General features: G+C 36.8%; 4 protein-coding genes and 1 non-coding gene across 7 annotated transcripts; 3 read left to right on the plus strand and 2 right to left on the minus strand.

Annotated features, from left to right (window-relative positions):
• Positions 1-16,129: 16,129 nt before the first annotated feature.
• LOC138704595 (translation machinery-associated protein 16) lies at positions 16,130-25,590 on the minus strand. The gene is made up of 5 exons (XM_069832668.1): positions 25,444-25,590; positions 25,101-25,186; positions 21,368-21,508; positions 16,756-16,904; positions 16,130-16,471 (listed from the first exon to the last, which is right to left on the minus strand). Exons 1-5 carry the CDS (start codon positions 25,444-25,446, stop codon positions 16,164-16,166), a joined length of 687 nt encoding a protein of 228 aa, XP_069688769.1. The 5' UTR covers positions 25,447-25,590; the 3' UTR covers positions 16,130-16,163.
• LOC138704584 (marginal zone B- and B1-cell-specific protein-like) lies at positions 24,976-43,070 on the plus strand. 3 transcript variants are annotated; one of them, XM_069832646.1, is made up of 6 exons: positions 24,976-25,076; positions 32,267-32,530; positions 34,225-34,334; positions 37,003-37,101; positions 40,697-40,810; positions 42,938-43,070. In XM_069832646.1, exons 2-6 carry the CDS (start codon positions 32,294-32,296, stop codon positions 43,032-43,034), a joined length of 657 nt encoding a protein of 218 aa, XP_069688747.1. In that variant the 5' UTR covers positions 24,976-25,076; positions 32,267-32,293; the 3' UTR covers positions 43,035-43,070. The 3 variants fall into 3 exon arrangements, with proteins under 3 accessions (XP_069688747.1, XP_069688738.1, XP_069688756.1); XM_069832637.1 differs by lacking the exon at positions 24,976-25,076 and adding an exon at positions 27,807-27,920; XM_069832655.1 differs by lacking the exons at positions 24,976-25,076; positions 37,003-37,101 and adding an exon at positions 27,807-27,920.
• A 1,046-nt stretch (positions 43,071-44,116) lies between these two features.
• Positions 44,117-192,445, minus strand: LOC138704557 (probable glutamate receptor). Its single transcript, XM_069832590.1, has 9 exons — positions 192,307-192,445; positions 72,495-72,676; positions 62,512-62,681; positions 59,481-60,100; positions 56,092-56,262; positions 53,410-53,648; positions 50,138-50,346; positions 48,287-48,555; positions 44,117-45,323 (listed from the first exon to the last, which is right to left on the minus strand). Exons 2-9 carry the CDS (start codon positions 72,667-72,669, stop codon positions 44,999-45,001), a joined length of 2,178 nt encoding a protein of 725 aa, XP_069688691.1. The 5' UTR covers positions 72,670-72,676; positions 192,307-192,445; the 3' UTR covers positions 44,117-44,998.
• On the plus strand, positions 121,692-227,262 carry LOC138704565 (acyl-CoA Delta-9 desaturase-like). Its single transcript, XM_069832603.1, has 6 exons — positions 121,692-121,879; positions 125,292-125,419; positions 138,725-138,855; positions 192,328-192,533; positions 222,428-222,613; positions 226,285-227,262. The coding sequence occupies exons 1-6, from the start codon at positions 121,707-121,709 to the stop codon at positions 226,550-226,552; spliced, it is 1,092 nt and encodes a 363-aa protein (XP_069688704.1). The 5' UTR covers positions 121,692-121,706; the 3' UTR covers positions 226,553-227,262.
• Positions 207,684-207,757, plus strand: TRNAT-AGU (transfer RNA threonine (anticodon AGU)). The gene has a single exon. It is a non-coding gene; the product is annotated as a tRNA-Thr (tRNA).
• Positions 227,263-288,358: the final 61,096 nt, after the last annotated feature.

A 288,358-nucleotide genomic window follows, 5' to 3' on the forward strand; every position in this document is an offset into this window, starting at 1 on the left:
CATATACTGAAGAGACCACAGTTTTACAAAAAAATGCTTAATATTGAACATTCGGTTTTAAAATTTGTAATCAGCAAATAGTATGTAATATAATAGGCTACAAGAGAAAAACGAAATATCATTGTATATTTTCGAGCACTTATTTCAACAAGGAGGGATACTTTTTGTCCACTTACAAGTAAACATTTTCATGGGGGCAGATAAAAATGTTACATTTTTTCCTTCCACCATGTTAATAATGTCAAAACAAGTGCTTACATAAATTATGGCCACTCCACCGTAATTACGAGGCCGTCCAAAAAGTGATTTTCCCTGGGGACGTTTACAGAAAAAAACACAATTTCATGGAAAGATTTATTGAAACGGATACAGCAATTGTTGCGCTATTTTTCAACATATTCCCCACTGAAATTGAGACATTTGTCATATAGTGGGATCAATATTTGTATTCTTGTGTCGTGTTGTGCACCTCTCTGTTGATCCTACGATATGACAAATGTCTTAATTCTGATGGGGAATACGTTGAAAAATAGCGCAACAATTGCTGTATCTGTTCCAATAAATCTTTTCATAAAATTGTGCTTTTTCTCTGTAAATGATCCGAGGAAAAATCACTTTCTGGACGGCCTCGTAATTGCGGTCGAGTGGCCAAAATTTGTATAGATACTTGTTTCGACATTATTAACATGGTGAAAGAAAAAAAAATAACTTTTTCATCTGCTCCCATGAGAATGTTTGCTTTTTAGACAGATTTACATGTTTTAGTAACACTATCCATGAAAACGATTAAACATTAACACAATAAGATATAAGGATTTATACCTGAGAATAAACAATATTTTCGTATTTTTAATATATCAATTGCATATTTGAAATATAAATTTTGGAGAACTTGGGTACAAAGTATCTTCCCCCCCCCCCCCGTTGGTATTGCTAGGGTTAATTTGCACTAATCTAAAAAATAAAAACACTATTTTTTTTATTTAATGGGATCCGCAACCAGAATTTTAACACTGTCATTTTTCTTCCAAAACCGTACGCAAAGGAACAAAATATGACTATAGGCCTACTATTTTCTTCGTGTTCTTCTTCTCCAAGCTTTAAGCCTTTTAAGGCATGTTGCGGCTCCAAATTAGTTACTATACTATTTTATTTGTCATAATTCTAGGAATTATATCTGACAAGGAAAGCGCCACTTTTTTCTACTCCGCATATACAGGATTAGTTAAAAATCCCGCACCACCTAAATAACTTTAGAAGCATGTGGTTCAGTGACATGAAACTTGGTATGTGGGGATAACCATATACTAAGAACTCAATAATGGTATTACCGAGTTTTTTCTACTTCCGGTTTAACCGGTAGTAACTCCAACTCTCTTATTTTAAATGGAACACCCAATATATATACAGGGACATCACTTTATTTTTACCAACATTTTTAACATTAACCTGGCTATACTCGGAAACACTGTTGCCCCCTTCCATTACAGGAGTTTGATGTTACTAGTGCAATATGTAAACAAATCATTTTACTAGCTATAGGAGGAGAGAAAAGTAGTGTATCCATTTATGTTGTAGGGAAATACGATATTACGATTTTCAGTTTGATCATCACTTTTACGGAATTTATCAAAATACAGTAGAGTAGTAACTTTTTTTTTTCAAAAACTCAACTTTTTAGGCGGCTATGTTCGTTATGTAATGTCTACTTTATTTAGCATATTAATTACTGATGTTAACATACAATATAGAGAGTGCATTTAAATTGAGGGGATCATAAGTAAAGGACTGTAAGTGCACTTGTTACTTTTTGAGAAAATGGGGTTTACATATTTAAGCTTTCGTAAAACCGGTGAAATTTTTATTTAAATGTTAATGTGTGATGCGATTAAAATATCCCTTTGCCACTAAAATTTTAGAAACTTTAGCTTACACTGGATGCACTTAACTCATATTATTACAAATGTCACTAGCATTCCTTTGCTTCTAGCCACCTCAATTCAAAATAAGCTAATCTGAATTTTTAAACAAGTTGCTGAAAATGGTTGCCGTTCATTACAATGCAGGCTTCAATTCTTTACGCATATTATTAAAAACATTTTGAAGCATATTCTCTGAAATTTAATTTATCGTTTCTTCAATATAATTTTTTAGTACGATATTATTAATATAGGTTCTTTCTTCTATGGAAAACGCAACCATATTTCTGAAACACACTATACACTGCAGTGTTTTACTTCACTGCTTGAAGACTTCGAATGCAACAGCGGCCGTAAGTTTGTGTGTCTGACGGGAGCTAGGACATTAGTGAAGGGGTGAGAGTGAAGTACATTCAGAAATGCAGGTACAATAAAAATGCAAGTAAAAATAAAATGATGTCCCTGTACATATATATTTTTTGTAAAGCAGCTGAGGGCTACCAATTTGAACACATAATTTAGAAGGTGAGCTAGCTTTGTTTTGTTTTTGTTAAGGAAGGATTATTTTATTATTTTAATATTCGATACACTTTTCTGTTTTCTTGACTTAGCAACACTGAATTTGTACAGAAGTATCGAGTGTGGGTACTTTTTGAAAAGCTCTTAATGAGCACTATTCAAAAATAAGAAAATATATTGGATGTTCCATTTAAAATAAGAGAGTTGGAGTTACTTCCGGTTAAACCGGAAGCAGAAAATCTCGGTAATACCATTATTGAGTTCTTAGTATATGGTTATTCTCACATACCAAGTTTCATATCACTGAACCGTATGCTTCAAAAGTTTTTTAGGTGGTGCGTTTATTATTTTAATATTCGATACGCTTTTCTGTTTCTTTGACTTAGTAACACTGAATTTGTATAGAAGTATCGAGTGTGGGTACTTTTTGAAAAGCTCTTAATGAGCACTATTCAAAAATAAGAAAATATATTGGGTGTTCCATTTAAAATAAGAGAGTTGGAGTTACTTCCGGTTAAACCGGAAGTAAAAAAAGTCGATAATACCATTATTGAGTTCTTAGTATATGGTTATCCTCACATACCAAGTTTCATGTCACTGAACCGTATGCTTCAAAAGTTATTTAGGTGGTGCAGGACTTTTAACTAACCCTGTATAGACACGCGTACATTAATTCGTACAGTAATACAGATCTATGAGTGGTAAGAGATCAACGCGAAGAACAAGCCGAAAAAAAAAATATTTTTTATGTCTTCGAAAGACGGATGCTTTAGCAAAGAAGGGCAGCACTGCTACTCAAAGACCTGTTACTAAATCTACATACTTAGACTTCAACAAACAAAATTTCGTAACACAATCTCAAGAGAAAAAATGGAACTCTCTGCAACATAATCCACAGTTGATTCCCGATTTACCACGAAAATCGTCTGTAGCTGCATTCAGAATGGCAACAGGCCACGACTGTTTGGCAAAGCATCTGCATAGAATTGGAATATATCAGTCCCCTAACTGTCCATTGTGCAACTCAAATCAAGAAATGGATTCGGAACACCTCAAAATCTGTGCGTCAGTGGCTGACCATGACAATATCTTTGAAAAAATATTGTAGTGCAAGAGGTCAAATGACTTCATTGTCAAATGCCTGACATTAGAAAACAACAAGTCTTCGAAAAGCGCTTCATTTTTGTAGATAATAATGCAGAAAATTAACTGATTAAAAACGCATTTACAGTGTGACGTAACCCTCAGGGAAATCTGGCATTGTTGCTGTTGTACCTCAGCAGTAGCAAGTCTACGCCAGTCTGTTCGTAGAATTCTAAGGGTAAAGTCAATTAAGGATACTTACTTACTGGCTTTTAAGGAACCCGGAGGTTCACTGCCGCCCTCACATAAGCCCGCCATCGCTCCATACCCTGAGCAAGATTAATCCAGTCGCTAACATCATATCCCACATCCCTCAAATCCATTTTAATATTATCTTCCCATCTACGTCTCGGCCTCCCTAAAGGTCTTTTTCCCTCCGGCTTCCCAACTAACATTCTATATGCATTTCTGGATTCGCCCATACGTGCTACATGTCCTGCCCATCTCAAACGTCTGGATTTTATGTTCCTAATTATATCAGGTGAAGAATACAATGCGTGCAGCTCTGCGTTGTGTAACTTTCTCCATTCTCCTGTAACTTCATCCCTCTTAGCCCCAAATATTTTCCTAAGAACCTTATTCTCAAACACCCTTAATCTCTGTTCCTCTCTTAAAGTGAGAGTCCAAGTTTCACAACCATACAGAAAAACCGGTAATATAACTATTTTATAAATTCTAACTTTCAGATTTTTTGACAGCAGACTAGATGACAAAAGCTTCTCAGCCGAATAATAACAGGTATTTCCCATATTTATTCTGCGTTTAATTTCCTCCTGAGTGTCATTTATATTTGTTACTGTTGCTCCAAGATATTTGAATTTTTCCACCTCTTCGAAGGATAAATCTCCAATTTTTATAGTTCCATTTCGTACAATATTCTGGTCACGAGACATAATCATATACTTAGTCTTTTCGGGATTTACTTCCAACCCTATCGATAATACCAAACTAGACTAGATGACAAAAGCTTCTCAGCCGAATAATAACAGGCATTTCCCATATTTATTCTGCGTTTAATTTCCTCCTGAGAGTCATTTATATTTGTTGCTGTTGCTCCAAGATATTTTAATTTTTCCACCTCTTCGAAGGATAAATCTCCAATTTTTATAGTTCCATTTCGTACAATATTCTGGTCACGAGACATAATCATATACTTAGTCTTTTCGGGATTTACTTCCAACCCTATCGATAATACCAAAATTTAATAATCATTAGTATCTAGATAAGCTTTCAATTTACGGTGTTGCAACGTACCCACTTCCAATCTCTCAATAGAAGTTCGACTTTTTTCTAGATAGAGAAACGGTTATTCGAACTTATCTACTAGTTCAAATTAATGCAGTTATACTCCTTTCATCCTATTATAGTGTTTAGAAGTTTAAAATAACGCGAAAAAAATCAGATTTCATATGTGCTAGTTATGTGAAGAACAAAGGTAAAGTACCACAGTTTTCTAGAAACGAAACGTACGATTTTCGTATTTTGAATGAGTATTATTTTTAATATAAATATAGGCCTATTGACTATGTATGCATAAACCTCCAATACTATATACAATTCTATACTACATTACATAGAAGTTCGAGCACTTACCTAGGAGCGTCATTCCGTTGTAATCTGCTCCCAAATTCCTTGAGTTTCGAAGCAGTTGACAGTGTTACGGGTATTGTAATTCCTTTCACCTTCATGTTTCAACAAGATAAATGTCACAAGTATCTATTGGTATGATAATTTGACGAATTTAATATTGCATTACGTTTTTAAACGGGTGTTAACGTGGAGGTGCATTCCAGAGCCTGTAGACAAATTACATACGCAACAAAGCCCTGAGTCAGGCATCTGGCAGGAAGCCGCCAGTCTCGTCAATTCAGCATTTCTGCACAGCGAAGTAAATCAGCATGAGCAAAGTACAACAGGATGAAACTGAAACCAAGCACCAGGCCGAGGAACCTTATAAATGGTGAGGAGGTTGACCCACATTATTACACAAAAATCTTTTCTATTCTGATTATATTACATTCTAGCGCACCGTTTGCCGAACGGCTAGAGCGTCGGATGTCCCCACTGGTAAACTAGGTTCGAATCCCGGCGGGTCCAGGTGGCAGCTTTTGCAAAGTATTCTCATTTTCCCTGTCGGCATTCCACCATTGCTCCATTAATCATTATCTTCATGCGGTAGTCTCCCATAGTCACTGTGGGTAACGCCTAAGGCGGCAAAAAGAACATCTTTGGCGCGTCGCTCACAGATGGGGACGCTGAGATAAATGACGTTAAGCCAAGTATCCGCTATTGGATTAAAAAAAAATTAGATCGTTGCAGATCTTATGTTACTCAGTTTTTATTTCTTTATTCACAATCAGCCAAATTGTTTGTCTAGAGCAGTGGTATTCTGTGGTACACGTACCCCCAGAGGTACACGCGGTTTTCTGAAGGGGTACCCATGTCACTGACTAGTTATGTAAAAATGCTGACATTTATTTTATTATACTTGTTGATATACTTATAGCAGCTTATTATATTATGTTCTTTTACAATATCAACTCTTGTTTTTATTTCCTTCAATAACATTTTACGTAATTTAATACTATTATTATTGCATCAATAACTACTGTATGTATGTATATACAGTATAATAATAATAATAATAATAATAATAATAATAATAATAATAATAATAATAATAATAATAATAATAATATATTTTTCATACATCAATCATAATCTTTTGTCATTTCTTATATGATTGCAATGCAGTTTAGGTTACAAAGGTAAAGAAAAATGTATTTTGAGGGTACGCTAACAAAAAAAATTGAATACCACTGGTCTAGAGATTAGAAGATTCACTTCTGAGCAACTTCAATTAAAATTTGTGCTGAAGAAAAATGGTGATGGTATACATCTATTCCAAATATTCCTATATTCACTGCAATTATTTCACTAATTTCCCACTATCGTTGTTTCTTTTAGAACAAATAGTAAGACTAAAAACATTAGAGATTTATAAAAGGGCATAAATAATTTTAAGAAAGGATATCAGGCTAGGGTAAATGTGACAAAGAATGAAAATGGCGACTTGCTTGCAGACTCTCATTCCATCCTGATCACAAGGAAAAACCATTTTGGGCAACTACTAAATGTACATAGGCCAAATAGAAATAAACGGGACGAAATTAAAATACGAACTGCTGGGCCATTTATACCCGAACCCACACTTTCTGAAGTCGAACTTTCGATAGAAAAACAGAAAAATTAAGTCTCCAGATATTGATCAAATTCCAACAGAATTAATACAAGAGAGTGGAAGCGCATTATCTAGCAAAATTTATAAGCTTGTACTTGCTATTTAGGAAAAGGAAATTGTACCAAAACAATGGAAGGAGTCCATAATTGTACCTACCTTTAAGAAGGGGGACTAACTATAGTAACTTTCGACGACTATCACTTTTGTTGACATCGTACAAAATTTTGTCCAATATTCTTTTGAGAAGCTCAACTCCATATGTAGATGAAATTATTTGGGATCATCAATGTGGTTTTAGGCGTAATAGATCGGCTACTGATCAGATTTTTTTGTATTCGACAGATATTGAAGAAAAAATGGGAGTATAAGGGCACAGTACATCAGTTATTCATAGATTTCAAAAAGGTATATGATTCGGTTAAGAAAGAAGTTTTATATAATATTCTTACTGAATTTGGGATTCCCAAGAAACTAGTTTTGATTAATCAAAATGTGTGTCAGTGAAATGTACAGCAGAATCTATATAGGCCAGTTTCTGTCTGGCAGCCCCTTTGGTGCTATCCTACAGGAGTAGGTTATGTGCCAGCACTGGGTTTCCCCGTCTCCCTTTCTCATCATCTCTCATTCCATACACTATACTTACACATATTCTCACCCTAATACACGACATAACTCTCCATAGATACACATCATGTACAGCGTTGCCCGTCGAAGTGGTGTGCAACTAGACAATGAGTCACAGTCCTGTCATCTATCCGCAATATGCAGAACCCGAATCACGTAAAGTGAAGTGGGTAGGCATTAGACACACACGTTTCATCTCCTTTTTTAAAAATATCTTACAATCCCATGCGATGTAAAGGAGGGTTATATCATAATTGTAATACAAGACACAAATCAGATCTGTATCTACCCTCCTTAAAAAAAAAAAAAAAAAAAAGAAAGAAAAGAAAGCCTACCAGTATTACAGTCTGCAATGCACTGCCTAACTGTGTTAAGTTTTGAAAGGTTGAGAGAAAAAGTATAAAACAGAATTTTAAAACTTTCTTAATATTCATATCTTTTAGTCAACTGATTAATTATCTATGCTTGTAAATTAAATTCATTTACTTACTTTCCATATATATTAGTAATTATATAGGCAATTATAAATTTTTGTATAGCTACAATGCTTTACGTCCCACGTCGTGGCGTCACAGTCTAAGGCATCCTGCCTAGGACACGTGTTACAGAATGCCCGCTGGTTCAAGTCATCATAAGGGACGAAATTTTCTCATGAAATTTCGGCCAGTGTATGGGACCGGTGTCCACCCAGCATCGTGATGCACTTGGGGAGCTACGATAGATAGCAAAAATCCGGTTTCGTAAACCAGCTATAATGGCTGCATCGTGCTAACCACACGATACCTTCATTCTGGTTGGATGATCGTCCACATCTGCTTCGGCATGTGGACGGTCTTGGCCATTCAGGGCTGTAGCGCCACGGATTTACTTCACAATGCTTTACATGTTACATATCTTAACGCTGCAATAGTGATGTAAAATTTATGGATTGCAATAAATGAAATGAAATTAATATTATTTTCCTTTTTGGAAAGCACATCAGTGTGAGCCAGACTTCTGTAAGGGACAACATTTTTGTTACCAACATAAGAATAGAAGTCTTTGTTTTGCTCTCAGGCAATACATGTCACTTCCTCTTTCTCACAAAAAAATAGCTTTCAATAGACTAGTGACAGCAGCTACAATCAGTAATAAAAAATGAATGGATCTCTATCTCATTTCTGCCTATGTAATCTAAACAAATGTAGCCAGATCACATACTGGCGTGTTCCACAATATTAAGGATTTCCCTCTGTGAGTTACATGCACTGAAGCATTACATGAAATTATTCTTGAAAATCTGCTATTAAGTGTTGTTTGCGTTCAAAACCCAAAACTCTACCACATTCAAACATACAGTAGAGGATCAATTATCCGAAACAATTGGGGACGGAGGTGTTCGGATAACTGATTTTTTTGGATAACCGATAATTTACGAAAACAAATTGTACCAGTGTCATAGGAGCAGTATGAAATAAAGAAACACTGATATTAAACACAAAATTGTACATATATATTTTGTATCACGCGTCTTTCAAATAAGACAGAGAACTGACTAGCCTAGTTTGACAAGTTCAAGATAGTCATTAAAGTAGGAAATACAGTTTAGGAAAAGAAGTCCAAAATTTTCTTTCCTTCAGGGCTGAGACTGGTTTTTTGCAGGCAAATCTCACAAACAGCACTAAAGGAACTTCTCCATGGCAAATTTGAATTTGGCGACTGGAATGCTTTTGGTTAACTGATGTTTCTGTTGATCAGTATTTGGATAATCAATGCTCTATTGTACCTTGGTACATCAGGTATCGTTTTATGCACTGTTAAATATAGTGAGAAAAATTATTTCTTTCAGACCAAGATACAGAAAAACTTAGTGCAATTTCAAGAACAAAGCTATCATCATCTGTATGGCAGACATGTTCTTGTAATTTAATAAAATTGTATTTTTGAAAGCATCTGCTTTGGCATTCCATAGCTACATAAGCTCTGGAATAATTTAGTGAATCGTTTTATTTATTTTATTCATTTATCTGGCAGAGTTAAGGCCATCAAGCCTTCTCTACCACACTACCAGTATACAAATAGACATACACAAAAAAATAAATGCAGAGAGAAGTAAATAAGGAATAGAAATAAAATTACAAATACAAATACAGAAGGCACAAATGCAAAAGTGCAAAAAGTAGGGAATAAAAAAAAATACAAATAGAATGGTAAGATCACAATGGGCACAAAAAGTACTAATGCAATATACTGACTGGCTAAAATATTAGTGATTAAAAAATTACTAAATATCTAGAAATAAGTAACTGATTGTACAAATATCAAGAGAAACAAAACAATAACAATTTCGACACATTTGCAATAAGTTAGAATACTCAGTTTACTACATTGCACTCTATGCAGTAAGAAAATGTTTAATAATTTTGTTTTTTAATACTGTTGAATTCCGACAGTCTCTGATGTCAATGGGTAGTGTATTCCACAAGCATGATAGAGAGATTCTATATGAATGAATAGTCAGTTTACAGTTTTGAAGGATGGAGTAATGTAGTCAGTGTGACGGACATCGCAGACGAAGCAAGCAAAATTATGAACACGTAATCTTTGCAACTGGTCGACATTGAGGTCACTCATTAGAAAAACACAATAATCAAAGTGGGGCATTCCACTACCAGTACTAATTTTTTTGTGTGATAGTGAGAGAAATTTTCGAATGCTGTTTAAGAAATGTAGTATAGAAAGGACTTTTTTGATAATATGAGTTACTTAGTTATTCCAGTTTAAATGCATATCGAAGTAAACTCCAAGGTTTTTAACACAGAAGCAAAAGAAATTATTGTGTTATTTAATTTGACTGGAAGAGCAGGAGTAATGTTGCATAATAGACGTAGATGTCTTACCAGGATTGCTTGTGATCCCTCATACAATAAATGAGTCCAAGATACAGTAAAGGAAAGATTGAAAGAGCCTACTAACATAAGGATATCATTAAGCAGTTCTTGGCCCTGGAAAGGATAAACTTCAAGACTGTGACTGGCTTAATGACATGACACTCAGTGCTGTCATGGAGGCCATACGGGGCCATACATCATATGAGAACCTACAATTTTTAAAATTAATCATATGGGGAAAAGAAAATTTTGTCTGTGCAAAGCCATATGGCACATGAGTTTTGTACGCGCAGATCTGTACAGATCTTAGATCATCTCTTGCTGTTCCTAATGTATTTCGTTTGATGTTCATAAACAAAAATTGTCCCCCTCTGCAGCACTGGAATCCAGAAATATATAAAATAATGGCTGAAAAACAAGAAGTTCTGCAAATGCACACTCCAAGATTTGAGACAAGTGTGCATCTACGGTGGGGCTACATAGTGTATTCTTTAAACCAAGCTTGTTGTACAGTTAAAATGTAAAGCAAAATAATTTCTTTACTACTTCCTTAGTATTAAAAAAATCATTAAATGAGTCGGAGAGATAGAGGAGAGTAAAATATATTTCAAGGGAGAAAACAAGGGAGGGCGCATATGGCCAAGAGAAAAATTACCATGACAGCACTGATGACACCATATAATTAGGGAACACATAGATTAGATGAGGTCCACACCTGTGGAGTAACGGTTAGCACGTCTGACCGGGGAACCAGGTGGCCCGGGTTCGATTCCCAGTCAGGACAAGTTACCTGGTTGAGGTTTTTTCCGGGGTTTTCCCTCAATACAATATGAGCAAATGCTGGGTAACTTTCGATGCTGGATCTCGGACTCATTTCACCGGCATTATCACCTTCATATCAGTCAGACGCTAAATAACCTAAGATGTAGATAAAGCGTTGTAAAATAACCTACTAAAAAAATAGATAAGATGAGGCTTTATGATTACAACCCCACGTGGTATCTTCATAGTCTGTCTGGCAGTGATATGCAGGGTGTAACGAAAATAGTGGGGGAAACTTCAGGTATGGATTCCTCATATGTAGAGTAGAAAAAAAGGTTATATGAACATGGGTCCAGAAATGCCTGTTGCCGCGCTATAGGGGTTACAAGAAGGATCATTGTGCACTACAAAACTTGGGTATTAGCTGATTAATGTTTCAGTCTGTGTACATTCGTTTACAGGACCTGTTCAAAATGTCCACCTCGTGTCTGAATGTAGGCCACAGTTCATCGCACTGACCTGCTCCCAAATTCCTGGCATAGTACGTATTGTCCAACAGTGTTGCTCAATTTGCAGGCGCAGAGTTTCCACATCGTTCACAGGAGTTGGATACACAAGTGACTTCAATGCTTATGCTACAATGTGTTGTTGTTGTTATCTAATGCTGGGCTTTGGCAACGAAGCCATTAGCGTTCTTGCTCTCCAATATTTCTCTGTGGTGGATCCATCAGGTAGAACTTCACAGGTTATGAGATGATCTTCAGTCATTTCTTCTTCTTTGTTGCATAGAGGGCAATTTGGATTTGTGTAAATTCCTATTTTATTCACGTGTTTGGCCAAATAATCGTGTTCTGTAAGCAGTCTGAATTTTGCTACTGCAGATTTACGTGGGATTTCTGGTATAATTTCTGGTTTTTTTATTAAAATGCTCCATTTTTTATCTTTGGATTTGGTACATAGTGCTTGGTTTTGCTTGATTTTATATTTATTTTTAATTAGTCTTTTGATGGATGTAAAAGGTAGGCTTGTATTTGTATTCTGAATTAAATTGGATTCTTTTTTGGCAAGAAAGTCAGCAGTTTCATTTCCAGCAATTCCGCAATATGCAGGTATCCATTGCAATTGAATTCTTTTCTGTAGTTTCTGAAGTTGTTGGATCATTTTGTGACATTCTTTAATATGGATTGACATCATTTTATATGAATTTATTGCATATAATGCTGCTTTAGAATCAGAGAGAATGACGGCATTTTGAAATTTATCTATTCTGTATAGTAGGTGTTGGAGTGAGATATGAATAGCCATTATTTCCGCATCAAAATTTGTTGTATGATGTTCTGCTGGTTGATAAAATGAGAATAACGCACACGTAATTCCTGATCCTGAGTTGTTATCGATAGTAGACCCATCTATGTAGATATGTAACCATTCTTCCGGTGGGTATCTATTGTTCACAGCTTCTAATGCCAGCACTTTAGTACAGGTTTGGAAGTTTCTTCTAAATCTAGTTGAATGTTAATTGGTTCGAAGGTTAGAGGGTTTTCTCTGCTTAAAATGTTTTCTTTAGATTTAGGGAGATTCAATTCTGTTTTTATTTCCGTGACTTTGGACAGGAAACTTGTGTTTTCAACTTGGTTCTTCTAAATCTAGTTGAATGTTAATTGGTTCGAAGGTTAGAGGGTTTTCTCTGCTTAAAATGTTTTCTTTAGATTTAGGGAGATTCAATTCTGTTTTTATTTCCGTGACTTTGGACAGGAAACTTGTGTTTTCAACTTGGTTGGTTGTAACAGTCTTTTTTCCCATTTTGTTGTTGTTAACCGTAGCATTTTTTCATGATGTGTTAGTGCCTGCTCCTCTAGAGTGAGATATATTGGAGGGTTCTGGGTTAGGGCTTGCATTGCCGTGATTGGGGTTGATTTTGCTGCACCAGTTATTAGTCGCAGGGCCTGATTTTGGCATACTTCTAGTCGATTCAGGTTGAAATTATTTGCTGTAATTAATACCTCCGCATTGTAGAGAAGTATTGGCTTGATGAATGTTTTGTATGTGATGTTCAAAGTCTGCCGATTACTACCCCACTTGGCTCCAGCTAATCTCTTTAAAATTGGAAGTCTTTTTGTTGATTTGTTTACTACTGCTCCAATATGATTTTTCCAAGATAATTTTGAATCAAAAATTGTCCCTAAATATTTCGTTTCATATGTTTGTCTCAGGTTTGTTTTCTTGAACTGTAGATTTAGTTTTGGGATTTTTTTCTTCAAGCTAAATATTTGAAACGTTGTTTTATCAGTATTTATGGCCATCAAATTGTTGTCAGTCCACTTTTCTAATAGGATCAGAGCCTTTTCCATTGAAGTTTTGGATTTGACTATTTGTGGGGAAGATGTCCACATGACCATGTCGTCTGCAAAAAGAGCTGTCTTTATTTCTGGGATTGAAACAGCTGGGGGGAGATCGTTGATGTAGATGTTAAACAAGGTTGTACTCAGTACTGCACCTTGTGGAAGGCCCATTTTTATTTGTCGGAATTTGGAAGTACTGTCATTGTATTTTGTAGCACAGAAACGCTGGGAAAGGAAGTGAGTGATCCAGTTTAGCATGTTGTTTTGAATGCCTATTTTTGTGAGTTTTTCAAGTAGTTTATACCTCCATACTGAATCGTATGCTTTTTCAAAATCAATGAAAACTGATAGCTTATCTTGATTTTTGTTGAAAGATTCTTTGACATCTTGGGAGAGCTGAATTGTATTTTCTTTTGTAGATAGGTGTTGTCTGAATCCTGTTTGTGCTGCTGTTAGTATGCTATTACTTGCTACAATGTTATATGTTATATTATTTGCAGATGACACAAGTATAGTAATTACAGCCAATAACTCCAACACATTCCAATCTTCAACAGAGGAAATCCTCTTCAAAATATGTGACTGGTTCTCAGTCAATAAATTAGTATTAAATTGTAACAAAACTAACATAATTAAATTTAAATCCTGTCCAAATTCAACGTCGCAAATTTCTAGCGCAATAATTAACAATAGATCCCTATCAGAAACAACAACAACAAAATTTCTTGGCTTAAAAATCGATAATGTGTTAAATTGGAAAAATCATATTAAAGAAATTACCCCCAAACTAAATTCAGCTTGTTTTGCTATTAGATCTATGCAAAAGATAGTAAATATCAGTACCTTAAAAACAATATACTTTGCATACTTCCACTCGGTAATGAGTTTTGGAATAATATTCTGGGGAAATTTCACAGATAGTAACAATATATTTCTATTACAAAAAAGAGTAATTAGAATAATAGTAGGTGCCAAATCTAGGGAATCGTGTAGGACTATTTTAAAAAAACTACAAATAATGCCCATGGCTTGTCAGTATATCTTTTCATTAATAGTCTTCCTCGTATGTAATCGTGAAAACTTTGTAACTAATTCAACAGTTCATAGCATAAATACACATAAAAAAAATGACTTTCATACTCCATCGGCAAGTTTATTGTGCTATCAAAAAGGAGTGCGTTATATGGCAGTAAAAATTTTTAATAGCCTCCCTATCGATATAAAAAATGAAACACAAAACATAAAATTATTTAGGGCCAAATTAAAGAAGTACCTAATTTCTCACGCCTTCTATTCTGTAGGTGAATTCATGACATTCAATAACACTTCATGAAATTGATACTAAAACTATGTGTTGTACTGGTAGACTATATTGTAAATCTCGTGTGTAAATATTTCATCTAGACTGTGACTATAAATTAAGATTTTATAATAGTATTAAGTTTTTTGACTTGTTCCATATTCTAGCTGTAAGCATGTATGAATACCATGGAATGTTAATAAATACAATACAATACAATATGCTACAATGCTTCAACATTTCCACTTACTAGTTTGCAAATTAGACGAAAATGTCAATTTTTAAACTTTCTTCATAAAATTATTGACAATACATTGGATTGTGTTGGTTTATTTTATTATATGACATATGCACCCAAGCTTAATACAAAATTTCGAAATTCATTTTTCATACCAAGGGCAAATACTGAATCCCACAAAAATTCCCCAGTTTTCCAAATGTTACAGTTATACAATAGATTACATCCTCAACCGAATGTTGATATTTTCAATATGAATTTCTCTAAATACAGAATTATTTATCATCATATTTTACAGAATATTGTTGTTAGTTAATTTGAAGCTACTTTCACACCTTATTTCAATTCCTCTTTTTTATCTTTCTCTTTTTTCTATTTTGTTCCAGTTTTTAATAAGAGTATGTTTCCTTTTCCTTGTTTATGTTTTATAAATTACTTTGTCAGTCTTGAACATTGCAATTGCGCTTTGCCTGTTATGTTCAATAACGAATAAATAAAATAAAATGAAAAAAGTGCCCCCATAAGTAGAAGTCCAGTGGGTTGAGATCTGGTGAGCGTGAAGGCCAAGCAGTTATTCCACCTCACCCTATCCATCGGCCAGGAAATGTTGCATTAAGATGTCTACGTACATCCAGACTGAAATGTGTGTGAAATGAGCAACACTGTCGGACAATACATGCTACACCAGGAATTTGGAAGTAGGTCCAGACGCCAATGCGACGAACTGTGGCCTGCATTCAGGCAGACTTTTGAACAGTTCCTGTAAACAAATGTAGACAGACTGAAACATTAATCAACTAATACCTAACTTCTGTAGTGTACAATGTTCCTCCTTGAAACCCCTTAGCGCGGAAACAAGGCATTTCCAGATCCATGTTCATATAACCTTTTTTCCTTCTCTACATATGAGGAATCCATACCTGAAGTTTTGCCCACTATTTTCGTTACATGAAACTGGCACATTGAGTTTCAGAAGATATTAATTATTTGGTATCACAAATCTGTGATAGATAATACCACTAAGATACATTGCAAGTAAGCTGCCATAACTGAAAAGTGAAAGTGATGAAGTGCTCAGGACTGATCTACCCCACCTTTAGTTCACTTCTTTATTATTTTCGTATGCTAAGAATATAAAACATATCAATTATAGAAGAAATAAAACACAAAATAAATTAACAAAGATTTTATTTACAATAGTGATTTTAGGTATCAACATCCATACTTGTATCCTCTTTAACTTCACAGGTCACTGCATCTTCACAGCTGTCTTTATTGTCATCTTCCTGTTCATCTGCTACCTGAGGCTGTGATTCTGGTACTTTCGACTGTGCACTTGTGGATGTGGATTCATCTGTTTCTAATTTAGTTTGGTTGGGCTCAGAACTGGAGATGAGACTTTGCAGATTCTTGCGACTGAACCTTTTCAGCTTGAAGTTCTGCAGAAACCGTAGTTCCCCATTCCAAGACCGTAGAATTTCCAGCTGTTTAGCATTCATAAGATCTGGTATCTCTAAAAACATCAACATACCGAACATTTAAATTATAAGGTCTTAAGTAAAACATTGGTTATAGGACGAAAGAAAAATCACAAAAAAAAACAGCAAACTGTTTTGGAAAAGTTGGTTCAATTTCTGATACCAACCACTGGACAACTATGTTATCAGCTCTTTTCAACAGATCTCAACTCAACTGACATCCATTTTCAATTTGTACTCCTCGTAGGCCTACATCTACATTGGCAAGTATCACTATATACACGCCATCATCACTGAACCAACAAGTTAGATAACATACCCAGGCCACATGTTGCGAACTCCTCCTCTTCCCGCAGCAATGTGAGGCGTATGATGTCCTCCCGATTCGCATGCTGCCTGTTCTTTCTGTTGCCAATAGCATGCTTCAAGCTGATTTGCTCCAGTTCTTCTTGAAATCTTCCGAGATACCTAAAAAATTATATCAAGTTCTTTTTTTTACATATAGTAAAAACTCTTCATTTTGAAATTGGTTAATTAAAAGTAGCACACACACACACACACACATACACGTATGTGTGTGTCTATATATATACAGTAGAACTTGGTTATAGCGACCTCATTTTGTGCGACACCTTGCCTATAACGTCAAATATTCTGTGGTCCCAACTAATTCCCCATAAGACATATGCTTTTCTACCTTGCTTAATACGACAAACATATATGTATCTACCTCGCATATAACGTCATTTTCAACCTCAGTTTGGAATACAATTTTCTAAGAACCAAAGTATTTTAAGAAATATTTTGCTGAAATCTGGCAAATCCTTTACTGTTTCCTGTTTATATCATAGACCTCTGGAATGCAGGCAGATTCCCCATCCCATTGCAACCTGCCCGAATTCATGCGGTATTAATGGTACCTGCATGCGGTCAGTTTCGACAGGAAGTTTTCACTAAGTGCTCGCATTTCAACGCAATATGGCCCCTAAAAGAAGTGAGTAACACTTTAGAAGCCATTAGAATTGTGAACATTTCTATGAAGCTAGAGGAGGGAGTATGAAGCTAGGAGAAGGAGCAGTGAAATTGCAACTGAAATTATGAACATAGAATTTAATTTAGAAAGTGTATACTGGGCAAGTAGGAGACAATAGAATAAAATGACTGATTACTTCACTCCTCAGTGAATAAGTTTGGTGAGTAATGAACAGACTGTTTTAATACAGAATGCTGTATTTATAATTGTACATATATTTTATTGTGTTCATGATATGCTTAAAAGTGAATAGCCTACATATATCTAAAATAAGCCTAATTATGTTTCTTATTTTTCATTTTCCACCTCACTAGACTGATAATATGAATCTCGGTTACTACGACACTCGTTTATAATAACATAATTTTCAAGGTCCCTTGAATGTCGTTATAACCAAGTTCTACTGTGTGTATGTATATGTATGTATATATATATATATATATATATATATATATATATACACACAGTAGAACTTATATATATATATATATATATACATACATACACCGGGTATTTCAGACTACCCGTATCAAACTTTTTTCTCGAAAACTATGTGATACTGGTTGTTCACAAAAAAAATTCCACAACCAAAACCTATGTACAGAATCGATTGGTGATAGTACCATTTCCCGTAACAAAAATGGAAGTAGGGGTACCTGTGGTCAACTTCGAAATTTTAAATGAGAACATGGATCATTGAAGATACCATTGGAAACTACTGTACGTTTAAAAATAAACAACTTTTACTCAAACTTTTTTTTCTAACTTCTATTGTTTACTAACAAAGAAACAAAAATGGTATCTTCTGAGAAATGCTGTATGTTGTTTATGTACGTACACTTTTCATAGTAAGTGTTCAAAATGTACGCCACCCTGTGCTAAACAATGTTCTGATCACCTCCTAACATTCATGATTGCACTTCAGCACAGCTGAGAGACTCACAGGCTTCTCTTGTTTCATGTCTTCTCTAGTCTTCTATATATATATATATATATATATATATATATATATATATATTTTTTTTTTAACTAATGTTACTAGGTTGTCTTCTGAAGGATTTATTATTCCCTAGTTAAATAGATATACGGTATAGGGATTTACATGTTTTAAAATTTGGTTAATACCAAATGTGATAATACAATATTTCGGATGTGTATGAGGGTCTATCCCAAACACACAATTCAAAATAATGAAATACGTCATTGTTAAATTTCGTATTTGACACCTGAAACCTCGCTAGTTATTGTAATATTATAAGTTATGCAAAAGGCCAGGACCACAGAAACGTAACTTTGAGTTGGTTGGGATTCACACTCTTCATAATCGACTACTGAAAGACCTGAATCATAGTTTCAGTGAAGACCGTGGGCTGCTCGCAGCTGTATTTGCTTTCATATCTTTCTTTACGAACTACTTTATCACTGCTCGAATCTCAGTTTTTTCCATCTTCACAAATCACTACAAGAGAACAACAACAGAGAAGCATCCACACCACAACTCTCTACCCAGAGCACCAATCCACCACGTGTTTACTCATGAAGGATGATTAATCATTATGCAAGAACCAGGTTCCGCTAGAGATGACCTCTGCTGGTTATTCCGAAAACTTCTCAAACAACCCTCGTATTATAAAAGCAAATGAAATTCATACCGATTTTTAGAATACACTGGAGGACTCTACTCCTTCATATTCAACTGTTGCCAAGAGGACCAACGAGTTTAAATTTGGTTGGGAGAGCTTAGAAGATGATCCGCATAGTGATCGGCCAAGATGTGTCACTACCCCAGAAATTATTGCAAAAGTGCACAAAATGGTCTTGGAGGATCATCGGCTGAAAATGCGAGGAATTACTAAAGCTGTAGGGATGTCATCTGAATGGGCATATCACATTTTAACTTGTATGAAAAAATTATCTGCTAGATGGATGCCACAACTGTTAACACAGGATCAAAAACGCATCAGAATGCAGATGTCTGAACAAGGTTTGGCCGATTTTCAGAAAAACCAACAAGATTTTTTGCGCTGGTTTCTGACCACAGATGAGACATGGGTCCACTACAATACCCGAGACAAAACAACAGTCAAAGCAGTGGAAACATACTGATTCTCCATCACCAAAGAAAGTAAAGGCAATATGACGGCCAGAAAGGTCACGACATCAGTTTTCTGGGATGCGAAAGGGATTCTATTGATAGATTATTTTCCCACTGCGAAACAATTATGGGACAATACTACGCTAACCTCATGAACCAACTACAGCAAAAGATAAGCGAAAAAAGGCCAGATTTAGCAAGGAAGAAAGTCCTGTTCTATCAAGACAATGCGCGCCCGCACACGAGTCACTGCCATGGCAAAAATACATGAACTGAGGTACAAATTGTTGCCACACACGTCTTATTCACCTGACATGGCTCCATAAGACTTTCATCTCTTCCCTAAGCTCAAAACTTTCTTTGGTGGATGGAGATTCTCTTAAAACGAAGAACTGATAACAGGAGTTGACGAGTATTTTGCTGGCCTAAAGGAATCTAATTTTCGAGATGGAATAAAGTAGTGCTGTTGATCGAGTTGAAAAAATGTTTTAATATACTGTAATACACAATATTGTTAAATTTAACTTGTGTTCAGTGATAAGCATAAGTATTAAATGTTGTATATCTGTATATATATTGTATCGTTATATTACAAAACAACTACTTTAATTACATACTAACATATTTATTATGAGGCTTATAATTTATTGTGTCAATTTCTCCGGGAATTTTTGAGACAACATAAATAACAAAAAGTACACATAGGCTATTCGATACTTAAAAAGTATGAAGCTTCACCTGTTAATAGTGCTTCATCCATGATTTTAAACATGTGAGTGCATTCACATGCTCCGAATTAAGTGCCATTCTACGTTTAGTAACAATGTTTCCTGCATCACTAAACACGAAAAAAATTTTTTTTTCTGTCAAGCACTTCTCAATGATTGTTCAATTTAAATTCACACGTTTCACAAGTTTACCTCTCAAATTCTCATAGGTCTATGACATAATGGAGTTTACACTTTTCACAAACCACAGAAAACTGATTTTTTTTCTTTATCAAACTAAACACACAATCTTCATATAGAAACTCAGTACAGGAAATGCAACTGCAAAACTGCAGCGGTCGAAACAGAAGACTGGCCCCTATTGTAATTGAATTAACAGATTTTAGAAAGAGAAGAAGGTAGTTACACTCTCACTTGCACATAATGTAGACATGGTTAATTTACAAGGGATGAGGGGGACGAATCCCAGAAAAGTATGTATTTCATATGCTAGGAAGATCAGCTGACAAGGTGGAAATTTTCTTGGAAAACCATAAAACTTAATAAGGGTTTCACATTGTGTTTCAACTTTCAATAGAGGTCAAGTGTTTATGCAAAGATTTTCCCTACATTACCTGGTTTACAGTTAGAAAATAACAGTACTATTGTGCTTTTAAGTAAGCAATTTCCGAGATAGAAATACTGTCGGAATTTTTAGTATGAGTTTGTATTAACAAAATAATAATTAATATCAACTACAACCGATTAATTTTAATCATGGGCATGGGCAGCTTCGAATTTTCACGAATTTCAAAGAGGCTGCATCGTAACACTGAACACATAGGCCTAGTTTACTATATTTTCGCGTTCTTACATTCACAGCAAACGTAATTTCGACCAAAACTGATTTAGAATGTATAGAAAATATCGCTTTTCAAGATCATATCTCCCTTTATGGACTAACTTGAAGTTTGCAATGGATTATATAGTATGGTGAAAGCTAAGCACATGAAATTCTATGAAACTTGAATTATGCTTTCTAAGAAATTGTAGACGTAGCTTAAAAAATATATTATACAAACTTGATAAAACTTACAGCTGTATAATGTTGAGTGTCAGTTCAGGTGTATATTTTACAACATCTGGAAGTAAATGATCTCGAAACCATAGGAGCTTCTCTCCAAGCATGTTCTGTTTAACATGGTGCACAAGCTTCACTTTCTCACGGGTGGAGACTCTGAAAGCAAACATACAAGTAAATATCTGATCTGATTTCATTAACATACAATCTAACTGGGATGGCTGGTCCTTAAGAGACACATGGGCTGTGCTCACACTTTCATTACTGATATACAGTAGAAACCGTGGTAATGAAAGGGGTGGACTGAACGGTTAATCGAAAAAATAGGATAATTCGTACCATAACAATGTTTATAAATCAAGTGCATAATACATAATTTCCTTTGTGGTCTTTTGTTAACGTGCTATGTAGTGGAGCTCATTAAAAGTTCAGTTGTCAATGACGGGTGCTTAAGGGCAAAGGGCTGATGTTTAATTATTGTCTGCGGAAAGGTAGGAATACTTGAAGTCTCATGTTGTATAATCTTTTCGCTGTAAGAAAAATCCTAATATAAACAATAGCACGTGACTGAAGTGAGGTTTCATTGGTCGCTGTTTGGCGCCATAGATTCTCAGTACATGTTCCCACTTACTGTTGTACATTTTGTTTCATGATAAACATTTCCCGTTACTCATCAAGTAGGCTTAAGCTTACTACTATACATTCGTTTGCTTAGGAAACATTTACTTTATAATTACTGTAATTAAAACTCACTTAACTTATTATATACATTCCAGACTATTTGTTTTTCTCCGCTTTTGAGAGTGTTTCCACTCTTATGTTTAATAACCACACACCGAGAATGTTGAAACCATACTACAGTACCACGAGCTCAAGTAACACCAGCGAATAGGGATTATAAAGAATGGACACTGAGCGAATTTTCCTGTGTTTTGTTTCTCTGTGCGTCAGCGGTTAGTTCCACTTTCAAGCGCTAGAGGTAGTGTAATCGAGTATACGCTAAGATAATAATTGAGAATAGAGTTGAGACACAGGATCCAAACATCGCCTACCTCATTGCATAATCCAGTAACGCTTTGCTTCAAATAAATTCAAGTTAACAGCTTTTCCTTATTTCTCAGTGACAAACTAGTTGTAATAATAATATTTTATATTTCAGATATCATAAATTACATTATAAAATAATATAATACATTATAAAATTAAGTATCGAATTCGTTTAATATTTGTATATAATATAATATAGGTATATGGTTTTACTTCTCGTAAGAGTTTTGTTTTTCCATTTTCAGCGCTATCAAATCATTACATATTTTAATTGTTGTTGGGGGTCAACGTCTGAACTCTCATTGTAAAGGAACTCTAGAGTCTAGACATTACAATTAATGACGGATTTATTTTTTTATGGATCCAATTTATTTTGAGTACATAATGTACCTAGATGTATTAATTATATGTGTTATATTTCCGCTGTGTCAACTGCTAGCTGGTGTGATGTCAGCGCCAACTCTAGGGAGAAAGCAGAATCTGACGCTCTAGCTGGCTTGAAGGTCATTGAAATCGGTCCAGCTACATCAAAGGTACCGACGCGAAGTGTCCATTCTTTATAATCCCTATTCGCTGGTAACACCAGCTTGTTACAAGAACAGACTACCTCGGTATTACTGTTGGTATTCATCCGCGTTTATAGTACATAACAAAATATAAAAGTAGCTTTTTTTTACATAGCGTTTTACATATGAGTGAACTTATATGTTTCATTGTATTTAACAACTATAATTCAATTTGTTATTTTCAAATAATACAAGATTATGGTCTCCAAAATACGAACTATATCTTCCTGCGTCATGTGAGTGGTTCGACTGGGTACCAATCACGGGTATGACAGCAACGTGCTTGTGTTTACATTAGGATTTTTCTTACAGCGAAAACAGTATAGATTTACGTACTTTATATCCTTGTTTCTTTTTTAATCGCGTATAGTTGTAACACCAATTTTCTATTCTGAAGCAGCATTAACCACAATTTCTTCTTTTCCAAACTTCTCAATTATTTGTAAGTTTTTCGATAATTAACACAATACGTTTTCTTTGATAACTACGGAAGACATTTGCAGAGAAGTTATACAGTATGTTCCACTCAAATAGTAGGGATAAGGACTGAATAAATTGTACACGGGTTTGTGAAAATTCTTGGAGTAATTTCTTTGGAAGCAAGTAGTGATTATTTTACAAGTATTAATTATGTCTGTTGCAGACAGCGAAGCATTTCTACTACATACTTTGTAGTTAGACTAAAGGCTTGTAATAACCTTCTGTAGAAACATAACTTACAGTACTTCATATTTTTTCTGCAACAAAAAGAAAATAGGAGCTACAAAAAAAAAAAAGTCAGATACTCCAATAATCAGTTAAGAGGCTGATTGATAATCGGGGTTCTACTGTAATGAGTTTGACAAGAAGAATGCTGAGTAACATTATTGATGATATAAAGCATTACTTGATTTAAAGAATTGTGTTATTTAAAAATTATGTTCCTTATTTAAATGTTCAAATACTTCCTGCTTTTCGTGCTATATGAAATAAAAACAAATGGTAACCTTGTTAGGTAGACTGTTTTCAGTATCAGGCATGTGATTCTAGTGCAACAATCTCGAGCGCTTGAGACCGACCAAGCAAGTGTTTCAAATGATCAGTTCAAGCAAACATTTCAAATGATCAGTTATAAATTCTGGACTTCATGCACTCGAGCAAATCATTTCCCCAGACTGTCTTCTTCACAACCGAAGACTGATCAGTGAGCTCCAGTCAACCATTTCCGTGAGAATGCAGAGATTTAAACGACATTTCATACAAGTTGAGAGGATACAAAAGCATTTTTTTCCCCTTCTACTTGCCCTGAGTTTGTCGGCGACAGAGCGGTAGCTGTTACCCCTTATACCTGCACCCCCAAGCTGTACATACGAGAAAACAAAATAATAAATAAAGTACATAAAATAATATAAAATACAGCCATACAGATGTTTGACAATTACATGTATGAGTATATTTTAGTGCTGTTCTTACAATATTTTCAACTAATAATTAATTAAATTAACATGTATTATGAAGTCAGGGAGGAGCCACACAGTGCAGATTGTCCCATTGTGTATGCCGTAGAGTAGCAACTAAATTAGCGGTGAAGAAAAAATTATAATCTTCTGTCAATAGCTTTTACTGTGCCAGTTGATTTGAACAGCAATAAAAATGAAATAATTAAATCTGTCACTGTGTTGAATGTCGAAGTTAGGTAGTCGAATGTTTGTGAAATGGGCAGTAGCAACTTCTCCTTCACTCATGATAGAGAGTGTGAGTAGAGGGGAAAGACCCATCAACCAAACTAAAATGGAAAGCAGTAGAAATAGCCTACATAGTAAGAACAACAGACCAGAATCCTCTACTATTGCCCACACAGAAACAAACCCTATCTAACATAGACGTCTTGCACACACAAATACCAAAAGTGTAATCCTGTTACACAATTATGACCAGATTCCGGCCAATCTTAAATATCTCCCCACACTACACACAGGACTGACGTCTGATTTGCGTTTCGTTATACAGTAGGTTACAGGATTGAATGGGGAGGAATAGTTAAGTGACAAGACTGAGGTACCAGTATGTCACAAATCTAAGTGACCTGAAGCCGAGGAATGTGAAAAGGTTTCAGTGATTTAAGTGTGTTGGTAAGATCCAAGAATCAGTCTTACTTTTTAATCTGCTTTGTGAGCTTAAGTGCCTTACGACTTCTTGGATGAATTATCTTCTTAGACAGTTCCTTCTTGGCAGAATTCGGCTGAAATATTACAGATAAATATAACATGTAATTAATCTGCTTTACTGTAATTATAATTGGAATGAGCATTGCAAAGTTAAGTGGTCATGTAAGTTGTTTATAGTAGTGTTAACAAACAACTCTAACCTTAACTACAAACAAATTTCTTTCATTCCTTTATGTAAGTAAATCAAACTGTCAACACTTATATTTAAGTACATAATCGATTTAACATTAATCAATGGGATAAATTAAATAGTTACAATTCATTCACTAACCATTTTAATGAATGTTTGAATACAATATCATACACACGTTCCTACACATACACACGACAAATATCCTTCACTCTCCACTCTCCAGATGACTACATCAAGTACTACCTACAGAATGAAACAAAATTCCCTACATTTTCCCCACTTTTCCCTATAATGTTAAAACTTCCCTACAAATAAATAATATCTCCGCTAAATTGCCTCATTTCTGCTTCATTACGAATTGATAATGATATGGTATACATACAACGAGTTAGAAAGAGAGAGTCTTCTCTTTCTAACTCGTTGTATACATATATTTAAAAAATATTCTAAAATAACACAAGAATATGAAATAAAATAGTAAAGACATCATAAAATAAAGATTATATCTGAGAAAAATTCACATGCAACCCAAATAATTTTTTTAATAGAGAACCTTACAAAATGGATGTTGATGTGTCGCGGGCGGACACGGCCGTGGATTTTTACGTGAATACGTCTGGCTTAAATCGACAGATCTATACGAGATCTTTTTTTTTTTTTTGGCACCAAAGTGAGCGCTCTACCGTAAGCGGAGTCGCTTAGATAAATAATTTTATTTTGCTGGACGGAAATGTTCGCCCACTTCCAAAATGTCCGCCAGTCGTTGCGGGGTCTTACCCGCTCCTCGCGCATGCGCGGAGCCAACTCAATGTTATGCTCGCATCGTAATCATATAATATCCGATCGAATGAGACCATATTTATTTCAATAGTGTTATTAGTCACGAAGTTATAGTGTCGGAATGAATCACCCTGCAAACGTTACATCGACAACGTCCAAAAATGTTAGCCAGTTGCCGCGGACCTCCATCCGCGCCTCGCACATGCGCGGCGCCACCTCAAGGTTGTGCTCGCATCGTAATAATCACATACCCGATCGAATGGGACCACATTTATATCAATCGTGTTATTATTTACGAAATTATAGTGTCGAAATGGATCACCCTGCAAACGTAACATCGACTTAAAGTTTCTTAGGTTTTTCCGTCCTGGTACCCCTAATATCATTCTGATTTTAAGGACCTTATTCACTTGAAAAAGAGTCCCTGTAAGTGCGTGGAACTTTTAAGTGATTAGTAGTTGTGTGATAGCATGTGTTTGGATGTTTGTAGGAATGTAAGCTATGATGTGTATGAAATAATCATTAAAAGGTTTAACCCAGTGGTTCCCAAACTTTTTGAAGGCGCACCCCACCTTTGAGAGAGATATTTGTTTGCGCCCCCCCCCCACTACCGTACCGGTAAATCTCATTCGAAAAATACAAATCGAAAACAACGATAATTTACTCAAAACCAGTGTACTTGTAATGTACTGGTGCCTGAAAGACGAGAAATCGGAATATGCAAACTTTTTTTTTCCTTTGACTTCTTTAGACTGGTCTCCCTTGTCGATATATTTTTCGAACACTTAGATACTTCGAATAGTAGGTAGTTTGAAAGGGCAAGATATTAACATAATAACAGCCAGAGATAAACACAACAGCTTTATAAATAAACTCGATTTTTGGACGATATCACTTGAAAAAACGAAATTTGATTCATTTCAGTGGTCCACACCTGTGGAGTAACGGTCAGCGCGTCTGGCCGTGAAACCAGGTGGCCCGGGTTCGATTCCCGGTCGGGGCAAGTTACCTGGTTGAGGTTTTTTCCCTCAACCCAATATGAGCAAATGCTGGGTAACTTTCGGTGCTGGACCTCGGACTCATTTCACCGGTATTATCACCTTCATCTCATTCAGACGCTAAATAACCAAAGATGTTGATAAAGCGTCGTAAAATAACCTACTTAAAAAAATTCATTAAGGAAAATTTAGCTATTACAGTATGATAGGCCTACAACAAACACGCAGCCATAAGATGCGATCCAGCAGGCAGTGATCAGGATACAGCAAATTACAAAGGTTGTCCAGTTCAGAGAAAGATACTAATCAGTACGGCCAAGTGATTTCATAAATCTTCTTGAGATTGAGTTTCAATTGATAATACTCGTAATAATTACACAACACAGCGCTGTGAAATTAAATTTTCAGTCTTTCCGTAACTTAAATAAACATTAAAATCTTGTAATTATTCAGGAGTTATTTCACTCGAAGACAATACTAGTCACGGCCTTCTTAATCTCTCGTTGAACTTTTGCGAATGTATTTCTTTCGAACATCTCATTATTTCCAGGCCTTTTTTAATAAATATGCGACAGCTCTTGTCTGTGACCGTAGATGTTTGTCTATTGTATTGTAATGTACTACGATCATGAAAGCTTTATTTCGTGAGATAATGCCTGGTGATGAGAAAAAGTTCTAAGGTTTTACATATGTGCAATGTCAGAGAAAGTGTTGAAGCAACTCTATTTATATAATGCCTTTTTAAAGAATGGTGACTCCAAAAATGTTAAAATCAGTTTCGATCATAATACTGCTTTAAATGTAAAGCAATGAACTTCTACAATGATGCATCTTAAGGTAATTTATATTTAGTTCTTTATAGCAGATATTGAAATATTTTTAGTAAATCTTACATATTAACAACACATTTCTTTTGACACTAAAAATTAGTACGACTTTTTTTTTCTGCGCACTTTAAGACTAGATTTAAAATAGAGGTAAATAGTGGAGGAAGTGAAAAAAAAAACATTTTTGGACGAACCAAAGGGGGTTTTTTTCTCTACCTTAGCAAAGTCTGCACTCAATGGTTATATTTATATTTTGTCCCGTGTCTATTCATGCTAATTTTACATACTATAATAACATTCAATGTAACAAAAACAAACAGTGTTACATACCTAAAGAACTACTTGACACGTTGGTACCAAATATGAATGGAATCGACCACTTACAACAGAGCTACAGCACAAAGAAAACGGCAGACTCGCGGCGCTTGCTGAGTAAGAATGCTGGGTGGCGAAATGTGGCATGTTACCGGCCTCTTATCTCGCTATGCAGCCACCTCCGCTGATTAAGATAATCAATTGAGTGTTACTCAGTTATATAGGGGTTTAATTTCATTTTTTTACATGTCATTTTTCTGCATTTGTCCTCCTAAATATGGATTTTAGACCACTGTGCGCCGAATTTTTCTCCTCAAATATTAATTGTCAATATTACAGATATTATTCTGTAGGACAAATTAATAAAAAATCTATAAGATTCTCAATAGATTAGGTCAACTTAATGTTCTAAAATAAGATCATGTTTCATAATAAATTATTGCCACAGTTTATAAGGTCTATAAAAATAACCACAGAGATATGTGAAAAGAGAAACTAAAAGTTCTCAATGGAAGCGAATAAACGGAAGTGTAAGCCACAGCTGTACCACCTTGCCACTTGCCACGTCATGTAAAAGAACTCCTGCGGGACAAAATTCCGGCACACTAGCGACGCTGATATAACCTCGGCAGTTGCGAGGGTCGTTAAATAAACCATAATTTACAATTTTTTTTCCTATAATTTAAAACAAGTAAAAAGTTAATTTAATTGGAGATAACTGTAAATAAAATTAAAATTATTGCTTCCTCTGGAAAAGATCACGTTAAAAATAAAATGTAGGCCATGCCAATATTAAAATTCTTTAAACAACTTAATTCTTTTAATTAGTTAGACCGTGAAATAGTGTAAGCTAAAAAAAAAAAAATATGTATCTGAAACTATCAACATTTATAAACATTACCGGTAATGGAATCATAACTTAAATTTTTAAACCATCGCTAGTGCTAGAACACACTCGGCTTAAAACACATGAAACTTTGGCAAGGCCATTTACTTACTTCTAATGGATTTTAGAGAACCCGGAGGTTCACTGTCGCCCTCAAATAAGCTCGCCATAGATCCCTATCATGAACAAGATTAATCCAGTCCCTACCATCATATCCCACCTCCCTCAAATCCATTTTAATATTATCTCCCACCTACGTCTCGGCCTCCCCAAAGGTATTTTCCTCTCAGGCCTCCCAACTAACACTCTATATCCAATTCTTGATTCATCTATACGTGCTACATTACCTGTCCATCTCAAACGTCTAGATTTATTGTCCCTAATTATGACAGATGAAGAATACAATGCGTGCAGTTCTGCGTTGTGTAACTTTCTCCATTCTCCTGTAACTTCATCCCTCTTAGACTCAAATATTTTCCTAAGCACCTTATTTTGGCAAGACTATTACCAATATTATGGATGTGAAATTTGGACTATAAATAAATCGGATCAGCATTCACTCACAAAAGCAGAGATGCAATGTAAGAGAAAAACAGCTAGATATTCACTTTTGAATCATAAAAGGAACTTGGCTATCTTGAAAGTATAATTTATGCAGGGTGGAAGTGAAGTAACTTTGCAGATTGAAAGAGACGGTAGGGTGCAGGTAAACGAATAGAAAACCTATATTACGTTTTATGATTAAATGCACGGATAATTAGAAAATTAAGTTTGAAATTTCAGTAGTCCGGCAACATCGCCGCTAACACACTCAACACGTATACAGATGTAAGAGTTCAACGAACTCGGTTAGTCTCCGTACGTAAGCTGCCAAGCTGCCAAGACGTTGCCACGCGTTCGCTTCATGCAATGGTTTGAATTTAGGGGCGTTTAATATTACATTTACACGAAAACTCTGAACGCTATTGAAATGCGCCAGGGGGATAAATTATTCTTTATTAGATTTTCTATCGATGTGGACAAAAATCACGATCCTACTCGCAATAGTTATCGAATAAAAGATTGTTAAACATTTGGGAAAAAAAAAACATTTTTTCTGTAAAAATTATGAACTTTCCACCAATATATTATAGTTTTTTGTTACATACAACATGAGCTATTCGCTCTGGAAATCTGCTAGATTATTTCACTTCTATGCTGGGTAACTTTCGATGTTGGACCCCGAACTCATTTCACTGGCATTATCACCTTCATATCATTCAGACGCTAAATAACCTCAGATGTTGATACAGCGTCGTAAAATAACCCAATAAAAAATTTCACTTCTACTCTGTATATGCAGAAAATTTTTGAATTTATTCAGAACTACAGATTGAACTCGATACAGCACGTAAATAGGATGAAATGGCGGAATATTCAAACAATTCCTACACTACCAGTCAAACTGGAAAAGCTAGTTTGGGGCGACCAAATAAACGACTGCTACCAATGATAACAGACCACGAGGACTCAAACTTTTTTTTGATGGAGAATCCGCATGTCGCCATCACATGGACTGTCTTCTGGATTCCGATTCGTGGCAACACCACATCTCATCCCGGGTGACGATGTCCAGAAAATTGTCAGTTTCCATAATGATGTCATCCTACCGTATGATGAGAACACAATCCGAACTAATGGGTGCCCCAATCTAAGAGCAAACATTTTTTATGTAAAGAAATAGGTTTGGAAGTAAATCCTGAAAAGACAAAGTATATGATTATGTCTCGTGACCAGAATATTGTACGAAATGGAAATATAAAAATTGGAAATTCATCTTTCGAAGAGGTGGAGAAGTTCAAATATCTTGGAGCAACAGTAACAAATATAAATGATACTCGGGAGGAAATTAAACACAGAATAAATATGGGAAATGCCTGTTATTATTCGGTTGAGAAGCTTTTATCATCCAGTCTGCCGTCAAAATATCTGAAAGTTAGAATTTATAAAACAGTCATATTACCGGTTGTTCTTTATGGTTGTGAAACTTGGACTCTCACTTTGAGAGAGGAACATAGGTTAAGGGTGTTTGAGAATAAGGTGCTCAAAATATTTGGGGCTAAGAGGGATGAAGTTACAGGAGAATGGAGAAAGTTACACAACACAGAACTGCACGCATTGTATTCTTCACCTGACATAATTAGGAACATTAAATCCAGACGTTTGAGATGGGCAGGACATGTAGCACGTATGGGCGAATCCAGAAATGCATATAGAGTGTTAGTTGGGAGGCCGGAGGGAAAAAGACCTTTAGGGAGGCCGAGACATAGATGGGAAGATAATATTAAAATGGATTTGAGGGAGGCGGGATATGATGATAGAGAATGGATTAATCTTGCTCAGGATAGGGACCAATGGCGGGCTTATGTGAGGGCGGGGTTCCTTAAAAGCCAGTAAGTAAGTAAGTAAGTAAGTAAGTAAGTAAGTAAGTAATCGCCAATAAAGTAGGCAGAGGCGCAAATGGGTACACGCGTGGAATTAGCAAAAATAAATAAATAAATAAATAAATAAATAAATAAATAAATTAATTAATTAATAATAATAATAATAATAATAATAATAATAATAATAATAATAATAACCCAGACTAGTTTAGGGGTCAAGATTTTATAGGTATCGCATTGGTCATCGCCATCATCATCATCATCATCATCATCAAAATTTAAAAAATCGGGCCTTTGGCTTACTCGGCTCTCCTTATTGTGAAGATAGTGAAACGTCACTAAGTATTCCCAAGTAACGGTACTCCCTGTGGTCACTTGATCAAGTGGCGCAAGGTCATCACTTACAAGAACAATGAACAAGAGAAAAAAAACACACACACACCGAGACCCAATGGGGCGGTGTTACATTTTACATCCCTGCCGAAAATCAAACAAGACGCTCTACATTTGAGGCTGGTAATTCTACCGTTCGAACCACAACGCAGAAATTAGATTTATATTACGAAGTTTGTTTTATTTAATAATTCTTCAAAACTACACAAATTATTCTTAGTCATAAAGTAGTTGATAAAGCAGTAACGATGGAATAGGAATAACACAATACGTAACCGAGTTCTAAGAGAAAATCTGTCTAACCTCAAAGTTTCTTTAAAATTAATACTGTTCTCGCAGGTCCGTGTTAATGCGTGTCTGGTGACTATGGTGGCTCTGTTGTGGCTGGTATCTGCGCAGTGTCCTTGCGAGGAGGAGCAGGAGGAGATACCTGAGGAGGTTCCTGCATCACCGCCACTAGAGTCGCCGTACCTGGAGCAATACCGCTGCGGCGTAGTTAAGAGATTGCATTACATACCGAAGTATCCGCTCAAGGACATAGCGAGTATGCCTGTGACGTCAGCGTGCCTGCGCTGTGGTGCCTGTCTCGCCGTCGCCGAAAAGGTAACCACGGCTTTCGATAGTGACACCAGTAAAACGTGCTAAGATAAGTGATCTGGGAAGAAATCTACTGCTGTCGCAAAGCGCTAAATACTCGCGAGCATAATGTACAACTCACATCTCTGCTCTCAAAGGCTGTGATGTGAAATAAGGGGGTACAGAGAAAGCATCGGCTAGGGGGAGACAGGTACTGATGAGGGCAGACAGTAAGCACCAGCTAAGGACGGACAGCTAGTGTCAAGGCCAGAGAGAAAGCACCAGCTAGGGACGGACAGGTAGTGTTAAGGCCAGAGAGAAAGCACCAGCTAGGGACGGACAGGTAGTGATAAGGGCAGAGAGAAAGCATCATTTAGGGAGGGACAGGTGTTGATGAAGGGAAAGAGAAAGCATGAGAGCAGAGAGAAACCACCAGTTATGGAGGGATAAGTACTGATGAAGGCAGAGGGGGAGCATTAGTTAGGAGCGGACAGTTAGTGATTATGGCAGAAAGGACCAGCTAGGGACGGACAAGTAGTGATGAGGGCAGAGAGAAAGTACCAGTTATGGAGGGACAGGTAGTGATGAACTCTCCATCTTGTATCATATGGACCTGAATTCCCTGTTCCTAATGAACCTTTGTAATTGGAGGAATTTTTCCTTCCAGTAGACGAGCTAACAAAAGTGTATCAACGTCCTTTGATCTTTCATATAGTTCAGAACAGGCCTGGGGGATTTATGCGTTAGCTTGGTCGATCTTCAGATAGCGGTCTCCTTCTTACTTACTTACTTACTTACTTACTTACTTACTTACTTACTTACTTACTTACTGGCTTTTAAGGAACCCGGAGGTTCATTGCCGCCCTCACACAAGCCCGCCATTGGTCCCTATCCTGAGCAACATTAATCCAGTCTCTTCATCATATCCTACCTCCCTCAAATCCATTTTAATATTATCTTCCCATCTACGTCTCGGCCTCCCCAAAGGTGTTTTCCTCCGGCCTCCCAACTAACACTCTATATGCATTTCTGGATTCACCCATACGTGCTACATGTTCTGCCCATCTCAAACGTCTGGCTTTAATGTTCCTAATTATGTCAGGTGAAGAATACAATGCGTGCAGTTCTGTGTAGCGGTCTCCTTCTACTCCCGCAATTGTGTTCATCGTGGACATCAGTGGCTTGCAATGTGTAAGCTACATTTACATTTTTTTGTAAACAGAAAATTAAATGTGGTATTTATGTACATATGTAGGCGAAGCACATCTTGTACTCATTGCCAATGTCACGTCACTGAATCTCTGCGTTGTTTATCGTTTCTATCCACTTGTCCGCAGCTAGTTTCTCTGTGAGCGCGAGCGCGCTCAGAGAGAGGCTTACCCCTAGCCCTGATCAATTATTACTATTATTATTATTATTATTATTATTATTATTATTATTATTATTATTAACTGAGTAAACGCCTACATACCAAGAAAATCTGTTTTACCATAAAATGTATTATTATTATTATTATTATTATTATTATTATTATTATTATTATTATTATTATTATTATTATTATTATTATTATGAATTGATAAAACGGGAATACATCAACAAAATTTATTTTGCCACAAATTCCACATTTTTCTTCTGAAGATATGAACTAAGGTAGGTATTTCTAAATGTAAAACGTAAGGTAGGGGCCAGAAGTTCTTGTAAATAACGTCCTGTTGCAGCTGAACGAGACGTTAGTCGTGGCCCATGAAACAGCGTACTGGATGCGACGCTTAGACGATGATTACGTCGTTGAGCTCTTACGATCCCTCTGCAACAACGGATTCGAAAAGTGAGTGAACGATTCATCAACTTCTTTAATGATTCATTCTATCTGTAACTGGATTTGGTACGATATCAAGTATGGAGAAGGTGATTAAATCCCTCATGTCGGTAATCTAGATGATGACACTGATGACGTTGACAAATATTTAGACGATGGTAACAATGATACACTAACAACCTTACTAATTGACAATTATGAAGATTACGGCGATGTTGAAGATAATGATGACGATGTTGATGACAATTACAATTATTATGTTAATTTTGACGACTTGATGACGATTATGACGATGACGATGATGATGATGATGATGATGATGATGATGATGATGATGATGTAAGCAACATTGACGACGGTGATGACCAAGACTCGGATGTTGATGGAATATCATCTTAGAGCATGATATTACTAGACAATGCAGAATCTATTATGCATATAAACTCGTTTTGCTTACATAATAACCTATATCGTTTATTTTTATTTTTCATTTTCTTGTATTCTTCCATGTAGCATTATGTATATGTATGTTGAGGCTATCAAATGCAAAACTCGTCTTATCCAGGTAAATTGATTTGTCAGAAAAACAGGAAAAACCGTTATGGATATGGACAGTTTTGCATTTGATAGTAGTTTTCTAAGCTATATGGAAGAGGAATTAGACAAGATTTGCACAAACCAACTATATCAGTAGATAGAGAGCTGCAAGAAGTACAATATGCCATATGTAACTCATTTTTTTTTAATTTTGGATAAGGCGAGTTTTGAATTATTAACACTACAATTGGGTATACACATGGTGGCAGTGATATATAATATACAATAATAACATTATAATAATTACAGTAATAAAATGTACAATAATTATAGCAATAAAAATAAAATAAAAATAAATGTAATTCTAACTATAAATAAATAAATGCAATAAACCTTGGACTATAAATAAAAACTATCTCTAATAACGCCTACTATAAGCAAAAGTAAACCTAACTTATAAGTACTTCTATTAAACCCAACTATTATCAACTTAAATAATTACATATCACCTTAATTAATTACATATCATCTTAATTAACTACATGACACTACTTTAGATAATTACACTACACCTACAATTAAATTTTCTCGTCTAATATTCTCAACCTGTCCTTAAATGTATTGATTTTGAGAGGACCACCCTAAAAGATTGCCGCAGGTAGGCTGTTCCAGTCTATTCTTGTGCGGTTAACAAAGGAAAATTTTTCCACGTCCGTTCTATGTTTTCTGTATTTAAACTTCCTAATATGATCAGCCCTGCCTAAGTATGATGGTGTCACTAATCTAGCAATGATGTCGGTCCATTCTTTGTGTCCCATTTGTGCCTTAAACAATGCGGTCAGTTATCCATTGGTTACCGGTATTTTAAAAGTAATTTTCTGGTTTTGTTGCATTTTTAGTTGTTTTCGCCTTTTCAGCGGGCTTTTTCTTCACATTTATTTGAGATTTTACTGAATTCAAATATCGTACACGACATGTGCGATACTCCGGGACTTCCCCTAACTCAATAAGTAAGACAGCAGAGATCTGGAGCAGCGACACCAGTAGAGCGTAGCCTGGTGTCTCTTACAAGATTTAAGTAAGGGTGTCAAAATACCAAAGTAAAGATTTTTGTAACAGTTAGTGTCTGAGTTCGGTGACGGTATATTTTCCATTGATGGATGTATTTTATTTTGTAAATTGTGCGAAATGCACTATGGAAAAACGCTTTACGATTGCACCGGTATATCGAGAGTAAGAAGCATTTAAATAATGCGATGTGTGCAAAAGAGAGAAATAAATAAAAGTACATAATTCAACACAACATAAGGAACAATGTTTTAATTTACTATCACCTGTATTTTTCCCATGCCTCATTGTTTCCATTAGTTTTCTCCGAAACCTCAAGAACAGGACATATGTTCATATAAACTTTTTTTGTTCAGAATCACCAATATTATCACCCCTCAAACCATGTGCCTTTCCTCCTGACTCACCCTGTATGTTCCTTTACTTATTTATTACCTTTAAGAATTTTAACTGGAAAATCTAGAAAATGCACCTATTAACACATTGATGACATTGAATTTTTACCATTAAACTTTCTATAAACAAATTTTCCATTTCAAAGAGCTAAAATTCGATTTTTTAAAGTCTTAGGGCCATATTCATAGACATTCTTAGCGCGGACTTCCGGTGGATGATCAGCGAACTAACGTTTTTTGTATTCATAAACTAGTGTTAGTGATCTTGTACAAGTAATCACTCGATAGCCGGGGCTAGTTTAGCACGCTCGTAGCGCGGACTAGCGAAATGTCTATGAATAGCACCCCTAGATTTTTAATTAGTTGCTAAAATCTATCATCTCTATCCATTAGCGGTGAGCATGTTGCTCCGCTCTGTATAGAGGAGCGGATACCACAGTCTAGTATATAGTCACGAAGCTCAATACGTAGTAAATATGCATCCATAGACAGTTGCTAACCACTAAGGTCGCTAGTATCGCCTCATTACAGATAATGCGAAATAGTACCGGCACAGTCTAGTGTTCCTAGCACCCTTCACAACTCAAGCTTCGTGATTGTATATACTAGACTGTGCGGATACCTAGCCATAAGGCTCTCTGTGCGCGTGAGTTGAAATTATTCTTTTTTACTTACAGCTATGGTCTGCGTGAAATCGATGGGAAACGTGTGATATCGGAGGCCTACTCGTACTCTACTCACGTTCCCTCGGTGTACGACGGCATGTGGACGAAAAAGTGAAGTAACTCATTTCCATCTCCCACTCTGTTCCGAAGCTCGACATCTAAATCTAAATCACGATATAGATACAGCAGATGAACACATTCCACATTCATGTAACGACATCTCTTCCGGCTCCTATTGGCCAGCGATGGGGAACTGCCTCTCTCAGAGAGCTTAGCTTGCCCCCTCACCCCAGTCTTAACAGGTGGGGTAAAGTGGAGTGTATGCATTCGCCACGCATAAAACCACTGCATAATCGATTCATTCTGTGATGGCTTGTATTCCAGAATAAGTAGCCTATTCCTCCTTTCTCTTTCCAATATCAGATTCTCAATTTATTATGATTAATTACTTATGGCTTTTAAGGAACCCGGAGGTTCATTGCCACAGTCACGTAAGTCCGCCATCGGTCCCTATTCTGAGCAAGATCAATCCAGTCTCTATCATCACATCCCACCTCCCTCAAATCCATTTTAATATTATCCTCCCATCTACTCTCGGCCTCTCAAAAGTATTTTTCCCTCCGGCCTTCCAACTAAAGGCTGGTTCACAATAAACCGGGAACGGAAACGAGAACGGAAATATTGTTAAAATAAATGTATTTAAATTTGACCATTCCAATGAACTATTGTGAATGCTCACATTTAAATACATTTATGTTAAAATAAATGTATTTAAATTTGACCATTCCCAATTGAACTATTGTGAATGCTCACATTTAAATACATTTATTTTAACATTATTTCCGTTCTAGTTCTCGTCGTTTCCGTTCCCGGTTTATTGTGAACCAGCCTTAACACTCTATATGCATTTCTGGATTCGCTCATACGTGTTGCATGCCCTGCCCATCTCAAACGTCTGGATTTAATGTTCCTAATTATATCAGGTGAAGAATACAATGCGTGTTGTTCTAGGTTGTGTTGTGTTCCTGTAACATTAATGATTTGTTAATTCACTTTTCATGTAACTAATTACTTCAATCCCTTTCTGTATGATCGAATTATATAATGATATAAACTCCTCTTGCTCTGAAAGGAAGTGTCGCAGCCCATGGGTTTCTTAACAAAAAACTGTTTGAAAGAAGGTTATCTATCCGATCCAAAAGTTTGTGGTCTGATTTATAAAGATCCCGTATATTGCAGTTTTATATACTTTACTTGGAGGCCTATATCCGGTTCACTTTCATTTTATACTGCGCCTTACATCTACAGTACATGCCGCCGTAGTTCCATGAACACGCAGTCATAATTTTTTACATTTTCATTTCAATCGTAATTTCGAAAGTACGTGGATAAACCCATCGTTTTTGTTTGAATGGGCGCCAATAACATTGTTCGTCGGCTTGTTAGAGACAAGTCAAAATCACAATTATTTGTTTTAAATGGGCAGTAGTCAATGACATACACAGTTTTAAAACTATTCAATTGACAGTGGTGATTGAGTGTGAATAGCTGAAAACAGAAGAAATATTACAAAAAGATTGCTGTTTCTGAAGAAATAAGGAACAAACAAAGAAATGAGATTATCACTTTCGCAATGTGTACCCTATTTCACTTTGAGTATACAAATGACACAGTTGAATACATAAAAATATCTAGTAATATCGATGAATTCTTCACGGCACTTTTGCGAGAATCTGTTTCTCCACCAAGCCCAGCCTATCCAGCAGGAAAAGTGCCAATGAAAACAGAAAGAAGTGCAAGACTTGGAAAAAATTAAGCGGTACATCAGAAGTGAGCATACGGCATTTTATGAAGAACTTTTCCGCTGATCTACGGACAGTAATGCAACGTACAATGACTGGAAAACAGTACATCCCAAGTGAAAAGACTGACCTCTCTTCATCATTCATGATATTTTCCTTTTTTCATTTATAATCACAGTAGAATCCCGATTATCCGTCACCCTAGTAACCGATTGTCGGATTATCCGACTGTCTTTCTCTCTCTCTATCTCTCTCTCTCTCTCTCTCTTTTTTGCTACAGAATATATGAAGTTCTGTACATTATCCTGTTATTTTTTATTTTTTTTCGAGAGAGAGGATTATTACAAGACTTTGCCCTTACACAGGATGGTCTATTGTTCAAGTTCTTGTACTGTATAACCTCTATATAAACTGTCTTCCACGGGTATCAAAAGAAATCGTGTTGTACTAAGTATGAAAAAGTGCAAATAGAGTGGTTTGGGGAACGAGAAACTGTGGCTCATCTCAGAATACGAAATTGGAATCAGAACTGTATGCGATTTAATAAAAATCAAGGATATAGTGTATAAAGTACGTAAATCTACAACATGAGATGTCCACTCTTTCTATCTTCCAACAGAACAGCTATTATAAGGAGTTTCCTTGCAACTTAACAACTCGTTGTTAACAACCAAACTTAAATCAGTGAAGTTATGATCCATTACCTAGCATATTCAATACAAAACCATAGAGGAGCTTAAGAGATTGTACGCATTATTCACTAAATTTTCGAAAATCTTTTATGGTACGGATTATCCGATTTTTTCGATTAGGCCTAACCGTTCAGTCCACCTTCTTCATTACCACGGATAATAGAGGTTCTACTGTATTATATATTGCTTGTTGATTATGTATGATTTCCAGTAAAGTAATACAAGACTAGCACGAAAATGGCCATATTTTATTTGATTTTACTTGTTATAAAATTGATTTTTTAAAGAGAGCGACTTTTTTCAAACCGTATTTTAAATCTCGATAAAACCTTAAGTATCCGCATAATGCGTAAAAACCAACAAATCTACCTACCCTATCAGCCCACATGTCCGGAATTATATATTTCCAGGCCACCGGCGTGGCTCAGTCGGTTAAGGCGCTTGCCTGCCGGTCTGAAGTTGCGTTCGGGCGCGGGTTTGATCCCCGCTTGGGCTGATTACCTGGTTGGATTTTTTCCGAGGTTTTCCCCATCCGTAATGTGAATGCAAGGTAATCTATGGCGAATCCTCGGCCTCATCTCGCCAAATATCATCTCACTATCACCAATCTCATCGACGCTAAATAACCTAGTAGTTGATACAGCGTCGTTAAATAACCAACTAAAATAAAAAATAAAATTATATATTTCCAGATAGTTTTCCTCTAACATAGTTTCCCCCCCCCCCCACAAATTTACTTTCCTGGCTTACGCTTACGGCCTTTTAAAAAGAAGCCGATTCACGTGTCCCAGTGTTGCTGTTGTAGGTATTGCTCGACCAACGCCAGTGGAGTCCTGCAGCCCGGAGCCGTGGCGCTACTGCTCATGCGTTCGTAATATCGCATCGCGATAGTTTAATATTACGCCCGCGGCTCCACTCGCCTTGGTCGAGTAATAATTATGCTGTCTGCTCTGTTTACAATTCGAGTTCCCCGTCTCTGTTACTGAAAGTCCATTGACAGTCGCTGAGTCAGCGTGTTTCACAAAATAAATGTATCAACTATGGACCACACATTGCACTCCCAGTTACAGATTTTTCGATGACAGGATATACCGGGTAAATTACTCTTTGCTCGCGATTTTCTACTGATTTCATGTAAGTTAACGTCTGAGCAATCCATATCATGATTACGAATAATATGTAACCCTTTGCTCATTGCGCATGCGTACTCAGATTGCAGGACCTGTGCCACTACTACCTGGACGAATACGGGGAGGCTAGACTGTACCAGACATGGCTGCATGGAGGGCGATACCCACCAAGGGATATGGCCAACACCATCTGCAGGTAGTTTTAAAGTAATCGAAACTAATAGAATTTCATTTAAAGATTTTTAAAACGCCTTAATGGCGTAGGCCTATACAGGGGATAAATTTACCTTTCATACTATTTAAAAAACTCTGAACTATCAACTGCAGTCCTCGCTGTATCTTCAGGTCAGTGTGTCCAAGTAGAAACATTGCTGATTGAGATTTGATTCAAGGGGACAGAGGAGATTCATGTCCCTTACCGGAGACCGTAAATTGCCTCCCCACGTAAAAATATGTAAATTGCCTCCCCATGTAAAATACGTAAATTGCCTCCTATTTACATGAGCAAGAGAACGTTCTTCCCGTTTGTAAATACGCCACTGTAACCAAAATTTTCCTTCCAATTGCAGACTTAGGACTGTCAGTAATACAAACTTACGTGCATAATGCGCACAAATTACTGGCATGGTTAAAAATGCGGTTCAATATGCTTAACACATTGGTCAGCTTCAGTTGGAAAAAACTTCGTCATAAAATTTAAAATATGATTAAAACATTAATTACTGTCTTCTTTAAACAGGCAGAAATGTAAAACAAACAGCCCTTACGAACTCAAGTCGAGTAATCTGTTTTTGCCGAAGTGCAAGTATTTAATTTCGTGAAAATAATTCTTTCCGCGAAACAGGTTAATTATTTTTGCCCAGGCTTCTAAGCGACACACACGTACTCATAGGTGTTGGTGTTGAACTTTAACGAAGTGATAAATATCTGAATGGCTGACGTTGAAAAAAATGTTGTTTTCTATGGAATGACGTCATTTCGACTGATGAACAAGTAGTACCGTACGAGATGCACTCAGTGGCGGATTTGAAGATTCGAAGTCCTAGACTAGTGGGAGGCAATTTACGTACATCATCTCTACTAGGCAGGAGGCAATTTACGTACTTATGAAAAGTAAACAGCCCCCTTGGAGGCAATTTACATTACCTCCCTTCCGTAGAATCCGAGTATGTGCTCATTGTCTCACGGTTTGCACTGTGTTATTGAAGGCAGTGGGTTTGTATCATGCAGACCACAGAAACAGGGAATTTCAAAATCTAGTGTTCGTTGAAAATCCTTAAAAGAGTGAGGTCGATATCAGACAAAATAACATTATAAATTAATTTAAACATCAGTATAGGTACACCTTTTAATGCAACCCAAATTCATTTTGGCAATAAGATGCCATTTTTACTTACATGCTATACGAGAGGAGGGAGTTACCGACCTTAATTTGCTATTGAAAAAATAACGCCTGAAACCGAGGTTCGTTTGGCAATATAAGCACTCAACTGTACTATCTGTTAATTAATTAACATTTCTTTTCGACATGTCGTCTGTACACAGCAATTTCTCTTTAATTTGTCCGAGTTTCCTTTTTACCATGTCACAGATGCAGGAAAATTAAGCTTTTGAAATCTATGTATCGAATTGTGTAGTTTGTGAATTACTATACTTCAGAGTACTTTATCTATGTGCCATGCAATAATGACATATACTACAAGACAAACATGGTGAGCAAACGGAAATAAAATAATTGAGGTTTCACTATGATTATTATTATTATTATTATTATTATTATTATTATTATTATTATTATTATTATTATTATTATTGTTAGCATATATTTTGAACTTATACACGATTTTTTTTCGACAGACTTTAGAATCATTATATTTATAATAAACCTATTATTTTTACTAATGATTTCAAGTTCTCTTCAGTTGGGGAACACAAAATTGTGAACACACGTAATATTTTATTTCGAGCCGCCACTGTATATGTATAATCATCCTGAAAAGCATTGGACTTAATGTAGACTCTATAGGCTACACATAATGTTCAACATGACAATTATAATACGGTTATTTGATTGACTCTTGAAAAGATTAATAGAATCTACACAACTGCACAAGATATCTTACAGTTTGAAGAAAATACGTATATAGTAGACACACACACAATACAAAGGGAGATAAATGGTTCACTTAAAACTTTTACGCTATCCAAAGTGGTTTTCTTAGACATTTCACCTGAAAATCGTCTTAGGCCTAATCACGCATTTTATTCAAGAAATTCGGTAGATAACTTGACAACATAATAATTTAGGTATCTTTTATTCCAGGAATGACGGAATTTTCCGAGATTGTACGAACATCCCAAATGGAGAGTCACTAGTGAGTCAGTCCAAAACGGAAACTTTGTGGGTTGTGTGTCCTTAAACTCTGATAACAAGAAGTACATATTTTACAATTTCATAGAACTATATTTTCATCAAATTTATCATTGTACTGGTCACATTTTATAATAATTATAATTATTCTTATGTATTGTATATTTCGGTTATTTGTAATTTGAGAAAACAATTTATAGGCTAAGCGACAAAATAGTAGATTAAATTAGTTACAGTCTACTGCTTTACAATTTAATGTTATACTTTTATTGATGCTTCACTATTAGCCAAGGTAACAGGGATCAATTCTCAGAGTAATCTGAGAGATTAGAACTGGAGAAAATATTCTCCAATAAAAACTTATATGGACTCTTTCTGCCTCATTATATGAAACTATCAGAGAGAAAATGAGTCTGTGCTAAAATATATTTTTAGATTTTCATGAATATATATATATATATATATATATATATATATATATATATATATATATATACATGTAGGTCTACTTACAACACATTAACCTTTTTCCTGCAATTTTCAGGCGAGTTTCTAACTGGTTCCAACAACAAACCAAATAAAGATCAACTCAATTGCGCGTTATCTTGTGTACTCTCCTCTGCGTTTGCGATCATGCGTAGTGTCTTGTACCTGGAACTTTGAATATTCCATCGTCTCATCTTTTTTGGGGACTGTACAGAGGCTGCATACCAACTAGGTCCCGAGTAACAATGTAATCTTACTAGGGTAAAATATAAACATACCGAGTGGGTCCAAGGCATATACTAACTAGGTCCCAAGAGTTGGCCTTGGCTTACCTACGTGAAATCTAAATTATATAACCAGTCACAGTTAGATTGTACTGGGAATAATCAACCGCTAGGTAAAGTAGGTAGCTTACAATTCAAATGACACTCTAATGTGCATGTATTTTATAACCAATAGAAGAATAGCGTTGTAGAATTCTCAGAATAAAAAATTGAATGATAATGATACTAGATAACTAAATAAGTAAACAAGTAAATAAATACCTTAAATAAATAAATAAATAAATAAAATGTGTAAATAAAATAAATAGATAAATAATATAAATACTTGCGTAAATATTAGGTTGGTGCATAATTCCGTAACGATTTTTCATATGTTTATTAAACACATCAGATACACATAAGAGAGAAGTTAATCATCAAATATACAGTACTCTCTTTCACTATTTACAACAGTCTGCCAACGCTGGAGTAGTTTTTCGATTCCACGCCTGTAGAAATCGCGTGGTTTTGAGTTAAAGAAGTCGTCAAGCCATGTTCGGAGCGCATTTTCATTCGGAAAGGAAGTTCCTTGAAGGTTGTTCAATTGAGAGCGGAAAAGGTGAAAATCTGAGGCCGCAAGATCAGGTGAATAAGGTGGGTGCGGAATGACTTCCCAACCCAACTCCTGGATAGTGTTTTGTGTCAGGTTAGCAGGGTGCGGACTGGCGTTATCATGGAGTAGCATCATTTCACGCAGTCATGTTGGTCGTTTTTGTTGGATTGCGTGTGCAAGACGTCTCAGTTGGTGGCAATAAATGTCGCACGATGGTGTAATGGTTACAGTTCATCACATTTGCCAGTTCTCGGGTATAATGACGTGGATCATTGTGGATTATTGTGTTTAAACGGTCTTCATCAAACCCCGAAGATCTTCATGAACGTGGAGTGTCACTAATGTTTACACGATCCTTCTTAAAACGAGAAAACCATTTTCTTGCCGTGCTCTCTCCGATAGCATTGTCCCCATACATATTATGAATACACTAGATTTCTCTATGTAGGCCTACGTTTGCTATTGAATGCATGTAATACAATCTGTCACTGATGAATCATAAGAACTGCCGCACTACCATTTTTTTACCATCATGCCTTGCATTTTGGAATACAATCTCCCACTTAAGTATAGTAGCAACTAACATTCAATCAACATTTTCCTACGCAACTACGTATAAGGCTGGGACTACTCATGCTAGTTCTGGAGAGACTAGTCGAGCCAATGGAGACCGGGATGAAGCCTGGTTGGCTTGTGGACGGGAAATCTAGGAGGAATGGGCAGAGACTCTCTCCTGTCCTTGCCGGCCCACTTGAGGGCTATCCAGTTTCCCAGAGATACTCTGCGCTTCCAGATCTTCTCTGATATACCCATAAAGATGGCCGTGGCCAGCCCGACCACCAGCACTAGGAAAGCGGAGTACACGTCAGTGAGGCTGGCGCTGTTGAACGCAGAGTAGGCTTGGCAACGTGGCATCGGAGGTAGCATGCGCTCCTGGATAGGCCCCAGCACTCCAGCCTCCCGCATGCGCAACAGACTGAAATAAACAGCGTGATGCGAAATTGTCTTACTTTGTGTGTTACAATGTTTCCTTCCAAATGGAAATTAAATGGCAAAGGTATCGCAGATTTTTTAAAATTAGATTTTGTAGTCTACAATGAAGCACCCAAATTTTATCGTGTTCCTTAGAAGGATGCAATAACTATATGGAAAATTTATTTCACAGATCTCCTCAGCATATACACCTGGGGTGTCAAACCGTGGCCTTCGCGGTCCGTTGCTAAATTTGTAGATTGTTAAAAAGAATAGTCCTTCAAAATAAAACAAGACCTCGATCACCCGCGACCTACTGCATGCGTTGTAGGTTATTTAAAAATTGAAATTTAAAAAATAAAAAACAACTTTTAAGGCTAAGTGAATCATGCTACGATTTCTCTAGAAACCCCAACTAAAATGCTTCCAACACAACTGTTTTGAAATTCCAGAGTGGCCGTTATTTACAATACCAGGACCACCCTGCTGCCTGCACATTGTAATCAGTATTTCTCTTCCTCATATTCCAGTCTAAGGGACAGCGAACTGTCAACTGAGTTGCAGACTGCAGTTCTACCTTTGGTTTCTTCCAAAATACTAATGGCGCCTATACGTCTGCTCTCCCAGTTTCTTTAAAATGACGTACACGCTCAATAAATTGTACCAAATTGCACTTTGACATGGATGTTTTCAAACGTGGTTTTACATCAATTGAATATATCTTCTGAATTTCACTCTTCGATGCTGTAAGATAGTCAATTTCTCTACATCGGAAACAAAATTTGATATTTCCCAAAGAGTGCATTCTTTACAAAATAATGAGAAAATAACATGAATTTCATGAACAAAGGAAACGAGGCCAGAACTTGTGGCCCCCTTCTTATGACTGTCAGCATAATGAAAAAATTAATTGAGGAAATCGGTGGAAAAGAAGTCCATACCACAAAAACTAAATTTTGTAGGAGAAGCATTTATTCCACTTCAACAGTAATGTAGCATGAGCCGCTTTTCCACTGTGCTCCTCAATTGTTTGCCTGCAGATGGAAGAAGAATTCTCAAAGAAAAGCACGACCTTCGAAATTTAAAAAAAAATGAAAAAACTTGTTAATGATGAACTTATGCTACATGATTAGGAAAAAACTGGTTTGCTTGTGTGCAATCAAAGAGAAATTGCAAGAAAAGGCTTTCACGAATTTAACAGGACATCAAGAAATTTTAATGCCAATAATTCTTAACTTACAACAGGACAAAAACACAGGTAATAATAATATTGTTGATGATAATGATGATGGCGACGAGGATGAGGACACAAGATTAGCTTTTCCCAGGTATAGCAAAAAATACTTCAAAAGGTATATTTTTTAATGTTATTATTGTGCTACTTGTGTTTTTGCTTCAGTAAAGTCTCATTTTATAAACCTATGGATCAACAATTGGCTCTCTTCTGACAAAGGAAAAATTTTACAGTCCGCACAAAAAAAAAAAAAAAAAAAACAAATGACCTGCAAATGTACAAAAACTTTCCCAGACATGTTCAAACGTTTTTAACAAGAGCCATTGTCACACAATTGTACCTACACTGATTTCACATTTCTGATAATCCTACTTGTCTGTGGTGTAATAATCATGATGAAGATCTGGAACACATTCTTCTGTACTGTCCATCCATAAACCACGAAAGGAGTAAATTAAAATCATCAGTTCCAGTTGCAGACGACACAGCCCTGCAGTATATATTGACTACACCTCAACTCTGGCTACTAGCAACAGGCATCTATAATGAACACCGATCAAAATAAACCTCATTTCTCGTGAAAAACAACTGAACAGACTACAGTGGACTATAGTGGACTTTATGTTGTCAGCAAACAGCTGGATACTTTAAGAAGATTGATTGATTGATTGATTGATTGATTGATTTATTGATTTATTGTGTTACAACATTGCTTTTCTTATTGAGAATCTAAAGGTTTCTTCGCTCTTTTTACATAATTATTGCAAAACAATATCGAACAGCTTCTGAAAAACGTCATTGAAATTTGCGAACATAATATACCTTCAAACGAAAAGAGAGCCCACAGTACAGGCCGCGCCGCCTGTCAGAAGGGCTCGGTGAAACACCGCCATCTTGTTTGACTCTGTAGACTTGCCAACGTCGCGCTTGCACTTCATTGATGCTTGTGAAACGTTGGAAGTTTTTGACTCCACTGTAGTGCTAGATCTATATTATAGAGTCGACGGCAATTCGGAAGGCGTTAGTCTGCTTGCGTTTGCGTCGATAGACATAGATAGAGAGGGCAAGGCAGCGTACTTCAAGCGCACGTGCAATACAAATAGCGCAGGAGAGAATATAAATTATCAAAAACAATAATGACCTTAGCCGTTGATTACTGTAAGCAGGACACCAAACAAACCCTGTTTCCTTCACTAACAATATTCTTTGCACGGTTCTCAATCCCACACCACATGCTTCTGCAGTTGTTTCTTGCACGTTGGCAACGTTGCAGCCAGCATCAAGATGCCGACAGCGTTTTTAAAATAATTATACACCTTAAACAATATTTTCCGCACCTGCCTGTGCAATACTTGTTTTTTACAGTATCTTCTTCCATTTATTTAACTTGCACACACACACAGTAAATGTTAGTTTTACTTATTCAATGTACTGAAACACTCACACGTGAACAAACGAACTTGGGAAGTATTTGTTACAGACTGATTCCGATTGGTTCTGCTGTACAAGCTTGTGACGTCACATGCCAGAAATGCTACGGCGAATACAGCAGCCGACCGCCTTCCGAACTGGCGTCTAGTCTAGTAACTTGGAAAGATGGATACTTTCCATTGGGACCATTATTCAAAGAAACTAGGAATACCACGAAAAACTGTTCTATCACCAAATCTTTTCACTTGGAAATTGGAACCTGGGCCTTCTACCAGATAGCCTATTTAACTATGTGTGCGTACCTGAGATTGACGAGTCGGCGGTAGGGTGAGGCGAAGCCCATGGGCAATGCGATGGCGCTCCGCGTAGCTTCCACCGTGAGCTCCTGGATGGAGCAGCGCTTGTCCTGCGCTATGAAGGAATTGAGCGCCTTGCGCCCCAGACGTGCTGACACGAAGAAGGCGTAGCCCCCGCGAGCTGCCTTCAGTAGTCCCTCGGACGCTTCGCGAACGCCATGGTTGCGCACCAGGCCACGAAAGTACAACCGCCGAAGAGTTGTATCGTTAACAGACTGTGAGCATCCAACATCGGACCACTTCAATGTGAAACTACACTAATAATGTAATTCTCAGTATGAAATAGAAATATACTCGTAAATGTGTATTCGTACATGCTATAATTAATAAAAGTTACACATGCTGAACTACGAGGAAGGTTACATATCCCGTGGTAAGAATAACATGATTATATAGTATATACTGGACTTTTTTTAGTAAATACTCTTATTAGTATGAATAAGAACATTTGAGTACCTACTCATTTTTGATTACATACTCATAACATGGAAGCATAGTAGAATATACTCAAGTGCCCATCTTGTACAGAATGTAATATACTCATGCTTGATACGAATAAAAGCTAGTATATTCTCAAATTTATAAGTTTGTTCTCATGTTAGTCTAAGTATGGCTTGTAGCAGGCTCAATTCTGAGTATTTGTTGATTTGTATTCAGTTTAAAGTTAAATTTAAAAAAATGGCAGCATTTATGAACTCTGTAGTGCCTCATGGAAAAATATAGAAAAAGACGTGAACTTCAGAAGCCTTTAACACTTCAAAAAAGTGAATGTGAAAAAGGTTAAATACGTATTTGTTATTCATAAAAAACATAACCTATAAAAATATGAATGGCTATCAAATTATAAGGTTTGATTGTATTGTTAAATATAATTAACAATTACAGTTTATTTTGTAAAATTTGTATTGAAAAATGCATTAATTACTTGTAACTTCAAAATTATATATATAACTCTCCATAATAAAAAAATACAATTAGCATAATTGGAATTCTAGAAATGGATTGTAATCTCTATCCAACATCCTGTAATGACGATTTCTCAGTACTATTTTCTTGTTTCCTGTTTTATTAACGTCGCTTAACATTCACTCTCTCTTTCATGTTTATTTATTTATTTATTATTTATTATTATTTATTTATTTATTATCAACATTTACAAAAAGCAAAACATCACTACAGCATGCCGATAGCATGTGAAAGTTTATAAAAAAAACTGAGCAATGTGGTCAAAGAGGATAGGTAACACGAGTATATACTGACTTTTAAACGATCAAGAAGGCTGTAGAAATGTCATATTCGCGTTAGGTAGAATGTCTTTATTCTTACGAAAATGAGTATGTTCTAGTGGTTACGAAAATAAAATCACAGGAAGTGCTCATACTCTTAAGTATACACCTTGAGAAAGTACTTAAGCTTTATTCTTACTACCCATCGAGTTGCTTCTGTCTACGCAACTTCCGGCGTGGCTCAGTCGGCTGTATCAACGAGGTTATTTAGCGTCGATGAGACTGGTGACAGCGAGATGGTATTTGGCGAGATGAGGCCGAGGATTCGCCACACATTACCTGGCATTCATCTTACAGTTGGGGAAAACCTCGGAAAAACCCAACCAGGTAATCAGCCCAAGCGGGGATCGAACCCGCGCCCGAGCGCAACTTCAAACCGGCAGGCAAGCGCCTTAACCGACTGAGCCACGCCGGTGGCTCCGATTTGTTCAAAGTAACTAGAATGCTCTATGGTTCTATGTTAGTCATAGCTAAGACAATCTATATATTTTATTGAAAATTACAGACTCACTCGCAGGAAGGTCTCATCCTGGCCGCGTAGGGTGTAGCCGAAATGGAAGTCACTATCCAGGAGGTCGCCTAGGCCTCTGATGGATGCAACCCTCACAGATAACACCGAAGTGATGAAGGCGGCGTAGGCGTTGTAGATGACAAGGGCGAAGCACAGGCTGAAAATTAGCACCAGGCAGCCAGACGGGGAATTGGGACTCCACGAACTGCCTGCAACACAGAATGCAAAATAACTTTTGGTAGAATCCTGTCAGAACATATAATTGATCCAAAAATTGTAAGTTTCGCCTTCCCTCGAAGATTTGCATTAAAATGCCGCCGAATCCAAGAGGTATTCAAGAGATATCTTTAAAGTTTTTTAAAAGTTTTATAGGTGAACTGAGTGACATTAGTGATCCCGATGCTGACATCCCTTATCTTCTTGTTTTTTCCATGAGGTTTCTCAAACTGTAAGGCAAATGTCAGGTAATCACAATGAGAATCTTCGACCTATCTCGTCAAATACTTACTTACAAATGGCTCTTAAGGAATCCGCAGGTTCATTGTCGCCCTAACATAAGCCCACCATCGGTCCCTATCGCGTGCAAGATTAATCCAGCTTATTGTACGTTTTCGTACAATTAGCCCTTCGCCCAAGCTGGAGGACCACTCCTTGTCGGCTGTCCACGACAGCTTATTCATATCTGGAGGCCGTCTCCTCTATCGGCAACCTGAGGACGCGCCATGTCGTGGTGATAGGGACCCACAATACATGGCTCATCTCGTCAAATACCATCTCTAATTATATCGACGCTAAATAACCTAGTAGTTGTTATAGCGGAGTTAAATAACAAGCAAGAAATACTTAAATAGTTAACTCGGCCATTATTCTACTTATACAACATGAATAGTTACATTACCTAAAATACTTAGTAACAAGAATTTGACGACGTCTTTATATTGTGCACCTGCTGTGTGATTTAATTCAGAAAGCACAGACAGACATAGCCTTATTGAATTAGGGGCACCACATACAAATAATCTGATACTCGCAGTGAGAGGTGTATAAAAGGTTAACAGATTTTGACTGATGGCAATGATATGCTTATTGGAACAACTTAACAAAGGCAAGCTTCCGTTGTGTGCTCAGCAATCCAAAAGAGAAGCCGAATTTTATCTTTTACAGAATTTGATAATACCACAAGAATTGTATTGCATTGTCATTTCATTTAACACTATAATGAATGTTGTTACCAATATAAGAGAAATAGAATTAGTTTTCGTTTGTTACCCTTGACTTAATTTCTGTGGTATCAGTTGAGCAACATGCCAAAAGTGAGTGTGTTTTTGCGAAGCAAGTTCACAATTACGTTAATGGATTTAAACGCATTTTCATAGGATGTACAGTTATAGTATGTAAAGTATATGTGCACTGGTGAATCATGAAAATAAATTGACCTAGATATTTCATATCACAGCACATCAGCACATCCAAACATAAAACCATGTTGCTGAAGATTGGAGAGAAGACTATTTCTCTACTTACAGAGGTATTTTCAACAGCTGACAATCACAATTTTCATTGGATTTATGTAAATTTTTCCTGATGCCAAAATTAGGTTTTGGAAGCTAGAACATCACAGATTAAAAGAGTTTTTTGCAAAAGTATACCAAAGAATCTATACCTAATAAGTCAACTATTGCAAATGAATAGAGGAGAAACTCAAAATTTGAAAATATGGATCTCAATAGATAAGACGACTGATGATATAAAGCATCTCGTTGCCAATGTCAACAACAACAACAACAACAACAACAAAAGAATTCTAAGTGTCGCTGCTCAGAACAGATTGCAACTATCGCACAATTATTTACCAGTTTCTTGAAGTTGATATGGCCTGAAGAAGTTCATCACAGCAACATGTTTTCATCATAGACGCCGAACCATGGGTATAATATGAAAAATGTTGCAAAAGCATTAAAAGTGTTTTTCCTGAAATGCTGCACATGACCTGAGAAGCACATAGTTTTTTCCGGGGTGTCAGAAGGGGTCGAAGTTTGTTTTCAGATGTTGATAAATAATGTAATTATTGATATCCAGTATCAACATTTTTCTGAAAGCTCCATCAAGAATCCAGATATTTATAAACATTGCTCCAGATCTACTTTTTATATACACAAATACGTACAAACACACATATCCAAACACATAGACGCGGGAGGGAGGCAGGCAGTCAGACAGACTATGTGCCAAAGGCATTTATTCGTAATCAGGGATGTCAAAAACGAAAATTTGTCAAATTATTTAGAGAAAAATTAGATGAAGTTTCTTTATAATACAGAGTGGACCGCTCGAATATACGTAATTTCAATTGTATGTGACTGGTGAACGGTTGAAGATAGAACCTTACGGTAACGTTTATATGAAAGGAAAACTCAACAAGTTTCAAATCCTATCATCAGATGGTGCACAGACACGGTTTCTTTTCGTAAATTGTATCGATTGTCAAAATGGCGTCACCGCAGATGAAAGCGCAAACTGTGTTATGGTATGCGGAGTTTAAATCAATTGCTAGAGTTCAAAGAGAGTATCGGCAAGTGTTTAACCATGATGCCTCAACTGCTAAAAGCATTAAGAAGTGGAACGATACATTTTTAGCTACAGGATCGGTGTTAAAGAAGCATGGTGGTGGTCGTAGAACATCCGACAAAATGGTTGCAAATGTTCAAACCGCATATGAGCGAAGCCCGCGGAAGTCATTAGGAAGAGCTTCACGGGAATTTCAAGTACCAAAATCAACATTGCAACGAATTCTCCACAAACGTCTCAAACTGTACGCATACAAAGTGCAGTTAATGCAACGTCTGGAGCTGGATGACAAACCCAAACGAGTGGAATTCGCCAATACGATTTCTTTTTCTGGTGCTACGTCGAAGGAAAAGTGTACGCCACTCCAGTCAGAGAGCTTCGTGATGTTCAGGAGCGCATCATAGTAACTATTGAGAGCATTTCAGAAGACATGCTCCAAGGTGCTTGGCAAGAAATCGTTCATCGCCTCGATATCGTCACAGTGACAGCTGGAGCTCACGTAGAGATATGGTGATGTGCATATCGAAACTTGTTGAGTTTTTCTTTCATATAAACGTTACTGTAGGTTTCCATCTTCAACCGTTTACCAGTCACATAGCTACAATTGAAAGTAGGTACATTCGAGCGGCCCACCCTGTATATTTTATTTCAAATTATGCTCGCCTTAACCCGTATAAACAGACGAAAGAGAAGCCTGTCGTCACCTTGCATGCAGAGAACACTGACGCTCCAGACCATGGCCTCTCCCAGGCTCCACCGCGTCTTGTAGACCGCGGTGTCGGCGCCGGTCGTCTTCTTCTTGGTTGACGCGGTGACGAGCACCATGGCCGTGGCAATCACCACTCCAGTCATCGCGACGCTAGCCAATAGGCGCGGGCTGAAGGGCGCCAGGAAGATGTCGCGCATGGCGCTGGATTCGGGTCGGCGGAAGTAGATATTCCTCCTGGTATTAACATTCAAATAAGCAAAACATGCACGTAACCGAAGGGAAACAATTGAAATCACGCACAACTCAGAACTGCGTATAAATAAGACTAGATTTTAATGCACTATATACATTTACTATGAAAAATTTTCTTCAATCATGAACTCAGTCCATAAGATATCTTTATTATTTTTATGTTATGTTTTATGTTTATTTTAATTAAAATTGGAATTAAATATGATATGAAAATCAATAAAGAAAAAACTAAAATTATGGCCTTCTGCGAAAAATACCCTGTGTCTAGCAAAATATGTTTAGATTAAAAAATATTAAAAAGGATAAATTATTTTACATATCTCGGATACACATTATCTTTTTTCGATGAAGTAGACATTTCACAGAAAATTTCTAAATACACTAAAACAATGGGAATAATTAACACCATTACGAAACCTTCCCTAGTACAAAGGCATACTCGAATTCGTCTTTACAAGACCTTGGCGAGACCTGTACTTTGTTACGGCAGTGAGGCATGGACACTGAGGAAGAAAGACGAAAGCAGAATAACGGATAATGAAATGAAATTTATGAGATATACAGCGCGATATACGAAATGGGATCACAAACGCAATGAAGATGTAATGGAAGAATTACAACTAGAATCTGTAATTAATCACGTAAAACATCAGAACAACTGGATAAATCATCTGCATCGCATGCATAGAGATAGAATCCCAAAAGTCATGCTCCACTATCGTCCAAACGGGAAGAGATCTCTCGGTCGTCCAAAGAAGCGCTGGATTCAAAATTCACCTGTGAGATCGTAACAGGCCATTTGGCCTAATACTTGAAGGAAAGAAGAAGAAGAAGATGTTAATGTTTATTACAAACTTCTTGTACTCTCAGTTTCTACGTACTTTGTTGGGATTTGCTTCAACTTCATTTATAAATTTAAATTTTTGTTCTAGCGCATAGCTCTTCCTTTTACTATCACGCATTATTGCTATTTTTATTTACTTCTTTATTTAATGACGCTGTATCAACTACGAGGTTATTTGAAGGGTTCAGAACCATAGTGGGCCAAGCGCCATTTACTAAAACCGTAGAAAACATGGGTTAAAATGAAGTTATTAAGTTACCATAATTCAATGGAAACATATAGCAAGTACTATAAAGTATACTTACTTACTTCCTGGCTTTTAAGGAACCCGGAAGTTCATTGTCGCCCTCACATAAGCCCGCCATTGGTCCCTATCCTGAGCAAGATTAATCCAGTCTCTACCATCACATCCCACCTCCCTCAAATCCATTTTAATATGATCTTCCCATCTACGTCTCGGCCTCCCCAAAGGTCTTGTTCCCTCCCGACTCCCAACTAACACTCTATATGCATTTCTGGATTCGCCCATACGTTGCTACATGCCCTGCCCATCTCAAACGCTTGGATTTAATGTTCCTAATTATGTCAGGTGAAGAATACAATGCGTGCAGTTCTGTATTGTGTAACTTTCTCCATTCTCCTGTAACTTCATCCCTCTTAGCCACAAATATTTTCCTAAGAACCTTATTCTCAAACACCCTTAATCTCTGTTCCTCTCTCAAAGTGAGAGTCCAAGTTTCACAACCATAAAGAACAACCGGTAATATAACAGTTTTATCAATTCTAACTTTCAGATTTTTTGACAGCAGACTGGGTGATAAAAGCTTCTCAATCGAATAATAACAGGCATTTCCCATATTTATTCTGTGTTTAATTTATTCCCGACCATCATGTATATTTGTTATTGTTGCTCCCAGGTATTTGAATTTTTCACCCCTTCAAAGGATAAATTTCCAATTTTTATATTTCCATTTCGTACAATATTCTCGTCACGAGACATAATCATATACTTTGTCTTTTCGGGATTTATTTCCAAACCTATCTCAAGTATACACATTCAAACTAAATGATATGTCAGTCTTCATTGAACTATGGTATTCACTTAACTTTAACCCTTGGTTTCTCCGTTTTTAATAAATGGCGCTTGGCCCACTATGGCTCTGAAACCTTCATTTAGCGTCGATGGAAATGGTGATAGTGAGATGATATTTGGCGAGATGAGGCCGAGGATTCGGCGTAGATTACCTGACATTTGCCTTACGATTGAGGAAAACCTGGGAAAAAAACCCAACCGGGCAATCAGCCCAAACGGGAATCGAACTCACGCCCGAGCGCAGCTCCGGATCAGCAAGTAAACACGCTACTGCCAGCATCAGCTGGTAATTAAGTATTGTTCGCTCATTTGGTGTGGAATTAAATTGACAGCAATAAAGCCCTTCGGCTCAGATGGACGATAGACAACTAAAATATCTCAAATACTGTATGTTGCATTTACATAATTTTACATAATGAAACTATTTCTTCCAGAGCGCAGTAGGCCTATGCCAAAAACTCCCAACTCCGTATGTCGTTCATACATACATGGACTGCACAATAGGTAGAGTGAAGAACATGTCTTTGGATCGATCCCGGGTGATGACGACGTTGTCGAGACCCAGGTCCACGGTTCCCGTGGTGACGGCACCAAGCATAAACAGCCAGGCTCCTTCTTCGTTCTGCCAGCCCAGTTTGGAGAAGGGCACCAGTTCATAGCTGCAATATAAAGACACATGAAGAGCGTAAAAGCTGTGAGTGGATGGGGCGTCTGGTTAGGTAGAGTACACTGTGGTGGTGTGAGGAGAAATGAGGTGAGGTAGCACACGCACGCACACACACATGTTTAGTTTTTTTAGTAAGGCTGACACTTTCCGACCCGCGAAGTACACTACGAGTATATCAGCACCTCGCGTGGTCTGAGGAGAAGTGAGACAACAGGAAGCTTGTTTAACCAATAATAATTGTCACTGCACGAACGGCATCTCTTTGATTTCATAAATACATTGCACCTACAATATAGGCAACCCTTCATGCTGTCCTGTTTGTTTTTCGTTGATACTTTTCGAGCCGGCGCTAAAGAGTCACAAGACGTGATAAGAAACTGTCGGGATGAGCCCTAAAGAAATGGGCCACGGACCTCTTCCCTTCCCCCACACTTTCTCTTCTACTATCACAAAGAACTTGCTAATTTCTTAGATAACAACCCTGTAATACGAAAATAGGGGAAAATAATTATACTGTATGGTTCTAATGAAGTGCACTGGAAGCAATTTAAACATGGGGGCATGAGATGGTTACTCTGCCTGCCATAAACAATTCACTTCAAAGAAATTCCCAAGGTAAAAAAAAACAAACTTGAAAAGAGGAATTCATTCATTCATTCATTCATTCATTCATTCATTCATTCATTCATTCATTCATTCATTCATTCATTCATCTATTTATTTATTTACTTAGTTACGTAGTTATTTATTTATTTATTTTGTTATTTATGTATTTAGTTATTTATTTACTTACTTATTTAGTTATTTATTTATTTAGTTATTTACTTATTTATTTATTTATTTATTTATTTATTTATTTATTTATTTATGTATTTACTTATTTACTTATTTATTCATTCATTTATTTATTTATTTATTTATTTATTTATTTATTTATTTATTTATTTATTTATTTATTTATGTATTTATTTATTTATTTATTTATTTATTTATTTATTTATTTATTTATTTATTTATTTCAAGTGCAGCCAAAGTTTGGCCCTTCAAGTTCATGTCTAATTTTACATAAATTATAAAATACTGCATTCTTCAATTTTTCTTTCACAGCTGCCTTGTTCCATAAGTAGGTTGATTAATGATTTCTGACAATTCATCGTAGAGCAGCGGGTGGACCGAAAAGACGCTGGGAAGATATTGTCAATGATTTGAGGAAGCTAAGAATCACGGATTGGATGATGGTCATACAGAATAGAAGATCCTGGAAAAAAAATTGTTGAGAAGGCCAAGACATTCGATTTTGAAGTTGTAGTGCCTTAAGAAGAAGAAGAAGAAGAAGAAGAAGAAGAAGAAGAAGAAGAAGAAGAAGAAGACAATTCATCGACAATATTGAAGGGCTTTAACAATTTCCCGATTTCCTGATTAGGCCTACAACATTGTGATTTCCCTTGCTACATGTTTGAAATGTCATTCAGTGTTAGCAATTCTTAAAAGAGTTGGCTCGATATGAGGTAATTTCGTCGCTCTAATCGAATAACCTTCAGTATAGAGAGGATTTCTTACGTCAGCAATTGTATGAAAACATCTACCAACCACGTTACCCAACGAACTATGACCGGTCTTGGAGAAAAAGGTAAACTTGGTGCCATTTCCCGAAATACTGACAGCCTAGAAGGAGCTTCTAAAATATCGGATGACAACTAACTACATGTAGTGCGTCTTATTGAATACCTTAGTATGCTTAGTACCAGTTCAGTTGCTGTCGTACATTACGTGTGCGAGCAGTTTTTACAAGACGACTGCAGCACAGTAGCTATATCTGGCAGTACGCAACTCTCTTTCCGATAGCTCATACAGGGACATCGTTTTATTTTTACTTCGACTTTTATTGTATCTGAGTTTTTTAATGTACTTCACTCCCATTCCCTCTACTAGTAAACTTCCAACCGTACTCCACACAGAACCAAGGCAGCCTATGCAGTCAAAGTCGCCTAGTAAACAGTACTGAGTTGGTGAGTATAGTACGTTCCAGAAATATGTTCGCGTTTTCCAGTGACGAAAGAGCTTTCAATATTGAATCATATTTTCGCACAGGTACTGTCGTCCGTTTGCCTACGTCGCATCCCAGTTTCCCCCACCCGCTTCTGCTAGCCCCTCTGTAAAGGCTAGTGGCTGGGCTGTCTTAGCTCTTTTCTGAAAACATTAATTTTTGTTAGATTGGACGTCTACGTTATATTATTATACTGTTTAAAATAACTTAAATTAAAGGGCCTCGTTAAGTAATTAACTGTCACGTGATTTCCCCCCTTTCTACGACAAAACCAATTGGACGGACAGTAGATAGCATGTCTGAATAATTTTACCTTTTCGGATCGCGCAGAAAATGAAGATTGAATTTACAATACGTAAGGTACTCTTTTACAGAGTAGGTACAGAATTAGGCCTATTTCAACATGAATTACTAGTACGAAGGACGAAACTGGTAATTGTAATTCGGGACAATAGTCTATAGTGCGATAATATGCACAAAAGAACTGAAGCCTGTATCGAAATGAATGGCCACCATTTTCAAACATGTGTATAAATATCCATATTATGATTATTTTTCAATTTAACTTCATTCTCTATATTGTACGCTGATGTGATGTAGACAAATAATACACTGCGTAATGGATACGTCCGAATGGACAGCTCAGTTCGTGAGTTAGAAACACTCATTGTTAATACTGTACTGTATTTTGATTAAACAAAAACCTAATGAAAATTATCAAACTCAAAATCGCGATATTTCCTAGTTTACGTAAATGGATGTACTACTTTTCTTCCCTCCTATACCGAGTAAAGTGATTTGTTTGTATTTTACGCCAGTATCATCGAAGTCCAGTCGTGGAAGGGGGGGGGGTAGCAAACTGTGTTTCCGGATCTTAACCGTTAATCCAAAGGTATAAACAGGTTAATATTAGAAATGTTAGTAAAAATAAAATGATGTCCCTGTACTTTCCCCTACACACAGATCACATGCCAGGTCTCGCCTCCCGACTTATACGTAACTATAATCCTGTGTTGCGATACGGAAAGTGCCAGCCCTAATTATTAGTTAGAATAACAGTTGAGAAGAAAGATTGTTTTAATAGGCTAGACCAATTTCGCTGAGACATCATTCTGGTCTCTCTATGTGAGATAATAATCTAAGAGTTATCAAACGAGCCTGACCTGGCGTTCAGCGACCGGACTATGAAGTCCAGCACATCCATGAGATGGTTGTCGTCCTCGATCTCGTCGTCGGAGCTCTGCGGAGCCAGTCCCATGTCTTTGAAGACTCTGTCACCAGTTTCAGCCGTGTTCTGACTGGCGTTCTTCACGCCCACGAGCAAAGGCAAGCCTCGAAAATCATTCCGCTGCTCGATGTCGGACGGAAATGTCAGATTGCGGGTACCATTCTTCGCACCCCACGATCCGAGGGGCTGTGCCACTAGAGAGCTGTTCGAGGTGGGGCGGATCTTGTAGATCTGTTCCAACGAGAACGCCGTGCCGGAGTATTCGGCCCGATCCGAATTCGTCACGCACGTTCTTATCTCCCGGTTGACATCGCCTCTCCTGTCTTTCTGTCGGTAGCGGGAGCTCTGCCTCTTGCTGCGAGGGGGAGTGTCCATGTTCTTGATGCTTCGGTGGGCCTCGTCCTCTTTTGTCGTCTTTTTTAGAGTCGCCACTACCAGGTCTGCGTCGACACCGATGTTCAGGAACCTGACTCGGTCCTCGAAAGTGAAATTAGAATCCACAGATGTCACGATCAGCCACGACACGTAGGCATGGAACAACAACTTCTGAGACACCTGCAGCAATTAAATAAATTTAATTACAAAACGGATTGACGTAGTAAGTAAAGAGAACCTGTCTGACCGTGAAACGAGCGGGCCCGGGTTCAAATCCTGGTTGGGACAAGTTACCTGGTTGAAGTATTTTCTAGGGTTTTCCCTCAGCCCATTAAAAACTACCACTTCAATACGTGGCTGAATACACTTGTCTGGGACAACTAATCTCTTTCAAGGACAGAACAGAAAAGGAAATAAATAGAAGGATCTCCCTGTCCTGGAAGGCATTTTGGGCCCTTAAATTCATTCTGCTTGACAAAACCTTAAGTAGAAAAACTAAAATACAGGCACTGGAGACCTCTGTTTATCCTGTATTACTTTATGGGTGCCAAACATGGTCGCTAACAGGAAAACACAGGACCAAACTACAAACGTGTCAAAGGAAAATGATGCGCAAAATTATGGGCGTTCACTGAAGGAGAAAATCCCAAATGCGACACTGTACCAACTAGCAGATACACAGGACATCACACATGCAGCCATTACATTCAAATGGAAATGGGGTGGACACGTGGCCAGGCTACCAGGCGACAGATGGACATACCGAGCTACCATGTGGGACCCCCGTATAGGAAGGAGACTTCAGGGCAGACCTCGGCGCAGATGGCCAGACTTCCTCAAAGAAAAGGCAGGTCAACAATGGTCCAGAGAGGCAAGAGACAGAAGAAAATGGAAACCACTCGAGAGACATTTGTGCATAGACAGGAAGTTGTGAAAGGCAGTGAGAGAATCATTGTTAAAGAAATTCAAGTTCCTAGACTTAAATATCACGTCTAACGTGAACTAGCTCACCACGTTAGGCAAATAGAGCTTTCCCTTATTTAAGGAGACCTTTGCCCTTCATGGGACACAATAGGCTATCTTTATCTTTATTATCTTTATCATTAAGAACAAATGCTGGGTAACTTTCGGCGCTGGACCCTAGGCTCATCTCGCTAGCATTATCACCTTCATCTCACTCAGACGCTAAATAACCATAGTAGTTGATAAAGCGTCGTAAAATAACCAACTAAAAACAAAGATACTTAAATTTGCTGCTAACATTTTCATTGGGATAAGCAAATTTGTTTCGTTTTTATCAACATTAGAGTCCGAAACTTTAGGCACTAACAGTTAATATTGTTACTCGCTATAGTTTATAAATATAGAAGCCATGCCCGCACTTATTTTAGACGTCATTCTTGTCATTCAGTATTTTCCCTTTGGTACCGTTGAAGGTCCTAAATCAACGGTCTGATCATCATTAGCATCGCTGTTTGGGCCATTAGTCCGTTCCGTATCCACATCAGCAAGGGTCAACATTGCTTAAAATTGATCAGTCCATCTCTTCCTTGGTCATCCAACACTTCGCCTTCCTTTCGGCTTATATTTACAGACTATTATAACACAATCTCAAGGGAAAAAGTGGAACTCTCTGCATCATAAACCATAGTTAATTCCCGATTTACCACGAAAATAGTCTGTAGCTGCATTTAGATTGGCAACAGCCCATGATTGATTGGCCAAACACCTGCATAGAATTGGTATATATCAGTCCCCTAACTGCCCATTGTGCAACTCAAACCAAGAAATGGATTCGGAACACCTCAAAATCTGTGCTTCAGTGGCTGACCATGATAATATCTTTGAAAAATATTGGAGTGCGAAAGGTCAAATGACTTTATTGTCAAACGCCTGGCATTAGAAAACAACAACATATAGCTCTATATTATATATAGATTCCATCCTTAGTACATGTTCATGCCATCTTTGTGCATAATTTTCTATTATTTCTAACAGACTAGGCTTTTCCTAAACACCAATCTATAGGCTACATTTCGGTCGTAATCTAGCAGTTTGTATCATACCACAAGTCTCACAAGTTTAATTTCAGGGGCTTCCATTCTTTTTTTTTTATTAGAAACGGATTCTGTTATTTTGTTATGATTTCAGAGACCATGTTTCTGATCCCTAGATGAGTGTTGGTACTCTACAGAAGTTCAATAAAGTTCCCTTTCTTAGTTTTTGATGATGGTGGTGATGATGATGATGATGATGATGATGATGATGATGATACATACCTTTTATAATGGAAAATACAGCCATACTACGATACTGCTATATTACCACATAATTTTTCCAAGAAACTAACTCCGTGAGATTTTTAACGCAAACTGTAGTTAAATTTTCGGCTGTCTTGACAGTATGTATGAGAGCAGTTGGGAGGTATTTTTTCAAGTACTTCTATTCTCTTCCTCAGTTTACACACAAAATAAAATGCAGATATACACAAATATTTTTCTGGTTTTTATAATTAAATTAACTGTAATGAAGTAATTTTGAATTGGAATATCATTGAATTCAGTTATATACAATGCATGGAAGAGTGCTACCTGCTCTAGGAAGTCATCGGCTGCTGTCGAACTCTGGTCTCCCATCATGACCATGGCGCCCAGCCTGTGACGCTGGATGTGTAAAGCGGAAGGTAACTTCGGGTCCGCGAAATCTTGTAGAGTAACAAACACCCCGCGTTTGTTCATACTACGTACGAACCGCAGGATTTCTGCAACAAATATTACTGTGTTATCCAACTCTATAGAACACCTTTTTACCATCTGTGCAGTAACTGTTTTGACGTGAATATCTCTGTAAGTTCGGTGCAGTACTAGGGTGCCTATCCCAGAAAGTCGACAGACACATTTTCAGGAAAGTTTTTCGCACCTATAATTTCTAAACTATAGTATATTCCAATGAAGTAAACGGTGATCGACAGATGAAGGATAGGAAATGTATCCAACGTGAAATTGAGTTGGAGAGGGTGGCGTCATCTAGCTATACGAGAGGGAGGAGGAAGTTGTACGAATTGGCCGGTCACACGGCAGCAGAGAAAGTGTAACTATAGAACGTGGTGCGATAGAACGTTCACAGTGGTGTGAAGCGTTTGTAACGAACCAGACTACAACCTCAATTGAGCAATAATCAGCAGTCGTGAAGTTAAATTGAAAAAAATTTGCGAGTGAAATTGAGTGAAGAGAGAAAATTCATAACGTCGAGACATTCAGCGCAAATGAGAGCGGGCGTATAAGCAATGGCTAGCAAATTATAGAGCGTTATGGTTACTACAGCAACCGACATGTTTACTCTCGATGCATAAAAGATGGCTACACCCAGGAGTCCCAGTAGCGAAGATATACAGGGGATTCAAGGTATCTGGAAAGGAAATTGTCACTGCTGACGTTTACCTTAATAACAATTCCATCAGCGACATATCCAAGAATAAAACACGCGGCGATACAGACTACTCCGGTTTCATGAAGTCCATTTTGTGATGTTTAAAACTGCCCGCTGATTCTAAATTCTTGAAGCGGTTAGAATATCAATTATTGCAGAATTCAATTCTCTATCTGCAAAAATAGGAATACGATATTTCATTAAAACAGTGCTTATTAAATTTAATGTAACATTAATTATATTCAGTATATTTACACTTTTGCAAGCACTTCTGCAATGGTAAAACAAGAGATGTATTTTTTTTGTACCAACAGATAATGGACATCTTTCAAAGGCTTCTCGGCATTAACCACTGTCTATAAACAGTTCAGTTCCACAACTTCAATATATTCCATTCAATCTATTACTTCATTGAGAGCTAGGAACAATTAGGCCTACTTACTTACTGGCTTTTAAGAAACCCGGAGGTTCGTTACCGCCCTCACATAAGTCCGCCATCGGTCCCTATCCTGTGCAAGATTAATCCAGTCTCTATCATCATATTCCACCTCCCTCAAATTCATTTTAATATTATCTTCCCATCTACGTCTCGGACTCTCCAAAGGTCTTTTTCCCTCCGGCCTCCCAATTAACACTCTATATGCATTTCTGGATTCGCCCATACGTGTTACATGCCCTGCCCATCTCAAACGTCTGGATTTGATGTTCCTAATTATGTCATGTGAGGAATACAATGCGTGCAGTTCTGTGTTGTGTAGCTTTCTCCATTCTCCTGTAACTTCATCCCTCTTAGCCCCAGATATTTTCCTAAGCATTTTATTCTCAAACATCCTTAACCTATGTTCCTCTCTCAAAGTGAGAGTCCAAGTTTCACAACCATAAAGAACAATCGGTAATATAACTGTTTTATAAATTCGAACTTTCAGATTTTTTGACAGCAGACTGGATGATAAAAGTTTCTCAACGGAATAATAACAGGTATTTCCCATATTTATTCTGTGTTTAATTTCCTCCCGAGTATCATTTATATTTGTTACTGTTGCTCCCAGGTATTTGAATTTTTCCACCTCTTCGAAGGATAAATTTTCAATTTTTATATTTCCATTTCGTACAATATTCTCGTCACGAAACATAATCATATACTTTGTTTTTTCGGGATTTACTTCCAAACCTATCCCTTTATTTGCTTCCAGTAAAATTCCCGTATTTTCCCTAATCGTTTGTGGATTTTCTCCTAACATATTCACGTCATCCGCATAGACAAGCAGCTGATGTAACCCGTTCAATTCCAAACCCTCTGTTACCCTGGACTTTCCTAATGGCATACTATAGAGTAAAGTTCAAAAGTAAAGGTGATAGTGCATCTCCTTGCTTCAGCCCACAGTGAATTGGAAACGCATCTGACAGAAACTGACCTACACGGACCCTGCTCTACGTTTCACTGAGACACATTTTAATTAATAGAACTAGTTTCTTGGGAATACCAAATTCAATAAGAATATTATACAAATCTTCTCTCTTAACCGAGCCATATGCCTTTTTGAAATATATGAATAATTGATGCACTGTACCTTTATACTCCCATTTTTCTCCATTATCTGTCGAATACAAAATATCTGGTCAATAGTTGATCTATTACGCGTAAAACCACATTGATGATCCCCAATAATTTCATCTACATATGGAGTTAATCTTCTCAAAAGAATATTGGACAAAATTTTGTACGACGTCAACAAAAGTGATATTCCTCGAACTTTTTGAGATTTCGTAACAAGCAGTTTTTTACGGTGATGGGTTGTTGGCCATTCGCCCAACCCCCGAGATGGAGGACCACCCCTCATCGGCTGTCCGCGACTGCTTATTCAGTGTATTCACAGCTACCCTCCATATCTGAAGTCCGTCATATAGGTACATATACACATATACATACATACATACATACATACATACATACATACATACATACATACATACATACATACATACATACATACATACATACATACACATATATACATAAGGTATTTGAAGTCCTGTCAAATTATCATTTATCTGTTAACCGTACCGTCAAATGTGAACGGAAATTAAAATTTCGAGATTGACATAGGAAGTGATTTTTTTAGAACACAAGACTCCAGGACTTAGGCCTACTGACAGGTTATGACATTCTATGTTTTATGAGCTTATTTTCATAAAAGAAAGTAGAGGAACTAACTTGTGGCATCTGCCCCATTTATAGCTAAAATACAAAGAATATGGCTATGTCTCTCTTTTTATACAGATAACATTGTGGTCACCATCGTTTGATGACGTGTATTCGTTGCGGCAGTATCAGAGAGGAATGGGTCTTCTTTGTCCGAAACTGATATATCAGGGCTATTGTATGGTTTTGTTCTATCTAAAATGACACTTTTTTTTCAAGTTTTGTTCTATCTAAAATGACACTTTTTTTCAAGTTATTCTTCAAAACGTTATTCAACTGAGGTATGACCTAACATCCGACACGCAACCGGCAGATTGGGAGACACAAACCACCGCGAGGTGACGCATGCAGTCTGTCACGTCCTCGATGCATGTTGAGCGAACGCAAACGTAGGCTGCAATCTCGGCAGTCTTGTCGGATGATGGGGAAATTCGGGTTTGGCTGGCATATTTTGTCTAAATTTTATAAATAAATGAAGAAGAAATTTTGATTGCATACAGGAAATATTGGAGAAAGTATCGGTGAAATTATATTAAATGTGAATACAAAATATTTCATATTATTTACAACTCACTACTGGGCTGAAAGAGAACAGATCTGACCCAAGTTATCTGTAAGTTCGCTTCTATTATCAACAAATTAAACTGTGCGCTTTTAATTGATAGAGATACTGCGAAAGCATTACTAATATCACTGCATTATCTTAATATTTCAAATGTTGGGGACTTAATAAGAACTTATATCTAAATGTTTATAGTTCAACTTAAATTAGTTGCAAATGAATAACTAAAATAAACAAATCTCATCATGCATAAAATTATGATATCAACACAGGTCTTCCAATTTTTCTGCACCAAAGTTCCACAAGCAACGAATGCTTCAGACTGTAATTATTGTGTTTGTTGCTTCTGATGATGATGACTGTAAGAAACTTCAATTTCGTATTACATCTCACACACACACATACATATACATAGACTATAAATATATATTATATATATATATATTGTATATATACCGTAGTTATATATACAGGGTGTTTCCAGGTTAGTGTTACAAACTTTCAGGGATGATGGGGAAGGGCACATGTATCAATTTGAGATAAGGAACCCTGGTCCGGAAATGACCGAGTAGAAAGTTACAAGAAAAAATAGTTCTGTGGAAATGAAATAATTTTATTCCTCTGTACACCTTATTTATGTGTATTTCTCTGTACATCTTACACATACTATATTCATCTGACGTTGTTTACGTTGTCTACTTACAGTATTACATTCAGTGCGCTGTCTGAGGGTGGGGACAGGAAACTACACTAAAGCAATGCAGATGGCGTAATGTGTAACGGAAATGGTCGGTCCTGATATGCACGTCTGTAGACAGCAATGTATGTGTACAAGTTGCAGTATCCAGTCGATCAGTCCAAGTGAGGAGTACACGAGAGAGGAATAAGCAGACCTGATTTTCGAATACGGATGAGCCAATGGGAACAGTAGACAAGCTCACAGAGTGTATCGGCTCAACTAACCACGTAGGAGACATCCGGCCCATACCATCTTTCCAAGACTGTATCAAAGGTTAAGGGAAGGAGGGCACGTGGTGCCAAATTATAATTCCATTTCCAGACAACTATTTTTACTTATAACTTTCGACTCAGTCATTTCCGGACCAGGGTTCCTTATCTCAAATTGATACATGTGGCCTTCCTCATCATCCCTGAAAGTTTGTAACACTAGTCCGGAAATATCCTGTATATATATAGTTTTTTACCTTTGAAGAGGCCGAGACGTAGATGGGAGGATAATATTAAAATGAATTTGAGGGAGATGGGATGTGATGACAGAGACTGGATTAATCTTGCACGGGATAGGGACCGATGGCGGGCTTATGTGAGGGCAGCAGTGAACCTGCGGGTTCCTTAAAAGCCATTTGTAAGTATATATAGTTCATATATTAGAATTTTTAAGAGGCGAGAATCATTAGAATATAAATAAAAGTTTAAGCAATACTGACTCTCGGGTTATTTTCGTTATTCCTGCATACTGACGCTATTCAGTGCTACATCGGAGTAATTCACTAAAAAGCCCTCAGAAAATGCCGGCTAGCTTCATGTCCATATCTCTCAGCATAAGTGAACGATACTATAATTGAAAATATAATAGATTTAAGCCAATGACATTTATTTGTAACAAGTGCAGCGAAACTCAAGGTATCGGTAGTTCCGAATATATTTGTCATTAGAAAACAAAAGGCATATATAAGTCAATACTAAAGCTTTATTTGAGGATATCTCGTTAATCATTCACTGTTACTGAAAAAATAACTATTATTCTAACGTCTTACTCAAATTTCAAATTTAGTAAGTAATAACCTTAATTTTTAGTTCTGGTATAAAGTTTTTATTTTGTAAAATATGTTTTTTCTGCACACAAAACGAAGTTCTTTCTAGCACAGCACATACAATACAATCACACCGGCCTTGTTCCATTGAAAGTCCATGTGCCCGGAAACGCATTCCATGCTTTAGGGAGATGCATGATAAGCACAATTTATGTTTGTTATTTTATAAGCATCTACAGCAGAGACGACACGATATTAGCTCGCAATCACAGCAGAAGAACTTGACCTTGATCATGAGCGCATAACGATTCACTACACAGATATCCCAACGCAGCCATCAGGGATGTACAGTAGTGACAAAAAAAAAACCGGACCGACCCTTGTAGCTTATTGCAGAGCCTTGTTCACTCCAGAGCACGATAGACAGGTAACTAAGACTTACGTGGTTCGAATCCTGCCTGGGAAGGAAACTTTTTTTTTGTTCCTTATCCAGATTTATTCCCAATACTTTTCGATAGCTGGTAAAATTCATGTTCTGGGAATAATAAGTTAATTAAGTAGTAAAATATCGCTGCAATCGAAAAGTATTGGGAATAAATTTGAATAAGGAACAAAAAAAAGTTTCCTTCCCAGGCAGGATTCGAACCACGAAAGTCTTAGTTACCAGTCTATCGTGCTCTGGAGTGAACAAGGCTCTGGAATCAGCTACAAGGGCGGTCCGGTTTTTTTGCCATTACTGTACAGATTAGTGCCATGCAATGTTCGAACATGGGGGGCATATCAAGATACTACAAACTGCGCCCTGCTCCATAGGCATCCCAACAGTACGTGGAAATGAAGCATGTAAACTAAAATAACCGAGTCTGTTGAAAACCGGTCAGAGGCCTTATGATCGGTTCAAGTTTCCCGAGTCTCTTTCCCTTTCCTTAAACATTTTCAGTATCTTTCCTCTTAGTTCCATCTCTTCCTGCGCCTCTATGCTTAAGCTGGATAAGGATGTCAAGTACATGTCTTGCGAAGTTACGCACAGTAATGAGTACAGATAAATTTCTTGTTATTAATATCACTAAATCCACACCTGTGGAATAATGGTTAGCGCGTCTGGCCGCGAAACCAGGTGGCCCGGGTTCGAATCCCGGTCGGGAAAAGTTACCCGGTTAAGGTTTTTTCCGGGGTTTTCCCTCAACACAATTTGAGAAAATGCTGGGTAACTTTCGGTGCTGGACCCGGACTCATTTCACTGTCATTATCACCTTCACCTCATTCAGACGCTAAATAATCTGAGATGTTGATACAGCGTCGTAAAATAACCTACTTAAATAAAAATATCACTAAACAATCACAAAACATACGTATAAATAACACACACTATATATATAATATATATACTGGCTATTTTGTGCAATGTTCGAAAATGAGAGAGGAAACCAAGACATACTGTACAAACTTCGTCTTATTTCATATGAAAATCTAATCGCAAGATATGTGTTCAAATCCTTAAGCAGTTTAAAATAGTGTCCTGCATGAGAGAGGCAATGAAGAAATTACAAACTTCGTCAATATTTATCTCTTCTTCCAAATAATGTCTATATTCGTCTTCGTATTGTCTCTCAAAATCACGTTTGATATTGATTTTTTTTCGCATATTAAACACTTGCTTCATCGCCATGTTTTTTTATTGGGTTATTTTACCACGCTGTATCAACATCTAGGTTATTTAGCGTCTGAATGAAATGAAGGTGATAATGAGTCCGGGGTCCAGCACCGAAAGTTACCTAGCATTTGCTCGTATTGGATTGAGGGAAAACCCCGGAAAAAACCTCAACCAGGTAACTTGCCCCGACCGGGATTCGAACCCGGGCCACCTGGTTTCGCGGCCAGACGCTGACCGTTACTCCACAGGTATGGACACCGCTATGTTCAATACATAAAAAATTAACCCCCTATTCCTTATTCAAAGCTTTATTGTGAGCTCACTTGCAATCTGTCATGAACTGCAATGTTATATGTACTGCACACCTTTTCTTATTGCTGTAGTAGCAATGTGGCTCAGGCAAAAAAGCGCCGCGCACGTGAAGGGAGCTAAAAAAAAGCTCGCGCTCGCAATTACAAGTAAGCATCGCATCCCTGATCTACAGTCATACGATACACATATCAGATATGTGAATATAATCCGTGCAAAGGGTATTTGAGATCACCCGTATCAGGCTTTTTTCTCGAAAATTATATGGTACTGGTTGTTCATAAAAAAAAATTGATAACCAAAACCTATGTAAAGAATCGATTGGTAGTAGTAACATTTTCCGTAACGAACCGGAAGTAGGGGTACCTGTGGTCAACTTCGAAATTTCAAATGGGACCATAGGTCACTGAAGATATCATTGAAAACTATTTTTATAAAGAAACAACTTTTAATGAAAGTTTTTTTATAACTTTTATTGTTTACAATAATAAGCATATTCCAAAATATGGGTGCAAAGTACTGGGTGTTCATTTCAAAGTGTGTCATGACGTCACTGTTGTTGCGTCACCGATTTGAAGCGAGTTTCAGCTTATATGTTAGAGAAGTTGCCTATTATTTAAGGCGTTCTTCAATCTGAACTTGAGAACGTGTACGGTATAACTTGAACGTCGTAGCAACAGATGGCGGTCTGTACGGTCTGTGTGCTACCATAACCTCTTTCGAACTGTGTTTTGCGCCGGCAAGTCGTATGCAGGGTATTTGTTATCATCGGTTGCGCACGACAACATTCCACAACACAAATCAAATGCTCCGTGTCCATGTTGACCGTCGAAGTTAATGTCAACAAATACGTAAGTAATCGTCTTAACCCTCTCCCCATATCCCGACAGTACGTATTTCCAAACAGTTCACATTCTTGCCACTACTGGGGTTACCGTACGTGTCGGTAAGTAATCTTCAGAATGAACGCCGTACTTGCTAGGCAACTTCTCTCGCATTTAGGTAATACGCCTTTGCGGAAGTGTAGGAAGATTGAATTCTCTAGGCTCATCGCCTAGCCACATGACGGCATACAGCGAGCCAAGACACATTTTGAACTGAACACCCAGTATATGCACAGTACTAGCCGCGACTGTTACTAGTAGAACAGCTGTGTTTACGTTCAAGTGCCTGGCCCTACCTTTTATCTACCTATGACTAGGGACCGCATTTTTATGTAATATCAAACTGTGAAATATGTACATATTTATGTAAGAAAAATAAGCTGAATATGTACCAAAATATGTAAAATCATGAAAATATTTAATATCAATATCTGGCAGGTATAGAATAGGTAAGGCTCTCAAGATGTGATTTCATAGAGTACCCGACTTTTTTACCGCACACTTGACAAATTACTATTTTTCCATCTGTAGTGAAAGCTTCGTCCATCGCAATCCATAATTTTATTTTTGTCGTTAGGATTGAAGATAGAGGGGCCATTTTACTCAGTTAAAAGCAGTAGATAAATTCACTTGCACTTTATACTGTAAGTACTAAAACTAGAGAATTGAGTGAAATGAATGACACAACAGTACTAGAGCACTGTTTCGCTTTACTGGATTACGAGAAAATAAGAGGAGATATGGGACACATGCATTTTAGCTGCTCCCTGCAAGAAACAAAGTACCTACTAAAAGCTCAAACTATAGGCCTAGGCATTTACAAACTGTCTCATTCAGAAGGGTAGGATTATTCCAGCCAAGAACCTTACTTTCTAATACTCAATTTAAAGTAAAGAAATCAAGCAATAATCTGAAAAGCTACTTATTTTATTCTTTCAACATCTCTCCAGTTTGTTCCTTCACTCCAGGTTCTTTTCAAAAGTCGGCTATTTTATTGAGGCTCATGTCAGACTTGACACGGGTTTTCCCTGGAAGGATTAGGAAGAGGATGGGTAAGGTTGCAAATTGCATGGGAACGGCTTGTTAAGACGTGTGCAGAATAATTATAGTTCGAGACAAATCATGTCGTCCTCGTCCCACTCCACCGCATGAAAGCAACGCTACTTTCTGAGTGATTTTTACAATACAAGTTAGTTGTATAAGAAAGGTTGCCTTTTGTTCACTCATATTTACAGTGGGTAGTATGGGATGAGTGCCTCTATTACTTTCTGGAACTAAGGACGTTATGTTTCATCCCGAAATATATCCTTTCTTGGGTAGGTAAAAAGGCTTTTTAAATCTGTGTATTTCAAATTGTAAACTTCTCCAGCGGAAGTTTTTTTCCCCCTTTTAGAGAAGTAAAAATGAATAAAACCTCTAAATATGTAGATTTATGTAATACCAAGACATAATATGTAATGTGGGGGTAAATATGTAAAAATATGTAGTATCAAATTTTAATATATTAATGGTAATTACACGATTCACAAAGATTTATAATTTGTGTACGGTTAGGTTGAAAGGAATATAATATGTAATTACATAAAAATTCGGTCCCTACCTATGATATCTACGTCGAGTCATTGGAATGTAAGGGACATGAAGCAGTCAGGAGACTAGTAACCACTCCCTCCGTATTCGTTCGCGCCTTGGGAGCACGAGTTTGACAGGCATGTCCTAAATCTAATGTTCCTCCGATAGTAATCACTGAGGCCTTACCGGGTGCAGGACGCCCGAACAAGACAACTTGCTCCAGCTTCCTCCAGCGAGCGTACTCTGCTAGGAAGCAGGCAGTGATGGACTCGAGGGGTCCGGTTACACGCTGGTAGCCGGCAGCCGAAGACACGACTGTCAATGTCAACAATGCAAGTGTGACCCAGAAGCCACGTTCCATCTCTCATCTGTAAGGAGGAAAGTTCATAAGTTAAGGAACTTGGGATGAATCGCGCCTGATTTCTCGAAGTTAATACATTACAATTATCAGACGTTAATCCTTATGAAGACAGCAATATTACAAAACCACGTCATACATATCTAAATTCAAAATTGTGCGATAAGTATGATTTTTGTACTAATATTGTTAGTTGTCACACAGGCGGTCCAGGTTCGTGTCCCAGTGAGGCCTGAGATTTTTCATTGAAAGATCCATATTATCAAAGTAGAATTTCAGGTTTATTCCAGTGGCGAAGCTCTTAAGATGCTTTTAAGACTTACCTACCCAAAAAAAAATTGTTTTATCCAGTAACAGTAGGTATATAAGTTCATAATAACGATGTATCGAAACACTAGATTTCATTCCGATCCTTCCATCAGGGGCGGTTATTCAGGTGAAATAGGTGAAGTGTTACTTCACGTATTTACATGTAAAACACAATTTTATCTCATATTAATAATTAATTCCAGTTATTACCGATATCGTATTTCTAAAATAAGAAAAAGTTTTCTTTTCTGTCGTTATAAACAGTGTTTAGTTGTATAAATAGTACCTGTAACCGTCCGCTGAATAGAATAATGTCAACTGTTACGAGCGCCGAGCGATGTCTATTGGAACTTACAATACTGTGCAGGTGAAATTATTTGGGCTCCCATTCTCATACACTACTTGGTTTCCATGGTAACGTGACGTCACGCACTAAAGAAAGATTGTATAAGTGAAGTGCGTTTCTCAGTCTTTCAGTTACGGAGAACTGTCAGACTTCTTGTAGGTGGAGTAACCAGTTTGCAGATCTAACGGTACTAATAATAGAGAAGGGTTGCAGGTCGTCTCCAAGGCCTGGGGCTATTGTTTAAGGGCTGAGAAATTTTACAGTATGTACTACCCGACTCGAGAATAGTATCCTCATTTCTTGTTTCCAAGCATCCACCCCTGCAGTGGCAAATTAGCTGGCTCAATGTTATTTTATCAGGAATACACCCCACATACATTCGCAAAGTTTAAAAGTTGTTTTCCTCCGCGTGTATTATTTTTTCTCATGAGCTCGTGATCTTGTCAGTTTTGTTCCAACTCTTGTATTTGAAAGTTTAACACGCGCATAAATATACGCATGTAGTTTAATATTGTGTACGTATATATTAACTTATTATTTAATATATTTAGAATATATTAGTGATAAGTGTACATAGTGTATTAATCCTACATCATAATGCTATTATACTGTACAAATACTTAGGTACCAGTACATAGAAAATGTTGATTAATGAGTGTGAAATATATATCCCGAAAATGACACGGTTTGTAATTTATTAGAAATGTCGTTTTGTAGACTTAAATATGAAGATAGAAAAGATGGTTTAAATTCTGGACGACCTACAGTTCCATTTGTTATTTGTTCTAAAAAGTGCTAAGAAAGTACAGAAGTTGTATAAAATAACTTTAAAAAATTCTTCCGATGAAAGAAGCTTTTCTGTGTGAAGAGATTGAAAATTTCACTCGGAATGCTACATCACAGGAGAGACTTTCATCATTAGCCCCATAGCTTTGCGTAGAGATATACTGTCCACCCTTAGTTAAACTCAGACATTTTATGAAGACATCATCGATAGGCTTGCTGCTTTAAAAGATAGGAGGATTGACTTGGTATGCAAGAAATTGGGTGAGTCCTTAAATAAATTAATTTTCCTATTTGCATGTGTTCTAGAACTATTAAAACTGTACGTAGTTTAAGAATAGTAGGCCCACTCATTATATTGGTAAAACTGTTCATGCATTTGTGTATGTAAACAGCACTTCACCTATTCTTTTTACGGCGAGCCGCTACTGCCTTCCATATATATTAAATTCACTGTCGACAGTCATTCCAGGATGAAGAGTTTAGTGCGAGGCTTCTAGCAGAAGCCTCTAGAGGCATGGCTACGGCCTAGACTCGCAAGCTTGAGGGGGGGACCGGGAAAGGAGGCTATCCTTCCGTCACAATAACACGTCGCGCTGGCCTCGTGTAACATGTCGCTAGCACAACGAACCAACCAGCCTTTATAACTGACTTGAGAAAATGAATATCGCTACCAAATGTAGGTACCTCTTCAAATTCATTACGATGCAGGATGGGTACTAGAGTTGATCGAGACAGCAAGAGTAACAGCGCTCGCAAAGCCGAAAATGAGCACGGGAGTATTGCATACGTCGTTGACTGCTTGTGAGTGAATCATGCGACGTTCAAGACATCGGTAGTTATCAACTCTCGAACATCAAGCAGCCTTGAAACGTCACAGTTGTTTATACCAGACTGAACTTTTATCTGTTTTGGCAACTGTTATATATGTATAAACAATCAAATAGCCCATTAGAAACATCATCTCTACCTTTCAGTGTATAATCCGTTCCCCAATCTTTATTTAATTACTACGCCCTTATTACAAGACTAGGATTTTTTTCCGCATGTTTGAGATCAAGTGTACAATCTCAAGTAAAAAAATATTAACGCTTTATCTGCCGTTATGTTTTATGTTTCTTAGATATGCAAATTTATTTGAGAACTTTTTTTTTTCTATTTATATAACCATAGGTAATATCTGCTCACAGAACCAGAACATTTTGATAACTACGATACTATTTTGTTTTGTCTTTTTGTCTCAATTAAACATCTCTAATATTATTTATTTCAATTTTATTATGTGTGTTATTCAAAGTTACGAAATCTTTCCACGCCGACCAAATGCTATTTCGAGAATGATGAGCAATACTCGAAGCGCACGAGAGTTACGAGACGAGACTCGAAAGACAAGTGCAAAGAATACAGCGAGCGAGAGTGGCATTTAGTTTTGTTCATCTCTACTATATATCCTGTGGTATTTTCTAAACTCCGAACGTTCTACTGTATATTCTGCGTTACTCCTCTATTTTCTCTGAAATTAACTATTTTCCATACCGTACCCCAAACTGGGGTAAACTTGACATAAAACAAAAAAGAAGTGATGGTTAGCCTATACCGTGACAGACGCACTGAATATATCGTTGGTTTCTTGGTAAAAGTGACCAAGTCCAAAATGTAAAATTGTTGGGAAAAAGCATTTAAACGTTTAATGATCCATCCAAAAATCACTGCACTTCTTTAGTTGTTAACAATTGGTTATTTTGAAGGTAAACGTACTATATTATTAGTTTTCAATATAAAATCATAAGTTTTAAATTTTCGTAATGCTTGGAAGCCTTCAATGCGACTGGTCATTTTTACTAAGAATGTTTAAAGTTCATTATTTTTTCTTAATTTCTTATGCTTTATTATTTTAAACCACAAATAAAGCCGATATTCATGATGTTATTTATTCTTTCTTGTGGCCAAGTTTATTCCACTTCGCAGTATAGGTCATTTCCAGTTTCAACACACACGCCTAGTTTTAACTTCATATCCTACTTATACGATAAGTAATTTACGTGTCCTTGTTGTTATTTGACATAGGCCTATATGTGAACAAACAAACACATACGATTTTATTGACTATTTCGTTTATATGACGTCATTCCATTTTCGACCAATGAAGTGTAATGAAATTTTGAATTCCAACCAATCACAGTCACACTTTGCGATAATTTTTGCAGCTAGATTTATCGCTATCAATTTATCGCATGGTCGTTCTTTTGTTTAGTCGTTGTCGCCAACTGTTTCCCCGTAAATTGATGATCATGAATACATTAAGATGCAACTATACGGTTAAACATTTCTTTCAACTTTAAAGCAATGAATGCAAGATTGATATTAATATTAATTAATATATTTACGCAGTGAAGACGACGTTCAAAACGGCGCTCCATGTAGACATAAAATCTTCATGCATCTTAATTTAACGTATGTTTTAAACTTGATTCTTTCAATATTGTTCCCAGATTGCATGCATACGCGATTGGAATATTGAACTGTGTAGATGCAGCGTTAGTTCCGTTACACACTACAGCGAGAATGCGTTTGTCGAGCTATAAAAAATGCTTTCCTGTAGCACGTAGTTAACGGTCGAAATAAGGCACAGCTGACACTGCTCGTGCTCACACAGGTAATCTAACCTATAACTGTAGCCTATAAAATAAATCTTCATCTTCCAATTCCATGTCCATTGTAGGCTATCTGAAAAAAAATTACATTCCTTCATTCAGATTAGATAACTGCGTTTTCAACAATTCTTCATTTAATTAATGTATTAATCAGGTTACTGTAATTATATTATAAAATTTTAAATTAAATCATGATTTCAGCAGATAATGAAAATGTATTTATATTATAATAATAAGAGAAAAGTGCAGTACATGTAATTAACATTGTTAAACCTGTATTTCGCTTTTCGCAATTGGCATTACTGAATAATAACATCGAATTTCTTTATCGCAGTAATCGATATTCATTTATTTCAACTTCACACTGTCTGAATAGGTTAAGTATTCGTAAATATACAATTATTAATATTTTGTGATCGAATTTTAGGGATATATTATTTACATTTTTATTTTATTCACGAAATAGTCCTAATAAATGTCACTCGAGGTCTGAGATTTATCGGCAGATCTCAGACCTCTCGTGACATTACTACAGATAAATAAATATTTAATTTAACAAAAGAATTACTTTTATTTACAACTAGCTGAAAGCACCCGGCGTTGCCCGAGTTGTTCTTTTTGCTTCTTTTTTTAATTAAACTGGTTGTTAGACTTTTCGGTCGTACCAAAGAATCAGTATATAGTCTAGATATATCATTTAATTTATATTGGAAGATTTTTTTTACCCCTTGACTGCTGCATGCCTATTTTTTTTAATATGACTTGAGAAACTATATCTCACAAATTCATTTCATAAACAGAATACAGATACAATATAAACTCGCAATAAATCATTTTTTAACATAGAGACTAATATACCAGTTTTTCAGAAATTAAGAGATTATTTCCACAACGCATAACATACTACATTGGCAACGTGATTATACAGTTAGAATTTCGCAGTAACACATTTTCGGACACGAACAACAATATTTTGAGAGACGTATGATATTATTTTTATTTGTACTATCTGACCTGACAGTGTTATTTTCAGTCGGTTTACGTATATTCACATACTACATTAGCAATATGACAAAAGTATCATTGAATTTCTTTTTGATGTGTGTAAAATCTTTTTTTTTTTTTTTCCTACTTCTTTGTATAAAATGTAGTTGAGAATGTGAAAAACACGGAGTTTTTAAGTTAATGTATGCAACTTTGAACAACTGTCTTTGAGCTTAATTTTAATATGACCATTACAAATGTTAGTCGCACTGAAATTGCTGTTACTTAAAGTCGAAACGCATGTTAGTGGGCATCATAAGAATGCGTGGATAAAAACATCATCTTCGTTTTGTCAGTTAATATTGTCACTTCTATTACTACGTTCTGAATGAGTTTTTCACACCAATTCTTGTTTCATTGTATAATTTTGGTGAGTCGGTATTTCACAATAGTACTACTGGTGATTCAATATTAAGTATTAAATTATATGGTAGCAATCCTTGTGATTTGAAAGAATTCAAGAATTCAGTTGGATAAAACACAGTCTTCTCACTATGTACAACTGCATTGAGAAATTCATAATACGTTCCTGGGCTGAGTAAAGATATCTATTGCACGAATTATTTAGTTTTAGCCTTCATAATGTGTATCAACAATGTTATTTAATTTCATGTTATAATTTCCATGGCCTCATGAAAGCCGATGTTGAATATAACAGACAATAATAAAGAACAATTGACTGTAGAAAATTGCATTTTAATATTACACATGAATGTTTGATCGTATATAATTTTATTAATTTAACGTCCATTTGCAGAATTTTAATGTAGCCTATGTTGTTCTCCTGGTTATGAAGGTTAAATGTGCAAACTTTGGCAAACATCGGTCAAAGCGTGTAGATTTGTATAGAATACATACATACATACATACATACATACATACATACATACATACATACATACATACATACATACATACATACATACATACATACATACATACATACATACATACATACATACATACATACATACATACATATATAGCCACATTGACTTTTATATATAAGATAAGTACCTAATACCCACTATTGTACCAAAGGATAACGGCTTCGTTTCATTTGAGCAAAGGCATTAAGTAGTTCGTCTTTTGTTTCTTAAGTGTTTATAAATTGAAGTGACATATTAACAGGAGAGTTCTCACACTTTTCTCTTTATCAGTACCGGCACTACTCAGTTATTAATTTTTTTAATCTTAAGTTCGTGCCCCCACCCCAAAAATGACGCTTCTGACACTAACTAAAAATAACAAAGTCAAACTTGCCAACCTTAACATAACTTAACCTCCAGCTTCCATTTTCTCAGTGAGGCCGGTAATGAAATACGATCACCTCACAGACAAGTACTGCCATCAAAATTGCTAATACTGATGCTCGACATCTGAATTTGTCATCATCTCATGAATGTTTCTTGTTAGTCAATCAGTATAATCATGCAGGTCAGTACTATCGTCAGAGTTCAAAATATTGTCAGTGTCACTGTTCGTGTGAGGCTAAGTTACTTTATAAGAACCCCGTGCTATGGTTACATTACATTCTTACCGTCTTCATTAATAATTCGGAGATCGTATACAGTAGTCATATGATATGATATGATATGATATGATATGATATGATATGATATGATATGATATGATATGATATGATATGATATGATATGATATGATATGACATATGAAATGATATGATATGATATGATATGATATGATATGATATGATATGATATGATATGATATGATATGATATGATATATGATATGATATGATATGATATGATATGATATTATATTATATATGAAGGGTACACGGGAAAAACGATCAAGGTCCATCAAAAATCGAAATTGAGTTAATAATGCCATATTATAGTGGAAAGGAAGTACTATCATGTGGTCCAGCTAGTAATAAGAAATAATCGTTCTTGACATTCCACTACGTCAATTTATATTAAATACACACATAAGAAAGTATTAAGTGCTTAAACTTTAAAATTCGTTTTTCTCGAAACTTTATAAAATGGACCTTGATCGTTATTCCCGTGTACCCTTCATATGATATGATATGATATATGATAATGATATGATATATGAAATGATATGATATGATATGATCAGGGAACGGATTTATATGGACTAAAAATATATGAAATATGTAAATATATATGTAGTTATTTTTACCAAAATATGGAATTAAATATGGATTTTTACCAAAATATGGAATTAAATATGGACTTAAAATTATAAAAAAATGACTATGTACGTTAAATATTGGTACATTTTAATCAAACTAAACAAAAAATATAATGGACGTACCTTATCTTCCAATGTAGTTTCAACAAAACACAATTTTTATTGTCTGTTACCATAACAATAGGTTACAAACATTTCTTTCAAGTGCTGAAAAGTGAATCTTCTTCTATTGTCTCTGAGGATAGATTTATACTGACTAAAAGAGCGTTCGACGTCACAAGAAGTAACTGGTACATAATTCAATTTCACAATGTCTGCTGGGGATAAGTCCAAGTTAATCTTCACTGTTGATTCACCACTCATCACAGCAACAACCTTTTGTAGTTCTTCATATCCAGGGTTTTTTGAAAGTACAGTGTCCACCTTAGCTCTTACTGCATCTGCAACTTTACCTCTACCACGATTCAGTTGTTCCACAGTACTATTTATAATTTCAAAACTTTCAGATAGTGAAAGGTGCCTATTTTGGAGACTTTTGAGCGTTTTTATGATGCATGAAAATGTATGCTGAATGTGAGCTAAGTCATTCTTCACACTTATGTCACAGGTAACTGTTTTCGCAGTATCAATTGAGACTGCATCTTCAGAGTCCAATGTAAGGAGAACATTGTTAATAGAGTCTATACGTTCGGCATAATATTCAACTGCTTCTAGCCATGTACCCCATCTAGTTAAAATTGGCTTTGGTGGCAATGGAATTTCAGGGTACATTTCTTTCAACACGTTAACTCTACTGGGAGCTTTGAGAAATACTTTTTTCACTGATGAAATCAACAAATCTACTTTAGGGAAATTGTCTCTGACCACTTCTGCCACACGATGAAATGCATGCGCCACACAAGTAAAATGAGTCAATTTAGGATATACAACAGATAATGCTTGTCCAGCTTTGACCATATAAGGGGCAGCATCGCTAATAAAGAATAACACATTATCGTACATAATACCCTTTGGCCACAGGATACCCATAGCTTCGTTGAACAGTTTAACTATAGTTTTGTTATTGCACTTTTCTAGAACATCACAATGTAAAAGAATTCGTTCAGAATATTGTTCACTTAACAAACCGATAACTACATTACCAACAAGTCTACCTTCTTTGTCGGGAGTCTCATCAATGGAAACCCAAATTGAACTATCTTTAATTTCATCTCTTATCTTCTGTATTGTCTCATCGTAGATGGATGGAGCATACGTCTTCCTAAGTGTTGACTCATCCGGGATTGTATGTTGAGTATATTTTTCAAGGAATTCCCTGAAGACCTTATTCTTTAGTTTGTAGAGAGGAATATCAGCAGAGATGAGAGAACGGCACAGGTCGATGTTAAACTCAGATCTTACATTCGATGTTGTTGGTTGTGTTAAAAACAATTGTCTCTGCTTGGAATTTAGTTGTTTGTTGGCCTGATGTTTACTAGTTGTAATGTGTTGTTGCACCAGGAACTTTTGTGTAGATGATACTGCACACTGACACAAATTACAAAATAATATTTTATTGTCAGTTGATAAACCATCTTCTTTAAATTCTGAAATGTAACTTGTTAGTTTTGATTTTAAATTGACTGAATGACGTACTTTTGGCATATTTACCGTCTTTATAGTATGATTTACAAAACTGAACCTATGTGTACTCTGACTGGCATTTAACTGTTGAGCTGCACAACTGAAGTCTGTTAAAAATTTTAAATTAAATTAATACAGTTTTGTAACTTACTTTCCCATTGTTGATAGGACTGCTAATTTTCAAATAACTCTGATGTTAAAGGGATTACTGAACATGTGTTTAAATCTCTATTGTTGAAATGTATTTTTAAAAGTTAATGGAATTTTGTTTTGTTTTATTGTTAAACCTAATATAATATGGACTGTTTTATATGAAATATGGAAAATATATGGAAATTAACGAAAATATGTACTAAACTCTAAAATATGGAAAAATATGGAAAATAAAAGTAGGATTTTTCAACCCTACACATTGTGAAACATAAAGATAATGCAAAATATAAATTATATTAGCTTTATAAGTAAATATGTATTTACATATAAATCCTTTCCCTGGATATGATATATGATATATGATATAATATGATATGATATGATATGATATGATATGATATGATATGATATGATATGATATGATATGATATGATATGATATGATATGATATGATATGATATGATATGATATGATATGATATATGATATATGATATAGGCTATGATATGATATATGATATGATACGATACAAGATATGATACGATACATGATATGATATGATATGATATGATATGATATGATATGATATGATATGATATGATATGATATGATATGATATGATATGATATGATATGATATGATAGTATACTGTAGTCATATTCTCTTTTAGCGAAATATTTACGAAATTGAAGTTGCATATGAATACCAAGGCCTGGACATGTCTGGAAACTAACATTTACCCGAGACATAACTTGTATTATCGAAAATATTGTGTATATTGAACAAATGAATTGAATATCCTACTATATTCAGTGATGTTTTAAGTACTGGTACTTCACTTCTTTTGGCGACTACAGTCCTATAATTAGCCTGTATATACGATTTCAAACAAACTTTAAACTTGGAATTGTCGTTTTGTCATTTTACTGTAATATGTGATAAAAGAGAAACATTAATAAAATATGACAAGGCACAACTGATAACTCACCAAAACCAGGACGAATTCGTCCTGCCAAAACCGACTTGAAGAAAATGTAACGGTACAAAAACTGCAGAGTGAGTTTCAAAGGCTACCAGTCGTATGCCTGCCTTCGCAAGATTGAACTCTCCAGCACGAGTCTGTTTCCGTAAGACAAGTGAAGACGAGGGGGTGGACCACTGTCGATGCAGGAGGCATGCGCCAACGTCCCAATCATATCCAACCCCATGTTCACTGCTTAGCATATATTATGACTAGGCTTAGAGACTTTAGACCCGATAGATGAAAACAGTGCGATTTCAAGTTGGAAAGCAGGACGGTAGTGGGTGGGGGCAGTGATGGTAGCAACCTACCTGTCGTCCCATGTGCTTATTAACTCAGTCATACTCGTAAGGCAGGGAGAGGAGGTACTGTTCTGATAATAAAAACAGTCCCGTACACCTAGTTCACTCTATCAGAAGAGAGGACAGGAGATAGCTAGTAGTCTAGTTTTGATCTTTGCATCTATGTGATTAGTCTAAGAATATATGCGATATTCTGTGACATAAAAGACATGCTAGCAGGGAAGAAGTCCACGGACACTGCTGGGTTAGCGAAAATAGATTTCAATGACTTAGTGTTTTTTCGTTTTGCATCCATTACATCATCCACACCTGTGGAGTAACGGTTAGCGCGTCTGGCCGCGAAATCAGGTGGGCCGAGTTCGATTGCCGGTCGGGGCAAGTTACCTGGTTGAGGTTTTTTCCTGGGTTTTCCCCTCAACCCAATGTGAACAAATCCTGGGTAACTTTCGGTGCTGGACCGCAGACTCATTTCACTGGCATTATCATCTTCATCTCATTCAGACGCTAAATAACCTAAGATGTTGATAAAGCGTCGTAAAATAACCTACTAAAATAAAATAAATCCATTACATCATGTGATGTAGAGCGGAGCGTCTCCCAATATGAACTTTGTCTTGCCGACTACCGAAGAAAATTTAGTTTTGAGACCTTCAGAATGTGTGTTGTAGTAGGCTACATTGTAACAATACCATGTATTGTACTTCATAAGTTGTGTATATTGTGTAGGATTGTTATGTATGTTGAGTAAGTATTGCACTTGTGCTTATGACAGAAGCCGAAAGGAAATGCATATTAATTTATTTTGAAAATTTCGCATTACAGGTTTTTTCATTTTAATGTATGTAAACATTAATTTTTTGGTTATATAGAATTTTATCCTCTAACAATCGTTTTACTTTAATGTTTGATAAATTAGTTGCTTTTTTTTGGAACGTCACTGTACAGCACCATCAGACTGGACTGAACTGGGTTTCATGTACACATGGCTCTTCTTCTGCCGACTCCCATCCCCCTCTAACACAGTGAAAAAGCTACCTATAGTATGGACTTAGTCAACTTATTCTATCGGGTCCAAAATCTCGATGTCTGATTATGACTTAAATAATGGCATCTAGCCTTCAAGTCCGAGATCAACTCTTAGTCTGTCTATTTTTCTACGCTCTAGGGAGTTGTAACTTAAAAGTTATTTTGGTAATCTACTATCATTCATAGTTTATATACGTTGAAAGAAGTTTTATTTGTTGCTTATACCCCTACTTGAACTTGAAACATAATTTGAGTTAATATGTTGTCATTTTCTGGTGGTCTAAGAATTGACAAATTTGCGCCCATGTATAATTTCAGCAGTTTATATTTATTTTTGTGACAAAGATTTAAGTCGTCAGGAGTCTACTTAACAGGAAAGCAGCGCACTTCCAACGTTACAGAGAAGTCACGATCGAGGGTTCGAATCCCGGATGAGGCACGACTGCTTCTAAACGTTGTAAATGTGATCTTCCGTGTTGTCTTAGAATTTAGATGAAGATCCGGCATCGTGCTAATTCCACGCCAAGATAATTAATATTCACGTGTTTCCCTCTATTGCCTAAGTCAAGTGAAATAAGGCAAATATTAAACACCGTAAGATAGAAGACAGACAAAAATATTGAATAGTTTACGACACTAAAGTAAAGTAGGAATTTCAAGACATTTACGATAATGTTCACTTTCTGTAATGTTTTCTCCGCCTACATTATTAGATTATACAGGGACATCATTTTATTTTTACTAACATGTTTAATATTAACCTGGCTATACCTTTAGAGAACCGGAAACACCACTCGCTACCTCCTTCCACGACTGGAGTTCGATGATACCGGCATAAAACACAAACAAATCACTTTACTAGGTATAGGAGGGAAGAAAAGTACTTCATCCATTTACGTAAACTAGGAAATATCGCGATTTTGAGTTCGATAATTTTCATTAGGTTTTTGTTTAATCAAAATGCAGTACTGTATTAAGAATAAGTGTTTTTACTCACGAACTGAGCTATTCATGCGAACGTATTCATTATGCAGTGTATATTATACTGTCTACAGCACATTAGCGTACAATATAGAGAATGAAGTTCAATTGAAAAATAATCATAATATGGATATTTAAACACATTTTTGAAAATAGTGGCCGTTCATTTCTATAAAAGCTTCAGTTCTTTTGTGCATATTATCGCACTATAGACTATTGCATCTAATTCCAATTGCCAGTTTCGTCCTTCGTACTAGTAACTCATGTTGAAATAATTCTGTACCTACTCTATAAAAGAATACCTTATGTACTGTAAATTCAATCTTCACTTCTGTCCGACCCGCACAGATAAAATTACTCAGACATGCTATCTACTGTCCGTCCAAGTGGTTATGCCGCAGGATCGTAGAAAGGGGAGAAATCACGTGACAGTTAATTACTTAACGAGGCCCTTTTATTCAAGTTATTTTAAACAGTTGTATAATATTACGTAAACGTCCAATTCCTAACAGAAATTAATGTTTTCAGAAAAGAGCTAAGACAGCCCAGCCACTAGCCTTTACAGAGGGGCGTGCAGAAGCAGGTGGGGGAAATCGGGATGCGACGTAGGCAAACGGACAGTACCTGTGCGAAAATATGATTCAATATTGAAAGTTCTTTCGTCACTGGAAAACGCGAACATATTTCTGGAACGTACTATATTCAATAACTCAGTGCTGTTTACTATATGCGGCCTTGATTTTGTCTGGAGAACAGTTGAAACTTCATTAGTAGAAAGGGTGGGAGTGAAGTACATTCAAAAACTCAGATACAATAAAAATTGAAGAAAAATAAAATGATGTCCCTGTACCAAAGGGAAATCTTATTAATACATTTCAGTCAACTAGAATCAAACTGCATTTTATTAAAAAAATCTGATTTGTGAGAAAAAAACGAAAAACTAATGCAGTTAAGGCTGGTTCACAATAAACCTGGAACGGACACGACAACGAGAACGAGAACGGAAATAATGTTAAAATAAATGTATTTAAGCGTGAGCACTCACAATAGTTAATTGTGAATGCTAGAATTAAAATACATTTATTTTAACAATATTTCCGTTCTCATTCTCGTTGTCGTTTCCGTTCCAGGTTTATTGTGAAAAAGCCTTTAGACTCCAAACGGTGATTTTACTACTGAAGTTAAAGCAGATAAATTCCATTTGACTCAAAACGAGCAGTTTATCACATTCCCTGCAAAATTCTACACTGAAATGTAGGCCTAACTTAATCTCATATTTCATAATTTTGAGGAAGTGCAGTTTGATTCTAGGCGACTCATTTATTAAAATAGTACACAATGGCGATTTTGGAGTAGAACTACGTTTTCTCCTCGCTATATATTGAAGGGGGTTTGAGAATTGAATTTCACATAAAAATACAGACGCCTCCTTTGTTCCCCTTGTATTTCTCTTGTTCTCCTACGTTTCCCTTGTTCTCCCATTGTTTTTCCCCTTGCTCCTTGTATTCACCTTATTCTCCTTCTATTCCCCTTGCTCTCCTTGTCTTCCCCTTATTCTTGTTTTCCTTGCATTCCCCTTGTTTTCCTTCTATTTCCCTTGTTCATCTTATGTAAAATTAGGGTATTTTAAAACTGAGACAAGAAAGAAACGCACTGCATCTACATTTATTTATTTTTCGGCGATGTAATGTAGGTCTAACTTTGATTATGAAAAAATATAGCTATTGGGACTTCTAATATTCCATTTCCATTTCCTTGTTTCCTTGCGCGAGAGTAGTCATGGTCAGCGGTGGAAAGGGATAGGCAGAGACCACGGATTTCCGCTTACTTACTTACTGGCTTTTAAGGAACCCGAAGGTTCATTGCCGCCCTCACATAAGCCCGCCATCGGTCCCTATCCTGAGCAAGATTAATCCAGTCTCTATCATCATATCCCACCTCCCTTAAATCCATTTTAATATTATCTTCCCATCTATGTCTCGGCCTCCCTAGAGGTCTTTTTCCCTCCGGCCTCCCAACTAACACTCTATATGCATTTCTGGATTCGCCCATACGTACTACATGCCCTACCCATCTCAAACGTCTGGATTTAATGTTCCTAATTATGTCAAGTGAAGAATACAATGCGTGCAGTTCTGCGTTGTGTAACTTTCTCCATTCTAACTTCATCCCTCTTAGCCCCAGATATTTTCCTGAGACCTTATTCTCAAACACCCTTAACCTATGTTCCTCTCTCAAAGTGAGAGTCCAAGTTTCACAACCATAAAGAACAACCGGTAATAATTATAACTGTTTTATAAATTCTAACTTTCAGATTTTTTGACAGCAGACTGGATGATAAAAGCTTCTCAACTGAATAATAACAGGCATTTCCCATATTTATTCTGTGTTTAATTTCCTCCCGAGTATCATTTATATTTGTTACTGTTGCTCCAAGATATTTGAACTTCTCCACCTCTTCGAAAGATAAATTTCCAATTTTTATATTGCAATTTCGCACAATATTCCCGTCACGAGACATAATCATATACTTTGTCTTTTCAGAATTTACTTCCAAACCTATTTCTTTACTTGCTTCCAGTAAAATCCTCGTGTTTTCCCTAATCGTTTGTGGATTTTCTCCTAACATATTCACGTCATCCGCATAGACAAGCAGCTGATGTAACCCGTTCAATTCCAAACCCAGAGACCACGGATTTCCGCTAGGCAAATTAATTAACCCTTTTTGTCTGGACTTACAGACTGAAATAGAAGAATTATTTAAGCACATCAGTAAGCTAGTGATTCAGAAAATTGAAAAATACGAGCTACATGATTCATATTCATTGTTTGTAAATTTAAATTACTTATTCATCCCAGCTAATATTGTACAAATAAATGTTAATAATGTTAATGACTCACAGAAAGGGTTAAAACAATGAGTTACTTCAAGGATATGAAAGTTATCTAGTGATTGCAGTGTAGCATTTCTTATTTTGAAGGAAACAGTTTTAAACAATCTTCCAACACTTTCGACGTGACTGAGGCATTATGAGCACTCATGTTAAATTACCCTGAATTTACACCTGCTGTGTTGAAATGTGTCTGTGTTCCTTGTGCATCTGTTGAATAACTGATGTATGAAACCTTTATTTATCATTATTTTGACGTCTAATGCGTAATCTACGGTTACAGTATTTTTTAAACAATAATCTCATTATTACACGATTAGAAGAAAGTACGAGTATATAAAGATTAGAAAAAATAAAGTACTCTAGTATAAAAAAATATTAATTGACTTACTGAAATTCTATTTCACTAATGTTAGCTTCACCAAGACGTTAGAACGGAGCCGTTATTTTCAGTTGACTGTCTATGCGGTAAACAAATGACAATCGCAAAGCATGTTTTATAGTACCGTAAAAAATTTGCAGATTGAAATGTTTGCAAAGAAACAAATGGTTGCAAGGTGATAAAAACAGGAGAAAGTATATAAAGATTAGAAGAAATAAAGTACTCTAATACAATAAAATAGATATTAATTGACTTACTAAAATTCTATTTCACTAATGTTACCTTCACCAAAACGTTTGAACGGAGTCGCCATTTTCAGTCGACTATCTATGCGGGAAACAAATTATGATCACAAATCATGTTTTATAGTATCGTAAATAATTTGCAGCTTGAAATGTTGGCAAACAAAGAAAGAAATGCCAGGATACTGATAAAAACAAACAAATGCTAGGGAAGCGATAAAATTGTGCGATAAGCAGCCATGATTGGTTGAAAGACGTTCTTTCGTACCGTTTTATCGGTAAAAAGTAGTATGACGTAGTAAAAGTGTAATAGTCACGTAAAAATCTCTTTCCAATTTATACGAAATTAATGCGATTATCTTACAACTAATTAGCAATAAAACGCGAAATATAATATCATGATTTTTTTCGAAATCAATAAGGAATTTTGTGGTGTCTCTAGTCCATGATGTAAGTTACTCGTCGCAGTTGATAAAGCGTCGTAAAATAAGAAATTAAAAAAGTTACTTGTCGACTGCAACGCAAAGCAAGTAAACAGCGAACTAAAGCGCAGTAGTTCAACAGGGCATGACCCACGTCGCCTTCTATTGGACACAGTAAGGGACTCTAGAACACAATTAACCTGAAACCACTTGCCACTCTCCCATCGGCAACAAGTTTCGCTCCCTGCTAATTCCGGTAATAATAACAATAATATATTATGGCGATATGACATGAAAGTATCAGTAATTATAATATTGGGGAGCAAAACAGAAGTGCAGGTAGACCTACTCACTGTCCAAAATTCGCTCTTCACCCACAAACTGGAGCACGAGTAATGAAAAACTGTCAGCTGTCGGGTTGGCCCAAGGTTGGGGAAACTGATTTCATTTTCTTCATAAAGCAAGGTTGTCATTGTACTCTTCTAGGCAACGAGGCCTTTCAACCATTGTTACGTGTCTGCAGAAAAGTGGGCTAGGGTTCGGACACGAAGACTATCTATCAGACGCATCAAATATTGAGCAGCTGTCATCTCTGCAGTGGATGCACAATGGAGCCGACAGCTATGACCTATTCGAACAAGGAAATGCCAGGACTTGCCGCCCGTATCGATTGCATGACACCTCCGCAGGAGTGGGAAAAATTCCTCCTCTATCTCAGAAGGATTCTTCTTCACTCAAATTTAGTTAAACACTGATAATATGTAAAAAGTAAAGCTCGGAAGTTCCGACCTTCTGTCACGTACGCGTGGCTGAGGCAACAGGTTTAGAGTAAATAATCGCAAGCGCAAGTCTGAGTTACAGCCGTGTCTACAGAAAAAGTGTGGTCACTACCTAGAAAGGTTGTAGAAAATATACCAGCAACAGGACGTTGATATGTCTCGGAAGTATACCACAGTCTAGAATATACAGTCACGAAGCTCAATATGTAAGGAATATGCATCCATAGATAGTTGCTAACCACTAGGATCGCTACTATCGCCTCATCACAGACAATGCGAAATAGTACCGGCACAGTCTACTGTTCCTAGTACCCTCACAACTCAAGCTTCGTGACTATATACTAGACTGTGAGTATAATATTGTCCGTTACTCAGGAGAAGAAGAGCGGAAAGAATGTGACCTTCTTGACTATCGCTGTTGATTATTATAAACATCGCTCAGATAAGCATCCCAGTAGCCAGATTATTACTCGTGCAGGAAACATGAGTAACAATGCGTATGGAAATTAAAGCTAAGTTGAACAGAAGGAGACCTAATGTTTCCGCTTACTGCAGTACAAATATTGTCCGTGTTGTCATACGCTATCTGTTCACATCCCTTCCTCCTCAGTCCGCTCTCGTCTTCTCCTGGGTCACCGACAGTATTCTTACTTCGCGTTCAGTACAGCTTATGATCTAATCACAACAAACGACAAGTAAATAGTTGTTGTGTCAAATAGAATTACCGGTAGATTTCGACAATTAAATGTAAATGATTCGTTGGAGGAATTCGGATATAATTTTTTTTTAAATTAAATTAAATTATGGTTTATTTAACGAAGCTCACAACTGCCGAGGTTATATCAGCGTCGCGGTGGGCCGGAATTTTGACCCGCAGGAGTTCTTTTACATACCAGTAAACCTACTGACATGAGCCTGTCGCATTTAAGCACACTTAAATGTCGTCGACCGGAGCCGGGATCGAGCCTGGAACCTCGAGCACAGAAGACAGGCGCTATACCGACTACGGTTATATATTTTGTCCGTAACTGAGTGGGATTTATAAATTTTGGAATTATATATTTTCTTCGAATGGAGATTAAGTTATTTTGTGTAAGTTGTACCAAACAAACACTTGAGGGTGGAAACGATGATTCAGTGAAGAAAATTGTAACACCGAAGAGCATTATAAACACGTAACATTGTTGGGGCAGCAAGAGGAGGAATAAATTCTATTTACTTCAAATTTTAGTAGACAGAGTTTTTTTCGTACATCCGCGAAACAATGCTGGAGGCCAACATTTTATTACATAAAGTAGTCAACAGAAACACACACACACACACACACACACACACACACACACACGCACATACAAAACGTACTTGCATGTCAAAGCTTCGTTGGTGTGTAATAAACGATACAAAAACTGACATATTTTCAATAGACCCGACTGTACCTCAGTGTCGGAAGAGCGCGTTTGTTTACACTGAACTGCAGTCCCTAGTTACGTGTACAGGACAGAAGGTCGAAACTTACAGCTTTAGTAATAGGAAACCCTGCGTTTAATGGAAAAAAAATCTGTTTTTCTACTTTCACTCAACCACTTGGTTCTAACTCTGGATTCTGCAAACCAATCCCTGCTCAAAAGACAATGATGATATGAGGAGTCATAGTACAAAACGTCACATATTCAAAGGGTAACAATTTTCAGTAGAACGTATTTTTTATTCTCGTTACATGAGGCGCTATAGTTTCTTGGCAAGTGGTGCCATTTATAGGTATGGTCTTAGGAAGTAAATTCGGACAAAGGAAAAAAAATCAAATTATTACAGTTTTAGCTTGGGACGAAAAAATGCGATGAATTTGTGACTTTTTGGTCACAGCTTTGGATATGTGCCATTAACATCTGACAGACTGTTGATGAGATTCATTAAGCAGTTTCCAGTCCTGTCCAATCCACTGAACCTTTCCTACATCTCAGTAAACACTCTGAGTCGATATCTGCTCACTTCTCCTAAGTTTCTTCTGGACGTGCCCAAACACTCGATCTGCAGGAAGAAAGGAAGGAATGACTCCTATCGTGGATTACAATCAACAAATCTTCATCAATAATGGTTCCAATTTCCATTTTCAATATTCTAATATTTTATAATGAAACATTACGTTACCGAGTTGGGTGCTGTAAGGATGTAGCAAAACTAACTTCAAACTAGTGGAATTGCTGACTGGAAATCATGGGCTAAAGGAAATAATAAAAAAAGGAAAGATGTTTCAATGTTACTGCAGAAGAGTTTTGGGGAGAACTGGCCCAAAGATATTCCATTACTGAAGGAAAGTAATTATGCCGAAGATCAGAGGAGATACCTTTCAGCTCCCAAGGAGATTGCGTCTGTTGTGAGCAGGATGTTGCTACCAGGATGTAGCTGAATCATGTACATAATGGTCATACAAAATGTTTTGTACTCAGCACTCAGCTAATAAAGAATAAAAATAATATTCACAGGTATTTTTTTGTATTTCGGCCTACTGATGCACACTGATAATTTTTTTTAGTATGCATGCATGGGTATTGAAAACTTCGTAGTGGTACCACATTCCAAAATTAGTACAGAATCGAAACAGTAGTCCACCACTTGCGTTTAGTGTAAATGGACAAATGAAACTGCAATGTCAAGCATACTGTTTCTCTTTCTCTAATTCCCTTTTCGTCCGTATTATTTTCTTCTTTCTTGTTACACAATGCACGAACGATACTAAATATTAATGTCTTCCACAATTGCGACTTGTTCTAAGTAAGTACCTCGCGTTAGCAGGATTGGAGCGGCCATGTTGTCGAACAAAGCTCTGTCATTGGGTGAGCGGGGTATATTATGACAATTTGGTCCATAAGGGACTGCAGAGATGTCACAGTTTGCCTTGAATCCCACTTTTCAACCTTTGTTTAACATGCAAAAAATGACGTTTTGTACCACATCGATTGTTTTCAATGTTTCCTTTGTGCCAGCCGTTAGAATTCTGATACAAAACCCAAATTTTTTTCCAATGGATATGTGACGTTTTGCTCTGTGACTCTTCATATCTTCTTATGGACAAAGTGTTACCGGTACCGGTATATACTTCGATTTGTTTTAAACGGTTTTGCACGTACAGTGACTGTACATCTGAAGCTTTTGCAGCCCTCTTTTCTTAGCTGGTTAGAGACTACTTTCTACAATACTCCACTGCGCCTTGGTCTTCATCCTGGCAGCAGGCGTTCGATCTCCAGCCAGGTCGTGATGAAATTTGTGGTGAACAAAGCAGACGTAGCAAAGGAATTTTCTCAGGGCACTCCTGTTTCCCCATATCATTCCACCAACACTCTCCACCAACCCCTCAAATTTTCATCTATCATCTCCAATAGTGAACTGGGGTGAAGTCTTGGGGATAGTACGGGTTTCCAATGCTGATATAGGAAGGGCGTAGGGCTCCGGACCCCTGGGGTTTATTAGGCTACTCAAGGGCCATAAGGCCTTCTCTTCCCCTCTACAAAGGGATTACAACTACAATATTAAGAATACAATTACAATAAATAATTACAATTAATATTAAATTTACAAATACAATAGAAATCAAAGTACTAAAAGATTAAGGGTGGTATTCATAGACATTTCGCAGCACGCGCTACGAGCGTACTAAGCTAGCCCCGGCTATCCACTGGTTACTAGTACAGAATTTAAATCATATCCTATCGCTAACACTGGTTTATGAATACGAAAAATGCTGATAATCCACCGAAAACCCGCGCTAAAAATGTCTATGAATACGGCCCTAACTGATTAATAATAGCTAGACAGTTTATTGTAAAAGTTAGGAAGAGAGAAATTATTTTTTTTTATTAATTAAGTAAAAAGTAAACCTACTACACGCAGTAAGAAAATGCTTAATAACTTTGCTTTTGAACGCTACAAAATTCCAACAGTCTCTGATGTCACTGGGTAGGGACTGAGGCAGGTTGGTTCACATATCAGCGTCGGCTGATCAGGAAGGATTTGGAGCTCCCCTCCCCTGGGGCTTATCAGACTACTCTTCCGCGAAATGGAACCAGGCTCTATCATGCGCTGGGACAGGATGGCTCACCTGTCAGCGTTGGATTCACAAATGTCACTCAGGCCCCTTGTCGAACTTGGAAAATCATCGGAATGGACCAAAGCGTGCCTATACTAAATGTACGGACTCGTCCCGGCTCCAGCACTCGTAAAGCGAAGCCAAGCCAAGGTTCGTAGGAGTCAAGTGGGAGCGAAACAGTGCGTTTTAGTGGCATGGGCCTGGTGATCTCGATATCCATTGCTCTTTTATCTAAAATGGATAATATTATCCACAGCAATAGACTTCTTGGTTTTAAATCATAATACTACGTGTCAGAGCAAAAACAATTGTTTGTATGCATCTGAAGTCCGACTAGTGTAATATGTAGCTAGTCGGCTATGTATCCATTGGAGGGGGAAAGGAACTGGCCACCCTACCCTGACCTAGTTGCTTCACAGAGTGGTGCCTTGTTGGTATCACTTGTGAGGTTCAGACCTGTCTTCGGACAGTTGATTAAACAACATCTGAATTACACTCAACATCGTTGGCATCTCATTGTTAATGAACTACAGGCCTATTTTATCTCCCACTTTAAATTCTTCCTATTATTGTAGATTCGTACATGTTACTTTCATAGAAAAATTCGTCATGGCCTGTCTTTTGGACAACCCTGGGTCTTACTACGTACCTGACTGGTTCATTATTTAACCATAACGTGGCATCATTGTTTACGAGCTGAAATGTCACATCTTTCAGAGATTAGACATATAGGAGCGCATTATATAATTGTATCGATGAACCATCAAGACATGAATTCAACCAATACAGTCAGTAATAATGTAGTGATACAAGCATATTACTATTATTATTTACTTACTTACTTACAAACGGCTTTTAAGGAACCCGAAGGTTCATTGTCGCCCTCACATAAGCCCGCCATCGGTCCCTATCCTGTGCAAGATTAATCCAGTCTCTTTCATCATATCCCACCTCCCTCAAATCCATTTTAATATTATCCTCCCATCTACGTCTCGGCCTCCCTAATGGTCTTTTTCCCTCCGGTCTCCCAACTAACACTCTATATACATTTCTGGATTCGCCCATACGTGCTACATGCCCTGCCCATCTCAAACGTCTGGATTTAATGTTCCTAATTATGTCAGGTGAAGAATACAATGCGTGCAGTTCTGCGGTGTGTAACTTTCTCAATTCTCCTGTAACTTTATCCCGCTTAGCCCCAAATATTTTCCTAAGCACCTTATTCTCAAACACCCTTAACCTATGTTCCTCTCTCAAAGTGAGAGTCCAAGTTTCACAACCATACAGAAGAACCGGTAATATAACTGTTTTATAAATTCTAACTTTCAGATTTTTGGACAGCAGACTGGATGATAAGAGCTTCTCAACCGAATAATAACACGCATTTCCCATATTTATTCTGCGTTTAATTTCCTCCCGAGTGGCATTTATATTTGTTACTGTTGCTACTACTATTATTATTATTATTATTATTATTATTATTATTATTATTATTATTATTATATTATTATTGTTATTTTATTATTATTGTTATTATTATATGATTATTATTATTATTATTATTTTATTATTATTACTTTATTTTTATTATTATATTATTATTATTATTATTTGATTATTATTTATTATTATTATTATTATTATTATTATTATTATTATTACTATTATTATTATCCTATTTAACCTCCCTTTTACCCGACTTATACACCACTGAGTATACTGGAGGGTGATTAATTTGTTGGTACACTAGACATCTCATATATGAAGGCCTCTTCGGTCATGGGATAGTCACGACATACGGCCACCTCTGTGACATCACAGGAAAATTACAGGACAACGGAAAAACGGATGGAAAATAAATTTCTTTCATTGTCCAGGCAGGGAATCGGATCTCGGACCTCTTGGTTGGGAAGCACACTTGTTATACACAAAGCCACAACGGAATAATAATAATAATAATAATAATAATAATAATAATAATAATAATAATAATAATTCCCGGCGCGATACCGTAGGAAGCCCTAAGGCCGACCAGCCCATTGTTGGTCTCACGTCTACCAGCAGATGAACGATCATCCAACCAGTATGGGAGTAAACGTGTGGTTAGCACGAAATACCTTTTTACGAAACCTAATTTTTGTTTCTCACTACTTACTTACTTACAAATGGCTTTTAAGGAACCCGCATTCATTGTCTCCCTCACATAAGCCCGCCATCGGTCCCTATCCTGTGCAAGATTAATCCAGTCTCTATCATCATATCCCACCTCCCTCAAATCCATTTAATATTATCCTCCCCAAAGGTCTTTTTCCCTCCGGCCTCCTAACTAACACTCTATTTGCATTTCTAGATATGCCCATACGTGCTACATGCCCTGCCCATCTCAAACGTCTGGATTTAATGTTCCTAATTATGTCAGGTGAAGAATACAATGCGTGCATTTCTCCATTCTCCTGTAACTTCATCTTTTTTAGCCCCAAATTTTTTCCTAAGAACCTTATTCTCAAACACCATTAATCTCTGTTCCTCTCTCAAAGTGAGAGTACAAGTTCCTCACTACATTGGCCGAAATTTCATAAGAAAATTTCTTCTGCCATGAGAATTTGGACTAAAGTTCATTCCGTAGCGCTTGTCCACGGCATGACGCCTTAGACCTCGAAGCTACGGCGCGGGACTTGTAAATATTACCATGACTAAAATAAAATCAGTAACTCGGTATAAAAATCTATATACAAAACAGACAGCATGTCCGGATCATTCTTTTCTTTTTTTTTTTTTTTTTTCTATAACAGGAATGTTTTGCATAAGCAGCCAGAATAAGTCAAATCTTGATAGATGTGAATAGGGGTTTTCTCATTTTAGATCTACTTCGCCTGTATGCCTTTGGTTGGAAGTTAAAAAGTTATCTATCATAATCAGTAAAATAATTCGTGATCGTAGGTCAGGGGTCTCACTCATCACGTGTTATTCACACGTGTTGAGTGGTGTGGCTACCCCGAGGGTCAAGAGAGAGACCGTGCCTTATCAAAAGCATCGCTAGGGTCGTAGCTCCAAGTGATAGGAAATGTAGAGTCAGGTGCGTCCCAGTTCAAGGAGAAAACACATCGTCCTTGATGTCCACCGGGAAGGACAATCCTCGAAATCTGGCCTGGCAACAGGCCACGAACAACGAACATGAAAAAACCTGAGAAAAATAACACTTGAATTGAAGGATTCAGAATCATAGTGGGCCAAGCGCCATTTACTAAAACCGTAGAAAACAAGGGTTAAAATGAAGTTATTACCATAATTCAATGGAAACCTACAGAAAGTAATATAAAGTATACACGTTAAAACTAAATGATATGTCAATCTTTATTAAACTATGGTATTCACTTCATTTTAACCCTTGCTTTCTCCGTTTTTAATAAATGGCGCTTGGCCCACTATGGCTCTGAACCCTTCAATTATTTGTTACATTACCTCAGGTTGAATTTTCGCTCTGATCTATCAAGATTTTTCTATACGTACACCAAGGACGAGCACTTCAATTGAATAGAGCCCGAATTTCTAGGCTCAATAAACTCTCGTTTATTTTTTTGTAGAATATGTTTTATGAGTGTGAGTAATGCTGAGAAACAACATTTAGAATATAACAATTTAGTGTGCGGTAGCTTTAAACATATATTTTCGTTTTTTTTACAACGTTCTTCCTTATTATTCAAAGACATATTAAAAAAGACTTTGGAATTGGACGGGTTACATCAGCTTCTTGTCTATGCAGATGACGTGAATATGTTAGGGGGAAATGTATGTATGTATGTATTTATTTACACTGCAAGTGGGCAAGCACCCGGTGGCAGTGGTATATACAATATTAACAATACACAGTTAAAATGATAAGCAATACACAATAAAATTTACAATACATAATAAAATTTACAACACATATACAATTTTATACACAATACAATAAGAATACACAATACAATTTAACACAATAATAATAAAACATAAAATAAAACACCTAATTTTACAACACAACCTACATGATTATGCATAGGTCCTACATAATTTTCAATAGTCTTTCACTTTACTCTCATCTCATTCCCTGTAGTGGCACTATGACGCATTTCACTGACACTTTAGCACACATTTCACTGACACTCTGTAACACATTTCACTGACACTATAGAACACATTTCATTGACGCTATAAATTATCACTGATCGGAACTGTTCACTGCACTGTAAAACCATAACTTCACTGACTCACCTCGCTTCACTGATACAACAGTTCAAATAAGTCAAATAATTGCATTCTTATGCATACTGTACTTATAAACAGAACTACATTTAAACTAAACATTTCTAGTCTAAGGCCCTCTTACACGCTATTTTTAAATAATTTACAATTCAAACCAAGGAAGTAAACTCGTCAGGCTAGATAAATACATGCCACCTTAAAAAATTAAATGTTGAATGTCACCTTAATTTTAATTTTCACTTTATACACAACTCTTTAAATTATTCTTGAATCTCCTTAAGGAAGGACAGCCCTCAAAGACCGCTGCAGGTAGGTCATTCCAATCATTTATAGTTCTATTTAAAAATGAGAATTTACCTACATCCGTTTTCTGTTTCCTACATTTGATTTTAAAATCATGATCGTTCCTACCATAGTACGTTGGCTTTTCTAACCGAGCCGTTATGTCTACCCATGCTTTCTGACCTAGATGTGCTCTATACAATGATGTTATTCTAGTTTTCCTACGTCTGTTTTCCAAAGTTTCCCATTTAAGTTCTTTTATCGTATCGTTCCCATCTTCTCTTTTACCTTTAACAAATTTAGCTGCCCTATACTGGATTCTTTCTAAGGAATTTATCTGATATATTCTATAGGGATCCCAACATGTAGTTCCGTATTCCATTAACGGTCGCACTAATGTTAGATATGCTATTTCCCTCGATTTGGGGCTAGCCTTTCTCAAGATTCTCATAATAAAGTGAAGTGCCCTCCATGCTTTGCCTGTAACATTATCAACATGCTCTCCCCAAGAAAGTTTGGAGTTTAAATACACTCCTAGGTATTTACAACATTGTTCTTGCGGAATTACAACACCACTGAATTCGTAATTAAGAGTAGTTTCCTCTCGGGTTTTACAAAGTGTTATAGATTTACTTTTAGAACCATTTATTTTCATCCTATGCTTTAACGCCCAGTTGTAAATTTTATTCAAGTCTGTTTGAATAGCATCTACATCTGAATTATTTCTAATCTTTCTATAGATAATGCAGTCGTCTGCAAATAGCCTCACATTTGATGTAATATCCTGGCATAGGTCATTTACGTATATTATAAAGAGTAATGGACCCAGAACGCTGCCCTGTGGCACCCCTGAACTTATATTTCCAATTTCCGATATTTCATGACCTACTCTAACTCTCTGGGTTCTACCTTTTAAGAATTCTTGGATCCATAGCACCACTCTTTTATCTATTCCTAGCCTACTTAACTTATCTATTAATATGTCATGTGGCACCAAATCAAATGCTTTCGAAAAGTCAATCACAACTGCATCGATTCTTCCGCCTCTATCTACCTCTTCAGCTAGATCCTGAACCAGCGACGTAATTTGACTATCACATGAGAAGCCTTCCCTAAAACCATGCTGGCGGTTGTAAAACCAGTCTTTCGCATTTAGAACATGACGAATATAATCCGATATCAAATGCTCCATGACTTTACATACGACAGATGTAAGGCTAATCGGTCTGTAGTTTCCGACATCTAATTTATTTCCACCTTTATGTATGGGTACCACTATAGCTGATTTCCAGTCACATGGAATAGCTGCATTGTTTATGGAAACATGAAATATACGCATTAAGTATGGAATTATGGCCTCGGAACCTAATTTAAGAATCTCTGTAGCAATACTATCTGGTCCTCGAGACTTCCGATTTTTTAATTTCGTTATTCTCTCTCTAACCCCTTTGGAAGTTATTTTGAAAGTCGAATTTGGTTCACATTCACGGTCTGTGACACAACCACTCCTATCAGCGGGATTATTATTATTATTATTATTATTATTATTATTATTATTATTATTATTATTATTGAAAACCGAAATGAAATAGGAATTTAATAAGTCGGCCTTTTCTTTGTCATCAGTTATACTTTCTCCGTTCTGATTTCGTAAAAGCACTACTCCTTCATTTTTCCCTTTTCTCCTGCGTACATAATTATAAAACTGTCTCCAATTGTTACTTTCATCTTCTTTTAAAATAGTTTTTAGAAAATTTTCCTGAGCTAACCTTTTTTCACACTCAAGTTTCTTAATTAATTCAACATATTTTTCCCAATGCTCATGGCTCCGTTTACGTTTGCTAAATGCGCGCCTTGTCTTTTTCTTTAAGTAGCGAATATAATTAGTGTAATATTCTGGGTCCGGATTTTTCTTAATTATTTTAGAAGGTACACATTTTACTAATGCCTCGAAAATTATACACTTAAATTTATGCCATACATTTTCCATATTTCCTTCAGTCCTTAGAAAGTCACCATGCTTTTGTCGTAGAAACGTTTGTAATTCATGGACATCGGTTTTGTTAAAATTCCAGACAGACACTGGACTTGACCTCGGATTTACTGTGTTTTCCCATAAGATTTCTAATAAGACGCTATTGTGATCACTTATTTTATGAAGACTTTCAGAGTTGACAAAGAGAGAGACAGGTCTTAGTAGGTAAACATCTAAGAGGGCATTGTCACGCGTCGGACCATTTACTACCTGCGTGAAATCTTTACGCCAGATCAATTCATTAACAAGGGTCTGTGCATCTGAATTTGTACCTGAAATCCCGTTCCAGTTAATTTTCGGGAGGTTTAGATCCCCAGCAATTACTACGTTTCGGTCTTCTGATACTGTATTAAGATATTCATTTAGTTTGTGCAAAGTTAAATTGTTTAATTCACTGGGTGGTCTGTAACATGCTATTACATCTAAGGTTTCCAGCCCATTTCTTATCTGAACATTCAATATTTCAACTTCCTCATGTATCCACAGAAGATTGCTACTTATTTCTATCTTAGTACAAACGAAAACTCCCCCTCCCTTTTCACTTCTATCCTTTCTGAAGACTCTATAATCCGATCTAAAAATTTCCGAGTCATTTATGTCTTCCCTAAGCCATGATTCCGTCCCAATTATTACATCTGGATTATAAACATCGACCAAGTTCCAAAACGGAATAAGTTTATTTCTAATACTTCGGCAATTAACCTGCAGTAGTCTTAGTAGGCCTGTCCTTACTTGAACATTCTGAATCCCCGTGGCACCTCGCCGTCACTGCAGGTCTACGCCGCCCGCGGATAGGTCTTCGACCGCACCCCCGCTGACCGCCGGTAGTCCCACGCCCCCGCCGTCGGCTGATGGTCCTTCGGTGCCGCTGCCAGCTGATGGATCCTCGATCCCGCCGCGCCATGTTGTAGTAACTACCCGCGCGAAGAGGGATCCCATGTCTGCAGCTCCCCTCCGATTTAGGTGGATTCCGTCTCTTCCGAAGCATCTGTCGTCTATCCAGGAATTTGGATCGACGAAACGCGCACCAAGACACTCCGCTACCCACTCGAAAGCTTTATTCACACGACCCACTTTTCTCCAGTTCACATCCCTCCGTCTGACGATTCCACTGATGACAATCCCAGCTGCCGGATATTTCTTCTTCGTTTCCATCACCAAGTCATATACATCTGCCATGATATAATCAACACCTCTTCGCAAATCGTTTGTTCCTACGTGAAGGACGATGTTTTTCGGGTCCCCTCGTTCCTGATTTTCGATCACGCTTTTCATTTCATTCACTCTAATCCCAGGGTAACACTCTGTCGCCAGCTCCGGTTGTAGATTCCCTACGTGTCGAATGATGGAGTCTCCGATGATAACACTTGCCGCACCATGCTTCTTCTTCTCCTCCCTCTCTTCGCCATTTTCCTTTTCCCGTCGCAACAACTTATTTTCGTCCTCCAGAAACTTGATCCGTTGCTCCGCCGTCTCTAGATTCTCCCGTAGCTTCTTCACCTCGTTCCGTAGACCGATGAGCTCCCTGTTGCCTGCCTCGTTCCCGCAGTCCTTGCACAGCCACGTTTCTTCTACTATCTGTTCCCTCTTGATCTTCTGACAAGTCAGATGGAACCACTTCTCGCACTGGTTGCACAGCACGCCTACTCTTAGGTTCTTTCTACAGCTGCCACACTTGACACTGAACACTCCGTTGTCGCTTGCAGGTCCTGGATTCAGTTCGATACCACCAATAATTAGTAGTATCGCGATCACTATGTGAAAGAAGAGACACTCAGCCAGACCTGCCAAAGCTGTCCCTTTCACGCTCCGCTGCATCCTTGACCTGGCCGCCCAGCCGCCTATCCTTGCCCGGTACAGCTCCAACTCACAGCCCATTGCTCAAACCGTTTCTCCGCTGCGAAAAATACGTCCTTCCTCTCCACCGGCCTGAAGAAGAAACAATTAGGGAAAACACGCTAATTTTACTTGAAGCAAGTAAAGCGATAGGTTTGAAAGTAAATCCCAAAAAGACAAAGCATATGATTATGTCTCGTGACCAGAATATTGTACGAAATGGAAATATAAAAATTGGAGATTTATCCTTCGAAGAGGTGGAAAAATTCAAATATCTTGGAGCAACAGTAACAAATATAAATGACACTCGGGAGTAAATTAAACGCAGAATAAATGTGGGAAATGCCTGTTATTATTCGGTTAAGAAGCTTTTGTCATCTAGTCTGCTGTCAAAAAATCTGAAAATTAGAATTTATAAAACAGTTATATTACCGGTTGTTCTGTATGGTTGTAAAGCTTGGACTCTTACTTTGAGAGAGAAACAGAGATTAAAGGTGTTTCAGAATAAGGTTCTTGGAAAAATATTTGGGGCTAAGAGGGATGAAGTTACAGGACAATGGAGAAAGTTACACAACGCAGAACTTCACGCATTCTATTATTCACCTGATATAATTAGAAACATTAAATCCAGACGTTTGAGATGGGCAGGCCATGTAGCACGTATGGGCGAATCTAGAAATGCATATAGGGTGTTAGTTGGGAGGCCGGAGGGAAAAAGACCTTTGGGGGGGGCCGAGACGTAGATGGGAGGATAATATTAAAATGGATTTGAGAGAGATGGGATATGATGATAGAGAGTGGATTAATCTTGCACAGAATAGGGACCGATGGCGGGCTTATGTGAGGGCGGTAATGAACCTTTGGGTTCCTTAAAAGCCATTTGTAAGTAAGTATTTTATAAAGATTTCCCATCATAATTAACCCTTAAGTACTCGCGTCGGGTCTATATGACCCGAGTGTTTTTTCTTTCCTCTGTTTTCTTTGCTGGAAGGTAATATGAAGAGTGCCGGCGGTGTGTAATTTCTTCTATCGTTGAAATCTTTGAAACGGTCTGGCTGTAGTCATTGTTGAGTTTATCATTTAGCCCCAACAGCTGTTTATATGTGATTTGACCCGACGCGAGTGTGTGCGTTCTTCTAAAAGACAGGAAGATTTTGTGAATAACACAGGAGATTTCTTTATGTATGCGTAAGTATTATTTGATGTAAGCTTTATATTATATTCTTCATATTTTCCGCGTTCATTTCAGCTGTATATGCAGCTCTTTTTATTATTATTTTCAAAAAATGTCAAAGAAAGTAGTAATAGACGAAGAAATTGCAGAGAAGTCGAAGTCGAGGGAATTACTAGTAACAGACGAAGAAATTGCAAGGAAGTTGAATACGATTCTCAGTAATGCACTAATGTAATGATGGTGAATCTGTGGGGAACTTTCTGAGCTTGACGATGTCATAGATGAAGACACAGGTTCCTCCAAAAAGCCAGAAATTGGACGTTTTATAACTGTACCAAGGCTGAAGTTGATTCATGCGACCAATTGTGTAGCAACTATTGTGTTTGGACGTAGAACAAGAAGGTGGCCGCTGGAGTGTTCTTCCATTTCATAAATGTTTCAGCACTCAACTCATATGTTGTTTATTATAGGATGAATACCAAAGAGAAGATACAAAGAAGAATATTTCTGAAGAACCTGGCTAAAGAAATTCTTATGGAAAACGTTGTCAGGAGAATGAGTAATCCTCATGTATCACGCAGTCTCATGGCAAGAATAAAAATATTCCTAACGGAGAGAGGCGTTGAAGTGCCACCGAAAGAACAACAAAATCAAGAAACAAGAAGTGGACCAGCATCTCAGAAAAGGAAGAGATATCATATCTGCCCTAGCACAAATTATAATAAGCATTCAACACAACGTGCTGCTTGTTTGGGACATGTATGCAAAATTCACTGCAAAGTTGTTTGCACAATATGTTGAGAATAAGCCAAGAAATGAACCGCTGTTTTGTTTTACAATGTCTGATTGAAAAGTTTTAAGACTGAAGCCAGCAGTGCTTATTGGTTTGCGGTGACATCTTAGGAATCGATGTAATAATTCAGAATGAACCCCTTTGAAGGGCATTCACTGCAGTAGCCTTTAGGTACAGTGATGTTTTATTACAAACCCAGTCAACATTTTTCAAGAATGTTTCCAAATCTAGGATAATAGTAGGAGTTTGTGTATTCCTCCAGAAGAGGACTGTAGTAGTCTTTAGGTACCATTATTATGAACCTAACCTTAAAATTTTTCAATCACACCTCGTAAAGAAACAGTATGGTTATAAGGTTTCAAAGTCATGTTTTCACTTTTCTTTAGTTGAGATTTACAAATTTCATTGTATTTAGATAATTTTCACTTTTTTAAAGTTGAGATTTACAAATTTCATAGTATTTTATTATGTTCAATATAAATAATGTACAGTTCAGAATAAACATATTTCATTTACTTCAGTTTAAACATTTTATTTACCCCATAATTTTGCCATGAATCCACGTCCACACCTTAGTTTGTGTCAATGGGTCAAATTGACCCGACGCGAGTGTTTATGTAACTTTCTACCAGGCGAGTACTTAAGGGTTAATAAGGTGTTTTCTGGGACAAAAACTTAACTACAAAATCTTGAATTTGAGATACAGAGCATTGATTTTTAAAAGCAATTCATAACTGTCAGCAATCACGCGACATTATTTTAACATCATCTTCAGAGTTGCGATTTTTAAGCGGAAGATAACTTGTGACAAGTGCGAGATGCCGATCTCGATAATTTCGAGGGAGGGAACAATACTAGGAGCCTCAAATATTGAATTCGGTTTACTGATGCTGGAAACATAACATTCTTAACCACTTCCCTGATTAACCCGAGTTAACTCGGGTTGTTAACTTGTGTCAAAATTTATTAACCCGAGTTAACTCGTTTGGGTCCCATTTTCGGTGCTAAGGATTATATCCCGAATATATACGTTTCCATTCTTTCATTAACCTTTTCGTCACTAGATGGCTACAGAAGTTAGTGATTTTGCTATATCTGGTGGTGTTTTTTGTACTTCTTCCTTGCGAGTGGAATTCTATGCTCATATAGCATTCACACACAGTACAGTAGTAAGTAGATGCTAGTTAGTTTTGGCGGTTTCTGTTTGTGTTTAGTGTCTTTTGTGCTGTTTTGTGTAAAGATGGATCAAGTTAGTGATTCCGAAACTTTTGATAAGGAATATACTTCTGTAGAAGATTAGGGAATGAAACATCGGTATCAGAAGACGAAGTTATAGACAAACAAACAAATTCAGATCAGTTGATGTCTCGTCTTTTCTACAATAGTTTGAATAGAAGACATCTGGCACCATTTCTTCTGCACCTCCGAGGTCCCCATTCCCTGAAATTTTAACATTGTTTCTGATAACAATAATTCTCAATTTTTTAAATTATTCTTTAATAATGACCTCATCAACATTATATTCGAGGAGACGATTCGGCATGCTAATAAGTGTTCACAGAATGCTGAAAATAATTCGTGGCGGCCTACTACAGACTCTGAAATACGTGTACTTTTGGGCATAGTGATACTGCAGAACATTATTCACAAACCTGAAGAACAGATGTACTGGTACAAATATGCAATGACTGCTACACCATTCTTCCCAAAACGCTCTCATATAAAAGAGCAGATACTACTGTCCGGAATGCAATGTGCCACTGTGCGTAATACCCTGCTTTCGAGTCTATCACACGACAAGCAACATTTAACGCCTTGATAACAGCACTGGTATTGTACCTCATAAATTAATCCATAAAAAAACATAGGCCTAAGTTGGTAAACAGTTCAGGAGAAAATCAACTACCAGAGCTGGAATCAAGGTGCACGAGATAACTCGGGATAATAATTCAGGTATGAATGTATGTCTATTTCATAGTGATTTTTTAGGTATGTAAGAAAATTAGTGATGTACAGTGATTCTGCAATATTAAATGACCTCTTTACGAAAATAAAAAAAATATGACACCTTTTTTTTCACAAAACTTGTAAAATATATAGTAAGGGAAGAGGTTAATGTCTTCGAGATAGCGAGCATCGTGAAGGTCGACAGACAGCCAGCGTCCCCAACATGTAGGCCTACTTTCCGGTTTAATTGAAGGCAGGTTTCTGCTTTTAAAAAATTCAGTACGTTGATCTCGACTGCATAAAGTGGTATCTAACCTCCTTTGGCAGATGATGCAGCCCAGATATATAACATCATGCAGCATGACAGAATAGAAGAACATTAGAACTTCTCTGCATTCGACATAAAGACTGCATTATCAGTTGAGCAGAAACTTATTATCTCGAACCTCTACCGGTTGTAAACATTCCCCTCGCGGTTCAGGTTATCGTACTGTTTGTTTTCTGTAATTCCTTACACGAGTAGGCCATTGGCAAAAGCAGCTACATCCTTTATATAAAAAAAGAGGGGGTTGAAAAACATGAGGAGAGCAGAAAAGGGTGATAAGAATGAGGGCAAGTATAAAGATAATGAGAAAGGAGTATAAGGCAAGCTTTAGAGCAGAAAAAGATGATAAGAATGAGGGGAAGTATAAGGAGGATGAGAAAGGGAGAATAAGATGAGCATTAGAACGGAAAAGGGCTATGAAAAGAAACGGTTTCTCTTTTAATCCTACAAATAATGACCTCAATGTTCTCTCAGTATGAGCCATTTCACACAAAATTAATATGTAGCACACATACGCATGTACTTTTGATTAAATTAAACTCAACAACGCACCGTATTCATAGAACACCAACATACCGCGAGGTATTATTGTGACGGAAGGCTAGCCACTTTTCGTACGGAGATGTAGTGAATCGATGCCACCTCCCCGGTCCCCCCTCAAGCTTGCGAGTCAAGGTGGTATACATTCCTTTAGAGGCTTCTGCCACATGCCTCGCACTGAACTCTCCATACTGGAATGACTGACAACAGAAGATAATGAGACAATAGGTATGAGGTGAAGTATAAGTAGGATGAGAAAAAAGATATGGAGAGAATAAAGAGAAAATGATTATGTGTATGAAGGGAATTATAACTAGAAAAGGAAAAGGAGGATAACAACGGCATGCAGAAGAAACGAGAATGATGTGTACGAAGAACAATATAAGGATTATTATAAAAGAAGGATAAGAAGAGAATAAAAGGGGAGAAAACGATTATGCGTATAAGGAGAGAGAAGAAAGGGAGGAGGTGAGTAAGAATAGAATGAAGAAGAGAGGAGGGTGATGTAAATATGGAAAGGTATGAGAAAGGAAAAAGGGTAATAAAAATAATGAATTGGTAAAGAGGATGATTTCTGTATGTGTAAACATAACTGGAATGGGAAAAAGAAAGAAAGAAGATAAAGAAGAGGGAAAGAGTTCGATACCTATTATGTGTGGAAATATAAGGGTAATGAGAAAAGGATAAGAAGAAAATGAAGTGGAGGGGAGGAGAGGAGAGGAGAGGACGATGTATATGTGGGGAAATATGAGAACGGAAAAAGGTTTTCTTGCGTTCTTTGCAGTAACATTCTAAATTATATGTTTAATTTCTAATAATTAATTATTACTCAGAACTAGCCGTACCTGTGCGCTTCGCTGCACCTGTTAGAAATAAATATAATGTAATTACATAATTAAAATAGGACGTTTGATCCAGGGAACATTCGTTTTTGATAGAAGGATAAATCGTTTAATATGTTCCTTAATTTAAATTGTATTTAAATAATTTCAATGTGGTCATTTCGGTCCAGAGAGCAATCTTTTGTTGCAATGATAATTCCTTTAACATGTTCCCTAATTGTTATTACATGCAACCATAGTTTAATGAAGATTGACATATCATTTAATTTTAATGTGTATACTTCATATTACTTGCTATATGTTTCCATTGAATTATGGTAATAACTTAATTTTAACCCTTGTTTTCTACGTCTTCAGTAAATGGCGCTTGGCCCATCATGGTTCTGAACCCTTCAAATAACTTAAATAGTGATACAGCATAAACAGTGATATGTAATTATATTTCTTTCGAAAATGTAAGAATTCACGGTCTCCTATGTACCATTGCCATGGAATGAATAAATGTTTTTTTTTTTCTTTCGACTCAAAAATTTTATATTTTGCACATAGGAGTTACTGCAGGAACAACAACGCTGTAATCTGAGGCGGCGGTGAAAATGAATTGTATTATTATTTTAAAAGTCTTGTATATCCTTAAATTTTACTCAAAAGTTATTGTAATAACATTATAGAATTGTGTCCATCTAAAGAAACTACACTTTCCAATGAAGAAATAATAATTAAACAATTAATTAGCTTCCGATATTACTTCATACAAACACAGAAACATTCTTTGTAGGCTATGTTTAATAGCTTTCGATTGTTGTTGTCCAAGGCCCTTTATAGACGAAGTCATTTGTTTTTATTTCAATACAGCGCCTTAGATGATGTTATTGTAATTTTAAAACTCATTTATCTCATTAAATATCAGTCCTATCAAAATTTTGTATGGAATGAAACTTATCGAAAATCATTTTTAAAGAAACTTTTCTTATGTAATATTTTTCATGAAAATGAATAATAAGGGAGATATTTCGATTTATTTAATTCAGGCCCACTTATAATCCCCTTTTAAATAAAGTATTTTGAATGCCGTATAGCCTAAAATCTAAGTTACAAGGAACTTAATTCATATTCCAATTTTCATATAAATCGGTTCAGCCATTATCGCGTGAAAAGGTAACAAACATGCAGACAGATAGACAGACAGACAGACAGACATACAAACAAAAATTTCAAAAAAGGGATTTTCGGTTTCAGGATGGTTAATTATACATGTTAACACCAATTATTTTTGGAAAATCGAAAATTACCAGAAAATTTTTGACTACAGAATTTATTATTAGTATAGATTATAGCCTATTTCTGATTGAAAATCTTTCAGACAGATATTTTAGATTAAAATAAGTTTAGAAGAATTACTCTGCAAAAATTAATGTATCGATTCATGCTCAATAGCTATAACAAAAATAGCATATAAATAATAATAATAATAATTGAGACCTTTATAAAATAGAGCAGGAAGTAATATACGAGTAAATTTCACGGAGTTTCTGTTCGCGAAATAGGCTACATTGTTATAACAACTTTTAATGCTGTTATCTGTCAATATTATATGACATAAGATTAGCTTTAGTTATCTATTTACTGTAGATGACAAACTGCTACTGCTACTGCTACTGCTACTACTACTACTACTATTTAGCCGAATCCATGAAGAAACCTGGACAATATTCGAATCAGGAAGGAGTCATTTGCAACTCAGTTCCTACCTAATACCGCTTTGATAGCTTAGTTGACATAGTGCTGGTTTACGACGACCGCTGGTCCGAGTTCAAATCTTGTATTTGACGGAGTTGTTTTTGTGGTGAGAAAGCCAAATTTGTGAGTGTTTTTCTTGAATTACTTCCGTTTTTCCCTCGTCATTCAATCAATCTTTTCCACATTTCTCCGTCTCGAAAAATAGGTAATCTCCTGTGTTTGCGTGACGGCGAATCGATCGTCTGTCATGGTGAGTGTTCCTCTCGGTTTGTCTAAAGACTTACAGATGACAATAGTGATGGGTTTCACATGAATCACAGATCTGTATAAGAGGCACCGAAGCCCTTCGAGGTTCTTGCTTGCCTGACGGGGACATGACGACTCATGTCTGACAACACCAGAACACTACTTAATGTGTAGTATACGGATTTGATGGTTTAAAATAACCGTGGCGAAAATGCCATCGTGCGCCGAGCCACTGTGTAACCTGCAACGTGCATAGCATCTATGGAGGGAGGCGAACACCCGAAGGGGAAGTAAAGCAACTGTCTGACTTATTAATGGATTTTCATTTTCCTTACGTCAAGCACTTAAATATAATTTCATGCAGTACAAGACTACAAACTAATGTTTAATACGTGTAACGAAGAAAGAAATGAACAATAAAATATACGACTAATTATCACAACCTGAAATTAACTATCTTCAGAATGTCTCTGCGACAGAGTTTCAGAATCAGGAATTATGTCACTTACTGCCAGTCATAGTTGATCACGAAGGTATTCGTCTGTCAGTCGTGATCTAAATTTGGTTTTTACTATTTTCAATCTTGAAAATAATTTTTCACAAACGTAAGTTGTAGCGAACATGGCTTCAAGAGAGCAAGCGAAATAACGAAGCTTTGGATATTTATTTTGGGCAAAGATTTGAAAAGTTCCACATTTGTCAAATCCTTACATCTAGCTTTCATTTAACATCACATTGTAAATCGGTGACTTTAAATTGAAGATCTAACCGCATTATCCGTACATCTGCTGAAAAAGTATCCACGTACAGAGGTGATGATGATGATGATGATGATGATGATGATGATGATGATGATGATGATATTTAACCTTTTAATGTTTCATAAGTAACATGTAGTATAATGCCGTTTTATGTTATACAACCTTTTTCCTCGTAATACTTGTGAACAAATCATAGACTATTTATCATTCTCCTCATATTAGCAGCAAAAAAATGCGTCCTCCCATCTTAGTTGAAACTTTCGTTTTTGTAGAGGTACATGGTTTCGAGAGAGACATTGCGACGATATGCCACTCGACAAATACAAATGGAACGGAGTTTGACTCCAGTGAGTGAGAGGGTGGGGGTTGTGGGAGGTAGGAAACGCATAGCTATCATTGCGAGCCACAATGTGCTCGTGAGTCACATTTTCGACACGGCTGGTTTAAAATGAATTCGTATTGTGTTGGATGGTGGAGCTGGCTTAGCAGGGCAGAACAACCGGAACGCAACTCATTCCATCACGGGTGTCTATTTGGATTGAATGCTCCATGTCCCGCCCGATAAGCACCTTTATATCCCTATAACTTATTCTAGCCATGCAGTAGTAATAGAGGTGTTGACAAGCATTTTTAATTACATTTTCTGGGAACACAAATAATTAAGAGAAAACATATTTTAAAGATAAAATAACGGACTCTGTTACTATAGCACCACACATTACCCAACGAGAGTGATACTAGTCGATCTTGCTTTTTTTTTTTTTTCTTTACTTATATAATCAAGGCATTCAAGTGAATAGGAATCACATGATATAGAGTAACGGGAAACCTTTGTCACTGCTATTTCTTTGCAGTATGTACTGTAAGTCCAAATAATGTATAACTTGTCAACAAACAAGATTTATCACAAAGTACAAAGAGTTTACTTAATTACACTTATCTGCAATTTAATTAGACTCTTGTAATATCCGGGGAACATTGCGCTAAGATGAGAACTGACACGAAAAACGGCAGTAGACTAAACATTTAGACCTTTTGCATAAAACTGCAATTCATACAGTATAGCCTCTACTTACTTACAAATAGCTTTTAGATAACCCGAAGATTCATTGCCGCCCTCACTTAAACCCGCCATCGGTTCCTATCCTGAGCAACATTAATCCAGTCCCTAGCATCATATCCGAAATTCCTCAAATCCATTTAAATATTATCCTCCCACCTATGTCTCGCCTCCCCAAAGGTCTTTTCCCCTCAGGTCTTCCAGCTAACGCTCTATATGCATTTCTGGATTCAGTCATACGTGCCATATGCCCTGGTCTTGATTTAATGTTTCTAATTATGCTAGGAGAAAATCCACAAACAGAGAAAACACGGAAATTTTACTTGAAGCAAGTAAAGCAATAGGTATGGAAGTAAATCCCGAAAAGACAAAGTATATGATTATGTCTCGTGACCAGAATATTGTACGAAATGAAAATATAAACATTGGATATTTATCCTTCGAAGAGGTGGAAAAATGCTAATATCTTGGAGCAACAGTAACAAATATAAATGACACTCGGGGGAAATTAAACGCAGAATAAATATGGGAAATAAGTGTTATTATTCGGTTGAGAAGCTTGTCATCAAGTCTGCTCTCAAAAAAGCAGAAAGTTAGAATTTATAAAACAGTTATATTACCGGTTCTTCTGTATGGTTGTGAAACTTGGACTCTCACTTTGAGAGAGGAACAGAGATTAAGGGTGTTTGTGAATAAAATTCTTATGAAAATATTTGGGGCTAAGAGGGATGAAGTTACAGGAGAATGGAGAAAGTTACACAACACAAAACTGTACGCATTGTATTCTTCACCTGACATAATTAGGAACATTAAATCCAGACGTTTGAGATGGGCACGGCATGTAGCACGTATGGACTAATCCAGAAATGCATATAGAGTGTTAGTTGGGAGGCCGGAGGGAAAAAGACTTTTGGTGAGGCCGAGACGTAGATGAGAGGATAATATTAAAATGGATTTGAGGGAGGTGGGATATGATGATAGAGACTGGATTAATCTTGCACAGGATAGCGACCGATGACGGGCTTATGTGAGGGCGGCAATGAACCTGCGGGTCCCTTAAAAGCCATTTGTAAGTTGTAAGTAATTATGTTAGGGGAAGAATACAATGCGTGCAGTTTCTGCGTTGTGTAACTTTCTCCTGTAACTTCATCCCTCCTAGCCCCAAATATTTCCCTAAGCATCTTATTCTCGAACACCTTTAAACAGTAGAGCCCATATGACAAAATATTTGTCATTTACATTACACCGTTCATTTAGGCATTTTGAACAATGGGAATTAAAAACATATGGATGAGTGCAAATCAAAAACCCACTCGTTACCACTAAATATCGAAGCTGTCAACATTCATTCGTTCCTAACGCAGATGCACTGGCCCTCGTGCAGTTGGTCAACTCATAGGCTAAAGCACATCTCAAGTAGCTTCGAATCAGATTCAACTGAAACTGCTGCGATGTGCAGAATTACGAAATATGAGTGATAGTCTATGTGGGAACGGAAATCATTTTACAAGCATTCTTGTGTAGTAAGGCAATATTTTTTGTACATCAAGTTGATAGGGATGATGAAAACGTTCTTTTCCTCAAATACATAGCCTATACGTTTTTTTCCAGAGCCGGGAGGTCACATGAATTGGGTATATTATAAAAGAAAGCTTGCAACATATGTGCGCCGATAAGATTTTTAAAAACAAATTGCAATATACGTCAGTACACACACGTGACACAAGAGATGGCAGATTATGTTCCCAGTGGTGTACTGTGTAATACTGAAATCAATAATTATAGGATGAACGTGTTATGAAAATTAAAACGAGAAAAAAATATTACTAAAATACCGATTCGGAATATGACAATGCAGACAAGGTTATAACAGTCTATACTAGTACAGGTTGAAATGGAGGGCGAGGAGTAAGCAACATTTTTGTTGCTAAAATTACGATCCCAATGTTTCAGTATAATAATATATAGTTAAGATAAGATTAAAAACATAAATCATGACGCAAGCTGATATGGAAACAAAAAAAAAGTCATATTCGTTTCCAACATACATACACGTGCGTCACTAAAGACCTACGTAACAGAATGAGGTATTGTACTAGACTCGCATTCGGGAGGTCCCGGGTTCAAACCCCGCAAACAGCCAACCTAACTAAGGTTTTCCATCATTACCCAGGAAAATTTCAGATTAGAAATTTGCATACCATGATTCATTACTGCCTTAATCACCATTGTCATAATCATTAATAAGAATGAAATCAGTTAAAATGAATACAAACCATCATACAACAGAAACAGAATATCAATAATATTCCACTGCCTAGTTTATATCCAAATATCCTACACACGCGATATGACATGGGTTTCAAAGTGTGTATAAATAAACTTAAGTAAAAAAAGACCAACGTATGGCGCAAAACCAAAAATGGTGTAAGATCGTTCAAGGCAAAATTGTTGTAAAATATATTTACATAATAAAGCTTATTATGTTTTAACACTATAATTACATTACTAAATTAGAAAGCAGTAGAAGTAAATGTTCGTTTTTTTCAGTATAAAAATCCCAAGGAAAAAACTATGCTCCAAAATGTAATATGTCCATACCTCACACAAATATGTACTCGTACCTTTGCTAGCTGGCTTTTAGACACATGATGGATTCATGCACTTCGACTCTTACGTAGGTCGATTTTATGTCTTAAATGAGAAGATTTTTTTCATTGCGACAGGCGGCCTGGGTGACATTCGTGAATCCGATGTTGATAGACGGGTATTCCTGCCTTAGCCCTGAGAGAGCCAGGTCCCATCCCCAGACGAGAACCTGTAAACCCCAGGGCCCGTGATCCTATATCAGATCGGAAACTTATGTTAGGTACCTTCAATACTAAAATTCACCTCAGTCTATTTTAAGTTTTGCAGTTGATAGACAAAATGAGGTATGTATGTATGTATGTATGTATGTATGTATGTATGTATGTATGTATGTATGTATGTATGTATGTATGTATGTATGTATGTATGTATGTATGTATGTATGTATGTATGTATGTATGTACGTATGTACGTGTGTATGTACGTGTGTATGTATGTATGAATTATTATACTGTATATCACCCTTACGAAAAGGTTGCAACGTTTGATCTTCGTGGTTTTTTCAAGCTTCTTGTACATAGTACTTTTTCACAAATATTGACAAAAACACGAAATGAAATTCGATCAATGAATTTTCGGGATTGCAGTGTCTCTCAGTACCTTGTAGGGATGAAACACGAGACGTATACTGATATTCTGAAGAGCTCGGGTCATAATTTATTATTTTTTAACAAAATGGAAAAACAAAAATTGTTGATTTGTTTAATAAGACAAGAGAAATAACTTATGACAAAATGTCAAGAAATAGTATTTATTGCATGCTAACAAGGAGCTTTCCGTTCGTTTTGCAATATCTCAGATTATGAAATAAGGCGAGTGGCGTGAGCGATAAGGCAACTCTATCCGCAGCAATTCGGAAGAGGAAAAGATAGGCCTATCGCCAAGGTCTCGCTCGCATCTGGTTGCCTTCTTGTCGTGCACAGCAACTCGGTATCCTTACACATTCTCCGTGATAGAAACTGCCGACAACAGGAAAATCACAAAGATTTTCATTTCATATCGGCTGATTTCCACAAAGCGTGTGACTGTATGAAACGTATTTGAAGAAGTACAAGACAATTAATAGTGAATTATGAGATTAGTATTAAATTTTTAGTACCTACGTATTTAATCTTCAATCTACGTACGTACGGACATACTGCGTGCCTTTCGTGATGTTTGGTCAGCACGATGATGGACTTCCATTTAAAACACATGATATCATACAAACGGAAAATATCCATGCCCACGACTAAGTTCCGCACATGACAAAAATTGCACTTAGCCGTTGTGTAGACTACAGTATGTCCAACTTAATACTTTTCTCACTAGACACATATCATAGCAACTAATACAATATTGTTCATGAATTTGTACTTACCAATTGATTTTATTTTAACTTGGGGTACCATGAGAAAAATTCTATAGGAGGATATGGAATGTAAACTAAGAGGACATTGCTGAAAAAAGGACTTTTTAAAAACTGGTATGAACAAAATTAAAGATAAAAACAATGACTCACTTTAGTCAGTTTTCTGACTAGTTGCTGGATCAGTACATAGATCATATATGTAACAGATAGGTCATCGTTACGTTAAAAACGGCAGCACTTTGAAGAGAACAACTGCCAGGATCGCCACCCGTCCGCCGTAAACGAACACGAGATGGCAATACAGTCGCTAATGCAATTCAAATGGGAATTATGACGTGAATCCTTATGTAACAACTAGATGGCAGCGTAGTAAACCTGACAAAAGTTGTTAACGTCAAAGCCTATAAGGCCGACCTATATGGGGTACTTATATATGATCTAGTATCAGTATTACATCTGTACCCTACTTATTGATGGAGCCCACTTTGTGCACAAGAACCTAAACAGACAAACTTATATCTTGTAACAAATAACTACGGAACTGTTTACAGGACATGTCCTTGAAATTATATTTCACCATGATGATACTTCTGACTGTCTCGTTAGCATGCGATTTCGTTCTTTTGTCCATTGAGCAGATATTAGGGAAAATACTCTCTCAGCACTTCCATTGTGACTTGGGATAAGTAAATAGAATTGACATATTTTTAAGAGTTTTGAGAAAGTTTCAGTGCTCGCAGAATTATTGGAATTGAAGAATTTGCACCGTTGTTTATCTAAAGTTAAATCTTTGTCCAAATTAACTTGATTAGCATATTTTTGTAGGCCTACATTGCAGAATCATCATCATCATCATCATCATCATCATCATCACATCCGTCACGTATTAGACCCTACAGGATCTGTTACGCCATGCCAGCGCTTGCGTGGTCTTCCCAATTTCCTCTTTCCTCGTGGTACATAAGTAAGAATCTGTTTAGGCCATCTAGTGCGATCCATCCTTTCGACATGTTTTTTCCACTGAAGTCGATATTGTTGAACAAAGTTAACTATAGGATCCATTTTTAGTTCCTGCAATATGTCCACATTTTTACGGTGTTCCAGCAAAGAGCATCCCGCTGTTCGTCGCATGAACCTCATTTCAGCTGTCGTCAGCCTTTGCTCATCAGCTTTTCTGATTGTCCATGCCTCGCTACCGTAAGTGAGGACCGGTCGAGCTAGTGTCTTATATACCTTTAGCCTTGTATGTTTCTGAACATGGGATGATTTGAAGACGGTGTTAATTACGCCAGTGATTTTTATAAATTTAGATATTTTGTTTGACATATCTTCATCAGTGATGTAAGAGAGGTTATAACCTAAATAGTTAAATGAATTAACACGTTCAATTAAAGTATTATTTATCATGATCTTACTTGGAATTGGGTTCTCTCTCGAAAATGCCATGACTTTCGTTTTCTCTTTTGAGATTTCCATATTGAAATCTGAGGCGATTATTTGCAAATTATAAATGGCTCTCTGTAAAGCATCCTCTGTTTGAGCGATAATAACCTGATCGTCGGCAAACATTAGTGTATCGAGAACTGTGTTTCGATTAATTTGAATTCCAGCATGATGACTTTGCCTCCAAATGTATAAAATATGGTTCATATATATAATAAACAACAGAGGGGAAAGACCGCACCCTTGTCTAACACCTTGGTTGATGGAAGTCCAGCTAGTAGTTCCGCGTTCAGTTCTTATGGCAATTTAATTTTGTTGATATAAATTATAAATGGAGAGAATGATTTGGTTTGGCACATTATCATAGCGTAAAATCTCTAAAAGTTTATTTCTATCAACTCTATCAAAAGCTTTTATGAAATCAATAAAAGCTAAGTGGGTTTGAATATTAAATTCTCTGTGCTTTTCAATTAAAATCCTCATGGTGAAATAGCTGTCACAACATGATCTTCCTTTTCGGAATACATTCTGTTCTTCAGTGATTTTGTCTTCGTAAAGATGTGATAGTTTATTTTTGATTATGGCTGTATAGATCTTATATCCAGAATTGAGAAGACTTATACCCCTGTAATTTTCACATAATTTTTTGTTTCCTTTCCTTATTAACATTGCAGAATAAAATTGATAAAATAGCTTAGAATCATGAATACTGACATTTTTAGAGTGTAAAAATCCATTGCATGTCAATAGGTCATCAGAGTTTATGTTTTTTATGTGCTACAGCTTCAACCACTGAAAGCAGTTAAATTCTTTCATAGCTTTTCACCATTTGTTTAGATATTCTATGCATAATATCGCACATTATTCAATATTCATATTAATTCTAGTTGAAATGCGAAATGCCGGACATTTCAAATTTTTTTTAATGCCTCCCGGACAGGATAGAATGTTTAAAAGAGAGGGCATGTCGTCCTTTTGCCGGACGGATGGTAACCCTAATTTTAACAAATACGCAATATTAATACAGGTAAGCAGATTAATATCATACAATCACGCTGGCTCAACATATGTAAACATGGGGGTCGTGTGAAGTGTTGAGGGGGATCTCGAAATGATTTATATAATAAAACAAAAAATGCCTCATTAACATATATTTATTTTGTATTTAGATACATAAGCAACGTTCAACAGAAAATAAAAAAAAAATGTTTCAGTAGTTATAAAGTAAAATATAATTAATGCGACCAATGTACCCGTTTTTCATAAAGTAGCTTCTCAAATCTGGATTCAGCATTCCATACACACACAGAAATATCATTTTCAAGTTCAAGAAGATTTCTCGCTTTTATTTTGATGGAAATCAAAGACGAGAAACTTGATTCGCATAAATACGAGATTGCAAAATTTATTTTTTTTTTAATTTAAGGATTTGTTTTGCTAGCACAAAATTGGTCTAAACTCTGCGAAAAAAAAAGGTAAAGATTGGTAATATTGTGATAGTTCTTTTTGAGACTTTATTACTATTTTACTGAGCGAGAGGAAGACTGGTTCTTTGCGTCAACGTATTAAGGGAATGTTCGTGGACAAAAACCGGTCCTTCTCTCGCTCAGTAAAATTGTAATAAGTTCTCAAAAAGAACTATCACAATATTACTCGTATGATAATATTACCAACCTTTACCCTATAATACAGTTTTAACATATGATCAGTAAGTACATATTTCAAAGAAGAAAGGGATTGCTTTGTTAAATCATTACCTGATTTTGAGAAGCCCCACAAGTCAAACATTTTCAAACATGAATATTGAGCCATATTCTTACTTACTTACGTATGGCTTTTAAGTAATCCGGAGGTTCATTGCCGCCCTCACATAAGCCCGCCATCGGTCCCTATCCTGAGCAAGATTAATCCAGTCTCTATCATCATATCCCACCTCCCTCAAATCCATTTTAATATTATACTCCCATTTACGTCTCGGCCTCCCCAAAGGTCTTATTCCCTCCGTCTCCCAACTAACACTCTATTTGCATTTCTGAATTCGCCCGTACGTGCTACATACCCTGTCCACCTCAAACGTCTGGATTTATTGGCCGTAATTATGTCAGATGAAGAATACAATGCGTGCAGTTCTGTGTTGTGTAACTTTCTCCATTCTCCTGTAACTTCATCCCTCTTAGCCCCAAATATTTTCCTAAGGATCTTATTCTCAAACACCCTTAATCTCTGTTCTTTTCTCAAAGTGAGAGTCCAAGTTTCACAACCATACAGAACAACCGGTAATATAACTGTTTTATAAATTCTAACTTTCAGATTTTATGATAGCAGACTAGATGACAAAAGCTTCTCAACCGAATAATAACAGGCATTTCCCATATTTATTCTGTGTTTAATTTCCTCTCGAGTGTCATGTTTTGTTTTTTACGGTGATAGATTGTAAGCCCTTCGCCCAACCCCCAAGTTGGAGGACCACCACTTATCGACTGTCAACGACTGCTTATTCAATATATTCGCAGCTACCCTCCACATCTGGAGGCCGTCTCCTCTATGAGCTATATTCTATTTAAAAAATATATGATTTTGCATAACAGAAGTATTCGTTATATTTTTACCAACATTTCCCATTTCAAATATTCCAATTCTTAACTCATGCGTTTCGTTTAAACAGTTTTTTTGTGTTTTCTCAAAACTTTGTACAAGTATTTCGTGACGAGGTCTCTCAAAAAACCAATTCAATTATATTCAGTTTTGTTTGGGTTTAACTGCATATTCATTTTTTTCCCTGCTTTAATGTACTCTGTCGGCACGTGTCCTGCAATGTTCGAGCATGAGAGACAACAAAGACATTAAAGACTTTCATCTCATTTCATTGAAAAAATAATCGCAAGATCTGTGCTAAAATCCTTAAGCGGTTAAAACATGAAGGGGTGGGAGTGGAGGACAGCGAATATTTTTAATAAGGTGGAGCAAACACAACAGAACTCCTTCGGCGAATATCGAACTTCATACTCCAGCGTTCCTCAAACTTTTTTGAAAACAGTTCCGCGGACCACTTCACTCTTGTTCCCTTCGAAAGCAAATTTATCATTTTTGTAGCACATTTTAATAGCCTACCAGTATACCTATATTTTAAAATAGAATTAATTAATTAAAATTAATTTAATTCAATTATTTTTATATTAGTATTAACTAATTAAGTTAATTTTAATAGAAGAAAATTCATTCTCTTTTTTTTTTTATATAATTCAAGGTATTAGAGTTTGGATAATCTTTAACTCATTAACTAAAAAAAAAAAAAAATAAATAAATGTTGGTACTCACAATAATGAGATGAATGAGCCTGCCGTTTCTTGCACAGTTGTTCTTTACTTGGATGTATGCTGGCACGCTTAAGTCGGAGATCGTCACATACATCAAGTCGATTTTGGTATTTCCTTTTATTAGAGTTAGTGATGAAAACCCTTTCTCACACAGATACGTAGAAGCAAACTGAATTATAATCTCTAAAGCACCATTGTACAGTTCACTATATTCTCTTTTCACTTATGGTGAGGTCCAGAAATTAACCATATCTTCCGCTTGGAATTTCATTTTAAGTCCGGTGTCATTCGAGAGTTCAATTAACTGCTCTCTTTCACTCAATGAGTTTATTTTCAATATCGCAATGAAAGGGATCACGAACCCATGAACATTTTATTTATTATTATACTAGTAGAGATAAGGCCTCAGAGTTGTATTGTATTATTGGTGTACGACGTACAGTACGTGACCATTTCAATGTGCAGACTAGGTGTCAGCAAAAATATTAAGAAAGTCATAAGTACATGAAAAGGTTCGGTACTTTGGTCCTCTGTTATGAATTCGGGTGGTCCCTGGCTGGGTTACAGGCGCCAGATGTGTAGGGAAAATAAGCCGAGAAACACCACGTTCATAATGCTTTAAATCTCTCTTTGGTTGTTGAGAGTAGAGTGGGAAGTCGGTAGACAGGTAGGGAATAAATTTCATTAAATGTCAATATTGGGAGAAAAAGTGAAAGGCCATTGCCATGTGTCATTTCCAAACTCTGAGATTTTCAGCTATAGTAAATACGCAATTCGTTTGAATTTTATTTTTTCTTCCGTCTTTTTTGAAGGACCACATGGAAAGACCTCGAGGACCACTGGTGGTCCGCGGACCACAGTTTGAGAAACGCTGTGACATACTCCACAAACTTGAGCCGAACATAGCGCCTGTAATGCACGTGGCTAGTCGGAATTATCTACATTGAGTAACATTGGAAATAAAAACTAGCCGATTGATTTTACCTCCCTTTCAAAGTATAGTGGATATTCAGAGACGCTGAGATGAAAGTAACGGCAAGAATGAAATAAAAGCATAATGAGAACAGTAGACAAACTGAAGTACTCCGGGGAAACCTATCTCACAATCGCTTCGTACACCACAAAACCCACAGATCTGATGGGTGTCAAACTGATATCCTTTTCCTTATGCCAGAGATCAAAAGGTAGAAAACAATATGCTTGTACGTTTGTTACGAAATCTTCCCGATTATGGTTTCGAGCCTCGGCGCGATGTACTTGCACACGCGTTCTGAAATTGCAGCAACAGCATATTCATCTAGATGTGATGAGGGTGGCAGATTCTTGGCGGCTTCAGTTCAGGTTGGAATCACCGCGTCTTGGTATGGCAATGAAGCTGTGTCGAAGCTTCTTCAGTGCAGCAAGTAAGTGGATTGTAAATCATTATTCAATATCCCTATAAACTGAACTTGCTATTCATAGACAATGCGATAACGCAGTAGATAATGATGGAATCTGCATACCAAGATAAATCGAAATATTTTTATGAAATAGTATATTACGATACAAAGTTGGTAAGTGCTTTTACAAAATCAAGATTAAGTTTGAAAAACGAGCAGAGCGAGTTTTTCAATCTCCAGGATTCTGTAATGCAATTCACAAACGTATATTGTACAACAATTTTTGCAGAACATTTTTAAAAATACAAATACAATATATTTTACATTGGTAATTCAGAGCAATATTATTCCTAAGCCTTCGAAAAACTGCACTGGTAATGGTAACTAAGTAACAATAAGTACACTGTAATGAGTCCATTTCAGTACAGTTTTATGTTATGAAGAATGGTTTCTCTAGTAACAAGTTCCTGTGTGGGAATTCTAACTTTCAACGCCTATCAACAATAACTGTAAATACAGCAAAAACACGATGGTGCAAAAACTTCTATTATTATGTTTATCTTTTCCGCAAATGCTCTATAACTTAGTAACGAGCTTTAAATGTACCCAATTTTTCTCTAGAGTTTATTCATCTCTATCATGGAATAACGAAATGTGTCAAAAAGTACGGAATCTTCGAAGTTAAATTTCAGTGATGGATTATATTGTTCTACTAGCCGTACCTGTGCGCTCCGCTGCACTCGTTAGAAATAAATATAAAGTAATTACATAATTAAAATAGGACATTTGATCCAGGGAATATTCGTGTTTGATAGAAGGATAAATCGTTTAATATGTTACTTAATTTAAATTATATTTAAAATATTAAAATGCGATCATTTTGATCCAGAGACCACTCATTTGGTGCAATTACAATTCCTTTAACATGTTTCTTAATTGTTATTACCAATTATTTTTGGAAAAGCGAAAATTAACAGAAAAATTTTGGCTACAGATTTATTATTATGGTTATATTATATTATATTATGAAAAAAGTGTGTTGATAACGGATGTACTCGAATTAGAAAGTTTTTAATTTGTTGTGGGAGCTCTTGAATCTCAGGAGGAACAACTTTTACAACAGGGCAACTTAATCTGCTTGGCTCATTACCCAATTTTTTTGCATTGCATTTATTGCATATGTATTTTATGTATTTTAACACGATTCAATTGAGCATAGTTAAAATTTGAATTATAAAATAATGGATTGCTAAGCTAACGTACTATTACTGCATACTAAATCAATACACTCTCGTTGTTCGTTAATTCTCTGAGATAAAAATGAATATGTTCATAAACATTATTATAAGAAATACAGGAAATCAATATACAGAATAACCTATCAAGTTTTCTGTGCATAAGAAGCTATTTTAATCTTACCTGTCCTCAATTCACTTACAAGTTACTGTAATAACATTATAGCATTATGTCTATCCAGAGGAACTACACTTTCCAATGATGAAATAATAATTAATTATACAAATCGGTTAATTTAGCTTCCGATATTACTTCATAAAAACACAGAAACATTGTCTGTAGGCTATGTTTCATAGCTTTCGATTGTTGTGTCCAAGCCCCTTACAGACGAAGTCATTTGTTTTTTATTTCAATACACCGCCTTAGATGGCAGTTATTTTAATTTTAAAACTCATTTATCTCATTAAATATCAGTCCTATCAAAATTTTTCAGTGAATAAAACTTATCAGAAATAATTTTTAAAGAAACTTTTGTTATGTAACATATTTCACAAAAATCAATAATAAGCGAGATATTTCGATTTATTTAATTCAGGCCCCTTATAACCCCTCTTTTAAATAACGTATTTTGAATGCCATATAGCCTATAATCTAAGTTACAACGAACTTAATTTATATTTCAATTTTCATCGAAATCGGTTCAGCCATTATCGCGTGAAAAGGTAACAAACATACAGACAGACAGACAGACATACAAACAAAAATTTCAAAAAAGCGATTTTCGGTTCCAGGGTGGTTAATTATATATGTTAGGACCAATTATTTTTGGAAAATCGAAAATTACCAGATAAATTTCGGCTACAGATTTATTATTAGTAGTCGACCTGGTTGGCAAGTTGGTATAGCGCTGGCCTTCTATGCCCAAGGTTGCGGGTTCGATCCCGGGCCAGGTCGATGGCATTTAAGTGTGCTTAAATGCGACAGACTCATGTCAGTAGATTTACTGGCATGTAAAAGAACTCCCGTGGGACAAAATTCCGGCACATCCGGCGACGCTGATATAACCTCTGCAGTTGCCAGCGTCGTTAAATAAAACATAACAACATTTTTTATTATTAGTATAGATAATGTATTATTATTATTTTATTATTATTATTATTATTATTATTATTATTATTATTATTATTATTATTATTATTATTACGATAGTTACAACATGTTTAATCATTTGTCACTTACTATTACAAATATTATTATTATTATTATTATTATTATTATTATTATTATTATTATTATTACTATTATCACTATTGTTACAATTATTTGGACTCTCGCTTGAGAAAGGAACAGAGCGTAAGGATGTTCGAGAATAAGGTGCTTCGGAAAATATTTGTTATTAAAAGGGATGAAGTTACAGGAAAATGGAGAAAAATTACACAACACAGAACTGCACGCATTGTATTCTTCACCTAACATATTATTACGAACATTAAATCCAGACGTCGAAGATTGCCAGGGCATGTAGCACATATGGGTGAATCCAGAAATACATATAGGCTGTTAGTTGGGAGAGCTGAGGGAAAAAGATCTTTGAGGAGACCGAGATGTAGGTAGGAGAATAGTATTAAAACGAATTTGAGGGAATTGGTATATTATGGAATGGACTGGATTAATCTTGCTCTGGATAGGGACCAATGGGGGGCATTATGTGAGGGCGACAATGAAATTCCGGGTTCTCTAAAATCCATTTGTAAGTAAGTATTATATAATGAAGTAATTAAGTTACTATTATTTAATTACTACTATTACGACTGTTACAACATGTTGCCACTGTTAGTTACAAATATTATTATTATTATTATTATTATTATTATTATTATTAGTAGTAGTATTAGTATTATTATTATTATTATTATTATTATTATTATTATTATTATTATTATTATTATTTCCACCTTCACTGCCGTGGATGGTTCAGCTGTAGCTCGGTCATTAACTGAGTCTTTTCAGCAACGAAACTGGTGTTCGATTCCGAGTAGATGTGCTGATATTTGTTGTGGACGAAGCTGTGGTAGGACACGTTTTCTTCGGGCATATCTGCATTCTTGTCATATTATCATTTTATTGCCTCTGAATATCATTGAAAATTAAAAGAAAACTGAGAAAGTTGGAAAGTACCACTCATTGTCTATTAATATAGTTTCCCTCGCAAGATGGAGCCGAAGGTGAAGTGGATAAATGTGGTCAGCATCGGAGTGATGCACGCCGTGGCCCTAGCGACACTGCTCACCATCACTTTCTGGGTGCGCTGGCAGACAATTCTGTGGGGTGAGTGCTTTTACTGTGTACATATACGTAACTCCTTAGTAATCATCTCTTAGTTATTTCATTTAAAGAGTTTATGTGCTTCATAACGGACTATTTTTTTTTCAATATATCAAATAATTTTTTGGTAGGTAGTAATTGTACATGAAGGATATATCAATTAACATCTACCGTCTATACTGTTTTCGCTGTAAGAAAAATCCTAATGTAAACACAAGCATGTGGCTGTCATACGACACAGAAGAATATAGTTCCGTATTTGGAAACCATAACCTTGTATTATTTGAGAATAAAGACTGAATTCTAGTTATTAAACACGATGAAACATATAATCTCACTCACATGTAAAACGCTATGTAAAAGAAAAGCTGCTTTTATATTTTGTTATTTACGTTGTAAGCGGATGAATACTTAGAGTAAAGGCTCATTCACAATGAAAATTAGACATAACGTAAGCGTTAACTTAAGAATATAAACGTTACGGTAAAATCAAGAAGTCATACCATCATTCACGATGGGAACATAAACATAACCGCAAACATACTTGGTAACCATGGAAACATAACAACGACGCCATTTCCTCATATTCTGTCGTATAGGCCTACTTCAGCGCTCCACGATTGTGTTCTGTTTGCAAATCACGTAAGCATAAGCATGGAAGTTTGGAGTTTGCAAACTTTCATGTTAACGTCTTACGGTAATGTTTATGTCAATGATTATGTGAATCATTGTGAATGATCCCATTTGGTAGCCTGGGCGCAAACTTCTGTGTTTATGTTACGGTTATGTTTAATTTTCATTGTGAATGGGCCTTAATGCCAAGGTAGTCTGTTCTTGTAATACGCTGGCGCCACTTGAGCTTGTTCTCGTAAGCACATGATAGTATGGCTTCTCCATCCTCAGTGTGTGTGATTACGAAACATAAGAATGGAATCCCTCTCAAAAGTGGAGAGAAAGAAATAGTGTTGAATGTATATAATAAGTTAAGTTGAATCCAATTAATTAATTATAAAGTAACAGTTTCCTAAGCAAACCAATGCATACTATTGAGGTTAGGCGTACTTTAACGAGTAACAGGAAATGTTTAACCTGAAACAGAATGTACAGTAGTGGCAAAGAAAAACCGGACCGACCCTTTCAGCTGATTTCAGAGCCTAGTTCACAGTGACAGCACGATAGACTGGTAACTAAGACTTTCGTGGTTCGAATCCTGCCTGGGAAGAAAACTTTTTTTTGTCCCTTATTCAAATTTATTCCCAATACTTTTCGATTGCTGGTAAAATTCATGTTCTGGGAATAATAAGTTAATTAAGTGGTAAAATATCGCTGCAATCGAAAAGTATTGGGAATAAATTTGAATAAGGAACAAAAAAAAGCTTCCTTCCCAGGCAGGATTCGAACCACGAAAGTCTTAGTTACCAGTCTATCGTGCTCTGAGTGAACAAGGTTCTGAAATCAGCTACAAGGGTCGGTCCGGGTTTTTTTTTTTTTTTTTTTTTTTTGCCACTACTGTACATATTTTAAATGATTTTTGAGAGGGAGGAATTTCAACTAGTTGAACGCAACTATCTTAAAATTGATTTAGTGTCCATCTGTGTGGTATTATTTTGAGTGTCTTCCGGAAAATACTCAAACACCTGTTGTTTAGAATTATGCAAACTTAATTTAAGAAACTCAGGATTTGCCACACTGGAATGCATCACATTCATTTTTGTCAAGTAACGTCTCCCAGAAATCAATTTCTTTATAAATCCTTTGCTTTTATCCCTGGTTGTTATTATGTTAACATCTTGGTCTTGCAAATTCGTACTATTCAAAGTGTTTAAGAATTCGAAAATATAGCAAAGTAGGCTACTAGAGATGATCTTTATGTAATATTTCATGTCACTGTTGAACTATATTTTTATATTTTGGTTGTTCTTTGGATGGTTTCTACTAATTTTAAGTAAAATTAGGGTTTTATTCGATTTTACAGGGATTTTTATTTTTCGAATGGAGTTAAGAACCCTACCAGTTCAATAGAGGAGGTCATATACAGAAGTCTCGCCTAAAAGTGGGTCGCGCCTTCAAAAAGTTTAGGAACCACTGCCCTAAACAATTACAAATGATATATTTTCTTCCAGCAAAGATAGAACAAAAGTAAAATTCGTCCTTTTTTCTAACCTTCTTTCTCTCTATTCGGCACTTATCAATAAAGGAAATGGTCTTCTTTCATCTAAGATTACGTATGTTGAGAGAATATTCTCCGGCTGCTAGCGCTACTCGTGGCAGTTAACTTAACTACAAGACAACTCTGACTGTGCCAGATAGCGCTGCTTCTTTACATACGACCGCGAATCTAAAAGGAGCTTTAGTCGTACAACCAAACTACCTGAATGAGTTAGCATTTTTACTACAGAGAGTTTTTTGGTTGTCACAAAATTAAGAGTTACTTTCTGTATGTGTGCATAACAGACAAATTATTGTCAGTGTTATGATTTTCTCTCAATAATTGATGATGACGACGACGGCGATGATGATGATGATGATATGTGGGGACTAGGGAATCTGTCATAGTACATTTCGTCACCGGTCAATTTGATCATTTAGGCGTGGAAAACCAATGCTCTTGTCCGAGAATGCACCTCGATTTCTCACATATGATTGTTGAAGCTGGTTCTTATGCATAGTTCCTTTTACATGACGTCCATACAAAGTTTTATAAATTTCAACTCGCTGAAATTGAAAAATATATATTTTTTAAGAGATTAAACCCCGAACCAAACTTGATTTTTATAGAAAGGTCTAGTTTCATAAAATTGAAAACCGAGGAAATAAAATACAATTCTAACACGACAGGTCAGTGCAGTTGTCGAAATATTCTGATATTCCGTACATAGAAATAAAAGAATTGAACTCAATATTTAGTGGAAGAGAAGCCTAACCCCTTCAGAATGAATGAGTGAATGAATGAATAAATGAATGAATGAATGGATGAAAAAACAAACAAGCGGACAAACAAAAAAACGAATGAACGAACAAACAAAAAAATAAGTAAATAAATAAACAAATAAATAAATATTTCACATCTACTACTAAAAAGAGGAATGTGTAGATCCCAATTAATTTAAAAGTATCAAATATTATTAAGGAATAATTCTTGTAGATATTTGTAGATTTTATTTTTAAAACGGGCCCAAAAAGTTTGATGGAATGTGGCCAAGGGAGTAAATCTGCCGTTTTCGGTTGCGAGAAAGATATTTAGCTAGGTCTTGACTTTGGGAAAGCTCATATTTATTATTTATTATTTATTTAACCTGGTAGAGATAAGGCCATGAGGTTTTCTCTTCCCCCTACCAGGGGATTACAACTACAATATAATACAATTAAAATTATAATTACAATTAATATTAGATTTACGATTACAATAAAAATCAAAGTACTAAAATATTACCTGATTAATAAAGGCTAGAAAATTTATTGTAAAAGTTAAGAACAACGAAAGACTTTTTTACTGAAGTACAAATTAAATCTAGAATAATAAATAGTGATGAAATTATCGGAGATTGAAATATTTTATGCTAGAATAAGAGAACTATTTACAAGCAGCCATGTCTGAACGAGTATCAATTACTGACCAAGTGCCTAGTAAGTTTGCGTTTGAATTCAATTTTATTTCGACAGTCCCTGATGCCAGCAGGTAGTGAATTCCAGAATCTTGGCAGGGCTATTGTGAAAGAGGATGAGTATGAGGAGGTGTGATGGGATGATAATATTATTAAGTTATTAATTTCTACGGACCAATAATGCATTAATAATAACACAAAACTAAAGAGCACATTTACAACTCGAACAAACAAGTAATTTTACGTAGCAGTAATACATGAATGAATTTATGTTTAACACTCGATCTCGTCTCCCGTGCCGCGATTTTGAATTGCCTATGAAGCTCGACTATGACGGAAGAAATCAGTGGTTTCCTTGATCCCGACAACATGTAGGACTTAAGCATAATGATCTGTGATTCGTCTTAATCTATATTACTATTGCGTCATCTATAGGAGCGAAGTAAATAGATAATATTACCGTTATAATGTCAGTTTAAAAAACATGCGCTCTCCTGCATATGTTATTTCCTGTATGGAGGGATTAAAAGACCAGGAAATTAAACGTGATCTGATTTTGTAACTAGGGTAGTATAAATATGTGTGTATCAGTGTTATCGTTTGTGCTTTGAGAGTTAGCCAATGGAGATGCGTGTACCCACGCGTGTGACCTTATGACATCTTATGACATCAACATTCATTCATAGAATTACCCCGCTGCGTCTCATTCCCCTGAGACTTTCTCCTGGTTAGAGTACGTATGGCGCAAAAATACTATATTTCGCCATCGATAAAATATGACTTGATTATTATCATAATATTGCTATTAAACCAGGCTATCTTAAAAAGTCTATGGAAACAGTCCTATCTCTCATTTCGTGCTTATTCTGTCCACAGTGAGAGAATGTTTTACTGTGAATCATGCGCGGCCCAGTTGCTTCTAAACAGCAGAGTTTCTTCGCTGTGTTACGCAGAGCATAAATAAAATGCTGAACTAAGGACAAGGGCTCGTAGTGGAGAACATTGTGCTGCCATTTTTGTTATACTGACCACGTGACACTAGAACAAATGAGCTAATAATGTAGCGCAGTATTGTCAGAACAGCGGAATTTGAGCCAGATCTAGCGGATTGCAGCCTTAATCTAGCTGGAATATTTTCTAGCTAGCGGATAGCGGATTTTCTAGCAGTTTTCAGTTCCATTTTAGCTTCTATGCTGGTGGTTTACAATTCACTATTGAACAGCAAATATTTTAACCTTGCCACTCTTGTGCGTGTAGATTGTAGGGCAATATATTTTCGCCAGACACTTAGAAGCGTTAATGAAAAAACGAAAATCATCAATGGTGTAGTTTTCGTCAGGCTATTAGAATTATTACTTACTTACAAATGGCTTTTAAGGAACCCGCAGGTTCATTGCCGCCCTCACATAAGCCCGCCATCGGTCCCTATCCTGTGCAAGATTAATCCAGTCTCTTATCGTCATATCCCACCTCCCTCAAATTCATTTTAATATTATCCTTCCATCTACGTCTCGGCCTCCCCAAAGATCTTTTTCCCTCCGTTTTTCAAATCTCATAACCTTATTCCTCTGCTGTGGTCGTGTCAGAGAATCAGCCCCATTCCGAGAGAGGGGCACAGAAGGCCTAACACGGCCTTATCTCTACCATGTTAAATAAATAAATACTTCTAAGAATAAATACTACTAATACTTATTGTATGGATTCGTAACAAGCTGCATTTTTATGGTGATGGGTTGTTAGCCCTTCCCCCAACCCCCAAGCTGGAGAACCACCCCTTATCGGCTGTCCACGACTGCTTATTCAATATATTCGCAGCTACCCTCCATATCTGGAGGCTGTCTCCTCTATCCGCAACCTGAGGACGCGCCATGCCGTGATGATAGGGACCCATAAAACATGGATTAGAATTATTACATTGAATAAATCGAATATTGATCATTCAAATGTTTCAAACGTTCTTCTTTAGTAGTGTCCAGTAAAGCAGTTTAATTCTATTGAGGTTGATGAATTTTTACAGCAAGTAAATTGCAATAGCCTATATTTAAAAAGTCCCCTTATCACAATAATTACAATAAACTAATAGGTCTATTTTGTTTTTCATTTATAGATACCTAAACCACAGCATCAAGAGAAATTTTGTTTTACATGGCTGCACGATCCATTACTTAAAAAATAGTTAGATGTGTGTCAGAGTATGGCTAGTGAAATAGCAAGATGCAAATTCTGTAATAAAACACTATACAATAAACTAATTACTAAGGAACTTAAAGGCACATGCAACTTAAACACGTCGAATCGGAAAATATTACAGTTGGACCACAAAACAAGCTCATGCTGTTATAAATTTCGAGAAGACTTCAGTCATTGAAAAGTCGAAAATTGGAGACAGTAAGTGTCGTTGTATATTGCTGAACACGGTACTATTTACAGCGTCGTTAAATAACAAAAAAACGTGGCAGTATTCAGAATATAGATCATTTAACTACGCCACAGTGTGCAAGTACAAGATTTGACAGATAATAATCGTGATAGTCCATACAGTTCATTGTTGAACGAGTCAAACGACATCACAGTACATGAATATTTAGGTTCTGCTATTATTTATTATAATAAAAAAGAGTTATGTATACAGAGTCTCTCATTTATCTTGTGCACCTATTATAACTTTTTTGTTTGGATAGGTACTGGTACTTTTGTTTTCGAGCGTTATGTTAGAACGAGGGGCTAACATGAGTGTGGAGATTTGGTGCATGTAACTACATTATGGTACAAGATACATGTGACGACATCAATTTTTCAAATAGCACTACATAATTTAATTGTGTTGCATTGATTACACACATTAAGACGAGTTCAAAAATGTATCACAATGTCACCTTCCTAATCCATAACAACAACAAACGAAACAAAAACGTATTTCCAATGTGGTAATGTTATGCTTTGAGAGTCACAGAAGATGTTCCAAATGCTAACCATTCTCATTAATGCACATTCGAAGGCGTTCCCCGAAAGACCGTATGATTGCCCGGCATGTTGCTGGCTGAATGAACACACAAGCTGTCGAATGCGTTGCTGCATGTCGTCTGGTGTCGTCAGAATGTTCTGGTACACACTGTCCTTCACAGTTCCCCACAGGAAGAAGTCGAGTGGCGACAAGTCCGGAGAACGTGCAGGCCACTGTACGTGGATTGTGGCGTCGACAGTTGTTGTGATTTGTTTACATGTTAAGACAGCAAATACACAACACACGACGTGTACGGACGTCAGTCGTCTTTCGTTTTGTGTAAGTTAATGCATAAGATGAATGGGGCACCGCAACAAACGGCACATTCTGATGTCATTCATTCTGCATTTTGTTGTTATTGATTGGGAAGAGACATTGTGATACATTTTTTAACTCGTCTTAATGTGTGCAATCAATGTAACATGATTAAAGTATGTAGTGCTATTTGAAAAATTGATGACATCACGTGTATCTTGTATCATAATGTAGTTACACGCACCAAATCTCTACACCAGCCGCGGCGAAAATGCGACTCACGAGCACATTGTGGCTCGTAGTGCTTTTCTCTCGCTTCCTACCTACAACCCCCACCCTCTTACTCACTGAAGTCAAACTCCGTTCTATTTGTATTTGTCTCGGATCTGCGAGTGGCGTATCGTCGCAATATCTCTCTCGAAACCATGTACCTCTATAAAAAACGAAAGTTTCAAGTAGGATGGGAGGATGCATTCTTTTGCTTACAATATGATGAAAATATTAAATGTATGATTTGTTCACAAATATTACTAAGGAAAACGGTTGTATAACATAAAACGGCATTATAAGTCACTACATGTTACTGATGAAACATTAAAAGGTTAAGTGTTATTATTATTATTATTATTATTATTATTATTATTATTATTATTATTATCATTATCATCTCTGTACGTCGATTCTTTTACAGCAGATGTACGAATAATGCGGTTAGATTTTCAATTTAAACTCACAGATTTACAATGTGACGTTAAATGAAAGCTAGATGTAAGAACTTGACAGATATTGAACTTTTCAAATCCTTGGAAAAAAATAAATATTTGAAGCTTCGTTCTTTCGCTTGCTCTGTTGAAGCCATGTTCGCTGTAACTTACGTTTGTGAAAAATTATTTTCAACAATGAAAATAGTAAAAATCAAATTTAGATCACGGCTGACAGACAAATACCTTCGTGATCAACTACGATTGACAGTAAGTGGCATAACTCCTGATTTTGAAACTTCGTCGCAGAGACATTCTGAAGACAGTTAATTTTAGGTTGTGATGATGTGTCCTATGTTTTCTTGTTCATTTCTTTCTTCGTTACACGTCCTAAACATTAATTTCCCCTTCGGTTGTCCGCCTCCCTCCATAGGTGCTATGCACGTTGCAGCTTACACAGTGGCTCGGCGCACCATGGCCTTTTCGCCACGGCTGCTCTACACTCATGTTAGCCCCTCGTTCTAACATAACTCTCAAAAACAAAAATTCCAATATCTATCCAAACAAAAAAGTTATAATAGGTACACGAGATAAATGGGACACCCTGATAGAATTTTCTAAATCTGGCGGATATATAGCGGGTTTGTAAGACCAATCTGGCGAGTAGGGCACTGTGAGAGTTGGCAACACTGATGCAGCGTTTCCACAGTCATTCCCTATTCATTAAGCTTCGGAGAATTGCAGAATATGCCATTTGTTTGTATTATAAAATAAATAAAAATATGTCAAAAATTTATCAACTGAAATAGGAAAATAGGTATGCAATGTAAACAAATTTTAAAATAGACAATCATATGCACTAACAAATATGTGTTAAGTGATTACTAATGTCATGATAATCGAAGTAAGTCACGTTTGAATACGTTAAATTAGGTTGCCTGTAATAAGCAATTTATTTATACAGCCTAGAAGGGTTTGCTGCAAAAAAGGAGATAGATCCACTTTTCGCTACTCTGGTGAAGTACAAGAATTAACAGATGGCAATCGTGATAGTCTATACAGTTTATTGTTGAATGAGTCAAACTACGTCACAGTACACGAATATTTAGGTTCTAATATTATTTATTATCGGAATAGCAACAAACCTGTGAAATACCCCAGAGCAACAAACACTCTCTAGGAATAGCTAGCCTAGTGAGTGCCGGCACCCGCTATATAAGTGAGTGCTCGTAAAGCTTCCCCACCTACCGATGGGAGGCCTTAGCCCTCAAGGGATGTTATTGGCTAAATTCATTCATTCATTCATTCATTCATTCATTATTTATTATAGTAAAAAAGAGTTATGTATATAACATGATAGAATTTTCTAAGTCTGGCGGATATATAGCGGGTTTGTAAGACCAATCTGGCGCGTAGGGCACTGTGAGAGTTGGCAACACTGATGCAGCGTTTCCACAGTCATTCCCTATTCATTAAGCTTCGGAGAATTGCAGAATATGCCATTTGTTTGTATTATAAAATAAATAAAAATATGTCCAGAATATATCAACTGAAATAGGAAAATAGGTATGCAATGTAAACAAATTTTAAAATATACAATCATATGCACTAACAAATGAGCCGTTCAGAGCAAAAGTGGTGTAAGTCAAAATTGGGTAATGAGATTTAAAGTAAAAATTCTGTAAAATACAGCGCAAAGTAGGAATTAATATGTCCTTCTTCCTATCCACTGACTACTAATAGTTTAAATAAAATAAATATTAATTGCTACTTTGAACTGTATTTTACAGAATGTTTACTTTAACCCTCATTACTCATTTTTGACTTACACCACTTCTGCTATGAACGGCTCAATTATGTGTTAAGTGATTACTAGTGTCATGATAAGCGAAGAAAGTTAAATACGTTAAATACGTTCGAATACGTTAAATTAGGTTGCCTGTAATAAACAATTTGTTTATAGAGCCGAGAAGGATTTGCTGCAAAAAGGAGGTAGCTCCATTTAGCGAAAAGTGGAGCTACCTCCTTTTTGCAGCAAACCCTGCAATTGCCACAGTGTTTAAGTTTCACTCTTATTAACTCTGGAGAAAGTGCAAGGCGAGCAGATGAGCTGTTTCTTCGGTGCTGCAGCACTTTCCAAGTCACACCACTCGAACGGGACGTGGTCCCACTCGCCATAAGCCGCGGCGCAACAAGTCAAGGCATAGCAGTAGTAGCATCTGTCAGCCTCACGCCCGTTTACCCTCAGTAGAGGTGGACGAGCAAGGCCGAGGTCATACACAATTTTGTGTAAGCATCCCGCAACTTAACCGTGGGAGTTGTCACCCGCAGGACTGACGCATTGCCAATCACGCGGTTGGTTGGCCACAAACGTGAAATCAAGAAACAAAGTTGCTCTTCACACTACATAAACTTAGTAACATGACTCACTGCCCATCAGTAGCGGCCGGTGATCGAAATCCTCGGTGAGGCCAGATGCAACTAGTTTAATTGCCTCCGATAGGAAATGTTTGTTTATGATATTAATTATTATTGTTAGTATATTATTAATATAATTATTACTGTATTATTATTATTATTATTATTATTATTATCAATGAAAAATAATAATTTCACTCACCAAATAAGCTGTTATGCTCTGAGTTTCAGTGATTGTTTCAGTGTGACGAAGCATCCCATATTATGTGTTGAAATCCCCCTTTCTTCCTTTTCTTTTTATTTTTTTCTTTGACAGCAACAAACAAGGCCGAGAGAAGTTTATATTGCATCACATTACCACATAACCATTTATGTTGCCCATACCAGATGCTATAGAAACTCGCGTTTTAAGATTGTGTGTGAGAAAAATTATCAGCGATGTCGTAGGTATCTCGGTAGTCTCTCTCTTTATTTAAAACTTTCTTTCTTTCAGTATTATTTCTTCTCGAAAAAGGACACTCTAACAATGAATTAACTGCACCAACATTACTTCTCTCATTTGTTTCTGTTTATATTTTCCCGAAATACATAACAACATTGGTCCACATTCACTACTGTACTACACCCTCGCTTATATGTCATAAACTGAGACATAAGGGGAGAGAATCGAGTCGGTCTCTGCCTGCCAAAGGGCTGGAATTTTGTTATTTATGGCCTAGTTAGGAAGACAAGTCACCACTGCTATTCCCACCCCACTCTACCCTTGAGGCCGGCCCATGGATGGGACGAGTGAAATCTGACCAGGCCAGACGAATTGTGCCTCAGCTACAACGTTTTAAGCGTAAACTCAAAGCCCGCGAAAGGACATGAAATGCATTAAGCGAGACCCGGCACGAACGATTCTGGTCTCAGGAACAAATTTTACTGCAAAACAGGTCTATATACATCACAAGCCAGACCCGGCACGAGCAATCCTCGCCTCAGGAACAAATTTTACTGCAAAACAGGTCTATATACATCACAAGCGAGACCCGGCACGAGCGATCCCGGCCTCAGGAACAAATTTTACTGAAAAACAGTTCTATATACATCAAAGTTTTTCAAATGCTTCTATAGCGATATATGATTTCTTTCAAATAACTAATACATTATATGAAAACACAAAATTTGATTTCAGTTAAGCTGTTAAGCCAAGTGACTGAGGCCCGGCCTCACTTGCCTCAGTCAATCAGCCGCCACTGCTGCCCATCGTCTTTCTCAGTCGACTCACTATGCTATTCTCACTTTATAGCATACATGGGCACAATTTTCGGTTACGTGAGGCACTCGATTTGAAATAGTTTGTTTACTAGGAGAGGAGACCCCAGAGTTGGATGGGAAATATAAACTGCTGTGACCTGCGTCACCTTATCGTAATCGCTAAGGCGGTCAGTGGCGAATTATAGGAAAGCGCTTGGTTAACGTGAGAGACTCTAAAACTTTTATTCAATTTGGCAAATTAATTCGGTAGCTTTAATCATAAACCTCTTTACTATTTCTCCATCATTGAATTGATTTAAATCTCAGGCGAGAAATTGCGTAACTAGCCAATAATATTCCACCACGTTGTCTACGTTTATTTTCTTGAATATTCTGGCGTTTATCAAGATTACTTAATAGATTTGCACGTTCTCGACATAAAATAATTTCAGAAAATCATATTTCGTTTTCTACGCACATTTGATATTTTTTAAAATAAATTTCTTTTGGAAATAATACGTACAAACAACATTTAATTCCTCGTACCTTTTAATGCAGCGTGTTTAAGGTATAATGTCGTATTTAGTATACTATGCAAATGTTAAGATCATAAATTTTCTTCGGAATAGTACGAAAAATAATATTTAATTTGTCTTACCTTCTAATTCAGCATGTTCTTTATGACATAAGGAGTAATGTCGTTGTATATTAAATTTATTAATGCCTAATAGGATTATCGAGCATAACATACATCGTATGTTCTCCCCTTCTAAACAGCAAAAAACTCTTCCTCCCACTTCTCATCAAATAATCGTTTTGTAACGCGTACACACTGCTTTGATAATGCCATTATGCCACCAATGATATTGCTTATGAAACTGATATAGAACCTGCCCACGCCTAGGAGCTACGTGAGGGAGGAACGGGGACTGTGAAGATGAAGTCACTCAGAGCAATAAGCTCTGTGAAGGTCAGTGAGGCACGATGCCCATCCTTGCTTTATAGCACAACTTCAATTAGTTGACTTGATGCCTAGGCTCAAAATTGATTGTTCACTTCATTAATGGACACGTTATTGATCTGACGTTCCAATATACAGAGTGATTCACGAGGAAAGGTAAAAAATTTAGTATACGATGTCTTAAGCCATTTTGAGTGAAAAAGTTCATATGAATATAGATCCGTTTTCGAACGATGGCGGAGCTAGATGCATTTTTTGGTAAAAAGTCTCGCCCCAATGTGAATCAGACGTTACAATATGCTGTTGACGTGAGATTTGAGACAAGGTCACGGATCGCAATGAATGACGTAACATTAGAATCTGCATTGTGAGCAATGTGGATAAGTTCATTCACCTCACAAACCGGGTGATGGACATTACAAATGTCCAATCACCTGCCCTTATCTGATGTAATGACAGAACCCGCGCATAACACAAATACATTATCGCTTATCAGTTCACAGCAGTTCAGTCAGCTACCTACCCTAAAGTAGTTATACAGGTACAGTTATTGGAAGTGTTAAGTTGTGTTTTTCAAGATACTTTGTAAATTTTTTACTGCAGAATACGCTGATATTGTGTATGTTTATGGTTTGTACGATGGAAATTCCTTGCGTGCCGTCACTGTATATGAACGACGCTTTCTGAACATAAGAGTACCATATCGAAGAGTATTTACTGTCTATGGGATTATATGAAAAACTTGATATACCAAAGGAAGGTGAAAACGAGAGAGGTGCTAATCGACCGCATTCTGGATGCTGCATGCTGCATAAAGAACAGCCACGAGCAACTCTCCCGAGCGATGAGAGTGTTTCATAAGTGTTCTTTAGTGATTTATTTTGAGCCTATTGATCCTCTATTGGACTTTCATGTAATTTGCATTACTTACTATGCTATCATTGTTCGCTGTCTGGTAGGATGGAAAAGAAGGCCCTATGGCATTAATCCTGTAAGATTAAATAAATAAGTAAATAAATAATGGAGCACTGGTGGAATAAGACTGGAAGTGAAACTTCAGTACTTGAACATCGACAGCATTTTGCCTCGCAGGATCAGTAATTGTACGGTATATCTCTACTGCAGGCGTCTTCGTGGGCGGTGTAGGCGGGTTCGGGGTGACGGCTGGTGTGCATCGACTCTGGACTCATCGTTCCTACAGAGCCAGGCTGCCGCTGCGCATACTCCTCGCCATCTGCTACTCCGTCGCGGGACAGGTAAGGTTCCAATCTTCCCTATAGGGGAACATGGGGCAGGATGGGGTAGTTAATGTTTGAATGCTTTTATTTGGTATCAAATAATGTAAATGTATGGGTTTTATGACATATATGCTTTTATTACACTGTAAACAAGTAAAAAAATATGCACTTCGAGTGAAATCCGGTCATTATAACCTTAAAATAAATTAGTTTTTCGAAATGTGTGTTTTGCCCCGTTCTGCCCCACGTATGGGGCAAAATGGGGTATCTATTTTTTGTAATAATTAAATGGCAAAAGTGACAAAAATTATATACTGAAAGTGTGAATACTACAACATTTTACACGTTTACTTGAGAAAAAGTCATTCGCAAAATACGCAAATGTGCGTGGCATCCTCGTCTTCACTGTCTACTCCTGCGCAACAATTCTGAGCCCATTTCAGACATGATACGCATCTAATCCAACCTTCTTCTGACAAACAACAGAACGAACAACCCATTACAGGAGGTGAAATTTAATTAAATATGACGTGGGACAGGACGGGGTACTGCCCTCTTATGCCCCACCCCGTTTTGCCCCACAGTCACAATTTCTAAGTTATGAGGTATTGGCAGGAAACATAACGCACGAAATTTAAGAAAGTTTCGGAATTAAAAGCCAGGTAAGCACTCTATAATATGACATTAAAATAGATTATCTAAATAAATCTCATTTCTACTTACGTGTGACAAGAGAACACTTTAAAGTTGCAAATGAATGATACAATATGATGCAGCAACCTAATAACATACAACAGATGCAAGGAATGGCAGTAAGTGCTCTGTGATGATATAGTTACATGAGTTGACGAAGTTCTAAAAAAAATTCGGTAGATTGCACTACTTGTTGGGAAGATAGAGGCTATACCCCGTCCTGCCCCCCTTCCCCGTCCTGCCCCATATTCCCCTAATTGTACTAATGTTGGACCAACGGATCTGTGCCCCTTCAGCGCTGTTGTCGTTCTTGAAAAAGTTAACGCCTGTACTCACTCCATTCCACCCGCTTTCCTCCCACCACGTCAAACAGCAGGCCACGAACCTTGCCGAATAGGGATGTTGCCAAGCTTCCGTCAAACGGTGTCATAAATAACTAGTCCTCCATGTTACAATATTTTTTTTTATTTTAGTAGGTTATTTTACGACGCTTTATCAACAGCTTAGGTTATTTAGCATCTGAATGAGATGAAGATGATAATGCCGGTGAAATGAGTCCGGGGTCCAACACCGAAAGTTACCCAGCATTTGCTCATATTGGGTTGAGGGAAAACCCCGGAAAAAACCTCAACTAGGTAACTTTCCCCGACCGGGAATCGAACCCGGGCCACCTGGTTTCGCGGCTAGACGCGCTAACCGTTACTCCACAGGTGTGGACTACAATATCATTTTTTTCATCAAAAATACATCTTGTATTTCTACATTTTTTTAAACCTAAATCCCATGTCTCGAATCACTTTCCGTAGCGTTTCTCTCCAACCATGTAAATTACTGCTTCTCTCGCAACCTTCAGTAATTTCTTCAATCTCGGAACTTCTTTCTGCACGGTATAAAATTCTTGTATCTTTCTTCTTAAAATACATCGGTTCATATCATCTACAAGAATTAAAGGTTCCCTTGGTCTGTTCTTTCTAGTGATTCTAGCTTTTCATCTCCTGCACAGACTCCCTCTCTCCTTATTTTCTTTATTAGGCGCTCTGACCTGCCTATATAAATTACATAACCTGTATTAGTATTAGTTAAGTAAGACATTTAATACGTAATCAATTGAAATAAAATAAGCCTCACCTGTGATCGCAGCTGCTCTTTTCGTTGCCTGATTGATAGGAAACAGATATTGACCTGTTTCTTTCTCTTCATCGAAAAATGCTATTACTGTACTTGCTTAATAATATTTCTTTCACCACTCCATGCTACATTATTATGTTGAGTTGACAACACTGGACTGCAAGTGCAAATAAACTGTCCCGCAAGAAGGCTCAAGATTGTGAATAGTGGGGGAGAGAAAGGGTAAGAGATAGAACAGAGAGAGGTAGGAATGCGGGGAGAGAAATGAATTACCGAGGCTGAGAAGGAATTAGGGTTCAGTTCGCATATCTTACGGGGGCACAGATCCGATGGTCCGACAATATTTTAGCTCACATCATCGGAGAACGACATCTGTGATTTAACAGAATGCCAAAGGGCTGCCTATATACGTCAGTTCCCAAATGTTTCAGCACCATCTAATGCAGTATTAAGCAAACTTTTATGAAAACGGGCCAAAAGAAAGAAGAAATACATGAGGTGGGCCAACACAGTTTATTCGAAAGCTGCAATGGTACATTTTATAAAACTATTGTAATATTAAGCCCTATTTGCCTATAGTTACCTATTCAGTGAATACGAAAGAATGTGTGATAAGTGGGACTATGAATGTGCTTGATTGCAACCACAGTCTACTATATACAGTCACGAAGCTTGAGTTTTGAGGGTGATAAAAACAATAGACTGTGACGGTACTATTTTGCATTGCCTGTAATGAGGCGATATTAGCGACCCTAGTGGTGAGCAACTATTTAATGTTTGCATATTTATTACGTATTGAGCTTCGCGACTGTATATACTAGACTGTGATTGCAACTGAGACGAGGTGACTCTCAGAAGTGAAGCCAAGATTCAGCTGTCATTCTCTTCCTAACGCTATTTTTTCGAAGCTTCAACGTACAAAACTCTTGATTACATGTAGGTATATGATTATGCAAATATCTCAATAACTCTACTATAAGTCTACTATATACAGTCACGAAGCTTGAGTTTTGAGGGTGCTAGAAACAATAGACTGTGACGGTACTATTTTGCATTGCCTGTAATGAGGCGATATTAGCGATCCTAGTGGTGAGCAACTATCTAATGTTTGCATATTTACTACGTATTGAGCTTCGCGACTGTATATACTAGACTGTGATTGCAACTGAGACGAGGTGACTCAGAAGTGAAGCCAAGGTTCAGCTATCATTCTCTTCCTAACGCTATTTTTTCGAAGCTTCAACGTACAAAACTCTTGATTACATGTAGGTATATGATTATGCAAATATCTCAATAACTTCCTGGGCAAGATATCAAATGTGGGAAACTTGATTTGGATGAAGACGTATAGTCAAGTTCTACGACGTTGAGAAACAACTTCTTCAATTGAGGTTACACTGCAATTCCATTGAAACAACGTCCGGTTTCACTGTTTGACAGTCCAAATTAACCCTGATATGCAGAAAATGTTTCACTGAATGGCACATTTTATGTGCAGATGCAAGAATATGACATAACTCCGCAATGAACTGACCGATTATTATGAAACAGATACTGGGTATATTATCTTTGTGTACATTAACATAATAAATGCGCAAAATACAAAATAAATGAGTATAGTAATGCATGTACAAAATTAACAAAACAGTTCCCACACTGCGGTGCATCTATCTGCCCCGTCAACATCCAGGCGTATCCTACCATCGTTTATTTTACCTGGGCCCTGCCCGTCCAAACCCACAAGCAATAGTGCACCGCAGTGGGCCTCACTAGCCTCTACGGACTAGTCCCCGGTCGTGGGAGATGTTATCCTAGTGTAAAGACTAGTTTAGCTCAGACCAATTTTCAAGTCTGAATGAATGAATGAATGAATGAATGAATGAATGAATGAATGAATGAATGGAGAGGGGAATTGGAAGGATAAATTTAGAACGTTCGCGAAAACGCGTCCTTGTAAGGGAGTTCGGGGCTGAGAGAAACTGAATATGTGAGCTCCAAGCCTGTTGGCCAGTTGCCTCACTCCGGTTTTCGCTGCTCCGCTGAAAAAACGCTAGAAACTTTGAAGGGGAAAATGGAAGTGGGTGATTCGTAGGTATATAAGTTAATTACGACTAGACACCAAGTATTACATGCGGGAAATAAGCATGCAGCACAGATAGTATCAAATTCATGTACAGGGATACTGCAGAAATAGAAATAAAATTTAAGCAACTTTCGCCATGAAACGAAAGTGTCCTATATAAAGGACGGTAGACTAATCTGGGTAAATGGCATACTAATCTATATTACAAAATATAATAGTAATTTAAAGTATAAAATTAGAGATTACTGATATACACAAATATTTCAAATTCTGTAATCCCCCTTGACCAAGTAGCATTCAAGTCCATTAAATATATAAAAGAAATGGACACCACTTTCAATGTTTTATAAATACAAAACTATTAATGTTATCAGGAATCAATTTGCACTATATAATACAATTTATAAAGTAATTCCTCAAATTTACTTTGGGAACTCACAAATGTTCAGTATGTGCTCCTTACGTCGTACGGCATACATCAAGGAGATAGTCTAGTTCATCTCAAACCCGATGTACCATACCTGCATCGGCACTAGCCATAGCAATTGTGATGCGCTGTTTCAACTCATCTAAATCACTATGGGAAGTAAACATTGTGTTTCACAAATCCCTAAAGAAAAAAGTCGCACGGTGTGACATCGGGGCTCCTTGGTGGTCACCGTGAGAGAGCGTGGTTGTCGTCTGTTGCACAGCCAATCTAGCGCTGTGGAAGTATTTCGTCCCGATAATTTATAACACCCTGGTGCCAGTCATCCTATTGGAAGATGAAGTTCTCTCCTTTCCTATGCAGTTGAGCAGTTCATCAACCTAATACAGCGCAAAATGCATGTCGATGTCACAGATACTTAGCTATTATGCTTCCACCAGCGCAATAATCAATGCAGTAATACCAACAGTGTGTCTTATCCAAATTTCTACACTTCTTCAACAGCACAAAATGCATGTCGATATCATATACAGTTTTTGTTTCATACAACATTGAAAATGTCTATTTCTTTTGTATTACCCGGTACTTTGATATAAAAGTTATGTATCATTTATTATAATTAATTTTATGACCACTGAAGTTATCACTGTTGTCTATTAATTTATTCAAAACATTTTCACAGTTCATTAACAGGCTGACAAGTTGTTAAAGCAAATTATGATAAAACATTAAAATTAAACTCCTATATAATTATAGGCCCATTTATGTTTATGTTTTCCATTACTATTATGTCCAATGTTGTTATAAAGTAAATGGGTGTACAGTACATTTAACATCTTATACATATTAATGATATGTTTGTGATTCGTGTGAAGTTTATGGAGTAAACAATCCATATTTATTACATGTCCAGGAGTTGGCCTGCAAATCATGTTATATCGCAATTGAAGTTAATCCGTGAGTTCAAATTCTGGTTGGGACAAGTTGGTCACAGAACTCAGAAAATAAAGCTATTGTCTACTCGGGTGTCAGTTCAATGCACTTTATTCTGCATTTTCATGCCACTTGCCATAAAGAAGAACGTGCTAAGGTTCAGGTTTTATCTGGGGTTTTCCCTCAATCCTTTAAAAGCAAATATTGGGTAACTTCTAGCGCTGGACCCTGGACTCATTTCGCTGGAATTATGACCTTCATATCATTCAAATGCTAGATAACAATGATGTCGATAAAACGTCGTAAAATAAACCACTAAAAAAAGATAATTGACTTGCATAGGTCAAAATTTGTGAGTAGTACCTGTCGCAATGGAAACTTAAGGGGGCAAGGTACACCCGAATTTTTCGGGACCGTATAGTAGGCTTAATAATTGTGAATTATCGAGAAATGGTGGAATTTGATCCCGGATCTTCAAAGCGAACCTCAACAGAAAAACCAAAGTTCATGCAAGAAAAAACATTATTATGGCAGATAATATGTTTGAATAATATAAATAATATAAAATAAAGTGTGAATCAATATAAAGCTTCACATTCCAGCTCGCCAAACGAAAACATTGTCTGTTACCTACGACAACACACTCTAAGTTAGAGTGGATGAGATAAGAGATGTACTTCGAACAGTCACAGTGTCTCAAGTTTACAAACAGATCGTCAGCCAACGCTTGACACAACACTTTATACTCTTTATAGTTTATTTGTTGCATTCGTGAAGTGATAGCATAACTCCGTGTCTGTCACTCGGCAGTCGGAATAAACACTTTGTTGGGATCCGGCGTAAAGTTCTTTTCTATGAAGGTGTTCTCCATAAAAGGAGAGTTTTTGGGTATACAAAGATCGCACGAGATAGCAGACTGACCATCCCATATTTAGTGCTCATTGACTCTTGTTCTACCATAATGGGTTTATCACGTGCAGGTTGAGAAGGCGCAACTGATGTAAAGATTCAAATTGCTACCATGCTTAAAATGAGTACGGAACTGTCTTGTGTGGATCAAGTGGTAGCATACAGAGTGATTCACGAGGATTTACCGTCCTTTACGGAGCTTATTTCTGAAGACATTTTGAGCAAAAAATGTCATATAAACATAGTTCCTATTCTCAATATTTTCAGAGTTACATTAATTTAAAGTTGTTTGTAAAATACGTTTTTTCTTTAGTTTGAAGGTAAAACAATAATAAGTTACAAATAGATAATGAACCATTCAGAAGTATCATTTCTTTAATTGGCAAGTATTATGAAGCTAAAAATGTACTGTGAATTCCTTAGTTACTTCGTACAGACATCTTTTTCTATTTTTAACTAGAAAATTACATTATTCTTACGCGCTTATCACAACAATTATTACAAATCACACAACTTCTACCGACTTAATTATTTGCAGTTCAATTTTGCATCCTAATTTACAGTCCTGGAGAGTTTACAACACATTTTAAAAAATGTCGCCGTCCGCTTGAGTACACTTGGCCGCACGCTTGTGAACGGCACTCGTCGCTCTACGTAACTGCATACGGCTATCTTTAATTTCCGTAGCGCTCGCCCTGGCTGCTGACTGCACGCTGACCAAGATCACGCGTTCACAGCAATGCGTTCCAATAACGAAACGTAACTCTGTAAATATTGAGAATGGGACCCATGTTTATATGACATTTTTTGCTCAGAATGTCTTCGGAAATAAGCACCGTAAAGGACGGTAAATCCTCGTGAATCATTCTATATACGGCTAAAAGTTCAGTGAATCTGAGTTCGATTCCATGCATTGGATATATGTCTCTCTGAATAGCCTATAAGTTTGTCCCTTTAATTGGATACTTAACAGTAGAAAGGTGCAAAATTTCAAATTTTTTAACAGTATTTTATTAATAAATAAATTTCGATCTTGAACAATTTTAAGAAGATTTTTTTTTAGAATTTAATTGATAGTACTTACGACAACTTTTCACCAATCTTTATCAATAGTTTATCAATAGATGATACTCTTGCCTAATGTATTTTATATTTGACTTATTGTAATTTTAATGTATTAATGTATTTTATTGACAATGTCTATGCATATATACCTCCGACAATAAAGTTTATCTTATCTTTATCTTATCTTATTTTATCTTATATTTATGCAGGAATTGTCACATAGTAATTTATCGGTCTTACTTTCAGTTGAAACAATCATTGCACACATATTAGTACAAAATGTAAAAGTAATCAAATTTTACCAATCAGACTTTACGAGCAGTCCCTCCCACTCGCGAACTAAAATGCAGTCTCCGTTTCAGATTACGGAAAGCAGAAATCGGATGTCTAGTAGCAGTAGTAGTAGTATTCAGGTATGTCATAAGTTTACAGCAGAGGTTGAAGAACTGAGTCCAACTGAGTTTTAAACATGAAAATACTGAATTTACACTTTACTTTGTAGACAATAAAATTTATTTAAAGAAACCGATTTTATATCGAATGTATTTATTCTGAAGTAATATAAAATATATACGAAAATAGAGTATAGTGATGTTACAAGTTTCGTGATAATTAATCTATAATTAACGTAGGAGCTAGCTTATCTTTAGCCCACGTATACAGAGTGTTTATGTGGATAAGCGCTTGCGCGATAGTCTTCCATCCACATGGCCAAGATTCCATCCACGGCCAGGTAGAGATTGAATGTGTGGTGGACAAAGCTAACGTTGCAGAGCGTTTTCTGTTTTCTCGGGGTACTCCCATTTCCCTATTGCATTGCACCAACACTCTCCACCTTCCCCCATTTCATCTGTAATCCGCAATATTTAAAAATTGGCTGAGGCGAAATCTTGCATGGATCCTTCCCGTTCCAACCCTAGAAAAGCCAAGCCAAGCAAGCCCTTATTGTGAGTATAGTTAAACAGTCTAAAAACAAGAACCTTCGAGGGAGCAAAAAGTTTCAATTGCCTTGTAAAATGACAAGCCATTAATAAAAAATATATATACACGAGGCTATAACAACGGGTGGTGCACGGATGCTATTATAAACTCACCTCCATTCTTTTAGCCGTTTAGCGCAAGTAACTTTTTTATTGGTTATTTAACGACGCTGTATCAACTACTAGGTTATTTAGCGTCGATGGGATTGGTGATAGCGAGATGGTATTTGGCGAGATGAGGCCGAGGATTCGCCATAGGTTATCTGACATTCGCTTTATGGTTGGGGAAAACCTTGGAAAAAATATAACCAGGTAATCAACCCAAGAGAAAATCGAACCCACGGTCGAGCGCAACTCCAGATCGGCAGGCAAGTGCCTTCAGCCGGCAGAGCTATACCGGTGCCTAGTAACATGATCTTGGTGACCATGGACAAAGGGAAGGTTTCCAGACATTGGTCAAATTCCGTCTGCCAGATGCACTTTGAACAGTTGTAGGAGACAGAAGGTTAGGAATAAAGAAGTAGTTCTGCGCAAAATATATTTTTAGTGATGAATAAAAGAAGTCACATTTTTATTTTGTCTGATTCTTGCCTGGTGTGTAACCAGTTGGACTGTGACATATACAACTGACCTTAGACACCCTTCGGGAACAGTAGTTAAAAAACATGAAACATCAGAAATTCACACTGGTTGCATGAACAATTTGACCTAATTAAAAAAAGATGTATTTTTATATTTAGCGTCGCAACAAACTTGTAGATAAAAACCGGATATATTTTAAATACGATAATTAAGTGCATTAGGTTTTGTAGAACATAACGAAGGTGACTTTCAAACGATTAAGGGATATTCTTGGCTCTATTGCCGGAACTGTCCAATTTAGATAACATTTCGAGCGAACATCTTTGCAGTGAAACTTGCAAAAAAAATTCAGAATGGCTGGAGACGCATGCAGGAAATTCAAACACAAGATACGTAACCATCCAGGGTGATGAATGGAATGGAACTTCGGGAGGGGGCACTACGACCCAGCACTGCCACCTTTCAAGATGTATTGCGCTAACCCTCAAGCTAGGCGTATTCCCAAACCCACACCAGCTGACTACATTCAGGTTCACTGTGTACCCAGGTTTCGAGCTATGCCGTGCGTCGCCAGTCGGTGATCGGGGAATCCTATGGAATGATGACGGAATGGAGAAATGTGACGTAGATTCCTAATATGGGGAAACGGGAGAACCCCGAGGAAAACCCCAACTGCGACCTTGTCCGCCACAAGTGGGAAATCTCAGGCCTGACCGGCACTCGAAACTGGACTAAACTTTTTTACTCAGAACAGTCCATACTATCACCCCCTAAAATATTTACTATTCCTCCTGAAACACCCTGTATAGTTGAAGCGTTGGGCCGAATAACGGTCTTTGTTACAATTTTTCAAAATCAATTTTTTTAATGGAATAATGCTCTGTATAGTCTTACACAGCTGTCACAAAAATTGTTTTCCAATATCTGTATCAGTAGGTTAAGGGTGTTTGAGAATAAGGTGCTTAGGAAACATATTTGGGGCTAAGAGGGATGAAGTTACAGGAGAATGGAGAAAGTTACACAACAAGAACTGCACGCATTGTATTCTTCACTTGACATAAGTAGGAACATTAAATCCAGACGTTTGAGATGGGCAGGACATGTAGCACGTATGGGCGAATCCAGAAATGCATATAGAGTGTTAGTTGGGAGGCCGGAGGAAAAAAGACCTTTGGGGAGGCCGAGACGTAGATGGGAAGAAAATATTAAAATGGATTTGAGGGAAGTGGCATATGATGGTAGAGACTGGATTAATCTTTCTCAGGATAGGGACCGATGGCGGGCTTATGTGAGGGCGGCAATGAACCTGCGGGTTCCTTAAAAGCCAGTAAGTATGTATTCCCCCAGTAGTATTTCTGTGGAGTTAAAAATGTTACAAACTTCTATGATGTGTAATGTTATGACTTTCAATAACATACAATCGCACAAAACATATTGATGGAATAACGGTCTATGTTGCACGTCCGATAGTAAGTTTATGAGCGAAATTACGATGTAACATTTTTGTTCCTCCTGCACAATTAGCAGATTGTAATATAGACCATTATTCGGCCCAACGCTTCAGTTGTTTATGACTATGTCCATTATGCTTGGCGAAGGTGATAGGCCTACGTGCAAAAACTCACGTACGATCCACCAACATCTCTTCTCTGAAGTATGGGTAGTAATAGTGCGAGTGGTAGTAAAGGTGATGGTAAGTTCGTAATTTTAAGACGCCTTATCAACTTTTATGGTTATCTAGCGTCTAAATGAGATGATAATGCTAGCGAGATGAGTCCAGGGTCCACCGCCGAAAGTTACCCAGCATTTGCTCTTAATGGGCTGAGGGGAAACCCCAGAGGAAACCTCAACCAGGATTTGAACCCGGGCCCCCCAGTTTCACAGTGTTAACCGTTAGTCCACAGCGGTGGACCACCCTAGCATTATATCTCACCTGCCCAAAATTAATTTTAACATTATCCTCCCATCTACGTCTCGGCCTCCCCAAAGGTCTTTTTCCCTCCGGCCTCCTAACTAACATTCTATATGAATTTCTATATGCATTCGCCCATACGTGCTGCATGCCCTGTATATCCCTGTCTGGATGTACTGTCCCTAATTATGTATTATAGTCTTCAATGCACAGCCCAATTATCGTAAAGCTTTGAAAGGCGAAGAGAAAAGTTTAAGAACAAAATTAATAAAAATGTTTCATACTCATACCTTCTAATCAACTGAAGAATAATTGTTTGTGCTTGTAAATTGAATTAATCTGCTTGCTATGTAGTGTACACTATTTACCAAAAAGTAATTGGGCACTGTTTTTGCCCCTTTAGAACCTCGTGGTACCACCTCCTGTTGTTATAACAGCAGCCACCCTGTCAGGCATGCTCTCCGCTAGTTTGTGTGTAGGATATCCACTGGAATGCGTCGCCATTCCTCTTGCAACATGGCACTCGGACAATGGAAGTTGGCCGCATCTCCCGAGATCTCAATCGCCGGTCCAAATCTGCCCAAAGGTGTTCAATAGGATTGAGATCAGGACTCTGTGCAGGCCAGTCCAACGGTGAACATTATTGTCTGCATACCACTGCATAGTAGCAGCCGAAACATGGAGCTAACTTCCATTGTCCATGTTGCAAGAGCAATGACGACGCATTCCAGTGGATATCCTACACAAACTAGTGGAGGGCATGCCTGACAGGGTGGCTGCTGTTATAGCAACAAGAGGTGGTACCACGAGGTTCTAAAGAGGCAAAAATAGTGCCCAATTACTTTTTGGTACAACTTTTGACTTGTTCTACACCTTAAAGCTACAATGCTGATGTAAGATCTATGGAATACATTAAATGAAATGATATAAAAAATAATAAATGCACCTTCATAAATGGCGTAATAGCGTAATATAACAATTAGAATTATACTATAACCGTACACAAAAAAATACATTATAATTTTAAAAATTATTAAAAGATACATGAACTTTAGAAACCCAAATATATATTACTCTTGTAATTAAAAATACAGTTAATGTCATTCTTCTTATTCTAAAAATAGTCCACAAAGTAAATCGAAGACATGGTTGGAGAGGGGAAATTTCCGATACTGCACTGATAAGATTTTCATCATTCGTTGCCTAGTCATGAACACATGGCTCACAGAGAGGGCAAAGAGCGGAAAGAGATGACGCGAAATGCGGGATTACCTCGTTATCTCCGGAGCAAAGTACAGGCGCCGCACCTGCTAGCGGTCACTCGTCAAGAGCGTGCTGGCAGTGCGTGTCTGGGCCGGCTCAAAGTCCAGTAGGGAGATCCTTCCGGATGCCACTTCACTTCAGCGGAACGAACTCTTTTTTTTTTATCTAATGGTCATACTCTCTTGAGCTAGACAGTCACCAGAATAGAGGTGTGGTTACTGATTTTTTCTTTAGAATTTTATTACTCAGCTGTCTTCAAAGATACACTAGGGCCTAGCCCTAAGCCATATTTGAAAAATTTTGTGAGTTTTGTATTGTGATGCAAGTCGTAGCGTATGTTATGTGAGATGCTTTCAGTGGCGGCTGATTGGCTGTGGCAAGTGAGGCCGGGCCTCAGTCACTTTGCTTTCTTAAACTCAAAATTTTAGTGGTTTTTAGTCGTATATAACATATTATATTAGTTATTTCAGTGAAGCGTACTGAGTTGTAGAAGTAGAAAACTTTGTGATGTACCGGTCTTGCAGTAAAATTTGTTCCTGAGGTCAGGATCGCTCGTGCCGGGTCTGGCTTCTGCATTTCGTATGTTTCCACGGGTTTTAAGGTTGCACTCGGAAAGCTGAAACTGAGGCACATTTCTTGTGGCCTCGTGGCCTAGCAGGTATTCCCCCACCCACCAGCCTTCACTTCCCCCATTCAGAACCCGGTCTTTTGTCAATGCCGGTCTCAAGTGTCGGTTGGGATGAGAATAACAGTGGTGAATCATCGTGTGGTCCACTGTGGTTGTGTGTTTCGGGAAAAAAATAGAAATCGAAAGAGATGCGAGAAATAATGATGATAATTGTAATAAATTCATTATTAGAGTATCGTTATCGATAGGAAATAATATTGAAAAAAGGAGAGTTTTAAATTGAGACGGGCCTACTCCATCACTGACAATTTTTCAGAAAGATAATCTTAGAACGCGAGCTTTCAATGCATTCTGGTGTGAGTAACATAAATGAGTCTTTGGTAATGTGGTGCGAAATAAACTTTTTTGTTGGTCCTGCTTGTTGCTGTCAAAAAACAAAATAAAAACAAAAAAAGGGGGGGAGAACAGTGCGTATACTGAAACTTCATCGATCTGAAAAATATTTCCAGGGGAATTTCAACACATGCTTCTTCAGTTAAGCATAATATTCGTTGCTTTATAAAAATTAAATAGTTAAGGTTACTGAAATCAACTCACAGCATAGCAACTTATTTGAAGATTGACATATTATTTTTCATTAATGATAATAATAATGATAATAATAATAATAATAATAATAATAATAATAATAATAATAATAATAATAATAATGTCAATCATAATAAAGTATCATCAATAATAAACATTTTGTATGGAAGGTAGCCTACTTAAACTACTTACTACAGGCCTCACCGAGGATTTCGGTCACCAGCCGCTACTGGATGCTTTACTCTCCTATCTCATTATTATGAGCCCACAGAAGACAAAAGAAGGATAGCAATGGCCAAGGAAGATTTTAACAGAAAAAGAAGCATCTTCTGCGGACCTATGAAAAAAAAACTAAGGAAGATACTAGTGAAGTGTTTTGAATGCAATGTGGCATTGTATGGGGCAGAAACATGGACAATACGACGAAGTGAAGAGAAGCGAATAAAGTCTTTGAAATGTGGATATGGAGAAGAATGGAACGTGTGAAGTGGACAGACAGAACAAGAAATGAAACTGTGTTGGAAACAGTTGGTGAAGAAAGAATGATTGATTCTGATACTGATCAGGAAGAAGGAAAGGAATTGGTTGAGTCACTGGCTGAGAACAAACTGCCTACTGAAGGCTGCACTGGAAGGAATGGTGAACGGGAGAAGAGTTCGGGGTAGAAGAAGATATCAGATGATAGACGACATTAACATATATGGATCATATAAGGAAACAAAGAGGAAGGCAGAAAATAGGGAAGATTGGAGAAAGCTGGGTTTGCAGTGAAAGACCTGCCCTTGGACAGGACACTAAATGAATGAGACATCTAAATATTTTTTTAGTTCGAAGTCACTAAACAAGCAAGCACAGAATATTACTCAATATTATTGATGCGCGCATATAGTACCATAATATTATTACAAATACTGATGCAGATCAGAACTAAATAAGAAAGTAGAAATCAAATATTTCCGAACAAGTGTAGTCATAGCACTACTGCACTACCAAAACTTCTGTGGTTTTGACCTAGAAAATCGAGAGCTAGTGCAGTACTTATCACCTACCAGCTGGGGCGTGGGAGTGCCAAGCTACTTGGAACCAAGGTCTCTACATGTCGCTGTCGAACAGCTGTAAAGACCTTATCGACCGACCTTGCTTCGAACTGGAGAACGATTCCCATGATCGCGTCAGTTACTGTGTTGCCACGTCTGATGAAATCATCATTAAGGATGGCGAAAACCATGTTGTGTCGACTACTAATCGACAGTAGGTGACAACACTGGAGACAGCGGAGAGAAATTCAACAAGCTGATAATGACGAGTTGGGACTTAGCGGCTGGGTGAAAGGTCGCCAGATGGTGACAGTTGATCTACAGTAGTGGTTCGCATATTTTCTGCGTCGTCAGAAATTTTGGAGCATCAGTAGTAAAAATGGGAAAAGTTATTTTCTCGTAACAGTTCCAACTGTTTCAGTTACTTGAAAATACTAGGTTCCAAATAACAGTTCCGAAATAACAGTACCATATGTAACTACACAAGTGCACAGTGTTATCTTGGAACATGCACGTATGACTAGTATCTGATGGAACAGTAGTATTCCGGAACAGGTACGTACTACTAGCACAGTCTAGTATATACAGTCACGAAGTCAATACGTAGTAAATATGCATTCATAGATAGTTGCTAACCACTAGGGTCGCTACTATCGCCTCAATACAGACAATGCTAAATAGAACCGGCACAGTCTATTATTTCTAGTACTCTCACAACTCAAGCTTCGTGACTGTGCTACTAGTATCTAATGGAACAATAGTATTTTGGAACATGCACATACGACTAGTGTCTAATGTAACAGTGGTATTTTGGACGCTAAATGATCACATATTTCCCTGTATGCCATGTGATGCAGTATGATGTCATAATGAGTGAGATGTGAAATTCATGGAAAAGAAATCTTTTCTAATGCCAAATTGAATTTATAGATCAGGCTTGTTCGAAGCAGAAAATGTAATGTAATTTTAAATTATTTGTAAATTGGTCACAAAATCGAAGTGGATCCCAATGGTAAATAAAAAATAACCTATGCTTTCTCTTCTGCTCAGCTCAAATGCACAGTGGTGTTCAATTTCTCCAGAAATTAGTAAATAAAAGTTATAATCATTTCGACCGTGCTAAAATTCATATTAATACCGTCATGAAGAGTAATAATCTCATTGTAATGAAATATGAAAATTTACCTTTGTATTTTCGTAAATAAAAAACTTCAACAATAGTCATGTTTCAACAGAATTTAGTTTAATTTCAAGAATTTGTAACGAAACTAAAAATATAAAATATTTGTAAATCAAACATAACCCATGTATCTTCATCTCCCTTGATGAACTTCACAATGCAGTCACTATACTCTAATACAGGCATTATGTTAATAATTGTTTTATAGATAACATCAGCAGTTTCAAGATAATTTGCGTATCTTTACTATTTATCTTTTACTTTAGTTTCCAACATTTCTTTCATTGCGACGAAAGAATTCTCACTTCTGATTTCAAGTTCCAACAGTGCCAAATATGTTCCGTTCTGTGGAACAGGCGTTGTCATAATGTGGTTCCAAAGTGAAACGGGTATTTTGTAACAGCAAGTATCTCGTACTAGCTCAGAACAACACTGTTATTTTGGAACGTAGTATTCCAAGGTGCTGTTACTTTTTGGAACAGTTCCATGCAAGGAACTGTTACAAAATAACCTTTACGTTATTTTTTCCCCACTCTAATCAGTAGACCATTTCCCGGGATTCGATAGGAAGCAAAACCGTCTAGAGGTGGACGTAAGAGTTGCGATGAAAATCTTATAAGATCACTTCGATTTAAATTTCCATTTTCATTACACCATTCTTCCATTTTCCCTTTCTCATCATCTCTAGGAGCATCATTCTTTCACAGTGTTCTGCCCAAAACTGCAAACCTAGCATTTTCAAATCTTTCCTATATTCATACTTCCTTTTTGTCTTCGCATAAGATCCATATATATTTAATGTCGTCTATCATCTGATATCTTCTTCTGTTCGCAACTCTTCTCCTGTTCACTATTCCTTTCAGTGCATCGGTAGCTTTAAATATCTCTCTTTTATAAATTCTGCGATGTAAATTATAGGCCTATACATTTTCTCGTTATGCATATTAAATTGATGTAAACGGTTAATAATTAGGGCTAGGATTTTGATGACCTATAAATCATGAAAAAATGTCCTAAAAACAATGCAGTTATGACCTAAAAATCTTTCAAAAATTCCCTTAAAAATGCCCTAAATATTATTCGTACATAATTTGCTAAGTAGGAAAAGTGGTTTTGTACTACTTAATATTTAGACTAGTAATTAAATTAAATTCTAATACCAACATTTAAGCTTATTTAATTTTACATAATTTTTTTTCTAAGTGGTACACTTTTTACCTGATGTAGTTTCCATGTAGTCCACCACAAGGCCACTCTTATCCGGAATTATCAGGTATAGAGGAGTCTATATTGAAGGAGTGGTTGGGGTGTACTACGTTAAAATGGCAATACTTGTGTAGAAAGACGATTAAAATATTATACAAAATAATGGGTATTAGCCACCGGCATAGCTTGGTCGGCTAAGGCGCTTGCCTGCCGATCCGGAGTTGAGCTCGGTCGCTGGTTCGTTTCCCGCTTGGGCTGTTATCTGGTTGGGTTTTTTCCGAGGTTTTTCCCAACTGTAAGACAAATGTCAGATAATCTATGGCGAATCCTCGGCCTCATCTCGCCAAATATCATATCACTATCACCAATCCCATCGACGCTAAATAACCTCGTAGTTGATACAGCGTCGTTAAATAACCAAGTAAAAAAATAATGGGCATTAATGGACAAAATATGTAGACAAAATATCAAAGGAAATAAACATTTTATATTAATAATGGGGATTTATGGCCAAAATTAAGTGAAAATGCCTCAAAAATGTCCGAATAAAATAAAAGATGCTCTTGTGAGTTGTAAGAGGCAAAAAATTAAAAAAAAATGCCCTAACAAATATGTCTTAAAACACTCAGTTTATCACATAACACATAAATACCAAAGCAGCAATGTTTCTGGCTTACTAGACAAAAGATGCAATTTCATCAATAGTTATTATAAAAGAAAATATTTTGAACATCTCGTTAGATGGTACAGCATTTTAAATGAAGTTCCATGTCAGGAATGAATGCCGGAGCCAATGACTTGTTAGGCACAGAATCACAGCAGAAGATCCACTGACCCAATTGCCTTGAAAAGTTTAGCACTGAATACTATGTTATCAACTACAGATTAACACACACGCTGGAGAAAAGCTGTTTGTAAATACATTAATATTAACGTCGAGCACATAGTTGGGATGACGTAATACCACGGTTATTTTCATATTAAGCTCTAATAGTCTAATGAGTTGTACACGTGGATGAGTAGAAATGCAAACGGAAGATCAATTTAGCGGATAAAATGCGTTTTCAAAATTTAAGTAGCCTCCTGATCTGGAGGCGCGCCCAAATGTGAGTTTTTAAAGATAGGTACGATTATGGACTCCTTCCATTGTTCTGGTACAATTTCCTTTTCCCAAACAGCAAGCACAATAATAATTTATATTATACTTGTTCCATGCGCCCATTTGAACTGAAACTTACTCTACACGTCTTCCGTGTCTCTAGGCTTATGGTGAAAGCTAAGTGTACATTCTTTCCTCCCCCTGCGGTGGTTGAGTGGTCGGACCTTCAGCCTGTCACGAGGCGGTCCCAACTCAAGTCCCGGTCAGGCTTGGAATTTTTCATTTGAAAAAAAAATCATAGTGACACTTGTGGCGGACAAGATCGCAGTTGGGTTTTATCGGAGTTCTCCCGTTTCCCTATATTAGGAATCTAAATAATTCCGTCAACATCTCTCCATTGTTTTCAGGACATGGGAGGAGTGATAGTAGGCGGAAGAATAATAATGTGCATAAGATTTGCTGATGATATGGCGTTGTTAGCAGAAGAGGAGATGATACTAAAGGATATGCTACTGGAGCTAAATGACAGCTGTGAGCAGTATGGGATGGAGATAAATGCAAATAAGACGAAGAGCATGGTCATAGGAAGAAAATTACAGGAGATAAACTTGCGAATACTAAATTAAGCAATAGAGCAAGTGGACAGCTTCAAATACTTGGGATGTACTATAAGCAGTAACATGAGCTGCTGCCAAGAAGTCGAAAGAAAGATAGCAATGGCCAAAGGAAGTTTTTAATAGAAAAAGAAGCATCTTCTGCTGACTTCTGGAAAAAAAACTAAGGAAGAGACTAGTGAAGTGCTTTGTATGGAGTGTGGCATTGTATGGGGCAGAAACATGGACATTACGACGAAGTGAAGATAAGCGAATAGAAGTATTTGAAATGTGGATTTGGAGAAGAATGGAACGTGTGAAATGGACAGACAGAATAAGAAATGAAACTGTGTTGGAAAGAGTGGGTGAAGAAAGAGTGATGCTGAAACTGATCAGAAAGAGGAAAAGGAATTGGTTGAGTCACTGGCTGAGAAGAAACTGCCTACTGAAGGATGAAATGAAAGGAATGGTGAACGGGAGAAGAATCGGGGCAGAAGATATCAGATGATAGACGACATTAAGATATATGGATCATATGAGGAAACAAAGAGGAAGGCAGAAAATAGGAAAAATTGGAGAAAGCTGGGATTGCAGTAAAAAACCTGCTCTTGGACAGAACACTAAATGAATGAATGAATTTATTTATTTATTTTTATTGGGTTTTTTACGACGCTGTATCAACATCTCGGTTATTTAGCGTCTGAATGAAATGAAGGTGATAATACCGGTGACATGAGTCCAGGGTCCAGCACCGAAAGTTACCCAGCATTTGCTCGTATTGGGTTGAGGGAAAACCCCGGAAAAAACCTCAACCAGGTAACTTGCCCCGAGCAGGATTCGAACCCGGGCCACCTAGTTTCGCGGCCAGACGCGCTGACCGTTACTCCACAGGTGTGGACTAAATGAATGAATGAATGTATGAATGAATGAATGATCTCTCTATTCCGTCATCATTCATAGGATTCCCCGAACTCCGGCTGGTGACGCTGGCCCGGGGAAGAGTGGGATTGCCTGCTCGAAATCCGGGTACATAGCGAACCTTAGTGTGATCAGCCGGTGTGAGGTTGGGAATATGCCTAGCTTGAGGGTTAGCGGAACAAATCTTCTAAGATCACAGTGCTGGGTCGTAGTGCCTCCCTCCCGAAATTCAATAAATTATAAGTATTCAAATACCCCTTCCCTATGCTTACTTTCTGTTGCGGAGTACTCATCCTGCTCTTAGCTATGATTATTAGAAGGAAAAAACTCACCCCGGCGCAGGGGATCGAACTCGGGTCATTGGTTCTACGTACTAAGTGTTCTAACTACTTAGCTACGCCGAAGTTCAATCCACAGCACCGGACCGAATCCCCGTCCGCCAATGTTTATCCCTTTGTGGCCTGACTCCAAGTTCGACATATATGTTGACATATTAAGTCAACTGTCATTATACAAGGATCGCACTCAACTGAGTGCTTGGTGGCCGGGATTCCACAGTAATATGCACTGCTGAACGAAGAATCTACGTAAATATTAATTATATGTCGAACTTGGACTATGCCACAAAGGTAAAAACACTGGAGGAGGGGGATTCGGTCTAGTGCTGTGGATTGAACTTCGGGGTAGCTCAGTGGTTAGAGCACTTGGTACGTAGAACCAATGACCCGAGTTCGATCCCCGGCGCCGGAGTGAGTTTTTCTCCTCTAATAATCGTTGTTACCATAATGGGCGGAGGTAAACTACACACATCTTTCAGGTTTTTTTTTTTTTTCCCCCACACCTTTGCTGTACACTTGTGGTATGTAATCTGCACACACAACAAAACCTAGGTGGTAGGGGTCATATGTAAACTACACACTACTCGGGTTACTTTTTTAATAAATTACATGTAAATCGAACGCAATGCCAACCAATGTCACGGGCGTCAAGTACAATTGACTTACGTAGTTTGTAATGGAAGAAGAGAGATATCGTATAACGAATATAAATACTTTATGTAGTGTGGACACTATTTTCATGGATGGCACATTCACATTTTGTACTTAGTATTTTACACAACTGTTTACTATCCATGGAGTACATACAACTAACATATTGTTTGTTATCCGGGAAAAGTTTATACTTATGTTCAACTATTACGATCTATTTCTGACATGCTGTCGTCTTCATTTACGACTGAATCCAAACACTGTAATTGTGGATTTCGAATATGCCATCCGTGCTGCAATAAATACTATATGGAGTGATGCCAATGTCATTGGATGTAGATTCCACCTAAGTCAGATTAATAAATATGGTCCGATAAAGAAATATAGGCTAAAAGTGATTCTGAAATCGGCAGATGGTTAAAAACTTGTATTCGGTCTACCGCTTTTGAACTCACATGTGGTTGGCGACTGTTTTGTATATAATTTAGTGGCCATTGAGCTACAAGATGAAAAACTAAACTTTTGTGACTATTTAGTAGACACTTATGTAGACGATGACGTCACCTTTCCTCCTTCAATCTGCTCAGCTAAAACAGCATCGTACAACTAATGTCTGTGAGATTTTTCATAGTAGTTTCAACAATACGTTTTAGTCTCCTCATCCTGATATTTATACTTTTACAAATAAGTTTATTGAATTTCAAATTAACACATACTTACGGGTACGTGAAAATTCAGGGGATGTCTACCTACTTAAGCAAAAGTTAAAAATAAGGGCTCCTTAACGAGGAAAGATATTATGGAGAGAAATATAATGAGAGGCATATATCCCGATCGGAATTCATTAAGCGAGCAAAATACCACCTACCAGTATAAATTATTGGTTAATACGTTAATATTGTAATAGTGAGTATATTCAAAGGAAGTAGGCTATATGCCATTATATATAGCTCTGTGTGCAATTTACATTCTGTTTTTATTTCCTGGGTTATTTGCTTGTGCAGATTACATATCCAAAATCGGTGTGTGTAAATTACCTTCTTTTAGGTCATATACCTGAAAAGTGTGTGCAGTTTACCGCCCCGACCATAATATACTGGGTGTTCAGTTCAAAGTGTGTCATGGCTCGCTGTATGTCGTCATGTGGCTAGCCGATGAGCCTAGAGAATTCAATCTTCCTACACTTCCGCAGAGGCGTATTATCTACATGCCAGAGAAGTTGCCTGGCAAGTACGGCGTTCATTCTGAAGAGTACGTACCGATATGTACGGTAACGCCGGTAGTGGCAGGAATGTGAACTGTTTGAATATGGAGAGAGGGTTAAGACGATTTCTTACGTATTTGTTGACATTAACTTCGACGGTCAACATGGACACGGAGCATTTGATTTGTGTTGTGGAATGTTACAGTACGCAACCGATGATAACAAATACCCTGCGTACGACTTGCCGGCGCAAAACACAGTTCGAAAGAGGTTATGGTAGCACACAGACCGTACAGACCGCCATCTGTTGCTACGACGTTCAAGTTATACCGTACACATTCTCAAGTTCATATTGAAGAACGCCTTAAATAATAGGCAACTTCTCTAACATATAAGCTAAACTCGCTTCAAATCGGTGACCCAACAACAGTGACGTCATGACACACTTTGAAATGAACACCCAGTATTCTGTAGGACCAAAAATTAATCTTCACTGCCCTTAGCTGCTGTATGTGCTCTTGGTGTACATGCATAGCTATCTACAGTATATAGCTGGGGAGTCGGTTACAGTTTATTAGTACTCGTATGTCCATTCGAAAAATCCACGAAAACATCTTATTAATTATTGATAACACTCGCGTCAGTTGTCGAACCAGGTCCATAGGTATATTGTAGCAGAAACGAGAGTACTGGAAGAAAATTTGCAGCCACAACACCGTCCTTGTGCACCAGAAAGTCTACTTTGACTTGCCGTCATTTTAACGTGGGTCTCGAAACATAGAAAGAAAGCAAGCATCATCCTCTTCTTGAAGAAGGAAGAACTGACTGGTCAGGAGAAACCATATACTGTACTGCACATGTCTGTCCATATATGTTCTATAATTTGATAAAGTCGGTGACATTTGATTCTGAGAACATTTGCAACATATCGCAGATCCAATTTTATTATATCACACAGAATTACTCACACGCAACTAAAATCAATCATCATTCCATGTAATGAACACGAAATTGATGCTCTCTGAGAGTTTTTTATTTCAGTTCCCACATCATAACGATCGTTCGCCGAGAAAAGCTGAATGACCGCTACTCATAAAATGCAGAGTTATGGGCACACAATCGGATGTCACGTTTTAACAATGTATGTCTTAAATTATTTCACTCATATTTGTATTGTTAGGGAAAGTATTTCGTAGAAAAGAACATCTTCACTATAGTGCGCCAGTAATGAAAAGCTGAATGTTTCCTTATCTTGCGAAACACTGAACAAAAAAGTTACACAGGCATAAATTATAACAATATCAACAACATAACACAAAACATTGCCACATAAAGATGTTGTTCCGTTCGCAAACAATTTGTTTCTATAGCAGCTTCATTAAGTGATGGAAGTTTTAAACAGAGAAAAATAAAGAGAAGAAAAGCTGCTAGTTCAGCGCAACTACGAGAGGTCTTAGGCTGTGAATATGCCTTACAAGTTTGACCCTGCGGAAATTTTAAAGCCACCACCATAACCAGTTAAAAATATTTCAAATTTGTGTTTTCCTATATAAAATTTGGGTAAATCAACATCCTTAGTAAACGAATTAAAGGCCTTCAACAATAATTCTTCACGACCTTAAATCGTTAGTTTACTTATAATTTCCTGGCATAGTAAAAATGTGCATTTTTGTACAAAAATAAATTTGTCTTTATAAATACAGAGTGTTTTTAAAAAGTATAATATTTTAAGAGGTGGTAGACGTCATCAAAATAAGTCAAGAAAAGTCTAATAAATATGTGTTCTGAAATTAATATCTTCGAGATATTAGAACTTACTTGTTCATACCAAATGCTCGATGTGGCTTCGATTCGTCTCTGCTCGACATCTTAGGGAACCACGCAACCTTTCAAACACCCCTGGTGTTATGTGCTGGGAGGCGTTGAAGACACGCTCCTGTAGCGTTTGAACGTCTTCAATGGGTGTTGCATGGGTGTAAGACCTTAATTGTCCCCAAAACCAAACGCCCAAGGATTAAGATCTGGAGAACGAGCAGGCCACGATAAAGGACCTCCCCATCCAATCCAAAGAAGATTAAACCCAACCGCCAGGTGAATGTCAGGTAATGTATGGCGAATCCACGGCCTCATCTCGCCAAATAGCATCCTGCTATCACCAATCCCACCGACGCTAAACAACTTAGTAGTTGATACAGCGTCATTAAATAACCGAGTTAAAAAAGTAGGTAAACCTATAAACTACTACTTTTTCACAAATACACATAAAATGTCAATTGAAACGAAACCAGCATTTGAAAGTGATATTATTATTATTATTATTATTATTATTATTATTATTATTATTATTATTATTATTATTAGCAACTACTTGGCCACCGGTGAAGCTCAGTTGGCTAAGGCGCTTGCCTGCCGATCCAGAGTTGCGCTCGGGCGCGGGTTCGATTCCCCCTTGGTTGATTACCTGGTTGGGTTTTTTCCGAGGTTTTCCCCAACCGTAAGACAAATGTCAGATAATCTATGGCTAACCCTCGGCCTCATCTCGCCAAATACCATCTCGCTATCACCAATTTCATCGACGCTAAATAACCTCGTAATTGATACAGCGTTCTTCAATAAGCAAGTTAAAAAAGCAACTACTTATGTTAGAAGCAAATGCTTTCAGAACTTGCAAATATATGTTCATGATAATGGTGATGATGGCAGTAATGAGAATGGTAGGCCTACAGTAAAGTGTAATTTTTTCAACACCAAACACAGCAAGGTGAACATTTGGTTTTATTTATTTTTCTTGGTAAACTAAGTTAATCATACTAAAGCAAACCTCAGATAGGATCGAATAATGCACCTGTAAGATTGAACGTTTTGTATTAAGCATCTTGCGCCAATGTAGCATAAAAAGGACGGAGGACGACTTAAAATGTTAATCATTATAAATTATCTCTGTAAGAAAACATCAACACACTGTCTTACAAACAGCCGCAGGTGCTGTGTGGTGGCAGTCCCACTGTGTTGCATAACGGGTTATGTTGTCCGACTATTATAACATGCCTTTACGACGGGAAAGTGTTCCGTCTTTGTAATTGTTCGAAAGACTATATAGCCTACTTATCATTTTCTTCACATGGTGGTCACGCCAACCTTGTACTCCGGAGGTTCGAGGTTCTACTCTAGGATTTGCTTATTCCGAGAGAATTTATGTGGTCCCTCTCAGTTCGTCTAGACCAGTGGTTCTCAAATTGTTGGGGACTGGGTAGTATGAGCATATGGCTGTTGTGCATAAGTGAAATAAGTGAAGAGATTTTGCTAATTACTCTTCAACGTTTGAATCTATTAGTTTACAATTTTTACAGCCTCTATAGGGTAAACTTGCCCAATTCCGTGATACTCCTAATCCCGTGATACTTTTCTTAAATGGAATGTCAGTCAAAGCTTTGCTGTTCGACTATAGCGCCAGACATCTTTCTCGAAAGAGTGCATCTTTCGCCTACTTTTGAGACATCGGTGAAATTCCTAGTAAGATGTTAATGTTATGTTTTATTTAACGACGCTCGCAACTGCAGAGGTTATATCAGCGTCGCCAGACGTGCCGGAATTTTGTCCCGCAGGAGTTCGTTTTCATGCCAGTAAATCTACTGACATGAGCCCATCGCATTTAAGCACACTTAAATGCCATCGACCTGGCCCGGGATCGAACCCGCAACTTTGGTCATAGAAGGCCATCGCTATACCAACTCGCCAACCACGTCGACTCCTAGCAACATATCCAACCCCGTGACATTCAGTGAAAAAAAAAAGTATCACGGAATTAGGAGTATCACGGAATTAGGCAACTTTACCCTACAATATTTGCAGCCTTATTTTTGTTTTTAGATTATATTTCTACCTCATATACTTGATTTATGAAACATTTTAAACCTAAAAAAAATATTAATTAAATTTAAGTTAAGAACATGAGTATTTTAGGAACATTTTTCTCTGGAACTACTGGGGCTAGGAGATTGGAATTTTTCATACTCCTATTTCATGCGGTTGTGAAGTAGCATGACCACTTTCACATATGTATCAAAATTATTATGAATTTTACAGCCAGAAAAATATGAAAAAATATGAAAATTTTTTAATATTTTTTTTTCAGGGCGGAACATATATTTTTTCGTACTGTACGAATATTCATAATGTGATGAAAATGGCGACAAATATACTAAACTGCATTGGAAATATGATTGAATTTTTAGGAACCTGTAGTGCAAATTGTTTCTGAGAAAAATGTTCCTAAAATGCCTATGTTTATAACGGCGCTCACTCCGTCGGATCCCGGCCACTTAGTCACTCATAACGAGTGCACCTCTGCACATGTATGGATATTGTGCCACTATCATACATCTATGACGCAGTCATGAGGGTTGGCCTTTAGAGGGAATCCAAGAGGTGGAACTTAAACTGAGAGGATTCGATCCGACATCGGCATGGGAATCCGGTGTGGCTTAGTGGATAAAGCGTCAGCACGTAGAGCTGAAAACCCGGATTCAAATCCCGGTGCCGGAGAGAATTTTTCTCTGCTCCAATCATCCTTCATCATATGGTGACGCAGAATTTCTGCACGAAAATATCATATGTACTTCGGTACATCATAATAATATATGTAAAAAATAGTTTTTCTAAGTGTAATTTATGTAAAATATGTATTATGCAATTTTACGCGGAAAACCCTGATCGCAACATATTTTCACTTAGGACGAACAAACAATACAGGAAGAATTCTTTCTATCTGACTGATTCAGCGCATGAAGGGGCTACGAACTTCGCCTTCGAACACATTAGTACGTGTAACAACGGCAGTGTCCTTTCCCATGGTCAAGGAGGCATGCCTCAATATTGACGTTCTGGTTGCGTAACCTTTTACATAAGTGTCGTAGAGGTTAAGGTCGCGGATTATTCATCAACTAGTGGCCTGAAGCAACAATAGCTGCTTGTATATTGGATGACCATTTAAATAATAAATAAATATACAATTAGACTAAAAAATAAAGCAACAAGGAATAAAATACCTTTGTACAATGTCACTGAAGACAGCAATTCGATCCAAACACAATTCTTTGTATAAAATCTAACTTTACATACTGCATATGCGAACAACTGAATCAAACAGAACACTGATTGAAAAACATAACTTGACACAATTAGAATGAGACTTATATTACAATAATATTTCTTTGTAAGCAATGTTTTTGCATAATATATGTTATATAACCATCTTGGCCTTGTTCACTTGTATTTCTAATGACAATCGGTCTTACTAATAAAAACTCTATATACAGACGTTTAACTGTCTTATTCTTATACAATGAATAGCTCGTTTATAACTCGTGTGTAAATTCCTCACTAATAATCACTATATACATCGTGTATAACAATATAACTGTTACACAGCTACGTCATAGTTTCGTCATTACTTCATTACGAAAGATAATAGAATATCTGAGGTTCAATATTGCATCCGGCAGAGCGCTCTAGTGTGCCGTATTAAATATCGATAGTACAACTGGCTCTGAACGATTGCCACACTATATTTTGGTCAAAGAGTACAAGCTACAGCAATATTATTCTTTGGTTTGTTCTCCTGTGGTTACAAGGCAACCATCAACAAATGACAGTCTATACAAACAGCTGTTAGAGGGACGGCCATTTTTCCTCCATATACAACGCTTAAACAAGGGGTTTCGTGTATATAACTACTGCAAAGCAATTCCCACGTATAGTTACAGACTGTTTATACATCCATCGCTTATGTATGGTTTATTAGTAACGTTTTCTGGCTCAGATCTGCATAAGTCTCGTATAAAAACTATACACGGTTTATTAGTAAGACCGAATATGTATATCGTGTGGATTCCACGGCTGAATGTAACATACAATAATTTGTCCATGGGTGAACACAGGCTTAGAAAGATAGATCTAAGTTTCTTAAATGTCTGCCCTTGTGTCTTGTTGATGGTCATAGCAAATGCCAGCCTCAATAGAAAGGCATATTTTGATCAGTAGAAATTAGCTTTATTCTTGGCATAAAAACAATGTTTCCCTTTCCAGCAGCTGTAATAATTTCAAGTTTTACACATTTTTCCATTATGCGAACTCCATTAACTAAGACAGAGCCCAAGTTCATATTCCTGATGAGCATAACAATTGCACCAATTTTGAGGATTAGTTTGTGTGGTGGCATTCCGGAGGGTGTAATGGAATTCAGATATTCTAATGCAGCGTTTCTCAAACTATGGTCCGCGGACCACCTGTGGTCCTTGAGGTCTGCTCTTGTGGTTCTTCAAAAAAGACAGAAGAAAAATTAAAATTCAAACGAACTGCGTATCACACTATAACTTAAAATCTCAGAGTTTGGAAAGGACACATGACAATCGAATTTCACTTTTTCTCCCAGTACTGACATTTTATGAAATGTATTATTCTACCCATCTATCGACTTCCCACTCTACTCTCAGCAACAAAAGAGGGATTTAAAGCACTATACACGTGGTGTTTCTCGACATCTTTTCCCTGCACATCTGGCGTCGCGCCTGTAACCCAGCCAGGGACCACCCAAATTCATAGCAGAAGACCAAAGTACCGAACCTTAATTCGATTTTAAAATATAAGTATACTGGTATTAAAATATGCTACGAAAATGATAAATTTTCTTTCGAAGGGAACAAGAGTAAGGTGGTCCGCGGAACTGTTCTGACGGTCCGCGGAACTGTTCTGACTTTAAAAAGTGGTCCCCACTTCAAAAAAGTTTGAGAAACGCTGTTCTAATGGTATGATTAACTTTTCTACCGGGTCATCTGTGATGATTCAGTCGACACTGCACTACTCGTTGGAATCCCCTGCAATTAAATGGATCACTTCCTCGTTGATTTCATAACAATTGAAGGGTTCAGAACCATAGTGGGCCAAGCGCCATTTATTAAAAACGGAGAAAGCAAGGGTTAAAGTTAAGTGAATTTCATAGTTTAATGAAGATTGATATATCATTTAGTTTTAATGTGTATACTTTATATTACTTGCTATACGTTTCCATTGAATTATGGTAATAACTTCATTTTAACTCTTGTTTTCTACGGTTTTACTAAATGGCGCTTGGCCCACTATGGTTCTGAACCCTTCAATTGTCATTGAGAGGACACACAATACCTCGGATCGAATATTCATCAACGATATCAGCATTTAATGAATTACCAAAAACGTGGCTGACAACAGAGTTTTTCTTGCATATAAAGTTACTTTGAATGCTAATAATATTTTCATCGAGATTATTATATTGATGTGTTCCATTTCCTAATTGAAGTAACTACTCAGAAAATGCTCGTTCATTGACATTGGCTCGCATGTTTTGGATCAAATGAAGAATAATAAAGGAATTCCAAATTTTACTGTTCTGAATGAAGGATTCCAGGATTTGAACTCTGCTTGACATTGGCATCATCGACAATACCTGCCTGAAATCACCACCGAAAAGAATAACTTTCCCACCCATTGAAATATTACCTAATGATGATCGTTACATTTCATAATGTCTATTAGCAAACGGTCCACACAGTCAACTGCTACAGCAGGGATCATCGATGCTTTATCAATGAGAATAATAGATGCTTCACGTAAAAACTTAGTAGCTCTTTCAGAGTTAGCCTTGATGCAATAAACTGACAAAGACGATATAGGAACAATAAGATTACCTGACATTTGCCTTACGGTTAGGGAAAATCTCCGAAAAACCCAACCAGTTTCTTTCCACAAAAAGAGACATTCAATCGCTAGTGACGCCCCATTTTGATTACTGCGATTCTCTATTGACAAATATAACTGTCAATTTAGTTGAAAGACTACAACGTGTTCATAATTGTGATTCCGCTTCATCTGCAATACTCGCAAATTTGACCATATAACACCATCTTTTGAAGTTCTTTCTTGGGTCCGCCTAAAGGAACGTAGAATAGCACATTCTTTATCTGTTCTGTTTAGAATATTATTCACTTCTACTCCTAAATATTTGAGAACTCGCTTTGAATATCTTACAATGTTACGGAATCAACATCAGGCCTTATTATCCAGTCCTCGTCACCGCACGTCTTTCTATTCATCCTCTTTCACCGTGTCAGTTTGTCGCCTATGGAACTCCTCACCTCGTCATGTCAGGGATTGCCGAACGGTTAATCAATTTAAATTAAGAATTACATACTTTTACATGAAATTGATTTGTGAGTGTTGAGCCGATTTTTATAGGTTATTCTGTATGTATATAAATTGTCATTTAGGCCTATCATAAAGTAGCATTAGGATATGAATTATAAATAACTTAATTAGGCTATGTATCATGTTTAGTTAATATTTCATTATAGCCCATGTAAGCTTGTTAATGTGCATGAAAATTAGTTTTATATTTAAGTATGACTTTACTATTTTTGTCATTGTTTCATTATGTATTTTACTTCTGGTAGTGTGGAAGAGAAGGCCTCATGCCCTCAACTCAACCAGAATAAATGAATAAATGATTAAATAAATACATAAATAAATAAATAAATAAAATAATAAATAAATAAATACATAAATAAATAAATACATAGAAAGTAAATAAATAAATAAATAAATAAATAAATACTTAATCAGCCCGGATCGGCAGGCAAGCGCCTTAGCAGACTGGGCCACGTCGATGCCCAACATTGTTGTTAACTTTTATTTAACATAGGCCTATAGCACATTGTTCAATGTTTAATTTTTTCAAAGACTCCATAATTTTATTACAATAAAATTTAAATAGTTATTACTATCAGTTCAATAGTTTCTTATGCAAAGTTGATTCCTATTACCTTCTGCTTCAGTTGAAGTCGGAGAACGTTACCTCCGAAAAGTATATATTTTCGCTAAGAAAATCAGTGCTATTGTCCTGAATCACACTGAAATGTTTATAAGAATAAATTTTCTACATATTGTAAAAATATAAAAAGTTTTTCTTCATAAACAAATGAGCAATCATTGAATAAACAACGGTATCCACCTTTTTTTCCTTCCTCCTGTGAAGTTGCGTTTTTTGGAGTTAACGTTGTCTGATTCTAAGCCCCCGATCTGTTCTCAAAATTTTGTCGGTTTCTCACATTTCGAAATGGATTATGCACTACACTAAAAAAATACAACAAAACTGATGTTAAACAATCACATGACCTTCTTTATCCCTCTGCTTTATATAAACTTAATTGAGCAAAAGTACCCTCCAATAAAAAAAAAGCTTCATATAAAAGTTGTAGTCATTTAGATGAAAATAAACTCTTTTCACTTCACATTGGAATCTTGGTTGTGAACAACAGTTGAACATCGTGATAAATGGGTGCAAAGCATACTTTCATTGTTTGAACCACAGCCTTTCCTATAGGCCTACGCCTGCACAAAGCCCCGCTTATTCAGGACCTCTAATCCTCTAATGAAGCCAACTACAGGTTGTTAAAAATAACGTTTACAACGCTTCAGGGATGATAGAGGAGGCAAAAACAAACATCTTTTTTAGGTGACAAAACTTTAGCAGATGCGCCGTTTTGCCGCAAGATGGTCTGAAGGGTAGATGGCTTTACTTCCGTCACAACACACACAGGTTAGTTCTGTTTGTACTGCTGTGCCTGCAACAAGTTAAAAGGGTCCCTAACAGTCTCCGTGGTGGTAATTATTTTGTTTTTCTACGCGACGTCCTACCAGAACTTTTAGAAAATATCTCATTGAACGTCAGAGAACGAATATGGGTTAGCATGACGGTGGCCCTCCACACTTTGATCGTCGTGTCAGGAACCACCTAATTGCTACATTCCCCGATCGTTGGATTGGCAGGGATGGGCCGGTACCGTGGCCACCACGATCACTGCACCTAACCCACTGGTTTTCTTTTTGTGGGGAGACATGAAACGTCCTGTATATGAGACACCGATCGATACGCCAAAAGATTTAGTTGCTCCCGTTGTTGAAGCTGCACATATTATTCCAGACAATGTTAGCCTTTTTGAGCGTTGCAGACACTCCATAGTACGAAGGTACCAGTTGTGCAATGCCTTCAATGGACGGCAGTTTGAACACAACCTCTAAAACGACAATTGGTCTCGTTCTTTAGGATTACACTAACACTTACGTACACAATAAACGGCGCATCTGCCAAAGTTTTGTCACTTACAAAAGATGTTTGTTTTTACGTCATCCCTGAAACTTTGTAAACGTTATTTTTAACACCCTGTATACCAGCTAACTTGCAATTACTTCAAAAATCTAGTATCATTAAAGACAGCAGTAATTAATCAATCAAATTAATATACTACAAAATTTCTTATTAAATAAGATTAGATAAAATAAATTTAACAATAAAGCTGAAAGTGTTAGAATTCTAAGTGAACGATCCACTGTTACTCATTACGACACGTAAAGCTGAAGGTGTTAGAATTCTAAATGAACCACCAACCATGTTACTTACTGGCACAACACGTGTCAATTACAATTATTCGCAGGGATATAGTCACTGACTCACGCACTCATACGTGGGTGTTTCTAACACTGCAGAACGCATAATTGCGTGGCCTTGTTCACATGTGCTTTCCGGTCCCGTGGCTCACACACCTCACGTGTTCAAAGTTTAATTTCCCCATATCTATAACTCGTGGTTCCCGGCCAGAGTCTGCCCGCAAATTTCGCAAGTCATGAAATACAATCTCCCCGTTAGCTGAGATGAAGATCTGACTGGACCTCTCCAGTACTGCTATTACATACGCATTCATATTCATGAGAACGTCATTTGCAGTTACCTTCTCGATCAGGTCCAAGATCATGACTGTTGAATTGTTGTTTTCCAGTTACTCAATGCCTTAATTGGGTACAATATATCTGCGACTTCATACTCGGACGAACCTTGTACGCAAAGTCTTAACTGTCTATCTATTGATCTCTACCAAGAAAACATTCTGATGGGAGCAGATAAAAGAGTTATTTTTCTTCCACCATGTTAATAATGTCAAAACAAGTGTTTATACAAATTTTGGCAACTCGAGCGCAATTATGAGGGCCGCTCAGAAAGTAAGATTCCCTGGGGCCATTTACTGAAAGAAAAAATAGTTTCATGAAAATATTTACTGCAATAGCTACAGCAATTGTTTAACTATTATTCAAGATATTCCCCACCGTAATTAAGACATTTGTCACACTATGGGATCAACTTTTATATCCCTGTGTCGTAGAAGTCTGCCGCCTGGGTTCGGAACCAGTGTGTGACAACCGTCTGCACCTCTCTGTTGATCACGGCCTGTCAAATGTCTCAGTTCCGGTGGGGAATACGTTGAAAAATAGTTCTGTATCTGTTCCAATAAATCTTTCCATAATTTTTTTTGTTTTCTTTCTGTTAACGGCACCAGGGAATCTTACTTTCTGGACAGCCTTCGTAATTGCGCTCGAGTCGAGTAGCCAAAATTTGTATAAGCACTTGTTTTGACATTAACATGGTGGAAGAAAAAAATTAACTTTTTTATCTGCTCCCATGAGAATGTTTGCTTGTAAGTTTTACCATTAAGCTGCCTATCTAACCATCCAACCGTCCGATCATTGAGCCATCTAAACAACAATCTTCTTACGAACCCGTGTAAGTCCTGTTATATTTTACAACATAGATGAAGTGACACTGAACTGTGGCACATACAATAGAAGAACAAAGCAAACTTGTACATCAACAAGCCAGCCAAATAAGTAGCCTACGTGTGTATGTATTATTTGGGGGGGGGGGGGTGAAGGGATATTTTATTCATCGGCATGTCCCATTCTAATATGTGATGTGGAATGCCTCCTGAGCACGAGTATGTAACTTACTCTTTCTAGGGGTGCTAGAGTGTTTTTATATAAAAAAATCAATATGTATCTTTATTCTGGCAATAAAGTATTATTATTATTATTATTATTATTATTATTATTATTATTATTATTATTATTATTATTACTCTTACGCTGTAGATTTTAGCTTACAACTTTTGTATATCTTAGAACATATAGAGTTAGTTAAAAGACCCGCACCACCTAAATAACTTTTGAAGCATGTGGTTCAGTGACATGAAACTTGGTATGTGGGGATAACCATATACTAGGAACTCAATAATGGTATTACCGAGTTTTTTCTACTTCCGGTTTAACCGGAAGTAACTCCAACTCTTATTTTAAATGGAACACCAAATATATATTTTTTTTCATTTTTGAATAAAGCTCAAACGTATGTACGTACGTACGTACGTATGTATGTATTTTATTTTAGTAGGTTATTTTACGAAGCTTTATCAACATTAGGTTATTTAGCGTCTGAATGAGATGAAGGTGATAATGCCGGCGAAATGAATCCGGAGTCCAGCACCGAAAGTTACCCCAGCATTTGGTCCCATTGGGTTAGGGGAAAACCCCGGAAAAAACATCAACCAGGTAACTTGGCTCGACCGGGAATCGAACCCGGGCCACCTGATTTCGCAGCCAGACGCGCTAACCGTTACTCCACAGATGTGGACTGTATGTATGTATGTATGTATGTATGTATGTATGTATGTATGTATGTATGTATTTTATTTTAGTAGGTTATTTTACGAAGCTTTATCAACATTAGGTTATTAGCGTCTGAATGAGATGAAGGTGATAATGCCGGCGAAATGAATCCGGGGTCCAGCACCGAAAGTTACTCCAGCATTTGGTCACATTGAGTTAGGGGAAAAACCCGGAAAAAATATCAACCAGGTAACTTGGCTCGACAGGGAATCGAACCCGGGCCACCTGATTTCGCAGCCAGACGCGCTAACCGTTACTCCACAGATGTGGACTGTATGTATGTATGTATGTATGTATGTATGTATGTATGTATGTATGTATGTATGTATGTAAATAGAAATGTATAAACAGATGAGACGGTCGGACAGACATATAAATAAGCAGCCAAGATAGTTATGTAGATGTGGATGGATGGCTGGATGGATGGGTAGATGGATGGACGGATGGCTAATTAAAAAATGGAGCACACACAGTAGATCTACAGAAAGCAGATATATAGACAGTCCTTATTATGTTTCCTTTGATCTTCTTCCTTTCTAGCTACCTTTCTTTCTTTTTTTCTTTATTTCTTTTCAGTTTCTTATGTTTTCTTTTCATAATTATGTTTGCGAGTCTTTCGCTTGGGCAAGTAATTAAATTCCTTAAAGTATAACAGTAATGACAAACAACTTCCATATTAGCAGTTAAATTGGAATATTGTCAATACATAATTCCTTTGAGGCTAAAAGGATGGACTTTTTAAATAAAACTCTGTAGAAGTACTGAACTGAGTGGTATGTCTAAAATATATTCAGTAGTGATGGATTCATTCCATTATTCGGGTACTTATTCTCAACTACACAGATTATATTCGCGATAATGGAGTAATAGTAGGATTACATTAGAAAATGATTGGATACCATATAACTCAAAGAAAACCTAACATAAAACTGCTTCGTCCATCACAAAATCTACTGATCTCTCCGGGATCAAGACAGATTTCTTTTAATGCTAAATCATCTTGGACTGTGTCTGGATATCAGGTTTTTACTGGTGTTTTGCTGGTGTTACGTGCAAGTCTGCGTGGCAGAAGAACTTACGCGACGTCACTGCTTTTCATGTACATATATTTGAATTTTTGTTCCATCACAGGAAATGAAATCAAAGCCATTGGCACGCTTATCACTGTCACGTTTTTGCCTTTCAGCAGGCGACAGCCTGCAAGGACACTCTACCCTGTATTATAGATCACACATTAAAAACTCACATGCTGTACTAACATTCTGAAACATACGAAAATTGGTATTCGTAAGACATAATTCCAATTTGGTGAAGGCGGCAACACACTGTCGCCTTTAGAAACGCCAAGACTTGCTGATACTGTAATTCACTGCTACTGGAGAGCGGCTTCTATTTCAGTATGGTGGATATTATCCTCTTTCTCTAGGTAGAATAGCTGATCCTCCTGAGCGAGGTTTATCTCCAAGGCTTAGGTTTCCATTACTGCATCGCTCAAACCAGTTTGATGCCGTCCTACTACTGACAACCTATTCATCTTCCACTTCATATAATAAATTACTTGAGTGCTGATTTTTTTACTCATGCCTTTCTTTATCAAAATAAACACAGAATTGTGTTTGGGTCATCGCACATTTCCAATGAGAAACCGAAGATAATAGGCACTATATATCATAAACAAAATTATTACAATTAAATGCTGCTTCAAAAGCCTTCAAAAGAACACCAACAACAGACACAAACAAATCGTCAGTTGCCTAGCAACATTTATAAGTCTCCTTCTGAACATTATGAATGTTGCAAACAGTGCATTAGGAATTAATGAGTGGGTATACAGTGTACTTATTTACTGATTTTTAAGGAACCCGTAGGTTCATTGCCGCCCTCACATAAGCCCGCCATTGGTCCTTATCCTGCGCAAGATTAATCCAGTCTCTACCATCATATCCACATCCCTCAAATCCTTTTCGATATTATCTTCCCATCTACGTCTCGGCCTCCCCAAGAGTCTTTTTCCCTCCGGCCTCCCAACTAACACTCTATATGCATTTCTGGATTCGCTCATATGTGCTACATGTCCTGCCCATCTCAAACGTCTGGATTTAATGTTCCTAATAATGCCAGGTGAAGAATACAACACGTGCAGTTCTGTGTTGTGTAACTTTCTCCATTCTCCTGTAACTTCATCCCTCTTAACCCCAAATATTTTCCTAAGCACCTTATTCTCAAACACCCTTAACATATGTTCCTCTCTCAAAGTGAGAGTCCAAGTTTCACAACTATAAAGAACAACCGGTACCGGTAATATAACTGTTTTATAAATTCTAACTTTCAGATTTTTTGACAGCAGACTATATGATATAAGCTTCTCAACCGAATAATAACAGGCATTTGCCATATTTATTCCTCCCGAGTATCATTTATATTTGTTGGGTACACAGTGTAAGACAATAAAATCGCTGGTTCCTTAAAAATCAATTTCGTCGTCGTCGTTTGTAGGACCACGTAAATCCATTCGCAGATGAATCAGAGATTTTATCTCACATACATACTATGTACAAGATAAATAATAAAACGGCTTTGACCACGTTTCCCACTCTCCTTTTATTCTCACTCTATCATTTCTTCTATATTAGCATTTCATTGCCTCATCGTGTCTAAAACGTCTAGGTGTATCTATCATTTCCATGTATAATATGAAATTATTTTCAAATATTGTATGAATGCACTTTATACAAGAACAACATATACACCTCATCATCCTCTTTATGAACAAAAAAACGTTGCGTTAAAAACAGGTATATTTATTCCATCCACTTTTCCTTTATTCTGCCAGTGTCATATTATTGGCTCGAAGGTAGTACCATATTTCTTGCATAAAAACAGCAGTGTCGAAACCGTACTCGTGTTATATCGCAGACTATCTTTCTTAAGTCCACACACACGGGCTGTATTAACTGATCAAACTAAGGGAATACACGAATAAGTAGAAACAATACTTCGAAACAATGACTTCAGATCAACTGTTTGCCCAGCATTAATTTCTAGCACAAGTAAAAATAGGCCTGCTTTTAGTAATGCAAACAGTTAAAATATTATGTATTTGAACAAACCGAAAATGAATTTATTCAGAGGGCGTTGTCGCATCAGAAGGGTATATAGTTTATTTTTCGGCAAGCACATAAGGTTTCGTGGGGTGGGGGGGGGGGAGAGTTTGAATAATAAGTCTATTTCTCGTCACGAGAACAACTAAAGTTGTTCAATGACCTGTTCTAAATAAAGTATTGCGGATCTCCTCCAATTCAGGGTAAGATCAGACAATGCAGTGCAAAGACTGTGTGACTACCATTTACATACAATTTATGATTATGTACTATTTTCCACGGATATGATTTCATCACATTCTGTATGCAATTGTCAGACAGTCAACACCTTATTTCGATCCGTGTCAGATGAATCACGAGCTAAACAATAACATTTGGATAGGAGTTCGAATTATTTTTGCAACATAGCCTACTACGCTGACGTTTAGATAACGGTCAAATTTTATACTTTATGCTCGACCATGCCGAAATGTAGTAATTATACACCTGGTAGTAGCCCTTTAATGCACCTCATTAAAGTACACCTATTTATTATAATTCAGTTGTTCAGCCAATGAGAAATCACCATTGTACCATTATAAAACCGCAAGTATTGATTATTTTCGGATATGCAATCGAAAGACTATTAGCGAAAAGTCACGGAGGCTGGAAATCCAATACTGTCGCAGAAGGTTATGTTCTGTTACTATAATAATTAGCGTTAATTGTAAATAATATTCAAATAAATTCAATTTGTCATCAATTTCCAGGTTATATCAAGCCTAATGTTCATGTTATTCTCTAGATTATATCAAGGTCAATGAAATTCGTGCCTCGGAAAAAATCAATACTTTCGCGTCTGCGCACATCTCACAATTCAGGTCAGTTCCGCTCCTCACATAACCATAACATGAAAACTTATGAATAATTTCAAGTTAGAAACATGGTCGAGCATAAAAAGTCGTATGAAAATTGCGTATAATGGTAATTAAGACGCTCATATGAAAATTATGAAACTTTCTTGCGCTCGTTTCATAAACAAACATACTCGCGTCTTAATTACTACCATTATAGGCTCGTTACATAATGTACTATTTCAATCCTTGGCATCAACTTATGAAACAAATAAGCGGTGAGGATAAAAGGATACTATCTTGTCGATAAAAGAGCATATTTTGACTAAAATAATGTGTCGTAATATGACCTACTGTACCTAGGAAGGAAGTAGAGCCGGCAGTCTCGGTCGTAGACTTGAAGAAACCTATCGCTGAATGAGAGCAAGCAAACGCATGACCATTTCCTCGTTCTCTTTCCTGCTTCGGCGAACAGATCTCTCTTTAGGCCTAATGAATGAAAGCAATAGGAAATTGTAGTAGTCATTTTCTTAGCATGTTGAATATACAATATACTAAAAGAAGAATTTTAGATAAGGGCGCAAATAGCCATAGTAGCTGAAGCATCCTTTTTAAACCCCACTAACTACTGAAAGTAATTTTTAATTTTTTGTTATATGAGTCAGATTCAGAAGTTTTGGCACAATGAACGAGATGAAATAATAGTGTATTATACATTAATAGAGAGAAGCGTGATTTTCCGCGAGGTACATAATTGGAACCTGAGAGATTTATCCCGAGGGCTACAAATGTACTGAGGGGAAAATGTGTTTTCTTCCCGTGGTGATAACAGAGTGTTCCATTTATCTTGTGTACCTATTATAACTTTTTTGTTTGGATAGGTATTGAAATTTTTGTTTTTGAGCGTTATGTTAGAACGAGGGGCTAACATGAGTGTGGGTCCACATCTGTGGAGTAACGGTCAGCGCGTCTGGCCGCGAAACCAGGTGGCGCGGGTTCGAATCCCGGTCGGGGCAAGTTACATGGTTGAGGTTTTTTCCGGGTTTTCCCTCAACCCATTACGAGCAAATGCTGGGTAACTTTCGGTGCTGGACCCCGGACTCATTTCACCGGCATTATCACCTTCATTTCATTCAGACGCTAAATAACCTAGATGTTGATACAGCGTCGTAAAATAAAATAAAAAAATTAAAACATGAGTGTGGAGATTTGGTGCATGTAACTACATTATGGTACAAGATACACGTGACGACATCAATTTTTCAAATAGCACTACGTACTTTAATCATGTTGCATTGATTACACACATTAAGATGAGTTCAAAAATGTATCACAATGTCACCTTCCTAATCATTAACAACAAAACGAAACAAAAACGTACTTCCAATGTGATAATATTATGCTTTGAGAGTCACAGAAGATGTTCCAAATGGTGACCATTCACATTAATGCACATTCGAAGGCGTTCCCCGAAAGACAGTATGACTGCCCGGCATGTTGCTGGCTGAATGGACACACAAGCCTGTCGAATGCGTTGCTGCATGTCGTCTGGTGTTGTCAGAATGTTCTGGTACACACTGTCCTTTACAGTTCCTCACAGGAAGAAGTCGAGTGGCGACAGGTCCGGAGAACGTGCAGGCCACTGTACGTGGATTGTGGCGTCGACAGTTGCTGTGGTTTGTTTACATGTTAAGACAGCAAACACAAAACACTCGACGTGTACGGACGTCCGTCGTCTTTCGTTTTGTGTAAGTTAATGCACAAGATGAATGGGGCACCGCAACAAACGACACATTCTGATGTCATTCATTTTGCATTTTGTTGTTGTTGATTGGGAAGGTGACATTGTGATACATTTTTGAACTCGTCTTAATGTGTGTAACCAATGTAACATGATTAAAGTACATAGTGCTATTTGAAAAATTGATGAAGTCACGTGTATCTTGTACCCTAATGCAGTTACATGCACCAAATCTCTACATTCATGTTAGCCCCGCGTTCAAACATAACTCTCAAAAACAAAAATTCCACTACCTATTCAAACAAAAAAGTTATAATAGGTGCACAAGATAAATGGGACACACTATATACTACTTTTTCTAAGGCCGCGACTAAATTGTTTAGTCAACTGTCCGAAGACAGGTCTGAACCTCATAAGTGATACCAAGAAGACACCACTCATGAGGTAACAGGCCAGGAGATAATGGGGTAGGGTGGCCAGTTTCTTTCCCCCTCCATTGCATACATCGCCCGATTATCTACATAAGCTATTACACTAGTCACACTTCAGATGTAAACAAACTGTTGTTCTTCATCTGACACATATCGTCAAATGAGATGTACTGCCTGATAATAGATATATTGTACATATCAGCCAGAACCAGTGACGTCGCCAGGATCAGAGCAAGGGGGGTGCGGATGGGGTGCGAGATTTAAAAATGGGGTGTGAGCTGTAAAAATGTGGTACATAAAAAAAATCCAAAATGTTCTTTCATGCACTTGCGCGCATATTATACATCTGTTTATTAATATTAATATTAATATTATTATTATTATTATTATTATTATTATTATTATTATTATTATTATTATTATTATTGCTCATCACATCCATTACGATACACTACGGGACGTAGCTGTTTTTTCACATCCAAGAAATTGTTTGTTTGTTTTTGTTCTTCAAAATAATTTATGCCCAGTATTTTGTTAATAAATTGCCCTTTGGGGTGCGGAAAGGGGTGCTCCGATTTTTTATGGGGTGTTTGCGCACCCTTTCGCACCCCCCTAGCGACGTCCCTGGCCAGAACCTCAATCAGACGATGCGACTAAATTGTGGCATTTTATTTCATTTTTCTTTATTGAAGTTTGTTGGAGTTGTTTTTATTGAGGGCATGAGTACTGTCATAGCAACGTTCTTCTGTTTATATTTATTGTATTGTTAGAATTTATATGTACAATCACTGCCTGTTGGATCACATCCTATTGTTAGAATTTATATGTACAATCACTGCCTGCTGGATCACATCCTATGGCTGCTTATACTGCCTGCTCAATCAAAGTTATTTTACCGCTAAGTGGCAGACAGTGCCCACCGCTATTAACAGGTATATGCAATGTAATTACCTGCCACCTAGAGGCTGTTCGCGCATAACCGTTGATTGGGCAGGCAGTTTACGCAGCTATAGGATGCGATCCAGCAGGCAGTGGTACAATGCAAAATGGATAGTTTTGAATAGCCAAAGTAAATAACGGATGCTGCTAGTGAGCCAGTTTCTGGTTTACTGGCGAAAAAATCTAGAAGATTATATTAAGATCTTGTTTAATGATAAATGACAACATTGATATTAGTAAATATGGAAAACTGATTGCATTATTAAAGAGGAATTCAGTTGAATATTGTGCAAAAAAGTCTAAAGTATTCCAGGAATGATGTTCAAACTTTCTTGTCCAAAGCGGATGACGACGTGTATTTGTTGGTTAAGGTAATTAGTATATTATAAATTAAGGTTAGGTCGCTGTAAAACATAAACAGAATGTATATTAGAGAGAGAAGTACTACATTATCTCCCTAGGATAGGGTGTCCATTTTGTTTTTTTTTTTATGAAAAAAAAGAGGACATTTGCAAAAAGTTTAAGGAAAAACCTGGGACATTTGCAAAAAAAGGGACAGAAATTTTATCGACAAAATTTTTATTGACCTGAAACTATGATTATGCATTGCACTGTGGTATGCGAAAGTAGCATCTCGTGGTGCCAGCTGCCTATCAATTTCAGTCACTGCTTTTAAGGATAAACAGTCACTCATGGTTTTATTTGCACTTTTTGTTTGAACACCCATGCGATTTTTTTGTCTTAACGTGATTCACAATATCAGACCGGCCACCATGTCCAATATCAAACTTCGATTTGCACAATATACATTCTACAGTCTCCATTACCGGCGATAAAAGGACACGCAATTTTTATCTTGCTATTGAAACAACACCTTCGTTTCGGCTTGTTGAAACACAGAATCAGTGATTGCAGGGATTTAAATAGCTCAATGAAATTGTTCACACTCCGAACACTGTGTCTAACTACAGCTGTCAGCAGAACGAAACAGGATGTTGTTACAATTCAAACCAACCAGATAAACATTTGAAACACATACGCATACCGATGCTACCAACCGCTAAAAACATGTGAAAGTAAAAGACAAAGATTATAGACCAAACAATTCTATGTGTCCCACAGTGGCGGTTCCTCGGGGGAGGGAAGGGAGGAACGTCCTCCTCACATTTTTCTCCTTTTGAAAGTAAATACCAAATAAAATATGTGCCTAGAAATTCGAGGAAGATTCGATAAATTTTAAGTTCAAAGCTACAAGAAAAGCTCGGTTGATCGAGTTTTAAACGACGCGCGCTCATGTGTTGTAGAAAACTGTAAGAAAGATGCGAGATTGTCTTTGTGGAGGAAAGGCACTCCATTCCTCCTCTACTGCAGTTAACACACATAGACAACAGCGCACTAGCGGCCAGAGAAAGAAGCAGAGTCTTAAAGCAAGTAAATGAACGGAGAGGGAGGAGATCCTCTTCTGAATCAGCGCATGGGCGGGAAATAGAAACCGACTGGTCGTGCAGCAAGCTCGCTACCGCTGCCACCTAACGATGTTACATTCAACCGGACTATAACACATCTAGGAGGAGACACAACAAAAACAGTTTTAACGCAACGCTATGAAAGACGCCATGTAAACTTTTTTTTAAATTATAAATCAAAAATATTATTCATTGCACTTTATATAGCCTACTATTCATGGTTTGGAACTTTCGTGGATATTTGAAAGTTAAAGTCGGGTTTATATGAAACAAAGAGGAAGTAGTTCTACGTAGTTGGCCCCTGAAATTCACTTCTATTCATTGTTTACCAGACAGTGCAACAGCCAAGTTGTCAGTTTTGTACAAATATATTTGAAACTGAAAGTAGGTATTCCAAACTACATCATTTTTAACATAAAAAATTAATCGGCCACCGGCAGCTTTGAACAATAATGGTAGTATGACTTTACAAGAACTGACATTCTTCAAAAGCATGTGATACTGAACTTGTAAAATGTATATGTGGCAACACAGACCACGTGGGTGGGTGCAGTATTCTCGCTTTCCTCAGATTATTTCCCATTCCCATTTTCATTTCCGTAAAACGGTTCCGGTTACGAGTTAGTAGCTAGTCTCTTCCAACACGTGTGATGCTGTAGTGTGCTCGAAAAATGCTACGAGGTTGTGAATTTCCTTGTAATTGTTAATTTGCGCAATTATTCAACAATGAATGGAAGTGAAAACATAATATATTTTGAACAATTTAGGAAACTCAGTTTACAAGAACAGATTATTGCTATACAGAAGGGAAGGCCAACCCCAACACTACCTGGTCTTACATGTATGCATGTAGGCTAATTTGTAGCATGTTTCATTCAAGAAGGTGTCATTTCGTGCTGTTAACTTCTTTCCTCCTCTTAAGAAATATGGTGTCCCAGAAGTGCCGTTTCCAAGCTTTTAATGTTCTATACCTGTATTTGGACAACAAACTACCTGCAAACTACAAACCAAATCATTTTTCAGAATAAAATATATTGGCAAAGCGTCATTACAAAAAAGCGGGACATTTCAGCGTCTCCAGAAACTCTTTAGGAACAGTGGGACATTTTGCCAAAAAACGGGACGAATGGACACCCTATCGTAGGAAGAAAATGTTACATTTCTCTCCCGGTTTTGGTAAGATATAAACCGACATTTAGTCACGGTCTTGAAAAACGTTTTTTTCTTTTTTTAAGGATGCGAATCGATGCCCTTCAGTAAGTTTACTATTATCACACGATCTATTTTGCGCATTAACTCCCCTGAGAAAAATGGCACAGGATGCTGGGATATAATTAAGGGAGGAGACGGATGAAATGTTGATCACTTTCGATCAAAAATTGCATTTTCGTTCTTTTTTTCTTTTATGTGTGAAAAATAAATCAGCAATCAAATTGCGGAGCTTGGAAGCATAACTAATTACGTCATATTTAAATGGTGGCGCTCTTGAATTTGAATTGAATACAAACTTTAAAAGCTGTTTTCTCATAGACCCACTTTTTATTCAGTACATTTCCTCATGTTCAAAGTATAAAGGCTCTCACAATTATTATGCTAGAAACATGAAATATTTACTGCATGTCCTATGTACTGTGGTTAATAAAATCTAGTACTATTTTTATGGAATAGGCCTAAATATGTAAACTACTTTGTTAATTAAGAAATTAAATTTTGAAAATGAGTGAATCTAAAATTTTGGTTTCTATGTTCTTTATACACATGTCATAGATGCTGTAATAACAAATTCAGGCATAATATTTAAATTTTGTGGAATGAGACAGATTTTGAAAATGTGGACTTTTAAAATAATTTAAATAACTAAAAAAATATTCAAGTTAGGATGATGAAACATATGCATTATTACCTAAAGCAGCAAGATAATATGTATGAATAATCGAGTCTGTAGATTAGCTTAAAAATTATAGAAAATATAAATTACGACCATCATTCCCCTTAACAACTCTGAACACATAACGCAAGCACGTACCGGTACTAATGACGTGGACTATTTTACAATTTAATGTTCTCTTTTAAAAATTTACTTTCTCTTTATATGTACAGTATCACGCGTTTCGTAACATTGTACATCAATATCAGTCCTCTGTGCAGTTTATTTTCTCGCACTGTCATTCACAAAACATACAGAAATCAAATAATTTATTATCCACTCAAATAAGAATATTTCTAAACTTAAATTTCTTAATTTTATCTTCCTCCACGGGACTGGGTATTTGTCCGATTGTTCTGTGTTCTCTCTGCGGTGGCCCTGTGCCATGCTAATCACATGATAAGGGAGATACGCGCGTGTGAGATGTCTAGTGTGTGATTTAGTGATTCGGCCTCCCCTACTCGCAGTGACGTGCGAGAAATTAAAAGAGAAATTAAACCGACAAAGAAGGAATGTTTCTTCATTGCACATGGAGGCACTTTTTTTTTAATCAGAAAAAGTAATAAACCTGTCTTCAATTTTAAATTTCATTGGCGTACTGTATGTAATTAATTTTCCACGAATCCTCATGATAAAAGTCTTCGAGTACTTTATTAGCTTGTAACATTATTTCATTACTGACGAAAATGCAGATTTAAAATTGATGGAGATATTATAAGGTACAGTAAATGCTCAATATAACTCTATTGTCGGGAGATATATTTCGTCTCCGCCGTAAATTGAAATGTGATACAAGACGGGACGAATATCATAACTACACAAAAGACATATCATATAATACTAGTAAAGTCAGAAAGTACCGGAACTTCGGGTGTCAACGCCATGCTGTATAGGCAACTTCTCTGCCTTGTCCATGTGGTATGTGACATACTCTCCAGGCGTACAGACTCAGTGCGGCTGCGCATGAGAATAGGGAAGACCAATTGAAATACAGTGCAGCTCTCAGCTTCGTTTAGTGAAGACGTGAAATACAGTGCAGCTCTCAGCTTCGTTTAGTGAAGACGTGAAATACAGTCCAGCTTTCCGCTTCGTTTAGTGAAGACGTGTAGGTATTAGTAAAATGAGGCTTGAAAGAGCAGAGAGGTAACTTTAAATTTTGTGTTGAACTCGGTAAAACAATTACTGAGACTTTGGCACTCATGCGCCAAGCGTATGGAGAAGCAATATCTCGGACCCTAGTGTATGAGTGGCACAAACGCTTCACAAGTGGCCGTCTTTCAGCGGATTATGATCCACGTTCAGGAAGACCCAGATCGGCAAGAACGGAAGAAATGATAGCTCAAGTTGCACAAGAAATCAGACGAGACCGCAGTCAATAGATGATGTGGCTACTTTGTTAGGCATTTCGCATGGTTCTGTGCAGTCCATTTTTCATAATCATTTGAAAATGTAACGTGTGTGTGAGCAGCGAGAAGAGCGACAACTGGTTAGTGGAGACCTGATTGACAGGATGGACTAGGATCCAACACTCTAGCACAGAGTGATCGTAGGTGACGAAACATGGTGTTTCCTTTACGACCCGCAGCCAAAGCGGCAGTCTTCAACGTGGAAATCTTCCGGCTCACCACGGTAAAAGACATTCCGTGGCGACCGATCAAAGGGGAAAGTAATGCTTGAAGTGTTCTTCGATATCCAGGGTCTCGTACATTTCGAGTTTATTTCTGAGGGTCGAACTGCAATTCCTCGACGTCTTCGTGATGCAGTTCGACGAAGAAGACCCAACTTGTGGCAAGGACAGAATTGGATTCGTCATCAAGACAATGCAGTCGGTCGCTCTTGGTGAGCGAATTCTTCGCACAACACAAAATACCTGTCCTTCTACAGTCACCATATTCTCCAAGTCTTGCTCCAGCAGATTTCTACTTATTTCCAAAGGCCTACGTTTGGTCCAAGCTTCACTTCCATAGACCTACATGAGAACAGTCTCGCTAATGTTTTATAGGCTTTCATTCTTGTATGTTTTTTTAGACAAGAAAAGGTTTGAAAATGTTATTAATGGTATTCATTGCACAGTTAAAGTAATTCAATTTTGTATAAATATCTATTTCTTGTTCATAGCTTAAATGATAGCCCAAATATTTTAAAAACATGAGACCTGTTCTACAGGTTTATTATAAAGGGAAATTTTTCTGCGGAGATGACTTTTTCCGATGAATCCCATTACTTTAGTTTCATTAACTGAAATTTTCATCCCGTATTCCTCAGAAATTAGTTGTAATTGAAAACAGAACACTGGAGGCCATCTTCAGAATCTGCTAAAAATATTAATTTTACCTACACATGGGCTATTCCATATGAAATCGATCAGTAAAAAACCTCGCATTTTTTTATACTCTAATGTTTTCCCTATTTATACAAGGTGTGAGAAGAGTGCATTTTCAAAAACATACCATCGAAAGTCAAACGGTTTTCGTATTATTGAGCGACAAATGTAGCGTATTTTATAAAAACAAGCCTCTTTCAGCGCTCAGAACTCTGGAACCATTTACTGCAGAACATTGAACGAGAGCTCACTTTGAAGCTGACATTTGGTAGGTTATGTTAAGAAGTAATCCTTATTTTTATTCTATACAGAGAGACAGATAATCTGATTTTACTTACTTTTAGGCTTTTTGCCAATTTGTAAAAATGTAAAAAAAAATATATTGAGAAAAAACCTTGCATTATTAAGAGGGATTCGGCATTGTTTGCTTAGTGGTACGGTAATAAGTTTCGAGGGTATTAAATAGATTATTTTCACACGCCCAGACTTGAACGGCGCAGTACCGCACGCATTGGCCGAGCGTTGAAGATAAGCGAGCGTTGGGCGTCATTTTACTCCTGTGTTTATGAAAACCTGTGATAAAGCTAGCAAAGCCATGACTGCTAGACGACACATCACGTGTTTATGTCTCCTGGCCTTGCTTACCTCGGCTAACTCCCGCCTCACAGTCAGCTGGTTAGTTCACGCGCGTAGTATTTATTTTCTTTATTTGATATTTTCAATACTTTCTTATCAACGTGCCATCAGTAAAAAAATATGTGTTTATTTGTACTTTCAATGCGGAATCTAAGTATATATTTTTAAAATATTTTTTCCTTGGCAAAGGCGTCTTAATGAGGAAAAATCTAAATTTCTCCATTTCCATATAAAGTAAGAAAATATGTTTATATGTCAATATAAACTTTAATTTCTCAGCATCAAAATAAACCCTGATTTTGAACATTGGGTGAAAGGGTTTCGGAGCAACAGCAGTTTAAAGTTGCAAATTTTATGAAAATACGATAAATTTAAATATTTTTAATTTAAAGACTACGAAGTTGTGATGCCTCAAACTTTGCACAAAGCATTTTATCACAGTTCTCTACGTACAAAAAAGTTGTATTGTATTTAGAAAATGTAAGGTCAATTTTCTCTATATTTCGGTCGATTTGAGATGAAATAGCTCACATAATAATTAATTATAATCTTGTAACTATAAGGCATACTTAAAACTAAAGGAATGCATTATACATTAAACATCTTAGGAAAGTACAATACTTCTACAGCTCTTCTATTCATGAAAGTTCGCTTTATTCTGATTTCTTGAAATTCTATTTCAAGTTTGTTTTTCCTCCGGAGAAAACTATAGTTTCTGATAATGCTTTTAATAACTCTGGGAAAGTGTGCTAGCTCTCTCTCTCTCTTTAAATAACTGTGAATCCTCTTCATGAAAATCATCTACTAATCACTGGTTTCAAACGCTACTGCTTTTTGTCTGAGATTCTTTCACATTCAGTGTCACTGCTCTCCTTCCTCATTGTCTTTTCTTTACAGTACGCAAGGACACGCCTGTAACTTCTGAACCTTGGCAAAGCTTTCTCCAATGGAGTGATAACCGTACCTGCTTTCGCTTTGCTTTCTATGCATTTAGTAACTCTATAAATCAATTCTCTTGCTTGAACATTATTTCTTTTTATATATACTTCAGTTTAAACCGAAAAAAAACATCGTTCCTTGTAATTGTAAAATAATTGTATAGGTACGTACAGGGACATCATTTTATTTTTACTTCAATTTTTATTGTGCCTGAGTTTTTGAATGTACTTCACTCCCACTCCTTCCACTAGTAAACTTCCAATCGTCCTCCACACAGAACGAAAGCTGCGTATACTGAGTTAGTGAGTACAGTACGTTCCAGAAATATGTTCGCATTTTCCAGTGACGAAAGAGCTTTCAATTTTGAATCATATTTTCGCACAGGTACTGTCTGGGCTGTTTAGTGGCTGGGCTGTCTTAGCTCTTTTCTGTAAACATTAATTTCTGTTAGGAATTGGACGTCTACGTAATATTATACAAGTGTTTAAAATAACTTAAATAAAAGGGTCTCGTTAACTAATTAAGTGTCACGTGATTTCCCCTCTTACTATGACTCTGCTACAAAAACACTTGGGCGGACAGTAGATAGCATGTTTGAGTAATTTTATCTTTTCGGATCGGGCAGAAGTGAAGATTGAATTTACAGTACGTAAGGTAGCCTACTCTTTTATAGAGTAGGTACAGAATTATTTCAACATGAATTACTAGTATGAAAGACGAAAATGCTAATTGGAATTAGGTACAGTAGTCTATAATGCGATAATAGGCACAAAAGAACTGAAGCCTGTATCGAAATGAACGGCCACTATTTTCAAAAATGTATTTAAATATCCATATTATGATTATTTGTCAATTTAACTTCATTCTCTATATTGTACGCTAATGTGCTGCAGACAGTATAATATACACCGCATTATGAATACGTTCGAATGGATAGCTCAGTTCGTGAGTTGCGGTACTGTATTTTGTTTAAACAAAAACCTAATGCAAATTATCGAACTAAAAATCGCGATATTTCTTAGTTTACGTAAATGGATGAACTACTTTTCTTTCCTCCTATACCTAGTAAAATGATTTGTTTGTATTTTACGCCTGTATCATCGAAATCCAGTCGTGGAAGGGGGTAGCAAACCAATAATCTACAGGTATAGCCAGGTTAATATTAGAAATGTTAGTAAAAATAAAATGATGTCCCTGTATATAATTAAATTAACTACATGAATAACCAATAAATAGACAGTGGAAAAAAGTCATTCGGATGTGAAGGTAACTAGAACGAAAGAAGTTTGTCTCGTCAGAGGGTTGTTTATGTAAGCACAGCAGGCATACTAGAGGCGCGTGCAGGTAAGAACTGTTTTCGAATCGATGATTCAGAAGGTGCCTGATATTTTGTGTACTTAAAGTGAGGATTGTTCAACGTTTTGAATGGAATATTGCAACTGATCATCATTCGACACAAATCCTGGCAAAAGTCATATTTCATATTTGAGGCGGAATTTGAACCTCAACCCTTTATTGTCTTCTAACATAGAACAACATTTTTCATGTGTTTCTGTGTTTTACATTGATGTTCTATCGATTGTTTTGTTATCTTTTTTAATACACACATACATAACCCACATTTAGTTGTTTCACCAGTATCTCTACTAACCTAACCTAACAATGTATTTTGTTTGATCATGTGAAATGATTAGTATGAATTCCGAAAACGAATGCCACTTTTAAATGTATGCTATAGAATATTTACTCCATTATTGTAATAAAAGACTAACACGAAAGAAATTAATTAAAATCTAAAATGGTATTTCTATGATTACCCAAGGGTATGTATCACACGAAATATGTTGTATTTATTTACACTTAGCCTACCTGACTCCAATCTTGAAATTGTAACCACAACACACAGCATCACATACAATAACTATTATGTATTAATATTAATACTGATATTAATTAATTATTAGTATGTTCAAATTTCACTAGCTTCCACTAATGGGCTCAGATATCTAGAACAATTTGAATTTTCAGAATTTAAACTACCGACGACTTGTGTCACTGCTGCCAACTTAACAGTTATGAAATCATTACCAGTTGTAATATTTTTCAGTACCGACATTCGAAACGAAGTTGGCAAAAGAAAATTCAACCTGCAAATTATAAAATCGCCATAATCTACTAGCTTATGTAGTAATGGGGGGGAAAATGGTTAGGTTTCACCCTTAGGGTATTAAGTAAGCTGACCCGGACTTTAGAAATGAGCCTTGACTGTAACCTATAGGTTAAAGACATTTGTTAGAAGTTTAAAGTTGATTAATTCTGTATTTTTTTATTCTACGCGAATTCGAGAAATTTGATTTCTTAGTGATTTTGATAAATATTTTCCATTTGCATAATTATTTCTACGAAAGGTCCATCTTGCCCTTTTCAGACATTTGAGTACCATTTAGGCAATTTTAGGTGTAATAGGATTGATAGTTGATACATATTCCTTATTTCAGTGATAAAAGTGAATTAAAGTTTACTAATTACGAAGCAAGAGAGAAATTGGTAAAATCTAACAATTGGGACCCTAATAACGGAACAGTAAAAATAAAATTTTGACAAGTATTATTAGTAGAGCCCGAATGTTTAAGCATTTATAACTGTTAAAATAGGCAGGCAAAAAAGGCAATAAAAACGTAAAAAAAAGACACAATAATCTTTGAAAAGGCATTATATATTTTATGCTCGACCATACCGAAATGTAGTAATTATACACCTGGTAGCAGTCCTTTAATGCACGTCATTAAAGTACACCTACTCATTAAAGTTCAGGTGTTTTCAGCCAATGACAACTCAGCTTACAGGTGTTCAGCCAATAACGAGTCAGCTTTGTACCGTTATAAAACCGCAAGTATCGATTATTCTCGGATATGCAATCGAAAGATAATTAGCGAAAAGTCACGGAGGCTGGAAATCCAATACTGTCGCAGAAGGTTATGTTCTGTTACTATAATAATTAGCGTTAATTGTAAATTATATTCAAATAAATTCAATTTGCCATCTCGTTTTTCAATGTCGAATTCAATAATCAAAGTTATACCAAGTTTAACGGATTACACAAGGTCAATGACATTATTGTTCCTCGGAAAAAATCAATACTTTCGCGTCTGCGCACATCTCACAATTCACGACCTAGAACAAGGTCACTTCCGATCTTGTCAGATACAAATAAAATGTATACATCTGAATACTGTAATTTCAAGTTAGAAATATGGTCGAGCATAAAAAGTCGTATGAAACTCGCCTATAATGGTAATTAAGAAACGAGTATGGATGTTTATGAAACGACCGCAAGCGAGTTCCATAATTTTCATACGAGCTTCTTAATTACTATCATTATAGGCTCGTTGCATAATGTACTATTAAAAAGGCATAATATATTTTAGCAATAAATTTAAATTATATCAACGTAACTCACATATTTACTTCGTAGGTGACACATGCTGACATATAAAATACTTTTTTTTCGTGATTAACTGTCTTTTCACAAACCTTACATAACAAAACTGTTCCATCGGTTGAAAACACATGGCCACCAAATTCATTAATGTAAGCATGAAGTTTACTTTGCAATGGTTTACTGAATTTAGGATTCTAGCTAACCTATCTTATAACTGACTGTTCCTAACTCGAATTTCTTTCTCCGACAATAATAAACACGTGTATTATAGCACAAAACTGTAACAGTAAGATCTGAATATGAAAGCAAACAATTGAAAATGCTAAGTGACAACTTGTATGAGAACGTGCTTAATATTTAAAATTATAAAGCTGATTGTAGGTATCGTGAAGACATGACAATATTATATTTTGTAACTGTGGTTTGCCGATCATTATTCATATTATACCAATATATTAAAGCACGATTATTATCAGATTAAGCACCGAAATAAATTACTTTTATTTACTATTGTTAGTAAAGTTAGTCAGTGTTTCAAATATTTAAATTTCATACACATTACATTGCAATTAATTAGAAAATTGCAAATAAACAAGAAATATTGCTTTAAAATGACAAAAAAGGCATTTATTAGTTAGTAAGAAACACCTTAAGGGGAGAGGATGGTATTTTTGATGAAAAATGACTAAATTTTCAAAAAAAAAATCATTAAAATACTCTGTGATATGTGTGGATCGCCATTTTTAAACTTCCTGCATTATGGATTTTTAAATCACTCGCCCAATTTTAATGTTGTTTCCGGTAAATTAAATTTTCAAATTTTTTTTCTTTAAAATGCCCTTTGATATATGTGGAATACATTGCATAACATTTTGTGGGTATTTGTGCCCTTATCGGATGTTGAGACGTCATTTTTAAACTTCCTGCGCTATGGATTTTCAAATCACACGCCCGCTTTTATCGGTTTCCAGTAACTTCATTTTTTTTTTTGCTACATTGCCAGACAAAATGGATATAATTTCTGAACTATTAAAGATACATGCATGAAATTTAGAACACACATTCTTGTCTTATTAGGAAACTTTTCTCTGTAACAGAATTTTGTTAATTAATTTCATTTTAAAAATACGTCCATTTGTATGCAAGAAAGGAAATCAGAAAATTGTTACTAAATTTTAATTGTTTATTTTACAAACGTAGGGACTAATATCAAAATTCTGTTACAGACAGTTTGTAGAACATACTTTTGCAAATACATTGCAAAAACTGTTTGAATCTATCTTTAAAAACGGTTTAGATATATCGGTTTTAGTACAATCCTGCATTGGGTATATTTTTTTTTAATTTGGGCCCCCAAATATATATATATATATATATATATATATATATATATATATATATATATATATATATATATATATTCAAAATATTTTTATTTGTTTGAGTTGCCATAGCTATGAGCTCTCTACATACAAAAAAAATTAATATTTTACACCAAATAGGAAAAAAGTTAAAAAAAAATACCATCCTCTCCCCTTAAAAAGACAAAATAGGTAAAATAAAAATCGGCCCTATCACTTTGATTTATTCCAAATCACATTTATATCTATGCAAATAATAATTTACTTCCACCCAGTAAAAAAAGGGATTTTGCCAAACATCCGGGCTCTAATTATTAGTGTTACTTACATAGTGTCTCTGCATCCTCAGAACACGATATACGACTGGGTACGCGACCACAGGGTACACCACCGCTTCAGTGAGACGGACGCTGACCCGCACAATTCCCGCAGGGGCTTCTTTTTCGCACACATGGGCTGGCTGATGCAGAGGAAGCACCCCGATGTCGTCCGCTGCGGCAAGCTCGTCGACATGAGCGACGTGCTGGAGGACCCCGTCGTCCGCTTCCACCAAAAGTAAGCCCTGCACAGAGTATTATGCGGTAATTGAGTGCAACTATTATTCAGTGTGAATGATGATGCTATCAGAGCATAGCCGTAGGGGAGCGGTATTACAGCGAGAACAGAGGAAACGTACGCTTCACAGAGTGCCAGATGTCAGGGTTGCCAGATAAAGGAGTCGAAACCGTCGTACTAACTTATGAAAACTGTCATACTTCAGCATAAAATTGTCGTACATTCCTCAACTTTCTAATATGTCCACCGCTGTGTAGCAATGGTTAGCACGTCTGACTGTGAAACGAGAGCCGGAGTTCGAATCCCAGACGAGACGAGTTATTTTTTTATTATTTTAATAGGTTATTTTACGACGCTTTATCAACATCTTAGGTTATTTAGCGCCTGAATGAGATGAAGGTGATAATGCCGGTGAAATGAGTCCGGGGTCCAGCACCGAAAGTTACCCAGCATTTGCGCATATTGGGTTGAGGGAAAATCCCGGCAAAAAAACCTCAACCAGGTAACTTGCCCCGACCAGGAATCGAACCCGAGCCACCTGGTTTCGCGGCCAGATGCGCTAACCGTTACTCCACATGTGTAGACGACACGAGTCATCTGGTTGACGTTGTTTCCAGGTTTTCCCTCAACCCATTAAGACAGTGATGTCGATCAGAGCGTATATGCGCTACTGGAGCACGCAGAGCGCGCCAGCTACGAATACGAGCTTCAGTGAGGGTTGTACAGTGTGCAGTTGGCATTAATCATGCACCCAGCGAAGAGATCGTATAACAAGTTCCAAGTCGAATGAGCACTGCAGTTCCTATGCAAGGAACAGGAAGGAGATATACAGTGCTTAATATGTGGACAACATACGATTAGTAAGAAAAGCAGCATACCGCGACATTATTCAACATACCATGAACAAACATACAGAGATATCGAGGGGGAAGAACGATTAAAATTATTACATACATTACAGACTACCGTAAGTGCAAATATCTAGATTATTACTATGTATAAATTAATTTATTATTTTATTGAGGGTCCTTACAGGGAGTTATCCCCAATTACAAGTACACCAACATAAAGAAATACAAACAACAAATTAAAAACAATGATTCATAAACATGTGCTGTAAACACAAAGTTTACAAAAGTTCAGTGTATATAATAATGTGATAAACTTCTAATTTACAAATACGTAAACTGAATTGACAGATGTATAGGGCTACATAACAAAAAAATCAAGTACAGTTATTAAAGAGGTATTGAATTGAAGACAGTCTTGTAGGCCTAAATAGTGTTCAAATTTAATGTATGGGCTATTCCATCTCAAATCGACCGAAATATAGAGAAAATTGACCTTGCATTTTTTAAATACAATGCAACTTTTTCTGTCCGTTGACAACTGTGATACAATGCTTTGTGCGAAATTTCAGGCATCAGAACTTAATAGTGTTTAAATTAAAAATATTTTAATTTATCGTATTTTCACAAAATTAGCAACTTTAAACTGTTGTGGCTCCGAAACCCTTTCACCCAATGATCAAAATCATGGTTTATTTTGATGCTGAGAAATTAAAATTTTTATTGACATGTAAACAGTTTTTCTTACTTTTTATGGAAATGGAGGAATTTAGATTTTTCTTCATTAAGACGCCTTTGCCCACGAAAAAAAATATTTTTAAATTATATGGTTAGATTCCGCATTGAAAGTACAAATAAACATATTTTTTACTGGTGCACCGTTGAAAAGAAAGTATTGAAAATATCAAATAAAGAAATAAATAGTAAGCGCGTGAACTAACCAGCTGACTGTGAGACGGGACCTAGCAGAGACAAGCAAGGCCAGGAGACAAAACATGTGATATTTCGTTTAATAGCGCATAGCTGGGCTAGCTTTATCACAAGTTTTCATAAACACAGGAGTAAAGTGACGCCCAACGCTCGCTTATCTCCAGTGCGTGCGGTATATACTGCTCCGTTCAAGTCTAGGCGTGTGAAAATAATTCACTTTGTCCGCCCCTGTGTCTTGCTCTTATCTGTGTTTACGGCATCCCACTCCAGCACTTGAGCACGGGAAGGAATCGAACGTCCGTTATGCGCTCTTTCTTTGACATCACTGCATTAAGAACAAATGCTGGTTAACTTTCGGCGCTGGAGTCATTTGGCTGGCATTATCACCTTCATGTCATTACGCAGTTGATAAATAATCGCAAAATAAATATATCTACCAGTAAATTTTAGTTCCAATTAAAAATACTACTAATTATAGTTCACATCCACAATGACATTCAGCATTGAAACAAATCACCACCCATTTCTTCATCATCAACACTGTCATCGCAGTAAGGCGTGCACGATGACGCTTTGTTAGAATCAACTTTCTTATTTTTAAAGTCAGCAGAATTTGATCTTTGGCCGGCGCGGCGGCAGATAGGCCAATAAATGCGGCGGCTGAAAATTATATCAAATTAATTCATCTACAGTCGACTCAAACCCGAAACCTCTACTATAATGTCGGCGCGTTTAGACTTCTTAATGCTACTACGGTACTATTTAATTGATAAAAGATTTTATTTATCGAGCAAACAAGGAAGTTAATAAAATTAAACCTGTATTACTTTGATATAACTGCGTCGTATACGTGAAACCTAGAGCTCAAGATGACAAATTATGATTTGCATGGCAAGCATAGTTACCAGAACGATTTTAAAAGCATTCGCCCTCTTAAAAGCATGTTTCTCTCATATTAGTCCAGGACATACTAAATGAAGGAAACTTGTCTAAAAGGGACGAATTAACCATCAATTTTATTTCAATTATATACCAACATAAGTTCCTAATTATTTTTTCCCTTCAGTGAAATAGTCGTACAAAATTGCGTACGATATAGAGTGCGGTCGTACCTCGTACAATTAGTCAAAATAGTCGTATGCGTACGACTATAGTCGTACGTATGGCAACCCTGCCAGATATAGAGAAGAAAGCGTCATGCGTCAACAGTTATGGAAAGGTTTCCACGAGGAATGGTCTAAAATACAGAGTGATTCACAAGGATTTACCGTCACTTACGGAGCTTATTTCCGAAGACATTCTGAGCAAAAAATGGCATGTAAACATTTGTCCAAATCTCAATATTTTCAGAGTTACACTAATTTGAAGTTGTTTGTAAAATACCTTTTTTATTTAGTTTTAAGGGTAAAAGAATACTACATATAGAGCAGTGGCGTAGCGTCAATGTAAGCTAAAAAGCTTAGCTTCCCCAGTTAATAATAATTTCATAATAAACCTGCAGTCTATGGAGAAAATTATTTATTAACTTTAATAGAATTTATATTTACGCGTTAAATATTATGATAAGGCAGCTCAGGATGAATTGTGATGCAGCAGTAAACAAGAAGCCTGCACACACCAGCTTCCAAGCAGACTGGTTTCTTCTGTGTAATACACCCCGCAGATTTTCCATCCCTTTCTAGCTAAACTACCCTAGTCGCAAGGCTCGCAAGAAGCTAGCTTTAACATTTAAAATAAGTAGTTTCCGAATTATCCCTTTTCGTCAGTTGTGTTCAGTTGAAGTGTTAGTGTGCATTGTAGCTGATATAATAAATAATGAGTGAAATAACAGTTCCTGACACTAATTTACTCGAATTTTTTTAGGACAATTGTATTATTAAGACTGACTTAAGAACAAAAGTGTGATTTAAAAAACAAATGACCGACTCCCTTGCTGTCAATGAAGGACACAACCAAAAGACAGACGCATACTTACTCAATGATACTAATATTGTGATTTCTCTAAGTATGACAGGGAGTGAGCTAATGTTATACGTATACGTGTCTATTTGTAAAGATATATGTGTAAACCGTGAAATCATATTTTACTACGTATCATTTGAGGTCATCCTTTATTGGCGTTACTTACGATGTTCCAACCAATCTTCGACTGCTGACTTGAAATTGACTGCTGCTGTATTTATTTTAAGACTGTATTTTTGTAATACGTTTTCTCATATTGCATGAAAGACAACTTGAGTTAGCTTCCCCTGCTCAAAATTTCATGCTACGCCACTGATATAGAGAATGAACTATTCAGAAGTGTCATTTCTTTAATTGGCTAGTATTAAGAAGCTAAAAATATGGTGTCAGTTGCTTTGTACAGATTTTGTTTTTTTAATTTTTAATTAAAAATTACATTATTCTTACGCACTTGTCACAAAAATTGTTACAAATCATACGACTTTAGGAACTTGATTCTTTACAGTTAAATTATGCTTTCCAATGTACAGTCTTGAAGAATTTTCAAGAGTGGCGTGATTTGTAACAATTTTTGTGACAAATGAGTAAGAAAATGTAATTTTGTAGTTAAAAATCGAAAAAAATTCTGTACGAAGCAACTATGGAATTCACAACACATTTTTAGCTTCAGAATACTAGCTAATTAAAGAAATGATACTTGTGAATAGTCCATTCTTTATCTGTAATATTCTTTTGTGCGAGATCGTGCGTATTTGCTTGGTTTCCGCACAAAACCAATCCGCGGTGTCTAAAATTCCACATTCAGTATTCCCAACCTAACACACATAACAATTTCCCTCTTCTTACCGCTTAAGTGACATATTGATTTTACTGCTTTAGGCTTTTAACATATTATTTTTAGAGACGTTCAATATAGTAATAATTATAAATTGGAAACTTATCACTGCAATTTCACCTAAATTGCACTGTTAATTATTGTTTTTAAATATTTGCAAAAATTAAGTAAACTCTACAACTCCACTAAAGTTACTGCATTCGTGATGCAAGTAACATTAAGGAAGCCGTGAAAAAATCAACAAGATTCCAGACTCATAAACTAGGGGAAAAAAAGACAGACGTATATCACGGCCTGCTGGAGTATAGTAAACACAGAAAACATTTTAAAGCAACAATGTTGAAGACAGATATTTTTGTTTTGCAAATTTGCCGTCATTGAACAGAAACCAAGATGGAGATTTCATTGCAACTAATTAGAAATTCCTCTTTCAGGTATGTAATAAACGAACTTCGCACAAAATAATGTACGATACACGAGCGGTATGTTTTCTTTCAATTCTCGGAAATTAAAAAAGCTCAACTAAGTTTCGCTTTTTCAAACTTTTCCTCGAACATGAAAACTTCAACATACCGCTCTTGTAACGCATATTACTATTACCTTTAAAACACAAGAATAATGGTATTTTACAAACAATTTCAAATTAGTGTAACTCTGAAAATACTGAGATTATGACAAATGTTTATATGACATTTTTTGCTCAGAATGTCTTCGGAAATAAGCTCCGTAAGGGACGGTAAATCCTCGTGAATCACCTTGTATTATGATTAAATTACATTTCAATGTTTTTTCTTCAATTTAGTTGCAGCCCGAAAGAGAGTGAAGACGTTATTCGCATTATTTGCATATGACTGGGCTATAAAAATAAAAGTAAATAAGTACAAAAAAAATACGTTTGCATATACTAGCGCATCCTTTCTTGTTAACTCTCATGTGGTTGGCTGGTTGGTTTTCATTCTAGTGCACTTGATATCTAGTCATTGTCCCTTCTAGACTGGTATCGAATTCATTTATACATATATACCCTTTGATAATTCCAACACATGCACCCTTAGACACAAAAAATTACGGATCTCCTGTAGCGTGAATTTGTTTAAGTCATTTTGGGCAGCGCCTGATTCACACAACTAAGAAAAGAATGTTTATTGTGCACCTAATTTATCCCTTGAATATAGTGTATCTTTATTATAACATTTGATCTATAAAGAGACAGAAATAGCAATAAACAAACAAAACAAAGAAAAAACAGAGAGGAGTCATCCATAAGAAATTCGTTCACGTGTACACATAATTTCTCACAAAATTAACCGAAGTCTTGCGAATGGGATTTAGCGAAGACAAAGAGGAAAGCAGAAAATAGGTAAGACTGGAGAATGCTGGGTTTGCAGTGAAAGACCTGCCCTTGGGCAGAAAACTATAAATGATTATCGGCGCGTTCGCTGCACATAGAAGACTGTTACTATAGCTCGTGCGGAACCTGGTGAATCTTGAAGGGAGAGAGCAGTAGTGTGGTGTGGGGTCGGCTACCGGCCGATGCTGCAGTGACGAGATGCAAGCGAGATTGAACAAGCGCTACCCCCTCCACTCCTAACCGCCCGTAGAACTGGTTTCACCATCAAGGTCAAGCTACACCAGGTTCCATTCGAGCTATAATCACAGTCTAATACGTATATACAGTCACGAAGCTTGAGTTGTGAGGGTGCTAGGAACAATAGACTGTGCTGGTACTATTTTGCATTGCCTGTAATGAGGCGATATTAGCGATCCTAGTGGTTAGCAACTACCTATGGATGCATATTTACTATGTATTGAACTTCGTGCCTATATATACTAGACTGTGCTATAATTCTGTAGAAGAGATCTCTCAGTAGTTATCGTGGTGGCATTTCTGACCAAGAGTTGAGAAGGGAGTAACGGTTACCTGAACATAGAAATTTATTTTACCTTTGTTCCTCAGCAAGGGAATCTATAGATACAGCATTCAATCATTCATAGTGTTCTGCCCAAGGGCAGATCTTTCACTGCAAACCCAGCTTCCTCCAATCTTTCCTATTTTCTACCTTCCTCTTAGTCTCCGCACATGATCCAAGTATCTTAATATCGTCTATCATCTGATACCTTCTTCTGCCCCGAACTCTTCTCCCGTTAACCATTCCTTCCAGTGCATTCTTCAGAAGGAAGTTTCTTCTCAACCAGTGACCCAGCCAATTACTTTTCCTCTTCCTGATCAGTTTCAGCATCATTCTTTCTTCACCCACTCTTTCTAACACAATTTCGTTTCCTATTCTGTCTGTCCAATTCACACGCTCCATCCTTCTCCATATCCACATTTCAAATGCTTCTATTCGCTTCGTCGTAATGTCCATGTTTCTGCCGCATATAATGCTACACTCCACACAAAGCACTTCACTAGTCTTTTCCTTAGTTATTTTTCCAGTGATCCGCAGAAGAGGCTCCTTTTTCTATTACAAACTTCCTTTGCCATTGCTATTCTTCTTTTGACGTCTTGGCACCAGCTCATGTTACTGCTTACACTCCAAGTATTTGAAGCTGTCCACTTGCTCTACTGTCTCATTTATAATTCGCAAGTTTATCTTCTTTACTTTTCCTCTTATGTCCATGGTCTTCGTTTTGTTGCATATATACTATGTAATATACTACCAACATGGAGAAAATTGCATTGCTTCTTCACCTGATGGAAGACACGTCTAGGGCTTTTTTTTTTTGTACTTGGCCAGGTCCCGTGCCTTGGGTCCAGAAACGATTAGATAACAGAAGAGATTGAAAACATAATTGTTGGAGTCAGAGACAAATGACTATTTTAAACACAATCGTATATATGTCACTGTATCCTTATTGCTTCATTGATGAAGGAATGATATCTGTATGGTATTTATTTTTACTAGCCTATTTTCTCTTTAGGCCTATTAATGGCCTGAAAATGGGTTTTCTGTTATTTAGTTGCTGTTAATGTTTTATTAGTAGGGATATTGGAAGTCAAGACTATTTTATGGCTTTTAGGAAATGTTCAGATCTGGCAAAACTACACAACATCCAACACGGATCGAACAACGACCCCTTCATGATAAAACATCAGCTGACTAACGGACGGACCCTAGTGGGCATGAGATGCGTGGACGGACTACTCAGTGTTGAAATAACGAGATGGGATGACCCACTCACGGATGTCAGCTGATGTCTTCTCACCAGTTCTTTATTTAATGTCCCTATTAAATTACAGAGACTATCAAGATACGTATGAATGAGCACATCTGGGGAAACAGAAGTTCGAAGAATTCTAATTCATGGACGACTTTTCGTCTGAATTATGCGCAGGATCACACCTCGGTACACAATGTCGACGTCTAAGATTTAGAGCCTTAATCGATTATCTATGGCGACACGAAGAGAATTAAGGAACTGTTATTTCGAGGCGGGTTGACTTCCTCAGCTGTTTTGCGAGTTCGAGCGTTTGTACAGTATGGCCCAGAATAAAGTATACCGAACCTAAAGAACAAAAAATTTAATTCAGAAACATATTAACTGACAACAAATGCATGTTTCACGATAACACAGAGGGTTTGGAATTGAACGGGTTACATCAGCTTCTTGTCTATGCGGATGACGTGAATATGTTAGGAGAAAATCCACAAACGATTAGGGAAAACACGGAAATTTTACTTGAAGCAAGTAAAGCGATAGGTTTGGAAGTAAACCCCAAAAATACGAAGTATATGATTATGTCTCGTGACCAGAATATTGTACAAAATGGAAACATAAAAATTGGAGATTTATCCTTCGAAGAGGTGGAAAAATTCAAATAGCTTGGAGCAACAGTAACAAATATAAATGACACTCAGGAGGGAATTAAACGCAGAATAAGTATGGGAAATGCATGTTATTATTCGGTTGAGAAGCTTTTGTAATCTAGTCTGCTGACAAAAAATCTGAAAGTTAGAATTTATAAAACAGTTATATTACCGGTTGTTCTGTATGGTTGTGAAACTTGGACTCTCACTTTGAGAGAGGAACAGAGATTAACGGTGTTTGAGAATAAGGTTCTTAGGAAAATATTTGGGGCTAAGAGGGATGAAGGTACAGGAGAATGGAGAAAGTTACACAACACAGAACTGCACGCATTGTATTCTTCACCTGACATAATTAGGAACATTAAATCCATACGTTTGAAATGGGCAGGGCATGTAGCACGTATGGGAGAATCCAGAAATGCATATAGAGTGTTAGTTGGGAGGCCGCAGAGAAAAAGACATTTGGGGAGGCCGAGACGTAGATTGGAGGATAATATTAAAATGGATTTGAGGTAGGTGGGATATGATGATAGAGACTGGATTAATCTTGCACAGGATAGGGATCGATGGCGGGCTTATTTGAGGGCGGCAATGAACCTCCGGGTTCCTTTAAAGGCATCTGTAAGTAAGTAAATAAATACATGTTGCAAAAACTGTCCATTATATTCTTTAAACATGTTTCGTAAAGCTCTTGAAAATTACTAAGCATGCACATATCGGGAAGAATATCTTCACTTTTACACGTATTTTCAAGAATCCCAGCACAACATAGAAGACTGTAATTCAAATCACGTGCTTGTAGATGGGTACTAGCCTGTATACGATACGAAAACACGCCCAATTCATGGACCATTCGCTGAGATGACGTACTGGTCAGATTTAATTCCTTGGCTTTTCTTTGAACTATGTTCCCCCCCCCCCCAAACAACATAGTACCCAAATGTGCGCTGTTTTTCTCCTTCCACTTCTTCCTTTGCGTTGACAGAAAATTAAACCAGTTCCCTCAATTTACTCACAAAGAGCCTAAATAATGTACGCTTTGATTGTGAAGTCTGTCTGGTTGGCAGAGTTGGTATAGCGCTGGCCTTCTATGCCCGAGGTTGCGGGTTCGATCCCAGGCCAGGTCGATGGCATTTAAGTGTGTTTAAATGTGACAGGTTCATGTCAGTAGATTTTTCTGGCATGTAATAGAACTCCTGCGGGACAAAATTCCGGCACACCAGCGACGCTGATATAACCTCGGCAGTTGCGAGCGTCGTTAAATAAAACATAACATTTGATTGTGGATCTTTATGAAATTCTTATTAATAAAATCCTCATTCTACTTTCAGACTAGTTCTATCACCTCGACAACTGCTTATGGACGAAAACGATGTTCTACAAGAATTTATATTTCTAGAATACTGAGCTCCAACGTACTTGACTTTTTCCATCAGACAGGTGATGGAATTTGTGGCATTTGTGAATCCCATGCTGACAGGTAAGTCAAGTCCCATCCCCAGACGAATGAGTTCCTGATAAGTCGTGATAGAATTTCTATAGGAAGGGCTTGGGGACGTATAGAGATTGGATCTGTCTCACCAGTCAGCATCGGATTCACGAATGCCACTCAGACTACCTGTTGAATTGGAACAATCATCACATACAGGGTGCATAATGGCTCGCCAATGTAAACTAAGCTAATATTATTACTTTATTAGCATCGGGAACCCGTACTACCTCAAAGACTTAACCTCAGCAGCCTACATTTTAACTGTTGCAGATGAGAGATGAAATGATGGGGAAATTGAGAGATTTGATGGGATGAAAGAGAGAAACGGGAGTACCCCGAGAAATAATCTCCGTAAATGTCTGCTTTGTCCACCACATTCCATCACGACCTAGAAGGGGAAAGAAATCGGACCGTCTGTATGAAGGTCAGCGCAATACTTCTCACAATATAAGCCTATTATATGTACATACAATACACACATATACATACAATAATAATAATAATAATAATAATAATAATAATAATAATAATCCGTGGCGCTACAGCCCGTGAAGGGCCCAGACCGACCAGCCGGCTGCTGGCCTCACGCCCACGTACCGAAGCAGAGGTGGACGATCATCCAACCAGAATGGAGTTATCGTGTGGTTAGCACGATGATCCCCCCAGCCGTTATAGCTGGTATTCGCAACCGGATTTCGCTACCTATCGTAGCCCCCCCAAAGTGCATCACGATGCTGGGTGGGCACCGGTCCCATACACTGGCCGAAATTTCATGAGAAAATTTCTTCCTCCATAAGGACTCAAACCAGCGCGTATTCCGTAACGTGAGTCCTAGGCGGGATGCCTTAGACCGCGGCGCCACGGCGAGGGACATACTTACAATACTATATCTAAAATTAAATCACCAAAAACATCTATTAAAAGGATATAGCTACTGTACCAATTCTGTAAACGCGAGATGAAACCATTTATCGAACATTTTCTTGCACCCACGCACGCACGCACACACACACACACAGCATCCGAGCGCTGTGGAACAGGAAACGAGTACCGGTACTTCAACATTCCAGCATCTCTGACTTATCATTTACGTTTTATAGTCCATTACTTCCAGTGTGGTCCAGCTCGTACTTCGAATGGTTAGGTACCGTACAAAGACTCGTTTCTAAATTAGGCTTCCTTTGCTTATACGTGTAATATAGGCCTAGAGGCTATCATTACAGAAATCACTCTGCAATGTGCTGAGGCTGGTCGGGCCATTCTATGCAAGCTCAAAACCACTTGGAAAGCTCTTGCCGAAGGAGTTGCATATTGTTTAGAAGTTTTCGCAAGAGGTGTGATTAATTTTTTTCTGAAATATGTTGACAGTACGGAATGCGCGCTGGTTCGAGTCCTCATGGGGAAAGAAATTTTCTCATGAAATTTCGGCCAGTGTATGGGACCGGTGCCCACCCAGCATCGTGATGCACTTGGGGAGCTACGATAGGTAGTGAAATCCGGTTACGAATGCCAGCTATAATGGCTGGGGGATCATCGTGTTAACCACACGATATCTCCATTCTGGTTGGATGATCGCCCACCTCTGCTTCGGCATGTGGGCGTGAGGCCAGCAGCCGGCTGGTCGGTCTAGGCCCTTCACGGGCTGTAGCGCCACAGATTATTTTATGTTGACAGTAAAGGGACGAGTGGTTTTTGAGATGGAAAACAAATATTTCGTTAGAAGTTTGCTATTAAGCTTCAAATCGTAATTAGTAGGCTACTCTCCCGTAAAATAATAATAATAATAATAATAATAATAATAATAATAATAATAATAATAATAATAATATCATAAATGAAATAATCATAAAACAAATTCGTGCAGGATACTCAGAGATGATACTCTATTCCCACAGAAACGAGTTGGCTCGGGTTCAAATCTTGGTTCGGACAAGTTACCTGGTTGAGTTTTTTCCGGGGTTTTCCCTCAACCAATTGAAGCAGAACTGCAGGGTAACTTTCGGCGCTGGACCTCGGATTCATTTCTCCGTCATTAATTCACATATCATTATCATCATCATCATCATCATCATCATCATCATTCATCATTAAGTTCACGGTGCGGAATGCTGTACTTGTTACAAGAGCGCGCCCGTTCAGCAATTCAATCATTCACAAGAATAGGAGTGGTAAGCACACTAAGCCTCAGGCTGCAGTGTAAGCCTTCGGGTCCCTCCTCCGTACAAGAGAGAGAGAGAGAGAGAGAGAGAGAGAGAGAGAGAGGTAAGTAGTTTTTAATAATCGATGACCAATTTTCAAATTCTACGTAACTCACGATTTCCATATGCAGTAATAATTTTTCCACTACCGCATTTTACGTAATTTTTTTTTCATTTGATACGATTTAATATCAGAACTGTTGGAAGGGTCGTCGAGTTATGAGTATTCTTTGCGCTAAGTGACTACTACCAATTTTGGAATAAAAAATTGCTGAATTTCTAAGCGGTTTTTTGTGGAGATGTATTTTAAAACTTAAGGATTCTATTGGTAATTGTTTCAACTAAACTAATTGTACAGAAATGTGGCAAATTACCTGTGAAATGAGTAGTGCGAGTGAAAACGTTGCTTTCTAGTCAATGAAACGATTGTAGTCATAATGAAACGCACGATGCGATGTAATGTGAAGAACGCAGAACTCTTATTAATTCAATTGCCATTGAAAAACACTAGAGCACATAATACTAGAATAAACACACAAATATCACAACGTAACTTTCTTTTCAAGCCCGCCATTGTGGTAGACACCGACGTACTTGAACTGCCAACATAAAAACAAAAAACCACTACCTGTTCAAGAGCGCCACACTCAATCGCTTTCACCTTCATCATGACGAGGATAATAAAAGCCTAAACTAACCTAACCTGTCACAGACTTGCATACACAAGGCATAACAAAACCCTAAACTACCCTAATCTAACCTGTCACAGGTAAGTACGTAAGACATAATAGAAGTCTAAACTAACCTAACCTGTCAAAACATTCCATTTTCATACCTCTACACACTTCCCTGAGGTATGAAAATGGCCGAATTTCTACCCCGCTGGAACATTGAAAACCAGCGTCAAGCGTTCGTAATGACTCGTAAGTTATGTTGGTATGATATGTAAGACGGCTGAAGACAATATGAAGAGGTTATCAACGCTCGTTTAAAAGAAACGGAGCTGAAGGTGCATATCAGCAAAAGGAAGTAAAGTCACTAAACTTTCATTCAGGAGAAAGGAGCGCTGAATTTTAAATTAAAGGTCTTTTCTTTGTAATGTGTTGTTTGTGAAGTAATAAATTAATGAACGTGTGGATTTTATTGTTGCTATGTATTGGTTGTCAAGGAGAGACTGATTAAAAAAAATAATTCACATGAGAATTAAAAAGTTCAAATTCACTGCTGTGAATAAAGCCATTGTTTACGTTTCTAAGGACGGTAAAAAAAAAGATCAGTTTAAATACCAGTCATGGATAAAATTCATTTACTTCCTAAAAACAAGGCAATAACAGCGTTCTTACGGCAATGGGTGTAGAAAAAATTAATTTATAAACGCTGAGTGCACGTATCGAAGAGAATATTTTTCATAGATGAAGTTCTTGTTTCATATTACAGGCCATATGAATTGTTTGAATACGCGTACGTATACAGCTGTACTTTGAGTGAAGCACTCTTCCACAAATCTAAACTATTAAGCCATTGTACATCAAATATCTACGGAAAAATCTATGAAAGGTCTTCCTAATTTTTCCAACTTATATGATGTTCTGAAAACTCTCAGATATTTCATTTTGGTTTACATAACACGTTATCAATATTAGTTTCTGATATATTCTTTTGTGCAGTAATATTAATTTCTTCTGCCTTCAGTATATTGTGTTTTTACGAGTATGTCTTTTTTTTTTTTTTTGTTCTTGGGACTACTTTGCCGTGCTTGTTTACTGTTTCCATAACAGCTGACTTCACAATCAACTCATTCTGTCGCTGTACCTGCACCCAGACTGTAACGTAACCTATGCCATGCTTACTAGCAGCTAAGCAAATTGAGCATCCAAGCTTTGCTCTATTTAAAACAAGCCTATTTCTTAAAGTATTCCTATTCATACTGGGATGTTGACCAACATTCTGGATAACCATGAGAGTCAATTACTTGAATATTCGAGAATAAAGCTAAGGGTGTTTCAAAATTGTCATCAGGCTGTACGCTGTCCTCAAATCTATGCAGTTTAGAAGATCCTGGCTGACCTTCACTGATTTCACAATTTTCAGCATTGTCCAGAAGTTTTCTCTTTGTCACAAACCACTTACGCAAACTCATAATTACGGTAAATTAAAATTCACGAATAATGCGAATAATGTACACAATTACATCACGTAAACTATAACCACAAAGAAAATATCGTCTATTCTTACCGTTGCTTACGAGATTTATACGTATAATCTCGTAAGCAACGTTTCTTATCCCTTAGTCCCCGCTGTTTACTCAGCTGTTAGCAATGTTGCCAATGATTATCTAAGAAATTAATATGTTTATAAGCACAGCCTTATATATGGAATGCAACATTTAAGAGCATCATAACAATGCTAAAACACGCGTAAGTTAACCAATAGCAAATTAAATAATTAATAATGATCGCTAGTGGTGAATTATTATTATTATTTAAAAACCAAATATAGTTAATATAAATTGTCACGACAAGAATACAAAATTATGATGCTACTAACAGTTCAGATTCTACTTATTGTCAAAATACATTCCGAAAACACTTTCGATATTATTGCGTCTGTACATTCGTGAGCACTGGGGAGTAGATTTTTAATTATGCCGAAACTCCGTTTCGTCTCGTTCCGGCCCAACTTCAGCACAGCAAAACTCACAACTGACAATCCGATAAACGCAATTTCAATTTCATTAAGTCTGCATCGACGTATATTTACTGATTCAGTTAACAACTAAAACAGAAATAAAAGAAGAGTAGCCTAATAGATCAATACGGAACTATGAAATATAAAACATTGTATATGTATTTTCCTAGAGATGTTCTTTTAATTTTATTCTGTAACATCACACAGAAAATGCCACTGCGTAAGTGTGGTACTCTACAGCGCAAAACATGTAGATAATGTAATGTTTGAAAAACTTGTTTCCCTCGCTTCTTCTCTCCAAAACGCTCATCGGAATGTGCTCTTGCGCAGTAACGCTGCTATCTAGTCTCAGACTTCACCATTCCTAGTTTCCGTTCCACGCCCCGTCGGCGCCGTGGCTTAGTTGGTTAAAGCGCCTGTCTAGTAAACAGGAGATCGAGGGTTCGAATCCCTCCGGTGCCTTGAGCAAGCTGCTTAGTTTTTTATTATTATTTTTTGGTAGCTTTAGACATAAAATTTTAATAGTTAACATGAATCACCAGCTCCTTCGCTTGTTAGCGTTATAAATCATAAGTTAGGCGACCATATCTGAAGAACAATCCATTTCTTAAATTAACTTTACAATAATAAAATCATATAGTAGTACATAATAACAGCAACAGGGACTACGGTAATAACAATAGTAATTTTATTTTGTTTTACTTTTAATTTAATTTAATAAAATAACAACATATTACTATTAACAGAAAGAAACAGAGAATGTGTGCCATACATCGTGTTATTATTACATACAAATAGATGTAAGAAATATTATAATGGCTACTCGTACTAATATAAATAATACTTCCTTATATTTAAAACAGTGCTACAGTGTACTTGACAAAGATGTAATAGTTTTTACTAATTGTAACAACTAATAAATTCAAATGACAAGGAAAATGATTAAGGAATTGTAGTGCAGTTAAGATTATGGATTCTCGAGAATATTAGATAACTAATTGGAGTCATTGTACAGGAATATGTACGAACATAGAAATATGAGTTCACATTATCTACTTTCTAATTTTACTAAATTTCCTTTTAAATTTTTATCCTAATTAAATGCAAAACTACATGTGCGTATTCTAGTTTTGGTGCGACTATTGAACATTGATCAAGTGCTCAAAAATAATAAATCTGGCTCAGCATTAGATCCGATATTGTAAATAAAATAAGTTTACAATCTAGTAGCTCACCAAGGTATTTGACGAAATCAGTTCTGTTTGTATGTATAAGCGTGCGTGCGTGTGTGTGTGAAATTATTTTCTTAAAATATATGGGATGAAGATTAAATGCAAATAATACGAAGACCATAAAAATAAAGAAGGTAAACTTGCGAATTCTAAATGAGGCAGTACAGCAAGTGGACAGCGTCATACATTGGGGTGTACTATAAGCAGTAACATGAGCTCCTGCCAGGAAGTCAAAAGGAGGATAGCAATGGCAAAGGAAACTTTTATTAGAAAAAGACATCTTCTGCAGATCAATGGAAAAAGAACTAAGAGACTAGTGAAGTGCTTTGTGTGGATTGTGGTTTTCTATGGGGCAGAAACATGGACATCACGACGATGTGAAGAGACATGAATAGAAGAATTTGAAATGTGGATATAGAGAAGAATGGAACGTGAGAAGTGGACAGACAGAATAAGAAATGAATTTGTGTTGGAAAGAGTGAGTGAAGAAAATAATGATGTTGAAACTGATCAGGAAGAGAAAAAGGAATTGGTTGGGTCACTGGCTGAGAAGAAACTGCCTACTGCAGGATGCACTGGACAGAATGGTGAACGGGAAAAAGTTCAGGGCAGAAGAAGATATCAGATGATAAGACAACATTAAGATATCTGAATCATATGCGGAGACAGAGAGGAAGGCGGAAAATTGAAAAGATTGGAGAAAGCTGGGTTTGCAGTGAAAGACCTGCCCTTGGGCAGAACACTATGAATGAATGAAATATAGTTGAAATGGACAAAAATTCTGTAGTTTCTCTACTACGATTTATAGTATCTGTTTTGGAGATACTCAATTTCTTATACCATTCTTACCACATCATCGTAAGATAGAGTCTGCCCATTTCTACTTATATCTTTCTTATTCTCTCTTTCCCTCTCTCTCTTTCTGAAGAGATAAGTATTCTCTTTCTTCCCTCCCACCTTGTTTCTACGTTTTGTTGTCTTCTGTTCTACTACCTTCGCTTTTTCGACTTTTTCTTCTTTTGTCTTTTTTTCTATTTTAATTCATTTCTTACTTATATATCTTAATTTCTTTGTTTCTATTGATTCTTTTTTCCTTATTATTAATTCTTTATTTTTCTTTAATTAAGCTATTTCTTTGTTAGGCCTACACCTATTCCTTCCCTCCTTCCTTTCTATTATTCCCCTTCTTTTCTTTGTTTCTTTATTTCTTTCTTTCTTTCTTTCTTTCTTTCTTTCTTTCTTCCTTCCTTCCTTTTATTCCTTTCTCTCAAACTTCTTCTTTCATTTCATTTTCTTTTACGAAACCCTATCGTTACACCAACTTTAGTTAAAACAGTTCAATTATCCACGTTATTCATATCACCAGCCTGACTAGACTGATGTCATTTTCCAATTAAAAATTTAACGATGGATAATTAATTAATGTTTTAATTTCAACTCCTCCTATCCTTACAAAAAATTACCACGAAATTGACTGAAAATTGATCTTCTAACCGACTCACAATAATTGTTACATTATATAGCCTATATCTGCAAACCCGCGGACATGACATCTTCAACAAATGATAATCACAGGTAATGAATGCCACAAGACGGTTTCATATTGTCGTTAAATGGAAACCTCGCGCGATATTTAATGAAACAATTTTGCGAACAGAATAAAAATAATTAAACAAAAAGATAACATGTGTTACTAAAATAGTCATTTATAGTATACTTACTTACAAAATAGCTTTTAAGGAACCCGGAGTTTCATTGCCGCTCTCACGTAGGCCCGCCATCGGTCCCTATTCTGAGCAAGATTAATCCAGTCTCTACCATCATATCCCACCTCCTTCAAATCCATTTTTTTATTATCCTTCTATCTACATCTCGGCCTCCCCAAAGGTCTTTTTCCTTCCGGCTTCCCAACTAATTCTATATGCATTTCTGGATCCGTCCATACATGCTACATGCCCTGCCCATCTCAAACGTCTGGATCTAATATTCCTAATTATATCAAGGGAAGAATACAATGCGTGCAGCTCTACGTTGTGTAACTTTCTCCATTCTCCTGTAACTTTATCCCTCTTAGCCCCAAATATTTTCCTAAACACCTTGTTCTCGCATTTATACCACAGTCTAGTATATACAGTCATGAAGCTCAATACGTAGTAAATATGCTTCCATAGATAGTTGCTAACCACTAGGATCGCTAATATCGCCTCATTACAGACAATGCGAAATAGTACCGGCACAGTTTATTGTTCCTAGCACCCTCACAACTCAAGTTTCGTGACTGTATATATTAGACTGTGTTTATACTGTAGTATAAGAGACTAAAATTAGATTTTATCCGCGAGTGGAAAGTTTAGCGCCCTAGGTGATGCCGAGGGTGATAATTTCCACGAGCGCATAAAATCTGTTCACTCTCGCGTGCTATACCTATAATATCTTATTCATTACTGGTATCTAAATTTAATTTTGAATTCTAGGAGTTTTCTCTGTAATGTGTTCTTTGTGAAGAAGTTATAAATGAATGAATGGGTTTTATTGTTACTAATGCGTTGGTTGTCATGGAGAGAGCGATTTAATAGTAATGTATGTAACTAATGTATAATATTGGTAATTATGGCACGAGTTTTCAAGCGTCTTTATTATGAAGAATATACACGTGTTGCATACAACGTTTTATGCTATTCTAGCATTAAAAAAAACTACTACAAATTTACAAAAGTAATAGAGACATGAGTATTGGATTGTTGTTTAGACAGTTCTGAACCTCACAAGTGATATCAGCGAGGAACCACTCATGAGGCAACTAGGCCAGGAGATAAGAGTAGAGTGGCGAGTTCCTTTTCCCCTCCAGAGTACTGGATATTGATATGACCATAATATATTGCATGGTTGCTAAGTAACCGTTTCTAAGACAATGTTATTTTGTAGTTGCTTAGAAGCTTTTTCTTACAGGCACGTTGAATAAAACTGTGTTGTGAAGGCGGTGATGACGTCATGGAATACTAGTTGCCAGGAAACCTTTTGTGGCACAAGTGCCAGAATTAGGCCAATTGTGCACGATTTATAGCGTCATAACAAGAGTGTTTTAATGCTAAGTTTGCATAAAAAATTAGTTCATTGCTGTGAGATAAAAACGTCTAATTTACTGCTGTGAATAAAGCCACTGTTTAAGGTGCTAAGGACGGTGAAATAAAGATCAATTTAGATACCAGTGATGAGTCATGGATAAGAGTTAATTTATGTTTTAAGGTAAGTAAGTAGTTTTACTAGTCGAGAAACGAGTATGCACCCCAGCGGTAGAGAAGGCTACAAGTAGCCCGAAGCTGGGTTGCAAAAAACCAAAGCTATGAATGAAGGGTTCAGAGCCATAGAGGGCCAAGTGTCATATATTAAAAACGGAGTAAACAAGGATTAAATTAAGTGAGAATTATAATTTAATTAAACATCATCATCCATAGCGCTACAGCCCGAATCGGGCCTCGGCTTCCTTAAGAATTCTTCTCCATCGGTCTCGATCTTTAGCCGCCGTCCACCAGTACTTCACTCCAAGCCTCTTAATGTCGTCCATAACACAGTCCATCCATCGTAGCTTTGGCCTTCCAACTCTTCTTCCTCCAGCAATCCCATATTCCATCACCTCCCTAGGTATTTCACATTCATCCATTCTCTTAACATGCCCTGCCCATCTCAGACGAGCAATCTTAATGGATGTTATTATATCGGGAGACTCATAATTAATTAAACATATTGCAAGTAATACAAAGTGTGCACATTAAAACTAAATGACATATCAATCTTCATTAAACTATGGTATTCACTTAACTTTAATCCTTGTTTTTTCCCTTTTTAATAAATGGTGCTAGCCACCGGCGTGGCTCAGTCGGTTAAGCCGCTTACCTGCCGGTCTGAAGTTGCGCTCGGGAGCGGGTTCGATCCCCGCTTGGGCTGATTACCTGGTTGGTTTTTTCCGAGGTTTTCCCTAACCTTAAGGTGAATGCCACGTAATCTATGGCGAATCCTCGGCCTCATCTCGCCAAATATCATCTCGCTATCACCAATCTCATCGACGCTAAATAACCTCGTAGTTGATACAGCGTCGTTAAGTAACCAACTAATAAAAAAAACTAAATGGTGTTTGGCCCACTATAGTTCTGAATCCTTCAAATAATGTACTATTCCTCCGGTAGTTATAATGAGGGCTAAAGAAAAGGGTAATAATAATTTCTATATACAATGTTTACAAAATGTGTCACGTTGCCGGGTGTCTCTACTGTCTGTAAGGAGCAGAGAGAGTGACGTGAGGTTGTATCAGAATGCCGAAACAAAAATCCAACAAAGAACAAGAGGACTGAAGTCAGAAAATGGAGAAATTGTGTTTGACTTAATTGATAATAAATATATTTTTTGTAAATTTATTATTTGTTCTGAGTTAATTGATTTGAAACACAAGTAATCCTCTAAACGTAAATTCTGTTATGAGTTCATTCATACGGAGCGGACTTTACAAGCAGCCGCTACCGTAACCAGTCGTCCATGCACACAGACATTCTGTAAACGCAGAGCTCTACGTACGATGCAGCGTAGTCTATAACCAATACTTTTTTTCAGTCCTAGTTATAAGATAATAGTGGACTTTTAAAGTTAGTAATTATTTGTTGTTGTTGTTGTTATTATTATTATTATTATTATTATTATTATTATTACTATTATTATATTATAAGCAATGAGTTCATAAAGACGTTACGAGTCATTTTATGAGGGCCATCCAGAAAGTAAGTTTCCCTGGGGTCATTTAAGAAAGCACAATTTCATGAAAAGATTTCTTGAAACAGATACAGAAATAATTGTTGAGCTACTTTTAAACACATTCCCCACCGGAACTGAAACATTTGTTATACCGTGGGATCTACTTTTTCATCTATGTGTCGCAGAAGTCTGCCGCCTGGAATAGGAACCAGTGTGTGACAGCCTTCTGCACCTCTCTACTGATCCTACGGTATGACAAATATCTCAGTTCCGGTGGGGAATATGTTGAAAAATATCTCAACAATTGCTGTATCTGTTCCAATAAATCTGTCCATGAAATTGTATTTTCTTTCTGTAAACGGCCTCAGGGAAACTTACTTCGTGATGTATTACGATATAGTATTAGGTGATTTTCTGAAGGTTTGGCTTTCTGGAGCTCGAGTAACATGGCTGACCCAACTTAGTAGGCTTGCTTTAATTCTGGAAACATCGGTATAGCCATCCAACAAGGAAAACTCAGTGCGCAGAACCCAGCGGGAGTGACTGTCTCGCGCAGATGACGTATGCTCCCGTTCCCAACATGCTCACACGCCTACTGCAGGGGAGTAAGAGAGGTATAGCATGCGCGCCGCGAGGAATCCGAGCTGAGTTTTGCCTGTAGGATACCTATAGCATCCCGTTTAATTAGAGCCCTTTATTGTTTGTTTCTCTCCATTCCAATATCAGATTACAATCACATTTCCACAAAAATGACAAATAAAATTATCATCGTTACTTTTATCATCATTATTATTGTATTTTCTAAAGACGTGCAAAGACAATAAAAAAGAATAACACAAGAATGCATCGAAAAATGGTGTTATCGCAATTAATTCAGAGGATCTGCTCGTTGCCGACAGATCAAGACTGTGTGAGTACAACACAACAACACTTTGGTCAGGATGGAACAGTGGCAACTTCAAATCCGCCGATTCAGATATGACACGACTTGATGTGACGACACTTTCAACAAGTCACGTTCAGTTCGCACTCATTTATACATGAGCGACTCCCGATCGAATTGAGAGCAGGCCAAGATCAATATCAACAGCCCATCACAGATTAGTTGAGCAGGCAAGATTCATAGATCAAGCTAAAACCAGATAAATGCAACATATGCACGTGTTTCAGATAAAAGATTACGTTATCTCGTTGATAGAAAGAGATACCGGTAATCGCAAAAGACCCAGACACTCAGTCTGCAGTGTATTTCCGTGGCGAGAATGCGACTCGCGAGGACATTGTGGCTCGCAGTGAGAGCTATGCATTTCTCTTGCTTCTAACATTCCCCAACCCCCACCCTCTCACTCAATGGAGTCAAACTCCGTTCCATTTGTATTTGTCTCTGACCTGCAAGTGGCATATGTCTCTCTCGAAACCATGTACGTAAGTTCCAAGTAGGATGGGAGGACGCATTTTTTTGCTGTCAATATGATGAGAATATTAAATGTAACTTATGATTTGTTCACGAGTATTACTAGGAAAACGGTTGTATAACATAAAACGGCATTATACTACATGTTACTCATGAAACATTAAAATTTAGGTATTATTATTATTATTATTATTATTATTATTAATAATAATAATAATATCATCATCATCTCTGTACGTCGACCCTTTTTCAGCAGATATAGGCCTACGAATAATGCGGTTAGCTATTCAATTTGAACTCACTGATTTACTATGTGATGTCAAATGAAAGCTAGATGTAAGGACTTGACAAATGTTGAACTTTCAAATCTTTGCCAAAAAATAAATATCCGAAGCTTCGTTCTTTCGCTTGCTCTATGAAGCCATGTTCGCTACAACTTACGTTTGTGAAAAATTATTTTCAAAAATGAAAATAGTGAAAAACCAAATTTAGATCACGACTGACAGACAAATACATTCGTGATCAACTACGACTGGCAGTAAGTGACATAATTCCTGATTTTGAAACTTTGTCGCAGAGACATTCTGAAGACAGTTAATTTTAGGTTGTGATATTGTTCATTTATTCTTCATTCCTATCTTCGTTACACGTACTAAACATTAGTTTGTAACCTTATACTCTATAAAATTATATTTAAGCGCTTGACGTAAGGAAAATGAAAATCCGTTAATAAGTCAGACAGTTGCTTCACTTGCCCTTCGGGTGTCCGCATCCCTCCATAGGTGCTATGCAGTGGCTCGGCGCACAACTACATTTTCGCCACCGCTGGTGTATTGTTTGAGGGACATCTGCTTGTGGTTACGCTGCACATCCGGATACTTACGCGCGGGCGTCAACTACAGAAATTGCAGCAGTTATTAGTTCTGTAGAACTTTACTATCGTGCGAAATTGTAGCCTGCATAAAGGTGGGCTCCTATCAAGAGTCGCTCCAAATTTTAATTCCGTATCCGTACGTATCAGCCAGAACTTCAATCAGAAAATACCTCTAATAACATTTTTCGTCTTCTGATACGGCTGCTTTGTCTTCTATGGCTAACTCATCTGGTCGATTCCCTGTCTCATATAACTCGTCTACATATTTCGTCAGTGTGTTCAGTATTCCTTGTTTGTCTGTTATTTAATTTCCAATTTCATCTTCTATCAACCTCATGAATTTTCATTATTACTAGTACTTTACTATGTAGTAGTTGGTATAATACGGGGGATAAAGAAAACCACGTGGCCATGAAGTATGTTAGAGCAAGAATCGTGGCCTATTTGCGAACAGAGCTGTTATTCACGGTAGACCGGGTATGTATAACTGTACTGCAGCTTCGCTCCAAGCCGCAAAGTCTCGCCCATTTCATTCACTGTGCTTCACGCGTGTCATCGCCGCGCCGTTATCCAACACAGAGAAGCGCACATTAACAATAGCAACCATAACCCATCTTACTACCCTCGGGGCTTGTTTCGACCGTGACATGGCGTTTCACGATGCCGGTTGCCTAAATACTTCAAGAGATCTTACAGACAAAAGACAAACATTCACCACGATCATAGTTTGACACCCAATACCAAATCTTACTCTTAGCACTGCTAATAATGGCCTTTGGCCTCCATTATCACCTGCCTTCAGCTCTTACTTACGACATTTGCTGCAGACATCTACTGCTTTGTTTGGAGTAAAGTTGCAGCATTCTTCTTCACTCTGATCCCACTGGACTTTTTTTCTATCTTATTGCATATCACTACAAGAATATAATAATGCTAGTAATGGTGGTAGTGGCGGTGATAGTCGTGGTAGACTAGTAGTCTATAGTGCGGATCAAGTTACTTAACACCCTAGTAAGCTTAATGGTGGTAGTGGCGGTGATAGTAGTGGTAGACTAGTAGCCTATAGTCCGGATCAAGTTACTTAACACCCTAGTAAGCTTAATGGTGGTAGTGGCGGTGATAGTAGTGGTAGACTAGTAGCCTATAGTCCGGATCAAGTTACTTAACACCCTAGTAAGCTTAATGGTGGTAGTGGCGGTGATAGTAGTGGTAGACTAGTAGCCTATAGTCCGGATCAAGTTACTTAACACCCTAGTAAGCTTAATGGTGGTAGTGGCGGTGATAGTAGTGGTAGACTAGTAGCCTATAGTCCGGATCAAGTTACTTAACACCCTAGTAAGCTTAATGGTGGTAGTGGCGGTGATAGTAGTGGTAGACTAGTAGCCTATAGTCCGGATCAAGTTACTTAACACCCTAGTAAGCTTAATGGTGGTAGTGGCGGTGATAGTAGTGGTAGACTAGTAGCCTACAGTCCGGATCAGGTTACTTAACACCCTAAGGCCCGATTGTATAAACCATTTAATCTTAGATCAGAGGTTAAATTGATCCTTGTTTTAGCTGAACTTGGAATTTTGTGTTGTATAAAGTCTAATCTGAGATTAATTTGTCTCAAACTAAAGTCAACTTTGACTGAAGAAATTTCTCTGATTAAGTTAGATGATCCAAGTTCAGTTATTTCTTTTCTGTTTGAAATATACGAGTGACAGATTGTCCAAATAAAATATCCATTATTATTAATATTAATAGATATGGTAGGTACATTTACATATATTTCTTTCAATTTCTTAATACACAAACAATCTTATATTTTATAAGGCTCTATCGTGTTCAGCAGTATCAATAACATAACCTATAATTATATTATGTTTATAACAACCATTAATTATTATTAATGGGTATGATAGGTACATTCATAAATTTTCAATTAAATGTATTACTAAACGAAAATTGTCGTTTTATAAAGCTTTATTATGTTTAGCAGTATCAAACAGCATAACATGATAACAACTTGGAGAACAGTCAACCTTCTTGTTATTGTCCGCCATTATTTACACTGCACAAAAAAAAAAAAACAGTGTCTCCAACAGTGTGTACGGAAAGTCGCCAAAAAGTAGTTGTAAAGTCGCTAGATTTCTCATTATCAACAAAGAAAGATTAAATTTTGTCACTATAGGGTGCTAAAAAGGTCACTAAATCCCTATTTAAGCAATATAAAAGTTAAAAGAAATTGTTGTTGAAAAAGAGTTAAAGTCGCTAAATTGGCAACACTGAACAAACCTGTATAACATGGTCCGCGCATCACATATTTCACCTGTTTATGCGATGTTGCCAAATCCTTTTCACGTGAACTTAGACTGCATTTGAACCAAGGTAATTTGATCGCAGTATACAATAGAAGAAGTGTCTGAACTCGGTTCACTTTTCGATCTTCGATCAAAGTTGATCTTTAGTCAGGGAGTTTTATACAACTGGGCCTAAGTGAAACCTAACCATTTTCCCGCATTACTACATAGTTCTCTCCTTATCGCCACTCCTTCTTGCTTCTTTGTTGATGTATTGGTGACATATATTGTTGTGTCCACTGGCAGATGTTTTCTCGCGACTACACTTTCTAACACTTGCTGTTGCGATGCTTCTTGGTTACTGAAGACTAACGATTATGCTGCACCCGTTGAAACTAATGTATGTTTTGGCTTCTTTCTTGTTTATCAGAGTGAGTCCTTCTTCTTCTTCTTCTTCTTCTTCTTCTTCTTCTTCTTCTTCTTCTTCTAAGAAGTTGATTACTGCTTTTGATTTGTGGTGTTCTGCGTCGATTCTACAGTTTGTCTCCCACGAGTACCACTGGTGCTTTTCATGGTATTGAATTTAGTGCTGTTGTTAACTCGTCTATAATGTCTTCCTGTTTGTAGTCAGGCTGGAAATAGGCGCATATGATGACACACAGATTACCATGCTAGCTTGTCTGCCGCTTTATAAGATTTGTGTCTTGTCTTGTTTTGATCCCCTGCTATTCGGTCTCTAGCGGCCACGTTTGATTACCTTAGACCAGGTTCCGTCCCTGTCTGCATGTCAATAAAACCGGTATGTTAATAAAACTAGATTATTTGGGTTACGTGTGTGTGTATTAGTGTAATATGTTTTACGGTGCTAAAACAAGATCAGTAATGTTATGTTCTGTGTAAGATAGTGGGCAGCTATTGAAGATTAAAAACACTGGGAACGTGTGAGTAAAGAATCCCTCAATTTTGTCTCTACTTCTGAAAAATTAAAGCTGGCAACCCTGCTCACAAGTGGGTCTCGACCCAAAGGCTGAGAATCGCTGATTTTTAAAATGTGCAATAATGTGTGCATAGTCTATAACTCTATAGTGAGGTATTGTATTTTTAAATGATTTATATGTGTGATATCCATTATATCGTATTACGTACAGTATGTATTCTTCTTGTACTGTATGTTATATCAGAAGAAGAGACAATTTATGTCAGTCAAATGCCAGGTATACGAGCTTATGAATTCTTATAAAGATGAAGGAAGTCCTACCGATGGCAACTTGCCTGTCATTGTTTTCTGACCTCTATTCCTTGCCTCGAGGCAACAGGCGAACTTCGGCACACTATCGCTACCTCTTTGCCTCCTTCTGTTCCTCTTTATGTCCGCGTCTGAGAAACAGAAGACAGATCTGTGAGTCTTCGTCGGTTTGTTGACAACTGCAAATGAAGCGCGAATCTAGCTCAACAAACATTCTTCACCACAAAGAATAACGACCCATTGCCGGCATAGGCTACTGTGTCCTGCGATGTGATTTCTGGTAGACGAAGATGCTTAATGCTTTGTAGTCTTTCTCAGAATCTAATGTCGTCCTCGATCATTCCAACATTTGGGGCCTAAGTCTCCGGGTTCAAACGGGTGTCGATCGCTACAATACTCGCTATGGTTTTTGCACAAGACATAAATCACCAAAACACGGACCAGATCGATCGGTACAACACTCTCTAGTCTTCCGGTACAAATCGTAAAAAAAGTCACTAGAACACGCACTAGACATACAGCTACAACATGGCCGCTTAATATCTCAAATTTGCATTTTTTGGACTATGATTCTTTTTTTCAAAAAATCTTCAATTTTATTGATGTTAAAAATTTGCTATAATAAGCACAATGAAATGTTATAAGAAATAAAAAAATCTTACTCATGGTGCATAATTTATTATAATTTAATCAGTGGCATATGCTGAACCTAGAGTATGGGTGTTCTATTAAAAATATATAATTGGTCTATAGTCGCTGTTCTATCAGCACTAACATCTACAAAGCCCAAGATTCTTTCATAGACATAGCGGAGAACTGTAGATAGTTGAGATTTGTTCTCAATGTCAGAAGTTTTATCAAGTATTATAGCTACAAATGAAACTCAGTTAATTTCATTTTTTATTTGTTCTCTTTCTACATCAGTAACAGCTTTTATGGTATCATTTTGAATCAATGAAGAAGTTCCTGGAAACACTGTGGAAGAATTCAGATGGTTTTCTAAAAGTAAACCATATTTTTTTAACACATTCAAAAATTCTAAAAAATTTCCTTTGTTCAAAGAACTATCTGATTCGTCATGTCCCCGTAGAGGGAGCTCCTGGTTAGCTAGAAGACAAATAGCGTCAATGATTCGTATTAATACATCTCTATTTTTCTTTACCCCTTCGTCGTATTTATTGGTATCAGTTCTTCGTTGATCATCTAATAAAGTATCAATTCACTTGAACAATTTCAAGGGAAAAATTGTTCCGGGGTCGGGTATCGATCTCGGGACTCTTCGCTTAGCGCACGAATGCTCTACCGACTAGCTACCCCAGTAACCATACACAACGCTGTCACAATTCTTCCCTTTATATCCACACAACTTAAATGGGAATGAGTTCCGGTAACCTGTACAATAACAAGGTTTTGAAAGGAATCGTGAAAATTTACAACCCTCCTATAATCTCCACCGTCATTTGAAGGGACTTGGTTTTATTGCTACTGAGACAAGATAAACCAAAGCAGGTAATAAATTTCGTTAAAGAATATCATAGTGCATTCAAGTCACCACTGAAACTCAGCAGACATAGCCCATATTTGTAAACACAGAGTACACAACCACACAGAACATCACAGCTAGTGGAAAGAGGTAAACCCATCCTCCCCTCTTCCAACTGCGGTTGCGCATCCTTGCTGAATTACCTTTGCAGTTGTTGAAGCTGTCACTTAAATACAGTAGAGCGTCTCGTTTAGGCACAGTGAAAACGTAAACAAAGTGCAGGTAACGCTTGGGGGGAGGTCGAGCCGAACGATGAACACGAGGGATGTACAAGGTTTTAGTTACAACATTTATGTCGGAGCGTTAATTGAAATTGTTTTTTCCAAAACACACAAAACAAAAGAACAAAAATTGCATAACGTTATCATATACACATTTTAACAAACAAGCAATTGTAACGTTAAAATAATTCAATATAACAAATCAAATTTTGCTACTTATATGATGTTGCTTGCAAGCAGCATTTTACGGTCACGAATTTCATTCTTTGTATGACTAACATAATATCACCGTCTTCTGTGGACAAATTAACAAAACTACAGTTAATGCTTCCAACTTACAATCATCTATCATATAAACAGGATTTATATTTCTCGTTATCGTACAATATGTACAAGAAAAAGTTATATACAGCAATAGTTTCATGATATGTTAAATTCTAGTTGCATATTAGTTATAGTTATAATCAGATATCCTATTAATTGGAACTCATGTTCCGTAGTAGTGAATTCTTAAATAAATTAATTAAGCCTATACATTTTACATTTTTGGCTATGATATCTATACTTAACTCTTTTTAATTTATTTTTATTTCATATTTTTCATTTATATCTATTTCTGTTTCTTTTATTTAGGCAGTGTCTATTTGTTTGTTTTTTTTTTTTTTCATTTTTAATTTTTAATTTGTAATTACACTTGTATCTTGCATTTGTTTCTGTTTTATCTCTTTTTTCATGTTATATGCAATTCTATGTTTTTTTTAACAAATCTGTACTGTCTATTGTAATTGGGGCTTTGCCCTGTTATAAACATAAATAAATAAATAAATAAATAAATAAATACATACATAAGTAAATAAGTGAGTGAGTAAATGAGTAAGTAAGTAAGTAAATAAGTAAATATATAAATAAATAAATATTGGTCTGAAGTGACAACATTATTTCCTAAACATAATCATCCCTTCTCAAAGTTCAATTTATTCAGGTACAGTAGCAAAATTTGATTTGTTATATTGAAGTATTTCAACGTTACAATTGCTTGTTTGTTAAAATGTGTATATGATAACGTTATGCAATTTGTGTTCACTGTGCCTAAACGAGACGCTCTACTGTAGCCTACTACTTCTACTACCACCGCCACCACCACCACCACCACCACCACCACCACCACCACCGCTACTGAGCTGAATTAGAGAACAAAACAAATATCCTTAGAAATTGTGCTTTAAAAGAGGCAGAATGCAATAAAAACCTTTTAAAATTTTGTATAATTATAGAATCTTAAAATATCAATCGAAATTTCTGTTAAAACACAGGGACAAATTATGCGCTGAAGTAATCGATTTATGAGATGATGATAATAGAAAGACACAATGACTTACAAGCAAACGTTCTGATGGGGGCAGATAAAAAGTTATTTTTTTTTCTTACACCATGTTAATAATTCAAAAGAAGTGCTTATACAAATTTTGGCCACATGGTGGAAGAAAAAAATTTAACTTTTTTATCTGCCCCCATCAGAACGTTTGCTTGTTAGTTTAGTATCATCAGTGTTCACTTGATTCTCAACTGACCAACAGGTACTTCACGCTACTGAAGGTGATCTTCTGCTTCGCAATTCCCGTGGTGGTGCCGTCCCTGCTGTGGGCAGAGTCCTGGTGGTACTCCAGCCTGGGCATGGGAGTGGTGCGCTATACAATTGGACTTAACTTCACTTGGCTCGTCAACAGTGCCGCCCACATCTGGGGTACTCATCCCTACGACAAGTGAGTTGGTGTATCCCTACATGATATCTCCTTTCTCTTCTTAAGGGAAGTATATCTGGTCTATTACGAGACATTTTCAAATGTGAGATAACACACGTAAAAAATATAGCCCTATAATGAAACATAAAATAAACATCCATGGGACAAAGTGACAAGTTCACCTCCATCACTTTGGAGTAACGGTTAGCAATGTCTCATCGTTAAACGAGCAAGACTTTGGTTCAAATCCTGGCTGGAACAAGTTACCTAGTTGAGATTTTTTCTAAAGTATTTTCTTAACAAATTGAAGTAGAATTTCTGAGTAACTTTCGGCATTGGATTTAGAACTCTTTTCGCCAGCATATTTACACTTCTTCTCTTTCATCATTTTAGTTTCGTTAACATTACGTCAAGATATCTTGGAGCAACAGTAACAAATATAAATGACACTCGGGAGGAAATTAAATGCTGAATAAATATGGGAAATGCCTGTTATTATTCGGTTGAGAAGATTTTGTCATCCAATCTGCTATCAAAAAATATTAAAGTTAGAATTTATAAAACAGTTATATTACCGGTTGTTCTGTATAGTTGTGGAACATGGACTCTCACTTTGAGAGAGGAACATAAGTTAAGGGTGTTTGAGAATAAGGTGCTTAAGAAAATATTTGGGGCTAAGAGGCATGAAGTTACAGGAGAATGGAGAAAGTTACACAACGCAGAACTGCACGTATTGTATTCTTCACCTGACATAATTAGGAACATTAAATCCAGACGTTTGAGATGGGCAGGGCATGTAGCACGTATGGGCGAATCCAGAAATGCATATAGAATGTTAGTTGGGAGGCCGGAGGGAAAAAGACCTTTATGGAGGCCGAGACGTAGATGGGAAGATAATACTAAAATGGATTTGAGGGAGGTGGGATATGATGATAGAGACTGGATTAATCTTGCTCAGGATAGGGACCAATGGCGGGCTTATGTGAGGGCGGCAATGAACCTCCGGGTTCCTTAAAAGCCAGTAAGTGTGTGTGTGTATATATATATATATATATATATATATATATATATATATATATATATATATATCAATAAAGTAAAATATGATGAGATTGTGGAAAATGTTAAGTTCACAATGCTAATATGAATTAAGCATACACAGAGTGGTGAAATGGAACACGCACTATAGAGCTTTCAATGCTAAATAAAATTTGTATATTGAAATATTAGCTCCTCTAATTTTATTACATATAAAAGAAAAAGTTATTGTACTATAGTTTCTTGTACAGAAAAAAATATGCGTTTATTTACTTTATTAAATTAATATTTTGATTACGTGTGAGTTAGAATTCATAAAAAAATTAACAAGCAATTATAACTATATTTAATGAAAAAAATTAAGTACAGCAGCCTCGGGTAACTGAAATTATGATGTGTTCAAAAGAAAGTAGCCGTGATGGAAAAGGAGAAACAAAAGAATGTGGCATCATAATGAATTAATTTTATTTACAGATTAACAATTAAAACATCAGTGTTTACATATCCCCCCCAAACAAAGTTCCGACGACTGGTCCCTGTAAATTGGTCCCAAACACATTCGTCCTGATCACACGTTTAGACCCCATTTCATTTGGTTCCATTTAAAAATGGTAAAAAGAAAAACAGTTTAGAACGCTCGAAATTGAGGTGAACGACACTCTGGCAATCTTCCTCGCAATTGGACTGCCGCATTACGTCATTTTAAAACACTCAGTGGGCCTAAGTGACTATGTAAAATAGAGTACAGTAGATTTTCTTGACTATTACACTCTTACTACGTCATACTACTTTTGACCAATAAAACGGTACGAAAGGACGTATTTCAACCAATCATGGCTGCTTATCGCACAATTTTATCGCGTCCCTAGCATTTGTTTCTTTGTTTGCCAACATTTGAAACTGCGCTGGTCTGGACGTCAAAAAAAAAAAAAACATATATATATATATATATATATATATATATATATATATACATAAAATTACAAACCACTCCAGTCGATGCACAGCAGTTTCAAATATGACTCTCATTGGCATTCAAGAACAAGAATTAATAAAAATCACTGATCATATCTATGCATCTTCTGAAATCCGATTTACAAATGAAGAGCAAAATTCGGAAATCCTGAATAAGTTGATGTAGGCCTAAATCAACGAGTTCCACTTCTATTACGCACACGTCTAATATAACATCAATTGAACCACCAACCACATTCAAATTTGAAAATTGTACATTCAATAATTATTCCTTTTAACATTATTCATTCGGAAATTCTGAGTAAGTTGAATACACCATGTAGGCCTAAATCAACGAGTTCCACTTCTATTACGCACACGTCAAATATAACATCAATTGAACCACCAACCACATTCAAATTTGAAAATTGTACATTCAATAATTATTCCTTTTAAAATTATTCATGTTTATTTTTTGTCATCGTCGTTAATTAAAACTTTTCTAACACTTGTGTATATTAGTTAGGTTATGTTATAGCTTCTGCTATATGATATTATGGATAGTCACGTATCATAGATTGTTTAATATTAAGATTTATTGAAAATCATCTGTCAAGTGACGTTGATTACTGGGATTCGGATAATTGAAGTGGAATGTTGCATTTTAATAAAAATGAAACTGAATCAACAAAGCCTTCTTGACTAGTAACATTGCCATCGTGTATAATAGATCGAGAACTTCTCTACGAGAAGGCATTGCTCACTACTGCCATCTAGCATGCATCTAGCGTAATATTTGTAATGTTGAGATGGTACAATAATACATTTGAAGACAGTTGTATTTTCGTAAGTCAATTAATATTTTATTGTATTGGAGTACTTCGTTAGACTACTTCTAATCTTTATATACTTTCTTCTAATCGTGTAATAGTCAATTAAATCCCACTCAAGTTTTGATTTTCTCTAGATAAATCAAAACGTCTAGTGAGATTACTGTTGATAAAACTATAGGTTAAATTTCCAAGTTTTCAGATCATATCTATATATTGAACGTTATATTTATACGGAGTGATGCACGACTATTCAATAGCACGTAACGATCCTTCTCAAAGGAATAGGCCTATGCGTGAAGCAAAAAAAAAAGTTATATGAACGTGGGTCTTGAGTGTCAGTAGTATTGTATGCTATTTATTTGCAAAAATGTATTTCGTCGCTATGTGAACAAGGCTTGTAATTTGTTTACAAAAGTGCAATACGTATTTGTCAGTGCGAAATATAGGAAACGCTACACGTGCGGTTCACACCCGTGCCGTGCGGTAATGTGCCTCGAAGTAGGAGAACTTTTTAAACTTGAGCTCTAAAAACTGCGGTCCACTGGTGCTGCCATTAGTAAATGGTATGTTGGTATGTAAAAGATTCTTTTTTGTATTTGTCATTAATTTCCTTTCGTTCTACTCACGAAATTTCCCATTTTCTTTATTTTTAAGCAGCTGTAGCTTCTTAAAAAGTAAGAAGGGGACCCATGTTCACGTAATACTTCGTGCTCAAAATATTGTACAGAATTGGTTCCCTGAGTGCTGCTGTCTCATCGTGAATCACCCTATATTTTGAAAATCTTCAGGTAGTTCGGCTTCTACTATTTACATTCTCTTCAAGTGATGACTGTAAATTTATGTGATGTAAACGTCACCGTGTTGCAGGAGGATTCGTCCAGCCGAGAGCGCCACGGTGGCGATCCTGGCGATGGGAGAGGGCTGGCATAACTACCACCACGTGTTTCCGTGGGACTACCGCGCCGCCGAGCTGGGGCACTATTCGCACAACGTGACCACGGCGCTTATTGACTTCTTTTGGCTCCTCGGCTGGGCCTATGACTTGCGAACCGTGTCGCCCGACGTCGTGAGACGCACAGTGGAGACCAAGGGCGACGGTTCCCATCCGTTGTACGAAAGGAACAACAGATCATGAGTTTATGATTCCAACCATCGTAACAATTTTCAAGAAGGAGTTGTGACCACATGAGGGAGAAGATAACACAATCTTCTCACCAAATGGACAAAAGTTGCAGCCCTGGAGAGCCTGTGAGACAAGATTGTGGAGGGGCAGAATTTCCCTGCAAGCGTTTGCACTATATTTCTTTTTCTTTTTCTTCGTCTTCACAGGAAATATTGTGATCTTCATCTCTTCTTCAGACGTGCTACACTGGGATATCTCCTTGGTTGATACACGCTTGTAATTTTGGGAATAGGCTACTATCTGCTGACATTAGCTGCACAGGTAATATGTCCCGAAAAAACAATACTGAGGCAAAAATAGTATAGAACTGAACAAAGTAGATTAGTATATATGTGATCTTCATCTCTTCTTCAGACGTGCTACACTGGGATATCTCTTTGGTTGATACACGCTTGTAATTTTGGGAATACTTACAGCTGACATTAGCTGCACAGGTAATATATCCCGAAAAAAACAATACTAAGGTGCAAATAGTATGGAACTGAACAAAGTAGATTAGTACATATGTATGTCTACCCAGTATGCTACATTATCTATAAACTATCTCTCGCATCAAGAAGGCAGAATTCATTCAATATGTCTGAAACATTAGTCACTTATAGAAGCCGAGCTTTTACTGAAATTCTCTGTAACTCATTTATGAAAATAAATAATTGACATATTATGAGAATAAATATTGTTCAAAGATATTATAACATGTGATCTCTTCCTGTACACCACAATGCTTACATTTGAGCTTTCCATTACAGAACCCATCCTGTGCATGTTTTTCAAGGATACAGTATCCCATGAAATGGCCCATCACAATTTCCAGTGCACTCTTGTTTTCGGGTCTTTTAATCATTCTATTAATATTTATTAAGACTCACTAAAAAGTAAAAAGGGATTAGGTCTACCGCCTAAATATAAGAAATTACACTGTATTTAGTTTAAATACAACCACAGCCTAGTATATAGTCATGAAGCTTAATACATAGGGAATATGCATCCATAGATAGTTGCTAACCACTAGGATCGCTACTATCGCCTCATCACAGACAATGCGAAATAGTACCGGCACAGTCTATTGTTCCTAGTACCCTCAACAACTCAAGCTTTGTGACTGTAAATACTAGACTGTGATACAACTATGTTCACAAGCGTAGTTTCATTCCTGGCAGGAGAGTCGGTTACTGAGATATTGAAGATGATTCCATTTAAGAAGAAATTATGACACTGTTCAGGTATCAGCCACTTACATACAAGTATTGAAGAACGATGAAGTGCAATTTATTTGGTGATGTTTTGCCACAATATACAGAGCGAGTCGTAATGATGTACTATAGAGTATTGCAGAGCATTCTATACACCAAAACAAATATATTTTGTCATATAAACGTAGGTCTATAGTTGAAACTGCATTGTTATCAAGATATGGCAACATTGCGTCATTTCATTGCGTCTACCAATTACCCCTTTTGCTTCCTGTGTTAAAAACCTTGGAGTTTACTTTGATACGCATTTAAACTGGAATAACCAAGTAACCCATATTACCAAAAAAAGTGCTTTCCATACTACATTCCTTAAACAGCATCCGAAAATTCCTCCCGCTATCACTCAAGAAAATATTAGTGGAAACACTAGTAATGACTCACTTCGATTATTGTGATTTTCTACTGACTGACCTCAATGTCAACCAGTCGCAAAAATTACAACGTGTTCATAATTCTTGTGTTCGCTTCGTCTGCGATGTCCGTCGCGCTGACCACATTACCCTATCCTTTCAAACTCTAAACTAGCTACGGCTTAACGAACGTAGAAATTTTCATTCTCTTGTTCTCCTTTTCCAAGTCCTTCACACCTCTACACCTACCTACCTTGCCTCCCGTTTCAGTCACCTGTCATCATTTCATAATCTCTTCACACGCACGCAAAATAGCCGCATACTAGCCATACTAACACATAAGACATCATCATATTCATCATCATACACAATCTCGCTATCGTGCTTGTGGAATATCCTACCCAGTGACATCAGAGACTGTCGGAATTTAGTAGCGTTCAAAAGCAAACGTATTAAGCATTTTCTTACTGCGTAGAGTAGGTTTAATTTTTACTTAATTAATAAGAAAAATGTTTCTCTCTTCGTAACTTTTACAATAAACTGTCTAGCTTTTATTAATCAGTTAATCTTTTAGTACTTTGATTTTTATTGTATTTATAAATTTAATATTAATTGTAATTATAATTGTAATTGTATTCTTAATATTGTAGTTGTAATCCCCTGGTAGAGGGGAAGAGAAGACCTGATGGCCTTATCTCTACCAGGTTAAATAAATAAATAAATAAATAAATAAATAAATAAATAAATAAATAAATAAATAAATAAATAAAATTAGAACTAACAGTCGGTGTTGTTTTGTGGTTAAAAAGAGATGTATTCATAGTTGGTGATGTTTTGTTTTATATGTTTATTTTGGTGCATAGAATATTCTGCAATACTGTATAGTACATAATTACGACTCACTTTGTAGATACTTACACGCAAAACAAAAATTCATGCAGAACCAGTGTGTGACAGGCCTCTGCGCCTCTCTGTCGATCCCATGATGTGACAAATGCCTCAGTTCCGGTGGGGAATGTGTTGAAAGATAGCTCAACAGTTGCTGTATCTGTTCCAATAAATTTTTCCATTGAAATTGTCTTTTCATTCTGTGAACGGCCCTAGGGGAACTTATTTTTAAGGCCCTCGTAATTGCGCTCGAGTGGCCAAAATTTGTATAAGTAAGCACTTGTTTGACTAATATGGTGGATGAAAAAAAAATAACTTTTTATCTTACCCCATGTGAATGTTTTCTTGTTTGATCCCAGCCAAACCAATTCACTGTGCCACTTCCAAATTATGTGGGAAGCACATACAGTGTACTGGGTTTCCTGTGTCTAAAGCAGTCTGAGTAACGCAATATGCTGCTGAAACTTGTAAATCGAGTCCAATGTTATCTTTTTATTTTTTTTTTCTTCTGTCGCCTGAATTGAAAACAGTGCTCTTGGTATCCCCATCCTTTTTATGTGCAGCAACAGCTTACTAATAGACCTATTTAATATTATATCAGTGATGATTAGACAGTGGTTGCGGGATGACTTAAGGAAAAGTGAAGTTGTTTCGTATCAGAGTATATGGCACGTGCCGCGCCGTCCGTCTTTTGTGTACCTGGCAAGTACAGCAGCGTACAAAACGAAGGAACCCCGATCCGTTCATAGTAACATTGCAACGCAATGTGTGCAGTTGTGTTATCCTGCTCAAGTATTTAGTACGCGTTGAATATGTTGTGCTGATCCATTCATAATGGCAAAATGTTAAATTCGCTCAGAGATATGAAATGCAATTAAGAAGTATGAGAGTGACATTTTATGTATTAACGAAGACAATATCGTGTGTAATGTATGTAAAATTGATAAAAAAACCAGAACAACTCAGGCTATGGAGAAGCATTGCAACAGTACATCGCACAGGAAATGCGTTGAAATAAAATCTGAGGAACCATCTACATCATCATCATCATCATCATCATCATCACCATCACCATCACCATCACCATCACCATCACCATCACCATCATCATCATCATCATCACCATCATCATCATTTAGTTGTGCGGGTCTAACGACAGTGCAACATGATGCTCAGTACAAATATTCCACTAAAGAAATTGAGTGATCCCCGTTTTAGAGGTTTTCTTCAGAAATTCTCTCGATACAAAACTGTTTAAGCGATAGGCGAAGACGATTCAGCTTCGACAATTTACGAGAATATAAGTATAATCGTTTACTGCAACGCTGGTAATTGCATCAATGATGACGAGGACTGAACCTTGCAAGGTATGTACTACAGTACGTTATTTTTCTTTTCCTTCTGACTGTACGGAGATACAGTAGCATGTTGACGTCGTCTGTTTACGTTTAAAACCTCTTCAGCCAATGGTCTGAATGAAAAAAATTTAACATATAGTAAATGTGCACCTACATTCAACGATAAGTCATCCGCATCCACTGTCTAGAGGTGATAATAATAAGAAAATCCCAATAATTTCTCCATTACGTTCCATAATTTTGAGCTATAGTTACTGCTGAGACATAGACTAATAAACACATTATAATGATTTTTATTGCAATGAAAGTAGACCGAAGGAGCCTAATCCATGGCAAGAGATGACAATGACACGCGTAATAACGTAACAAACACCACTACCGACGTGATTTGATAGTGTGGCTGTCCCCAAGCACATTCAGGAAGCGCCTATTAAGCTCTGCGAGGATCCCCTTTCCTGCTTAAGCGATACTCCCTCACCCGGACTCGCACCGGGGCCCTTGTGACAAGTCTGGCAGCGCTCTGTACTTAAATTTGTCACTCCTACGGAACACTGAATGTAAACACAAAATATACAGATTTGAAGGGGACCGATGCACCAAAATTTAAGAGGTGTTTCTTACTTACTTACTTACTTACTGGCTTTTAAGGAACCCGGAGGTTCATTGCCGCTCTCACATAAGCCTGCCATTGATCCCTATCCTGAGCAAGATTAATCCATTCTCTATCATCATATCCCACCTCCCTCAAATCCATTTTAATATTATCTTCCCATTTACGTCTCGGCCTCCCTAAAGGTCTTTTTCCCTCCGGCCTCCCAACTAACACTCTATATGCATTTCTAGATTCGCCCATACGTGCTACATGCCCTGCCCATCTCAAACGTCTGGATTTAATGTTCTTAATTATGCCAGGTGAAGAATACAATGCGTGCAGTTCTGTGTTGTGTAACTTTCTCCATTCTCCTGTAACTTCATCCCTCTTAGCCCCAAAAATTTTCCTAAGCACCTTATTCTCAAACACCATTAACCTATGTTCCTCTCTCAAAGTGAGAGTCCAAGTTTCACAACCATAAACAACAACCGGTAATATAACTGTTTTATAAATTCTAACTTTCAGATTTTTTGACAGCAGACTGGATGATAAAACCTTCTCAACCGAATAATAACAGGCATTTCCGATATTTATTCTGTGTTTGATTTCCTTCCGAGTATCATTTATATTTGTTACTGTTGCTCCAAGATATTTTAACTTCTCCACCTCTTCAAAAGATAAATTTCCAATTTTTATATTTCCATTTCGTACAATATTCCCGTCACGAGACATAATCATATACTTCGTCTTTTCGGGTTTGACTTCCAAACCTATCTCTTTACTTGCTTCAAGTAAAATTCCCGTGTTTTCTCTAATCGTTTGTGGATTTTCTCCTAACATATTCACGTCATCCACATAGACAAGCAGCTGATGTAACCCGTTCAATTCCAAGCCCTCTGTTATCCTGGACTTTCCTAATGGCATACTCTAGAACAAAGTTAAAAAGTAAAGGTGATAGTGCATCTCCTTGCTTTAGCCCACAGTGAATTGGAAACGCATCTGACAGAAACTGACCTATACGAACTCTGCTGTACGTTTCACTGAGACACATTTTAATTAATCGAACTAGTTTCTTGGGAATACCAAATTCAATAAGAATATCATATAAAACTTCTCTCTTAAATATAACAAAACTTCTAGGTCTATTACAATTTTCTTTCGATGAAGCACCGCTAAGCAGGGGGAAAAAAAATAGTTTTTGCGCAATGTTTGCAGCGGTAATGGCCAGAGAGAAATAGCTGATTGCTATACAACCAGATAGGCCTACGTCAAAATAATCTGAACAGTTAATGTCTTGAATCTTTTTCTGCAAATTAAACAGTTTAGCCATGAATTTAAATTGAATAACTGCGAAAATCGTTAAAATAAATCTTGCAATGCAGGGCAATGTCGCGGGTCTCTGAGTACAGTAGAGGGAGAGGGGAAGGTAAGAAGTGCAGGCCGTGATAGCTAGAGTTATTGCAGTAGCCGTGATGTTGCCAAATGCTTCACAGAAACATAACGATATCCCCTAAAACGGGGAATGTTAGAGAAAAAACTTATTTAGATTTTTCAAATTTCTCCTCATAATCTATTAGCAGTTTAATTTTGGTGCAGAGGTTACCATATACTCTGCATATTATTTCTCTTGAAAAGTTGACATAACATAACTCCTGCTGTCATCCCGTATCGAAGCAGATTCGGAGTTTTATCCTATTAAATTCAACTCATTAGGTATAGGGCCGTTCTAAGGGAAGGGCTAGATGTGCACTTGGTCTTAAAGTAACACTAAAATAAAAATAATATTCAAATTCGTATTTCTATTACGAGCTTTTGCTTTATTATTAGTATTAGTATTTGTTTATTTAACCTGGTAGAGATAAGGCCGTCAGGCCTTCTCTGCCCCTCTACCAGGAGATTCCAACTATAATATGGAGAATAAAATTACAATTAGTATTAAATTTACAATTACAATTACAAATTAAATTACAATTAGTATTAAATTTACAATTACAATTACAATAAAAATCAAAGTACGAAAAGATTACCTCATTAATTAAAGCTAGATAATTTATCATAGAAAAACAAAGAATATTTTATATTTACTGAATTACAAATTAAACCTAGAATAACAAAATTGTATAGTGATGAAATTACTGGATATTGAAATATTTTGTAATAGATTAAGGAAACTATTTACAAGAAATCAATTATTGACCAAGTGCCTAGTAGGTTTGCGTTTGAATTCAATTTTATTTCAATAGTCCCTGATGCTAGCAGGTAGCGAATTCCAGAGTCTTGGCAGGGCTATTGTGAAAGAGGATAACTATGAGGATGTGCGATGGGATGGTATTGTTATATTGTTTCATGACGAGAGCGTGTTTTCAGATTATGGTGGGAAGAAAGGTAAGTGAAGCGAGATGACAGGTACGAAGGAATAGAGAGTTCAAGATTTCGAAGAGTAAGAGAAGTGAATTATAGCAGATTTCAAATAAATAAATAAATAAATAGAACTAAATCCTTTTGACATTCTACCCTATTGTTTGTAGACAACATAGTAGGCCTACCCTTAGCAAAATATGAAGCGAGATTATAGATATCTGTGTACCAACTACAAAAAATAGACCAGGAATATAACCTAGAACTATCTTTTGAAAAATCTAAGTAATTTCATTTGAAGGCAAGTCACATATCCGCAGTAAAATTTGTATATATAACAAACCCTTTGAGCAAGTCAACTGTATTAAATATTTAGACTACAATCTCTTTGAGCAAGTCAACTGTATTAAATATTTAGACTACAATCTCTCCTGCATACAAAAGGAAGACATCATAACCAAAATTTCAAAATAAATTCAGTAATGGGTATAATCAATCAATATTATAGAATTATTAATTTGTCCTACAGAATAATATCTGTAATATTGACAATTGAGAAGAAAATTTCGCTCCGGCACCGGGGATCAAACCCGGGTCCTAGGTTCTACGTACCAAGCGCTCTGATCACTGAGCTACGCCGAATTCAATCCACAGCACCGGACCGAAACCTCCTCCTTCGATGTTTCCCTTTGTGGCCTGACTCCAAGTTAGGCATATATGTTGACGAATATGTCCAATGTCAACTATCATTATATTAGGAGCGCACTCAGTTGAGTGACTCGTTTGGCCGGGATTCCGCAGTTAAGTGCACAGCCGGAGCGAAATTTTCTCCTCAAATATTAATTGTCAATATTACAGATATTATTCTGTAGGACAAATTAATAATTCTATACTATTCTCATAGCTGCAGTGCATATGTCTGTACAGATTACTGTGCACTTAACTGCGGAATCCCGGCCAAACAAGTCACTCAACTGAGTGCGCTCCTAGTATAATGGCAGTTGACACTAGACATATACGTCAACATATAAGCCTAACTTGGAGTCAGGCCACAAAGGGAAACATCGAAGGAGGTTTCGGGCCGGTGCTGTGGATTGAATTCGGCGAAGCTCAGTGGTCAGAGCGCTTGGTACGTAGAACCAAGGACCCGGGTTCGATCCCCTGCGCCGGAGCGAAATTTTCTCCTCAAATATTAATAATATCAACCAAGTCTTCAAGAATACGAATCTATAAAATACTAGCTTGCCCGATGCTAACATATGACAGTGAAGCCTGGACCATCTGTGCTAGTGACAGAAAAAGGCTAAAGGCCAATGAAATGAAATTCCTGAGAAGAACGACAGGTTATACCCGATTAGACAGGAAAAGGAAAATCTCACAACTCCTGGACCATTTGGATTGCTACAGGATTTTTTTTATTGCAAGCAAAAATTATATACAATAACAAAGATTTTACAATACCATTGTAATACTCGTATCAGAGTCGAGCAGATCGGCCCAAGTCCGCGGGCTGATACACCGCAGACGTCACTGGGCTAAGCAGTGTCGCACGGAACTAGCCCGTGACGTCACCCTGCACCACCGCACGGGTCGCGGCGGACTGCTTGTGGAGCGGTTTAGTGCGGTGAACTTGTTTGTATCAAAGCATAAGCCCAAGCTTCCGCTTCTATCAGTTACTTATGAATTGAGTTGACGCGGGTTTGTGCTTGTGTGTGCGGTTCGATCAACGATCAGCTACTGTTTCAAACGTTTTCGTTTTTGATTTCTGTTTTTTCAAGATGAGTCCAAATAATGGTGCATCGCAAAGAAATACAGTCTCTGTGAGGCTGCTATTACACTATAAAAGTTCTTTTACAAAGAATATTATGATAAAATATTTCATCAAAGATCTTTGATGAAAGATAGGATTTGGGGTATATTACACTACATAAAATCTTTTAAAACACGCTTTCCGTGGATTAGTTGATACTAATATTTGCGCGTTAAGTTTATGATTTGTTTATACTATTATTTACGCGTTAAGTTTATAACATCATGAATAAGGAACAGTATTATGCTTGTTTAGCTGGAATTAGTTCAATTAGGCTATTACAATATGCATATTACTGAGAAAGAAACGCCTTTGTGTTAAACTCCTGATCACAATACAAATATGTGGTCAGGGGTTAAACCATGGATTCCAAGACGTGATAAGAGAGGTATACATCAGAACTTATTGAAAGAGCTACAATGAGAGGACTTGAAAAGTTATACACATTATTATAAAATATTATTTACTTAAAATGACTTTTAACGAACCCGCAGTTTTATTGCCGCCCTACATACCCCTCCATAGGTCCCTATCCTGTGCAAGATTAATCCAGTCTCTATCATCATATCCCACCTTCCTCAAATCCATTTTAATATTATCCTCCGATCTACGTCTCGGCCTCCCCAAAGATCTTTTTCCTTCCGGCCTCCCAACTAACACTCTATATGCATTTCCGGATTCGCCCAAATAATATTAATATTATATTATAAAAATTATTTATTTACATTTCATTTCCTTCATACTCCGATATCAGAATTTTTGTGGTAGTAACAATCTAGTTATATTTGCGTTCCGCCATATTTGTTTCAAGGTATAGATATCTTTTATCAAAGATAACAAGCTGCACTTACATTTAATAAAAGGTCTTTTATCAAAGAAACTTTTACAAAAGAAAACCTATTACACTGTCATATATTGTATAATATATATTTTATAAAAAGATCTTTGCAAAAAAATTTGATAGTGTAATAGCAGCCCGGAAAAACTTCATCACAGACACCGGCCGTGAAAGCATACTTTCTAAAATACAATCTCTCTAGAGAAAAAGTAGTGAAGGAGAAAATCGCTGCTAGAAAGTTTAAAAATACAAAGTCGGATGAAAATTTCAAAAAGTACCATAGGGACAGTTTTTAAATCTGTGTTCGACAGCAGTGGAAAATATTTTAATTTTGTACTGTGTCCTATATTCTTATGCCACACGCCAAGCGAAAGCACAACTAATGCGCGCAAGCAGGAAAGGAGTAGAATGCTATCAACTGGTGGGATGACGTCACCGCACTGAGCAGTGCGGTGGGCTAAGTTGGGCTGCGAAACCCAGCGTGATGGGCTAGAAAGCGTCCGCGCCAAGCAGTGTTGGTCTTGGATGGGCTGGGCTGCTTAAGCATTAGGACAAACAGTGCTGCGCTGAGGGCCAGTCTGCAGGACTCTGACTCGTATAAGAATATTCTTCCAAATTCGAAATTGAAAATCCTAATAAATTGAAGAACCATATATTCCGGATGTACAGTACTCGAATTCCATGCCAAATTCTTCAATATTTACCCACAGGAAAGAGATCAATAGGAGGCCCAACGAAAAATAGTCTGAGACCGCAACAAGCCAGTAGCGGTCTAACATATGACAGGAAGAAAAAGAAGTAGAAGAAGAAACTAAATTACGTATTTTACTTACAATATCTTAACTCCCTTTGCAATTAGATTCGTATCTTATAAAATATTCTCACCATCGGACTGTCTCCATTTAGTTTTTCTGCACTATAGTATTGGATTATTACGCAGATGGTGCAATAATATGAAGTTACGGCTTACATTAGCTCTTATTGACGTGTTTGCTCTAAGATTCACTTTAACGCTCGAGTATCCAATAAAATTCAACACTAACATTTGCTTTAACCTACGCAAATATCTGCTATAAATTTTAAATAATTATGTTAGTAGCGCTGTTACACAACAAAAATGAACAAATGCGATTTCATAAATTTTAAATAATGGATATTAGTAGCGTCGTTACACCATAAAAAGAATTAAAAACAATTTCTTTCAAGTTTTAACCAGCTTACGAAGGTTTCAAGAATTAATTTCAATCTATTTCTACGTGTTTACAAACAACAAATAATGGTGTAACACTGCCAAGTCCCAACTCAGTTTTACTTTATGAGTGATTGGAGGGTTAAGTGAGATATGGTCCACTTTGCAATAGGTCTTCTTTACGAAAATGTTCGACGTTTAGAAACGTCCGTATAGAAAATTCGTCCATGCCATAAAAATGTCCTCAGCTGAAGAGGCCCACTGTGAGCAAGTCCTCTTCTTAAAAATGTCCTACGTTTTAAAATATCCACAAATAAATTCGTCAATTTCCCTAAAATGTCCGAAAAGGAAAACTGCGAGGAATGTGCCGAGAAATTTATTGTCATTTCAATCATGTTACGTAATACAAAAGATACATCTATTGTTCATCTTGAGGGTCACTATATAATTTATTTCAAATGGTATGATGTCGCTCTAAGATATCGAACAATTTCATTCCTATCTTTGTAATCTTGGTAATTACCGACAATGTTAAAAATTCTCGTTTGATTATTGATATAGGCTACCGTTTATTTACTGGCCGTTTAATATTTATTTTGTATGCCCATTTTATGCCTACCAAGGACCTGGGTTACTAAATGTTCTGTTTCCGATTCTGTTGTTGCAAATGGCTAACGAATCGCGAAATGTTCACGTGATGTGCCACCACAAGTCGTTGGAATTGAGAGTGAAATCCTTCAACCACATTATTCGTATGCTGTCTGCCATTAATTACTAATTCATAGACATTCCATGTCTCAGGAGAAAATCTAGGGGAACTGCTCGCCTTCGCCCTCTTGCCGGATGACCAGTAATATATGTAATTTCAAAGTAATATGCTAAGTCCAAGACATCGTCCACAAATCTTTCATTTAATAAATCCCAAACAAATTGCAAGTCATTTAGCGGAATAAACGGCAGTCCCATAATTTCCTGTATTTGGTTTCTTACATCAGGGTTCTCAATATCCAAATATTGTGCCCTCAGACCCCTGTTGACTACATTTCTCCGTATTGCTTGACTGAAGTGAAAAAGACACCCATTCACTACTGCCTAATGGAATGCCAGTCGACAAGCTTCATATTGGTGATTTCAAAATCAGACATTGTATAGGTAGGTTTGCAAGTGAGATTTAAATGTGCTGAATAATTTGTTATCTCATTATATACAGTGCGGTAAGTATTTTCAGTCTTATTTTAGTCCATGGACAAATTGTATGTAGGACTATTTAGTTTATGGACATTTTCTTGTGGATGTTTTATACTTGTGGACATTTTGTTATGGACATTATAACCTGGAAGCGATTGGAGGTAAGATCATTCTGGTTCACTCATTGTCAGTTTTTACAGCAGCATTGACTGTTTTTCCAGCCGTATAATTTGTGTACTGTAGCTCCTTCTCTTCTTCTTCTTATTCTTATTCTTTTCTTCTTCTTCGTTGTCTTTCTTGGTCTCGGATTCAATTTACTGATCCCCTGTAGCCAGCTCACTTCTTTAATATAAAACTAGGGTATATTCTGTAGACGTAGAATAACTGAAGAAGTAGAACCGAAGTACCGCACCCACAGGTGACTAGTTAAAAAAAAGTAAAATTAATAATGGATGATAAGAGGTGATAACACGTCTGCACTTCACAGAGACAGACCGATGAATCCCTACCGTGCGCTCGTCGCTCACTGATGTCTAGGCAGTGGGAACTATAGTAGGCTTATCACTGCTGATTAGAGCCACTGAAACATATTGGCAAGCGTCATTTACAAGAACGCAAGTGCGATTGTAACACGTTAATTGGAGACGAGGCTAGTTCAGCCCTGGGCACAGAGGGAAAGTGCAAGGGAACGCAGAATCTCCTGCCGATGTCCTTTTCGCTTACACCGCCTTGTAAACAAACGCTGAATAAGGCTTTGTGCAAGTTCACCGCTGTGGAGTAATGGTTAGCGCGTCTGACCGAATAACGAGGGGGCTCGGGTTCAAACCCTGGTCGAGGTGTCCGGGGTTTTTCTTCAACCAAATGAAGCAGAATTTCTCATAGAACGCACTTGGGACCAACTAAATAATGCCATTCGTCTTCGTCAACTACCTTTTCAAACCCTTCACGAATATGAAAAGGTTCTTATATATATATATATATATATACAGGATGAATAATTTACAGGGAAAAATCGGGCATCGAACCCGGGACCTTTGGTTAAACGTACCAACGCTCTACCAACTGAGCTACCCGGGAACTCTACCAGACACCGATCCAGAGAGTTATACTTGAAAGCTTGATTTGCGTATATGCAGGATGAGTCAGGAGGAAAGGTATAGGTCTCGCAAGCAGGGAATACCGACGGAAGGAATGCGAATCAAACAATGCGGTAAGGAAGAGCGGGCGACAGAAAAGGTCACGAGATAGCTTGAATGATATTCAAGAGTTCAGTCGGAAGAGAAATGATATCGATAGAATCAGTCTTGCGTTGTGATAGCTACATACATTACGACTTCAGTTTGTTCCATTGCATGTGAATACGTGTCTTGTATCGCATGTTATTATTATTATTATTTCATTCGTAAACATATGTTGCGCTAGCTTCGAATGTTTTCCTTGCTACGTTCTTTATTTCCACAGCGATGTCCTCATTTGTTCATCTTCTTGGAAGATACAGTACTTCCAATCTGCCCGTACCTCTCGTACCCTCGGCGTGCCTCCATACACACGTCAAAACAGACAGCAACGCCACCATTGCTTTTCGGTAATCGTTCCTTGCGCGAGCTATGCATGATTTGAGGGGTGATAATATTGGTGATTCCGAACAAAAAAGTTTATATAAACATAGGCCTACGTCCTGTTCTTAATGATTTCGGAGAAAACTAATGGAAACAATGAGGACCATGAAAAGCGCGTCCATTAAGCTCTGTGAGGAGCCCCTTTCCTCTTAATCGGTTCTCCTTCACCCGGACTCGCAGCGGGACTCTTGTGACAAGTCTGGCAACGTTCTGCACTTATATTTGTCACTCCTATGGAGCTCAGAATATTCCAGTATTAATTGAGTTTGAATAAGGAAACCCTTTGACTACTTTAACCATCATCATCATCATCATCATCATCATCCTTCACGAATTAGGCCTCTCTAGACCTGTTTCGGCCCCATCTAGCAGTCTTCTTAAAGGACTTTAACCATATACAGTATAATAAAATATTAAACAAAAATTACTTTTAACCTTTTTATTGAGGCATAAATGAACAAAAGACAAACATAATAGCCTACTGTAAGGCGAATAAACTGTCAGTTCAATTACATGCAATTGGCAATATGGACATTTAAAAGAAACTGTTTTAGTAACGCGTCATGCCTCCTCTGATTCTGACAAGTACTTGGATGCGTCTACGCATGCTCTCGATCAAGTTGTAGAGGCGCTGCTGATCTAGACGAGCTCAGAGAGGCTGCGATCCAAGAATTCAATGTAGTAATGTCGGGTGACCTCAGTGGCCAAGAAATGACTCCATCGCGACCGAGCCAACGCCCAGGATACGTTTCATTGATCCTACTACAACTTAATGTCGTTTTGGTTGTGTCCTAATATGAGTGCTGAGAAAGAACACGAGACTGACGTCCATGATTTTCAAACAGCTGTATGTCAGATTCTGTTAAGAACAGGGCATATGTTCATAGAAACTTTTTTGTTCAGAATCACCAATATTATAACTCCTCACACAAAGTATCTTTCCTCCTGACTCACCCTGTATAACACATCTAGATACATATCTAGCGGTAATAAATGTGGTAACGGATGTGAGTCGCACGGAAGGAATAATATTGCATGTTGTTACAAGGTCTGATAATTCTGCGATTCTGGTTCATTTTATATAATAGTATTTTACCTAGAGTCCGCTTAAAGTCCAAAAATAATGGCTTTATACTCAGAAGTTTGATTTATGAATTACTTGAGTTTGAATGTTTTCTTGTTATGGTAACGGACGTTACTGATAAAGGTAACGAATGTGACTAGAGCAACTGACGCCTTTTTAGATGCTACAGTATTTTAATGCTTATTAATTCATCAAATAAAAAATATTATAACTTCGGAAACAGTTAATGCAATTTATATATATATATCACTACTTAACAATGCACTTCATTGCTATCCTTTGTTTGACTTCCTAGCTGCAGCTCATGTTACTGCTTATAGTACATCGAAGTATTTGAAGTTATTACATTGTTTTTTATGAGTTTTTAATATTTCATTGTTTGGTTTCACATTTTCTGAAATGGCCGAACTGTAGAGATTAAAGAGTGCTGCTTAACATACTATATTATAGAGGGTGTTAAAAAATATCCAGTATTTTAGGAGGTGATAGTATGCATCAAAACAAGAAAATAATGTCTAACAAATATGAGTCCTACAACACATACTTTCTGAGATCTGAACACTTGTTCATAGGAAGTGATCAATGTGATGTCCATTCATGGCAATGCATTCCTCTGTCCTTCGGCGTAAGTAATCACGCACTCTCTCAAATTTGTATGACTTGAGGCTTTCCAGGCGTTTGATGTACAAATAAAGGCCGGTTCACAGTAAATCGGGGATGGAAACGACAACGAAAACGAGAACGGAAATAATTTTAAAATAAATATATTTAAATTTGAGCATTCACAATAGTTAATTGCGAATGCTTACATTTAAATGCATTTATTTAAACAATATTTCTGTCCTCGTTTTCGTTGTCGTTTCCGTTCTCGGTTTATTGTGAATCAGTCTTAACTCTTCTCGGGTTCTCAGCCAGGTGAGTTGGAGATTAGCTTCAATTCCTGAAGAAGATGGCAGAGCTAGCCGTCGAAAGCTTGGAAGCTAATTTCCAACTCACCTGGCTGAGAATCCGAGAAGAGTTATTCTCTTTGAAATTTGTTTTAATGCGTTAATAAGAAAGTCCTAATAACGATCCCCTGTTAATCTCTGTGGTAGCACATATTAATCTATCACCAGAACGGCTGCCCATAAGTTGAATCGGTGTTGATGCCTTGTTTCTTCAACTGCAGGGGGATTTTCATCAGCCCACACATGCTGATTACGAAAAGTCACAACATCATCTCTGCTGAACCTCGCTCATATCCGCAACCAGACTTTTGTGTTCAGTATTCCTTGCGATGTATCATTATTCCATGCGAGGGGTGTCAACTACGGTATGATTATCTGGTAGTCTGCTGTATTGTAGCGCAGAGAAATGCATTGCCATGAATGGACGTCACATTGAAGACCTCCTATAAACAAGTGTTCAGATCTCAGAAATGTGTTGTAGGACCCATGTCTATTAGACACTATTTTCTTGTTTTGATGCATACTATCACCTCCAAAAATAATGGATACTTTTTCTTAACATTCTGTATAAATACTATACGTCACAAAAAAATTGTATTCTGCAGATGTTAATTCATTTGAAGAACATGTTAATTCGAAACTACTGTGCTTTAAAAATAATATAGATAAACACAATATAATATTTGTTACTCAGTCAAATGACAAATCAATGTAAAATAATGACTTATATTATATGGTCATTAAGTTTTATATACATGAGCTACAAATTGCAAACGTTTTCGCCCATTCACGCATCTTCAGGCACAATGATACAATATCTCAATATCAAACTATGTAGCTATTACATTGGTGGTAGATAAACTGTTTAAGATGAATGGTGTACAAAACATCTCCATAATTAAAATATTACAAGTCATCCAATCCGATTACACTTTCACATTTGATAATTTTCTATTTCTATTTCGTATTTATTTATATATTTCAGACATAATTCATCACTTATTGGAGTCTACTAAACAAGAGTTCCACAGAATATTATGAAGTTTAATTACAACACTACGTGGTTTTTAACATTATTTTAATTTATGACTTGTAATATTACATTTTAATTATGGAGATGTTTTGTACACCATTAATCTTAAACAGTTTATCTACCACCATAGTTTGATATTGAGATATTGTATAATTGTGCCTGAAGATGCCTGAATGGGCGAAAACGTTTGCAATTTGTACTCATGTATATAAAACTTAATGACCATATAATATAAGTCATTATTTTACATTGATTTGTCATTTGACTGAGTAACAAATATTATATTGTGTTTATCTATATTAATTGACAATCTGAATATTTCCAACATGCTTTCTAAGTTTAAAAATAATGGTTACACAATTCTTTTCATAAAATTAGCCACTGTCTAATATAAGTTATAGTACATGAATACAATTTACAGCTCATTTCGTAAAAGTACGCATGGCACCATCGGAGTGCGCAAGTCAGCTGTTAATAGTCTCTTTGAAAATGCTGTGTTGAAAGGCCTCGCGACCTTGACACTAACGCATGTTCTGCACAACACGTGTCAAGGCCCATGAATACGATTCACTCCGTGTGGCACCTCATTCATACTGTCTTTCAACGTAGAGGATTTGAAATCTTACCCTTCGTCTAAAACGTACAACAATAGAGATTTCGTAAGACGTCAACTCAAAATCAGCATCTTTTCTTCCGTTTTAGGAACAGATGCTTCTTTTGAGCATGATATTTCACAAACTGTAGTGTGAATTCTTGTAACATGTTGACTTATTTTGTCCACCGCTGTGGAGTAACGATTAGCACGCCTGACCGTGAAACGAGCGGGCCCGGGTTCAATTCCTGCTTGGATCAAGTTACCTGGTTGAGATTTTTATCGTAGGTTTACCCTCAAGCCAGTAATAGGGTTACCATGAGGAGAAATTCTATAGGAGGACATGGAATCTAAAATAAGAGGACATTCATGAAAAAGGAGAACTTTTTAAAAATTGTTATGAACAAAATTAAAGATAAAAACAATGGCTCACTTTAGTCAGTGTTCTCACTAGTTGCTGGATCAATATTACATCTGTAACCTACTTATCGGTGGAGCCCACTTTGTGCACAAGAGCCTGAAGAGACAAACTTCTATCTTGTAACAAATAACTATGAACTGTTCACAAGACATGTCCTTGAAATTATATTTCACCATGATGATACCTCTGACTGTCTTCGTAAGCATGCGATTTCGTTCTTTTGTCCATTGAGCAGATATTAGGGAAAATACTTTCTCAGCATTTCCATTGTGACTTGAGATAAATAAATAGAATTGACATATTTTTAAGAGTTCTGAGAAAGTTTCAGTGTTTGCAGAACTACTGAAATTCAAGAATTTGCACCGTTATTTATCTAAATTTAAATCTTTGTCCAAATTATTATCTAAATTTAAATCTTTGTCCAAATTAACTTGATTGGCATATCTTTGTACAATGCAAAATATAATTGATAAAATACCTTAGAATCATGATAGTGACATTCTTAGAGTGTAAGAATTCAATGCATGTCAATAGGTCATCATATTTTATGTGCTCTAGCCTCAACAATTGAAAGCAGTTAAATTCCGTCACAGGTTTTCACCATTTAACGCACATCATTCAATGTTCATGTTAATTCTAGTTGAAATGAGAAATGCCGGACATTTAATTTTTTTAAATGCCTGCCGAACAGAATAAAATGATTAAGAAAGAGGACATGTCCTCCTTTTACCGGACGGATGGTAACCCTACCCATTAAGAGCAAATGTTGGGTAACTTTCGGCGATGGATCCTGGACTCATTTTGCCGGCATTATCACCTTCATATCATTCAGACGCTCAGCAGTTGATAAAGCGTCGTAAAATAACCCACTCAAAAATATATTTTTCCTCCTCTGGAATTAAATGATGATAATACACATTGGCTACTTCATAGTAGTCGTGTAATATTCAATAAGGTAGGCGAGACCTCATATATAATGAATATGTGATGTATTTAAAAATAGGTTCGAATGAAGTTTTGAGGGTAGTCGGTTTTCCATTGTTGATGTAGGAAGAGATGGAGGTTCCCGGTTCCTGGGGCTTATCAGGGTACTCGTGTGCGGATGGGACCTGACTCTTATCAGGGATTGAGATTTAATTGTCCACCCGTTAGCGTCAGAAACACGAATGTCACCCAGGTCACCTGTCGGACTTGGACAATCATCACAAATATAGGGCGCACAATGGACCAATGCCTAAGTATAAGTGTATGTGTAAGTACAAACCAAGCCAGCAATGTTATAGTTCGAAGGACACTGATGATGACACCACACCGGTGTTGAAACGGAGCCCGTCTGTCATTAAGCTTTATTACATTTTTTAAAACAATTTTTAACACTTTCAAGGTTTTAACTTAAAGAAGTTTTATAGATCTATGTATTGAATGCTGCTATATATCTACAGAGTGATCACAAAGTCACGTAACCCATGGAGGTACTACATACGATGTTGAAAATGAGCATCATTGACGCAACCCATGAAGTTACTACGTAAGTTGTTGAAAATAACCACCACTGACGTGTTCGCACATATTATGCATCTTTTTGATCATATTGATCATATTCCCGAACACGCTCTAAAGAGTTGCGCGTAAAATTTTATCCACAGTTTGTTGAATGGCGACCTGCAGTTCATCCAACGTATGCAGATGAGTGTGTACGCTGCTGACTTCAGATATCCCCGTAGGAAGAAGTCAGGTAGTGTGAGGTCGAGAGATCGGGGTGGCCACAGTGTCGTGATAATGATGCGCCCTGAGGCCTGTTTCTCAAAAATACTAGTTTAGTAGTTCACCAGTTACTAGTTACCAGAGTATATTTCACCAACTCTAGTAGATTCTGTTTCTCAAACTATTTTACCAATCTAGTAACTTGTGACAATTTTTCACTAGTCACATGATCTCTTTCACTAGTCAGCTGATTGAGTTCATTTGTTTATTGCCATTGGTAGGTATTGTTATATGAGGTTAGAAGGCTAAGTTGTTTGTCTTTTGGTTCTTACTTCTCTCTTTTCTTGAAATTCCATCAATTGAAAGCAAATTAACTATACTCAATATGATTAATGAATCAAAGGATATATCACTCGGTGCTTTTTCAAGCATAATAACAAAAAATGATAACGTAAACGAATGGACAAAAAAATGTGTAATATGTGAGGCTATGGAACTGATACCTCTGAACAAAGATTATGCATACGTTAGGGACACTTACTGGCCCAACATTAAGAAAGCAACTTTGACGAGTACCAATTCAAGTTCACAGTATCATAATATGAACACATCATGTAGCTAGTGGGTCTACTGGCGACATGAATGTCACTTATGAATTGAAAAATTAACTAATTTTTTTTCAATTTTACATTTGATCTATTCGTAAATTAGTGTCGTTTTGTATTTAATTTGTAGGCTAAAGTTGACAATGTCAGAAGAACTGGCACTGGAGGAGGAAAGCCAGCAAAAATTACTGCAGTTGATGAATTGGTATCAGATTATTAGGAAACAAAAATTCTGCATGCGTTGCTGGTCTAGGGCAGAAAAACCAGATGGCACTGGAAAATAATCAACATCCAATTTGTATTTGAAGCTTTGCTGATAATGCATGATTCTATTTGTTTATTTTGTTATGGCAGGTCCCACTAAATTTAAAACTCTCCAAGCTTTTCAGCACTTTATTTAAACCGTTCATTATATTTAAACAATGCTCCTGTAAAGGAATAATAATTGTTCCTTCTCGATATAGTTTTAGCTCTTCTCACAACAACTTCTTCACTACTTCAATCGGAATCACTAAACCACATATTAAAAAAATAACTACAATATTTTGTTTTGATTATCTGAGAAAGGTTGTCAATGGTAACTAATAATATAGAAATCACCAGTCTTTAGAGCAGTGGCCGGCAGATGCTGCAGTTATGACGTAAGAGCCAGTCAGGCCTCAAGAGCTTGGAAGAGCGAGCAGTTGAGTCGTATTACTGTTAACACGCACCAGCGCAGTGGCGTCAGTGCAGCAATGATACGACAGTTCTTGGAGATAAATTGATGGAATCACATTCCTGTATTTTGCTAGGGAATAACTACTCTGCGGTCATGATGGCAACATTCTTGGCAAATTCCCCGTCATTAAAAGAACGCATGTTCTTTGCAATGGCTAGTGAAATCCTATATCTGAAGCGTTAAGCTTACCATTGATTCACTGACAGTGTGTTCCTTAGCTTCACTTAACAATTTTTGTTTCAATTGCTGCACTAGTACTTGTCGATAATCATTTGTGTGGCATAGAGAATAATGGCATTGTATATCGAATTTCTTTACATGCCGAAACAGCTTGCCACAAATCAAACACTTCGCTATTCCTCCATACTCCATAACACAGCTTGATCTCGACAAAGCATTTAACTTGGGCACGGTAGTAACACAAAGTGATGGTGTGTTTCAAAAGTTGAAATATACTTTGCATACTACTCACCAAGTTAGGGCCTATATAGTTCAATCTGTATATTGTGTAGGAAAATGTCTGTTAAAAACACTCGAACTGTTTTCACGTTTCCGAGTAGACAAAGTGTTGTAGTACTGCTTAAATTATTTATTTCTATATTTGTATATTTATAGCAGTTTCGGAGCCTCATTTACATAATGCGAACGCTTCTGCAGCTGGCTGTATTATGAATTTCATATTATTATTATAAGTATATTAAATTTGATTACAAACCAAAATATTTTGTTACATTGATTTATCGCGGATGTACAGTTTTGTTTTCGTACAAATGTATTGTAATTGTGCTGTTCCCATACTACCTCAGACGAATGGATTGCGCTCTGTCAGTGCCTAGGCGCCGTACCACCACTGTTCAGATGAACCTTCTCTCCTCGCTGTGCTCAGTATGCAGAGATTGCCGAGCAAAGAGCGTGGCGGCTCCGTGGTATGACGTCACGGAGCACGGAACATACCGGTCACTGCTTTAGAGTCTTGTAGGAATATTCCTGTTGAATACTAGTATAATCAACTAGATTAGCATTTTGAGAAACAGAATCACTTATGAACTGATGAAATCGACCAATATTACTAGTCTGTGAACTGGTAACTACTACTTTACCCTTGTAGTTTCTAGAAACACAGACTTGTAAAACAAACTATTATTACTACTGTACAGACTAGTATTACTAGTCCGTGAGTTTTGAGAAACAGGCCCCTGGTAACACCGATTCCAGATACGCCAAGGTCACACGAGCGGTATGGGCGGTTGCACTGTCATGTTGAAACCATGTCCTTTCCTTGCCCTAATCTGTCAGAGAATCAAAGAATGGCCTGACCAACAGAAGATAACATCCACTAATGATTGTCGTGTGGAAGAAGCGAATAAAAATTCTCTTTCAAAATGGCACACCATACGCCGAGCTTTTGGACGTGAAGGGACGACCCATGCAGCCTATGCGGATTGTCAGAAGACCATAAATGCGATTTTTCCGTATTAACGTACCAGTCCAGTTGCACCATGGGTTGCGTGACTTTCTGATCACTCTGTAGAAGTTAAGTAATACAAGTACAAGATCCTACACTTAATATCACATTAAAATCAACTTTAAAGCTGTATCAATCTATTCAAAATCCAGCATTAACAACTTACTGCATTGGACTATCTGAAAGAAACTATACAGCGTATAATATACAGAGTGATTCACGAGGATTTACCGCCACTTACGGAGTCTATTTTCGAAGACATTCTGAGCAAAAAATGTCATACAAACATGTGTCCTAATCTCAATATTTTCATACTACACTAATTTGAAGCTGTTAGTAAAATACCTTTCTTCTTTAGTTTTAAGGGTAAAAAAATATTACAAAAAGAGAATGAACTATTCAGAAGTATCATGTCCTTAATTGGCTAGTGTTCTGAAGCTAAAAATGTGTTGTTAATTGCTTTGTACAGATTTTGTTTTTCAATTTTAACTAAAAATTACATCATTCTTACGTACTTTTCACAAAAATTGTTACAAATCATACGACTTCAGACACTTGATTCTTTACAGTTTAATTATGCATCCTAATGTACAGTCTTGAAGAATTTACAAGAGCGGTGTGATTTATAACAATTGTGATAAATACGTAAGAAAATGTAATTTTGTAGTTAAAAATCGGAAGAAAAAAAATTGTACGAAGCAACTATGGATTCACAACACATTTTTAGCTTCAGAAACTAGCTAATTAAAGAAATGATACTCCTCAATAGTTCGTTCTTTATCTGTAATATTCTTTTACCCTTAAAATTCAAGAATAATGGTATTTTACAAACAACTTTAAATTAGTGTAGCTCTGAAAATATTGAGATTAGGACAAATGTTTATGTGACACTTTTTGCTCAGAATGTCTTTGGAAATAAGTCCGTAAGAGACGGTAAATCCTCGTGAATCATTCTGTATACAGAGGTAACAGGATCTCACCGACAAACTTTGAGGAATGAGGTCACACAGAAAGGATAATTTTTTATTAAGGAAAATATGTTCGATGACACACCCTTCATGAGTTATGCATTCTCTTTAGGAAAGACCTTATAGCGCATTCCGTATAGTGTATATTGCATAATGTGCGCCTAAAGTCCTTACCATTTCCCTGCTGTAGTTTGTTATTGGTCTGTGTGGTGCATCTTCAGTTTGTCTTATCATCCAACAGAACCCTGCCATGCTTGATATAGTTGAATGATGAAATGCTGCGAAGGTATTAAAAATGAGGTACTGTAGAGGGCATGCAATTTTAAAATATGTTGTAAATTTGTCAGAACATGCATGGGAAATTACATTTAATTTCTGTAACAAAATTACCGAAGATCGACTTTTTGGATGCATAACTCCTTAAGGACGTGTCATAGAGCATAAGTTCCTTAACAAAAAATGGTCCTCTGTACGTGACCTATTATTCCTCGAGGTTTGTCGATTAGGTCTTGTTACACTCTGTATATAACAAGATTTACGTTTTGGACCACTGTGTGTCGCCGACTTTGGCGGCTAAAAGTCGTTCGTAAGTAGAAAACGCTGTCGCCGGTCGCGGGGATCGACTGCTTGACAGCGGCTGCAGTCGGTTTGCCGTCGGGTTGAGCGCTATTGTGTAAAGCAACCGGCGTTTTCCATTTAAATACATTACCGACTGCATCCCCGCGACAAGCCGCCAAGGTCAACTACTTTTTGCAGTCGACCTTGGCGGCTAAAAGTCGCTCGTGTGTAAGGGCCCTTACTGTACTACCAAACTTCTGTGGCTTTGACCTAGAAAATCGAGCGCTGGTGCAGTACTAATCACCTACCAGCTGGGGCATGGGAGTGCCGAGCTACTTGGAACTGGAGTGCGATTATCATGATCGCGTCAGTTACTGTGTTGCCACGTCTGATGAAATCATCATTAAGGATAATGAAAACTACGTTATGTCGACCACTAATCGAGAGTAGGTGACAATACTGGAGACTTCGGAGAGAAATTCAACAAGCTGACAATGACGAGTTGGGACTTAGCGGCTGGATGAAAGGTTGGCCAGATGATGTCAGTCGATCTACAGTAGTGGTTCGCATATTTTCCGTGTCGTCAGAAGTTTTGGCGCATCAATATATTGGAATTTTTCGAGTAGTCACCATTATAATTCCCATAGTGGACCACAAGGGATGCCTAAGTGATATATACAGATACAACCCGTTGGTTCTATATAGAGGCACATGAATCAATTGATGGGAATAGGTATACCTATCTTTGTATTTGAAATAGAAAAATACTATTCTATAGAGAACATTTTGTAGTAGGCCTAGTTGTACTAGATAAGTTTTAACTCTTAAAAGAGTTCACTTTGCTATGTTATCCAATATGAAATTACGTAAAACATGACATTAATAAGTCAACGAGGTCACCTATATTCAACCTCGAATCACCTGTTACACACGGCTAAGTATTGATCGCTGTCGGAAATGGTAACAAGTTGCGGGAAAATGTGAAGTGCAGGAATTTTGAAAATAATAGTTGCATTTGAAGTGCGAAGAATTTCTAAGAGAAGTTGGTTGGTTTCTAGTGTTTCCAGCTACAGTAGGCTAGACTTTATAGCACTTATGTGGAAATGTAACTCTGTTAGTCATTTTCACCTTACATATAAAATGAAATTACGTAAAACACGAAGTAATTAAGTCAGTGAGATTAGGCATAATCAATATGAAATAACTGATACACATATTGATCAACTATTACAGAAGAACATAAAGGACAAGAATGTCAGTAACGTTATTTTTGTTTTTGAATTGCGAAGAATTTCTAAGAGAAATTGGATTGTTTTCTAGTGTTTTAATAGGTTTATTCTGCATCTAATTTATCCCTAGAATATATCTTTGTTATACAGGGTGTTTAAAAAATACGGGCCTTAATTTCAGGTATGTATTTCCCACATGTAGACAATCAAAATAGTTCATTACAACATGTGTCCGGAAATGCTTTATTTCCGAGTTATGGCCTTCACAACATTGAAATTCACAGGAACGTTTTTCTTTCCGCAGGTCGTTGCCGTCAAAGGAGATGTTAAGAGGGCACTCTGACAGTTCATTCCGAGGCAAAGGTTACATTCAGTGTTGTGTAGGCGTTAGACTGTGCGACATGTATTCAAATCAAGAGCAGGCAGAGATAGGCTACACTTCATGTACGGTAAGGCGGACGGCAATGCTGCGCTGGCTCGTCGTTTGTACCAGGAGAGGTACCCACAGCGACAATGTTCAGATCGGAAGACATTTGTACGTCTCCATTACCGTCTGTGCGAGTATGGAAAATTTAACTCTCCTGGTTTGGGAAGGGGACGACCAAGATCTACAACTCCAGAAGTACAGGAGGAGATTCTGGAGGCTGTGAGGCTGTGAACATGACTCCTTCTATCAGCACACGAAGGGTATCGTTGCAAGTCAATGTTCCTCATACGACTGTCTGGAGACTGTTGAAAGAGTATCAATTGTATCCTTATCATTTGCAACGTGTACAGGCCCTGTCACCAGCAGATTACCCTGCACGAGTTAGGTTCTGTCAGTGGTTCTTGCAGCAGTGTGGTGTAAATCCGAACTTTCCTGCCTTAGTATTATTTACAGATGAAGCACAGTTCACACGAGATGGCATAACAAATTTACACAATCAGCATGTATGGGCGTATGAAAACCCACGTGCAACTGTTCCATCTCATCACCAGGTGCGGTTCTCCCTCAACATGTGGGCCGGTATCATTGGTGATCGATTAGTTTGACCCCATGTACTTGTAAACAGACTTACGGGGCAGGCGTACACAAACTTCCTGGAAAACACCATACCTCATGTTTTAGAAGACACTCCACTAATCAATCGTCAACACATTCACTTCTTGCATGATGGCGCTCCTGCACACTTCAGTCGTAGGCCTACGCCTCGCCGGTACTTGGATCGAAGGTTTCCTGATCGATGGATAGGTAGAGGTGGCCCAATTGCTTGGCCTCCACGCTCACCTGATCTGAACCCTCTCGATTTCTACTTGTGGGGCCATTTAAAATCATTGGCTTATTCGTCTCCGGTGCCTGATTTGGAATCCCTTCGGAATCGAATTGTGACATGTTCTGAGGACATACGCAATACTCGTGGAGTTTGGGATCGTGTTCGCAGGTCAATGAGACATCGGTGTGAGGTCTGTATTCAAGCAGGAGGTGGACATTTTGAACATCTTCTGTAATGACAACGACCTGCGGAAAGAAAAATGTTCCGGTGAATTTCAATGTTGTGAAGGCCATAACTCGGAAATGAAGCATTTCCGGACACATGTTGTAATGAACTATTTTGATTGTCTACATGTGGGAAATACATACCTGAAATTATGCCCCGTATTTTTTAAACACCCTATATATTAGTTCAGGGTTCCAAACCGGTGTGTCGCGAAATTTTTAAATTGAAAAATAAATTTATTGCCATCCAGAAAGTATCTTTACAACCCATTTTTTTATTTATAACGAAGTCTTTGATATGGTACATTTTATTTTTTGACAGACTTTACCAATGAAACGTGAACACCTGCAACAATACTCAGTTTAATTTTTCTGCCTGGCGATAATTCAAATGAAAATGAACACTGCAACAATGCTTAGTAATTCGTTTACTCTTTCCACTTAGTAATAGGCCTATAGTCTAGAATCGTTAGAACACAGTATAGAGAACATACAGTAAAGACACCTAAGCCATTTCGTGGGAACAAATTCTGAGTGCGCATGTCACGAAACCGGGTGTATTATCTGGAACTTCCTCCAGATGGATCTCCATCTACGACAGGGCTGGCATAATTAATATTAACTGAAAACATTCATTACTCATCTTTTAACAATTTTAAAGACATGAAGCAAAGGAATGGCAATGTAACCATAATAATAATTACTTCCGTATGCAATCATCATGAAAATATTCACTAATTGACGCTAACGTTCAAGTCACTGTTTGAGGCTTATGTTGGTAAAATTGATCCAAGTACAACATAATAGATCATGGCGTCCGTTGCGGTGAAGTCCGAACATGAACGTCAACAATGGATATATAAGCATTTTGACTTCCTAGCGACATAATATTAATGATAGATAATATACATACAAGATTATTCGTATTACTGGCCAATAAAATAAATAAATATTTTACTAATATTTTGATAGTGGTTTGATACTAGCGAAATAGTTGGATTCATTGAGAACTAGACCTTACTGAGCTTGAATTTAGTACCAACAACATCAAAGGTGCCGACAAGAGTTGTCACTACTGATTCTTCTTCTTATACTGTGGTCAGAACATAATTATTGGCCAGTTCCATTATATACGTGTGAGCAGGTGATAGTGCGACTATTTTTTAAAAATTCCTTCTTTTAGATTTTATCATGGACAAATTTTTAATTCGAAAAAGACAATCTGAATCAAGTTCTGTGTTAGTTGACAGCAGTGCTAATTCAAATCATGTGGGCGAAAATTCCCTTCAGGGTTCACAAAAACGTATTACGTTTTGTAAATATAGTGATGAATATTTGCAATATGGTTTTACGTGGCGTGGCGATGAATATAAACAAAATCTCGAGTGTCTTATATGTGGAAATGTTTTGTCAAATCAGTCGATGGTGCCGAAATAAACTAAAAAAAATATTTATAACTACCATTTTCAACGTCATAATTGTATGAATCAGTATTTTCTACCATGAAAATAGTGAAATCTAAACAAAGGAACAGACTAGTGCATCTTGAAGATGCCACGTATAAGGTCATATATAGGGAAACTCTGTGCAACCTACCAAGCCCAAACTTCACATTAATTTAAATTAGTGATTTTCAAAAACGACAATAAAAATCTTTTATCGGACATCCAGGATAGATAGGTTGGGATTTCTGACACATAACTTAGTTTTTTTTCTAACGACTAATGCTACTCATTAAATATTTGGGTAGTATAATTGACAAGGATGGTGGAGCCTTTGAGGATGTAAAGAACCGAATAAAAATGCAAATAGTGCATTTGCCCAGTTGTACCCAATATGGAAATCTTATATCTAGATCTACAAAAATTAAAATCTTTAACAGTAATGTGAAATCAGTTTTATTATATGGCTGTGAGATATGGAAAACAAGTAAAATTATACAAAATAAACTGCAAACATTTGTTAATAGATGTTTACGAAGAATTTTAAAAATTAGACGGTCAGATATAATCACAAACTCAGAATTATGGAAGATAACAAATCAGAAAGAAATCACGATAGAAATCAAAAGACGAAAGTAGGATTGGATAGGGCACACAATCAGAAAAGAAGATGGAGCAGTAGAAAGAATGGCTTTGGACTGGAACCCCCGGGATAGTAGAACAAGAGGAAGGCCAAAAAATACATGGAAGAGAACAGTTTTGGAGGAAATTGCTAGGGAGGGGAAAACATGGAGCGAAGTGAAGAAGTTGGCCACAAATAGGGTCCGATGGAGGCACTTTGTGAATGCCCTATGCTCCTCATGAGGAGATACAGGAGTTTGGTTGATTGATTGATTGACTGATTGACTGATTGATTGATTGATTGATTGATTGATTGATTGAATGCTACTCAAGTTGCTGCTAGTTTTTTTAGAATATTTGATTGCGTGTTAACAAGTCCTATCTATAACACTGGATGTCCGACTTTACAAAGAAGTTGTTATTAGTGCTTTTTTTTTCTGGCGGAACGCGCTTAAACGACGTTCCGGCACCTTCTTCTTGCATTTTCCATCATGAAACCGAAATATGGTTGAATAAGTATGATCTAATATAATTTTCATTTGAATTCCGCTTAAACCTTGAAAGTCTTAGTTGGACAAAAAGGAGCTTAAAAAGAAAAAAATTCTCGTGGAATAAACAGTAATCATCTCCCCGATCGCTATAAAATATTCTACACAGTTACGTCACCTTTTTCTCCAGAAGAAAAGCACTGGTTGTTATTATTATATTATTAATAATAAAAACAAATAAGTGTGTCGCGATATAGTGGGTGTTCAGTAAGGTGTGTCGTCAGTCACGTTGGGAACCACTGTATTAATTGTAACACTTGATCTATAAACAGACTGGAAAAACAAACTATAGCGGAGTCCTGCATAAGCTCACACGGAATCAACTGAAGTCTTCCGAAGGGGACATGCAAGGCATAAGGCTTTTTTTTTCTGATTACTCTATGCCACGGCTCTATGCAGTGAATGAGGACGATGGGCAACCAGTTGTGCGAGTGATTTTTGCAAATGTATACGAAGAATGGCAAGCTTTTCAAGGTTTACTTGTTTGGTTTGATGAAGCCACTTCAAAACTTAACGGTACTGTTAACCAACATGACCGTTTGTACTGGGCTAATGAAAATCCACACGTAGTGGAAGGGCAAGCAGGTAATCTATCAGGGAGATAGTGTGGTTAGTGTCTTCAACAGAAATGACAGAGCCATTTTTCTTTAAAGCGACTGTCAAAAATGTCGCCTACTTAAGAACGTAACAAAACAACATAATTTCAGCTATTGGTGACGTTTGTCAACGACGGGTGTCACTTTCAGCAGGATGGTACGTCACGACATTATCATATCGATGTAATTTTTCAATGTCACTTTCTCACCAGGTAAAGTGTAAGAGAAGGCCCTATGTGTTTAACTCTACCAGTATAAATAAATAAATACTATTATTATTATTATTATTATTATTATTATTATTACTACTCTTACAATAGATGTTCATGTTCGGACCTCACCGCAACGGACGCCATGATCTATTATGTTGTACTTGGATCAATTTTACCAACATAAGTCTCAAAGAGTGACTTGAACTTTAGCGTCAATTAGTGAATATTTTCATGATGATTGCATACGGAAGTAATTATTATTATGATTACTTTGCCATTCCTTTGCCTCATGTCTTTAAAATTGTTAAAAGATGAGTAATGAATGTTTTCAGTTAATATTAATTATGCCAGCCCTGTCGTAGATGGAGATCCATCTGGAGGAAGTTCCAGATAATACACCCGGTTTCGTGACATGTGCACTCAGAATTTGTTCCCACGAAATGGCTTAGGTGTCTTTACTGTATGTTCTCTATACTGTGTTCTGACGATTCTAGACTACAGGCCTATTACTAAGTGGAAAGAGTAAACGAATTACTAAGCATTGTTGCAGTGACAATAGACTGTGCCGGTACTATTTCGCATTGTCTGTAATGAAGCGATAGTAGCAATCCTAGTGGTTAGCAACTATGTATGGATGCATATTTACTACATATTGAACGTCAACAGGGTGCGAATTAATGGGGGCATAGGGGGATTCCCCCCCTGTTGGAAAGTTATCCTCCTCTCATAAATTCAGATTAACATCACTGCCAGGGATAACTTCTATCCTCCCCCTCACAAAATACAAAATATAATTGTTTAGTACGAGTATTCTTTATAAAGTATAAAGTAAGCAAAGAAAATAATATTGATGTATTATCATCAACGGCAAGCTGACAACAATCAATAACCTAGGAATTACACATCTTTTCTTAAGCCTGCTCGGGATATAGGCCTACAATTACTAGTGACTTGTGCAGCACATGCTGCAAACTAAATTCATTAGACCTGATTAGACGTTCAAATAAAATTTTTTCAGATTTATTTTCAATGAAGAATACCAGACATTTTGAAAGTTATTTGCTTCCATAATAATGAAACATACTCCCACTGAATGTTTTTTATGCCAAATAATTTTTCTTGAATCTATCCACCTTCAGTTTTTGAGTTTCAATGCGAAAACCCAAGTAACAATGTCAGGACGACCATTGGGTTTTTCGTGTGGAAGTAAAGCAATAGGTATTTCAGGTCATTGTGGATTGTAGGCGAAAGTTAAAAGAATGTCAGGTTTGCTATGCTTTCGAACAATAGACATAGCATCTTTGTATAGCTGTTGCATGTAGAGCTTGAAATGTAGAGGGTAAAATCATTTTATCCTGCTAAGAAATCTTGCTTAAATGATCGAGAGACTACAAAATTTTCTAGGCCTCTTATTTTATCAATAAAGGCTGGTTCACAATAAACCGTGAACGGAAACGACAACGAAAACGAGGAGGGAAATACATTTATTTTAACATTATTTCAGTTCTCGTTCTCGTTTCCGTACCCGGTTTATTGTGAACCAGCCATAAGTAATACCTTTTGGTCTTACCTTAGGAACTATAATTTTTGTGCTCTCTCGAGCCAATACTGAAGAGAATGACGCATATAAATATCTACACCACACCGCCATTAAGTATATGGAAAAGACCCAACCCCACTTGATTAATAACTATAAAAATATTTGGTTTTTAATAACAATATTATTATCTTACGCAAGTTTTGTAGTTATATACTATATAGCCGCCACTCTGTAAATTATAGAAATGAAGATTTAATTTAAGATACTCTCTACATCTACTTATATAACCCCAAAACGTTTCACTTTCATACCATAGTATTAATATCTATAATTAATGAAAAATAGTCACATCATGACATTAATTATAATAATATTTAATTTCTAATAGTAATAATCTCATCAAACCACCACAAGGTTTGTAGATTTCAATATCCAATACCAGCTGTACTCAGAACATTACATACAGCAGAATCAGACCTGTAAATTATTTTTAGTAAATCTTGAAGTTTTTAATAACCAATAATTGAATATGAGCTCTAAATGTGTCAGCAATTCTGCAGCCCATGGCCTTCGTGTAATAGCTTATTGTTTATTGTAATGTGTCTTTTGTTTTATTCTGAAATGCAATTAGTTATCAAAACTGACGAAAAATGGATTTTGGAAAATCGGAAAATTATATAGGAAAACTACCGGTTCACTGAAAGCTACTATTTTTCTGAAAATCCTTGGATGCCAAGCTTCAAAACGATGGGTCATTCATTAAAATCCGTTCAGCCGTTTTCCCGTAATTTCCATTACCAGTTCAAATTATATATATAAAGATTATTATGATCAAGATGCAAAACAAGCAACTCAGTGCGACCAAGCGATGTATTCTCTATCTAGGATTCTATCCCCCCCTCATCAGAAATCTTAATTCGCACCCAGTCTCCGAATGTAACAGCTATGGAATTTTACCTGTACTACCACAGTCTAATATATACAGTCACGAAGCTCAATACATAAGCTTAGTAAATATGCATCCATAGATAGTTGCTAACCACTAGGACCTCTACTATCGCCTCATTACAGACAATGCGAAATAGTACCTGCACAGTCTATTGTTTCTAGTTCCCTCATAAACTCAAGCTTCGTGACTGTATATACTAGACTGTGATACTACCACAATCTAGTATATATACAGTCACGAAGCCTGAGTTGTAAGGATGCTAGGAACAATAGACTGTGCCGGTACTATTTCGCATTGTCTGTAATGAAGCGATAGTAGCAATCCTAGTGGTTAGCAACTATGTATGGATGCATATTTACTACATATTGAACTTCGTGACTGTATATACTAGACTGTGGTACTACTCTAGTGGGCCTACTCTGAAGAACACTGTGTATGCCACAAAACCACGAACACTTCAGACCATGAGACACGAAATTTAAAACTCCTCTGCTGTTTTTCCGTTATAAAAAATACAGTTTGTATGTCGCTCTGTTGCACGTCTGTGTCAGTAATGCATTTATGTTGATGGAAGTAAGTTATTTTAAATGTTTATGCTCGACCATGCCGAAATGTAGTAATTATACACCTGGTAGCAGTCCTTTAATGCATGTCATTAAAGTACACCTATTCATTAAAGTTCAGGTTTTCGATTATTCTCGGATATGCAATCGAAAGACGAGGGAAACGTCACGAAGGCTGGAAATCCAATACTGTCGCAGAAGGTTATGTTCTGTTACTATGATAATTAGCGTTAATTGTAAATAATATTCAAATAAATTCATTGTCATCTCGTTTTTCAATTCTAAATCAATTTCCAGGTTATACATTCTCTGCATTACATCAAGGTCAATGACATTATTGTTCCTCGGATAAAATCAATACTTTCGCGTCTGCGCACATCTCACAATTCAAGAGCTATGAACAAGGTCACTTCCGATCTTCTGTCAGATACAAATAAAATGTATACTTCTGAATAATTTAAAGTTAGAATGGTCGAACATAAAAAGTCGTATGAAACTTGCCTATAATGGTAATTAAGACGCTCGTATGAAAATTATGAAACTCGCTTGCGCTCGTTTCATAAACAAACATACTTGCGTCTTAATTACTATCATTATAGGCTCGTTGCATAATGTACTATTATAATCTTAAGTAAACCAACACAAGAAAAAATACGTCTGTTCATTTAACCCGTTAAAATAAATGGTGATAAATTGTGTGTACATTATTTTGGAACACCGTATATTCTCTCAGTTTCCAGCTCAATACAGCGGCCCTCGCGTGCGCCGAGTTCGTGTCCCGGTTACTGCACGCCGTCAAGAGAACACGCCTTGCCTCTTCCTTCGATATTCACTGAAAGTGCCATAAAGTCATTCTTTCGTCTGGAAATAATTTCTTAGACGGCATTTGAGTTCGCTACTCATAGATCAACTACCGTAGTGTCAACATCGTCACCATTAACTTCTTACAACCATTGCAGAATATACCTTGCTTCTAAAATTCGTGTGAAACTGAGGGAGAAAAGTAAGTAGATAATTAAACAACAATCGTTGTGCTAAATTAAGTACTATGAATAATAATATTCCATAAAAAATCTAGTCTACAGTTATAAATGTTGTGTTATACAGAGCAGAAACGTAGACAAGACTGACTGAAGTTTTTCAAACCCGTTTTTTTTGCAATTCCGTGATCAAAGCATAAATAACATTTTGAACTAAGGAAAAGAAATCTTGCAGTGGAGAAAACTGTACTTCCATTTTTGTTATTACTCAGTCACGTGGTATTAAAACAAGTGAGTTAAGCATAATGCCGCGTTTTCACAGGGTGTGGATCGTTCTTTATTCATTAAGCTTTGGAGAATAAAATTGCTGAATATGTCAGTTTTTTGTAATACAAAAGAATGTCAAGAATATGCTATTTTTACACTGAAATAGGAAAATATCATGCAATGTAAATAACTTTTAAAATATTCAATGCTATCCACTAATAAATACGTATTAAGTGATATTATATTGTCATGATAAATCCAAGAAAAACATGTTTTCATTTGTTAAATTAATCTGCATGCAATATACATCTAGCATAATGTAAATTCGGACTCTTCTCAACATTCATGTTAACTTTATCCTTCCGTGTATTACGCCTACATACGAAAGATAAAGGATCAAACCTAGAATCACTTAAATAATACATTTATACTAGGGTTAGGTTAAAACCCAGATCACATATTAACAGAGTGATCAGTTTTATGGACTTTGAAGGCAACAACTTTATAAATTTCACTATACTGCCTTATGTCTTTAATAGGTATAAAATTTCATTAAAATTTTAAGTACATTACTAAATTTGTTATATTGTTCAAAAACCTAGCCCCATAGAGTAAAACTGAAACCAGATTTGAATTTAGGGTATTCATATTACAAAAAATTTTTTGTAGATCAGTAATAATAATTATTACTGCTTTTCTACTCATGTTTTCTAATCCATGCAGAGTATTACATAAATGTCAAACGACAGGTTAATATAGTCAGAAAGATACTCAGAAAGGCCAGACTGACGATAAACCGCATAACCACGTTAATCTTAAGGACAATGACTTATTACGATGATGATAATTACGACAGCAGTTAAATATAGCATCAAAAGCAGTGTTAACATTATAATCAACTGAATAAATATTCAAACGACCTTACATAACAAACAGGTAAACCTAATCAATTACCGAGCACGCTGAATGAAGACGATTGCAGCGATATTTTACTACTTAATTAACTTATTATTCCCAGAACATAAATTATACCAGCAATCGAAAAGTATTGTGAATAAATTTGAATAAAGAACAAAAAAAAGTTTCCTCGCCAGGCAGGATTCGAACCACGAAAGTCTTAGTTACCAGTCTATTGTGCTCTGGAGTGAACAAGGCTCTGAAATTAGCTACAAGGGTCGGTCCGGTTTTTTTTGCCACTACTGTACATACCGGTACTGTAAATGTCTTTCACGTATTACATAAATGGGGTAATACTGTACTACGTCCATGAATGATGTACTCGTAATTCAATAAGAAAATGATAATAGGCTAGATACTGTGTACAGGAAAAAATTAGAATAGGCTACCTCCCTAATACGCAGTCTCTGTAAATTCGCTGTTTACAAGGGTGCAATGCGTTTGCGGCAGATTTATTGTTTATTTGCAATTGAAAAGTACGGTCATATTTAAGGGTAATGGGTTTGCGCCAACGACAGTTTTGGGTAAGAATTTTCATTTTTCTTAAGTTGGTAGCGCACGAAATCTACTAGTGCACGATACCCAGTTGGCGTATTTTGAGTGGGAAGACATAAACATTGTGAGGGAGACTAGTAACTAGTGAACATTGTCATGGAGGTAGTCCAAAGGTGCACCTGTAGAGGACAAGACTTACTTCTTGTAAGAGATGGTTTTAAGTTTCGCAAGGCATACACATATAAAGATGGACGTATATGTTAGCGTTGTACAGTGAAGAATTGTCCTGCCAAAATAATAATCTCAAACAGTGAAACGAAAATTGTAGGCGGCCATAACCACCAAAGTAATGAAAGAGATCTCGTACGGTAAAAAATACGTGAGTCTTGTAAAAGGAAAGCGACTAGTGACTTAAGTAAAAAACCAGGCAACATAATATCTACAACATTCAATGAAAATCCAGAGCCTTGTGCTAGTGTATTGCATTTCACTGGCGTTAAACTATTACGAGAAGCAATCTACAGAGAACGACGTCACCATATGACGAAACTACCAACAACTTACTTAAAGTTCACGAAGCTGTAACTGAATTGCAACCAATGTCCTCCACTAACAGAGATTTTGTGCTACTGAATGATCGCGAAAGCAATGTGATTATTTTCGGATGTGAAAGCAGTTTGCAATATTTGTGCGAAGCAGAAGCAGAAGCGAATTGTATCATAATATCTTAAATATTTTTTGTACCAACCTATGAACAAAAAAGTTGCATATTACGTTTGAGTTACTGGCGCAAACGCAATTCGGATATATAGCAACCCATTTGGCGCAATTACAAGTGGCGCAATCATGGTGGCCCGGTTTACACGCGGTTCCCTGAAGAGCGTATTGATAAACTTTTCGCGATACGCCCTGGTACTAATTTACTTACGACTACACTCCTGATCAGACTGCTATTTCATGCAACTTTTAAATTACTTTCATTATTTAGTTATAGAAGATTATTTATATTGCGAAAGAACAATAACAATATAAATAACTTGAATATTATTTTATAATGCTAATGAAGGCAAACACAATATAAATGATAACTTGAATATTATTTATATCGCTAAAGAACGATAACAATATAAAAAACGTGAATATTATTCATATCGGAATTTCACAGATTTATTACAGATGTATTTAAGAAATTGTAGAAGAATAGTAATTAGTAACAGTGTCCTATTTATTCTTCTTGGAGCCAAATTTGTAACTTTTAAAAGTGTGGTTACTATGTTGAAGTGTATGTGTTGTAACGGATACTTGATTTGTTATGTATGTGAGTCAGTTATGGGATGCTTGATGTCGTCGCAATGTCGTATTTATAGTGTGATTGTGTTTGTGTGACTATTGTGTATTAATTTATTATGTATGGTACGGAAAGCTGCATATTTATGTTATAGAAGTGTTACGTATGTGTGTTGTTAATGTTTTTGTATGTTTCAAATTGATACCGGTACCTGATATTTGTTTTGCAATCGCAATGCCTAATTTACGGATTGATTATGTTTTGTTTACATCGCGTAAGCTAATTTAATTTTCTTTTCCATTTCTCTTTATGCTTATCTTTTTTGTGTATAAAACTATAGCCCTAACATACATATGTAAAATAGGGCTAACCCCCATTGGAGATACAATAATAATAATTGTTATTCATATCGTTATAAAACGATAACAGAATACAAATGATGACTTGAATTTTATTCATATCTCTAAAGAACGATAACAAAATATAAATAACGTGATATCCATAAATAACGATAACTGAATATAAATGATAATTTGAATATCATTTACATCGCTAAAGAACGATTAAAAATACTGTACCGCCGTCAAAAAAAAAAAAAAAAAGTGGCCGCACTCGTGAACAGCGAATATTTTCAAAGTCCACTTCGGGTCGCGGCGATGTTACACGATGCATGTGCTTGTACAAGCAGTTCCGGAACTATGATAGTGTTCCATATCTGCGCCTCGTAGACCAGCGGTAGAGTGCTTGTTTAATGATTCAAAGGTTGTGGGTTCGGGCCTTCTTCAAGTTTTCATTTCATTTTTTAATCGTTCTTTAGCGATGTAAATGATATTCAAATTATCATTTATATTCAGTTATCGTTTTTTATGGATATCACGTTATTTATATTTTGTTATCGTTCTTTGGAGATATGAATAAAATACAAGTCATCATTTGTATTCTGTTATCGTTTTATAACGATATGAATAATAATAATTATTATTACTGTATCTCCAATGGGGGTTAGCCCTATTTTACATATGTATGTTAGGGCTATAGTTTTATACACAAAAAAGATAAGCATAAAGAGAAATGGAAAAGAAAATTAAATTAGCTTACGCGATGTGAACAAAACATAAACAATCCGTAAATTAGGCATTGCGATTGCAAAACAAATATCAGTTATCAATTTGAAACATACAAAACATTAACAACACACATACGTAACACTTCTATAACACAAATATGCAGCTTTCCGTACCATACATCATAAATTAATACACAATAGTCACACAAACACAATCAAACTATAAATACGATATTGCGACGACATCAAGCATCCCATAACTGACTCACATACATAACAAATCAAGCATCCGTTGCAACACATACACTTCAACATAGCAACCACACTTTTAAAAGTAACAAATTTGGCTCCAAGAAGAATAAATAGGACACTGTTACTAATTACTATTCTTCTACAATTTCTTAAATACATCTGTAATAAATCTGTGAAATTCCGATATGAATAATATTCACGTTTTTTATATTCTGTTATCGTTCTTTAGCGATATAAATAATATTCAAGTTATCATTTATATTCTGTTTTCCTTCATTAGCATTATAAAATAATATTCAAGTTATTTATATTGTTATTGTTCTTTCGCAATAGGCTATAAATAATCTGTATTTTATGTAAGTAATTATTATAACACAAATAACCATCTTTCTTTGTAAAATAGGTTATTTTATTTAGATAATTAAATACGTATTATATAATATATTATATTCATTAAACAAACCGATATTTATCATTTATATTCTGTTATCGTTCTTTAGTGGTACTGTATAAATAATATTCAATTTATTTGTATTGTAATCGTTCTTTAGCGATATAAATAACATAAATTTAATATTAGGTTTGGAAAAATCCAGTTGCATAATACTGGTATTAGTTTTTTTTTTTTTTTGTATTATTACATTATACTATCTTCAACCACAATAAAATGAAAAGGAGTAACGAGGAATTGAACCTGAGACGTTGACATATAAATTCCGACGTTCGTCCGCTGAGCTACGAGGGCAAAAGTGTGGAAACATTTTCGGAAAAATTGGCCCAGTCACACTCTAGGATTTTCTGATGATTCGTAGAAGCTAGTCCAGGATGCGGGGGGCAAAGGCTAATTGAGATTTCCCGGTCTCTGATCGGGTCAAACATCCTGATAGAATTAATATTTAACCCTTGCCGTGACTTTCGGTGAGGTCCGGAGGGCTCAATTAGTCAAATCCACTCTCCTCATCTCCACGCTTGGGCCCCCTGGAATTTAATAAGATGCGAAAGAGATAGTGGTGTGCGGAAAGCAACGGGATGTTACCGCATTTAGACCTATCCTTCCCAAGAAAAACTGCAAACATAAACAAAGGAAGCTTTTAATAGAAGAAGAAGGATCTTCTGCGGACCTCTGGAAAAAAACTAAGGAAGAGACTAGTGAAGTGGTTTGTGTGGAGTTTATGGGGAAGGAACATGGACATTACGACGAAATGAAGAGAAACGAATTGAAGCATTTGAAATGTGGGTGTGGAGAAGAACGGTGCGTGTGAAGTGGACAGACAGAATAAGAAATAAAATTGTGTTTGAAAAAGTGAGTGAAGAAAGAATGAAGCTGAAACTGATTAGAAAGAGAAAAAGGAATTGGTTGGGTTTCTGGTTGAAAAGAATAATAGACGACATTAGGATATGTGGATCATATGCGGAGACTAAGAGGAAGGTAGAAATAGGAAAGATTGGAGATTGCTGGGTTTGCAATGAAAGACCTGCCCATAGACAGAACACTTATGTATGTATGTTCAGAATGCCTGGAATATCGTGTCTAAGAACAGTCGCTATTTGCAAAGACTAGTCAATTCCATGCCTATTCGACTGCAAGATGATCGAGATAAGAGGAAGATAGACTAAATATTGAATTGTGGCTTTTTGTTTTGTTTTTTGGACGCTTAATTGTTTGAATGTTTTAAGGCCGACGCCAGTAAATGTGTTTTGTTTATGCCACGAAAGATATTTTTATTGAGAATAAAATCTTTTTTCTTTCCATTTGCTGCCACAATATCATAATGATAAAGTCATGGCATAATATATTAATGAACCTGATGTTAATTACTAAAATAATCGTAAAAGAGAAAGGAGCCATTATGTATAGTTTGTCTCTCTCATAAACAGAACAAAAAAGAACATAAAAAGCACGAGGTTGTAGTCGAACGCAGGACCTCATGAATAAGAGGCCTGAACGCTACCATTACGCTATCGAATACAAACAGAATACTTCAATTATAACTGTAGATATCAGGCAACGTGGTCCAACAAAATGTAACATCGCCTGTCTCCGAATTGTAGCGAAGATACCCGAAGGGAACTTTGTTTCAGGAGAGCGGCCACTTTTTCTTTTGACAGCTGTACATGTCGCTATTTTTAAGCATAAATACTGTATTCAATTAAAGTGTGTATAAATACGTTGTGGACGATATTTTTAAAACCCTACATTATAACGTCATAACCACGACCAGACCAATGTAACAGACGGTTTCATTTCCCATGTTGTGAACCAACAGCGCAATTTAACTTAATGTCCTAGCTTTTACTTTCTCATTATAGGAAATAATAAGAAAATGAACGAGTAATATAGCTCATTGTGGAAATAGCCGTTTCGATCATTACGTAAATAGTCTGTCTTTCTTTTTTCGTCAGATTTACCTTCCCTTGTATTTCCGACATGCAATCAAATGCGGTTTACGGAAGATAGGCCTATTATATTTTAACCAACACTGGACAGGAACACGTTATGGGTCCCCTGGTCGTGTGGTCAGCATGGCACAGAGCCACAGCTCAGACAACAGAGGACAACAAATGAGAAGGCTCATACATCCAGTACCGTGGACGGAAGACAGTCTTTTTCATTTATCAAATTAAATTAAGAAAATTTAAAACCCTAAAAAGATTTTCATTATAACGGCGGTATACATATAATAATCTTGGTACGGTTCAACGCGGACTATCGATTAAGGGACATATTCCTCTAAAAAGAATAAAATACCGCAAAATTCTTTAAGTTTCAAGACCTTAACTAATACTACTTAATTAGATCCTTCAAAATCGGGAAACAAAATAGTACATTATGCAACGAGCCTATAATGGTAGTAATTAAGACGCAAGTATGTTTGTTTATGAAACGAGCGTCTTAATTATCATTATAGGCAAATTTCATACGACTTTTTATGCTCGACCATATTTCTAACTTGAAATTATTCAAAATTAGGTCATGTTATGATTATGTGCGAACTGACCTGAATTGTGAGATGTGCGCAGACGCGAAAGTATTGATTTTTCCTAGGCCGAATGTCATTGACCTTGATAGAGAATAAGATGAACATTAATCTGATATAACTTGGAAATTGATTTAGAATTGAAAAACGAGATGACAAATTGAATTTATTTGAATATTATTTACAATTAACGCTAATTATTATAGTAACAGAACATAACCTTCTGCAACAGTATTGGATTTCCAGCCTCTGTGACTTTTCGCTAATTGTCTTTCGATTGCATATCCGAGAATAATCGATACTTGCGGTTTTACAACGGTACAAAAGTGACTTGTCATTGGCTGAACACCTGAACTTTAATGAATAGGTGTACTTTAATGAGGTACATTAAAGGGCTACTGCCAGGTGTATAATTACTACATTTCGCCATGGTCGAGCATAAAATTTATAATATAATTTAATAAACCCTGATACACAAGGTACAACAAAAATCTACTTTTATAAATCAATAATACAGGGACATCATTTTATTTTTACTTGCATTTTTATTGTACCTGCATTTCTGAAAGTACTTCACTCCCACCCCTTCACTAATGTCCTTGCTCCCGTCAGACACACAAACTTACGGCCGCTGTTGCATTCGAAGTCTTCAAGCAGTGAAGTAAACACTGCAGTGTATAGTGTGTTTCATAAATATGATTGCGTTTTCTACAGACGAAAGAACCTATATTAATAATATCGTACTAAAAAATTATATTCAAGAAACGATAAAGTCAATTTCAGAGAATATGCTTGAAAATGTTTTTAATAATATGCGTACTGAATTGAAGCCTGCATTGTAATGAACGGCAACCATTTTCAGCAACTTGTTTAAAAATTCAGATTAGCTTTTTTTGAATTGAGGTGGCTAGAAGCAAAGGAATGCTAGTGACATTTGTAATAACATGAGTTAAGTGCATCCAGTGTAAGCTAAAGTATCTAAAATTTTAGTGGCAAAGGGATATTTTAATCGCATCACACATTAAAATTTAAATAAAAATGTCACCGATTTTACGAAAGCTTAAATATTTAAACCCCATTTTCTCAAATGTAACTTAAGTGCACTTACAGCCCTTTACTTATGAGCCCCTCAATTTAAATGCACTCTCTATATTGTATGTTAACAGCAATAATTAATATGCTAAATAAAGTAGACATTACACAACGAACATAGCCGCCTGAAAAGTTGAGTTTTTGAAAAAAAAAAAAAAAAAAAGTGTTACTACTCTACTGTATTTTGATAAATTCTGTTAAAGTGATGATCAAACTGAAAATCATAATATCATATTTCCCTACAACATAAATGGATACACTACTTTTCTCTCCTCCTATACCTAGTAAAATGATTTGTTTACATATTGCACTAGTAACATCAAACTTCTGTAATGGAAGGGGGCAACAGTGTTTCCGAGTATAGCCAGGTTAATGTTAAAATGATGGTAAAAATAAAGTGATGTCCCTGTATAACCCATACAGTAAAAATAAACTATAATTAAAACAATTTAATTAACAACATATACAAAAAGAATCAATTAATATTAATACAAAAAATAAAATAAAATAATTTATATATCTCAGATTATACCGAATTGCACGATAAAATTATTCAGTGTAAATGAAATTCTTAACTTAAAGATTTAACACGTGGGGAATCGAACCACGGACCGCTTGGTTGAGAAGTGTTTACGCTATCTACACAGCTAAAGGTGACAGACTACATAAATATAAATAGTACAGGTAGTTATGTTTGTCACGGCGGAAAATATATGAGCGTGTTATCGGTATTTGTATGCCACCATTTATTTAACATTAACTTATTATGAACACTAACTTATTATGCATACGTTTTACACTCGTAATACTTACGTAAGATGGACGATATGATAAGGCAAAAACGACTGATGTTTAAGTTGAAACACAAACTGCTGTTCTATAAAGGGAATTTAAATACTCGTACAGTCACGTGCTAATACACTAAATAAATACAACTGTTACCAGCTGTATTCGCTATACTAGCTGTAAGCCTATTATATTACTACGTTTTCATGGAGTATTCAGATCGATTTGAATACACTTACCCGTTACCGTATTGAAATCTTCATGAAAACGGGGATTCAATTCTATCTGACAAGCAAACGTTCTGATGGGGGCAGATAAAAAGGTTAAATTTTTTCTTCCACCATGTTAATAATGTCAAAAGTAGTGCTTATACAAATTTTGGCCACTCGACCGCAATTATGAGGGCTGTAAAAAATAAGTTCGCCAGGGCCGTTAACAGAAAAAAACACAGTTTCATTGGAAAAATTTATTGAAACAGACAAAGCAATTCAAGCGTCGGCTGGAACAACGTTGTAAGTTACAAAATTTTCATTCGGCGTGTTTCCGTGTAACAATGTTGTATGTCATGTTACCTTGCTATACTCTTTGGCTTGCAACTGTCCATCAATGCAGTACGTGAAATTTGTCCACTCAAAAGTTTGCTACTCTATAAGAACAACGTTGTACGTGTACACGTTTTTGCAGCTCCTGTAAATTTTACTAAATGTAACTTATAACGTTGTTCCAGCCGACGCTTCTTGTTGAGCTATTTTTCAACATTATTCCCCACCGAAATTGAGACATTTCTCATATCATGGGATCGACAGAGAGAAGTGCAGACGCAGTCAAACGCTGGTTCCGATCTGAGGCGGCTGACTTCTACGACACAAAAATTGATCCCAAGGTATGACAAATGGCTCAATTCCAGTGGGAGATATGTGGACAAATAGCGTAATAATTGCTGTATCTGTTTCAATAAATACTTCCATGCAATTGTGCTTTTTTCTATAAACGGCCCTAGGGAAAATCACTTTCTGGACGGCCTCGTAATTGCGGTCGAGTGGCCAAAATTTGTATTTTCTCTTTAACATGGTGGTAGAAAAAAAATAACTTTTTCATCTGCCCCCATCAGAACGTTTGCTTGTGAGTCTCAAGGTCGATACACCTAAAAAGTGGGATCGGACCGTATTCAGTTCGAATTGAGTTCCATGAAAACGGGTATCGTATTCAATTCGATCTCAATACGCTAAGCGCGTGATTGATCATCATTTGTTTGATGTATCAGCTGTTTCACCAACAGCGAGGGAAATACGTATGTTGAAAAAGAGTGTTGTAAAACATAATATTTCGTGTTTTCCTAAAAGTCAATATTACCATTATTCATTAACAGCCAGAATATTACGCCTTCATGCGCCTCATTTGGAAAACGCAACATTGTTTATAGCTAATGCCTACAGAATAACCAACACGCTAATATCACAGTCTAGTATATATAGTCACGAAGCTTGAGTTATGAGGGTGCTAGAAACAATAGACTATGCCGGTACTATTTCGCATTGTCTATAATGAGGCGATATTAGCGATCCTAGTGGTTAGCAATTATCTATGGATGCATATTTACTACGTATTGAGCTTCGTGGTTGTATATACTAGACGGTGCTAATATGTCGATGACATGTTAACAAACATAATTACTTTCGAAACTTCAGCTTCCGTACTCAGATCGTTTTCAATACGTATCGGAAATTGCATGAAAACAGGGATCGTATTCAGATCGAATTGAATACTTCATGTAACGTAGCCTATAACAAATTATTTCAGAAATATATGCACGGTACAGATACGGAAATAAAATTTGGAGATCCCTTACTGTACGAGTATGTTTCGCTTACAACTCAGTGCGCATGTGCAGTAAACAAGAGTCCCTGTATATATGCTATTTGTGGACAGTCGTGTGAAATTGTTGCCTGCATACAGGTGGACTCCCATCAAGAATCGCTCCAAATTTTAATTCCGTATCTGCACAAACATGATTTTAAAGAACTGATTAAATGGCGATCTTACTCGTGTTAATTATGTAAGCATGTGCGGCTTACAGCTGTTTCGGTGCTATTCGACACCATCCTCAGAGTAAGATCACCATTTAATCAATTATTTATATTCAAGTGTTAAAAGTAGTGTACGAAAGATTCAACATGGAATACATGATTTTAGTGAGAATTCTACAGTGGCTTTACTTCTTTTGTAAAAGAAGTAACGCTAAGGATTGTTTCTCCCTTAAAATAAATAGTCTCCGGACGACTTAACTCCCGAACCACTTGTAGACACCTATAGACTAGACGGCAGTTCGGAAGGCGGTCGGCTGCTATATGCGCCGTAGCATTTCTGGCATGTGACGTCACAAGCTTGTACAGCAGGCCGAATCGGAATCAGTCTGTAACAAGTATTTCCCAAGTTCGTTTATTCACGTGTGAGTGTTTCAATACATTGAATAAGTAAAACTAACATTTATTGTATGTGTGTAAGATAAATAAATGGAAGAAGAGACTGTAAAAAGCAAGTATTGCACAGGCAGGTGCGGAAAATATTGTTTAAGGTGTATAATTATTTTAAAAACGTTGACGAGCACAACGCTGCCGGCCATCTTGATGCTGGCTGCAACGTTGCCAACGTGCAAGAAACGATTGCAGAAGCATGTGGTGTGGGATTGAGAACCGTGCAAAGAATATTGTTAGTGAAGGAAACAGGGTTTGTTTGGTGTCATGCTTACAGTAATCAACGGCTAAGGTCATTATTGTCTTTTGATAATTTAAATTCTCTCCTGCGCTATTTGCATTGCACGTGCGCGTGAAGTACGATGTGGCAATGTTGTACCACAGTCTACTATATACAGTCACGAAGCTTGAGTTTTGAGGGTGCTAGAAACAATAGACTGTGACAGTACTATTTTGCATTGCCTGTAATGAGGCGATATTAGCGATCCTAGTAGACTGTGGTTGTACGCTACCTTGCCCTCTCTATCTGTCTCTCTCGACGCAAACGCTAGCAGATTATCGCCTACGGAATAGCCGTCGACTTTAGTAGTTTTGGATGACGTGTCTGAACAACCTCTCCGTTATGACGAGGTATGATGATAGCGAGTTAGACATCTTATAATAAAATTATGCAGAACTCTGTCTATATTTGATATGATGAGAATGGGAATCATTGACGATCGTTTTCAATGACGTGTCTGAACCACCTCTCCGTTATGACGAGGTACGAGAAAGCGAGTTGGACATCTTATAATAAAATTATGCAGAACTTTGCCTATATTTGATGTGATGAGAATGGGAATCATTGACGATCGTTTTGGATGACGTGTCTGAACCACCTTTCCGTTATGACGAGGAATGATGAAAGCGAGTTGGACATCTTATAATAAAATTATGTAGAACTTTGCCTATATTTGGTGTGATGAGAATGGGAATCATTGACGATCGTTTTGGATGACGTGTCTGAACCACCTTTCCGTTATGACGAGGAATGATGAAAGCGAGTTGGACATCTTATAATAAAATTATGCAGAACTTTGCCTATATTTGGTGTGATGAGAATGGGAATCATTGACGATCGTTTTGGATGACGTGTCTGAACCACCTTTCCGTTATGACGAGGAATGATGAAAGCGAGTTGGACATCTTATAATAAAATTAAGCAGAACTTTGCCTATATTTGATGTGATGAGAATGGGAATCATTGACGATCGTTTTGGATGACGTGTCTGAACCACCTTTCCGTTATGACGAGGAATGACGAAAGCGAGTTGGACATCTTATAATAAAATTATGTAGAACTTTGCCTATATTTGATATGATGAGAATGGGAATCATTGACGATCGTTTTCGATGACGTGTCTGAACCACCTCTCCGTTATGACGAGGTATGATGAAAGCGAGTTGGACATCTTATAATAAAATTATGTAGAACTTTTCCTATATTTGATGTGATGAGACTGGGAATCATTGACGATCGTTTTTGAATGACGTGTCTGAACTATCTCTCCGTTATGACGGGTATGATGAAAGCGAGTTGGACATCTTATAATAAAATTAAGCAGAACTTTGCCTATATTTTATATGATGAGAATGGGAATCACTGACGATCGTTTTGGATGACGTGTCTGAACCACCTCACCGTTATGACGAGGTATGATGAAAGCGAGTTGGACATCTTATAATAAAATTATGCAGACTGCCTATATTTGATGTGATGAGAATGAGAATCATTGACAGTACTTAGTGAAATAAGATCCAGCACTTCATCGTCACATTCAAGTGGCCACGCGTACGATCGAAAGTCAAGAGCGTGTCACGAGAAACAAATATTGTTGATTGAATTCAACGGCTGGTACCAGTGTCGCGGGCCGCGGTCACCAACCACTTCAACAGCTGAGTGTACTTGCGAACTTACGTAGTTGGTCAGTTGAAGAGCAGGGTGCCGCAAACCGCGATATCTTCAGGTATCACGAGTTCACGGGTGCGGCAAAACCTTCGTCACACATCTGGCCAAAACGCACGACGTTTCTTCTCAAGTAGATCAAAGGACAGTGGACAAAACGGCAATAGATCAGGTTTACTCTCGAAAGGCCTATCCCATTTTTCACAGCGATCTTAACTGTCCCACTGTTTTTACGGCCGTATACAACTTCGAAAATGCAAAACTACCGTAGAGCAAAAATCATAACGACAGGACACAATAAGAATTTCACAGCTTTCTGCTTCTGCAAGGCATTCTTAAATCAAATATCAAGTCTAAATTATGTTACCATCTTCCCACTTGCCTTCATCAGTAGTTGAATAACCCAATTAAAAATTAACAGTTTTTTCTAATCTTTAGACTGTACAATCTCGTTTCTCTCTTTGTTTAATCCATTTGGTCATGTCTCGTATTTCAAATTTTTCATCAATAGATATTATAGGCCATCGTTCAAATTTTATCCTGGCTGCGACTCAATAACCGTAGAACACTTCATTCGCTGTCTCTTTTGTTTCGAATTCTCCACACTTCTATTCCAAATTATCTTCGTTCCCGGTTTGACTACTTATCCTCCAATCACAATCTAAACACCAGGTCACAGGAGAGCCAAATCCTAGCAATTCCTGCCCATAGAACATCCCACTATTCATCCTCTTTTACTGTCTCAGTCCCCCGTGAATGGAATTCTCTACCTCAGAAGATTAGGGGCTGCCAGACATTAACCACTTTCAAGAAAAGGCTAAACGATTTCTTACGGGCGCAGTCAAATTGAAGTTATAATTGTGATTGAGTTTAGCAATTTAATTTAATTTAGTTATGACTATTATTATTATTATTATTATTATTATTATTATTATTATTATTGTTGTTGTTGTTGTGAGGGCGGCAATGAGCCTTCGGGTTCCTTAGAAGCCATTTGTAAGTAAGTAATTATTATTATTATTATTATTACTATTATTATTATTACATAATTATTTTATTGGTGTGAATATAAAAGGAATTGCCACTGTATAATATTAATTATGTATTATATTGTATTTAGTATTGTATTGTATTAATTATGTTCCGTTCATAGCAATGTAGTAATTTTGTATCATACTGGTTGAATGGAAGAGAAGGCCGAATGGCCTTAACTCTGCCAGTTAAAATAAACCATTATTATTATTATTATTATTATTATTATTATTATTATTATTATTATTATTATATTCTTGTGTTTGTCAAACTGCATCACATCTATTATGAGTATCAAATTATTGTTCTCACTGTGTTTGTTCGACCAAAAAGGTTAAAAAGTTCCCAAAGATGCAGGGAAAAAAGTGAAATGCGAAAATTTCGAAGTCCGTTAAAAAACATGATGGCGACGATGATTATTCTAACGGAGATTTAAATCATAATTAATAATAAATTTAATTGTATCTAATTTGTAATGATTACAGGACGTCTGGCAAGCTGGAATAATAACAAACAGAACAGAGAAATGATATCTGAAAGAAAGTTGCTCTGAACTGCTGCCGATATTCCGACATTCTCTTGATGGAACAGAAAAGAAATCACAAAAAAGAAAACACTCAGTCGGAATAGCCAGTACATGGACAAAAAAACGTATCTCGGAATAAGAAATCAGTATACTACATCTCAGCTAACGCATTTTATTATTTTTTACTTGGTTATTTAATGACGCTGTATCAACTACTGGGTTGTTTAGCGTCGATGGAATTGGTGATAGCGAGATGAGGCCGAGGATTCTCCATAATAAATGCGAAAAATACATATTAAATCAATAAACTGCACCATAACAACAGGTAGGGTTACCATCCGTCCAGCAAAAGGAGGACATGTTCTCTTTTTTAATCATTTTATCCTGTCCGGCAGGCATTTAAAAAAAAATTGAAATGCCTGGCATTTCGCATTTCAACTAGAATTAATATTAATATTGAATAATGTGAGATATTATGCATAGAATATCTAAACAAATGGTAAAAACCTATGAAATAATTTAACTGCTTTCAATGGTTGAAGCTGGAGCACATAAAAAAACAAAATATGATTACCTATTGACATGCATTGAATTCTTACACTCTAAAAATGTTACTATTCATGATTCTAAGCTATTTATCAATTTTATTCTGCAATGTACAAAGATATGCCAATCAAGTTAATTTGGACAAAGATTTAAGTTTAGTGATAAACAATGGTGAAAAATCTTAATTTCCAATAGTTCTGCAAGCACTGAAATTTTCTCAGAACTCTTAAACATAATGTCAATTTTATTTATTTATCCCAAGTCACAATGGAAGTGTTGAGAGAGTATTTTCCATAATATCTGCTCAATGAACAAAAGAACGAAATCGCATGCTAACGGAGACAGTCGAAGGTATCATCACAGTCTAGTATATACAGTCGCGAAGCTCAATACGTAGTAAATATGCAAACATTAGGTAGTTGCTCACCACTAGGATCGCTAATATCGCCTCATTATAGACAATGCAAAATAGAACCGGCACAGTCTATTGTTTCTAGCACCCTCAAAACTCAAGCTTCGTGACTGTATATAGTAGACTGTGGTATCATCATGTCAAGGACATCTCCTGTGAACAGTTCCATAGTTATTTGTTACAAGATATAAGTTGGTCCTTTCAGGCTCTTGTGCACAAAGTGGGTTCCACCGATAAGTAGGGTACAGATAGAATACTGATCCAGCAACTAGTGAGAAAGCTAAGAAGTTCTGCATTTAATTCTTTAACATTTCCTCAGAGCTGATAAGCCTAATACAGACGGGGATAGTTTACATAAGTCAAGTACTTGAAGTACGTCGACTCTTCTTCAACTTTCCCGTCTAATATTATCAGGACAGTCAAGTTGTGACTTGGATGTCAAGCAGAATTTCGTCAACTTCTGTGTACACTTTCCCGTAACCTGATCGACTTGACTCCACCACTTTCCGTGTCTGAATGCTAACTTGTAGCAACTTGCAAGCAGATATTGTTTGTGTATGATCTGTCTAAATTAATAGCTAATTAATTTAGATATCGAATTTGAGATTAATTTAACTTTCAAACTCCACATTATAAAAATTATCAATTCTGCTTATAAATCACTGAGATTTGTAATTCGAAATTATTCACGCAATCATCTGTTTTTAGGTTAGGCCTACTTTAGAATCACCTAGTTAGAAGCAAGCTGAAATATGCTACAATAATTTGGAATCTCGTTGCAAAAACAACGTCCATTCAATTGAGTTGATTCAGAATAAATTCCTTAGGTTCCTATATATAGGATGTTCCGTTTCAGTTCCTAACTAGATTAAGTTTTATAGAGATGAATTTTTGTTTTTGCATACGCTCAATGACAAAAGAATCACTTATCGTACTCGGTATTATTTCTAAGAAAACTACTGACAAATAACATCGATTCCGCTAAAATACTCGAACTGATTCCATGTTATATTCCTCCAAATACACTTAAACGAAATTTGCTGTTTAGTATCACAAGATCGAGAAACGTATACCAGCATTTCATAAGTCACAATTCATTAAAATGTAGGTACCTTTCCAGAAAAACTACACCAAATAAGGCATAATTTTATTTTGTTTCATTGACTTCTGTGAGATTTATATAGTAACAAACACATGGTTTTAGTTTTCAGCCATAAATACTTCCAACACAAAAATCATTTGATACTGAACTGTATATTCTAAAGTACTTTTCTAGCCTCCCGCCACTTATTACGATTTTTTATAACATAACACAGGACGCAATATTAGAGAAACTGACAATTTCCCTAGTAATTCGTCCTGGACCTCTCGTGTGTTATGTTGGTAATTAGTAACAAGTGGGGATAGTGGGCGTGAGAGGTATGAACTTCTGTGAAACCGAACATACGGCACAAGAAATACTTCAATAAGAAAACAGGAGGGTATTATTTCACAAACTTGTTACTGAATCTAAGGAACATACTTACTTACTTACAAATGGCTTTTAAGGAACCCGAAGGTTCATTGCCGCCCTCATATAAGCCTGCCATTGGTCCCTATCCTGTGCAAGATTAATCGAGTCTCTATCATCATATCCCACCTCCCTCAAATCCATTTTAATATTATTTTCCCATCTATGTCTCGGCCTCCCCAAAGGTCTTTTTCCCTCCGGTCTCCCAACTAACACTCTGTATGCATTTCTGAATTCGCCTATATGTGTTACATGCCCTGCCCATCCCAAACGTCTGGATAGTGAGGGTCCAAGTTTCACAACCAAACAGAATAACCAGTAATATAACTGTTTTATAAATTCTAACTTTCAGATTTTTTGACAGCAGACTAGATAACAAAAGCTTCTCAACCGAATAATAACAGGCATTTCCCATATTTATTCTGCGTTTAATTTCCTCCCGAGAGTCATTTATATTTGTTACTCTTGCTCCAAGATATTTGAATTTTTCCACCTCTTCGAAGGATAAATTTCCAATTTGTATATTTCCATTTCGTACAATATTCTGGTCACGAGACATAATCATATACTTTGTCTTTTCGGGATTTATTTCCAAACCTATCGCTTTACTTGCTTCAAGTAAAATTTCCGTGTTTTCCCTAATCGTTTGTGGATTTTCTCCTAGCATATTCACGTCATCCGCATAGACAAGAAGCTGGTGTAACCCGTTCAATTCCAAATCCTGTCTATTATCCTGAACTTTCCTAATGGCATATTCTAGAGTGAAGTTAAAAAGTAAAGGTGATAGTGCGTCTCCTTGCTTTAGCCCGCAGTGAATTGGAAAAGCATAAGATAGAAATTGGCCTATACGGACTCTGCTGTAAGTTTCACTGAGACACATTTTAATTAATTAATTTAAATACTATTATAGTCACAATCATGCCATGGTATGAAAGAAAAATTTCACAACCTCGAGCGGGATTCGAACCTGCGACTTCCTGTACTCCGGTTAGGCGCTCTACCACTGAGCTATCGAGTTCGTCTCACGCCAAAGGCTTTGGAATTATCCGGAGTACAGGAAGTCGCACGTTCGAATCCCGCTCGAGGTTGTGAAATGTTTCTTTCATTCCATGGCATGATTGTGAGTATAATAGTATTTAAATTCATTAATATGTCATATCAACGGACGTATATACGTCATCCAACATCGTAAGATGAGGATCACATTTTAATTAATCGAACTAGTTTCTAATGAAAACCAAACTCAATAAGAATATCATATAATATTTCTCTTAACCGAGTCATATGTCTTTTTGAAATCTATGAATAACTAGTTTCCAAAATATTAATATAGAAGTGGTTCACAAAAAGATGAAAAAAAAAAAAATTAAAACAGGGTATTTTTCCAAGCATAGGCCTACAACATTTCGCGCGCGTTTTTAACATATGGAACACGATTTAAAGTTTAGAGATTTCCCGTGATCACAATTATGGCGTGAAGTTTAGAGGCTTCAAGTACTTGACTCCTGCAAACTATCTCCGTCTGAACCAGGCCATAGGTATAAGCCTCTTCAACTTGTGTTTCTTTTGTCAAAAGAAAGTTTCTTAAGAGCTGGTTAAGTTACTTCGCGTTGAAGTGCACAGCCAAATAACAATTCCAAACGCAGGTAATAAATCCGGAGATCACGCGCAGAGCTGTATTGGTAACCTACATAATTGATAGTTATGTCTTCCTGTTATTGTTTTAATACACACTTTAACATCTGTGATCATATCGCGTGTTCGGATCTGTGGGTATACCAGTAGGCCCTTGTTGAGTTTCTGCTGTTATATGTGTTGTTGATGGCTTGTGTTTATGTAACTGATTTTATATTTTGATTAATGTTTATGGTGTTTGGTGACCGAGGCGGCGATGAATCATGGCATGTAAATTTCCAATCCGGCATTTGCCTTTGTGACTGAGGGAAACCATGAAAAAGTCCAGTCAGACTGGCCGGCCACGGGGTTTGAACCCTGGACCTCACGAATACGAGTCACAAACATTACCGTCTGCTCCAACTCGTTCGGTTTCTTCCTGTTTTATCACTAGTAACAAATTAATAATTCATTTTGTCATTTACAGTCAGCGTTTAAACTTATTTGTGGGGAGGGAACGTGAATTGACTTTTCTGAAATGTTTGTCTAACTTTGAAGTTTTTCGTTGTTATTTTAATAATTACAGAAAAACCTAAAGAAATACAGAAAATCTTAATCCAGAATCGGTTTCAGGACACAAATTAACTACAGTCAACAGGCCTAAGTTAGATCATCGCATTAAAATATTTAAAAATATATATATGAACTCCGTCAATTTTGATTTTTTTTTTTTCGTTTTTATTTTAAAGACTTAAATAAATCTCACAGGATACGAAAATATGAATACAGATTATGATTCAGGATATTTAAATTAACTTGAAATAGTCATGTAACTTAGATTAAAACGTAAAATATTTTTAAAAATCACGACCTTCACCAATTTTAACATCTTTTCGTTTTTATTTCAAAAAGCTCAGAGAAACATGTCGTGATACAGAAAATCTAAATATTATATATTCGGATTCAGTGCACTTCAATTAGCTAAAAACAGTCATTTTTGCTCATGGAGCAGAAAAAAATTTTTAAATGCATACCATTGTAAATAATAATATAACAATAATAATCATGAATAAATTAACAATCGAATGACGATTAAGAATAATGTTACGGACATGAAGCCAAAGAGTTTCGATCAAACGCATTCTAACGATTCAAGCAGATACTGGAAAGTATTCAAAAGACAGCACAACAGCTGCAAATTAAGGAAAAACAGAATAAAAGTACAATGTAATGTGTGCTCCTCTGTGAAACAAGCGGTTAATTCATCTGTACAACTATCCAGCTTTCGCACATTAAATTTCAACTCCACACGTCCTGCTGTTAGCTTACACTTACAATGGGGAATACCATAGGCGGAGAGAAAACCGTTTCCTTGGGGTTGGGGGGGGGGGCAAAGCAAAACCATAGAATCCCATGTAAAGGGGTTATGGGGGACATCATTTACTTCTTCCTCCGTCATAGCTTGACCGTGGTACAGTATATCAGAATGTGATCATTTAATAAAAGTATTTTCGGGGGGCATATTTCTTACAGTGTTTACATCCATATCCGCGATGTTTCGGACCGAATTGTATAGGGCTTGAACTGTAGGTCTACTACAAAATATATTGTAATAGGACATAACTTAAAACAATCTCCCTCTTTTTCTCCCTCGTATAGAAACACATGCATACATCAATAAAACTACGTAACAGTGCTAATAGAAACTTTTTATACGAAGCTTACATTCCTCAAGATATCATATAAAATGTAAACTCTAATTATTTTATTTAATCTCGTCTTTAAGTTTACACATTATACCGGGATCACTTTTCTTTTTTCTGCTTTGTTGTGCAGAACCGTATGTTATTCATACATCTCCAAGTGGCGGCCTGAACACCTGCAGAATTCTAACATACGAGTACAGGCTGTTACAAAAGAAAAATTACAATGCTTCCATTCCTCAAATGAGGTATAGGAATTCTTATACATTCAGAAATTTAAAATAAATGTTAATAGTCCAGACACATGATCTGAAGACATTAATTCATCAATTTAAGCACAGAAACTTAATCATAAACAAAAGCAAAAAAGATCTTTTGAATTCAATATTTTCTAAAGTTAACAGAAAAAAAAAACAGTTCAGACAAGTTTGGGGAGGCAATGCCCCCCATGGCCCCCCCCCACATAACTCCGCCTATGGGGAATACGTTGTCCGAATTAACTGGAATGTCCTAAAAGAACAGTAGAAATTGAATTAAAACTCCGTTCACAGCAACAAAACATGTATATTACATATTTAAAGGCCATGCACTTAATATACATAAAATTTAAAACAATACAATACTACGCGATAACGATTATGTGCCCGACAAACCTGTTTCTGCCTCACTCGAAACGCTTGCTGCAGAAGCTGATTTAAAATAGGGATCTGTGTCACAAATTTCCATTGTTGACTTCCACATCGCATTCCCCCAATTTTAGGCAAGCTATTTTAGTTGCTGTCCGGATTAGCGAAGTCCGGATTATTGGGTTCGGATTAACAAGACTACCCATTGTTGTTCCATGGCGACTTCGATTAATTATATCATCGCGTCAACATTAGAAACTTATTTATGTATGGATAACAGTAAAGGACAGCATTGAAGGAACGGAAAAAATTAATTTTAAAATCAATTATGTAATTTATACTCCCAATTATTACATTTGATTTCAAGCTGACTAAATATATCATTGTAAATTGTTGACAATCTGCCAGTAATTTAAAAATGGCAGCTCATGAAACATTTTGTAAAATTTTCAGCTTTCATATTATAAGATAAAAAGTACAGATTGTACCAAATTACATCAAATTGTACCAAAAAATCAACTTTACATATCAGCGTATAAACCATTTAAAACTGTACCAAATCCGTGCAATTGTACCAAAAGTGGCAACACTGCCTGGTCAAGTATAGTAAATTTGGCAACATGTTCACTGTATATCAATCGACGTGGAGTTGAGGGTGGCCGTCAATATTCTTTATTTGATGGATCTAATGTGGCAATGGTAATGTCTAAGCCAAGCCGTTTAAGGGGTATGGCGAGGTGGTCGTTCCTGAAAATAATGACGATAACGACAGCGATAAAGTGAACCCACGTCACCATAGTGTGAAATGGCGGCCTTAAACGTAATGAACGCTACAGTAATAGCGAGACACGTGATTCGCTCATTACTAACAGCTGATAGCCAAACCACTAAGTCTGACTTTGATATGTCTCACCTATAAAGTCTAGGTAGGTAGTATCATTCGCCATTTTTGTTCTTACATTGCCGAGCTACCAGACGAGGAATCTATTTGCCGTACTGTTAAACATTATCATGTCGTAGCTCCTATGATAATAAATCAAACGCACTGTAATTGAGCAAATTATTGAGCGGCAAATAATGTCCTCGTGTGCTTTCTGCGAACGCCAACGAAAGAACAAAATTGGCGAGCGATTATATTAAGTATTTATCGATCCTTAGGAAGTGCATGACGTCATAAGCTGCGAATGACAAGACACACACGTTTAGGCCTAAATGTAGCCGACCTGCAACGTGATTGGCTGCCGGAAATAAGAGCGATGGGACTATAGCGCTCGTCTCTTGCATTCACGGGACGCAAATTTAACTTGGGGGCGTAGTAGTTTTCAATTTGATGGGTTAGTAATTGGCTGGGAAATGGCCTATAGGCTTATTGTTGGAGGCGCTCAAGATTGAAAACCTTATACGTAGGGAGCTGAAAATGCATATTATAAGTGAATAGTTGGACTCATATAGGAACCTGCCTTCAAATTGCTCATACAGATTGTGATGTGATAGTATGGCAATGGAAATAATAATAATAATAATAATAATAATAATAATAATAATAATAATAATAATAATAATTTATCATCCAGTCTGCTGTCAAGAACTCTGAAAGTTAGAATTTATAAAACAGTTATATTACCGGTTGTTCTTTATGGTTGTGAAACCTTGGACTCTCACTTTGAGAGAGGAACATAGGTTAAGGGTGTTTGAGAATAAGGTGCTTAGGAAAATATTTGGGGCTAAGAGGGATGAAGTTACAGGAGAATAGAGGAAGCTACACAACACAGAACTGCACGTATTGTATTCTTCACCCGACATAATTAGGAACATTAAATCCAGACGTTTGAGATGGGCAGGGCATGTAGTACGTATGGGCGAATCCAGAAATGTAGAGTGTTAGCTGGGAGGCCGGAGGGAAAAAGACCTTTGGGGAGGCCGAGAACGTAGATGAGAAGAAAATATTAAAATGGATTTGAGGAAGGTGGGATATGATGATAGAGACTGGATTAATCTTGCTCAGGATAGGGACCAATGGCGGGCTTATGTGAGGGCGGCAATGAATCTCCGGATTCCTTAAAAACCAGTAACTAAGTAAGTAAGTAATAATAATAATAATAATAATAATAATAATAATAATAATAATAATAATAATAATATGTACCTTTGTTTTCTCTCAATCGTAATTCGTCTCAAGTACGGTCTATCTGTCAGATATGATGCTGTCTATGTCTAAGAACACGTGTCCTTAACTGATACGAGACGGACATTTTCGCATAAAACTTTGATAATGAGATAATAATGAAGTGCAGGATCAGTAATACGCTGAACGAGAGTACTGTATTCAAGAACACTCTTTAATACCTCATATAAATTTCCAAATAAATAACTTCCAGGCCAAAATACGACCTAATCATTCAGTGATGATGATGATGATGATGATGATGATGATGATGATGATGATGATGATGATGATGATGATGATGATGAGGAAGAGGAGGAAGAGGAGGGGAAGGAGGAGGACGACATTGTAGTCAAGATCCACTCCAAAAAATGTAACTTTTCTTTAACCTTTTCGAAGAATATAAGCAGTTCGAAAGAATACTTCTTTCTTTCTCTTTTCTTAGTTAGTTTAACCCCCTCCACTTTTCCGTCTTACTCGCCATTGGGAGTAGGGGCGAGAAAATCACTGAATCACATACTAGACATCTCAGAAGTGCGGGCCTCTCTGATCATGTGATTAGAATGGACAGAGCCACAGCACAGACATCACAGGTCACAGGACAATCACAAGACAACGAACGAACACCCAGTCTGTGGACGGAAGATAAATTTCTTCCACTGCCCACACCAGGAATCGAATTTCTGACCGCTTGGTCCGGAAGGGCACCCGTTATCCACATAGTCATAATGCGGACTCGAAACAATACATGTTGATTCAACATTTTTCTTGCTCTGGTATTACAGGTTTCTTGTCAGTTTTATAAAATAATATCAAATTATAGTCGGCATATATTATCTCGAGTAGTAATAATAGTAATAGTAGTAGTAAAAAAGGTAAAAGGTAAAGCTATCCCCGTCACATGCCATGAAGGCACTTGGGAGGCATTGAGGTAGAGCCCCATGCTTTCCATGACCTCGGCATTAGAATGAGGTGATGTGGTCGGCACCACGCTCTGTCCGCCTTTTACCCTCGGGAAAGACCCGGAACTCAATTTTATAGGAGGCTGAGTAAACCTCGGGGCCGTTCTGAAAGTTTGGCAACGAGAAAAATCCCGTCACCACTCGGGATCGAACCCCGGACCTTCCAGTCCGTATACTACTACTACTACTAATACTACTACTACTCTCGTGTGTAGCTGTGTGCTGCAAGATTTCATGCCTTAAACTAGAGGTCTAGCGATACGAAATAAGAGCTGGTTCGAATTCTCACGAGAACAGAAAGTTTGTCGTGAAATTTTGGTCAGTGTATGAGACCGGTGCTCACAGTGTCGTGATGAATTTGGGGAGCTACAGTGAATAGCAATATTCGCTTTCGTAAGACAGCTATAACGACAGGAGGAGAATCGTCGTACTACCCATTACGTTACCACCGTACTGGTGGATGATCGTTCACCTCTGTTGAGAAATGTGGACGTAAGGCCAGCAGTCGACTGACTGTCCTTGGTCGTTCATGGGCTGTCGCGTCAGAGATTATAATAATAATAATAATAATAATAATTATTATTATTATTATTATTATTATTATTATCATTATTATTACATCATCGTCGTTGTGGAAATGATCATCGTAATCATCATCGTTATCAAATTATTGAAATGACTGTCATCTTAATACGTCACTAGTTGCGTGTAGGAAAGCACGCAGACACTGGGACGACTAAAGGAAGTGGAGAGACACATTTTGGACCCCAGGCAGGCCGAGCGTGCAGTACAGACCGAAAGGGCGTCCCGGTGTCCCGTGAAGTAATGCGAACCTTGTTCCAGCACGCAGCGGTCATGCAGAGGAGATTCCCGCGGGTCATCTCCACCAACGCATCTGAACTGCGACCTGCCAGCATTGCGATGACCGCGAGATAACGTCACCGATATGCCATCATGCACGTGACTGCAAGCGGCAGAAAATCCAATTCTGCCTTATAGAGTTAAGCCTCGTCCACACTTTTCAAGTAACTTGAATTCAAGTCACGTGGTTTCAAGTACCTGAATTCAAGTCGCAGTTCAGACATATTCAAGTTATTTTGTTTTCAAGTACGATAAAATGGCGTCGATGGATGTTGTGCAATTAGAATTTCTGTAGTAGCAAGCCTCCGTGACAAGGAAATGATAAATATATTGAAGAAATAAAAGACGCGTTGTTCAGTATGGGTTAGGAATTGGATTATTATAGTAAGAGAGATACACGACCATTGATCATTACTAGACTTCGTGGAATTGCCACGAGAATCGTAAGGTTTACTGCGCACGCGTTATAGACTGTATGAGAAAGGGGCGTGCAACGGATGGAGTATGCCTCTGATGTAAACACTGACCAGTACACTGCGGTTACAATAAAACCTGTATTCTGCATTCAAGAAATATAATGAATGATCATTGAAGTAGGAAATGTCTAAACATGTAAATACACAATTATTTTATAGTGAGATATATTAAATCTTAAAATTTAATGTAAGATACTCACATCATCCTTGAATATGTGCATTGCAGTGAAGAGTTACGTACATTTTGAGCGACTGCAAAGTAACCTCCTCCGATGGTCACTTAAACAGTTTTTATTTTGGGAAAATGTATGTTCAACATCACACGATATAATACATACATATTTGAAGAACGGAAAGTCACTACTTTTTAGTACACCAACTTCAGATGTCTTGTCGTGACCTGATAATACATCATTTATAATAAGAAGTTGTGGATAGGCAGAATTTTTAGCAATAATGTTTCTCAACTTACATTTCACTTTTTCTGAAATTAGTGAATTGTTATTTTGGATAACGGTTTGTGATACTTTATGCACTATATTAAGGGCTTCTGAGAGTTGTAGTTTAGACGATTCTAACAGGGTGATGCTTTTGGACACGATTTTAAAATTAGAGTCAATGAACACAATATCTTCCAATATTCAGAAGGCAATGATTTTACAGCTGCAACAGCGGAACTGTCTGTGCTATCCAATGCATCAATTACCTCCATTATTTTGTTGTAATGTTCTGCATAATAATTAACAGCATCCAACCACATTCCCCAAAGAGTCAAGACTGGCTGCGGGGGTAAGGGTATTCCAGGGGCAATTATTTGGAACAGCAACACTCTCATTGTAGTATGTTTGATTGAATTCTTGTCTGCACTGAACAAATGTTAAGCTTTGACTATTCCAACCACAGTAATGCAAAAATAAGTGCTTACATAGGTATGCATTAGCTGTAGCTGCTCTATCTATTTGGACAGGTCACAACTCTTAACATGAAATGCTTATACTACGAGACCGGGCGGGCGCTCACCTCCTCTATACTACCGTACATCGGCAACCTGATTGCATGCTGCGTGTTGCAATTCAACGAAGTCTAATCATTACTAATAGAATAAATGAAATCTTCAAGCAGATTTAATAATTGTTATCGCAAATGTAACAAAATATAAGCAAGTCTGATTTACCATATTTAAAAATGATTATCTTGAAGCTGTTACAGTTCCCAAAAAAGTCTATCAACCACATTGAACCATGCCAGTTTCGGCGATAAATGTCATCCCTTCAAGCAACGCTCTTCTCTTCTTAATCCCTCTTATCTTCCCCACTTCTACTCTATCTACAGTTTAATTGTTTTTATTGTCTTTCATAGGCTATCTCATCTGTGCTCACATTAAAATCTCTGCTGTTCAGTTCTTCAATTAACTCTTCCTTCCTTGGCAGCTTCCTTTGCATTTTTATTACGAAACTTTGCAGTTTCTATAATCCGCAGGCCTTCATGAATTTTATACAAGTTCAGAAACTCAAATATTTGGTCATTATTTCACTTACTACTGTTTCCTATTATTTTTACATTCCCAGTAGAACAGAAAAACAATCAGCTGTTAATTTAACGCTCTTAAAACAACTGTTAATTTAAATTCCCGCGCTTTTCTCCTTAAATTCAAGTTATCAGGCTAATTCACACGGGGATAGTTTACAGGAGTCAAGTGCTTGGAGCAAGTCGACTTTCCTTCAACTTTCCCCGTGTGATATGGTCGAGACAGTCAAGTTGTGACTTGGCGGTCAAGCAGAATTTGAGTTGACAACCCGTCAACTTTTGTGTCCACTTTCCCGTCACGTGACCAACTTGACTCCTCCACTTCCCGCGTGTGAATGCGAACTTGTAGCAACTTGGCAAGTAGAAAGTTTGTAGTTTTAGACCTATTGTCGAAGTAAATTAATAATTATTAATAATGAGCGCCCCTAAGTGGAATTCCAACGATATCATAAAGTTTTTGGAAGTGTATGAGAAGTATGAACTTGTATGGAATATACGTGACAA

This window comes from Periplaneta americana, chromosome 1 (genome assembly GCF_040183065.1).
Source record: "Periplaneta americana isolate PAMFEO1 chromosome 1, P.americana_PAMFEO1_priV1, whole genome shotgun sequence".
NCBI classification, from domain to species: Eukaryota; Metazoa; Arthropoda; class Insecta; order Blattodea; family Blattidae; genus Periplaneta; species Periplaneta americana.

Excerpts from the sequence above, each read along its gene's own strand:
- LOC138704595 (XM_069832668.1), bottom strand. Across the intron at positions 16,905-21,367 it reads ACACTCAACATTATACAGCT|GTATCTCGGAAGATTTCAAG; the intron begins GTAAGTTTTATC and ends ATAATTTTTTAG. Across the intron at positions 16,472-16,755 it reads GTTCGCAACATGTGGCCTGG|AGATACCAGATCTTATGAAT; the intron begins GTATGTTATCTA and ends TGATGTTTTTAG.
- LOC138704584 (XM_069832637.1), top strand. Across the intron at positions 32,531-34,224 it reads GTCTCGCCGTCGCCGAAAAG|CTGAACGAGACGTTAGTCGT; the intron begins GTAACCACGGCT and ends GTCCTGTTGCAG. Across the intron at positions 40,811-42,937 it reads ATGGCCAACACCATCTGCAG|GAATGACGGAATTTTCCGAG; the intron begins GTAGTTTTAAAG and ends CTTTTATTCCAG.
- LOC138704557 (XM_069832590.1), bottom strand. The coding sequence starts at position 72,669 with ATGGAACGTGGCTTCTGGGTCACACTTGCATTGTTGACATTGACAGTC. Across the intron at positions 50,347-53,409 it reads CAGTGTTCTCTGCATGCAAG|GCAGTTCGTGGAGTCCCAAT; the intron begins GTGACGACAGGC and ends TCTGTGTTGCAG. Across the intron at positions 48,556-50,137 it reads AGGATGAGACCTTCCTGCGA|TCTGTTAACGATACAACTCT; the intron begins GTGAGTCTGTAA and ends GGATGCTCACAG.
- LOC138704565 (XM_069832603.1), top strand. The coding sequence starts at position 121,707 with ATGGTTTCGAGCCTCGGCGCGATGTACTTGCACACGCGTTCTGAAATT. Across the intron at positions 138,856-192,327 it reads GCTACTCCGTCGCGGGACAG|AACACGATATACGACTGGGT; the intron begins GTAAGGTTCCAA and ends CTGCATCCTCAG. Across the intron at positions 192,534-222,427 it reads GTCGTCCGCTTCCACCAAAA|GTACTTCACGCTACTGAAGG; the intron begins GTAAGCCCTGCA and ends ACTGACCAACAG.